Genomic DNA, 288358 nt, shown 5'->3' with positions numbered 1-288358 from the left:
ATGAGACTGAGGGGGCAGAAATATTCTAATTTCGTTTTTAATTATACAATAACAAAAGCTATTACGAACAAGAAAGAATACCTTAAAATTAATTATCAGCCAAAATAAGATCCTTAGGAAGGCCTTTCAAAGCTTAATCAAGATAAAATGAAACGAACACAAAATTAAATTTTAAAAAAAATCCACTAAAAGATGAAGGAATTCAGAGAAGAATATGAAAAAAAAAATAATTTATGGGAGAATAAGGGCTCTAAATTAGATACCTCTCTTTAATCATTGTCAAGGACATAGCTTACTTGAATTATGATCAAAAACCCATATCAATCTCCTTCCACTAGAAAAATAGGAAACAATGACTCAAATTGTCGTCTACCTTCCAGGTATGACTCAATTCCCAATTCTATGACAGTTTTTATGCTGTTTTTTATAAAACACCAGAAAAAATGAATGTCAACTTGGGAACAGAGAGCATAGGTCTCTTGCCCCCAAATGCAGTGCAAATGGAAGACTCAAACATTTGAAGATTCTCTAGCTCCTAGGAAACTCCACCAATCTCAAGGAGAAAATGCAGATGTGCTTGTTCCATACAGAAGACAGTCCCTCTGTGTCTTTATGTGAAACTAATTTGTGCCCCCAAGGTGTTATCACAACTCACTTCTTCAATGAGTGAAGAGGGAATTTCTTAAACTGAAGGCACTCCTCCCAAGCACTCATTTTAGCCTCCTGTGATATAGTCAACATCTGTCTGATTTCTTTGTTTGCTAATTCACCTTCCAGGGGGTATCTTTTATCTTCTTCTTGTAACAGCACTCTACTTTCCAGTGGATAAACTTTCCTCCCTTCCTTTAACCCACTTGGCTTGGGGGAGGGGAAAATGACCCATCCCAGTTCCTAAGATAAAATATATATATACATGATGCCAGACAAGAACATTGGATGTCCTAGCCTCAGCGATTGGTTCCAGGATGGGTATATGACATCAGCTAGGCCAATAAGACAGGTATCTCCAACTTTTGTTAAAACTGTTGGTTCTACCACCTGGGTTGTCTAACCAGTGGGTAAGTCGAGATCAGCTGGCATTATCTCTCCTCCAGGAAGAAGCATTCCTGGGAATAAAATTAAGAAAAAAAGAAGAAAAAACAGAGTCAAGAGATGGAAAGAGAAAAAGTCTTGGCACTATTATTTGAGCACCTGGATCCAGCTTTACCTGAAACCATGTACACATGTCATTTTCATTTACATCAGCAAATAAATTTACTTTTTGCATTGAGCCAGACTGAGTTGGTTTTCTGCTATGAAATCAAGAGTCATGACTAATCACTTTGTCTGGAAAGACTGTCACAGCTGCTGGGTACTCTCAGCATTGTTTTTTTCTTTTGCCTCCTCTGCTTCCTCCATACTATGCAAATTTCCTTCTCTATGGCTTTGTTGACTTACTTCCACCAATCTGAAATGCCCTCTGTGTCTCTCCTTCCCTATCTCCTTCACAGCCCATATTAAGTCCCAGCCTCCAGAAGCCATTCTGATCTGCATCTAACTCCCATTTCAAAAGTCTAGCACACTGCTGTCATTCCAACTTCTGGTGTTGATGTGCCAGTTTGTCCGTTTACAAGTTCTGTCCCCAGCTACCTTATAGGATCCTAGAATAAAACATTTCCCCATCAATCTTCAGAATTATAAGACAACGTCCACCTCAAGCCTGCAGCATCTCTCATTTGAGCTGCTGCTCAAGCTTCTAGACTGAACTCTCCATACCCACACTGCCCCTTTGCCCTGTGCTTCCCCACAGCTGATGGATACTCCTGCTGAAAACCCTTTGGAGCTATGGAATGCTCTAAGGATCATATCCAAAGTCCTGAAGGTGGCCTACAAAGCTCTATAGGGTCTGGCCTCTGCCTCGTTCTGCACCTGCCTTCTCAGGAGGACCTGAGAAGATAGGTCCTCCTGCCTTCTCTCTGCTCCTGTTCTTTATGGCCCCTCCATCATAGGGGAGGACATGCTGTCCCTTTTTCCCTTAACACACCCCTCCCTTCTTTCCTAATTAACTCTTATTTATTCTTTAGACCCCAATACATTCTCCATTCCCTTGGGAAAAATGTCTGCAACCCCACCAATTCCATTACCTTTCACCATCACCATTATAAGCTCTTATGACTCCATGGCGTTTCTTTCACTGCATTTATTAAATTCGCCATCATTACCTAAATGTGTATATTCACATAAATGACATAAATTTTGTAAGCATCTCTCTTCTGCTCACACGTGAGACCCAGGAGATGAAGATCAAGGGCTGTCTTTCCTTGCTGTTGTATCTCCAACACTTAGCAAATACAACAGCCCAGGAGGCACTTAACACACATCAGCTTAATCAATGGAAGAATCACCCAGTTGTGGGACAACAAATATCACTGGCTGGATGGAAGGACAGACAGAAGGCAGGACAGAAAGAGGAAGGGTGGATGCATGATATCAGCAGTAAAGATGCTTCTTTCCTCCAGCTGCAACTGCTGCCCGTATTTAGAAAGCTTAGTAGAAAATAAATAAGGCCTTAAGATACGATTGCTGACTTGTCTGGAAAGATGAGCTCTTGGATGAGACATGACAGTCACAGAGTCCTACACTGAGAACAGGACAACCTCCAGGACAATAGAAAGCGGGAGAACCACGGAGAAGCTTTGAACAGTTGATAATTTTGCCCAGTGAGTGGCAGGCACCAAATATGTAATTTCAATGCCTCACACCCCAATTCTGTAATTGAGCTCCGTGTCTGCTTTGGGTCAAAAGAACAGCTAGGCGGAGACTATTTATATAATCACAGAGCCTCTGTTTGATGCAGATTTCTGAGGCACTAGAGTCATATTTTATTAATACAGGTTTTCTTTGTGTGAGAACTAGCAGAGTTTCGCAGACCCAAGGTATTTACAAACTTCTTTATCATTCCTGTCTCCATCCAGGTAAGTCAAACTATTGAAAAAAAATAAATAAATAAAAATAAAACAAATTTCCTTCTTACAAGTCCTATCACCTGCTGTTGTGTTTATGTGTATTAAAAGATGCATGGATGATAAGGACTTTGATGTTTTCAAATAAGTTTTTAGTTTCCCAGACAAAATGGCATGTAAGATGGACGATATGGGAAATAATTTGGTAGTTAAGGACTGTGGCAGGCACTTCCTAAGAGCTTTATATGTATGATTATATCATGGAGTCTGCAAAACAGCCCCAGAAGCCAAGCTTTATTTTCTCCTTTTAAGAGATAAAGAAGGAAAGGATTAGAGGGCTTGAGAGTCCTGTTCAAGGGCATTCAATAAGCAAGATGTAGAACCGGGATTTGAACCCATGTCTGCCTGGTTGAGTAAACCTCTGAGCATCTTGCCCAACTTCATTGTCTTTCTGTCAAAGAGAGTCCCTGAGCGAACTCCACCTGCCCCATCTAGGAGTCTAGAGTTTTATGGTGTTTATAGAAATCATCACCAAACTAAAGGAAACTATGAATTGCTGTTTCCCTGATGATAACAACCAGCTCTACGTTAACTGCTAGGGATAAACAAACAGGACAAATCTTTGCCTTTGAGAGACTCATAATCTAGATGGCTCTGTTCCCAATGTAAGAAGACTGATTTTGAGTTCATTGCACTGAGGGAGAAATTAAAAGGGGTAATCTAGAAAGTCATATAGGACAGGCAGTATTGGGAAGTCTTGGGGACCCTTCAGGGAATGGTGATCCTAGTACAAAGCATTTTGAGAGCCACAGAGAGAAAGTGTGCCCCCCAAGTGAAAATTCAAAGTCTAAATGTGTGTCCACTTACCAGAGAAGGTTACCACACACAAAGATATAAAATCTATATCCTAGGTCACCGTAAGATTTCCCCACCCCAATCACATAACCACAGAGGTTCCCACCTACGGAGTACATCAGAATCAACCGGGCACAGTGTCAAAAATACAGATTCCTGGGCCACCTGGGTGGCTCAGGGGGTTAGGCCTCTGCCTTTGGCTCAGGTCATGATCTCAGGGTCCTGGCATCGAGCCCTGCATTGGGGTCTCTGCTCAGCAGGGAGTCTGCTCCCCCCACACACACCCTCTGCCTGTTTCTCTGCCTACATGTGATCTCGATATCTCTCTCTCTCTCTCTCTGTGAAATAAATAAATAAATAATATTTTTAAAAAAATACAGATTCCTGAGGCTCCTTCCCCATAGAATTTTGTTCATTAGGTCTGGAGTGAAACTCTTGAATCTACACTTTTAGCAAATGTTCCCAAAAGATGATCATACTAATAGACTGAATTTGGAACGAACATTGTATTGGTAGAAGCAGACTATTATAAACCATCTTAATATTCTGGTCTATTTTTTAAAATATTTTATTTATTTATTTGAGAGAGAGCATAGAGGGAGAATGAAAGAGAGAAATAGGCTCCCCAATGAGCAGGGAGCCCAATGTGGGGCTCGATCCCCAGACCCTGGGATCATGACCTGAGCCGAAGGCAGACGCTGAACCAACTGAGCCCACACAGGCGTCCCTATTCTGGTTTATTTTTAAAACCTTTTATTCTGGTTTTCCCAGCATTTCCCTTTTACATATACATTTATTCGTCCATTGATCTACTCCATCCATGTAGTATGCGGTGGGTGTTATGTGGCTTCATGGAAGATTCTGGTCTCAAACAAGCTGGGCTGCACCACTTACTATCCTGCAATTTAGGGAAGACATTCATCCTCTCGGTCTCTGTTTCATAGAAACTGAAGGTGATAATGTCAGCCACAATGTGTTGCTTTTGAGTATTTAGTAAGATGAAGTTTATAAAATGCCTATCACCCAGAAAACGTTCAATGAATTTCAGTTCCCTGAGTGCTGGCTGGGTTTCAGACACTGCGCTTGCCATTGGGAAAACAAACAAAAAAGATACGACCTTTGTCTTAAAATATGCTCACAAGCCTACGGTATGCATTCTTGGGGTGCAATCCACATACATCCACACTGGGTGACAAGCAAGAGAAAGATTCTATTGGGAAGATAAAGCCGGAGTTAAATTAAAGCAAAAGCTAAACAACCAGGCCTCACACGGGAGGAAAACGAAAGATGCTCTCAGAATCTGGGAGCAGGAGCCAAAGGCCAGTCACTGGCGGAATGCCATGGTCGAGAGCTGTGAGTATCATGATCGAGCTCAACTACTGCCCCAATCCCTGCCTTCACTTGCTTAAGATTCAAGGTCAAGAGAGAGACTAATCGGCTGAGTTTGGGTAACATGCATGTCACAACTTAATGACAGCACCACCACGGCTGCAGTGGATGCCAGAGAGGGGGTTCCATGAAAAACGATGGAGGCAGTTACCAAGAGAATGAGCTCTAGAAGGCAGACTGACAAAACCATGTGTCCACCACGGACAGAGAGGGGAAGCAAGCTCCTGCTAACTCGGGGGGATTTTTTTTTTCTTCCAAACTCAGTGAAATTTTTTTCTTTCAGACATTTGCATACAAAACATGTTACTATTCACCTCATCAGAGAAGATCTACAGATAGCAGATAAACATATGAAAAGACGCTCAACATCAGATCATTCGGGAACCACAAATGAAATCTACAAGGAGATACCAGTACACACCTATTAGAAGGGCCCAGATCCAAAGCACTGACAACAGCAAAGACTGGTAAGGTTCTGAGCAGCAGGAACACTCATTGGCGCTGCTGGGAATGCAAAATGGTGCACACAGCCACTTTGGAAGACAGTTGGCAGCTTGTTCCAGGGCTCAACGTAGTCTTCATCGCATGACCCAGCAATTGTGTTCCTTGCTGTTTACCCAGGTGAGCTGAAAACCTAGCTCCCTACAGAATTCTGCACAGGAATGTTTACTGCGGCTTTATTCATGATTGTCACAACTTGGAAGGAATCAAGATGCCCTTCAGTAGGTGAACGGACAAACACACTCACATGCAGTATTATTCAGAAGAAAGAAGAAAGGAGTAAAGCCATGAAAAGGCCTGGAGGACACTTCAATGCATATAGCTACATCAGGAAGTCAGTCTGAAAAGGCTATGTGCTATAGGATTCCAAGTATATGACATTTTGGAAAGGAAAACTGCAGGGACAGTAAGATCAGTGGTTCCCAGTGGTTAGGGAAGACGTGGGAGGAGAAAGGGATAACAGGCAGAGATCCAAGGATTGCAAGGGCAGTGTGATTATTCTGTGATACTGTAGTCATGGGTGTATGTCATGACATATTTGTCAAAATAGAAGGTACAACACTAAAAGTGAACCCTAACATAAACTATGATCTTAATGGTGTTATATCAGTATTGGTCCATCAACTTTAACAAATGCAGTCCATTAGTGCAAGAGGTTAATAACAAAAGGGAAACAGAGGCAGGACTCACTTTCTGCTCAATTTTTTGTGGAATATCTATTAATGAAAGAAAAATCTATTAATGATTTACAAAAGAGTAATACTTAAACTCTGATCCATCAGACTACATGCTACATAAAACAAAATATGCAACACTATGTAGTGTGATGGCCTAGAACACCAGCTGACTCACAGTAGGTCTTCAGTGATGAAATCAATGACATGTAAAGGAATAAGTGAGCCAAGGAACCCATATCCATTCATCTGGCATTTCTGATAAGATTGTTCTCAAAACTACAGATTCTGAATCCATTAATATCCAGGAACAGGTTATAAAGTTGCATGACAGAAATATAGAAACTCCACAAAACAGGAAAAAAATGGCTAGAAATAAGATATGTCAAGCAGATATAGTGATAAGTTTCAACTACATTTGAGAATGTGTGCACAAATAAATATCTGTGGTTTCACTCTATTAAATTATAACCATAGAGGTCATGTAGAAAATTAGAAATATGTGCAAATTATTTTCTGACATTACTTTCCTCTTTGACATGCTTTATAGCAATACATTTAATATAGGATTATTAAATAGAGACACCACAAAAAGATTTTTGCCTCTATAACAGGTTGGTATTATGTTAGAAAGCAACCAATGTAATATTAACTTGTTGTAGAGGTAAACACCTGTATTTTTGCTGAGTACATAGTATGCATCATCACGGAGATACAAAACTGGTAAAGACAAAGTCCTCTGCAGTGGGCAAGACTGGCCAATGACATACATGGACAGCTCAGGTTCCAGAAGAAGAGAGACTCTAGGATAGATTCTAGAAAATGCTGGAAGTGGTGACCATGGGTCTTGCTGATGGTCTGGCTGACAGCAGTGAGGCAAAGTTTTGTTCCTTGTAGTTCCCTACTTGGACAGAGAGAACCCTTTTTGAATAGATGCTTTTTAACCTAGGAACCTCTACACTGAGGACCACAGAATGTTATCATTATACAAATTTTACCCAGTATATTTTCAGCTCCCCAAACCTACTGCCCCTGAAATACATGGTGTGAGGCAGGGATCCACGTCTACGAGCACCTACTATATGCCAAGCACTCCGCTGCCTATGTGAAAGCAAATCAAGACCATCTGAAAAGGATCCTCACTGGACAATGTTCAACAAAAATACAACATTTTTAAAGTCAATCAATCCAGTACAAGTGTGAACTGTCTATGCAGTGGTGTACCACTGAGCCACTTTGAAAATAACGTGAAAGCTGAGTGTACATTGATGTGGACAGAAGCTGCAACAGTGGCTAAATGAAAAAAAAAAAGATTAAAATATCATGATTTCATTTTGTTAAACGTTTTACACAACATAAATATATACGTACATGCACACGGCTTGTATGTGTAGAAAAGCATTGGGACTGGGGGTTGGGGGGGTATTAACAGCGGCCATCTCCAGAGAGGCTTTTTATTTGTAGATTTTTGCTTGACAACTGGTTTCTGAGTTTTAGATAATGAGCGCAATTGCTTAAAAATAAGAGCTTAAGTAAACGTGAAAACGCCCTTAGGGGAGAAATCTGTCAATCCAATCAAACCGTAAGCCAATTCATCGTGGAGGGAAATTAGAGCAGCCAAATCAGTGGGCATCACTCAGAGATAATACCTTGCTCACTGATTCGACCAATTATTTTAAGGTATTCCTTTGACATCTCATTCCAATTGTGATGGACTGTTTGTGTTTGCATTTTAGCAAGCACAAAATTATTGAGTCATCCTGTGTGCTAAGCACCAGGGTCGGCCCATGCAGTACAGCAGAAAACAAGGGGATGCATCCCCCAAATTCACATACTTGTGGGGACACAGCTGTGCCTCTCCTATCCACAAACAGACCCATCTCCCACAGATGGCAATCAAATCACATAAAATAAATGAAGAACCTATTTAATCTGCCTACGTTTTTGTTAATGTGTCAACAGGGGTTCTTTTTAATGCAAATATTTTTTCTCAAATGTAAAATTATTTAATAAAAGTGCAAATAATATTTTTTAAAAACCATAACAAAGAGTGTTGAGCTGACTTGAAATCTACCATCCCTAAGACAACTCCTGTTAAGTTTCTGGTGACATCCTGTTAGATGGTTTTCTGTAGATTTGTCAACAACAACCATCTGTATTCCCCTGGGACTGAGAGGTTTTTCTGGACACTGGACCCTCGGTCCAAAAACGGGGACTATCCCAAGCAAAGCAGGACAGTCGTGAGTGTGTGGATTTATATCACCATCCCTGTGTTGGCAAAGTGAAAGCTTTTCATTATATGGATTGCCACAACTCATCTAAACAGTTCATTGTTAATTGAGATTTAGATTGTTCCTAATTAAAAACCATTATTTCTATTGTAAATCATCTGTGATGAACATCCTTGCACATCTATTTTTGCACACCTGACAATGATCTGTTGGGATAAATTTCTGGAAATGAAGTTGGTGAGTCAAAGACTATGTACCTTGACATGCTGATCCCTACAGCTAAACTTTCCTACTTAAATATTGTATTAATTCATACCTTTGACCAGTTGAACACAACACTATTTCCCCATTTCCTTGTCAAATCTGAGTTCTGCCAGTTTAATCTTAAATCTTTTCCAATTTGATGGGTAATTCAGTTCAAACTCTTAATGCATGCAATCATTTTGGGGACAAAGTATTATTTTTCTATCAAAAAAGTCAAATGCTTTATTATGAGATATAATTTCACAATCAATCTTAAATAGCGTTATGGAGACATAATTTACATATCATAAAAATCACCTATTTTCAGAATAGGAGTTGGTGAATTTTAGTACACTTAGTGCTGTCAGCCATCATCACCATCTACTTTCAGAGTATTTCCATCACCCTAAAAAGAAACCTTGTGCCTGTTTATAGTCACTCTCCATTCCCTATGTAACCACAAATCAGTTTCTTGCTGCCTCTCTCAGAATTAAAATTGCTCAGTACAGTGTAGACTGACAACCCCCCCGGTTTACCCAGGACTTCATAGGGTGAAAGAGTCATTTCCAGGGTCATGGGGTGAGGAGCTAACACCAGGATGGTCCCAGGGAAACCACAAGTTGGTCACTCAACTGGTAATGTTTTTCATAAACCGAACTTCCTGGTCTCCCCTCCCCTTCTCAACTTTCACCTGACCTCTGCCCATTGGAGTCACATGATTTAATGAGTCAGGGTAAAGTATCTTACAAAGGGAGAAGCCCTGGAAATCAAGGTCAGTCAAAGATTGCAATTTGAAGAGAATACAATCACGAAGCATTCTGCAAAGAGCTCCTTCTGACTCAGAAAGGCTGGCTGCCCCGGTTAGATCCCTGGGACACAATGGTGATGCTCCTTATTTGACGTCCCTGACACACAATCCATTCCATCCAACCATAATGTTGAAAAAGCGTCAGCATCTCAATGATACCTAGACCTGCAAAGAGGCGAGATGGATATCACAGTGCTCTGGGAGAAGTAACTGGTGTCCAGAGGTGCCACAGGACCACCCCTTACCCACTCCTCTCCTACTTCCCACCTGCAAGGGGTGGGGACCATTAGCCCCATTTCACAAAGGAGGAAACACAGAGCCAGGCAGATGAGGTCACCTGCCCATGACACACAGCTGGCCTCAGAGGGCAGGATTCTACCTGAGTCCCAGCCCAGCGCCAAAGCCTGACTTCCCACAGTTACCCCCATGGGCTCCTAGAAACATGGAGGACTAAAAAAACCTAGGTAGAAATACACTTTCCAAATTTACATCCTTTTCTCAACAAACACAAAAACATAAAACCACTGTGATCCACCACCCCCCAAATGTCTTCTCTCCACGAAAAAGTATTAAGTTGAAGTGGGGGGAAAGTGGGACAGGAGTGGAGGGATTTGCAAGTAATAGCGAAGCCAGCATAATTCAAAGTGAAACTGATTTAAAATTTTGCTAAAATTTTTTATGTTTGCATATTTCACACTTACAGCATACCTTTAGTCTTATTTACAGTTTTGATTAAATCTATACTTCTGTACTTTACATAGTATATAAAAATATAGTTTTATGTAAATATTTCTCGGGGAGATCTGTAAAAGTGTCTCCTATAATTGAGATGACATTTCAAAATACAGTCAGTGTTTCAGGATCAGATACATTTGGTGGGCTTAATGGTAGAAGGCACCTCCCATTTATATTTACTGGTTTTTAATTAGCTCATTATCTACAGTTGTGAGTATCTCTAATTTACCCAGACAGGAGATCTGGGGAGCCATATATTTGAAGTTACTGGATAATTTCTACTTATCTTTCCCTAAAACTTTTCTCCTTCTTGTAATAAGGGGAGTGGAGAGAGACTCTCAGGCTTGTCCCTGTACCGCCATGGGAACTGATCCCCGTGTATGCCTGTCAGCCGCAAAACTTGGCTTGGCCATAAAATTGGAAAATGTAGCTAATGTCAGAACTTGCATATTTAAACCCACCCTGCCGAAAATAAATGCCAAGTCATCTGATTAGTCATTTCATACCTACATTACTAGATCTCACTGGCACATGTCACCATTAACACGGCAGCATGGGGAGAGCCACTTGATTGTGGCTTATGCCTACTTTATCCATATCTAAGAATGAGGGGGTGAGTCTCCAGCCATAAACAACATGCATTTCCTGACACCATATGTTGTTGTCTTATGCATACTCTGTAATGTGAGTGGATAGCCAGCAAATCGTCCATTTCTGTTCTCTAAATCCACCAAGTTCTCAGTAAGTGGTTAGAGCAGCTGTCACAAATGACCAGATCTTTGAAACCAGAGAGGCTGCTGGTGGACTACAGACATGGTTTCTCTGGAGGTGAGAGGAGTTTGCACCAGGAAGTTTGTAATGGGTTTAGAGTAGGGTTTCTCAACCTTGGCACACTGACATTTCTAACCAGAACACTGTTGATGAGAACCGTCCTGCCCTCAGCAGGGTGCGCCACGAGTTTTCCCAGTCCCCACCCTCTAGATGCCAGCAGGACCTCCCTGCTGGGTTGAAGTCCTAGAATGTCTCCAGACATATTGCCAAATATTCTCCAGTAGGCAAAGCTGCCCCAGTCGAGGACTTCTGAGAGACAAACTGGACAGAAGGCAGAGTTATAGAAAGGTGGAATTAACAGGACTTGCTGCACTTAACCCTATTTTTTTCAAGAAATAAAGAGCAACCTCGTGATCGAGTTTTATATATATATATTTTTTAAATGCTAGAATCGTTATCCAAGAGGTAATCCAGAGCACTCTCCCTCTAATCTGCCCCCTGGCCTATCTTCTGGCACCAGCGAGCACTCCTGCTGTCTCCCCTTCTGCTGCAGGGCAGTCCGAGTCCCAGGGCAGGCCTGCTTCTGCACAATAGTCGTCTGGGTCTCTCTAGGACTTATGAAGAAGCACAGACTGTGGCTCCCAAGAAAAAGAATTTCACAGGCTTTGATCAAGCATGATCTTCCCTTTGGTTCTTCTTTTATTTTTTTTTTCTAAATAATAGCTTTATTGAGATGTAATTCACATATCATAAAATTCATCCTTTTAAAATATACAGCTCAGCAATTTTTAGTATATCCACGAGGCTGTGCATCCATCACCACTCTCTAATTCCAGAACATTTTTATCACCCCACGAAGAAACCTCATGCCCATTAGCAGTCACTCCCCACACTCCTCTCTCTGCAGCCTGTGGCAACCACCAATCTATTTTCTGTCTCTGTGGGTTCTCCAGTTCTGGACATTCTGTACACATGGAAACATACAATAGGCTGTCTCCTGTGTGTGGCTTCTTTCATTTAGCATCAGGGGTTTGAGATCCAGCCATGTTCTAACTAGTGTCAGACCTCCACTCCCTTTTATAGCCAAATACTACTCTGACCTATGGACAGACCACAGTTGCTTATCCACACATCAGCTCATGGCCATTTGGGTTGTATCCACTTCCCTTTAGTTCTTATTGGTGAGTTGGTCCCCTGATGTGATTGTATGGGCTGGGCCAGTTCGTGGTATAAACAAAGCAAAACTTTCCAGCCTGACCCATGTCTGAAGTAAAGAAATAATGGATTCTTTTTTCATTTTTTCATTATCTCCACTGCCTTTTCTGAAGCTCTTGGAGTCTTTTTTTTTTTTTTTTTTAATGATTTTATTTATTTATTTATTTATTTCAGAGAGAGAAAGAATGAGCAGGAGAGAGGGCAGAAGGATATGGAAAAACTGACCCCCCCCCCTACTGAGCAGGAAGCCCAACAGACCTGGGGCTCGATCCCAGGACCCCAGGATCAGGACCTGTGCTGAAGGCAGATGCTTAACCAACAGAGTCACCCAGGCGCCCCAATAATTGATTCTTTTATACAACGTGTATTATTAAGTGCGTAATGTATGTTGGTTCTAGGGCTCTGTGTTAAGTCCTGGAAATACAATAATAAAAATAACCCAAGACCCAGATTTAAGGGATATTTAATTCTAGCTGGAGGAAACAGACACTGAACAAACAGCACAGGATGGAAATTCGTTGTTTCACCCCTCTGTTGAACATGACCACACGCAGATACTTCCCTGAGCTGCTAACACATGAGGGCAGAAAACAGAGAACTTCCCTTTCTTATACTCACATCCCCCCAGGGAAAGCTCAGACACATGATCACAGTGGTGAAGGGGCTCAGGGTAGGCCACCCCAATATATGCCAAGGGACCATACTGATTCTTTTAAATAAAAGTTACTTGAGAAACAGCTGGTGCAGGAGGGACACTCTGACCCTCCTCTCTGTTCCCCTAAAATCAGGAAATGCATCTCCATGTGAGATCCTGCAGGGGGGCGGGTTGGGGGTTGTAGAGAGGCATCCGTATCACCAGAGGGAGAGAATTCAGGGCCAAGAAGTCTATCTAAACAAACTCTGATCAGTTCCTTCACTAATTAATATCTGAGTCAAAGTTTCTTCATCTTGTCAGTTCCTCATAAATGCATTGTTTCTTTGTCTTAAAGGTATATAAACAGCCTGCTTCGGTCATTTCTTAGGCTCTGTATCTATGAGAACTCCAACCATAAAAAATTAAGTCTGTGTTATTTTCTTCTCCTGTGAATCTGTCTTTGTGTGAATTCAATCATTAGACCAGCCAAAAGAACCAAGAGAGCAGGGAGGATTTTCCCCTCCCCAACAGCAGGCTGGGCTAAGGGCTATAATAAGCTTCTGAACTACAGCCTTTGGGAAACAGCTCTAGGAGAATAAAGGCAGAAAAACCTTCAGAGGGGAGGGCACTTTGAGCTGGGCCATGAAGAGCACTCACGTCTGTGGGATATCATTTCTAATTCTCAACCTCAGTGCTGCTCACAGTCCGGGCCGTAATTCTTTGCTGTGGGGATTGCCCTGCGCACCAGGGGACATTCATCCCCAGCTGGAGGCCCGTGGCGAGTGCGCACCTGTGACACCCTGAGCTGTCGGCAGACATCGCCAAATGTTTCCTGGGGAATGGCCCCTGGCTGAGACCACTAGGCTAGAAAGGAAGTGGCACTCAGTGGCAGGGAAGGAGGCAGGGAACCCTCCTGCTGTCTGGCATCTACATCACCTCCTTCCCACCAGTCTCAGTCTGAATCTGGAACTCCTTCCACCTAACTCCTAGTCTTGCTTTTGTGCCATCTCCCCTTTGGGCATCTGTCCCCTCCTTCCCATTGCCCCCAGGTCCTCCAGCCCCCATGAATTGGTTCCTTTTTGATCTGTCTGGACATAGAAGGCTGTCACTGCTCACCAGACATGAACCCTTTTCTTGGTAACTATCCTATAAATGAACAGTTTGGAGGTCCCCTTGTTTGGTCTCAGGCTCACACGGGTCTTCTGTGGACAAGAAGGGAACAGCCCTCACATCTCAGAGAGCAGGGGACTGGGGAGCACCCTAATCCAGCCCTCACACCTAAACAGGTACAACCCTCTATACTTCTCCAGTGTCCCTTACAAAGCGTGCTGTAGAGGCAGACACCCTGGCCCAAATCCCAGATCCACCAGTGAGGTGGGCAAGTTAGTTCAGGCTCAGTGTTCTCACCCAAAAAATGGAAATAAAATTCAGTCTTTGGATGTCTGTTGTAAATGAGATATTAGGTGAACCACCTTCAGGACAGTGACATATGGCAGGTACTGGATAAACGTTAGTGTGTATTTCCTATTTATGTTTCCATGGCCTTTAAGCCGAGCCCCGAGAAGCTGCAAAGACTACAGGGGCCTGAGCATAATTGAAAATGGTATCCCTTTCTTTTAGAACTCAACCACAATCACTATTTACTGGATAATGTCTAGATGTTATGGCAGCATTTAATGTTAATGATCTATAGACGTGAATAAATGAAGCTTAACAATAAAAGCGGGTTGAACTGAAATGGATGTTCTATACCTGGACATACTCTCTGTTCAGACCAGCAGTGCATACAGACACAGGCAGAGGCGACGCCACTGACCCCACGTTCCCTCCTGCAGCACTTACAGTTTGCAAAACACATCCTGCCTCCTGCTTGGTTTCCCAGGAGAGCAGGAGATCAGGACCCCAGTACCCACATACTCTCTAACAGTCTCTTCCCCTGTTTGACTACAGTCCCTTTTGGAATATAGGTACTCAGCTATTCACAGGCCAAGATGAAATACTTCCCTCTCTGAGATACTCAGTGCCTCCTGCGCCCTGCAATGGTCCCTAGCGTGACCCCCAGGTCGAGGCACTGCAGCCAGCAGGTGTGTGGTCTCTGAGGTCACACTGCTTAGATCTAGATGCTGGTATAGCTTCCCCCATCTGTGCAATCCAGTATAAGATGCTGACCTCTCTGTGCCTCAATGTTCTTACCTGCAAAATGGGGGATTATTGGAATAGACTTCATTATTACACTCCTTCATGGTTGACGGGGATTTGAATTAGATAAAATATAAGGATAGGGCTTAAATGCTAGCGATTTCTCTTTTCCCCAACCAAATTCCATCAGAGCCTCGAACAAGCCTTGCAAGGACATAGTCAACTCTCCATCAAATATTCATTGCCTCTCTTCCATGACAAGGAAGGGCCTTGGGAGGTGTCTGAAGCAGGATTTCCATGTAGTCTCTAGAAATGTCTCAAGAAGAGCAATGAGGAAAGGAATAAATTCTCAGGAAGTGAAAAAAAAAAAAAAAGGAAGGGGGAATCTTCTGGGTTTCTGGAAACGATCTTCACCAATATTAGCAAAACAAGACAGAGTTCACCCACACTCCATTCTTTAAGATGGTCGGATGCCAAGCAGCTACGCAGTACTGGGGGGAGACTAAATGCCATTCAAATGATTTGTCTTATTTTATTTCAAGTCAACCCGAAGTGAAAAATATTTTTATACAAAGCACAGTAATTTATGCAGCACCTACCACATAATGATCAGGTTCAATGACAGATAATTATATGGAAAGTACTTAAATGCTAAGTATGTACTTTTTAAATGTAGCAAAAGTAGGTTCATAATTAAATTATAATTACAAGTAAAAATCAAGACAATGATTATTCCCTGAGAAATTTGCACATTTTTATTTCCAGGATTGCATGAGGCTTCTCTCACACTCTGATTCATTTCTTTTGTTGGTAGCTCCTCTCTGATCCAACTCGTTTTGCATGATGGATTTTAAATTTAAAATTAACTAAAATTATCTTGCAGATTACTAATTACCATATACAGTGATTTCAATAGAATGGCTGGGTTGCCATTAAAAAGCAGTTTGCGAACATATAAGTTTGAAATTGTGCAGGATTCGTAGTGAGGAGAAGAACACTGGCTGATTATCTAATAGAATTTTTGCTATTGGCTAAAAGCCTAGAAAGCCCTAACACAAGTAGGAACTACTTATGGGGATGGGGACATGTAGCTGTGAAAGTGGCAAAGCTGCAAAAGTTTTCCAGAAGTTTGTATTAATAAGAACTTCTCCATCTGTGAGTGAAAGAAACATACCCAATTGGCTAAAGGAGAGACTATAAGAGACAGAGAGAGACAATGAAGGAGAAGAAGGAGAGGGAGAAAGAGAAGAAGAAAAAGGGGGAGGAGGAGAGGACAGAAGAGAAGGAGAAAGAGGAAAAACAGAAGAAGAAGAAGAAAAAGAAGAAGGAGGAGGAGGAGGAGGAAGAAGAGGAAGAAGAAAGAGGAGGAGGAGGAGATGACAATGATGAAGAAGAAGAAGGAGGAGGAGGAGGAAGGAGGAGGAGGAGGAGAAAGAAGAAGAAGAAGAAGAAGAAGAAGAAGAAGAAGAAGAAGAAGAAGAAGAAGAAGAAGAAGAAGAAGGAGAAGAAGGAGGAGGAGGAGGAGGAGGAGGAGAAAGAAGAAGAAGAAGAAGAAGAAGAAGAAGAAGAAGGAGGAGGAGGAGGAGGAGGAGGAGGAGGAGGAGGAGGAGGAGAGAGGAGGAAGAGGGAGGAGGAAGAAGTAGAAGAAGAAAGAGGAGGAGGAGGAGACGACAACGATGAAGAAGAAGAAGGAGGAGGAGGAAGAAGAAGGAGGAGGAGGAGGAGGAAGAAGAAGGGGAAGAGGAGGAGAAGAGAAGAGAGGAAGGGGAAGAAGGGAAGGGAGAGGGAGGAGATAGGATTTGTTGATTCATAAATTCAAAAAGTTCAAGTGTAACTTCACTTCAGGCTTGCCCAGATCCGGGGTCTGAAATAATATCACTAGGGTTGAACTTCTTGTTCCGTCCAGCCCCCAACCCTGCTTGCGGTCGCTTTTTTCTCAGCCAGGAACTCTCCACATGGTGGAAAATGGCTGCCAGCAGCCCCAGACCCACGTCCTCAGAGCTGCAGAGGCCCAGTGAAAGATGAGGGCTCCTTCCCCCAGAGTTTCAGCAGAAGTCCCAGGTCTTAATTTCATTGGTTCAAAGGAAGAAAGTCACCTTCCCTGAGGCAATCTCGCAGTCATCAGAGCAATGATGTACTCTGGCCACATCTAGAGCTGAGGCGGAATCGTGCACTAATATATGGGGGTAAGATTCCTGAAGGAAAACTGAGCTGTTGCTTCCAGACGCAACAGGAAGAGAAGACTGGAAGCCTAGAGCTCTCCGATGAGCTACCAACTAACCAGACTTTGTCTCCATTCTCTACTGTCTCCCCTCATCTTCATTCAATAAAGGAGTTTCCATCTCCGCCCAGCTTTTCCTTACCCTCAAAGGAGTCCTCTTGTCATTCGGTCAAATCTAGGCATTTCAACCAACATATACTTTACAAACTGGGCCAGAGAAATTGTTGACATGCAGATCTGATCATGGTAGCATTTCTCCATCACCACTTCTAACCCTAACTTTTGAGTAATATACATACTAGTATACTAGTATATCTATAGATATACTATAGATATATCTATAGTATATCTATAGATATACTAGTATACAAAGAGTAGTATATACTACTAATATATATATAGTACATATACTATAGTGTAGTATATGTACTATATGTACTATATATAGTATATATAGTATAGTATAGTATATGTAGTATATATAGTATATATACTATATATATAGTATATATAGTATATACTAGTATACAAAGAGTAGAAGAACTAATAAAGTGAATTGCCATGAATCTGTCACCCAGCTTCAGAAATGACAGCTATGTGCCAACTTTGTCTGTAACCTCCATTTTCTGCACTTTTTTTTTTTTTTTTTTTTAAACCAGAGCATTTTAAAGCCATCCCCACTCTGTTTCCATTCTAGGTTCTCTGGCTGGCCTAATAGTTAAATTGACATAAGACAGGTTACTAGGGGAAAAGAATTTTAATTTTGTAAGTAGGTCAGGCACTGAGGCTTCTCTACTCTCCTGAGTGGCAGCGAAGGAGGCAGGGGTCTGCAGTCACAAAGAGGAAGGGAGACAGTTCTCCAGAAGTTGAGAAGAGCCGATGTTTGGTAAACAGACCGTGCAGATAAGTCTTTCTGATATAAAAGGTTGTTTTTGATAATAGGTCTGTTCCTGGAACAGGTGCCCTGTGTACATTCTTTTAGGCCATAAGAGGAGGTAGGAAGTCTGGCTGGCCTTGATTGTCCTGAGTGTTAAGTAATCCATATGCTGAGGCGGGACCTTCTGGGACCCCCCCACCCAGCCTGAACCCCGCCCCCCCCCCCCCCCCCCGCACCCTCACAAAACTTGAGCTATTGACTACCACCCTGATTAGGCATTGAATCTTTTGTTCTAGAGAAGAAATACAACAGGGGAGTTTTCTCCAAGTTCTCCCTTTGGAATTTAAACGATTTTGATATTTCTTTTCAACAGAGGATTTTGTCCTTTCATGTGATTCTAAGCACCCTCCCCCTTCAGGGCCAGTGACATGACATTCTGCTGCATTCTCAGAAGACAGCGAATATCACAGATACAGACTCACCCCAAGGAATTACCAAACTCACATGCAATTCGGCATTTGCAGGCACCCAGGCGCCCTCGACTGTGTCCCCACGTCTTGATGTGGCGCGCAATGACTCTGGAGCAAGTTTTCTTGTAACAATGAACTAATCTTTTCATTTGTTTCCAATTTATCCTAATTACAAAGCAACATTACACGCCTTAGCCCAAACAGCAAACAACAGTATTAATGAGAGGATAATTCCTACAGTTTGGGGAAGATTGTACAAACAAGTCGGAATGCCTGCGAGAACTTCCACTCATGTTCAAACACACTTCATCAGACTTATCAAAACAGCAAATCAAGCTACTACTTAAAAATAGTTCAGTTCAAGCAGCCACACTCATCAGAATATTCATTCGCTTTGAAGAATAACAGTCAGTGCGATGGCTTTTAATCAGTTCTAGGATACTCTCACCTCGGGGGTTCTGGGCCAGCGATGTCTTTATTATGCTTCCGTGAGATCACTGAGCTTCCCAATTGAATTTGAAATCCGTTCCTGCACGAGAAGGTGTAATGATCAAATGGCAGGTAATGTCCTCAGCCAAGAACAATTAGCAAACTCAGGTCTTTCCTACCTCTTTCATCAAGGAGAATCATTGGTCTGCTTTAAGGGTTATGCTCGGTCTCTATTAAATTCACTCGGGCCCTTGAGGGGGAAAATTCTTAATGCGCAGAATTCCATAAGAATGAATGACCTACACAGAGTTCATGACAAGGAACCAGACCCAACCAGCATTTCCATGAACAGATAGGTGAAATAGGTTCTCACACACACACACAAATGGACTCATAAAGAATAATTTCAGTGATCATAACAAAATTGATTTACATATATTAAACATCAAAGTTAAGAAAATAGAAAAAAAACACACAACGCCATAGGCCATGGTCTCAATCCGGTCCACCACCTATTTTTTTTATATTGTAAATAAAGCTTTATTGTAATACTTTATTGTGCTCGCTCACTTATGTATGGCCCAAGACTGCATTCCCTGTCTGAGGGCAGAGCTTAAGAGTTGAGGTAGAGCCTGTCCAACTCACAAAGCCTAAAATATTCACTATCTGGCCCTTTATAGAAAAATCTGCCCAACATTCAACTAGACATATGAGGCTCAGAAGAGAAGACGTGAATCATAAATTGGCATAAGGTCTACAGAGGGGATAAAAAGAGACACGATGAGAAATTAAGAGAGCAGTAATGTTTGCTGAATGCAAAGGTCTGAGTTAAGGACAGTGAGGGCATCCCATAGCAGGTGGACTTGAGATTTTCAAAAGATATTTCAAAATCTCCCTCTCTCCTCTCCCCATGGCATCAGGGAGTTTCATCCACATGGATTTGCTCAAAACCCTCTGGCACCTTCCTAACTTCTTGGCAGGCATTCTTGCCACACTCCGGGGATGGCGACCTAGTGATCTGCTCTCTCCTTTCCTCACCTGGCTTCTTGCATTTGGCATCTTTTCTGCCACTGACTCAATTTCCCCTCTCTGCAGCACCCTGACTCCAGTTCAGTGTCTCCTCGGGTTTTGGTCACCAGCCTGAGAACGCTCTCCTTCCTGACGCTGGCCTGCCCTTGGCATCTCGGTGCTGACAGCTCAGACGGTCACCACCACACCCTGGGAATCCACACTGAACACCGGTTATACAGACATGTTTTTCACTGTATTTTTTAAAAAGAAGCTTAAATTTCCTAAGTGCCTCCCCTGGCTAACCACGTCTTGAGGGCCATCAGAGCACTTTTCTTCCCTCTAGAGCTTGCATACCATGCCCCTCTACATGTACACAAGAACCACATAATATTCAAAAGAAAATGGAGTTGGTGAACAGACAAAGTCTAAGCACATGTAGTAACCTTCAGACTCGGCACCTACAGGTGATTCCGGAACGCATCATCCTGTTTGAGACGTGCCGTTAACTTTGCCTACATGACGCTGTGGGTGTTCAAGCTTCCTCCTTCAGCCGTCCACTCACAACCCTCAAAACCTCTTGTATTTTTCAAGATTTTATTTATTTATTTGACTCAGAGAGAGAAAGAGACGGAGAGTGTTGGGATACTAGCAGGTGGAGTGGGAGAGGGAGAAACAGGCCTCCCGCCAAGCAGGGAGCCCAATGTGGGGCTCGATCCTGGGATTGACCCCGGGATCATGACCTGAGCCAAAGGGAGAGGCTTAACCGACTGAGCCCCCCCCCCCCCCGGTGCCCCGACAACTCTTGTGTGGGGATTCCACTCTCCTCCCTTGTCCTGACATTTCCCCATTTGGGTTTTCCCTTGAAGTGTAAATTACTGACGTCACAAATCACTGGCTCCTGGAAGCCCTGACTTCTCCACCATACATCTTGAGAAAACAAGTCTCTTTGGCCCCTGATGTATTGAGAACAGGGACATCATTGGCTCAAATCTTCCTGCAACATCTCCCTCCTCCTTTATCATAGCGGACTGACTGCATATTAAACCCCTGAACACTGCACTTGACAAAAACTCAAGAAATTTTCAAGGATGATGATTCTGATATTACCACTTATGATTACTGGCTTCACAGCCCACACAGTGTAAGGGGAAACACCACTATGTCTCTCCAGAGAACACGCTAGCTCCCTGAATCCGTTGCCCATGAGACACATAGAGTCGGTGAGAGCGGGCTGGTAGCACACCCCCACCAGCTGTCAGAGTGCCTGGCACGGAACAGGTGTTCAAAGAAATGTGCACCCAACCAATGAATAAATGTAGTAGGAACCAAAGTGGATGGTTCAGCTTCAGAGCTAAGACGCAGAAAGAACGTGGATCAACTTTAATGCCCACTGGTAAAGCAGTGGCTGAAGAAACTGGGCATTGCTCACGGAATAGAATGTGTAGCTATTTAAAGAAATGGGAGATACAGAATAGGTCTTCTTAATGCTAGACCACAGAGAAGAAATAACTCACATATACATATATATATCACTACTTCTTCTAGGTCTGTTACTGAGTGGAGAAAAATAAGTTCCAGGACAACACGAATGGCAGGATAAACAAATTTAGTTCTATATAATTTAGTAGTTTATAAAATTGAGTTCTATATAATTTATATGTGTATGCATATATACACAGATAATGTCTAAAAGTGTACTCTTGACACAGATATGTATATGTACATATGTGTATGCATATGTACCCAGATAATGTCTAGAAGTGTACTCTTGACACAGATATGTATATGTACATATGTATATGGATATGTACACAGATAATGTCTAGAAGTGTACTCTAAGGAGGGGGAGAGTGGGTCAAAGGAGACTTTAGCCTTATATGTAATGTTCTGTTATAAAAAGAACATAGGTCTTTGTTAGGCAATTAAAATCACTTTAAAAAAAAAAAAAAGTAGGCTCCATGGGGCCCAACATGGGGCTTAGACCCACAACTCGGAGACCAAGACCTGAGCTGAGATCAGCAGTGGGATGCTTAACTGACTGAGCCACTCAGGTGCCTTGAAAATCACTTTTTAAAAAGCAGGGAATGGGGGCACCTGGGTGGCTCAGTTGGTTGAGCGACTGCCTTGGGCTCAGGTTATGAGCCCGGACTTCCAGGATCGAGTCCCGCATCGGGCTCCCAGCACCTTGAGGAGTCTGCTTCTCCCACTGACTTCTCCTCTCTCATGCTCTCTCTCACTCATTCTCTCTCAAATAAATAAATAAAATCTTTAAAAAAAAAAAAAAAAAAGCAGGGAATGGGAGGTAGTCACACAGGCCTGTAGCTGGTTCAGCTTCCTCAGCAGCCTTGCTATCAGTAGGTAAAGACAGAGCTGTCCCACAGAAAGCCCATCTCTGTGCTCAGCTTTCCCAGAGCCCCGCAATCTTTTCCTCCTGCTCACTCATTGTTCCCAAGCCTCTTGCCCTGTCGGGTGTCTCTCATCCCCATCCCAGGAACTCATGCCAGCTCCCAACCCCCTCCTTGTCCGCCTACCCCATCTCTCTGCACCTACCCTCGGGATCCCAGCACCCAACCCTGCAAAGCTCCTGGAAGTCATTAACCCAGGGGGGGGAGGGAGAGGTCGGTGTGGTTCTAACAGCATGACACCCACGGTGAGACCGACATGTGAGCAACTATGGTTTGCTAAAATATAAAATGCCCTGAGTGATTTTCTAGGTATTTATTTCCATGCATTAACCCACTTAATCTTGATGGCAGCCTCCTGGGGTCATTTCTCTTTGGGTTCCCGCTTCTTCGATGAGGAAACTGATCGCAAGGCGACAGGATCAGTAATTGGGAAAGCAGGCCTTCCAATCCGGGCAGTCTCACCCCAGAGTCTTTGCCCTTACCCATGACCGTTTCACACCAGCCCAGGCCCAGGAAAAAGCACAGGCAAAGGCAGGAGAGAGGTCAGGTGCTCAGAGGCCTCGTGAGGAGCCAGAGTAGAAGAGGTGATTTGAAAGCTAGATTGAGGACGAATCAAAAAACTTACACTAAGGTATTTGGATGTTGTTTATGAGCAAGGTGGAGCCACGAAAGGCTTATGAATCAGGGAGTGTTATAAATCCCATGCTTCTGGAAGATTAACCCGGTACAACAGATTGGAGAGGAGAGACAGAAAGAGACCATTTGGAAGTCCTCTATTAAACTAGGCCAAGCATGACGTGATAAGGGCTGAAACTTGCTGGTGGAAAGAAAGAATGAGTTTGGGATTACTTCAAAAGAGCACCCCTCCTTCTGTTGTCAATTCCGTCTTTGTGTTGCAAGTCTGTATTTTTCCTCCGACTGCACACAAAGCGCACCCCCTCCTGCCCTCGGAATCTCCTCCACCCGCAATTCCTTCCACTGAATTCCAACTTCCCTGTGCTTCGTGTTAAGCTGTGGTGCAATCATATATTATGATGCCTGAGAAATATTCTCGAGGGCTCCAGAGCAAAAGTGAGTTGGTGATTCAGAGCAGGGAGCATTAAGGTTAATTGCCTAATAATTTACTACAGTGAGTGCATCTGCAGACATTTTGATTTTCACTAATTGTGGTGTTAAACAAAGTAAACAACACTCTGTTCATATTCCAGCTGCGGAACTGTGTCAAGGGGAACCTTTCCTGTGATTTATAACCCCTTGCTTTACCCTTGAGCACAGGCCACTTGATGGGAAGTTGGAAAGACCAATGGTTTTGCAGACTCCATGGATTGGTTTAGTAAAGATTTCCCTTAATATGACTGTGAGCTGCCCAGCCTTTCCTCTACCGCTGACTGTGACATTCAGGGAAACCAGGCACGAACAAGGCTAATGTGATTTGATGAGTCTTGGAGCAGCTGTTGTTAGCACGGATCACCCTCTGTGCTGGGGGAAAGGTTGAAGAAGGAGGGTAGGGTGGGAACACTAGAACAGGGACAGACAGAATGAAATAGTTAAGACTAGAGTCAAGTCCAGACTCAATATTCAGCTTTTCCAATTACCAACTGGGTGGCCTTGAACAAGGGAGTTAACCACTCCAAGCATTTCATCTACATTTAATCAGAGACTATCAGTACTACTCCAGAACTACTACATGACCGAAATGTGATACTTCATTTCTATGAGGCATCCAAGAGTTTTGCAAACCCACATCTTCTCCACTGATTTTGTCTTGCAAAATTGGTTTTTCTTCTCCTCTCAGTCCAAGTGATTTCAATGGGGACTGAGTCCCCATCCCTCCTTCAAAGACAGACATGTGGCCTCACCTTGGTCATAGTTAATCAGTTTAAGGGTGCACCTTAAACTGATTAAACTGGGTGCACCCAGACCAATCAGGCCAAAGAAGGCCCAACTCAATTTACTTTATTTTACTTTTCAATGAAAGAGGGATATTCAGCTTAAATTCCTAAAAGAACTGGACATCAGATCAGAACAGCAGTCACACCACCACCACAAGAGGTAAACCCAATTAAGAAGGCCAACCAGAGGAACACAGACCAAAACCCTGAAGGGAGGAAGACTGGTTCCTATGACATGGAGTTCCTGGATCCAACCATGCCTGAAGCTGGAATATACTGAGACTGTTTGTTTCATAAACCAGTAAACTACCTTTTGTGCTCATGAAAGCATAATCCTTAAGGAAAGCATTTTGGAACTTGTACCTGAAGAGTTCTGGTACTTTAAGGTTTTTGTCTTTTTTTTTTTTTTTTTTTTAAGAGAGAGAAAATGAATGATCATGTGGCAGGAAGGGGAAGAAGGAGAGGGCAAGAAAGAGCATCTCAAGCAGGCTGTATGCCCAGCATGGAGCCCAACATGGGGCTTAATCTCACAGCCCTGAGATGATGACCTGAGCTGAAATCAACAGTCAGAGACTTAACCAACTGAGCCCCACTTCTTTTTTCAGTAAAACTTTAACCCGTTGGTGCCATACTGAAGTCACATAAACCTATTTCTTATTATTGAAGGCTCCAATTTTCAGCCCAATTCGAAAGCCATATTTATTTTCCAAATTACCAGAGGCCCATGGAAAGGGGATCCATTTCCTAGTTTCTGATATGGTTCAAAATGAAGTAAATGTTCTTAATTTACATTACCCCTTTGAACTAATAGAAAGGCCCAGAGGTGTTTAAAATAGTAGTAATTTGGGGGAGGAGTTGAGGAGGGGAGTTAAAAAGAAACAAATCTCAGCCTCCAGCCTGATGCCTGGAAATCTGGAGGCCATCCTGTCCTCCTGGCAGTGTGCCTGGCCATCACTAACCCAGAATTTACTCCCCTTGAGGGAAGTACCTTATTCATTCATGCCATCACACTGTAAAGCTTTACAGGTTTCATTTCTTACCTTGCAAAGCTCATTCATGTCATCAGGTCTGTACAAGAACCCACAGGACACACACCTTCTGCCCAAGGGCATTTGGACCTTCACTTTCTGGATGGGCAAGCCAAAGCTGTAAGAGATCAGTGACACGACAATGTCTCATGCCATGCCTCAATCACCTGCCCAGCTCTTTGCTCACCATTTCCCCGGAGACAACTATGAACCCTTTGGAATCTCTTGTCCTTCATCCTGGTCAGAACCAGGACAACAGTCTCCACCTCACTAGTGACTTAAATGTGATGATGATACAAATGTGATAGAGCACATCTCACACCAAGCCTGGGACAATGAAAGAGTCTGGCAAATGCTTGTTAAGTTGATATCTCTGGGCACAAATCAAACTCCTCAGAGGAAAAAATCTATGGGGAAGTTCTTCCAAGAAGACTCATGCAGTGTACTAGAAGCATGTCAAGAATATTCCAGGCGGTCTGTTTGTATTAGCAAAAAGCAAAAGCCATCTAAAGATCGGCCCATAGACAGACGTGGCAATGTCTAGAACTCTGCCTAGCAATGAAACAAAAAGATATGCAATGCCAAAAGCTCCAACACAGCAAGATCTAGAAGATTTCTGAACAAGAAAAAAAAAGTAACAATTAGATGGTAAAAGAATAAAACAATATATATTTCCAAAGGATACATGTCTTCTTCCAAAGACTATTCGTGGAAATGCATGTAAAGAGAGGTTTGCAAGGACACACACAAAACCTATGGGACAAGTACTGAATTGAGTGCAAGAGTCAGAAAAGAAACTACTCACATATACTGTGTTTCCATTTTTAACAATGAAAATGTGATCATGAATTAATGATGCAATTAAAAATTAACAAGAAGGAAACACTGAGGTAGTTGAAAGTAACCTCGGATTGCTTCTAGCCAAAAGTAACCTGCCTGATCTACACAATGCTGAAATAAACAAGAATAAATAGGAAAAAAACACATCCACCCACTTCCTGGGATAGAAAATAAAAGGGTGAGAAACAAGCTGATGGACTGAATTTTTTTTTTGTTTTCAAATGTTTATTATTATTATTATCGTTGTTATTATTATTGCTTCTAACTGGCTGTGTTCCATATACACAGTGCAATTATCTTTCCTCAAAATATCATCACTCAGTTGAATGATCTTGCCACATGAAAAACAGGTTTGGCACAATCGTTGCATATTGTTGGGAAATTATCATCAACTTTCTTTTCTCTCTAAAAAAAAAAAATTCACAATGACACTGATGAGTTCTGTTGTTCTTCCTCTAATACCTTAACTCCGTATAAATCCATAATCTGCATGACGTCCTTGAAGTGTGACATCAATGGAGGAAATATCCTTTTTGGAGTGCTGTATCCAAAATACAACTCTGCTGGACTCAGCCCATGTGGACAAGTGCACGTTACCTCAGCTCCCCACCAAGCAACACGCTCTCAGCTGCCCAGCCGAGTATCACTGCTGTGCACTACATGAGTGTCTACTCTCAAAAACCCCACTTCTAGAACCCTGAAGCACAAGGACCAGTTTGCAGAAGTGGTGTCAAACCCACACGACGGTCTCTTCTCTCCCCTTGGCTGACTTGGCCCATTTCTACTGGCCTTTGGCTACGTACATGTCTTTCTTTGGTCCAGATCCCCTTTTCTGAGTCTTAGGTTCAGATGCCCACAGCTTCCTTGACATATTTACTTTGATGACTCATGTGCATCTCAAACTTAGCATGTCCAAAATGAAAATGGTGATTTTTCTCTCCTACATCTCTCCTGGTTTCCCCTGTCTTAATAGGTGACCCCAACATCCAAAAGTTAATGATGTGAGATTCCTCTCGGACTTCACAGGGTCCCCTAATCTCTTGGCCATATTCACAGGCCCTGCGGGCTTGACCTCCAAAGTGTCTCTCAGATCAGTGCTTCCCTTCTCCTAAATGACTATCACCAACCAGAGATGACCGCCATCGCCTCTCACCGGGTCTATGGCCACACCTCTAGAAGGGATGCTGCCCAGTTCATGAATCATTGAATAGAGCCAAGTAGATCTTCAAATTTACAACGAAACAAAATAAAACAAAATGAACAGTATCAGTCCTCTGCTCTTAATCCCTTCAGAGGCTTTCCACGACACCCAGATTAAAACCCCAGCTCCTCCCTAGAGTGAGCAGGACTAGAGCCTGTGTAAAGCCCAGACCTTAACATATGCCCCATTCCCTGACATCAGCACACTTTCATCTATCGTGTTCTAGAAAATAGTTACTTTCCTACCACATTTTCTTTCCCCTGGATTTTTACATCCCTGCTCCTTTTTGCCCTTAAATAATGACCCCCACGTGGAGCCTTCTACCACCACCCCTCTACATTTGGCCCCACCTGTTGGAACAACCATTTTGCTTCCTTCATGGGACCAGTCCTCAGCTTTATCTACAGCATCCCTGTGTTGATTTGCTCATTAGCAGGAATCTTCTCTAACTTACGTATGGCTGTAGACCCACTGCCAACCTCAAGGCCTGACATACAGTTGAGATGCAAATAATCATTTGTGGAATAAATGACTCAGAAACACATGTATGGGGCCCTGTGCTATGTGTTCAACACTCTGATGGGGAGGAGCCTATACAAGGCACAGAACAGAGTGTCCGAGCTCTGCCCTGACGCATGCCGTATTCTGTTGCAGAGACAGACTCTACATGGCGGAAAGGTGAAACTAACATCAGCCAGTAGGTGCTTGAAGAGTCCATGGAAGTATTACACGGTGCATTCAGTCACGTGCAGTTGGCTAGCTAAACTTCCGGTGGAGCAGGTGAAACTAGTGGGATATTTACGAATAAAAGGGGTAAAGTCACAAAAGTTGGAGAAGGGAGAAATAATGAGCTCTGGGAACAGTTTTATAGAGGAGGTTGAATTCACACCAACCTAAGACGGGTCAGAATTAGTGGCAACTGCTCAAAACCACCTAGAGCTGTAGCCGGATGGTCCTGGGGAATGTGAAAAACAAAGAGGCCATTGGCCTGCCAAGGAGCAAGACATTTTACTCTCTCCAGTATCTCCCGCAACTAAGTTCTGGCCATTTCCCAAGTGAGCTCAGAACTGGAACGAGACACTGCCCAAGATCCCCCTGGTTCTCAAACGCTCAACTCCATGTCTCCCTGTCCCCGCCTTTCCCAGCCCAGTCCCTGCCTCAATTGTAGGATTTTCTTGAGGCTGAAGACTGAGAAGGAAACCCTTGGCTGAGAAACAGACTACTATCATCCATGCCCTTTCTCTGAAGGGTTCTCCTCTCCCACCTTGTCCTTGTTAGCTCTAGTCGTTTTCAGATCGTTGGCATCTTTCCATGAGCAGTGACAATTCAGGATGTTGCAAGACAGCTCAGGCCCTACACTGAGACTCAGGAACCCAACCAGCTAGAGGCAGATGCATGTTCCCCACCTTCCTCACCTTAGTTACCTAGGGCTGTGACTGGTCCAGGGTCCAAGGTCTTGTTTATGTCTCCTCATGCAAATTAACTTGGAAGGAATGGGGGGGGGGGGTAAACAAAACAGCAATGTAAATGTTCAGCCACTCAAATTTTTCTATGTTAAAAATAACTCCAGGAAAGAATGGGGGGAGAGATCAATGTTCACATGTTCTCTATCTAAGTCCATGGCTAATGTGCTTTTCATATTAGACCTTCATGCAATTAATTAGAATATAGATCAAGAAACTGAGGGGCATTCCAAATGAAGGGAGGGGAGAAAATTTGGATTGAGGGAGAAAGCTCTGCATTTGGTGTGTTCGAAAGATGCTAAGGGGCAAGACTGGCTCCAAAATTTCCACACAGGGAAACTGGGAAGATGACAATTTGTTTGGAAGGGTGTACAAGAGGAACGGACATAATCCGCGTCTGCGTGGCAAGCACGCTGCTGGAACTCAGACCACTTGCTTATTTAGGCTGGTGGGACTGTGGGAAATTACAGAAGGGGCTGAGTTTCCCTCCAGCCACCTCTTGGCACTATGGATGATGAAGAGACAAGAGCCAGGTGTAACCAAACTGAAGATGCCCACTGGAGTAGTGTGAAGGGAGGGTTGGATACCCCAGCTGGAGGACCAGACAAGAACAGGTGAAAGCCCAGAATATGATGGTAACTGTGGGGAGGAGAGGGAAGATACAGGATGCCTTCTGGGGAGCGGGGGAGGGGAATGCTGTTCAAAAAGACACAGTGACCGGATGCATTTTGGAGATGATGGAGTTGAGCGAAGTAGAAATTCTCCAAGGTTGCAGGCTTGGCAGGTTGAGTGTTTATCGGGAAGTCAGGAGGAGATACGGGTTTGGGGAGCAAGAAGATGAATTTGTTTGGCCACCTGCTAAATTTGAGGTAACAGCAGGATATACAGGTGAAAATGTCCAGTATGTTATTGGAGATGTAGGAGCCAGGTCCAAATAGAGTGCCTGGTATTTGTTAAAACAGCACGGGCTGAAAAACTCGCCTAAAACACAGACACTGTAGTGCCTTGCTGAAGCCTTCTGAAGCCTGCGAATTGTCTGTTCCCAGTTCTTCGTGATCCCAGAATTACAGATATATAAAGCCCCCAAGGCTCACGACACCCAGATCTTTCTAAACAGATAGCTCTGAGAGCAAAGATTCACAGGGTCGGGAAACGTATAGGAAATCCTCAAGTTCTGGATTTGGGACATTTGCATCCTACCTGTACGATGCTTCTGCATCTGGCTTGTGTTTGTATGTATGTGTCTTACGTATTTGTTTATTCTTTAGGATTCTGACCGTATCTGGCTCGCACTACATATCATATCCATCCAACATGGCACCTGTGTATGATTGTTAATTTCTCATCTTTTTGTAAACCAGTAGTGTTTTTTTTTTCTTTTACCTAAATAAATTTAATTTACAAAGCAGTACTGCTGGAAATGAAAAAAATATTATCATTTGTTATAAATAGAATACAATTGTAAAAATAGAACTAATGAGGAGAAAGACATGAATTTAGCCACCCGCTAGCTTTTGTGATAGACATTTGTCATTTTTCTTGCATATGCGGCCTCTGAAAGTTCTTTCTTTGTGGGGAAATCCAAACTGCAGGGTCTTGACTCCCACAATGGGTGCTGAAGAAGCTTCCAGAGAGCTCTTCACATTTTCTGTCAAGTGACTTGAACTTGGCCAGTCAGATTCTGGTTCATGATTTTGAAGTTAAAAAGGAAAAAATCAAGGATAAAGGGTAATCATGATGAATTCACAGAGAGACCCAAACAAGGGCAACATGTACATTGCAAACATCCACATGCCCATGTAGACTGTTTTCATGACATTCTCTTACTTAATTTCTCAGATTTCTTCGACTCCCTTTGGTTGCAGAGTGAGTCGAAAAGTGTCCCCTTCCTCCCCCACCCCAAAAACATCATGTCCACTCAGAACCTCAGACTGTTTTGTTACGTGGGAAGATGATCTTGCAGGTGTAATTCGTTCAGGATCCCAAGATAAAATCCTAGATTTGGGATGAGCGCTAAATCCAACGATGGGTGCCCTTCTAAGAAGAGAGAAGAAACAGACTTAAAGAGGAGAAGACAATGGGAAGGTGGGGGCAGAGACTGGAGTGACGGGTTGACAAGCTAAGGAATGTCAGAAGTCATGAGAAGCTGGCCAAGGCAAGAAAGAGTTCTCCCTCGGAGGCTTTGGAGGGAACATGACCCTATTGGCACCTTGATTTCAGACGTCTAGCATCCACAACAATAACGGAATAAATTTCTGTTGTTTTAAGCTCCCAAGTTTACAGCAGGCCTCGCAAATGAATACACTGGGTTTGGGGATGTCTCTTCTGATTACACGGATTTCCTTATATCTGAGCTATGTCTTGGTTGAACACATCTATTCATCCTGTTGGTAATTAGCATTTTCTGGCCTTGGGCTCTCATCTTCTGGGAGCTACCCAATTTATTTTCTTAAGTGGCTTCTGTTGTTTGCAACCAAGGACCCGTGGGAATGCCTATCAAAGTGTATAAGCCTGAGATCCATTGAAAGAAGCGAGAGTTAAAAGAGCTGTTGTGGTATAATAGCACCAAATTGGACTTTCTCCTGGGGCAGTTGGAGAGACTGAAAGCATCTGAAAAGTAAATCTGTGATTTCATGCTATTTGATGCCACGTCCTTTTATTGCCTGAAGTCACCTAATATAACACTGGTGATATGCCTCACATCCTGGGAAATACCAATTTAGTAAAATGTCCCAACTTCACAAATAGACGGAATCTTGGTAAGGCAAAAATAAAAGCACTTGCCTACAATCCTACAGAGAAACCAATAGAAGAGCCATGTCCAGGATCCTGTGCTTCTATATTTTCTCATTCAACACCCCACCCCACGCCTGAACTATACACACATCTCTTCTTGGGGTTTGTATTCACCACTTCTCCAGCTTCAGTAAACTCTATGCTTTACCATCTGCCCTTCAGGCAAATAGAGCAAAGACATACCTTGTTCTGGACAATTCCATAATATGCCCCAGCTTTCTTGCCCTGGCCTCCTGTTTCCCTCACTACCACCACCCACTGGAGTGCTTTTCAAACGCAAACCAACCAACCGAGAGTCTCTGACCCGCTCGCTTATCAGGCTTTCAAACTCCAGGCCACTATGCACCTGCCCTCATCATCCCAGGGCCAGGTGCCAGACAGGCAGGGAAACCCCTATCCCCCAGAGCCCACTGAGACCATTCAAACCAGCCGGTCTTAACCCGTTACCCTGCCTGCCCTGTTCTCTCTCTCAGAAACCACAAGAAAGGCTCTTGCCACGCTCTCCCCCTTTTTCTCTTGCCTCTGACCAGCCTTAGTGCTTCCCCACGTGGCCCCCTCCTCCCAGAGACTGTGAGTAACAAACTGTCTTTTCAATGTAGTCATCGCCTGATTTGTTAGCTTTGACTGTATCTCACACTTTTCCCAAGTGTACTATATTTTAAGACGGGACTCTCAAGAGTATGTGCCTTCAGCCACCATAACTAGGACAATTCCAATAACCCAGAACAGCACTGGGATCTTGCATGATGACATTTACTTCTTTAACCACTGTTCCATTTTCATAGGAGATAAAGAGCAGCGGGTGCTTTCTTCACACGTCATGCTTTAGCACTAAAGTAAGAGCTCGAGAGGGAAGTGGCATAACTCTAGAGGTGGCCCATGTGGTTTAAACCCCACCATCAGCGATTGACCCCCGAGCTCTGTTCTTCCCATGCATAAAGTATCAGTACTGCCTTCATAGGGTTCTTAGGATTGCAAGGCCCGGTGTCATTAAAGCACACAGTACATGCCTGGGAAAGAGAATAGAAGGGCTCACTAGATTTAAGCTCCTAACTAGATCGATCAATAGTTCCAAATAATTCACATCAGAAAAGATGTCCCCAAACTCCATGCTTCTAGCAGCTCGTGTCTGGTGGGAACTTAATGCATGTTTGTTCATTGCCAAATGAGAACTCATCTATTGCATCAACCATTTATTGAGCACCTTCAGTATACCTTTGAATGTAGCTATGCCTGGCACAGACAATAAACATACAAAAATAATGAAGTTCATTCTGTGCCTTCAAGTATACTAACCTTAGCTTACTTCCAACACAGGAATCTGTTAACATTTCAAGAAAGAATTCCCTTGACTTGAAGAAATCTCACCTTTCCAAAAGAAAAAAAAAAAAAAAAAACTGATTTCATTGAGTTTTATCTTTTATATTCACCGAGAAATCATGATTTGTTAATGGCTCATGAGAAAACACTACAGCCCAAGTCACGGGAACTACAGAAATCATGGTGACCAAGGAACAGCACCACTACCTTATGCCCAGTCAAAGGTTCCAATAACTCATGATAGTTCGGTAATGGCTTAACACCCAGCTCTGAAAAGAAAGGCTATTTTCCCGGAACCTTTTACAGAAGCATTCTTCAAAAGTGATTCATTCTTGGTTGGAACTCTTTGGCATGTTTGGGGATCATTTATCAAGTGTGTTTACAACAAAGGTCTCTCTCCAAACTTAGGATGTGTGAAAACAGCCCTTAACACAATAAAAATAATTCTAACCACCAAAGTAAGCAGACAGAGGCTCCGGACAGTCAGCTCTAGGTCAAAGCAGACAAAGTGAACATGAAGTGGGGCTTATGCCAGGGCTCTAGGGATGATCTTGCTCTTCAAAGAAGAACTACTGCTTGCTCCCAGCTGCTGAAAATTCCACCATTACGGCACCATGACAGCTCTTCCAGCTGTCTGTTTTGATACTAATTAAAATGCAAATACTTGGGATGCTGGGTGGCTCGGTTGGGTAAGCATCTGCCTTCTGCTCAGGTCAAGGTCCCAGGGTGACTGCGATCCAGGCCCACATCAGGCTCCCTGCTCAGCGGGAAGTCTGCTTCTCCCTCTCCTGCTCCCTCTACCTCTTCCTCTGCTCTTCCCATGTCTGCTCTCCCTGTCAAAACAAGACAAAACAAACAAACAAACAAATAAAATCTTAAAAACAAATAACAATAACACGCAAAATACGAAGTCTGCTGTGGAGAGACAATGCCCCACGAGTCTCTTGCATTTCTTCAAGCTTGTGACTGCCTTTGTAATCGGCTATTCTTTCAAGAATTGTGTATCGTGTAGAGCAAATAATCTTGGAAGGGAAGGGTGGTGTCTCCTTAGAGAGCAATGGGCAAGTTTCCTGTTCGAAATAGGAAAGCGAATGTCTCTTTCCAGGGCAAAGGGCAGAAACTGCCCATTATAAAAGATTTATAAACGTAAGATTTCTCTCTTGTAACCAAACCATAATCCACTGCGTGTGCAGGCATCACCTGGCCCTCGTCATGGTACCCTGTGGGAACTTGCACTTGGAGAGCAAGCACAAATGCTCTGGCTCTGGCCTATTACCATAGCTCTGGCCTATTACCATAGCTGTGAGTAGTAACCTGTCCTTTGTCTCTGACCCAGGACTCTGGTGTCTTCAACATCTGAACACCTGCTGTCTCATTAATGCTCCTTTATCAGTTGGAAGTTGGCTTTCAGGGGCTTCTCCATCAGTTCCTCCTCACATTTATAATATAAATAAAATTATAGATTTACTATATGAATACGGTTTCAGGACAATGACCTCAAGTTCTTTTTGGGACGAGCTTCCCCCTAAGTCCCTCCCATAAACTCATGGGACCACCATTCCATGTAACTCAGCTATCCCAAACTGGGAGAATTTTGAGAATTCTTAAGACCTAGCAATCCGGAGAGGAAAAGGGAGAGAAATTATTCCAATTCTTGGCAATTTTGGTAAAAGCCAACCCTGGCAGATATTGTTCAAAGTTGTGGTCAATTCTAAAACTGAGTTCATGAATGCCTCTTTAGTAAGAGTAAAGAAGAACAGCTCCAAATCTTTTGTAAACCACTTTTGCTTCTTTCAGACCCAATCTAATTATAATTAATTGCCATGCTTAAATACTCTATTGGAATACTAGGGCTGCCAAACTGCAGTGCACTGATGAAATCCAGCCCCCTGGTGATTTTTATAAATTTTTATAAATAAAGTTTTATTAGAACACAGCACACCCATTCATTTATCAGTGATTATAGCTGTACTTGTACTACAGTGGCAGAAGCGAGCAGTCAAAGCAGAGACCAGACGGTCTCTGGTCTAAAATATTTACTGTCTGTCTGACCCTTTACGGAGAAAGTTTGCTGACAGCTGGTAGACCTTAACTTTCTTCCAGCCACCCTTGCTGCCTGAGTTACCTTCTCGAATAACAAAGGTGACCTTCCTTACTGAAGTCTTCCGGTGCCTTCCAGGATGAAAGCGGACTCCCCATTTCTATGCATGGCCTGTACTGCCGGAGCCCAGTCTCCCTCTGACGTCATCTGCCCTCACACACCCCTCACTTCTGCACCCTCACCACCCCAAACTTTCCCCCTGTGCTAGGGTCTTCTAGGTCCTCCGAGCTCTGTACATTTGCAGACCATACGTCCTCTGCCTAGAATTTTCTCTATCAGAGCAAACTTCTCACCCCACTCCCCTTTCACCTTTGACAGAAACCCATCGTCCTCAGGTCTCAAGCAGAGTGTGCCGTGTCCCACCAGCATCTCTGCTGAGCAGGAGCCCTGGTGTGGTGTGCGGGCTGGGCACCCAGCTCTCCCCTGCCACTGCGAGGTCGGGCCAGAGGTCGCCCCAATCACCTCCTCCTCGTGCCCAGCCTCCAGTCACTCCAGTTCTCCAGCGACCCCTCGTGCCCTGCCTCCTGGTCACTGTACCTGCTCCTCCTGCTTCCACACGTCACCCTTCCAGAAAGGGCTTTCCTCACCACATCTTCTGACTTCCCTCACCCCACACCTACCTTCCAGCAAAACACGCTATTTCCTTCTTGGGAATTATCCTAAGCCCTAATGAACTTGAACATCTCTTCATCTGGTTGATTTTTCTCTGCCTCTTTTTACAAAAATGTAAGACCTGCAAAAAGGCAAGAGACCTGTCCTGTGTGTGGACATTTCCCCAGGACCCACCACTGTCTGGATCCGACACATACCTGTTGGCAGAGCAGGCAGATGCCTTTCAGGGCCTGCATGCTCACCTGGCGAGAGGGTCAGGGAAGCAGGACCCATTCTATGAAGCTGACAAGGTTCACTTTCACACTTCGATGACATCAGGCTGGCAGAATGCAGTGCTTCTCAGCCTTGGCTGCACACCATAAGCAAACGAGCAACTAATAAACAAACAAATAAACAAGCCATGATGCCCTCCCCCTCTCCCTAGAGACCAGAATTAAATTGACATTGAATTTTCGAAAGCGTTCCCAGTGATTCTAATGTGCAGCAGAAGGCAAGTGCCATTTCGCCTTGCTTGATATATAGGAAAGAGGCCAGATGCCGGCAGGGCACGGGGATTAGAGAGGCTCCTGTTACACAAACAAGAGAAGGAGAACCAGGCAGGAGGGAGAGAGGGAAACCAGGCCATGCGTGGCCCTGCGATGGGAGAGTGAGAACATACGGGGAATCGAAGGCCTTGACCAGCCCATCTCTGGGCACCGGAGGTAAAGACAGGCAGAAAGACGGACAGACCCAGAGAGCTGGACTAAAGGTAATACGAACGGCCAACAGATGCACGGAAATATACGCAACATCACAGCAATCGCAAAGTCAGCCGGCAGGTGTCCTTTTTTTTTTTTCTATCAAGTTGGAAATTTAAAAAACAATTAATTTTTTTTTTTAATTTTAAAAGTTTGAAAACTGCTGTGTAATACTAGCAACACTCAGTGCTGGTGGAGATGTGCAGAAACAGATAGCCACAATCAGTGACCTTCCTGAATTAGGTTGGATGGTGACCACTGAGACCCCACTTAATGGTAACCTGGTATGACCCCAAGATCCCTCCATGCTGCAAACTCCCTGGCTCCAGGCACACTGGCCTTAGGTGCTCAGCTCTGGCCACAGCAGCTTCTGTGCAATTTCCTGAAGAATCAAGGTCCTCGTGGCTCACACCCTGGGACTTTTGTATTAGGGGTTCCCTCCCACCTGGACATCATGCAAAGAATCACACAACAGTTCTGCCTACGTGCTGTTCCCTTAGAGACGCCTCCCCTGACCAGGCCGGCTACAGGGAGCACCCCTCCCCATCACTGGCCCCTAACCAGTCCTCCTCTCACTCTGTCCCACTGATCACTACTCCTAGTAAGTGCTACTTTTTGTCCCCCACCCCAGTAACATCAGCAGCCTCACAGACTCAGGCTCTGAGCGAGGCTCGCCTGCCCTGCTGAGAGCTGGACTCCCAGCGCCCAGAACAGAGCCTGAACTTCCCAGGTAGTCGGAGAGTCAAATGAGTGAATGTTTTGCTCAGAGCTGCATCCCTAATACTGAGAAAACTGCATGGCACAAAATAGACATTCCCTAACCAGATTTGGAAGGAAGGAGTGGGAGGAAATAGAGTCTGGACGCTTCTCTGAGTGTGAGACTCCAGAGGAGTGAAGACAGAATGGCACAGGTGCAAAAAAAAAACAAAAACAAAAACAAAAACAGGGGAAGACCACACCTGGAGAGAAACACATGCCATAGGGAAGGGCCGGGGGGGTGGGCATTGACGATCAAGGCATCCCTCGTCTCTGGGCAGGAGCCTTCGACCACCAGCCACATCCAGACGACCCTCCACAGGTCAGTGAGTGAACGACATCCATGTTAGGACTCCAAAGGGCCCCAAGCCTCGAGGGCCCCCTTATGAACAAAACACACAGGATGCAGGGAGCAAGGCCTTGCTGCCCTGGGCACCACGGTTAGCTGACCGCTGACGCTGGGCCGCAGCCACCCCAATGCCACCTACCACAGCCGGCCATCTCAGCAGGTGCGACTGCTTGGGCAGGTCTCTACGCTCAGAGCCTCAGTTCCCTCATGTCTAAAATGGGCTAATAATGGTCAGGTAAGCCTCAGGATCTTGATTTTGCCTAGCATTATGATCTCAGGGTCGGGGGATCGGGCCCCGGGTAGGGCATCACACTCAGTGTGGAATCTGCTTAGGATTTTCTCTTTCTCTTACTCTCCGTCTCAAAGAAATACATTTGAAAAGATAAAAATAAAAAACTAAAATGGGCTAATCATAAGTATTATACCTCCCTTGTGGGATTCCCATGACGGTTCAATGAATGTTTATCTGCAAAACAGTACAGTGGTGCCCAAGACGCAGGAACCACCATGCATGGCTACTGGGGGACGGAACCTCCACCCGTCACCTGCCCCCCTCCCAGGACACCTCGTAGTAATAAGAGCTAATCTCTATTACGTCCTCCCTACTGGCCAGACATCACCCTAAGCCCTTTACACGCGCAATTTGAGTGAACGGTGGTAAAGCCCCAGCAGGTAGTTACTGTAAATGAGGAATACAGAAGGAAGACTTGCCTAAGATCACACAGCTAACGAGTCTCAAAGCCGGTATTTAAACTCCCTTGGTTCTGGCTTTAGATCAATGTGAAGTCAGGGAACGAAGAGACCCAAATACAGCAGGGCATGAGAAACCGCGAGAGAGACCCTGAGTGGGAGCGACACATGAAGGACCCGGCGCACCCCCCCACCCCTTAAGACAACTGGTTTTACGTAACAACCTCCAACGTGGTCATGCCCTTTTAAAAAATTAAAATGATTCCCCGGGGCACTTTAGCTTAACCTTCTCTTCAACTGCTTTATTAAGACATAATAAAACACCTAACCTAGATAGGAGAGCCTCGCAGAGAAGCCCGCCTCCGTCTGCGGCTTCTGCACATTTTGTCCCTGGCCGGCTCACACGGCTCACACGTTCTATGCCCGGCACGGAGGGGGACGTGCTAACAAAGAGAGGCCCAACCCAGCCAATGTTCATCAGGAAAAGGTGATTCATTAGGAGAAAAAAAAAAGAGAACAACCCGCTTCCAAGCGATGGCCTTTGCAGCCAGATCCGCAATTAAAGCTGAACTGTGCAATCTTTGCATTTAAAAGGAAATCAATGGCATCGACTGAGTCCAACGAGGCAGCCACCTACTAACGCGGAGCAGACTCTGCAAAACACTGTTTTGAACTGAAACATATAAAAATTGCCGGGAGCATTTTTACAGCCCAACATAACTGGGTTACCCGATGGGGAAGCTCAAGAGGGTTCATTTCATCAAGGGATTGGGGTGCAAACACTTTGAATGAGGTCTTTGCTGGTGTTCCTTGCTCTGAAGTCCCCTTCGCTGCACTGCCCGTAATTTGCTGGAGGGTTGATTTAACAGGGAGGATTTGAATGGATTCTTACTCCCTTTCCTGGGGTTGCACACAGCAGTCGATTAAGTTAGTGCGAAAACCTTAAAAGACTCTAACCAACGTAATCAGTTCAGGGGGATTTAGGCCACATGGGCTCCAGATCTGGCTTTGCAAGGCAATTGTAAGTCTCCAGTCATCTGGGTTTGAGAATGATACCTCTTTTCACCGGGAGGAAATTTACTGGGGTCGGGAAGGCTGGCGGACTGGAGAGTCACCTTCCAACCTTGGCAGCATGGTTCCAGGCCAGCCCCGAGTTTCAGTCTTAATAGTTTTCTCCGTCTTAGGGAGGTTGAATCACAGTCATTAAAGGGTCATCCATCTCCCCAACCCCAGTGTCCACCGAGATATTTAAACATATGAGTTGCTGTAATGATGCAGAAATAAAAATGTTAATGCCACGTGGAAACTGCTGCATAAAGATCTATTGGAAGAATTTGGGTTTTTTGAGGGTGATGCAGGTTTGGAAAAGTCAATCAAGCCAGGCACCAAAACCTGCTTGGAAAACACTTATTCTGAAGCCATGATATTCCTGGCATAGTTTGTTTTTTTTTTTTTTTAAGAGGGAGCCCCCGGGAAGCCTCAGAAAAGAAATGATTTTCCACACTGAGCGCCAAAATGGAATTTCAGGTTTAACTTAGTTATATGGGAGTTTGGGACTTTTATGTGGCTTCCAGCTTCATAATATAACCTGGCACTATTTTCATCCCATGACTAGTGTTTCCATTAACTTGGATGCTGGGGAAAAAAGAGAGGCCTCAGAAGAAGAACTGAAGAAAAGCACAGGCAGTTTTCGTATCTCCAAAGGAAAGTGAAGGGATGAAAACCAAAATGCGGCCAATCACTCCCCAGGATCCTGGTGAACTGACCTCGAGGGTTGAGCAGCTAAACTACAAATAAAAACGAAACTAAGTGAGGAGAAAGAAGACTGTACACCCAAGAGCTAAAGCTTCTCTTTGTTTTTGTTGCTTTTGCAAAATATGTAAATCCACACATTCATACAACAAATATTTTTATTTTTAAAGATTTTATTTACTTATTTGACAGGAGAGATCACAAATAGGCAGAGAGGCAGAGGGGGAAGCAGAGAGCAGAGAGCCCAACGTGGGGCTCGATCCCAGGACCCTGAGATCAGGACCTGAGCCAAAGGCAGAGGCTTAACCCTCTGAGCCACCCAGGTGCCCCAATACAACAAATATTTTTAGAGACCTACCATGGGTCAGACAGAACTCTAATACTGAGGATAGAGCCGTAAACAAAATAGAGCAAAGTCTCTGCCATCCTTAAGCTTACGGGCTGCACGAAAAGCTGATATGCAGGTAACAAGAGGGCATCTGGGGGGCACAGTCGGTTAAGCGTCTGACTCTTGGTTTCGGCTCAGGTCATGATCTCAGGGTCGTGAGATCGAGCCCCCACTTCGGGATCCATGCTCAGCAGGGAATCTGCCTGAGATTCTTTCCTTCTGCCCCTGGCCCTTACTCACGCACATGCTATCTCGCTCTCTCTTTCAAATAAATAAATAAATCTTTTTAAAAATATGCAGGTAACAAGGGGGGGCGTGTCAGTGTTTAGAGAGATGTAGAGAGGCAGGCTGCAGCCGGCATAAACCTTGCAATTACACAAAGGTGCTCCATTCTGGGTGCATCAATTAGAAAATGGTGTCCCTCCCTGCCCCTCCAGATACCAGGAGTGCATGAAAGGCAGAGTGTGGGCTGGATTCCAGCTCCCTCAAACTCTCGCTTTTGTGGAGAACACAACTAGAATTTGGCATCACAGAGGTTTACAGGTGGTCAGGAGAACCTTCTGGGGTAAAATCTCACATGGATGAGGAAGCAAGACATTTTGATATCTGAGGGAACACTGTTAAAGGCAGAAGGCATGGCACATGCAAATGTCCTGAGGCATCATGTCCCGTGTGTAGAAGGACAAGGCAGAGGGGCAGGGATTGGAAGAGTCATATTTCCATCATCTGGAATTCTAATTGTAAATAAGACATGGGCTCCTTCCTTTTAGTAGGTATGAGACTTAGCTGGCTGCTGCAGACCTGCTTTGAAGAAAGATCTTTAATGATCAGTTATTAAATAAAAAAATAAAAAGTTTAAACTCATGCGGTCTTATTTCTCCTTGACAGACTGGCAATCCTGATGTGATCTTGTGCATTCATTCAACAAGCACACATTGAATATCTGAATATTTACTATGAAAAAGTTCTATGCCAGGCAATGAGTAAAAACATGAACACTGAGCTCGGGATGCCTATGGGCCAGAGTTGGGGGGTGGCAGATAAATAAGCAGGAAACTGAAATAACAAACACTGTTAAGGGCTGGAAGATAGAGAGCATGTGTGGACTGCAGAAAGCAGTGGGCATGGCGGGGGTTCTGCACTTTAGACAGGAAAGGCCAGACTGATTTCTGAAGGACTTATAGGCATTCTAGAGAAGGTGGGGCGAGGGAGGCTGTCCTGGCCATACAGAGGAGCAAAGGTGCTAGGCCAGGAAAAATTCTGATCTGTTGGAGGAACCAAAAGAAGTCCAGGACAACCAGAAATGGGCATGAAGAGGAAAGACTGGAACGTCTGTCAGAGCCGATCTCGATGGGTCTTGCGGCTCTGGGGACGGCGCTCACAGGGCTTTGCTATGTGCAGCAGGACCCAGGCAGCCCCGGGAGAGCATTCAGCGAGGGAGTAACGCAATCCCATCTCTTCATGTTGCTACACTTGGTCCTCCCCAGAGAAGAGGTTCCCAATGACCTCGGTCTGTTCAGGCTGCTGTAACAAGAAAAACAACAACAACAACAACAACAAAACCAAAGATGAGGTAGCTTAAACAACAGACACAGATTTCTCATAATTCAGAGAAAAATCCAAGAGACATCCCAAGAGCAACATGCCAGGAGACTGGGCTCTTAGTGAAGACCTTCTTTCGGGTTAGCAGGGGGTCATTTTCTCATTGTGTCCTCACGTGGTGGCGGGCAGAGAGAGGAGCCTCAGTCTGACTGGCCTGGGCTTTCCAACTTTACGCCTTGTTTTCCTGCATAACTATGGGCAGGATCCTTTCTCACTGCCAAAGCTGTCTTGGTTTGCACAAAAAAATAATGTGATCCCCACCCCCAGGAAGGATCTCTCTCCCCAAGTCTGATGCAGAGTTTCTCCCGGTGTTGGAATAAGCTCCTGTTTCTTCAGCTGAGTCCAGATAAAGCCGCCGCTCCCACGTAGTGGCCATGCTGTATGAACTACATAAATCATTAAATTCTAGAATGACTGTATGAGATACTTGAAGATGATAACATGGACCAGGAGTAAAGATGAACTTCTTCCATTATGTGCTTACTCCAGGCAGAAATGCACTCGTTAGGATTTCTGGCAATATCAGCTGCATAATTTAAATTGCTTCTCTCTCTCTCTCTTGCTATCTCTCTCCATCTCTCTCTCTCCCCCCACCTCTCCCCATGCACCCCATGGAGGCGTCACAGTTGAATTCTGGTGGGAAACTGTAAATACAATGAGACAAACCGTAGCTGTCTCATGAGGCTGTGAGATTATCTGCGAGAAACCCTTGGTATAGTTCCTGGCACACAGGAAGCATTCGGGGGGCGGGCGGGGGGGACTCTTTTTTTGTCATCATTATAGATTTGAACTATTTTCTTGGCTTAAGTAGGAACCAACCGCTCATCATAATTGTTACCTCTCTATTTAGATATTGGTATATGTCATTTTCTCAAATAGGATTCTTTTGGGTAAAGGCAAAGTAAAGATGGCATGACTGAGGGACGCCTGGATAGCTCAGTCATTAAGCGTCTGCCTTCAAGTTGGGTCATGATCCCAGGGTCCTGGGGTCAAGACCCGCATCGGGCTCCCTGCTCAGTGGGGAGCCTGCTTCTCCCTCTCCCACTCCCCCTGCTTGTGTTCCCTCTCTCGCTGTGTCTCTCTCTGTCAAATAAATAAAATCTTAGGGGGAAAAATAAAAAGATGGCACAGCTGAGACTAACCTCAAAAAAATTTGTGATTTAGAAGGATGGGGGTTGGGGAGTGGTTTGTTTTGTTGGGTTTGTTGTTGTTGTTGTTGTTGTTGTTGGAAATGGCATTCCAAGTAAAAGAAACAGCAAAAGCAAAGAAATGGAAGAATGAGTTTGTACACCTTAGGAAATGGCTAGTATTTCTAGCACAGTGAGGGCAGGTGAGTCACGGGGGAGGACGGCTGCAGACGGCATTAAAAAGAGTGTCAGGGGAGCACCTGGGTGGCTCGGTGGGTTAAAGCCTCTGCCTTCAGCTCGGGTCATGATCTCAGGGTCCTGGGATCGAGCCCCGCATCGGGTTCTCTGCTCAGCAGGGAGCCTGCTTCCTCCTCTCTCTCTGCCTGCCTCTCTGCCTACTTGTGATCTCTCTCTGTCAAATAACTAAATACAATCTTAAAAAAGTCTAAAAAGAGTGTCGGGGCCATTTTGCAAAGATTGTTGACTGCCAGGCTGTGCACTTTGAAATTCAGTCAATTGGTGCAAGGGAAACTGACTGAACGTTTTTAACGCAGTGGGACAACATCATGACAATGCTTGATAAATAAACCTATAGTAGAAAGTTAAGAGATAGAAATAGAGTGGAAGACTGGAAGCAGGGATACTGGTTGGGTGACCACGTCCATAAAGGGGAAGACAGGTAACTGACCACACCATAAGGGAAGAGAACCAGAAAGGAAGAGATTAACTTGCTTGTTTCTCACGCAAATAATGTTCACTGCAGCTTCCCTCCTCTCCAAGTCTCACTTTCACCCACTTTCCCATCACATCTGGCATTTGAAGAAGAGATGATCAAATCTGATCAAAAGTTAAAGACAGAAGTCTCAACGTGCTTCCTCTTATCACGTGTACTGATGTAATAACGGCTACCACGCCTCATGTCCTGTACCTGCCAGGTGCTATTATAAGGGCTTTATTCGTAGGATCTGATTTAATCCTCGTGATGATTCTGTGACGTATGCATTATTATTATTATTCCCATTTTGCAGATAAGAAAACTGAGGCACAGGAGATTAAGTCACTGGCCAAGATCACGCATTGAGTAAGAGGGAGAGCTGAATTCCACTCTGAATCCAGAACCTGTCCTCTTAATGGACCCCTTCCCACCTCCTGATATAAAGAGGTCAGTCAGTCTGGATAGCTCACTGGTGAGGGACATTCATGATATTGTTGAGGGAGATGCACAATATGGTATTCCACATCTTTGAGCAGGAAAAAAAGCTATTTTAAGACCAAATATTACTTTTTTTTTAAAAGGTTTTGTTTATTGGACAGACAGAAATCACAAGAAGGCAGAGAGGCAGGCAGAGAGAGAGGAGGAAGCAGGCTCCCCACTGAGCAGAGAGCCCAATGCGGGGCTCGATCCCCAGATCCTGGGATCATGACCGGAGCCAAAGACAGAGGCTTTAACCTACTGAACCATCCAGGCACCCTAAGACCAAATATTACTTTTAAGAGCATAATCAATCACTATAATTTCTTTTTAAGGAATTATTTCTAGTAAATCCATTAAAAAGTGGTTTGTGTTCTGCCCCAGAAGTAGTTTAATTCTATCAAGAAAGCTGCAAAGAATAAAGATGGGGATGGTATTGAAGTTTGTTGTCATTTTTCATTTGGGGGAGACCTCGGGACCTGTCCTGGTCCTCTGATGGAGACTTCTCTCTCCCTCCGACCCCTGGGCAAGAACTCAGATTTTCATATACCAAAATCTCTCCAATGCCAAAAGCAGACTTTTCCTCCAAATCCCGGCTCTTCCCAGCACCCGTTTTTCTCCATGTTCTTAAGGCCCTCAGATGTCCCCCAGGATTCCAATGACAGCCCAGCTTTCGTGCTGTTTACAAGGACTGCCCACTCATCTTAAAACATATAGTATTGGCACATCACAGTGGACCTAATAAACAAGAACAGGCTGAGAGGAATCGATGAAAAATGAACTCGGTTATTTTCCCCTAGATGGTTCTACAAAAGTATCCATACCACTTGTGTCTTCCTGTGCATCGCTCTGTGTGTGTGTGTGTGTGTATACACAAATCCCAGGAATCTCAAAATATTCATTTTGTGTGTCTCGAAAGCTATCATACCATTATGAAGAGGGAGGTATGAGGAGTTGGGGGTGGAGAGTGCCTTTTGCCAAAGCTAAAAGATTCTTAAAGAGCCATATATAAACCTTACCCTAGTATACTGCTATAATGTTTATAATTATAAACATAATTTCCTATCTTTCTTGCCTTTCAGAACCTACATTTCATCTTCATTTTCCCCCAACAGATTATAAGTTTCCTTTATTCATTCAAGAGATATTTACTGATTCCTCTATTATCTGCTAGCCTGTATCGGACCCTAGAAGTCTAGAGATGAGCAAAACGGATGCACATTCTGCCCTTCATGTAGCCTAGAGTCTAGTGGGAGGGCCAACCGTAATGGAGGGAAATATACAAGTTGTTACGTAATTCGCCACATGTTCTACCCCAGTGGTCTTCTGTTGCCTTTGCATTTCCAGTGCCCGTTCCCTCTTGGCTAACGCAGCAGCTGCTCTTCTGCTCACGCCCTTCTAGGGGATGTGGTGTGGTAGGTGGGCCTCACCCTGCCCAGGCTCTCGGACCACATACGCTGTCTGGGCATGGCCATCAGCCCACGTGGCGTGTCTCAAAACCAGCAGGTGGTCCATGTCTACTCAGTGACAGGACTGTTGTGGGATCCCGTGGAGCAGAGACACTCCGCCGAAGCCGTCCCTGAAACCTGGGCCGGGCGGAGACTGAGGAACAGTCAGAGGAGAGCAGCCTGGCCACAGGGCCTGGATCAAGTCTTCACGACACCTGACCCCAGCTGTGCCTGCCATGTTCCCCCGACCTGCTCCGATGGTTACAGCAGAATTCCCGTGAACACGAGTCAGCGCGTCCTCTCTCTTTTTTTCTTTCTTTCTTTTTGCTTAAGTCAATTTGATTGGGTTTCTTTCACTTTCAGTAAAAAAAACACCCTGATGAAGCGTGCCTGGGTGGCTGGGTCAGTTAACCGTCTGCCTTCGGCTCAGGTCGTGATCTCAGGGTCCTGGGATCAAACCCTGCTCGTGCCCCCCGCTCGGCAGGCAGTCAGCTTCTCTCTCTGCCCCTCTCCACACTTGTGCGTGCTCTCTCTCTCTTTCTCTCTCTCTCTCAAATAAATAAATCAAATATTTAAAAAAAAAAAAAACCCACCCTTGTGAAACAGCTTCAAGGACTTCAAGGAGAAAGTGCAGGACAACATGAGAACAAATAACACAAGACTGGGCCTCGTCCGCCGCTGTCTGAACGGCTGAAGTGTGAGTGACAGCGAGCCAGCAGAGGGGACAGACTTGACGTTGGGGACCACCTCGGCTAATTCATGACTCTCTCCCCAGGGCCTTCCACAGAGCATGTATTTAATACCCAGCTGTGGACAAACAGAAGACGAAAGTATGAAACACCAGTGAGTCTCTCATGCCCATTTCGACAGCTTCCGTCAGCCACCGAAATTATGCATCACAAACCACAGATACAGGGCTCCGCGAGGTGACTCTGCTGACCGCTGACCTCAGCTGAGCTCGCTCACGCGTGTGTAGTCAGCAGAATGGAACTGGCATCGATGACAGGCCAGATTCTGTCCCAACGTCCTTCATCGTCCACCTGGACCAGCAGGCCAGCCCAGGGATGTCACCGCCACGGCGATGGCTGAGATGCAAGAGGGCCAGGCAGATCACAGAAGAATTTCTTAGGACTTCGGCCATACCATACCCCTAATATTGCATTCACCAAAGCAGATGGCACAGACGGACCCAAGGTCCGGGGACAGACAAATGTCTCCGGCCCTTGTAGAGAGAAGGACGGCGAAGTTGCTGCAGAATGCACAAGTGCAGGGTCCAAGGAAGCCTTCAAGCCATTCGTGCAATCAACCGTGCTGCTTTCACCATCTTAGTTCTCTCCAACCGACTTCAAACTCAGAGAAGTGAGACATCTCGTCCAAATATTAAAAACGTAGAGTTTACTGTCAAGAAAACAGGTGCTTCATAAAAACAATCAGAGAAGCTCATGGGTGAGAAACGGCTCAACGGGAGTCTTCCCGTAAGAAACACTAGATGTGAGGGACGCCTGGGTGGCTCAGTTGGTTGGGCGGCTACCTTCAGCTCAGGTCGTGATCCCAGCATCCTGGGATCGAGTCCCACATCGGGCTCCTTGCTCGGCGGGGAGCCTGCTTCTCCCTCTGCCTCTGCCTGTGATTCTGTCTGCCTATGCTCACTCTCTTTCTCTGACAAATAAATAAAAAGGATGAATACCCAACTTTTGTAGCAACATGGACGGGACTGGAAGAGATTATGCTGAGTCAAGCCAGAGAGAGTCAATTATCATCTGGTTTCACTTATTTGTGGAGCATAACAAATATCATGGAGGACAAGGACTATTAGAGAGGAGAAGGGAGTTGGGATAAATTGGAAGGGGAGGTGAATCACGAGAGACTATGGACTCTGAAAAACAGTCTGAGGGGTTTGAAGTGGCGGGGGGGTGGGAGGTTGGGATACCAGGTGGTGAGTATTATAGAGGGCACGGATTGCATGGAGCACTGGGTGTGGTGAAAAAATAATGAATACTGTTTTTCTGAAAAAAAAAATAAATTGAAAAAATTTAAAAAAAATAAAAGAAAAAATAAAAGAAAAAGAAAAAGAAAAAAAAGAAACACTAGATGTGAGACCAAGTAGGCAGCAGTGTCCAGCCAGTTTTCTGGAGTATCTTTAGCATCATCATCTTTTAGTAGTTCATGTGACTATAGAGCAAATCGAGTGCCTGAAATCCAACCACGGAAAACACAGCGTTTGTGTCATTCTGTCAGGGCCACGCAGCCACACGTCGGATTCATCCGGATTCGCGCAGAGGACGGCCCATTCAAAGGAGTCAAGGAAGACGGATGGATGAGGAGGCTGTGAGCAGAACCATGGGCGGAGATTTCAGAAACAACCAAGCTAGGGACGCCCTCACATACTGGCTCCGAAGGTGGGGCTGGGCCACCTGACAAAGTGCATAAAGGGACCTGTTAGCAGAAGCCACCGAAAGCTTGACTTGTTTTTATTTTTGTTTTTTAAAGATTCTTACTTACTTTCAAGATTTTTTTAAAAATTTACTCACTATTTTGTTTTTTAAAGACTTACTTATAAAGATTTAAAGATTTTGTTTTTTAAAGGTATACTTTATTTTGTTTTTTAAAGATTTATTAGAGAGCGAGAGAGCATGACAGAGAGAGAGAGAGCGCACATGAGTGGGGGGAAGGACAGAAGGAGTGGGAGAAGCTGACTCCCCGCTAAGGAGGAAGCCTGAAGCGGGTCTCGATCCCCGGACCCTGAGATCACGACCTGAGCCAAAGGCGATGCTTAACCCACTGAGCCACCCAGATGCTCCCAAAATCTTTACCTGGGGGAGAGGGCACCCAATGCGAGCTGTGGATGGACAGAGGAGAAAGGAAACAAAGAAAAGACACTGCCCCCAATTTTTCTTTTCTTTTTTACCCTCCAGTTTGCCACAAGCACATCTCTCAACTCTTAGCCACCCAGAAGGAAGAGGTGGAAGGGAGTCCAGGTGGTATATTCTGTGGTCATTATCCTGGGACCCAGGGCCAAAAGAGGAGGACAGAAGATTAAGCTGGAGTGTCAGCAAATATCCAGGCCACATACAGAGTTCCAATGCAACCACTGTGCTTTGATTTATCTGTATATGATCATCTGAAATGGTCGATAGCACTAGTTACCAAACACCCCTGGCTCTCTGACTCCTAAGTGCATGGCATGATTGTCCTGCTCTGTCTCCTGGTACGAGTGGGCCCAGGGGATTCTTTCTGGCCATTGACCAGGGATGGAAGTCATGTGAGGCCCTTAGGGACTAATCAATTATTTACTAGACTTCAAGACTCCTTTCCCTCGGCCAAAGTGATCAACAGCATTCCAGATAATGGCTACGCCACCAGAAGGGGGCCCCAAGTAAGACGGTTAGTAGATTTCCCTCCTCCCCCTACCCCAGCGACATATCAGTGAATATATAGAATAACTAATAAACCAGTATTATTCAAGCCACTGAGACTTTTAGGCTATTTTGTTACTATAGCATACCAAGCCTCTACTGACTTATATACCCCCGTCTGGATCTATACAGGCCGAGTTTGGGAGCAGGGAAAGCATCCTGGGAAATTTACATTTGATAATTATCCAGATGATAGTTAATGAGAACCCACCATAGGCAAAGCACTGTGCTTTGGGGTACAAAGATAAAATGAGTTAACTCCCGTCTTCCAGGTGCATTCTGCTTGCCAAATTAATTTCTCAAAGTAGGAATGTACTAGGTATTTACTAAGTATATGGTGGCAAGACTCGAGGGTGGCTGCCACAACTCAGACCTTCTGATGTTTACACCGTTGTGGGAGCTCTGTCCTGGAGTGCAGGTAAGATCTGTGAATTGCTATTAACCAAGAGAATATGACAGAAGTGACAGAATGACATGGTGACTTGGATTCAATGACCTTATAGAAGACTACAGTGCCCATTTGGGAAGAGACCACCTCTCTTGCCAATGTTAATGAAGCATGCAGTTGTTTCTGGGGGTGGCCATGTGTCAAGGCACTACGGTTGGCTTCCAGTCAGCAACTAGCTATGAGCTATGAGCTAAGGTTAGTGTCCAGCCCACAGTCAGCAAGAAACTGAACTCTGCCAACAATGATATATCCTTCCCCAGTCAAACCTTCAGATGAAACCCAGCCTTACCTGATGCCCTGATGGCAGCCTTGCAGAGGAGCTTGCTAGATAGTACCTACAGAAACTGCACGATGACAGTTGTGAGTTTTAAGCTGGAAAGTTTATGGTAACTTGCTACCAGTAGTAGATAGCTAACAGACTCAGCAGGGACTGTGTAGGCACTCTATAAGCATCATTCTGTTAATCCTCACAAGCAGGCTGTGAAGTGGGTGCTATTATTATTACAATCATTGTATAGATAAGGAAGGGACATGGGGCCTGGAGAATTTACTCTATGGTCCCAAGGTCAGTGAGGGAAAGTCAGGAGTCAAACAGGCTGATTCCAGACTCCACACTATCTTCCTCTGTTCTGTGAAAGTATGGGCAAGTGTGCCCATTCTGCACTTTTGACCTTGCCACTGTCCTGCTCAAAATCTGTCAGTTGAGAGCAATGGCTTCCACCACCCATGAGATGTCAGAGACTTACAAAATGTAATAGCTCATAATTTCATAGCACTAACTATATGTCAAGCATCTCATGTGCCAAATTTCATTTAATCCTCCCAAAGGCCTGGTGATGATGCAAATTTTTCCCCCATTTGACAGATAAGGACATAGAGGTACAGCAGACTTAAGTAATATACTCTACATCACCCAGGTAATAAACAGAGGAGTCAGAAATCAAACCCAGGCAATCTAACCCCTAAGATCATCTTCTCAACCACTATATAATCTACCACCTCTAAACTGTAGTTAGAATCCCAGAGTTAGGGAATGATGTTGTTCAAAATGAATCAGATGGGATCCACCCCTACAAAAAGTTGTCCTCACTCCCTTGCCTTCCAATATACTCCCTCAAATGGAAGAGGAAGGTATGGAATTACATCAGATCATGCAAAACCCTGGCTCCTCCCATAGGGAAGAGATGTGTGTATGAATATCATCCATCAAGGATATCAAGACAAAAGACATTTATGAACCACTGACCCAGAAACCCCATATCTCTTAGCCTTGCATTCAAGTCACTCTGTGGCTCAGTCCTGGTCAGTCATTCCCACTTAATTCTTACAATTCCTTTTTCATAGAATCCACCCTCCAGCTAAGCCACACTTCTTCCACACACCACGCAGAACCACTGCTCACACTGGGTTCCTCCACCCTCCCCACCTCATCACGCATCCACTTCCCATCATTCAAGGGCCATTTGCAATTCCACATCGTCTCAGTTTTAATTTCCTTGCCTCGAGACCCTTGCCATCTACATTCAAGTTGGAGGCAAACCCTTTCCTCTCTAAATTCCCATGCCACCTCATTTGTATTTTCTTAATATGCTTAATGTCATCTGACTGACTTGTGACATAGTTATCTACATACAAGCCATGACGACAATTACAACTAATTTTTTCTGCATGAGTGCTCTGTAATACATGTAGCACTAAGTGCTTCCACACAACTTTTTACTTAAAAACATGCCTCCAATGGGTAATGTGATTATCCCCCAATTGCCAAGGAACCCCCATGCTCAAACATAAAAGGGATGAGAGAAAGTTCTCCCTGAAGTTTACCATTCAACAGAATTCTAGAAGTTTCAGCCCTGATAGCATTATCACTCCATCCTCTGCACAACAAAGGCACAGAACAAGGCCCTTGCATTTACTGCCTGAGCTGATCCTTCCTCCTAAAGGAAAGGGGAGCCAGTTAGGATGCTGTGGGAGTTGGGCTGACCCTCTTCTCTTTCCTATCACTATGAGTTCAAGCATAGATTCCAGTCAAGAGTGAATGTGTGTCCCTATTTTTCAATCTGACAGTACTATTTGTGGGAACTGAACCTCAACGTCTTTGGGGAACTTTATGCTCTTCCATCCTGAACTAGGGGGCATCTACACTTTTTGGATATAAAACTGTTATATATTAAGTATATAGTAATTATTATAGTGACCATATTTGGAGCTGAACACATTATATGTGTACCTTTTAACCCCTTAAAAAAAAAAGTCACCCAACTAGTGGATAGAGATAAGGGATCTGGAGTCTGAACTTGAACCCAGGTCAACCACTTAGAAACAAAAGTAACCTTTATTGAGTGTGTATTATGTCTCACCACCAGGATAAAGACTAATATCCTTCCTTGCAAAATTCGCTTGATTCTCCTTAGGAGCTAGATACTCATTATGCTCACTTGACAGGAAGAAAGTACAAATCAAAGAAGTTAAAGATTTTGTCCAAGGTCAAATCAAGATGGGTGGGAGAGGTGTTTGAACCTAGCATTATCTGACGCTGACTCCTGTGTTCTTAACCACGGCACTGAGGACAGTAGGCTGTGTGCGGGTGAACAGCTGACTCACTGCACTCGATGGCTCAGTAAACTGTTTTTGGAAAAAAGAAACAAAAAGGGTCCCATCTCCCTTTTAAAACAATTAAATATATTTTTAAAAATTTTTAAATTCAAGTACAGTTAGCATACATTGTTATCTTAGTTTTAGGTGTCCAATATAGTGATTCAACAATTCTATACATTACTCATTGTTCATCATGATGAACAAAAAAATTTTTTTTTAGATTTTATTTATTTATTTGACAGACAGAGATCACAAGTAAGCAGAGAGGCAGGCGGGGGCGGGGGGGGGGGGGGGAGCAGGCTCCCTGCAGAGGAGAGAGCCTGATGTGGGGCTCGATCCCAGGACCCTGAGATTATGACCTGAGCCGAAGGCAGTGGCTTAACCCACTGAGCCACCCAGGTGCCCCTCAATTTTTTTAATCAAATAGTAAAATGACATAAATACACGATAGAAAGTGATAGTATTGGTGGCGCCTGGGTGGCTCAGTGGGTTAAGCTGCTGCCTTCGGCTCAGGTCATGATCTCAGGGTCCTGAGATCGAGCCCTGAGATCAAGCCCCGCATCGGGCTCTCTGCTCAGCAGGGAGCCTGCTTCCTCCTCTCTCTCTGCCTGCCTCTCTGCCTGCTTGTGATCTCTCTCTGTCAAATAAATAAATAAAATCTTTAAAAAAAAAAAAAAAAAGAAAGAAAGAAAGTGATAGTATTAACCACACTATTCCATGCTTAAAATACTACATTGTATAAAAGCAAATCCTGACCTCCTAGAAAGACATACTACAATATGTATAAACAAAATGGAATTTGCTTCCAAAGATTATGGGGGAGGGGGACTGAGTGGGAACATGGATGGAAATGAAGGAATATTGTTGAAGTCAAGCTCTGGCTACCTTGGGATTTGTTACCCAGTTCTTTCTGAGTGTGTTTTATACTTTTCCATACTACACGATTCTCTTGAAATAAAGAAACCTGTAGAAAAAGAAGGTAAATTCTCCTACTCGGTCCCCAGATGGGATCCCTAACTCTCTTTCCCAAAACAACCACTGTTGTTTCCAGGCTATTCATCCAGAAATTTCCATTTGTATACAAATGAAGATACCCACGGGACAAATAGAAACCACTAACCCTGAGTTCATGCCTTGGCTTTTCTCACTGATGATGTATCCTCGGTTCCTCCCCAGGCCACCCAGGGCAGCAAGCTCCCCCCGCCCCCATCTCTTGTATCACATTTCTTCTTCACTTCCTTCATGGCAAACATCTATATTTCTGGGTGCAAAGATTTACTTGGATTTTTTTTAAATTGGGGTAAAATTCACGGGACATAAAATTAGCCATTTTACAATGAGGCACTTAGTACAAGCTCCCAAGTCTGCGCAAACAGCACCTCTGTCTAGTTGCAAAACTTTTCATCACCCCAAAAGGAAACTGGGTACCCATTAAGTGGTAGCTCTCCCTTCTCCCCTCACCCCTGCCAGTCCCCGGCTACCCACGATCTCGGGGGATTGACCTAATCTGGATATAGATGGGTCAGACGATATGAGGCCTTTTGCGTCTGGCCTCTCTCACTCAGCACCGCATTCTCACATTTGCCCTGTGAGGTAGCACCAGATTCCCTCCTGGGGACAGACCCCATGTCATGCAGGCCTTCATCCGCCCATGGACCCCTGGGCTGCTCGTACCCCTTGGCTGCTGTGAATAGCGCTGCTGTGAACATTCCTACACATTCAGATAAATACCCAGTTTCCACTATTTGGGGCATAGACCGAGGAGTGGGATTATTCAGCTTGTCCGTTTTTATAGCCAACTTGTCTCTCCTGTGGTTCCTCTACCAGACCGAAAGCCCCATGAGCTCGGCTCCCACTGGCTTCAGTCACCCCTCCGTGCTCTGCCGGTGCCCCGCATTCATCCTAGGGGACACGTGAGTATTTGCTCGAACAACAAAGGAGTCAGCCAAGCAAGCAAACCAGAGCAGGGCACATCAATCCACCCTCCTCACTCCAAAGCCACCTGGCGAATTCCCCTGCATGGACTCGCCATCATCCCTTCAAGCAGGGACTTGATCAAACATCTCCTCGGCCCCAAATCCTCCAACGAGGCCCGCCTTACTCAGAGTAGGAGCCACGGTCCTGACAATGGCCTGCGCGGTGTCCCGCGGCCGTCCGGCTCCCAGCCCCCGCATCGCTGCACCGGCATCTCCCGCCTTCCCCTGCTTCCTCCACTCTGGCCACACTCGTCTCCTTCCTGCCCTTGGATCTTGCCCCTGGCGCCCCCACCTCAGGGCCCTCCCTCCGTCGGGGGAGCTCCTCCACCAAATAGCCACGTGGTTCCCTCTGTGGCCGCCTTCCCATCTTGCTCATGCTTGATCTTCCCAGCCAGTCCACCCATCACACTGTCCCGATGGACACACACGCAGGCGGGCGCTCCGTGAGCACAGCCTGCCCCCTCCTTCCCTGCCTCCTGGTTGCCACATCACAGAGACCCAGAAAAACCCTGCACCTGTGCCATCTCTGAATCAGCCCCCTGAAAAGGAAGCCTCGTGAGGGCACACAGCTCTGTCCACTCCATCATTTCCATCCTGCACGTAGTGGGTCCTAAGTGCATATGTGTTACACAAAGAAACAAGGAACTACCTCCCTCCTGAAAGGACCCCGAGTCCTAACCCCGCTTCATCCAGGGGGCTTCCTCTCATCTGCACTAGCTGGGCATCGAACTTCCCGACAATTTGCTTTCCGAATTCTAGGCCAGCCGATATCACCTGGCAGAAAGCCCCCTGCAAAAATGAGCTTTGGTGGCTCTGGGAGATGAGATGAACCCAGGACCACTGATGGCCCTCGGGCCTGTCTGCACCAGTTCCTGCCCCCTAAACCACCATCAGTGGGGGCGATTTCCAAAACGCTGACAAGCGTTTGACAAGAACAGAGAACTCCATTGTTTATAATTCTTTGCTCATAGCCTGTGCTCATCATTGGTCCCTGTGTGTGTTTATTTTGAATAATATAATAAATACCTGTGACCACCTAGCTCAATGGGAAAAAAAAAAAAAAAGAAAGAAAGAAAAGAAAAGAGGAAAAAAATGCTCCTCCTGGACAGTTCAGGCCCGTCACTGTCAGACCTACAAGAAAGCCAGGGAGTAATCGTGGCTGGAAGTATGTGTGCATGCACACACACAGACATACACACACACACCCACATTCCATGCATGGAGACAGCACTTTCATAAAATGCGTGGATAATGCTTTTCCCCAGTGACCTGAGCTCTCAGACAACTTATGTTAAAACATTAACCACATAGCTTTTTGCTAAGTGTCCTCTGGGCCCTGGAGTCAGAAGTGCATGGTTCAAGCCCAAGCTGGGTGGCCACAAATATATGGTTCACCTTGCTGAGTCTCCCTTTCCACATCTACAAAATGGAGACGATCGCTTAGGGACAAATGGAGTTAAAATGAGATCATTTATGTAAGACACACCGCCCTGAGCCTGGCTCCCATCTGGGGCTCATCCGCTACACATGTATTTATCGAGCACTAAGCACGTACCAAGTGCTATGCTGTCTGCTCAGTGTGGAGACACCTGTAGACGAGCCCAGCCCTCCTGGAGCTTCCGCTTACCAAGGAAGACAACCTTAATTCTACCAGTATTTGTGTGACTGTGAGATCAAAAACTCAAATAAACACTTGGAAGAAAAGCAATAGCGTTCGGGTGGACTGCGCGTTCTAAACTAGCTCAAGGGGTCAGAGAAGGCTTCCTGGAGGAGGAGTCCCCTGAGCTGGCAGCTACAGGAAAGGCTCTAGTTCACTGAGTAAAGAGGGACAGGAAAGCAGGGGGGAAGCATTCTCTGTGCAGGCAGCACCATCCACCTGTCCTGCTTTGCCCAGAACATTCTTGGTTTTAGCACTAAAGGTCCTCCCAACCTGGGAAACCCCTCAGTCCCAGAAAACTGGGACAGCTGGTCCCTCCAGGCCAGGGGACATGCAGATGGAAAGACCTGAGGTGAAGGGAGCATGGCTCATCTTGGGAACTAAACGAGAGCCAGTGGGGCTAGAACATGCGGATTTGTGAAGGTGAGACAGGAGAGTTGTCTTCAGAAGCTCTTGGGCCATATTAAGAAAATGTGTTCTTGAGAGGCCTGGGTGGCTTAGTCCATCAAGTGTCTGCCTTTGACTCTGGTCATGATCCCAGGGCCCTGGAATCCAGTCCCGCACCGGGCTCCTTGCTCAGCAGGAAGCCTGCTTCTCCCTCTGCCTGCTGCTCCCCCTGCTTGTGCTCTCTCTCTCTCTCTCTCTGACAAATAAATAAAATCTTTAAAAAGAAAGAAAGAAAAAAAAAAGAGAAAGAAAGAAAGAGACAGAAAGGAAGGAAGGAAAGAAAAGTAAAGCATTCTCAATCCAGTGAGCGATAGGGAACCTTGAACAATTTGAAGCAGGCAGTCAATGTGAGCCAAGGTGGTATTCTGTAAAGTTTACCCAGTTCCTGGGGGGAGAATGGCCTGGAAAATACCAGAAGCAAGGGAGCAAGTTAATCAACTCAATAAGTGTTAGCTCTTGTTAATACCATTAGCATTATTTCAAAGTGGGGAGAACCACCCGTTCCAGACACAGCTTTCCAGTCTGGGTTTCGAGTGTTGGGAGGCTGCTGGGCCCATCTGTGGAGTTCCCACGGCAGCCCCAAAAGCCGGCTCTGTGCCTCTGTCACATGAACTTCCAGAGAACAAAGAGCAAAGACTGAATTATGCTTTGACTTGGGTCAGCAGTAATAGAGTTCCCCGTAGCGAAGGACTGAATTCAGTCGAAAATTTAATTTTTTAAATAAATAGAACAGAAAGGTCAAAATCCTGCTAGCAGAAATGGGGACCGGAAATTGCTCAGAACTGTCTTTTCCTTCCTCTCTGTTCTATTAATGACTTTTCCAAACTCTCTCCCAAAGGAATTTCTCTTAGATATGCTAATGTCTCTCCATTTCTCTAAAACATCAGGTCAAATAGTGCTATTGAAAAGGTCCTGTTGGAAGATACACTTGGAAATCACCTGTGATTAGCAGCTTTATTTAAAGTGAAGTGAAAATGAACCATCCCTATGGGTTCAAGTAGGAAAAAAACAATAAGGTTTGTCACTAGAAACTGATCTACTGTCTCTCCCCTGCCTGGACCATCCCCGCTCCCGCCTCTCCCAGCACAGGTCCTACTCCTGGCTGGCTGACCGCTGACCTTAGAAGCCAGAGGAAACACCACCTCCTCCAGGAAATGATCCCCAACTCGCCAGGCCAGATTAGAGATCCTTCCTATACCATCCGGCTGTCCATATTCCCCCTTACGTATTCAGCTTTATTTTTGCTAGCTTAACACCCCTCTTTCCCCATCAGACTATAGGCTGCTGGAGGCAGTGACTGTACCTTTGCATCAACCGTAATCCTAGAGGATCCAACAAGCCCACCATGTAAGGACGCCCAGCGTGCGCACTGCATGTTGAATGACTGTTTGTTGGTACTTAGTGCACAAGGTACAGCATTATCTGACATGCTCTATGAACACCAAATTCCATCTGATCCCCTCAACAACTCTATAAAGTGCATGTAAAAGTTCACAGACTGAGAAACTGATAGTCAGGAGTTCAATAAATTTATTGAAGTCATGTTGCTAGTAAATGCCTCGGCTGCAATTCAAATCAAGCGTGTGACTCCAAATGCTGTGTTCTCGACCATCTCACCAGGGACTCACAACACAAGGACAGGAGGATATAAACGCACCACACGTCCTGGCTTTAAGCAAAGCTTTCTTTTGCCTGTTTTTAACCCCATTGAACACTTTTAGCCTTGGGGGCTTTCCTTCTGCAGCACTGCGAGATTTTGTTCTGAAAGGGAAGCCAGATACCAAACCACCACGGTGTTTCTTAACCCTGAACTCCACCTGCACCCGCACTCCCCCGCCCCCAGAAAAGGCGATTTGTAGTTACTGAAGTGAGACCCAGGTTAGTGGGTAATCAGAGCCTCCTTGATCAGCTATAGGGAGCGCTGATGGGGGATGGGAAGACCCTGGGTCTGGGCCAGGTGTGGCAGATGGAGCACCTCGGTGGCACTCGTCCTCAGGCTTGGCAGGGACAGGGGCAGCTCCAGCTCTGGGAGCCACAGCCTCCTCCTGTGTGCGCCCCAGGCACCTGGCCATGAGCTAAGGGCTCCAGCTAGTCCTGACAGAGAGGTGAGGCCTTTCCTGTAGATCCTAAAGGGGGCGGCTGGCGCCAGCAGAGAGACCGTGAAAGAATGCAGAGGAAAGCACCATGCCTCCTGCAAGGGTCGAGCCACCACCAGGAAATGCCAAAGAGGCTGGCGCACAGGAGTGGGCCACAGTGGCCAGCCAGCCATCCCATCAAGGGTTTACATGGTGCACTTAGTGCCTGATGCTAGGACCACAATAGGCATGGGTCCACCCAACCTTAGTCCCACAGGATGCTGCAAAGGTGCAGTGGGGCCTGTGGTTTAAATGTTTAGGAGACGCACAGGGCACCTGGTGGCTCAGTCGGTTGAGCACCATCAGCCTTTGGCTCAAGTCATGACCTTGAGGTCCTGGGATCTAGCCCCTTGTGTCCACCTCCCCGCTCGGTGGGGAGCCTGCCTCTCCCTCTCCCTCTGCCCCTCCCCTGCTCATGCTCTCTCCTGCATTCTCTCGCTCAAATAAAATCTTTTAAAAAAATAAAATGAAAAAATAAATGTTTAAGAGATGTAAAATTATATCCAACTAATAGTGTGTTTATTCCAGGTCATTTCATACGTGAGCAAATGTTGTCCGTCTGCAGGATCAGGGAGGAGTGTATTGTGTCCCTAATTTATGTGGCTACAGAACGCTAAGATGTTCCTGGTCCAGAAATCTCCTAAGGGCTGCCTCCCAGACATGTTCAATCTGTCCACAGGAGTCTTGAAAATTTTTTAATCCAATGCCGATATTTACAAATCAAGAGGTTTCATCAAAAAATAAATCCAAATATATATATATATAAATATAAATAAATAAATCCAGATGTCTAATTTTTTTTTTTTTTAAATCAGAGGATGACAGGAGAAACTCCACATTCCTATAAGACAGCTGCCCCCTGAGACAGCAGGATGGCTGAGTCTGCCCGTCCTCAGCAGCCCTAATGCTCCCCATCACTAACCAAGGTCAAAGGTCCATTTCCATTGGTCACTGTGCTTATACTGCAGTCTTCATTACAGTGAGATTTTTCTCTGTAGCTACGCTTCTAGCAGAGGGCAGAAAATGAAAGAGGTGAAGCGAGTCCGATTTTTCTCATGCCCAGCCTTTTCCTTCCATGTTCCTGTTGGCTGCCTGGCCCCAAGACCCCACGTTGGCCTTGATCCGCTCTGCTGGGATGGGTACCCCAGGGGCCACACATTGCTCACTGCTCTGCCATCAAGACCACATCATGTGACTCCCGACTTTTTAACCTATCCGCACTGAGACCAGTCAAGGGGTCCCCACCCACATGCCATCAGTTACAGGCTGAATGAGGTCCCTCTCCGAAAATTCATATCCCCAGTGCTCCTGTGTTTGGACAAATCACCTTTAAAGTAGTCACTACAATCCAATAAGACCAATGTCCTTCTAAGAACAGGAGGAAGGGCAGGGAAGCACGTGCCCAGAGAAAAGGAAGGCTAGCCTGTGCCAGATAAGGAGAGAGGCCTCAGGAGGAAACAAGCTGAAACCCCCACATCACAGACGTCCAGCCTCCAGGCTGCGAGAAGATATGAGTCTATTGCATAAGCCACCGGGTGCGTGGAGCTTGGTGTGGCAACCCCAGCCAGCTAGGCAGCAGCCCTCCTGAGGAGCACACCATGTCATGGGGAAGTCCATCAGACGACCTCGGCCTCCCTGGGGGCCTGCCCCTGTTCACACCCCAGGATGTGACCCTGGCAGCCCCTGTCGCTCCCTGAAGTCAGGCTGTTTGGGGTGCTCTGCTAGGCTGTGCCCTGCAGCCCCCAGACTTGGGCTCCAGGGAGCCAAACCCATTACAAACCATTTGAAGGATGCGCCAAGGCAGTGCTGGGAAAAACAGCTCCCGAAAGTGAAATCTCTGAAGAGCGAGCTCCTTCTCCTGACTGACCTGCAGCCCAGTGTTTCACAAAGATCTGTCAGTCACTGCCCAGGGCCGTCTCTCCCCAGGCGGGTCTTGTGTCCCCTCGCACCCTCGCTCCTGCGCTCCCCTGCCCTGCTCCGCGGACCCTGAGGGGCTGGTTTGGTACTTACACACAAGCAGGGGCCAGTCAGCAGACGAGATCATGCCTATCCTTTTCACTGTTGTGATCCCATGCCCAGCATGGATTTCTGGTATCTAATGCAACTTCATAAATGCATGTTGAATTAACGAATGCTGCTCATTCAACAAAACCATTGATGCAGAAGGAATAAAAGCTACTTGTCCAATAGTAGAGTGGCAGTTAGGAGTAGCTGGGCTCCAGGCCTGTAACTTAGTAGCTGGGTACATCTGGACAAGTCCCTGATGCTCTGTGAGCCTCAGTCTCCTCGTCTGAGAAATGGGCATAATAACAGTGGCCACTCCACCGGGAAGATGATGATTAAAGACAGTATGCCCAAGTGCCCAGCATAGATCTGATTTACAGCAAGATCCCACATGGTGTTTATGACCTAATCGTTACTTTCTTCCCCGGGGGCCAAGCTTGAGATATTCATTCCCTCTTCCTCCCTTCCCTCTGTGCCTGATCCTGGGCTCGACCCAAAAAGCAGACACCCAAAAAGTGGATATGTGGGTGTACAGTCCACATTCACTAAAAGTGTATTCGGATATCAAATAAATAATTGAGGGAGTAAAAATATCAGTAGTGAAACTGATATTTTGTATCAGTTCTGTATTGCTGATATGAAACTGACCTATAGAAAGCTTTAGATAGTTACTGAATCAACGGAGGAGGAAAGAGCAAAAAGGAAAGAGAGAAGATGATGATGTTTCATTCCCAGAGTTTATTTCAGCCAATGAAATTGACACTACTGTTTTGTCCCCCTTTTTCCCTGGGGAGCCACCCCTACTCTGCTCTTAGCCCACAGAGCCTGGCAGGGCTGCGCCAGTCAGCACAACCCCATCCCACCAGCCGTGATTCAGGCAGGCTGTATTTCTGAGCTCAGCTAACCCAACCAAAGTGAATGCTAAAGCTGAAGGATATTCTTTAAAAGAAAAACTCTCTTTCTGTGCTGGAGATGAGCCACAGATGGCCTAGAGCTACAGGATGGAGTCTGAAGATGGGGTCACCACAAGAGAGAGCCTTATAAGTTAAAATCAACTGGAACCAAGAGATGGAGGAAGAATCCTACTGCTATTATTTTAAGAGCCTGGATGTAGCCATACCTGAGGCCATCACTCCATGAGCTTTTGAGTTTTGTGGGCCAGCTTTCTTTAATTAAACCAGTTTGATTTGGGTTTCTATCACCAGCAATTGAAATGATCCTGATGGAGTTGTCTTAAATGACCTTTGGTTCAAGGCAGGACACAAAGCAAAATAAAAGCCAAAACGATGGATGTAAATCCTTAATTACACAAAACAGCAACCATTCTGAACACCTACTATGTGACAGCCTCCACGCCAGGCCCTTCACACACTGGCATTAGCTCTTGAAATAGCTCTACAATACCCATATCATAAAATCTAGCTATCTGATAAACCCTCTGATCCTTCTTTTTTAAAGTAAGATAAATAAAACACCCAAATCCCCAATAACCCAACTCCTTCTCTTGGTCTTTTAAAATGAATCTTGTGTCTTGGTTACCGTTCTTTGTGTCAGGAGGAAGAAAAACACATATACAAGAGAACCTCCACATAAATCAATCTTTATTCCATTTCAAAGCCTGCAAGATTTTCCAGATATTCCAAAGGTCTCCTTCCCTGAGTGAAATATTACATTTATTTAATAAAGCAGGTAGAATTTACTATCTGGGCACGGGTAAGCACTTTTTACTTTTCACAAGATAGATGACAGCTGCTGGCAGGCTCTTTTCTCCCTGCTTTTTTTTTTTTCTCTCCTCTTTGCTTTTGCTACGGCTACACTGCTTTACCTATCACAACTGAATTACCAAAAGGAGCCAAAGAAAGATTGTCCCAATGGGGGTGCTGTATAGGTTGTCGGCTTTATTTTCCTTTAAAGATGACTTTGAAGAATTAGAAATAAATTTTAGCAAGTGTGTTTTTCAATGACTCTGACTTATTGCTTTGTGGGAGGCTTAACACCCCCCCTCCAACACACACACACACACACACACACATACACACACACACTACCACCACCACCACCACGCCTGTTAGCTGAAATTGCCAGGGATAGGAGGTAGGAGACGGGATGGGGACAGAGGGAGGGGACAGTGAATACCACAGCATTGCCAGCCTAAATTTGCCAGAGAAAGACAAAGGCTAAGCCAGTAGATTTCTATCCCTTGGCTTAGAACTGGGAAAGAGTCAGCACTTTAAATAGAGTCTTGCCTGTGGAGGAGAGAAAGCAGCTGGGAAAGAGAGAAAAGTGGTTTGTTTTCATTTGCTGCCAGCAGGACAGAAGGTGAGGGTTTCTCTCTCGACATCTTCACCCATCAGTTGGGCAGCAAGCCAGTTTGCTCTTTGGCTGAAAAACTCCAATTAAAAATGCATGACTTTGGTCTTCTGGAGAGGAGGGGCCAAAAGTCAACGCTGGGTTGTATAAACACTCGAGGCAGCAGAAGTGAACTGAGGAATCTCATTACCTTACTAACCGTGGTTTGGGAAGGAACAGCCACTAAGTCTAGCAGAGAAAGGGGCAGATCCAGAGTCGACTTCCATGGCCTTTACAACTCATATGATTTCATCTTGGGCCCCCAAGTGACAATTTCTGAAAAAGTCACTTCGGGTGCTTGACAAGCCATTTTCTGTCCCAAATAACTCTTCCAGGTACTTATTTGCGTGCGTGCGCACGCGCGTGCACACACGTACACACGCACACACACACACACATAGCACCTTGCCCCTGGTCATGACTTAGACTATCTGAAAGCATTTGCCTCACCTCAAACCTATTCACACTTTTATCAACTCTGGACAGCAACTGTACTGGTCTTTGTTCATCTCTGCATCCCCAGCAGTCAGTGGACTGGTGAATAACGTTATATTTGTTGAATTAAAGCATAGATGAATAAAGAAGAGGAAAAACTCAATTTCCACGACTTTCCATCTTATGAATATCTGACATTCCTCAGAGGCGGTCGCATTGTCCTCTTTAAGTCCCTCGGGAGATTCCTTCCACAAAAACGTCATGATCATGGAAGACTTCCTGATGGCTTTATAAAAGGAAATGGATATTTGAAATGACTCTCCCCCCATCCCTCTTCTGCACAGCCTTCTTAGGATGGCTGTCCTACCAGCAAACAACCACGCTGACCTCCCTCTATGTTCTTATCCTCAACAATTCCACGCTGCACCCAAACTTGCATTTCTGTTTTCATCCAAACAAAGTCACCTGAACCCAGAGGCAATTTGTGAACCATGGACTACACTGAGCCTAATCTCTCATGCCCGTGGCTTTTCAAAGTATTTCTTCCCAACATCTAGAGTTCTGTCCCTGAGTGATGATCTCGTGAATGAAATGTTATTAACTGGTAACGTTAGAGTTTTAATGTTCAAATTCAACACCCCCAGAGCGTAAGATGCTTTTTATTACCTTTGTTGCCATGGAGTCTCAGATCTGGTTAACCCTGAAGATTGGCTTCATTACACCAGTTACCACTACCCTTGAATCCATCAGAATTCCCTTTTGATGGTGTACCTTGGATGTAGTGAGTTTCCTAAAATCTCTACTTATCTTTATCATTCATTTTCTTCATGAATCAATTCCTTTTCCTTATTAATATCTGCCAAGAATCCCCTCGTGTTCTCTCACATCATCCCACCTTTTGAAGGAGGGCTGGATCGATCGCTTGCTTTTATTCTATTCCCTGTAAATAGAATATGGCAAAAATGATGGGGTGTCCCTTCTGAGATCAGATTGCAAGACACATGACTCTTGCCTTCTGGCCAGTCTCTCCACAACCACCTCAGATCATACACTTTGATGAAGCTGCCACCTTGTCTACAAGGCCCACATAGCAAAGGAGGGAAGACAGCCTTCAGCCAACCAACACTAAAGAATGGAGGCTTCTGATCCAGCAGCCCTCCAGAAAAGGAATCCAACAATTGCGTGAGTGAGTTCAGACATGAGTTCTTCCACAGCAAAGCCTTCATACGTGATCCTGGGTTCCGGCGACACCTGCATGCAGCCCCTGAGATACTCCAAGTCAGAGGCATCTGGGGAAGTTGTGTTTGAACTCCTGACCGGGAGAAATGGTCAGATAAAATATGTGTGTTGTTTTAAGCCAATATTGGTGATTCTGAACCACAGATGCATGGACATGGGGCCCCACCAAGTGACTCACTGGCAACTGCTCACTAGGCCAATACTACCTTCCGGAAATTCTAAGGACCCAAAAAAACAAGAGAAAATTATCTCTGGATTAGTGTTCTGTGAATGCTTAATGCACATCCTTATTTTTCTGGATTTTATTTAAGCTGCCAGTCTTCTGTAGCTGTGGTTCTGCAGCCCTGACAATGGCCACTGCTCCTCCCGCCCCTGACCCCTGCTCACCTGACCCCCACAGGTGAGCTCTCACTTCCAAGGGGCCCACCTACCTGTATCCCTCCTCTACTGCCCACAAATAAGTAGAGGTCCTTAATCCTCCAAGAGATCTGCCAGACTAAGGTTTTGAGCAGCCATGTCTTGTGGGAAAACCCCACTCCAGAAATTCATTTATCAGTCACTGTTGTGATCAGCTCCAAAGCAGCCACACAAACTCACCCCGAAATATTCCAGTTTCTCATCATACGAGAAGAGTTCTGCCTGAGCTCTCAAGAAACCAGCACTGTGGGTACAGAAATGTGGCATTCAGACCCTTCCTTCTGGGAAGGATTTGCTTCAGGGAGCAGACTTCCACTGTCCACCCCCTCAAGCCCGGCCTCGGCTGCAGAGAACAGCCTGGCTGAGGCCACACCTTTCCTCGCATCCACGCACAGTGGTGTGGGCATGTGGAGGGCCTGGCCCTTCAGCCCTGTGTAGAGCTTCAAGGAACTCTGTTTGCTCCAACGCTCCTTCCTGACTTACCTGAAGCTTGGAGGCCAGGCCTGCACCTCAGTTGGACTTCTCCTTCTGCTCCTTCTTCCTTCCTCCCCTCCTTTCCATATTTTGATCTCTCCTAAGGATTGTCTGCACCCATCTCCGTCTCAGCCTCCACTTCCTGAGAACCCCGGCTATGACATCACCATTAGAGACCCTCCCGAAACCTGACTCCTCAGGGCACTGTGTCAACAAGCCCAGCAGAGAGTCTGCTTCCATGTGTGTTTCCATGTGTGTGGTTCTGTCCCTACTTTCTGGCTTGCCTTTGTCTTCTCCTCAAGCTGGCCAATTCCGCCAGAGCAGGGACAGTCTCCTTTCTTTCCTGGTACTCAAAGTGTGCTCTGCGGACCAGCGACACAGTGTCTGCTAGTGGATCTCACTCATAGTTTGGAGTCTGGGCCTCTCCCCTAGACTGACGGGGTAGAAAGTGAACTGTGAGGAAGACCACATGGAGGATGCTAAGCACTGTTGTAGTCATCGCGACCTACCCAGGGCTGCCAGTGGCTGCCCCAGCATACGGGGAAGCGTGAAGACCTAGTCCTGCTGTCTGAGTTTACGTTAGGTGTGGGATAAGAAAGGTTGAGGACAGGAAGAAAGCTTTTGGGTTCTCATCCTATTGGTTAGGCAGTAGGAATCTTCCATTTTGGAGAAAAGGCACAACACTCAAAGCCTGAAAATGAGAGAACCACCCAGCTTCCAGGCATCTTGGAGCAGTTTCTCACTCCACTGTGACCTTCCCACCCTCATAACAAAAGGGGGGCATTTCTACTATCAGACAGGCCATTCCACATTCCTTGGTCTCCCCTCTCCAGACCCTTTATACTTCAAGTATGTAAATATGTGAATAAATGAAAGAAACCTGAGAAGATTCAAAGCTAGAGAGTTGGTTAAACGAGCTACTTGCATGAGGTGTGACCATGTGGCTTCTGAGCCAAGTCACAGGAAGGATGATTTTGGCATTTTTCACTAAGACAGCATGGAAACAGAGATGTGCAGGGAGGCTTGGGTTAGCCTTCAAAGAGGGATTTTAATGAACTGACTGTACTTCATCATTTTGATAATCACAGAAATTAGAGAAGGAAATGAGAGGCTTGGCAGGTCACCCAGCCTATCACCTGCCGTACCAAGCACATCTCCAGTGTCTATTTTGTAGACTTTATGGCACTGCTCGCTGAAATGTTTTGCCTGTCTAGAGAAAATTCAGGGTCAGTTCACACTTGCTCCTTTGCTTCTCTCTCCTAAAAAGGTCATAGTCCAAATTCTGTTCTGCTCATTTGCAAACCATTTCTTGCAGGCAGAAAGAGTTATTATGAAATAAAATGTCATTTTTTAGTTTTTATTTAAACAGTGCTTCATTGGGATAGTCTAGGGCATGCAACAGCAACAAAATATGAGTCCCAAACAAATAAACATCAGCTGTTTCTTTGTGGCTCACACTACATGCCCAACCCAAGTCAACAGGGGGACAGGTTTATCATGACTGAGGTCCTGGACTGATACATGTCAACATGTTCTTCCACAGTCACCAGAAGGAAGAGATGGGAACAAAGTAAATTGCACATGGGATTTGCAAATAACATCATGGAAGTGACACATCACCCTTCTCTCATCTTACTGGCATATCACTTAGCCATATGCTTCTCATATGGCCTCCTCTCACTCTCGGAAGTGAGAAGAACTGGAAATATTTTGTGGTCACCAAGAATGGTTACCCCAAGGAAAAAATCTACTGTAAAGCTAGATGGCCAACCACAATCTCAAAGGCAACCTAATGATTAGAACAGGACCCTGTGAATATGGACAAATTATCATTCGCATACTGTCATCCATCAGTGGATATCTATTGATTCCCGACTATGTCAAGACTTGCATTGACAAAAGAAACAAAGTCACTTAATGATGACAGTTACATTCCAAAGAGGGAGACAAGCAAAAGAAAAAAATAAATCTGAAAATAAATAAACCATAACAAAAGTGTTGTGAAGCATATATATAAGACAGGTTGTAGGTGTGCATATGTGTGCATGTGTGTGTGTGCATGTAATGGGCCAATGCATGACTGATGCCTAAGCAGGGTGAAAAAGGCATCCACATAGACAGATGACCTGCCTTGAGATGATGAAAGCCCAAGTGGATGAGAAAAGAAATCACACAGGGGAACCACCCTGATCCTAGGTGTGGATGTGGTGGGATGAGGAAGGCTTCCACATTGGTACATGGAGGGGAGACATGAGATGTTGGATCCTAAGTGAGGTAAGGAGAGCATGCACACAGGGGAAGGAACAAAAGTAGAAAACAGAGATTGGTTCCACACTGTGAAATTTCAATTTCTAAATGAAAATAAAACCAGTGTTGTTGGACTAAATTAGAGATTATCAGGATAAACTCAGCTTTGACAGATAAACGAATGGATGGATGTTGGAATAAACAGGCAGTTCTGTGTTTGTATGTACGTTACATGTATATTCCCTAGCTTGTCCACGGAGAATGGGTAGGAGCAGCAGCACCACCAGTGAGCACACTTAGTTCCCAAATCTTGGCTTCTAAGTACCCATAGCCACTAAAAGGAACCAGAGCCTTAGAGGAAGGGCTGTTTCCTGTGCAGGGCAGAAAAAGTACAAGAGTCTGGAACATCTTTTTATGCAAGAATGTGTTCAAAGAACTATAGAAACAGATTTTAAAAAAAAAAATCTGAAACCAAACAAAAAGAGCTCCCTCTGACCAAATTGAGGACAATTTGAGCATTTAAGTAAATAAGGATGACAATGGATTGTAACCCAATGAATTAAATAGGAAACTAAGAGTCCATACAAGTGCAGATGAAAAGACAGTTCAGTGATAAATGGGATATTTATAAGGTCTCAAAGCTCCTCTCCCTCAAATCCTCTTAATTCCAAAAGGGAAAAGAGTGACTACAATGGACGAGCCTGGCAGATGCCACCATAATCCAACAATCAGAAGAACATTGTCAATAAAGAGACAAAGTTAAACTGTGTGCTGCCCGCTATAGTGGAGGGTGGCATCACTTCTGCAATAACCTTGGCGAAGATGTATGATCTGAGTCCAATCATGAGGAGGTACCTAAGAGACCCAAAATGAGGCACAGGTGACAAAATATAGCATGGGACTGTCTGCCTCAAAATTGGGCAGGATGAATGGGTGCCTGGTGGCTCAGCTGGTTAAGTGTCCAACTCATGAGCTCAACTCAGTTCTTGACCTCAGGGTCATGAGTTCAAGACCCTCATAGTGTGTGGAAATTATTTATTTATTTATTTATTTATTTTTTAAGATTTTACTTACTTGAGAGAGAGAGGGTGTAAGTGCGGGGTGGAAAGAAGCAGGCTCCCTGCTGAGTGGGGCTCAATCCCAGGACTCCGGAGTCATGACCTGAACCAAAGACGGCCACGTAACTGACTGAGCCACCCAGGCACCCCATGGAGCCTACTTTAAAAAAAAAGTGGGCAGGTCACAAGAATCAGCCACAGACTGCCTTGTCAGTCCTGGATTAAGCGCATCTAAAGGGACATGCCGACAGATTGCAACATAGGATTTCTACCTCGAAGCTTTTGCTATAAAGTACATCATTGGGAAAGTGGGTGAGACTTGGGACAGAATCCGAGGTCGGTACTAATGCCTTGGTACTAATTTCCTGATTTTTTTATGGTTACATAACAGTCATGTAAAAGAGTTTCCTTACTTGTAAGAAATACATACTAAAGTACTTAGAGGTAAGGGGACACATGCTCCAATGATCAGGAAAAAAAGAATTCAGCGCTGTACATACAACTTTCATAAGATTTTATTGCTTCAACATAAAAAAAAAAATTCAAATTTTTATTAAAAAGAAAAGACATTGGTGATAGGAGAAGAGAAAGTTACAGAGCTGAACGGGAGGACCCCTATTTTGTGTTTTAAAAGGAACACACACATGTGCCGGGTCATCCTCCCTGGATGGGGAGATGAGCTCTAGAGCTTTTGTTGTTGTTTCTCTAAAACACGTGGGATTCATTGCCACGATTCACCTGCTCCCTTTGTGACAAGCAGGTGCTATGGGGCTGCTGGGCTGGGCTGGGCTGTTCTCAGAGCTCATCCGGGTTTTCCCTGCACCTGGATGCACCAGCCACGGCCCCCCGGGATGCACAGTGGCACACTGGGACAGTAGTGTCAGAACCGACTCACCCACAGGAGACAGTGGGCCTCTGCAGGAGCAGAGGTTTTTCTGGTGCTTGCCAGGTCTCTCCAGAATACCCCCCAGGAGAAGCCCCTCAACACTGGAGCTCTCCGTGAGTACAACCCTGTCTCTACACTGCCAGCACCAGTCCCTGGCAGCCCAGAGCGACAATCCCGGCTCTCATCAGAGCAGTTTAAGGCTTCTACACAGTCCACAGACATTTTCAGCACAGAGGAAGCCAGGACACTGGGTGTACTCTCAGGGCTTCCCTCCACCCTGCCCCCTGGGGCTGAAGGCGGGGACCCCACACTTCCTCTCTCCTCCTCCCGCTCACCCCAGCAGGGAGCAAGACGGCTGGCTGGTCCCCCTCAAGCCCACCTCAGAGCTGCAGCCCCATCCCTCACTCTGCTGCCCACACAGCCCAACCCCTTCAGCACCAAGAGGCTTCTGGCGACAGCACTGTTGCAGGTTTGTACAATTTGGAGCTGAGAATTTTTCTGAATTGGAAGTAAAAAGATGGGTTAAAGCTGACCTCTTGTTCCGGATGGAAGGATGGCAGTATTTGAAAAGTCACTCCGGACCGTCTTCACATCTAGCTGATCACGGGAGAAGCTGAAAACCAGGACAGATCTGGGGGCTCCAGCCCCTGAGCCACGGACCCCAGTAAGTCGGAGATGCCGGTGGCATCAGTAGGGAGACCTAGAATGATCTTTCTGATCACTGCCCCTACACACGCAGCATCGTCTGCGAGTTTTTTCAGCAGACATGCCTTCATTTGATCATTCAGAGGACATGAGGGAAAATTAAATGGTCATGAAAATGACTGGGAGCAGACTCCTTGGGTTGGGAATTCAAAAAGCAGCTTCACACTTCAAGACTCATCAGTCTGGTGTAAACTGAGTAACTGCATCCAAAACACAACGAGCAAAGATCTGTCAGACGTCCCACATCACAGAGGCAAGAGCAGATTGCATGTAGGGTGGCGCTTTATGGTCTGTGAAACCCCAGGATGGATTTTCATGGACCTCTTCAAAAGGGTAGTATAGGGGGCGCCTGGATGGCTCAGTGGGTTGAGCCTCTGCCTTCAGCTTAGGTCATGATCTCAGGGTGCTTGGCAGGGAGCCTGCTTCCTCCTCTCTCTCTCTCTGTCTGCCTCTCTGCCTACTTGTGATCTCTGTCAAATAAATAAATAAAATCTTTAAAAAAAAAAAAAAAAAAAGGTAGTATAGAAACAACCAGAATCAGAATCCCCTACGGAGTTGGTCAAAAATGCAGATTTCCAGGGCTCCGTGCCTGGCTCACAGACTCAGAATTTTTGAGGATGGGGAAAGACATTATAGCATTTTCAACAAGCACCCCAGAGGGGTCTTACATTCAAAAACAACTGAAGAGCATTCTAACCCCCTTACGTAGGCAGATCGGACGGGTCACTTGCCCAAGGTCACTGCAACCCCCTTTCAAGAACCTGCAAAGCCACAGGGAAGAAGAATTCCTCGTGAGCGTGCTGGAGGCAGGTCCCAGAGCACTCGGCCGTTTCCTCAGTGGCAGAAGGAACAGAGGACTAAACACTTACTGAGGGAGATAAGGAAGCAGATTCCGTCTGACCCAGTGGGAGCCAGATCCTTCTAGAAGTTATGTTCCCCTGGAATCACGAGGGAGAACCTTTCAGTGGCCCCACGGGAACAGTTTGTGAGACTCTCCACGGCGACTAACATTTCATCACTTCTGTGCTGTGAGCCCAGACTCTAGCAGTTAGGAAGACATGCACAGAGCAGGAAGCACGGCGGTGGGTCCCTGAGCTCAGAAAGGGGTCAAGAAGTTGGAGAGATCGGTGGGCAGTCATGTACCACGTGTGCTCCCAGGCAAGCTCCTTGGGGCTGGTCACCCGACCGTGGCGGGGTATTATCTGGACAGTGAACATGCTCCTTTGCACTTCTCTTTCTCTCCTATATCTTTCAAGCAGATGACTCACTGTTTCCCCACTTCCTCAAGAGAACTACGTGGCAGGAGACAGACTGTAAGACTTTGGGCCATGATCTACCTGGCCCTCTGACCAAGTAGGTCACTCCCCACCCACAATCCACAAGGCCCCAAACCACGGGCTAAATCCATGGCCAATGGTGTAGAGTAAGAAAAACAAATTTTCTACCAGCCAGTCTAAATTTGGAGGGACGTCTTAAAAGCAGCAATAAAGTTGAGTTATAGAATATTTTAGAAGATTTTTGTTTTCCTTGAAAACCTAAATTTATAGATTCATATTTAACCTGCTATACTTTCAAGGAAGCTGTGTTTATTGGCTCATAAGCAGCAGCAGCCTGGCTCTCCTAGAGAGAGTCCCCTTCACCTTCTGGCTCTAGGTGTCAATAGGGACTTGCCATGGACTCCATCGGCTAGAGACCTGAGTCCAGACTGGTTTAGGTAAGTCTGGATGGGAATCTGGTCATCTAACAGAGAGGCAGTGGTACATAGGCCTGCTGTCCTGACTTCTCATGACCTGATATTCTTTAGAAATAAGGGATGATGTGCACCATTTAGGAAAGCAAGCCACTTCCTTCTCTCTAGGCCACCACCAACCTCTGAGGCACTTTCATGCAAATTCAGAAAAGGACCTTCTCACTAAAGTTACTCTCATCTGCCAGAGGATTGTTTTAATATTCCTTTTGTTAGAATACGAAAGTTTACTACCTTCTGCTAGAAAACTGTAGTAATAAAAAAAGTTCCATGATGTCTATGCTAGAAGTGGCACACCCCTGAGATAGTGCAGTATACGACACCCACAACTGTACATGGCATCCCTGTATCACTCTTTGTTTTAAGCAAGGCTGGACTCTGAAAGACAATTAGGGTGAAAGCAGTGATTAGGTCCTCCAGACCAGGTTGCTGTTTCAAAACCCTTATTGTTAGTGTTAATGGAAACCAACACGCCACTCTGCTTTCTAGACTGCAGAATTTCTACCCATGAATGGAAGGGAAGCATTTGCAGAGGTTTGAAACTTGTAAGAAAGATGAAAGAGCAGACTCTGAGTTTAGAGAATGTGGAGCCCATAGTAGGTGTACAATAAGCATGTGATCGATTAGTCAGTAAAAAAAGAAAGAAAAAAAAAAAAAGCATTCAAACTCCAAGAGAAGGTTCTTGCCTTATTACTTTCCTAACAGACTGGGCCTCTAACTCTCAGAGTCATGGAGAACTGTGTGATTCTTGCCCAACTGAACTCATGACTTTGCACCAATCTCTGACAAAAAAGGAGGACTTGATATTTTGTTTCTTAAATCTCTAACTACCAAGTCAGTCAAGGTAAAGAAAATCTTGCAAAATAGGACTTTTTTTACATGGTTTTTGGGCTCCATCGTTCCCTTTACAGATACTTATAAAATATTGTCTTATCTTCTCCTGAGAGGGAAAAGGGGCAAAGTCCCATCTCCCCAGAGACCAGCCCCAGGCGTTTCTGGTGCTGCTCTTAAATCTTCAAGTCCCCCGCACGCTGAGCAGCTCTCCTCGGGCAGAGCGCGGGACGTGGCTTCCTTCCAAGCTCAGACACAGCTTCCTTGAATTACTGAAATGTGGGGCGTTCCTCTCCCTGGAGAGAAGTTACCAGCCTCCTTCAACAGCATTTCTCCTTCCAATCAGGCTAGCCAAGAAATGGAAGGGCAGAATCCAGTACACTTTCTGAGCCCACGGTTCACAATGTCACCCTAATGAAGAGAAGCGGAGATCTTGCGGGTGAGACAGCACCTTTTTACCTGCCGAGAACTGACCTTAGCGCTCAGAGAGAAAGAAAAAGCAAAAAACAAAACTTGAACAGAAACCAGAATCAATTTGACTCCTTTTCATTCACTTGCCATTCATGTCAGATATCAATGAGATTTTATCGTTCTTTTCTCCTAGTTTTTCGTTGAATCTGTTTTTATCCCTGTGCATTACCTCTTTGCTGAAATGCTTCTCATGTCAGCGGTTGCTCCATTTTTTTCTACATGGGGGGAGGGGCATGACGCTTTTTCCACTGATGTTAAAAATGCTAACACTCCAAGTAAAAGCCAAGCTATTTTAGAAGAAACACTCATGACGGTTCATTGCTAAATAGCTAAGGAACTTGGAAGAAACACGGCCCCACACCGCTTGTAAAGGGAGCCAGATCCATGTCGTGTAAACCCAGGAAAGGATCAAAGCCTCCGAACTCCATCCGGGACACTGAATCATGCAGACTGGCTCTCGTCTCGTGTCAAACGGGATTAAGTGCCCCGTCACAACAGGTGCCCCGTCACAACAGGGGGCCACAGACTGTAGAATAAAGAAGGGTTTTGCTGTGTCACTCGGGGCCTAGAGATATTTTCTGATCTACGCGTGCAGTGTGGAAGCATTCGACCTGTTCCCTAATGTAGCAGCCCTCATTCCCATATAATGCCACCCTCACCGCAGGCTACGGGCATGTCCCCGGTCATCGCACAGCCGTCTCCACACCCACCAGAACTGGTCTCCAGCTTAATGATCTCTGGCCACACGGAATGCACAGAGCGCCGTGTCCCCACCCTGAAGTGGGCCCGGGGCCTGCCCCTGCTTCTCCACGCCCCTTCTCTCTGGAACTCTCTGAAAGAAAACCACTGGGCAGAAAGGTCCTTTTAAGCCCTGCTGTCCTATCCCAAGGGGAAAAAAAGAGGTAATGTGAAAACAGGCAGCTGCTCTGCATTAATGTCCCCACATTTTCTCCCTCTTATTGACGCGTCTCGACAGTGAAGCTGAAACCTGACCGACGACATAAATAAATAAATAATAACAACAGCAGCCTCTCTCCACGCCTAAACCGCGAGCACGGAGCAGCTCTCCGTGAGCCCCTCAGCTTCCCCGAGAACAGCCAGACCGAAGCCCTCCAGGGTTTCCAGGAAAGTCAGAGGGTCACAATTTATGCTCTCAAGGTAACCCAGGGGGACATAAAGAGTAAGACTTCCTCAGCTCAGTACAATGGGTTTCTCATTGTGACAATCACCAATGGGTCCTAAGAATTGTTAGGAAAGACTTCTGCCCTTGGATGAATTTTAAATGCACTGAATGACCTGCTGGAAACATGCTGTTCATCCTAAGCGCGCTCTCTCTCTCTCTCTCTCTCTCTCTCTCTCTCACACACACACACACACACACACACACCCTTTACTTGATGGAGCAGTGTCTTCCGAAGCCAGACACCACGTGTGCTTAAAGGCACAGCCATCCCTGGAGAAGGAGCCCTTCGATTACAAAGAAAAAAACACGAGGTAACGACATCTTTATTTCAGAACAAATGCTGACCACAGGAGGAAAGTCGATAAGGGTTTTCTCTCTTCACCAGAAAGCCACTGTCTGTCTGTGGGTGACTTACCTTCGTTTCCACACAAGCGTCTCCCACATCTTTGCTCAAGGGAAGGTCTTCCTCGAGTCCTCCCTCCGCACAGGCCGGCCGCCGTGCCCGAAGCCCCTTCCCATCACAAGGGAAGAGCCCGGCGTTGACCCGCACGAGAGCTGCGGGCACGCGGCCTTCCGCGGCTGCGTTACGAACAGGGGGCTCCCAGGAGCATTTGTAGTTCTGGGCACGCGAAGAAATGCCTGCACCTGGATGGACTGAGGTTCAGAGAATCACCTGGGGACTTGGCAAAACCACAGCTGCCCAAAGCCCAGCTCACGAGAGACTGAAGCTGGAGGGCTCGGGTTTTACTTAAAGACAAGACTTCATTAACGCTCCCGGGCCTAAAACTATGGGGTGGGGCAAGAAGACCTTTTGAAAAAGGTGGATTCTGACTCAGTAGGTCTGGGTGAGTCCAGACCCCACCTGGGGTTCCTAAGCCCCAGGTGACGCAGACACAAAGACCACAGAGTGACTAATGAGCCTTTAACAAACAACCATAGAGAGTCCCACCATTCAGCATGGGGTATCTGGGCCTGGACCAGCAGCATCACCTGGGAGCTTTGTCAAAAGGGAGTTTCAGGGCCCACCCCAGACCTACTACATTGAAACCTGCATTTTTTTTATCCCAATTCCCAGATGGTTCTTAAGCACATTCATTTGAGAAGCAGACATAAGGCAACTTCAGGATCAAATTCACAAAGGAGCTGTTTCCCATAAAAAGGTCAGCTTGGGACGGGACATGGGGGCAAAAAAAAATGCATCTTTTTTATTCTAAAGCCATTGAAACCCATATGAAAGATGGGCCTGCAGTAGAGGGGAGGAGTAACCTATAAAAACCAACCTCTTAAACCCCACCCTCTCCCTACCCAAGGGAACCACTTAGCACAAGAATTCTACTATAGCTCCAAGCTCTGAATGTGATCGGCTATCATAAGCTGTCACGTTCCTCTGCTCATCACTTCTCTGTGGGCATTAAGTCAACCAACCTGGGGACCATGCTATGACCAGTGGGTTACCACTGTCCTGGGGACAGGTGGATTCCACACTAAAGGGGGACTGGTAGAGCCTAGTACGGTCAGTCAGGAGGCGAGATGGAACCACATGTTGAAACCTCTGCTGCTCCCTGCAGAGACCCTGTGTCTGATGCTTGGGGAGGTCTGAAAAGGGCAGATGTCACCACGTGTATGAACTCAGCACCTTAACAAAGCATGTGGCACATTAGAAGGATAATTTCATCCATGCTGGCTGACGAGACTTATTTTGAGATTTAAAACAGTACTTCGCTAAAATGTAGAGGCCAAAAGAAGACACGTGGCTATAGGTCTCCAGAAACCAAAAAGAAAGGGGAAAACAGACTTAATTCAAAAAAGAAGAATTAAAACAAAATTTTAATTAGATAATCACATCTAACAGAATCTCGGGTCACGGGGAGCACCCCAAAAGCAGGTGCAATCAGTGAGATCCTATGCACAAGATCTTTCTTTCTTTCAGTTGTGTTTTTTTTTGGGATTCTGCTTGCCACAGACAATTGCTTGTATTTGTTGATCAATAGATCAAGGAACAGTCAAAGGAGATGGAGAACATCCCGGAAGAAGCGGCGTTGGCAGTGATGAATGTGGACAGGGCCGATGCAAATACTCTGTTCAGTTAGCATTTTTGTGGACCGAGCAATTTCTGGAAACTATTTTCAAGTCATAGAATACACAGGGAGCACCTGGCTCCATTTCTGGAAGGACTTCGGATACCCCTGCCTCCACCTGTTCCCCCGGTTCCCCTCCTAATCAGTTCTTGACCCTTTGTCATGCCAATCTTAACATCCTGCTCTGCCCCTCTTGCTTCTTTACTGCACTAGGGCTTCCGATGTTAGGAAGAACAGCCAACCCTTCACTGACCTTCCTTACAGAGTCCGAGGCACTTCACGTGTCTTGTTAAATTCTCACAACAATTTCTTGTTTACAAAGGAAATAACTAAAGCTCAGAGAGGTGAGGGAACCTGCCCAGGGTCACAGAGCTGGTAAGTTAAGGTTGCAGCATTCCATCCTTTATCTGTCCCAAACCCAGATCCCCCGGACTACATCATTCTATCCCTTTTGTTCCCTCCCTTCAACCTTACCTTTCCAGCCATTGGGTCTGCGTCGCTCTTACTTCCTAGACCCAGTCCGGAAGAAGAACCCATTCATCACATCTCAATGATGAGATGTCTCGTCTCTCCACTGGGGTTCCTCCCTGCTACAAGGCCCCTCCCACATCTGATAGCTACAGCTTCGGTGCCTTTTCATATCGAATTTTTCAGGGAGGTTTTGAATGGATTTTGCATTCCAAAATATATACGCAGAAGCTTAGGAATTACAGTCAAGCCCTTTGCCAACGTTCTTTTATGTTCAGAAAAATAATCAGGAAAAATAAGGGCAAGCTCCAAAGATGGCCAAAGCATGTTTATATAAGGCACTTCTACATTGGTCTATGGTGTTAAGCCTCACATCTTCTCTGTTCCATCATAGGTGTCTATTAAATTCCAAAACCCCTGAGCCATTTTGCCAAAAAATTACTAGTAGTGTCTTTATCCAAGTATAATCCAGCCTGCTGCAAGGTAGACACGCAAACCCTGAATACAGACAGAGAGCCGGGGGGAGAAGGTTATGTTAGAGCACGTCTGTTTGCAGAGGATGCCATTCTGATTTAGATGAAAGTCCCCTGTGCAATATTGTTTTCTCACATTACGCAATCACCAAGGAGGAAAGTTTCTGACTGAAAGCCAGCTGGAGAACGAATAACTTGCCAAGCAAAACACTGAAGATCTAATGCCAGCATCTCCAGATAATTTTTCTTGGGGCGGAAGGAGAGTGCTCTGTGATGAAGGACTATTTTGACTTGGTGAGTAATCGCAATTACTCTAGCCCTGCCTACAGGTCCCTCCTACGGGGTCCTCTAACTCCTTCCTTGCTGCCACCATCTATCTACAGGAGGGGCTCTCCCAAATTGCTTTAGTTGACAACAGACCAGGAAACTGAGCCAAAGCTCCAGATGAGACATCGACAGAAAGAGTTCCTCCTCAAACAAAACCTGTGACCTTCTATTTGTCTTTTAGCGTTGTGAAGGGGGTGGAACTTCCCCCCCAAAGACTTCATACTGAAAACAGTGGTCTTTATATCCATGGCCATGCACTGAGCACCCGCCGGAGATTTTAACCAATTCTCTTAACTACCTCGGAGGAAGTCCCTTCTGAAAGAAAAGTCTACGGAGTCCATCGATTCTCTTTTGGCAGGCTGACGACTCCTGGATTTGAACAGATTAAACACAGGGAAGGCTTCCTAGGCCAATTCAGAGAAGGTTCCCCGCCGCCAACCCCCCGCCCCCGCCGACCCCTGATTCAGAAAGCTTTTGGTAAACTCCAGGGAATGGAAACGAGAAAGGGGAAGGAAAGAAGGTATGGAAATAACCCACGGAGAAGACATATTTCCCCGAGCCGGAAGGACAAAACGATTCGGCTAACATATGAACTTTTATTCTATGACAGAGACATAAATAATTTTATGAGTTCATATGACCTGTACAAAAGACAAAATAAGATATTGCACTAAGTTTAGATATGGGATATTTGGATTTAATATTAGCTAAACAGATAAATATATACAATTGAAGGAATTAAGGCAAAACCAGATGATACTTTCAAACACAACAGAAGGCTTGAAAAATAGGTATAATTAAAAACAAGGGCATCCCATCTCCTTTTAATAAAGTGGTCACGTCCAAGGGAAAAAAATCCCTTAGGTTTTTAATAATGTGGTTATTATCCATCATGTTAATTCAAGCTGAGCAAGAAAGTATAAGATTTCCCAAAGAGGAGGGAGTTTTGGGGGGGGGGGGCTTGGGGGCTGAGCACTTAGAACTTGGGTAAGCAACTTTTTCCTTGTCAGACTTGTGATCTATTCTTCCTATTAGAAAATATAATTTGGAAAATATGACTCTTTCACATATATAATTAAAATACAACTATGAAGCGTTCTTTTTTGTAAAGGGAAGTCATGTCGGTGATCTCAGAGGGTAACTGCGAGCGGGCCATCCGTTACCCTATTTGTAGAGAAGACACAAAGCCAGTCACTGGGGAAAAAAAAAAAATTCTCCACTTACTGTAAGAGAACAGAACACACTAATTCCAAAGGAATAAAAAGGAGTATAATCGATATACCAACACAGCACAGAGTTCTTTGGCAGGATCGCACTAACTGTTGATTGAAGTCAGAACTTGAGTTTTCTAATTCTTAGACCCGGTTGCCAATCTTCTAAAAACAAATAAATAAAATTCCACATCTGCAACGGATTCAGTGATGCCAGGAAATTAAATTCAGAATAAACCTTGCAGACAGTTTTTAACTGTTACACGTGAGCACTGGTACATACAATGTCTGCTGTGAGTCCCCATCCAAGTATACCGAGACGCGCACACACACAAAATAATCGGTGAGACTGTGTATTGGTTCGGACAGGCCTAGAATCCTTAAAGAGAATCCATATTCACCCATGAGAAACCGATCAAAGACATCAATCGGATGATGAGAGAATGATCTTCCAACAACTCAGGGGTCGGAACGTCATGGAGAAATCAAATCCTATAAGGGAAACACCAGAAAGCCAGAGAACGTGGAATACTGCCAGCCTCCAACCAAGTTACCTTTCTCCAGTTTTAGGTAAACTTTATCCTCCTTATCCAGGTAGAGTAGCACGCCGTTAGTGGCAGCTTCGCGAGTAACATCTTTGTCCCCAGCAAAGGCAGATATTACTGGCTTTCCATTTAACATCAGGTTTACCTATGAGGAAAAAAAAATAAATCACTGAAAACATCTACCAGGGCTAATGAATAATGTCGGAGATGACAGACCTGGTAAAAGATTTGATGTTCAGCAAATTCATCCCAACGGCAGTGGGTGCACTTAGTAGGTCCACTGGGCTGATTTTTTTTTTTTTAATTTCCCCCATAGAAATTTCCTGAAATGCCTACAAAAGAATACTATCCACGAAGAGCAACCTCGCCTTGGGAAAACTGGCCTCCCTTCACTGAGCTCGCTGTTTTATTTATTTCTCACATTCAGTAGCAATCTTTTAGTAATAAAGAAAGTCTGAAGGGCACCTGGGTGGCTCAGTGGGTTAAAGCCTCTGCTTTTGGCTCAGGTCATGATCCCAGGGTCCTGGGATCGAGCCCCCATGGCACTCTCTGCTCAGCAGGGAGCCTGCTTCCTCCCTCTCTCTCTCTCTCTCTCTCTCTCTGCCTCTCTGCCTACTTGTGATCTGTCAGTCAAATAAATAAATAAAATCTTAAAAAAACAAAAAAAGCAAGTCTGAGGTTTCTCAGTATATTAGTAAAAAGAAGCCCAGGGCCCTTTGCTCTGATAAACCCAGATACAGTATGATTCTACCAACATCTTTTTCAGGTTACTGGTTGGCTACCACAGTCATAGTGGTGAAGACTATTTGAAACTATGGAATGTGTTTATGTGTGTTGTGGGAGTGTTGTGTTCTCTTTTTCTGTCCTCCTTGATAATGTGTATTAAAAATAATACATATACATTAAATGTGTATTAAAAATAATAATCACCACTGCTAGTGAAGATTTTAAAGATGGATACTTAGCAAAGAAGCCACAATTAATAAATTCAAAATTATTAACAAATCATAAACTCGAAATTTTCTCCCCACTACAATTTTGATTTTACTATGATAAATATTACATAAGTTTCTAAATATCAGAGCTTGGGAAAAGCTTTTCCAAGCTAGTAAATTTGTTTACTAGATATTCATTCTTTTTATGTCAAAAAAAAGTACCGCCTAAATTAAATCTGAGGATGATCGATTTACCCATTCTCTAGGATCTGTGAAAGTTGGTAGAAGGGTAATCCCCCTTCGCTATGGCCACAGTCTACAACACACACACGGAGCGTAAGATAAAAAAGAATGCTAGAATTCTAGCATTCTAGCATATTTGAATAGTATAGGAACTAGTCTTTGAGTGTAAGGTCAAGCCTATTACCTGAGAAATATGTTGCTAACTGTGGAACTGAAATTTTTTTGACTTCACTAGGATCAGAGTAACTGAGCATAAATTATTTAAAGCATATGCAGGGGATCACCCTTTTGTAAAAAGTACATTGAGTAGTTATTCCTTCATAAATTTGTTCTAATGGCTAGAGTAGCTCGTAATTTTTAACAATGATAGCAAATTTGTTTTATTTAATATGTACCTGTAAAGTTCTGCTAGTCTTAGAAATTTCTTCCTTACACGTTTAAATAATTTTTGCACAGGCATTAAATGAAATCAAGATCTTATCAAGAGATTGGTGCTACTGAGTTTTTACTAAGACATGTTTTTTAAATGGTGGGTTGTTATGAAGGTAATACATTCAACCATTTATTTTTCTATATGTTTCTTGTCGTAGCTTTAACGGATGCAATAAAGAAGAAAATTGGAAATTAAGTGCTTTAAAAATAAACTATAAAGATGGTTGTTTATTTTTATAATGAAAACACATCTCTGGCTAAACACTTACATACATAACCCACTGCCAATTGAACACTGCCGTTCGGGGGTTGAGAAGGAGAAGGGTCACAACACGTACCTGGATTGTTTGGCTCTGGTAGACTTTAATTACATGAAAGCTGAAACTGTAAATTCCTTTTCTTGGTGCTACAAAGACAGACTCCAGGGTGAAAAAATTGCCCACATTTACTAGGATCTACAAATAAAAATAATAAGGAACAGTAAATTATTACAATAGTCTCTTCTGTAAGTAAGTTTCCCTCCTGGCTTGCTTGCTTCTCGCCCACCACTCTTTCTCTCTCCCTCTCTTTCTCTTTCTCTTTCTCTCTCTCTCTCTCCTTCTGGCTTTCTTTATTTCTTTCATAAGTAGCTTAAGAAACCATAGAGAATAAAACATTGAGTTCTACTCTTTTCCTCTTTAGTGACTTAGAAAATAGATTTGTGTAATGGAAGGTTTTTCTGTCTTTCAAATGGTATAGGAAAAAAAAATAAAATAAAATAACTGCTTTGTATTCATGCCTCAATTTCCAGCAAGGCCTGATGGCTCTGGAAACATCTAGGTAACACGGAGGGCTTATAAATATTAGCTTTACCTTGAGAGTCAGATAAAAGGCATCTGCCCTGTATTTATATTTCCATCCTCTATAAGCCTTTGCAATGTCCAGAGATGACGTTTCCAAGACAGCCAATCGGCATCCGTGGGCTCTCTGCAGTCATTCCTGGACACATCACACAGAGGCCTAGGCACCCCCTCCACCCTGTGACATAATCCATGACACTGAACAGTGCACAGACTGATGTGAATGCCCGGCCCTCCCCTGAGCCTCCGCCAAACCTCTCCTAAGATTCATGGCCATTTTTCAGTCCTGTGCCATCTAGGCCTTAATTATAATATTTTGGCAATGACTCAGCCTTTGCAGGCTGCCAAAAAGTAGAGCATGAATAAGGACAGACTGTGAAACTGGTGGCTTTCTTGTGTTCCTGCCAGTGTTATCCATTATTCTCTTATCAATCACCTACTCTTTATTTAAACTCAAGGGTAAAAAATGAAAAGTAAAATAAGGCACTACTTCCTAAGAAAGCAGCAACGCATTTTGTATTCCAAGATGTGCAGCCTGTTTCTACTGCTTATGAAATTAACTCTGAATTTCAATATGTGACCTCTTAAACCAAATTTGCAAATGTCACGTAAGTCAGTCCCTTCTATGAGAAGGAGAATGAGAATGTTTGGGGGTGGGAAGTTTGTAAAGTAACTGGGATTTATTCCACTTCTCTCCAAGAAATAAATCTACAACTGGCATTCAAAAAAATCAGATGTCCCTGTAAGGATAGATTTCCACTGTATCAATGGCAATCTGCCACCATATCTTGTAAACTCGACATTTGCACCAATATTAGGCCTTTTGCATAATTCCCTAGAACCATACTATCGCCCCTGAGCAACGCACCAGAATATCATAGCGGGTCAAGTTGATGTACCAGGTTCAACCCTCGACTTAAGTACATATATGTGTATGATTTCATTCTGAGATTTCACCTTCTTCCAAACAATCCTCAGATTTCTTTCTCTGACCTGATGATTAATGATCTTTCAACAACCAATCACCAGCTTTGCAATAATCCCCAGCAGAGGTGTTACAAAGATTTTTGCAAGCACATTTAAAATAATTTGAGGTACTTAGCGGGGACTTTCTGACTCGGATACGAGTAGCATAATTCATTAGCAATAATGGAAACATCTGATTAGTGTTGACTACACACAAGGCTGGATGTTGCCTCTATATTGTAATTAGAGGCACATAGAGACTTATAAGTAAATGTGTCTTGTGGTCTCTGAGATGCATGTCTTCCCAAACAGAAGACATATCCTCTCCTCTTCTAATTGACAGAAAGGTCATTGTACAGTGCCATGTCCACAATGGTCCAACATTTAATTAATGCACTGAAATATAAACCAGGGGTGGTGCTCGACTTCATTTCCATCAGGATGGAAAGCACTGCACCAAAACCCCAAAGGGGCTGCTTCATTCCTTAAAAATTATGGCTATCTGATAGTAAGCCCCAGAGAAGCATTCTCTGCCTGGCCAGCTGGAGAGTGCATTACTTAGGAACAATTAAGTAAGGAATGGAAATGTCATCTCTTCCCTTCCCTGGCACACACTGCAGTACCACCTAACCTGTGTTCCTACACATGTGGCTTTGCAGACAACTGTGAACTACACAAGTGACTTTGCAATTGAAAATACTCTGGGTGCTGTTAAGGTTGAAATTACAACCCCAGAGTCAGTTTCCAGTTTTAAGACTCCCTGCTGAAGCTAAGCTGATAGTCCTGGGGTTTCCCACTAGCCAAACCCCAGAGCTCCAGGTCGCTCAAAAGAAGCCATAGACTTCATCAGTTCCTTCCCACCCCCTACCCTCAACCCCAAAGTCTGTCTTTCCCCAGTAATTTGCAATTCTCGGAAAGGACCAGAGCAGGGTCTGGGAGCACCAAGGCTCCCCCTGCGCTTCCCAAAGGGAGCTCCCTGCAGCTGCCCTTCTTTTCCCTCCACAACTTTTCGCCAAGTACCACAGAAAGGCTTTCCGCTGCAGTGGCGCCTGCAACGTGTGTGGGGATCCTAGCAGCAGAAAGGTGAGTGCGACCCAACCCACACCGTCTGTCGCTGCCCACTGTCTGCGGCCACCTGCTAGACCTCTGCAGAGAATGTGGGCCCCCGAAGCTCTCTTTGGGGAGAAGTTTCTCCACCTAGGGGAAACAAACCGTTTATTGGGAAACCCTGAGGGGACCGCGCGGAAACCGCCTGGGCGGGCCCCTGCGGAGGGGTCTGAGCCCGGGGTCCAAGCACTCGCCAAGAGATTGCGAGGTCCAGGGACCAGACTCCTGCCAGCTCCAATGGACCTGTTGCTGTGAAACTCGTCCGGACCTCTTGTAGCTGGGTTCTGCGCTCCCAGCCTCTCCCCCTCATCTCTCTCCGGAGGCCAGGAGGGAAAGAATGCGGGCAGGGGCGATGGTGGGAGAGACAGAAGTTTCAGACCCAGACATCTTTGGGAAGGCGAGTGCCAAAATGATCCCCCACGTCCCAGCCAGACCAACTTAGCCTGAGCAGGCAGCCTGGGTCGGGGCTGCAGGGAGGTCAATCCTCCACCCCACCAACACCATCCATACACACACTGGGTGCCCTGCATCCCTCAGGGTCTGACCTGATCGAAGTAAATGATGCGCGTCTTGTTGCTCATCTCCGACGGCTCGTGGTTGGTGCTCCGCACCGCTGAGAAGGCGACCTTGGAGTTGGCCGCCCGGACCGAGATCCCCAGAGGGGAGGAAGAGGAGCCCTTGGAGTCCGTAGCCGGGTTCGAGTCGCACACCACCAGACACTTGCCCTCCAGCACAATGGGCTCCGTGTCGTTCTGCGCCCAGACGGGCAGCCCCGGCAGGGTGAGGGCCAGCAGCACGGCCGGTACCACGGACAGCGCCCGGCTCCCGGAGCCCATGGTGAGCCGCGTGGGCAGCCGCAGCCGGCTGCGCTCCTGCTCGCGCGCTTCGCCTCCAAGCCCGGGACCCCGGCGCTCGGGAAGCTGCCAGTGGCTAGATCGACAGCGCTGCGGGAACGGCGGCGGCAGCGGCGGCGGCGCGCACACTTCCCCCAATTCCGTGGTTTGAAGTCAAAGTCTCCGCTCGCGCTCTCTCGCTGGTTCTGTTACCTTTGTCCTTTAAGGAGCTCATGCAGAACCCCCTACCCCACCCTCCTCCGCCCAAGAATCAGCCCTGCCCGGGGCCCCTGCACCCACCCTTGTTCCTGGACATCTAAAAGTCCGCAAACCCTCCCATTCACACCTCAAACAGGAAAACGGCAGTAAATTCTCACCCCAAACCCAAGCACCCCCAGGTGGACGACGGAGCAGGAAAAACAAAGGAGACGCAAAGAAAAGCCTCGGGGATAGGTGGGTGCCAAGCGGTGCGGATGTCCGGCTTGCGACAGGGACGGATTACAGAAGCAGAAGGTGTTTCCCGGACTGAGAAGAACGCGAGGCTCTGTTCATGGCCAGGACTCTAGCGACTCCCACTTTAGCCTCGCCAAAAATCCCCCACACCTCAGCGCCTCCCGGACGTCGGCAGGTAGGCAGCAGCCGGCCGGGTCTTGGGCACGGAGAGCACCGAGTCGCGGGATCGGTTCCAGGGCGCAAGGCGGCTCGGCGGCGGGGTCCTCTCCAGCCGCTGCCGCGCGCCCCGAGTCCCTGCGCACAACTTTGTCTGTCCTCGCGCAGCCGGGAGGGCGCCAGGCGAGCACACGCGTGCTATTTATAGGAGCGCGGCGTCCGGCCGGGTTGGCCTCCAGCTCACCCCGCTGGCTCCCGGGAGAGGAGGAGCAGCAGTCGAGTGACCCCAACGAGAGGCTCCCGCCAGGCGGTGAACGCGCCCCGGAGCCAGCGCGGCGCACACCGCTGCTATCTGCCGAGGTCCGAGGCCACCCTGCCCGGGGAGCGCGCGGCGCGGGGAGTGTGTACCCGGAGAGACGCGCGCACAGCCCCGCGCTCGCCCAGCTCCGCGCCTGCTTGCTCGCCCCTCCTCGGTCTGGGCGGGCAGAGGGGGCTGCGGCTCTCCTCGCCCCTCCCCGGCGCGGGGCTCCGCAGCCGAGCGGTGAAGCCGGGCGGGCGGCAGCGCGCGGCCCAGGACCTGGGGACTCGCGGGAGTCCCGACCGCGGCTGGCCCGGAGCCGGCCCCAAGGAGCCCTGGCGCCTGGCGAGCTCTGGGGAGCCTCGGGGCGTACCAAAGCCGGCGGGGCCGCCGGGAGGAGGTGCCTGATGCCTTCCGCTCGGGGAAGATGAGCCTTGGAAGCTGCAGGGGCGTGCGCCTTTCCACCCACAGCGCGAAGCCACCCCAAGCCAGGCCAGAGGAAGAGTGACAGACAGTGAACCCGGCAGGAATAAATCCTCTGAAACCGTACTCCCGCCCCCCCCCCAAAAAAAAAAAAAACCCAACTCCACTGCTGAGAATACAGCACCTTCTTGACGGGCCGTCCTCCCCTCTGGGCCACCCCACTGCCATCTTGGCCTCTGATTGACAAGACTTCTCTTCTCCTTCCGCAGCCATCCCTGGGCCGGAAGGGCTTGTCTCTGGCTGCGTGAACTTGGCCAAGTCACTGACCCTATCTGTGAAGGCCGGACTCCACTATGGGAAGTCCTGTCAGCCCTCCAGTACTATCATGCGTCCGGGGCCTGTCACCCTCTTCCCAAACGCCTTTCAGACTCCAGCTGACAAAGGACAGGCACCGCATCTTCAATCAAAGATCACCCCCACCTGCTATTCCTGACTAATTATTAATCGAAGGGATGTTGGTTGAACAATGTCCCCCAGATAGAGGACTCCCCTGTTCCTTCCTGAGTGATGGGCATCCGCATTGACATGGATTCGAGCCCCTCCCCAGCAGGAGCCAGGCCTGTATCTCCAGTCTCCTCCCTCAGAAGGTCCCTCAGAAGGTGTTGAGCCATAAACACCACATTGCACCTCCAATTGTTAAAACCAGAAGTCTTTCTACCGGTTGGTATTTCCCTGGGCCATGCTCCCCTTTTGCAGCCCATGCCTGCAGCCCAAGGGACCCCCCAGTGCTCCTCCATTGGGACCAGTATCCGTTCTGATTGGCAAGTGCCCTTTGTCATAATGTTGACTCTCACCAATCCAAGCTACAACCAAAAAGGTCTTTCGAAGATAGCCACCAATTCCCCAAGCACAGAGGTCCGCCCCTAAGCCCAGCGCGGCTTTTCACATCAACTCTTCCTACCCTGAGTTAACTCTCGTCAGGCTCTTACACAGTCAGCCTGGAGAGCAGCTGCAATTTCCTCTCATTTGAGGCTGTCTTTTGAGAGCAGAGGCTGGATCTAATTTGGTGTCTCTTTCTCTCCTGTAGGGGTAAGCACCCTGCCTTCCTTTTCCAGGACAGTTGCTTGGTGACTGAGACCTGGTTTGTTCAACTTCCGGCTGGAAAGGGTTTGAAAAAAAAAAAAAAAAAAAGCTCTGTCGGTAACAGAATTGTTAAATACCCGACACGCTCTCTTCCCCACCGACCCCGATATATTCTCTGCATCTTTTTCTCCTCTGGGCACCTTCCTTCCTGCAAGAACTCAGATTTAAAGAAATCCTTAGCCGTTACTCCTCTCTTCCTCACCAAAAGAAATTTATTTCACAGCCCCCAAATCTAGCAGACTGATCATCTTGTGGACTCACTAATCATTACAGAATGACCAGAAGCTTCCAGAGAGAATGTAATTATCCTCCATTTACCTAAGTGGATATAAAGAAATCTCTCTGAGTAAAATTCAAATTTTAGGCCGCCTAGATAACCAGAGATGAAAATCTTGGTTTTCTATGAAAGATGTTCCCCTATTCAGGATGTTGTGACGAGGGGGAACACTGCATTTCTTGTCGACTCTTACTGCGAGAGGTGATCTGACGTTGTGAATCATAGGGTCCTGTGTCCCTTCTCACCACAGCTGACTGAACAGGGGTAGGTAGCCTGTGGGCTCTGGGGCTGTCAAGCCATTTGATATCAGAAGCCCATAAGCTTGACTGAGCTGCTGAGCTGGGGATGCCAGATTCTCTCTCTTTGGGATCTGAATGAGACACTGAGAGGCCTTCTAGTCAGCACTGGGTCCTGCAGAGGAGAGGTCTGTAGTCTCCTGAACTAGCCACGGGAGGGCCACATGCAGGCTAACACAGTGGAACATGCTGGAAGAAACAGAAGAGCCGACCACACTTAGAGGCCAGTTGGGAAGATTGCGCCCTTGTGAGACACGGGGTGGGGGAGAGCGAACAGTGCATCTCCAGTCCTGATTCCTACCCACGAGGAGCCCAGCAACATGTTCATCTAACTTTGGGTTCCTTGAGAACAGCCTGTGTCCTTGCAATAAAACCCATTTCACTTGAGCTCCAAATCGCCATTGGAACAACATCCCAGCAATCATACCACGTCCGGCCTGCCTCTCCTGCCAAAAGACATTAAAAAATCCAGTCTCCTGCCTATGGGAAATGTTGTCCTAACATTTGGAGAAAGGAAGCATCACCTGCTCCTCACCCTCGCCTCCAGGCCCGGCATCCCCAGGAGAAAAGAAGCAGAATCAAGTCCAAGTCCACAGCACAGATCTGTTTCTTTCTTTTCCTTTTTTTTTTTTTTTTTTTCCCAGTGTCCCTGTTCTGAGATCTCCTGATTGTACTTGATGCCCAGAAATTTTGTTCCTAGACCTTTAATGATTTCATTTCTCTGCAGCTGGGCTCAACTTATAAATTGGTAAAGTATGTTAGAATCTGACCTGGTCTTCCATAGGAAAGACTGCCCCTGAGGTCAATAAATTCCACGACTGATTGTCTAACCATCCCTCAGAGAAACCAAGTTCCAAGTAAGCCCAAGACAGTAAGGATCAAAAGTGATTTTTGGTTCCTGAAGAAAATGTCTCAAAGAAGGCAAAGGTAGACACAGGGTATTCACCTCGAAGGACATCGCCTGGAAAAGAACCTCATGGTTGAACACGCAACGCCTCTGAGCAGCATGGCGCACAGGGCACCCCAAGTTCAGTCAGGTGGAAGGTAGAAAATCGAGAGAGAGAGAGAAAGATTTTCACATCATCACCAGACTAAGGTCCACCGGGACACTTAATTACCCTTTACTCTCCACGGTGATAGTTATCAGCCCAAGCGAACATGATTCTTCAAGGGAGAATAAGTATCTTGAGGACAAAAAGGCTCTGGGAATAATGCGTATGATGTTAATCTGGAACGTTTCGGAGAACTGTTGAGGACGTCCCCAGAACCCCCTCTGGAGACAGCCAGACCACTGACTTTGCATGAAGAGGGTATTCTAGGGGCAAGTAGATGGGTGATTTAAAAATTGTTTCTGCTTAATTTTACGATTGAAGCATTGTCTGAGACACTCCATCTCTGCAGTCCCCTCCAGTCACCCACATAACAGGGTCCAGGCAGGCTTCTGGTTACAGTCGCAGACAGACACCACTGCCTCTCTTCAGCCTTGGCGTCATACCCTGTGCTCGTGCCATTCGTTATACGTTTCACAATTTTCTGAACTTGTTGATTTATTTGTTGAGTTTTCCATGCCCCCATACACGATCAACTCCTCAGGAGCCCAGGATTTAGCAGAGAGTCAGTAAGTTGGCGGCGGGGTGGGGGGGGGGGGAGGTATTGAAAAAGTAACGACTTACCACTGCCCATATCTCTCATGGAGGAAATGATGCATCATTCGCTCTCTACGATACAAGTATGATAGGCAAAGTGAAATTCTTTCTAAAATTTTGAGGGGCTTAGAATGTTTAATCCACCTGTAGGTAGTAAGAATGGAAAGCCAACGGAGCACAAAAGGGGATTACTGGAAGGACCCTCACAGAGTCCAAGGGCAGAACTGAGCTTTGGGAATGGAATGAAGCCTTACAGACAACCAAAACACCGCCCGCCCCACCTCCCTCCCTCTCCCCCTGCCCCTCCGTCTCATCGGATCCCCTTCCTTCCATCCCTCTCTCCCTGTCTTTCTCTCCCTCTCTCCTCAGCACATCTGTGTTATTCTTTTGCTCACTGCAAGCGAGTTTCCTCTGAAGCCTGGATGATGGACAGTGACAGCAAACACTCCCGACTTTACACACGCAGATCCATCCACCCAGAGGATGCCCCAGAATCCCAGGGAAGAGACTCCCTGCTCCATCTGATATCAAATGCTCGCCACCCCCCCCACCTTGGCCAGAGAAGCAGAGTTTGAGTGCACACCCCTGATTCCTGCCAGTGGGTGGGCTACTGGGGTGGCGTCATAGGGAGAGGACAAACCCTCCCTCATAGGAGGGGGGCAAGCAGTATGTAGCGACATGGAAAAAAAAAAAGATACGAACTCATCTGTATGGTGTGATCCCACGTTAGTGGTCTCTAAGCCTGTGTAGATACAGATATGCTTGAATAAGCAGAGGGAAAAACATGAAAAACTAGACAGCAAACTGTTGGCTTTCGAGGAGTGGAAAGAAGGAAGGGAAACCCCCTCTCAATGTGGTTCAGACGTTTATTACCAGAATGGCCACAGAAAACATACAAGATGTGGTCTGCATTTAAAATACATATTTTTTAATCCTTTAAATTGAATTCAAGTTTGGGAAGAAAAGGAACTAACATGCTCTCTCATAGGCAGGATTGGTTGAACAGCAATTTTCTTTATTTAGTTACATTGATCCAACTCTAAGAATCATTCACTCAACGTCTAGGAAGACGCCCAGACATAGAATGCCTCACAGTATACATTTAAGAAAAATAATTACATTGCAGCTGATGAAGAAAGCTCTGATCACATTTCAGATTCAACTCGGCTCTTTTTAGAACACGCAAGGGAAGGCCCAGCCCGGCGCACAGTGTGTGCCTGCCCACCGTCACTTTCTGCCGCATACCTAAGGAAGGTCTATGTGTAGAGTCCCAACCAACGGGCCCTACTTGTCAGCATCTCCCGGGAGGCTTATCATCAAGGCAGACTCTCTGTCCCTGCGCTGAAATGGTGGCTTTTGCCCATGAACTGGGAATATGTTTATTAACTAGCAGCTGGTGACCGTGAAGCAGATGGTGCTTTGACTTTGTAGACGCTGCTGGTGGGGTGCACCCACCAAGGGGCCATCTGCGGTCAGGCTGATTAGCCTTTTGGCTGAAAACAGAGTATTTAGAATTATCTTCATCTCCTACTAGTTCAGCGTCCACGGGGAAAGTTAGAAAGCTTCCTTTAGCCGGGAAAAATTCAATCATAAAAATAATATCCGGTTCCTAGCTCCCTGTGGGGACTGGACAGGGAAATGGTTGCAGGGCACCTGCAGCGCATTGGGAATGCAGGAGGTGCTTAATGAGATGTAGCAACGATTACCATTAATTTATGGAATCTATTAGTGACTGGAGGCGAGCGATGCACCACGCACCCTGGGCCAAGGCGCACCAGCTGCCCTGGCCCCCAGTCACCCCCACAGACATTGTAATGGGGAAGGCCACCGCATGCCCACCTGTGAGAGAGACCCTAGGTTCCGACACCCGGACAGAGACGGGAAGCAAAGCCGAGTTGTCAGCGCACCCACGTACGGCCACGGGACGGGACCCTGGGGGTGATGAGGCCAAACGGTAGGGCTCAACGCGCCAGGCAGATTTGTGAGTTCCTGGCGAGGGACAAGGAGCCCGATTTTCTTTTTCTGTCTTTCTTCCTCATCCTCTTCAGCAATGGGTCTCATCCCTCAGAGTATCTGGAAGAAGCATTTAGCAGAAATAGATTCCCCTAAGTGAAAATTATGCAGGAAGTCCAGAAGAGCTGGCCAGAAACCGTCATCACAGCAACAGCGGAATCAGAGAAATGTTGCAGGTGTCAAAATGCCCGGGGTCCTCAGAGCCGGACGGAGGTATCTTAAGGAGCTGGGAGTCCAATTAGTTATTTAGCAACTGGAGGGTCCTAGACACTTTGAACTGCTCTGGGTTTAATGGTGTGCACTTCAGGGAGGAAGGAGGGGAAGAGTATCAGTCCCAAAGTGACTCTCCTCGCCACCGACTGTGCTCCTCGGGCGCCTGCTGGAGTGAGTGTGAGGTGCGACACGCATCTCTGCAGAGATGTCTTCCTCTCTGATAGGAGCATCCTGCATCACCGAGAATGATTCTAGTGTTTATGGAGAAGTCCTTCCCCCACCATGGCTACTAAAAGCCAGCCAACCGCTTTATCTGATGCCCAGCGGAAGGAAGAGCAACCCGTTTGTACTCGGAAGGAAAAGCTGGCAGGGGTAGCTCCCAGAGAGGGGGTGCTCAGACACCACGGTGAACATTCCACAGAGTCTCCAGGGTAAGTCTGACTCCAAGCAGTCGCTCTCCCTTGTGCACTAACTTGAGAATCTAATCCTCAAATATAATATAATCCTCGAACATAATAACTCCCTTGGTTATTTTCTTTTGTTTGGGGAAACCTCAAAAAAAAATTGCTGATCATGTGTCCCAATTAATTGCCATGACTCATTGGGGAAACAGACCTTACGACCCCCATTTCACAGACAGGGAGACAGAGGGTCTGAGTGGCTGCTGCCAGAGGACACTCTGCCAGTGAGTGGTGGGGCTGGACTGGACTGCAGGACACCTGTCTTCACACCCAGAGCTCGTTCCCCCACAGCATATGAGAAAGGTTGAAACAAAAATGCAAGGGGTGGGCACCTGGGTGGCTCAGTGGGTTAAAGCCTCTGCCTTTGGCTCAGGTCATGATCCCAGAGTTCTGGGATCGAGCCCCACATCGGGCTCTCTGCTCGGCATGGAGCCTGCTTCCTCCTCTCTCTCTGCCTGCCTCTCTGCCTACTTGTGATTTCTGTCTGTCAAATAAATAAATAAATAATCTTTTTTAAAAAATGCAAGGGGCTTCTAGTAGGTTCAGAACTATTTTTTTTGCCAGTTGAATGACACCAAATTCAGGAGAGAAATTGCTTGTGTTCCTAGAATTATTAATATCAGTAGAGGGCATGTGGGAATGAACCTTACGGCAGAGGAAGAAGATAGGCTTGAAATCACAGAATGTTTAATAAAAGTTACCAACCATAAACGCAAGGTAGAGAAGCATATGTGTATGTGTTAACTATATTAAATATATATGTATATTTTATATTTATATTTATATGTATTAAATATAAATATATTTTAAATTTCTATATAAATATAAATTAAATATAAATATATTTTATATTTATATGTATTAAATATATTAAATGAACATATATGAAATATTATGTTTATAATTAAATAACTGGTTAGATCATCTTATGACCTTCTCGAAGCTTTCTGTGGTTTTCATTTAGAATGAAAATGGGAGTTTGACATTCCTCGTCTTATTATGTGAGTCAGAGAATCTACTACGCCAGACGTTCCATGAGGGCACAGGTGGGCTGCCTTCTCCTTGTCATGATCGATGCCCCCGGAACAGTTCACAGCACAGAGCACAAGTACTTTAGATATTCGTGGAAGCTCATGAATCAAGTCTTGGGATACAGAACCCAACTCTGGCTACCTTCTCTGAGTATATTTCCAATGATAACACTAGATAGTTGCAAAAATCAACGTAGGGTTTTCCTCGAATTCTCACTAATTATTGATGATGTGTAAGAACCCGTCCTTCCATACTTGGAATTTAATATGTTTCTGGAAAAAGTACTGCTCAGTTGCCCTTCCTTTCCCAGACACCCATTTCCACAGCTGTTCCTTGTTTTGCTGTCCTCCAGCTGGGGCGTGAGCATCTCCTGGCCACGCCACCAGCTCAGCCTCTTTCTTAACTATCTCGGGGGTTGGGAAAATGCCTCCTTTGCTAGGTTGTGGCCTCAGTGAAGCAAAATCTCCCCTGCTCTGTCCTCTGCCTGCTAATTGGGTACCTGCAGGATTCTAGGAACAAGTCCAAGGTGACGGGCTATGGCTTCTGAGTCCGCTGGCTTCTGGCTATTTCAGCTGGCTGCGAGCATCCTGAATGACAAACGGCACACCAACTAACTTGACTTTCTTGGCCATCTGTCTGTTGGCTAAATAACTACCTCTTGGATAGACCAACTCATCACTTAGGCAGCTGGTGTTTTGGCGATTGATTGAGCTGGGTCCAATATTTCCTGACCACAAAAAAAAAAAAAAAAAAAAAAAAATGAATTTCACAGAGATTTCCATGGGCTTTGTGGAGTCTTTATAAAGCAAAAATAGATAAGAAAAGCCAAATGAGCAAGGAAATAGATGGGCTGTGCTCTAGAGCAAAGCTTTTGAAGGCATGAGTCACTTTAAATTTTGCCCCTTTGTGGCTGTATTTTATTCTCTCTTCCTTTGACTTTCCCTGTTTCCTTTGCCTGTCTTTTTTTCTAACCGTCTTCCTATCATTTTTTTCTCCTGAAGTTCCTAGTCTTATACTCCCTTCCACCAAAATCTAATTAGGGCTTGGTGCGTACTAGGTGAGTGGCGAACCTGAGTGTCTCCAGGGGCTGTGGCAGGCACACGCTGTTCTTCCTGGTTACGGGGTTTCAGAAAGCCCTCCCCACGTCCACAGACTCTTCCTCCTTGATGAACCTGAGCCCGTCTCCCACCGCAGAACTCGAACGTGCCAGGTACTCCTAGTCTAGCTTCTCTTGCAGCTCGGGTGCGAGCATGGGACCCGCACGCGGCAAATCAGACACACCTGCCCCAGACACTGAATTTGAAGTGTGTGAGGGAGCAGGGACCTCCCAGAACCGCTTCTACAGAAGCAGCAGCGGGGGCCGGGGCTCTGGGGTAGTAACCAGCATCCCGGACCCACATGACAACGTGAGCAGCAGGCTAGGGGGTCTACGGTCGGGAGCCCCCACCCCACTTGGGTGGTCGCAGTCCTACAGCGGGAGCCAGGCCAAGGTGTCACCCCCACCCGCATCACCTCCAACCCGTGACTCCCATTCTCTACTTCAGGAGCCACTGAATAAATTCTACTAAATTCCTTTTCTACCGAAATGAATCAGAGTCGGCTTTGGGGGCCTGAATACAAGACTCCAGCTGGATACAGGATCCTGAAGCTGATCAGGGACCACGAACGGGTGACCCCAGCAGGAGAGAACTGTAAAAAGCCCAAGGCCCTGTGCCTCCTCTCCAGCAGGCAGCCGCCAGTAAACTTCGAACCAGATGAACCTGGCAATGATCTTTCAATAGAAAGATAAATTTGGATATTTTGGTGAAAGCTTCACTTTTAGATGTTATCAACTAGTTCAGAATGTTTGTGAGCTGTGCCCAGAATGTGGCTGTGAGCTACAGGGAGCTCAAGGATGGCCAGTGTGTAACCTCTTTACTTTCAACTTTTTACTTCTAAGAAGTATTCAGAATTACCTGCCATAGAAAGGCTTCCTGTTTCCCCTCTGTGCTCCACATTTTACAGGAACTCAAGTAAGTCACAGCTTTAAATAGATCATTGTCTGAGGACGAAGATGGAGTGAATGGGAAGAGCAAAGACTAATGTCCAATGACCACATATGCTCATGGCGCCCCGGCCCAAGCCACCAGCCAATCAAAATGTTCGAACCGTGTAAAATCTGCAGCCTCAGATACTGCCCTCTGTCTCAAAGAAGCATCCGAATTATCTCTTGATGTCCCTGGTGCCGTAACTGGGTGCCTTGGTCCGAGGTTAACCACAGGCTCCGTTTAGTGCCCTAATCCCCAAGCCAAGGTCTTAGGGTAGTGCCTCTCCTTGGCAGGACCTATATCTAAGCACAGCTGCAAGGGAGGCTGGACACACATGAGCCTGGCAATTTCAGCTTCTGAAGTGGGAGTGAGCCTTGCTCTCGGCAAGACTCTTAAGATGTGCAATTCCCCAATAGAGGGGTTCCGATGACGGTGGCCAAAACTGTCCCACAAGCCTGACTCCCCACCTGCCCCTTCCATCAGAAGAGGAAGAATCAGACAATAGCCACCAGAAATGGACTATGGTTTCTTAAGAATTAAAGTGAAATTATATATTATATTCTGAAAGTACATTTGGCTCGATGTCCTCTTTCTTTTAAGATTCTACACTTTGCAGTTGTACTGCAGCTGTACTCACTCGTGTCCTCCAAGTATGATCTTTACCAGAATAACCAAGAAAACTTAAAAATGCTATAAATTCAGGGATGCCTGGCTGGCTCAGTTGTAGAGCGCATGACTCCTGATCACAGGGCTATAAGTTCAAACCCCACCCCATGTTGGCTGGGGAGATCACTTAAAAATGAAATTTTTTAAAAAAAAATTTATAGGTTCAGGGGGTAAGTCCAGACCCACTGAATCAAATACTCCAAGGATGGGGTCCTGGGAATCCACATTTTACATTTTAATGCTTCCTTGGTGATTTTAATGTGATAATTAGTGATCAATGTTTAATGGTTTAATTTTAATATATCTAGCTAGTGCAGGCGTCTTCCACATTTGAAGATGGAGGAAGTATCCTTGGATTAAGTGGAGGTCACTTAGCGTGGTGGGTGGCCATCTTGTTTTTACATGCAAGCATATGTCTTTCCACTGGAAATCCGTTCCCCTCCATGCCAATGCTGCGGCTGACAGAGGCAATGCTGGTCATTGCCAGGAATGTTCCCAGGAGTGGACTGTTGACCCTGGCCTAGACAACCATCCTTCCCCAAGCTCTCTGTCAGAGTGGTTGATCCAGAGATAAACATGTCACCCAAGCAAAACCAAGAAGAGTTGTCCCATGATGATCTTATATATATGGAAGCAGAGGAGAAGGGACCCTGCCATTGGCTTCAGAGTTGGGCACCTGGGTGGCCAGGAATCACAGCCAGCTAGTGGCAGCTGTCTTTAACAGCAATGGTAAAGAATGATGCCAAGAGAAAGAAGCTTAGACAACAGAGAGATGGAGATGAAAATGTTCTCATGATGTCTTTGCCCCCTCACAAGAGCCTCTCCCTATCAGGATGTGTCCCAGTGGAGCCCACTGGGAAAGGCGGACTCATGAGTGAGTCTTTCAACCTCTCAGCCTTACAAGAACTGGTCATGGATCTGGAACACTTTCTTCCCACGAGATAGAGTCCTCACAGCCTGTGCTGGGCTTATCAACTTGAGCAGGAATATCTTCCTGTTTCAGATGCAATGTGTACTCCTTTGTTCTGCTTGTGTACATCATACGGCCCCTGGCCCACCCTCCACTTCTCTATCTGTCCCCTATGGTTAGAAGACAGGGTCCTTCTGCTGAACACGAGAGGGTGCGTGCAGGCCAACAGCCCTGTGTTGGCCCCCGGGAGGGACCCGACCGAAGCTGACCCTGCTGTCTCTTCTCTATGTAAGGAAAGTGTGCTCCATCCAGTCCTCGACGGCACTGTGTTTTTCTTAGCAGCTCTGATTACCAAGTTGCAGTGGGACAGAAAACAATGCCATTTGCCCGACATCCTGTACAACCTAATTAACTTTCAAGTGGCTCAAGTTGGACGTCTGTCCTTGGCAACCGAAATCTCGGGGGTTGTATTTTGCTTTCAGTAGTAAAGAGTAAGAGGATACAGGGGCAAACAAATCACCATGAGATGAACATCTGGCTCCCTATCAGGATGTGGGAGTATTCTTAGCTCTAACCAAGAAGCTACCTTGATTGAGTTTAGAAGAAAGTGTTAATAAAGAAGCCAGTCTGACTGGATACTGTGACAAGGAAGGGCTGAGTGGCTCAAAGTGACCTTTTGAGGGCAATTAAGTGAGGACTTCGGCCCCAGTGAGCTGGGGGGAAATGCCTGTAACTAAGACAATTAAGTAATCAATAACATGCCCCGGTCTTGGACTAAAGAAGTCACTGCTTGCTGCCTGTGCCCTGGTCGTTCTGCGGGCTGGCACAGGACCAGCCCCGTGAGGGAGGCGAGCCGCAGAGAGGGAAGGGAAAGACGAGTGTTGTTTCCCTCTCAGATGGATGTGGGACCTAACGATGTCATTACAGAGCCCACCGATTCAGTCTCCCCAGAGTTTCCTTTATAACAAGCTGGTGCCAAAGAAGCGCAATTAATGATTTTCCGTGGTTTGCCAAAGCTCCATCAAAACAGCCTCTTGAAAACTCTAAGTTCACATTGCTATGGAAACACCGTCAGGTCAAACACAAAACGCGCGCGCGCACACACACACATGCAGGAGTCATTCTCAAGTTCTAGACCAACTCTCCGATCTGTGGGTGTGTGCGCCCGCCACCACCTTCCCCCAGGCTGCCTGCAGACACTCCGCCTCTGACCGGGGTGTGCATGGGGTCGCTTTTCAAAAGGAAATGATTGAAAATCTGTCTTCACCTAGAGGATCTACAGACATCGTCTGGCTTTGGTCTGTGGTGAGGGGGTCCTGTCTGATCAATGAAATGTGGAAGATGGAAGTGTCATAAAGCTTCCATTCCTCTTCCAAAAAACACCCTTCCCGGTCCCTTCCTGGGTTTTCAGTACCTGCTTCACTGCTTTGCACTCCCCTTTGCTCTCAAGCGCTTGAAGCCCCCCTTCAGTCAGAAAGTTCTGAAATTGTAACTTTCTTGGGAATAAATAAGGCATCGGTATCACAGTTCTACCATACAGCATCTAATTCTTAAGTGAAAAGTCAGCAGAAACAGAGAACATTTGTCTGGAAGTGGGAGTGGGCACTTGTCTAACGATCCCCTAAAATTCCTTCTGGAAGATGGGTCTCCACTTCCACTGCACGGTCACAACCACCACTGGGGATAAGCAGCACCATCTCCTGAGTCCTGAAGGGCTTTCCAGGGGTCACCCCTGATTCCAGAGGGATTCCCCTCTTTTTCCTTCCCTGATGCCAGAGGGATTTTAAAAACACAACTTCGACCATATCATTCCCCAGTGAAAATGTTTCATTAGCTCCCCATTACCTACAGAGAAAATCCAAAGTCCTCTCCTGTCCTATGATGTCCGCTCGCCTCCACCAGCCTTGGCACAGTCTCTCCTCTGCTCTCCACCCTTCAGGTACAGCAGCAGCTTGCAAGTGGCCCCTCACATCCAACTCTGACCCCCTCCATCTCAGGCCCATGTGCACACAGGTCCCTCTGCAGAGACAATCCCTCCCCCTGCCTCTGCCCCGCCACAGAGTCACTCCTGCATTTTCTCCAGACTGCTTAAATCTCACTTCCTCCTGGGACCCCACCCCCATCCCAGATTCACTCACCTCCTGCAACCACTAGGTTTTGTTTTCTGGGTAACTGTCACAATTACCATAAATCACTATATTTTCTTTTCTGGTAGCTGATGAACTCCACGAGACCGGTGATCACCTCTGTCTTGTTCAGACTCATAATCCTTATACAGCACACAGCGCCTAGCACAGAGTAGGACTTCAATAATTTTTATTGAAAAATGAGTGAATTAATGGATTCTGGAAATTGGTACCTGTGCCATAAATCCCTTAAGGGATAACACCTTGGTTTCAGCCTGCTGCGGTATATAGCATACTGTGCAGGCATGAATCTGCATGACAGCAAGTGTCTTCCGCCAGATCTCTACCTGTCCACAACACATCTGTTAAGTCCCAACTTAGATATTGTCCAGATTTCTGCTGTCAAGATGAAGGCAGGGGACAGCAGGCACAGGGAACAAGCAAGGAGGAAAAACTGTCTTTGCAGATGGATTTAGGAGCTGAGAGGGAAAGATTCCAGAAGCCACACCAAGGCATGTCAAGAGAAGATGGTGGCCAAGCAAGCTTGAAGAATCCCCCTGGAGGTAGAAAGCAGATTTGACCTTGGGAAAGGCAGTCAAGGTCATAGCAGAAGGACCACAGGGCGCAAGTCCAGCATGAGATCAGGGATGATAAGGGAGAATGGGGGACACATGTATCAATAGCGAGTGGAGAAGAGCTTGTGACAAGTGATTCAGAACTGAATCCAGGAATGGAGAGCTTCCAAACTGGGGCAATGTTCACTTAATTCCCAAAACATCCTTTGGGGGCGCGCGTGCTCTGAGGAGCCCTGTTGGGATGGACTTCGTTCCCGGTGGTTTGCTTGATTCCTTTATCCCTCCTCCTCCAAACACAGAGAGCAGCCTACACACACCTCCTTCATTGCACTCAGCACACTCTGGCTCAGGTCAGTCCCCTCGTGGGTGTTCTGGCCAGCCGGGGAACAATCTGAGGTCATCTTGTTCAAATCTGCATCTCCTCCCGATCACATGGAGGAGCACAGAGCCTGACACATGCGAAATGGAATCCTGATCTCCCACTTTAGAGCACTGTGGGGTTAATTTCATGTGTCAACTTGACTGGGCTGTGGGAAGACCAGATAGCTAGCAAAACATTATTTCTTTTGGCTCTGTTTCTTAGAAGAACCCAGACTAGTAGAGATTTTGGCACCAGGAGTTGTTCTAGAGGAATGGAATTCTGAAGATGAGTTTTCTGGATTAGTGTCAGAATTTCTGGAATTGGCTCTCTATTATGACTAGGTCTAAAGACTCTATCTCCAGCAGTAAAGAGAGAATGATACTCCTTGGCATGAACTGTTTATAGACACATGCTAAATATCTTCACTCGATATGCTCAATCAACCCCTCATAAGAAGCAAGGAGCCAAGTGATTCTGTATCTGATGCTTTCTAACATTTCTGGGAAACCAAGAAATATAATGACATTGGTTGGTTGCTCCTAATGTTTCTGGACAAAGTAATGAAAGAATAGGGTGAGTTCTGGGATTCAATCACTGAATCCAACTGATAATGCTGATTATTCTGATAATAATGACCTAATTGGTATAATTAATATTGACCATTAATTAAATCTGATTGATAGTGCTGATTAAAACATTGATGTGAGTAGTCTGGGTCCCACATGATTCATTTTAATTTATCTTTTTAAAAGATTTTATTTATTTATTTGAGAAAGATAGTGAGAGAGAGCTTGAGAGGGGCAAGGGTTAGAGGGAGAAGCAGACTCCCTGTGGGGCTGGGAGCCTGATGTGGGACTCAATCCCGGGACTCCAGGATCATGACCTGAGCCAAAGGCAGTTGCTTAACCAACTGAGCCACCCAGGCACCCCCACACATGATTCATTTTAGAAGAGCCATTCATTCAATGACATCTAGTCAACATCTGCCCTGTGATTTACTTTCAACAATCAGACATCACATGTACTCCACACTCTCGCTACCTCTAATCCATTCTCTTTGCTGCAAAACAAAAACAAAAACAAAAACGAAGTGTTTAGGGGCACCTGGGTGGCTCAGTGGGTTAAGCTGCTGCCTTCGGCTCAGGTCATGATCTTGGGGTCCTGGGATCGAGTCCGTCAGGCTCTCTGCTCAGCAGGGAGCCTGCTTCTCTCTCTCTCTCTCTCTCTCTCTCTCTCTGCCTGCCTGTCTACTTGTGATCTCTCTGTCAAACAAATAAATAAATAAATAAATCTTTAATAAAAAAAAAAAGAAGTATTTAAAAAGCCAGATACTCCCATGCTTAGAATAATAAAGATTAAGCCTCGAACCCACTACTGCAAGGCTTCGCAGCTTCTGTCGCCCACCTTCCATCCTTATGCTGCAATACCACCGCTTTCCATCGGGTCCCCATGTGGACCACACTCCTCACCTCTGGAACCTTGCATGAAAGTTCACTTCCTAGATCACATTCACTTTTCCAAGCACCACTGTCCAACAGAACTCTCTGTGATCATGTGAATGTTCTAGATCTACACTGTCCAGTATGTCCAGCCAGTAGCAACAGGTAGCCATTGAGCTCTTGAAATACGGATAATGCAACCAAGGAACTCAATTTCACCTTAATTAATTTAAATGTAAATAGCCACATGTGGCCAGTGGCTGCCATATTGGACAGTGCAGCTCTAGAATTCAGTTCAGATGCCTTTCCTCACCCTCCAATTTTAGGAAGATATATAGATTAATTATGCTTTTTAATCAAAGGATTTATCACAGAAGTTCCATATGTTATTAGTATGATTATGTTTATCTTCAATTTCCCCTGCTATTCAGCAATTTCCATGAAGACAAGGAGCAGGTCTGTCTTGTGTCATAATGGCCCATAAGGCCTAGTCCAAGTGCCTGGTACAGAGTAGACAACAATATTTGTGAATGAATGAATGAGATTTTCTGAGTATATGACTTCAGAAAATCATTGCACATTTCTAAGACTCGATTACTTCAGCTATAAAGTCTATGGATCCCTTCAAGCTTATGCACTATGTAGAAAATACAGAAATGGGGCACTAGATAGAAAGTTCTAGATGTTAGTTAATATCATTTTGCCACCACAATGACTTTCTGTAAAGTCTTTCAGAAAATGACCAGAATTTGTACTTTAAACCAAATATGCTGGGGTGCCTGGGTGGCTCGGTCAGTTAAAAGCATCTGATTTCGGCTCAGGTTGTGATCTCAGGGTCCTGGGAGGGCACCCACATCAGGTTCCACACTCAGTGGGGGTGTCTTCTTGTCCCTATCTCCCCGCTTGTGCTCTCTCTGTCAAATAAATAAATAAAATCTTTAAGAAACGAAAACCAAACAGGTTCTGAAATTTTATCAAAGCACACTTCTGCCACTTCATTAAGGCACACAATATCTGTACAATCCATATTTGACCACTGAAACAATTCCGTGAAGTGACTGTTTCTATTTTGCCAAAATTGGTGAGATTTTCAGACTGTAAGTTAAAATTTGGGGCCTCAAAATGAGAAAGAGAGAGAGAGAGAGACTCCTGATAATCACTTCACCTCTGCTTTCTGCAACCAAGCATCTAATAAAACATGGATCAGGGAGATTTAATATCAATTTATAATTATCTTTTACTTCTTATTACTTTGGTAATAACTTTCATGGTTTTAGTATCACACACTCTTCTTCCAGAACAAAACAAACCACCCCAAAAGTGCAGAAGGGCTCATTTGGGCCAAGTTGTTAAATAAATTGTATAAAAAGTGGAAAGATGGAGGGTCGACATAGAACCTGACAAGGTTATAATGAATTTAAGGTTGGCAAGGGTCTCTACACAATACTAAGTTAATGGCCTATTGTTAAGATTCAGGACTTAGATACATCATAGTCCTCCTCTAGAACTAGTTTAAAAATCCATCCTTCTTTCCAGTATTGCCCCAGCCATGCTAGGGCCCTCTCTCCTCTTTGCCTGAGGCAAATCCTAATGGACGATAATGGGGACATCAAAGACAGCATAGCAGCAGTCAAATGCAGAGGCTTGACTGAAGACCGCTTATGTGTTAATCTCCACCTCAGTTTCCTCATATGTAAAATGGGGGTAATCAGAATACCTACCTCTAGAGCTGGCCTGGGGATCTGATGAGCTAACACATGTGAAACTTGACACACCTTATATATTTCAAAGAATATCAACTCTCATGACAAAAGTGACAGAGGAACAAGAGCAGATCTGTCTGCAAAGGTCAGGAACTCAGAACTTTGTAAAATAGTATTAAAAATTAAATTAAATTAAATCATGTTGTCAGTAAGCCTAATGTGTCATGCTTTCTAGTGGCATTTATGTTTAATTTAGTAGCTACCATTTATTACGCATGCACTAAGTATACGTAATCTTATTAAATCATCCCAATAACCCTGAGAAATAATAGTGGTTGTACTAGTAATAATAGTACTAATTGTAGTGGTAATCTGAATGGAATAACACTTCCCTGTGTACTTAGTGTGCCTGGCACTGTGCTGAGCCCATTACATACATGACCTCATTTAGCCCCTGCCCTTAGCCAACCTAGAAGATTAGAATGATTTTCTGTGAGTTACTGTCATTTTAGAGAACGTGGGCTACACTCCGGAGGGCTAGTTAACAAGTACAGGACTAGGTGGTCTGCATTCAGGAGAGCTGAGACAGGAACCAGGGTTGGCTACTTCCTGATAACTCAATTCTACAGTTTGGGGAATTTGGAATTTGAAAAGAGAGTATATTTTCATAGTCACACAGTGCTATTTTTCATTAAGTAAAAATATGAACCAGATTAGGTGAATGAGGGCTGGGGCTGGGATGAGGAAAACAAGTTGTCAGCAGTGCAAAATCCAACGAGCCACTCAGTTTCGGGAAGAACCAGAGCAGCTGGGGTGGAGCTAGCAAGTGTGTCACTTTGAATCATGCCAAGGGGAGTCACTCATCCTTCTACTCTTTGTTTTAAAACCTGTTTTCTGCCTGCCGGGGACACAGCATCATACGATGGACCTGAGTTAGGGTGTCTGTGGAACCCCAGACGATGCCTCCCCATCCTCTCAGGATGTCATCTCAAGCATCTTGAGTTGCATCTTTGAAAGTATGTTCTCTACTCTATCAGACTGGTGGTGTGAGGGGCTGCAGAAAGCAGTATGTCCAGAGCCATACCTCTGCTACTGTAAAGTGGTCCACCACCATATTATACAAGCTCCCGTGTTCATGGATCAATTATTGTAAAGCCCTGGGACATGGTGCTGGTAGAGACCCTGTGAGCAAGGACAGGAAAAGCCATCCTGGAATAGACATTGAAGTCAATCAAGAGGAAGTGTTGTGCCTTCCGTGTAGGAAGGGGACTGATGTAGTCATTTTACTCCAACTGGCTGGTTGGTTGGGCTTCTCATGGCATGGGACCCATCCGGGGCTCAGCAGGTCTGATGCTGGCAGAGTGGACACCCAGGAGCAGCAACAGCTGGGTCAGCCTTGTTGATCAAAGGGTCCTGCTTGTTGAGCCCATGCACTCCCCATCCCTGCCATTGTAGCTACTTCATCACGCACTCGTGCCAGCACAGGGCGGCCAACAACAGATACTGGCTGACGTCTACTAGCTGAGTTATTCTGTCCCCTCGATTATTTAGTGCTTCTTCCCTGGTGGTTACTCCCTGGTGTTATTCACATACAATTCAAGGATTTTCACACTTTGTACCCACTCCCATAATCCACCCACATGCCATATCCCCAAATCATTTTGATCCCATTCTTTCAGTCTGACTCCTTCCAGGCCCCCAACTAACCATTCAAACCAATCTTCACCACCCCAGAGTCCCTATTCTGTCCTTTGAACACAAAGTGGATAATGGAATGGACTGTCCAAAGCTCTACCATTAGGATGATTTCTCTTCACTAGTGTTTTCTGGAACACCCGAGAGCATACAACAGCTTGCTTCCATAAAAATGGGCCAACTAATCCATGAAACAAATTTGGTCCCTTTTGTTCCTTATCAGCTGGTCATAAGAGAACCTCCAAGTAGCCACAGGTGTGAACTGATGGATGATCAATGGTATAGCCCTGGGGAATGACATGGGGGACTGGGCCACCTGTTCATGGAGTTCACTTGCGCCCTCTGGCATTGCTCCTCCCCAACCCTAGACGTTCCACGCACATCTTACAGTGCATTGCTGCTGAGCCTGACAGATCTTGGGTCATAATGGGTAGCCTTGACCACATAGTCACTTGCTATCCCAGGATCAGGAAACTCATCTGTACCAGGATTAGGGGCTGTTTTTTAAATGGTGTACAATTCTCTGCTGAGGACAGCCTGGCTGTCCTCCAGAAACCTAGGGATCTGCATTATTATTTTTCTACTGGCATTTGCCATAAACTCCATTTTGCATCCTTCCCCAGAGCAAGTACTTCCAATGCCATATGGGCTGTCAGGTCATATGACCCAAGCAGCAGGACAACTGCACTGAATCCTGGATCTCTTACAGGGCCTTTTTCTGCTCTGGGCCCTACTCACTGCTGGAAGCTCTGAAATTATGATGCCCATTTAGTTTTCCCACCTTGAGAAAAGGGAGCCAAGCCTTTATACCACCTTGACAACAAGTCATTGGAATCAGGCCCCGTCCCAGGCAACGAATCTCTCTTAAGCTAAAAGAAATCCAGAGAGCAACTCAACTGAGAGCCACTGACCACCAGCACTTCTAGTTGCTGAAGAAAAAAAAATGCCTCAATGCCTAAAGGAAGGTGGCACAGACAGAATTAAGCAGAGCATGGCAAAGATAGAAGCCCATGTACTCAAGTGAGAGAGAGAATCAGAGACAGAACTGTTTCTCAGTTCTTCCCTAACAGGGGTTTCTGTAAGTATCCCATGTCTTTAAAATAACTTATTTTGGGGTGCCTGGGTGGCTCAGTGGGTGAAAGCCTCTGTCTTTTGCTCAGGTCATGATCCCAGAGTCCTGGGATCAAGCCCCGCATCAGGCTCTCTGCTCAGCAGGGAGCCTGCTTCCTTCTCTCTCTCTCTCTGACTGCCTCTCTGCCTTCTTGTGATCTCTCTCTGTCAAATAAATAAAATATTTTTAAAAAATAAAATAAAATAACTTGTTTTTCCAACTAACCTCATTGGGTTTCTGTTCTTTTAAGTGTCTGGAATTTTTAAACTATTGGCTTTAAGTAATTTGGGTGAAATAGTAAGAATTGAAACTTCCAAGGTTTGGGAATGGAGTTCAAAAATGAGCACAATATATTCATTGTTCTTTTAACGGGTTATTTTAGTTTTAATTCAGAGTTACATAAAATAGAAAATGAAACAGGCACATAAAACCAAGGATTGAACTAAAAATTAATACAGGTGATTTAAGGGCTTTATTTCATTAGGAGCTTGGCTCTAATAGCATACATCCAATTTATTTCCTAAAGACTATATAACACAAGACTTGTACATTGTAAAACAATTTTAAACACAAATCAGGGATAATGTCACTTATAGGATCATCTACCTGTGACTATTTATGAAATTATCTTGAAAATAAGCTCTGTTTCACCTTTATTCCCCATTAATAACATTATTATTTACTGATATTTGTAGCAGTTAGCTATTGCTGTGTAACAAACCATGCCAAATCTTAGTGACTTAACAGAACAAGCATTTAGTACTGCTCATGCATCTAAGGGTCAGCTCAGAAGTTTATCTGGTCTTTGCTGCACTTACTTCTACTTCTAAGATCAACTGACCCTCAGGTCAGTGGCGCTCCTTGACTGGGCTCTCACACACATTTCTAGACTAGGATGACCTTAACCGAAATGACTGGACTCTTTTCTATATGAATATTTATCTTCGAGGAGGTAGCCTGGGCTCATTTTCATGTAAGAGGCATGGATCCAAGAGACTGAGTTGGAAGTATTTAATGCCTCCCGCAACCTAAGCTTGAACTGGCGTATAGTCATGTCCATCACATGCTATTAGCCAAAGCAAATTACCAAGCAAACCCTGATTCAGAGTGGAAAAACAGACTCCTCTCCATGATGAGGAGGAGCATGATGAGGAGGAGCTTCAAAGTCACAATTGAAGGACATGGATACAGCATGGAGAATGTTTATGGACTCATTCTTATAGTCTATCACAGCTATAAAGATTAATATCCTATTTAACCACTTGCTAACTATGTGACTGTAAATAATTTAATCACCCTGCCTGGTCCTTGTTTTCTCAATGTATAAAATAGATAATAATATAAGCTTTATCTCAATATTGTTGTAAGTATTAAGTAAGGCAACACATAGAGTGCATATCATGCATATCACAATGTCTGGAACATATTCAACAAATACTAGTTACTATTTCTTATTGGTATTATTTATAAGCCTCCTCATGCATATATTACAACTTTCTTATAGATCCATAAGTGGGAAATGGGCACGAATGAAGGGGAGATGACAGTGTGCTCGGAAGTGAGGATAAGTGCCTTGACATTATTCCACCAAGCCAAATTCTCTCTGGCCTAAGCTATTTCTTGATGAGTAGATAATTTTATAAGTTATTTTATGCCAAAATAAAAACTTCACAAATGGTTATCCAAGATGGGGAAGACAGAGTTCAAAGTGCAGCTATGAAGATGTCAAAAATAAAAGCTGGATGAATTTGAAAATAAATGCACTACTTTTGCATTTGGCTTTATTTGCATTTTTCATTGGCATTCTGTATTAGTACAGAACAGTAGCTAACCTAATCTAAATTTACAGCTTGTAGAACAACTGGGTTACTAACAGGGCACAGGCACTTCCAAAAATATTCTAAATGAAGGGAAATTCTTCTATCCTAATTGAGAACAGAGACAGAGAAGATTATGGGCAAAAACAGACTAATTTCCAAATACAGCTTTTTCCCCATAGGTCCCCTTTAGCAAGCTGACATTACTTTGGACTTTAAATTCTTTGCTGAGTAGTTTCTTTGGCCTCTACTATTGTATCAGTGTTTATTCAAGTTCTCTTCTTTTTCATGATGACTAGTTGAAGTAAAAATTTAAAGTCAAAAGCTATATATGTATATTGGAAAGCATTTGAATATCAAACTAAAATTAAATATAAAAATATGATTTCCTATTATGAACAGCTAGTTGCCCATGAGTTTGATAACTTACATGAAATGGGCCATATCCTTGAAAAGTTGAAACTGCAAAAACTCACACTGGGTTTGAGTTGATAAACTGGGTAGGCCCTCTATTAATTGAACCAAAAACTAATAGCCTTCTAAGAAAGAAAGCACCAAGCCCAGAGGGTTTCACGGGTGAATTCTATCAAAGATGGAAGAAAGAAATGACACCAAGTGGCTCAGTTGGTTGGATGTCTGACTCTTGATCTCAGCTCAGGTCTTGATATTACGGGGTTAAGCCTACTTTAAAAAAAGGGGGGGGGGGGTGAATCCCACTACTGAGATTTATTCCAGATACAAAAGATTGATTTCACATTTAAAAATCAATCAGTGTAATTCACCATATCAACAAGCTAAAGAATATAGCTCATACAATCATATCAACTGATAAATATAAAAGCATTTGGTGGCACCAGGTTGGCTCAGTGGCTTAAGCATCTTCCTTCAGCTCAGGTCATGATCTCAGGGTCCTGCTACGGAGCCCAACATGCCTCTCCCTTTCCCACTACCCATCCCCCACTTGGGCTCTGTCAAATAAATAAAATCTTTTAAAAAAAAGATAAAGTACTAGACAAAATCCAACACCCATTCATGATTAAAAAAAAAAAAACTCTCAGAAAACTAGGGATAGAGAAGAAATTTCTCAATTTCTCAATCAAATTAAAGAACATACACTAAAAAAAAAAAAAATCTACTGCTAATATCATACTTACAGGTGCAAGGTAGATATTCCCCCTATGATTGGGAACAAAGCAATATTGTCCTCTCTTGTCACTCCTATTCAACATCATACTACAATCCTAGGTAGTACAAGAAGACAAGAAAAAGAAATAGAAGGGAAATAAATGGTATATAGGTTGGAAAGAAAGAAAACTGTCTTTATTTGTAAATAAGAGGACTATCAATGTAGAAAATCTGAAAGGATTGACAAAACAACAACAATAACAACAACAACAACAACCCATCCTGGAACTAACAAGCAAGTATCAAAAAAGAAAGACTTTAAGATACAAAGATAATATACAAAGGTCAATTTCATTCTTACATATCAGCAATTGGCATTTAAAATGGCAAAAATAATACCATTTACAAAAGTACCCAAATAAGTGAAATACTTTAGGATAAATATTAAACAAATATAAACAGGATCCATATACAAAGAACAAAATCTCTAATGAAAGAATTCAAGGGAAAACTAAATAAATGACAACACATTCCATATTCACGGATTGGAAGATTAAATATTAAGATGTTAATTCTCCACAATCTGATCTCCAGACTCAACATAATTCAATCAATATCCCAGTAAGCTATTCTATAAATAATGACAAACTGATTTTAAAGCTTATATGGAAAGACTAAAGTTTACCCAACAATACTGAAGATGAAGAACAAATCTTGAAGAATCACTCTACCCAATTTCGAGACGTACTCTAAGGCTACAGTAATCAAGACAGTGTGGTACTGGTGAATGAACAGACACATAAATCAAAGAAACAGAATTGAGTACCCAGAAACAGACCCACATATACTGAGTCAACCAATGTCAACCAGGGCAACAGCAATTCTTAACATGACCAAGAAGGTACCAAGCAAAGGTAGGTTGGATGGTCAGTCGTACTACAGAAGTCATGGTATGTACTTAGACACAACCCACAGACTGAAACACAATCTTTAGCCACAGCCCTCAGTAAATGAAACACAGAAACAAGACATGAGGACCTCCTGAGCTGCTATTTGGCCTAACAAGCCTTTTCTATAATCAGACTATGTTGAGGTTTCCTGGACTATGACACCTGTTCCACTTAAACAAAAATAATATATTCAACTCTCTCTTTTGATAAGGGAACTCTAGCAACAGAAAGTTTCAGAATCAAAAGAGATCTTTCCTTTTTTTTTTTTTTTTCCTTGTGGCCATTTGAGTTTTTAAATTCAAATAGCTAAATGAGAAATCAAGCTATATCCAGATCATGATGCTATCACGTATATAAAAGAATATTAAAAGAAATGCTTCAGAACCCAGGGATCCTTTGGACAAAAGGAATGAACACAGATGTGGTCACTTGGAGAATCTTAAGATGACCCCTACTCTCAGACAAAGTTAATGGGACCAATGTATAACTGGATAGATCTGATTTAGTTTTAACCTTCCTTTGTCCTTTTTTGGAAGCAATGACACAATCTGCTTATGCCGTCATTCCATGGGCATCAATGATGTGTCATTCCAAAAGCAGAAGAAAGGAAGTTTCAAAGAGAGAGGAAAATCAAAGGATGTTTATAATGAGAAAATTACATGTTAAAGAGGAAGGCAGCAATTCTTGACAATATTATAAGAAAATTCTTAAAATAGCAGCAATTTTTTCTTGTTAACAGCATTGGAAATAAGAGAGCAACAGTATTTTGGTGAGCATGATATTTTTATGTTAGTAATAAGTTGCCAAGAAGATAACTGGGAAATTGCAGACTTTAGGAATTAGGTTCATTGGTCACATGTACCATCCTTCCCAGGAAGAAAGATTTGTCTGAACTTTTCAAAAGAGTGAAAGGAGCCGAGATAATCCATGCTTATTATTTGTTCAGATTCTGAAACTTAATTGATGTAAATGTCTTTATAGGAAGTGAAGTCTCCATGGGGACTTCCTATCTCATTCTGACTCTATCCCTTATATGCTCTGGAACTTTCGAAGCCTGATGACCCATGTCAGGCTCTGAGCTCAGCAGGGAGGCTGCTTAGGAGTCTCCCTTTTCCTCTGCCTCTGTGTCTCCTCCCAAGCTCACTCACATTCCTTCTCTCTCTCTCTCTCTCTCTCTCTCTCTCTCTGTGTGTGTGTGTGTGTCTGGAATAAATAAATAAATCTTTTAAAAAGCAAGTTCTGGGACTTCAGACTGCGTCTTTAAGATCTCTGAACCTTAGCATCCTCACCTATAAAAGGGAGAAAATACTACTACTTACTTCCTAGGGGTGGTGGAAACCTTAGATAAAGCACCTGATACGGTGCCCACCACACTGAGAGCCAGCATTCAAAACCTTGTGTGTTCTGACTGCAGCAAGAGCAGCTTGCCATGCCTCATAGACCCTCTCTTGTTCCACCACATGTGTCCCATTTCTGGTTTCCTGTTTTACATCCCTTTCCAAATGATGAATGTTGGAACTGCAAAGATGTGGAAATGAACTGTGAACACGCACCAAAGCCTAAATACCCACCTGGCTTGTCTGTTGGATTATTTTTGTCTTCCCTGCACTCACTTGTAAAGGCTGTGCACTTCCTTCCAACAGCGGGGCCATTTGTCAAATCCTTGGAGAGGTAGTCCAGGGATTGCCTTCCGTTCAGCTCAAATCTTCACCAAGACAAACCTCTTACTGTGTTATAGGAACCCCTTGTTTTTGATCAATATGGCCACATGGAGTTTGTTAAATCCCTTCTTTACCCAACTAATATTTAATTGAACACTTAGCTACCTGTGAAGAGCTAAGCTTAACTGAGTATGTATTCAAATAAAACAGACACAGTCCCTGACGTTTTGCCACTTACAACTTAGCAGAGGGAGAAACAGTAAGTGTCAAGTGAATAAAATTACAGTCCTCCCTTGTCCATGGGGGATATGTTCCAAGACCCCCCAGCGGATGCCTAAAACTGCAGATACTACCAAACCCTATGCATACTATGTGTTTTTTATCTGTACATATCTGTGACAAAGTTTAATTTATAAATTAGGCACAGGAAGAAATTAATAATCGACTAGAACAACAATTATAACAACATACTGTGGTACAAGTTATGTGAATGTGATCTCTTTCAAAACATCGTATCGTTCTGTACTTATCCTTCTTGTGATGATGTGAGATGATTAAATGCCTTCGTGATGAGATGAAGCGAGGTGCATGACACACACACTGTGACAGAGCTTTAGGCAACTACGGGTATATCTGACATTTCATTAGAAGGAGGACCGTCTGCTTCCAGGTGGCAGATGACCACAGATAACTGAAACCACAGAAAGCAAAACCACAGCTAAGGAGAGGAGGGAGATACTGTAATTCTACATTGGGGTAAAACGCTACAAAGGAAGTGCACATGACACAGTAGTAGAGAGTAATTGTAGAGGATGCACCTATTTAGATCGCAGTGAATGGTAATCTCGTAAGGACACAGGGAAATGACTACACTGATTTAAGATGGGGAGTGACAAACTTGGATTTACATTTTCCAGCAGGCACCCTGGCTGCTCCATAGAAAAATGAACAAAGTGCCAAAATGTGGGTGAGGAAACCAGAAAGGAGCCTATTACAGATATCCGGGAAAGAAACGATCATAGCTTGAACAAGAATTCCACTAGGAGGTATAGAGAGAGAACATATGCATTTGAAAGATATTTTTGAAATAGAAAAGGCAGAATTGGTTGTTGAATGTGAGGAGTGGAAAAGAAAGAACCCAGGATAGCTGCGAGGCGGAGGTGGGCTTGTCATACGAGACCATAAGCTTCAGGTCCCTTTAAATAGAAAGACCCCTATCCAAGGCTTTGGTGAGGGTCCTAGCAGTAAGTTCATGTGATCATATTGTTGTTAATATTTACCAAACTAAGATACTGTGCATACTTTTTTAAATGAAGTGTCTTCAGATTACATAAGCCTTAAGACCTCTATCTACCTGTTGCCAACTTTGAGCTTTTAACAGCAGGTGGACTGGGGCACACTTTTACGGAGATAAGGCACAAATTGGTTGGGAAGGCTAGAGCTCCATGTGCGAGAGTGGAGATATCCACCAGGCATTCTGGTCATCAGACACTGGGATGGAAGCCATCCTCAATGGCTTCCAGATCTTTCCAAACATCAGATCCACTTTCAAAAAAAAATCCTACCATTGACAATATTTAGCTTCTAAATTAGTGCTTCTTGATCATTTAAAAGTATTCTTGGGGCGCCTGGGTGACTCTGTTGGTTAAGCACCCAACTCTTGATTTCAGCTCAGGTCATGAACTCAGAGTCATGAGATCGAGCCCCGTATAGGGGTTCACGCTGGGCAAGGAGCCTGCTCCGGGTTCTCTTCCTCTCCCTTTGTCCCGCCCCCGCTGCTCACTTGCTCGCTCTCTCTCTCTCTCTCTCTCTCTCTCTAAAAAAATAAATAAATAAATAAAGTATCTTTAATAATTTAGAAAATCTACAGATTTATCCTCTCAGAAAATGCACATACACCTAACACTTTAATTCAACCTGAGCCAAGAGCCCATCTTATCTCTACATGTAGTCAGGACTCCATGGGAGATGCAAAGTGTAGATATTCCATTTTCTTGAGATTCTTCTGATGGGCACACATTTTTTAAAAGCAGGAATTTTAGAACATTTGTTACCAATCAGCCCCACTACCTCATAGTCATGTCTTATTCCCACGATGGCAGTACATTTGAGGATGCTGGAGATGGCAGGGTTTCAGTGCTCCAACCTTCTGAGAATGTTTATTTTCAAAGCACATTTCTCATCTTTTGCGTGTTCCCAGGCAATGCTATTTTAAAGAATTGGATGTATTTCCTACGCTCAATAGCATGTGCCATTTTTTAAGAGCATCAGCCGGTCACTGGAGAAATCCATGAATACTAACTATTGCTCTGCAGAACGCCTTTTGCTGGCTCCCTCCTCTGGTGTCACTCATGGGTCCTTTTGTTTATTCACTGGGTAGTACTACAATGCCTCTGCCTTTTCTACATAATTCTGGGATAAATCTGAGAATGGAAAGTACTGGTAGATGCTCCTGCCCCACGTTGATGTTGGGAAAATGAAAATGTTATTTACCAAATCATCAAACCATTGACACAAATTCTGTGAGGACTTAAATTCAGTATCCTTTGATGACAGCAGCTTCTGCAAGATCTGCCCATGGAACTCCATCCTATTTTCCTAGGCAAGCTTCCCATCCATCCATCACCTCCACTAGACAGAGCGCTTCTTGAGGACAAGGGCATCCATGAGCCTACCTTCATAACCCCCACTTTGCACGTGGTAAATATGGAAACAGATACAAAGGAACTGAAAATGGTGAAACTGGTGTAGCTCTTTGACCTCACAAACTGCAAACTGGTTTGGCTCTTCAGCTTCATGAATTGTTAAATCTATGGTTTTTCAATTTTGTTTTGTTTCTCAGCTACAATTTTTTTAGGCACCTGCTACCCTGAAGGAACTTTACCAGGCATGTCTCATTGATTGGTTGTTGATGAGAATCATACTGGTGATATTGTCCCTACTTTGCTGATGAAAAAACAGAGGTTTTGAGGAATTCTGTAACTTGCCCAGATTACTCAGTATCCAAGAAGGCTTGCTCAACTGTCAAGCTCATGCTGTTTCCACTCTCCATCCACACTCACTCCACTGCTCTCTCAGTTGCTGCTAACCTGGCCTCTTGAATGCCTGCCAGATACTGCAAGCTTCATCCTACCTAGCTTCATCCTACCTTCATCCTACCTACCTCAGGACCTTTGCACTTGCTCTTGTTCCTAGAAAGCTGTTCTATATACCAGCAATCTATATATTTACATCTTCACATCTCAATATCATTTCACAGAGGCCATTCCTGACCACTCTATCCCAAACTGCTTTTTCTCTTCTGGCCAGTTCCTATTCCTCTGCCCTATTTTATGGTTGGTTATAGCACTTAACTATGCCTATCAGTATGTTACATTATGCAATATGTCTGGAGTTCGACTATTTCCTAAAATTTTAGAATTCAAGGCATTTGCTAACTGGCTTCAGATGACTTAATTTTGTAGCAATTGAGTTTTTTTCTGCCATTTGTTTTGTGTTCATAAGTGACATTTTCCCATTTACCAGTTGATGTGGTTTAAGTAGATAATAGAAGATGCCAGCATGAAGGCGTGCAAGCAGCATTGCCACCCTTGTGGAACATTCTATTGCATTCTTTTTGATTGGTCGGCATTTATTATTTTCTGTTTTTTTCTTTATTGCTATTGGCACCATTTTCCACCCCAATGTTAACTAAAAATTAATCCACAAAAATATTAAAATGTGATATGTTCCCTAAGCCTTGTTTTCATTTATCATCTTTATGTCCTTGCCAGTAAATTTTTTTGGCACTTGTTTTAACTTTGCATTCAATGAGAATTGATGGAGTGTAGGAGCATGAATCTGGCTGCAATCAAAATTTCACAAAGGGATGTAATTAATACCAAAAACAGCAATAAGGACGCTAGCTGGCATTTAATGGGTCTGTGCTACACGCAAGGCAGGGTTTTGCGTGCTTTATGGGTGTTTGCAAACAATCCTTAGAGCAGGCTTGTCCGCTACGTGCTGTTACTCCCCCCAGTACATGAAGATCCAAAAGCCTAAGAGTCAGAGAAACTTGGTTAAGCGGCAGCGGCAGAATTTGAATCCAGGCAGTCAGGCCTCATTTGTGCTTACCTGTTCTGTAAGTGCACGGGTGACCTGGGGAGCTGCTGCTAGTCTGCCTCTGGGATGCTTCCTACAGAATTCATAAATGCAGGCAGAGAGCTCTGCACACAGACCCAGGGACCTGATGCACAGCGAGTCAAAGTTAGATGCGCCCTGGAGTTTCATATTTATCTGGCGCTTCTCTAAATGCTTACATGTTCCAATTAAGTCTTTCGATGTCCCCATCAACCCAAGTAGGCAGGTGCCATTAGTTCACTCATTTTAATTTGAAAGGGACCGAGGCAAGAGAAGGATCGATCACATGTCTACATGTGCCCAGCTGGTGAGAAGGGGAGTGAGGAGTCAGACCCTGGAAGCTGGCTCCTACCCCATGCCTCGTCTCAGTCCTTCCCAGACGGCAGTGCCTTGTTAAGATGCAACACTCCGTGGCGACTTTTTATTTATCTTTTTCCTTTTTTTCATCTAGGAAGCTCGAGGGACAGACTGTGCAAGGAGCCTTTAAGCCACGAATGCTCTTTAAAACTTACAACAGTAAAAAATAATAGGAGAGTAGGAAAGAAACAGTTCTCATAAATCAAGGTGGTTTTTTCTTTCTTTCTTTTTTTTTTTTTTTTCCTTTGTCTGAGCGTTTCCAATTGGCAGGGAGTTTCAAGAACAAGTTTTTGTATTTGTGGGGGATTTAGATTCAATCAATAGCCTCAATTTTCACATTATTAAAGTAATTCTGAAACTGTCAAGAATTCTGACCCATAAACCACGTCTTATGTGTTCAAACTGGATCAGCCACAGAACAGTCCAAAATCTCATTTTTCAATCCACTTCATCAACCAGACAGTAATTGACAAGAGTCTGCCAGAATAAGCCAGCTCATTTGTAAAAACAATTAGAGGAGAAGCCGTTTGGGGATCAAGAAATGTTGGCCAGAGGGGATGAACCATCAAAGCCACGTCTTTAAGTATTTCTACAGGGAGTCCTGTTGCCATTTGAAAGCAGCTGGGACTTGTCAACAAACGCCCATGTCACGGTGAGAGAAAACTAAAACACTCTGGCCTGTAGGTATTTTGACACGGAACTGAAAGGTCAGGTAGCAAAGTGCTTCACAAAATTAATGTGCACAGGAATGGGATATCCAAATTCTAGTTAAAATGCAAATTCTAATTCAGTAGGTCTGGGTCAGAGCCCAAGATTTTATATTCCTAACAATCGCCAGGTGATGGGTCACCTTTTGGGCACAAAGCTCACATGGTGGGAAGTCACAGACTCTGAAATCAGACAGACATGGTTTAAACCCATCTCCGCTGTTGCCTGCTTGTGGGACCTTGAGGAAAACCTCCTCTCCGAGCCTCCATCTCCTCATTGGTCGAATTTCTACCAGACAAGATAGAAGCTACAACTGTTGTGCCTCGTATGGAAAAGAGCAGAAATTCAATAAATAGAAGCTATCCCCATAATAATGCACCTTATTATGCACATATTAATAGCTCCTGTTACCCAAAAAGATTAGGGCAAAACGGGAAAAGATGTTAGAAATGAGGATGTGAATGGGATCCCCAAACCCGTCAAATAAACTTCTTCTCTTCATTTATTAAGCATCCTTCTGTGCTAGTCATGGCTTGAGTACTTTCCATGGATAATTCTTATGACTGAAAGAGCAAATCACTTCATTTCATTATCACCAGGCCCCACAAAGTAGGTGCTAATACCATCCGCGTTTCACAGAGAAGGAAACTGAGGCTTAGGAGTTACTCAATAACATACGCAAGGTTGCCCAAAAGTGACAAAGGAGGGACTTGAATTTGGTTCTCACAGCTCGCAAGCTCTTGCTCTTAAACACTAGTAAATGGTTTTGAGTATTCAGCTGGTAGTAAGTGGAATGAGCTCGGCCCCCTACCTGAGAGGAGCTCCTGTTCCCCTGTGTGAGGCTAGTTGAGGACAATTGGAGATGCACCTCCAATCGACAAAACCATTTCAATTACTCTGAAAGGATTGGAAAGTCCCTCAGGGAAACATCCGCTTACACAGATTGGCAATGAAAGTCGGAGCATTAGGGTGTCCTTCGGAAGAATCTGGGTATATGCTGAGCTCCCCAGTTATTTTCTAGAATCCTGGTTGTTCTGGAAGTAAGCATTCATAGCACTCTGCCAGCACTCCCTTACCTATTAACTGGACCACCTTCATGGAATCATTCCACTCCTTTCGTGGTAAATTGCTTTTCACATTTCCTCTAGTTCCTGCCTACGTAATCCTGCAGATTTCATTTGCTGACTTATTGATGCTGGACACAGGTGAGAGACCCTAGCAAATAAAGCTTGGTTCTCTGATTGTTTGTATAACTCAGGGCTCTTTTTGCCACAAGTGACAGAAATTCAATTCAGACTAGTTTAAGGGGGGAAAAAACTATTTATTAACTCACCTACCTGACTCAAAACCTGATGGGTTGGCTTCAGGAACAGCTAGACCCAGGGGCACAAACAATGTCATGAAGCCCTAGTTCCTCCATCTGTCAGTTCAGCTTTCCTTTGCATTGGCTTAGTTGTCAGATGTCTTCTGATGGTGACAAAATGGGGCACAGGAACTCTGTGCTTATGTTCGTATCACAGTTTGTGTTTCCCTCCCTGTGGTTTGGGGAGATATCTAGATTTACTCCAATGGATGAATCTGAGACACTACTTTGTGTCTCTCCTTGAATGGGTCACCATGGCTAAGGGAATGAGATATGCTGACTGACCAGGACTTGAGCATGTGACCACCATCCTTAAGGCATGGGGCAGGGTCATCCAATGACCATGCGGACGAGGTGTGGGAAGAGGTGGTTTACCAAAATGCTGCCGTCCAAAGAAGAGAAAACAAATGTTCGGCAGGTGAAACATCAGAAAGCCACCATGGTGCTTATGGACAGGCTCTCACTAGATGCCAGGACATCCGAAGGGGACTGGAAGGAGCTGCAGAGTAACATGGTTAGAGACCCACAGGTAAAAAGATGTGTCCCATCTGGCCTGGTGACTGTTTCTAACCACATAATACAGGTACTGCTGTGGTGTGCATGAAGGAGATTCACACCGGTCAGGGACAGGCTGATGCTAGGGGATGGGGGTTGTTATGACTGCTAGAACTCCTGCTCTAAAATGGTACAGCTTGCAAAGCCGACTCTGGGTGTGGTTCTACCCACCTCCCCTGTGACCCATGGGGTGCTGGAAGATGACAGAAATTTCCTAACTTCATACCAAAGTGATTCATCTTTATCATTGACCCTTTCAGGTTTCTCCAAGACCCCAAACAGCAATGAGTTCCGTACAAGAGGTACTTCCTGAGCGAGCCAGTGGGATATTGAGGCGGACCCTGGGGCTGACCATTCTGGGTGGTGGAACACTTCCTGACTGCCACCAAGTCAGTCTGAGATTGGGGGGGGGGGGACCACAAAGCATCTGGGCCGTTACATGCACATGCCCACAGAGTTTTTCAGAAATCACTCGGTTAAATGCAGTAGACCGCCAAATACAGAATAGTTAAGCCAAAGTAGAAACAGAAAAATTATTATGACCAGCACAAATTCTGCTCAGGGCCTCAGGGATCTGGGTACCATGGAAATAGCAATTGTGTTCAAGGCTATTTTACATGATCCACATATCAATGAAGAAGCTTCATATTTGGGGAATTTAATGATCCACAGAAAATTGCCAGCAAGTTAAAAAACTATATAGTGTTGATTACTGTATTGGATTTCCACATCTTTTTCAGTTTGATCTCTTCACCGGGGAGACCGAAGGACAGGTGAACCCAACAAAAATACTCCGGAAATTTCAGCAGAGAGTGCAAATCGAAGGTAAATGATACCAGAATTATTTTCCAGGATCCCGACTTCTACAAAGTTGGCCTCTTTGCTTAGAGAACTCAATACTGTTATGAATGGCCAGGAGCAGAAACCCCAGTCAGATCGGCTTCAGGAGGAAAAGACCGTGGATGGCGTCACTCAAGAATCCTGGGAAGGCTCTGGCTATGTCAGGGACTCACGCAATGTCGTCAGGAAAATCAGAGGAAATCATTATCTTTTAAAAAGGGCTCAGGCACAATGAAATCATCCATGAAGACCAAAGGCAAATGGCTACCCCTAGATGGACAAGGACAGCAACTTTCTTACTTTCCCAGACTCCCGTCCTTTTGTGTTGTTTTTCCCCTGGTGACCCAGTCCACTTCTCCCCTGTCTGAAAATCAAACTAGACTCCCCAGTCCAGAGCCCACCATTAGATGGACTTCCATTCTAAAGAGAAAAATGAGCGATTCTGAATTTTGTAAATGATTTCTCCTGTCTTGGGCAACTCAACCAACCACCCTGAGGTCATTTCAATTAACTAGAAGTCACGCAGGTACTCAGCCTTAGATCAAATAATAAGACCACTGAAGGCCCCGTGAAGAAAGCACCGAGAGCGAGTCTCCAGCACACAGAGCTGTAGGTTTTATAAGGAGCATAGGAAAGGACTGTGAGAAGAATGGGGTAAAATCCAAATTTTGTGTCCTTTTGACACAAAATGGAGAAATTAATTCTTCTTCAGCAGGGCACAGCCCACACACATTCCCTTTCCTTAATCAAAACTGAGCATGAGTAAGTTGGCCATTAGTACACCTCACAGTAAAACTTCGAAGACCTTTCATATCTCTTAGAAATCATACCTCTTTAAATACTGGCCTGAAGGTTCCCAACCTCTCACTCTATTCTTGCTGTGAAAAATAAAAATAACAAAAAAACAAATAAATAAAATTTTTAAAAGACCAAGAACACACAGTTAATTATTTCTAAATGGGCAGAAAACATACTAAGGGAATTCCTTTCTGTGGGGTAAGACACTTCTCTAAAAAGGAAGAATCAGTTTGTAATGTGAGTGACCCCTCCCAAAACTCCAGGAATAACAAATAGATATGCGCCCGCTCTTCCTGATTCAGGGATCACTGAGACCGGGGGTCAGCAAACTTGTTTTGTGAACACCTGGAGAGCATCTATTTTGGTTTTGTGGTCAACCCTGCCTTTGCAGTACAAAAGCGGCCATAGACAATATATAAAGCCAAAGAATGGGGCTGTGTTCCAATAAAACTTTATCTATAAAAATAGGCCCTGGGCTGGACTTAGCTTCGCAGGTCAATTTGCTGACCCCCGATCTAGAACACTGTGTTGAGAAGGATGTTGGAGTCCTGTCTGAACTCAGGAGGAGAGACTGTCAAGTCAGTCAGTGATGTCTGCCACAGGCTCAGGGAAGAAAGCCTACGGCACCATCCTGCAGGTCTGCTGTCCCGGCAAGCCCATTGGTTTGCTATTCATCCACGTGCCCAACATGTCCCCCGGGTCAGGAACTGTGAACTGGCAGCCCAGGGTGATAGACGTGATCTGGGTTTTCTCTGCAGGTTAACTAACTGTCCCCAGATAGGGATCCAGCTCATGACCTTGGCTTTGTAGCACCAGCCTTAACCTGCAGAAATAATCTTGCTCCAGATCGGGCTCCTAGAACAAGCAGGAAAAAATAATGTCCTTGTTCTTTTGAAATGGTAGCAACTCACACTGGGAAAATGGTCATTAGGGGAATGAAGAGTTAGCATCTGTCCCAATTTAACCTCTTGTTATTGGATCACCTTAGCTCTCCTATTTCAGGGGCTGTGGATTCACGAAACTTATAATCAGCGCGCTATACCTCCAATAAACACGGGCTGCTGTTCCTTCCTCTGCAAGGCACATAATGCACTGTCTAGGAAGAAAACCGGAAATCATTTCCAAACTATGTAATATGGGGAAAATGAAAAGAAAACACAGGAATTCATAACATTGTGAATTTTTTTTTCTCTTCCAACTATGTCATCGATGGAGGTTAAAAAAATAAATAAATAAACTTATTTTTTGGAAGAGATCTAACATGAAAACAGAAAACCAGGCATTTCAAAGATTTTAATTATACCTGTTGCTTTGGGGGGGTGGGATCTTTACACAGACTATAAAGGACGTTAGGAACCATTGGTAGAATGCAGGAACCAATGAATCCTACTTCTGGAACAGGAAGCAGAGCTGGCTTCACTGGCATGTGGCCCACGCGTCACCCAGGACCCAGCATCCGTTAGGGCGCCCGCGTTCAGAAGGGCCCTAAGTTTGGCTCAATGCTCACCTGTCACCATTCAGAAATTCTTAATAATTTTTGAACACAGGGCTCCATGTTTTCAGGTTGTGGCCAATACTGATACACAAGTTACGAAATATAATTCAGTTCTAGTCTGCTCTGTATGATTTGGTGAAAAGCATCCAGAGATTACTCTTAATCCCTCATTCATTCCTTCTTTCATTTTTTATCATTTAGTCACTGAATGGTAAATCTTTGAGGCTTCCTCTATGTCCCCCGCTGTTTCAAGCTCTTTCTATCTAATCTGATCATTACCACAACTCTGTACAAAGGAGAAGCAAAGACTCGGGCCACATGGCTGCATGTGTCAGATCCGGCACATAGCCCTTAGCCTGTGGGATTCTCGAGTCGGATCTTTTCATGACGTTTCAAATCTTATCCTAGAAAAATCTTGGGATGCCTGGGTAGCTCAGTCAGTTAACCATCTGACTCTTGGTTTAGGCTCAGGTCATGATATCATGGGTCATGAGATCGAGCCCCGTACTGGGGGGGAGACATGTCCATGCTCAGCAGGGAGTCTGCTTAAGATTCTCTCCCTCTGCTCCTTCCCCTTCTCTCTCTCTCTAAAATACATCTTTAAAAAAAAAAAAAGTCTCAAATGAGGTGATTTTTTTTTCTTCACATCAGTGTTAGTCCTTAAAGTACTACCCAAAGAGTGACGTTGACCTCTGTGGGGCCACTTCTATAATTCAAGGTAGGGGAGCACACCATCAGCACCGCTTCGAAAGCCCACTTAGATGAAACTCGATTCCACAGACATACAAGCTAATGTAAGCTGCGGTTACACGACCAGGCACCAGGAACCAGAGGTGACTGGAACCCAGCATTGCTCACCCGGCCTTCCCTACTCACAGATAAAAATTGAAATCTAGCCAAACAGCTCGTGGGACTCCCTGTCCCTATTCCCCAAATTGTTGCTGAGAATAGAAAACAAAAACAAAACAAAACAAAACAAAAAGCCCTAAATTTTATTGTTTTGCTGTGGTAGATACTTTCAAGCTTGTAGATTTTTGAAGTGCAAAACATATTCTGTTCGGAGTTTGAGACCCTTATGCCCGTAACATAAACAAGAGAATAAAATTGGGCTCTTCAGAAATCCCCCTTGAGAGATTGGAGGTGCTGGGACAAGTCTGCCCCACACCAGTGCAGCCATTAGACTCCACGCCTGCTGGCGGGGGCCACACATTTTAACAGGGCTGCGTTTCCAGGAGCATTTCTTCTAACAGGCAAGAGAAACAGGAGTTTAGCTCTCCCCCACTAGTATACTGGCAGCTTTTACCATCAGAGTTAATACTCAACACATTTTCTGCTGTCGCCATGTCACACTCATGCTTGCTCATTCATCTGGTCAAAAGAAAACTTACATGTTGGTCAGAGATATTCTGAATAACTCAAAGTGTCCCCTTGGCCCCAGATGGTCCCTAAAGTTAACCACCCAGGGCTGTCTGGAGTCACCACACCCAACCCCCAGCAACACATCAATACAATTCAGAGTGTGTCACCCTTCTCCAAATCAGAGGATCCTGATGTCTGTGCAAGGACCCTGTGCTTACAACTTTAGCCCTAGACACAGCAGCGTGTCCGGCATATAGGATGCTCAGCAAATATGTAATGAGTCAATGGTTAAATATACTAAAAGTACCTTTTTTTTTTTCTTAGCTCAAAGTGATAATGTCCAGAACCCCGAGAAGATCTTCCTTGCAACTCGGCCAAGCTTGACCAGATGTGAACACTTAAAAAACTACGAACAAATGGTGACAAAGACCATTCTTCGATGCCTACTATCTCCTAAACGCTTTCCAGGTACCATCATATCTCATGTTTATAGTAGCCCAGGATGAGGTCCTGTGTTTAGCCCATTTTAAAGATGAGGTGAATGAGGCTGGTTATGCCAGTTAGACATAACCAGACTCTGGGAGAGGATACAGATCTTATGGAAAATGTATTCAACTGGGGTCCCTTTTCATGGAAAAAAAAATGGCAAATACAAAACTGGAGATGAAAGGGAATACTCAATCTTGATTGAGAAGAACAACCACAACAGTTTTCTGGAGACTTAGAGATTCACTTCCCTTTCTTCTAAGAGCTCTTGGACAACATCAGAACTACTACACAGAAATGCCTCCCAGTTGTACCACCGCTTCTCCTTCTCCCTAGAATGTCCCACGAACTCAGACTCCCAGTGGCCCAGGCAAGAGAAGGGCCTGGATGTTTGAGCTTTGGTAGCTTTGGGGTAAATGTGCCTCTGCCCAGATCTGATTGCTCTGAACCCTTGTTTTCTTGTCCACAAAATGGAGGTTACAACAGTACCTACCTTCCAAGGTTGTCGGGAGAAATAAAAGATTTTAGTACATGTAAAAGTGCTTAGAATCATGTGTGACCCTAGAGAGCATTCAGAAAGAAAGGCCGGGAAGGAGAGAGGGGCAGAGGAGGGAAAAAAATCCATCTTGACAAACGTGTGACCCTTGGCTAACTCCTTCAACCTGTTCCCAAAGCACCTGGTTCCCACTGTTCAATGAAAAGACCCAAGTAAGACATGGGAATCTGTTTAGAAGAGCCTGAACTAACTGTCGCAGCCCATCATGACGATGAGGGTGATGACCAGGAGGGGTGATTACCATTTGTTGGCTGTTTACAACCTCCATCCACAGATGAACTCCTATGAGCCTTACACAGGTTCAACCACAGGCATAGGACCGGCTTAACGCAGTCAGAAAAAACTACAAGGTGGACGTTCTGCCTCACTCCTCACTTTGGAGTTTTGGGAAGATTCCTCCTTGGCTCACAAGGAAAGATGAGGGAGCAGCTCTTACAAGTGGAAACTGACTGGATATTGTGTCTAGCACGTGGACTCCAGCCCTTGTGACTCTTCACTTAGATCCCTCCACCACTCACAGGTCACGACCACAGAACACAGACTCTACCCTCTGTGATTCAGTTGCATCATCTGGAAAGGAAAGATCCTCACCTGATCTGACCTGTCTTTCTAGTTTGTTGCGAAGATCATGTGAGATAGTATGTGTAAAGTGCCTCCTGGGGTCTGCACACAGTGATGCTTAATTATGAACACTTCTGCAGAATCATAGAAACGTACTTTCCCTCTTGCCCAGTAATTGAACTCCAGTGAATTTTCCTTAAGAAAAATTAACAAAAGAACAGAACTATAGGCACAAAGACATTCCTTGTGGGATCATCTGCGTTCATGTTACTTTTTAGAAAAGTATCAAAGACGCTCGTTATCCATAACAGCCAATAACTGGAGATGACCTCACTGCACAACAGCAGTGTCATGTTGGATGTGTTATGGCACATCAATACAATAGAATATTATGAGGACATTAAAAATGACAATTATGAAAACAGCATAGTGACATGGAATGGTTCTTGGTACAAGGCTATACACAGAAATGGAAGGCACGGTGACACGTCTGCTCTGTGATAACTGGGACTGTATTGGTCCCGCTCACCGAAGCACCACCGGCACCCAGTACAGAGCATGCACTAAGTGAACAAGGACTGAATGGACTAGGAAACCAAGGACCTGGACTCGGAAAGTCAGGTGCCTGTTTTCATTGTTTCTACAGTTAAAGATGGGGGGGGGGGGAGGCAGCAGAGAAAGGGAGGGAGGGAAGAACTTCAGAGAGCCACTGCAACACGATGTTAAGAGCTGAGACCCTGGGGTCACACAGACTTATATTTGACTCTCAGCCCCATCCCCCAACGTTTGCCTGCCTGAACAAGTTGTACAAGTTATAATTTCTCTTAAATCAAATGCACACAGATATGAAACGGACCAACAGACGCATTAATCTCTTGGGATTACCACGAGGAATAAATTAATTTATGCTAAGTACCGAGGATACCCAGTCTTGGTCCTGCTTTTGATACTCGCATTAGCATCATTTTCTCATCTTACAAAAATATCTTCTGAGCCTCTAACATACAGCAGAGAAAACAAATAATGATCAAACTCCCAGGCAGACTCTGGGAAAGAGCCACACAATACCACCAGGGGACACGGGTGTCCCACCACCACCACCTCTCTGAAGCCCCTTAGTGATGTCAGAGAGAGAAGTACAAGCAACCCTTCCCGCTTAAGGAAGTGTGTTCTCACAGACTCACTAAACCAGTGCGTTTTCTCATCAAACAGTTACTTTCACAGACCAACTGCCATGGTTCCATCCACAGAAATAATTAACATGCCCCTGGCAGCCTTTATTGATATTCAGTTTGTAAAGCAGTGACCTAGAGACTGGGCAGCTCTTGCAGATTAATGGCCCACAAGGGTCATTACTGGTGCAAAGGCCCTTCCAGGGGCTACCGATTCCTTTCTGCCGGTTGTTAGCCCACAGTTCCAACCACCAAATGCTCCGTGCACACAAGGGTCTCCATTAGCGGTTGGAGTGGGCATGCGGTAACAGGATTTGCCTTCCCACGCTCCACTTTGCATTTTTCAAAGCCAGGAGAGAGGGGCTTAGTATTGCAATCAAATATTTATTTATGCTGGAAATCTTCACGCGAAACAACCCCGCTCGGCAGATACCCACTACAGCGTCTGTGTCGCCACAGCTGGGATGGCGTAGTGCTTGGCCCAAACCCGTTCTCCTTTCTTCTTTGTAACAGAACACCGATGACACTCTGAGCCAAGTTATGCTCAGCCAAATGACCACATTCCCCAGCCCTCCCGGCGCCCGGAGGAGCTACGGAGACACAAGCAGAAATCACCTTGTGGGACATCTGGAGCAACTCTGGTGCTGCCTTTCTCCAGACTCCTACCTGGAGCCCCAGCAGGCAGCCCTTGGCCTTAGGAAACATTAAAGCCAGCAGAGCCGGAGCTGGAGGAGCCGGGCGGCCGCTGACTGTCTCAGCGGCTACACCAACCTACCTGCCGCCCTCTTTTACGTGTGGGAGGAAAAAAAAAACCTGTCAAGAACGGTGAAGGGTCCAATATTTCACCCTCCTCACAAGATAACCAGGGAGCCTGCCAGTTTCAAGGATTCTGGCAGAAGAAATGAGACTCCTAGGTCAGAGACAAAGGAATTTACTGCTCACAGTACGGCTCATGGTCACTCTTGTTTCCCTGCGCCCCCCTCCCCGGGGTCCAGCAGCCCCGGGGTGGGGGTGGGGGCGGATTCCAGGCATGCAGCAGCTTTGCATCAAAGCCAAGGAACCCCAGACTCAGGAAATCTGATTTGGGCGGGGCAGGGGGGGGCACTGGCTGTGAACACACCTGCCCAACCTTTACCTCGTAAAGAGACGTTATCTTTATTATACTGCACGACAAACACATCTTCCCTGTGCCCCAGAGGGAAGCACTTCATCTTCCAAAGCTGCAACCAGTATCCTGGCGAAGACATTCCAGAACAAAAGCCCTCAGTGCCTCTGTGCACAAAACACGAGAAAGACCCGTGGAGGACCCCTCCCCACAAGGAGCGTCTATTTTGTTTAAGCTCCCCTTAGTTCCAATCTGTTATCAGCCACTGAATGGAAACTCTCACCGATTCTTTCAGTAGCCACACTGTCCTGTCATTTTCTTTCACGCATAATACAATGCTGGTCACCTGAATCTCTCCTAGATCCAGAGGCCACGGAGGGGAGAAGAGAGCAAAGAGCTAACTCTGGAACCAGACCGCCTGGCTTCTGATCTCAGGGTTACTGCTCGGTAGCTGTGTGACTCAGGCAAGTTACTTAACTTCCCTGTGCTGGGTTTACACGTCTGAAAAGCAGGAATTCTAAGAGCAGCTGCCTCCGAGTCATGCTGAGAATTAAGTATTTACACACAGAAAGTACTAGACAGGGCCTGGCATTGTGAAGTGTGAGCTGTGGAGAAGGACACAGCGGGCACAACCACAGTAGGAGAATCGCAAATCTGAGAGTGGTGCTGGGTAAACATCTCAACCACTTGAAAATGTCTTTATCCTGCAAAGTCACATGCTTCCCTCTGAGAGCTCAGGGGACAGAAGAGGAGAAAGCTTACAAGACACAGAGCACCATGCCCGGCACTGGTGAGCACCCTTAACAGAACAGCCGCTGTGGTTACTATTGTTCATTTCATGTTAGTCTTCAGATCTGTCCTTGGAACGTTTAGAGACATCAGAAGACCTTTGTACTTCTTACTTTATCACGTGAACATTTTTAGTCAAACATTATTAAATTTCTCTGATTGCAGACCCCTTTAATCTTCGAGTTTCATTCTGACCAAGGTCACCTGGGGTTGCCCCAAACTCATCAAATTCTCCATCAATTCAATTGCATCATAGAAAGATACAGGTGCTCCGAGCCAACCATATTCATGCTTCCAAATCAGTGAAAAAGATTTGGTCTTTCTTCTTTTAAAAGGTCTCTGAACTCCATTTGTTCTACATAATACTTTATGAGAGGGATCCAAGTACTAATTGAAAGCATTTCATTCCCCATATATTAAATAAAAATGAGATCTGAACTGCTCATCTACACTAAAATCCTCCAATGCTATTCACATTTTAATATGAATCTAACATATTGAAACAATTTCAGAAATTTGAAAGTTGAAAGATTTTTATAGATTTTCTTAAAGTAAGATTGATTTGAATTATTTTTTAAATACAACATTTACTAGAATGTCACTATAGAATTTCTTCATTTCATCACATCTTTTTGACAGCTAAGAAAGGTCTCCTTCATACTTCTAAATTAGATCCTGTAATAAATGCACAATCTTGACTTGAGACAGGTTTATTACATGACCAAAACTCCCAGCAATAAGCTCATAATTATGCAGTAATATTAGTAGACAGTGAGCTTGGGCATGTGTCCCAATATTGTGCAAAAATCTGAAAAGAACTGAATGTTGGGTGATCAAAGGATTTTCCATTTATTAAAGTGTTCGGAATGATATTTCATCCCAGCAAGCTCCTACAGGTGCATGTCTCTTCTTCCTCATTTTTTCTGACATCACCCTTCCGAATTCTCAAATTCACCAAAATAAATCTTGGGTTCCTTCTGCTAATATACTTTTCAGCAATAGGGCTGTAAAAAACACTTGGAAAAACAGTCTCAAGATTTTTGAGGCTTGCCATTAGTGGGCCAGGAGTAACAAAAACTACACCAGAGTGTGATACAATGCAACAAGTATTTATTGAGGACCTACATATGAGGAGTGCTCCCTTAATCATCCAGCAAACTCCTATTCATCCTGCAAGGAAGACGTTCTCTCTCTAGGAAGGCCTGGATTTCCCTTAGCTCAGCATAGAATAGGCATAGGTATTCCTCCTGGGTCATCTCATAATGCCCTAAGCACATCTCAGCCATTGCATTTATCCCATTTGGTGTGATTTTTTTTTTCAACGTTTTTGTATCATTCGTTGGTATACTAGGTATTAATGTCTGGCTTAGAGCACAGCAGGGGCTCTTGTCAGGGCTATGACAGTACATACATGAAATATCTTCAAGGAGTTTGATGCAACTAGAAGAGAAAACAAGTTTGAGGTAAGGCATGGGGGACCCGCAGCTCTAGAGGGGAGACAGGAGCAGGCAATAAAGGAATGGCATGACCTGTGATGGGCCAGGATGTACACAGCAGTCAACCGTCTATAGCACACTCTGTAGTAACAGAAACAAGGAGAGTAGGCTGGGTAGCACTACAGGGACTTGTGGGGTCTTTGGCAAAATGAACAGAGAAAAAACCCAGAAAGCAAAATTTCCTAATCTCTAAACAAGACCCATCTTCAAACATGGCAGATCTGGCCACCAGCTGGAAACCTCTGAGAAGTTTTAGTTCCCAGTCCTAGGTTCCAAGTGCAGCCTCTTCACGAATGTGCTAGCAACAAAAGAAGACAATCACTCATAGACCTGCAGGCCAAAACAGCACACATTTCTTCTTTTTAATAAAGATAAAAACAAAAATAAGGACTTCTGTCTCGGATAAGGTGGAATAAAAAAGACCATGTTTTCCCCCAACATTAAAAATCGAGAAAGCCAGCCAAAATATATGGAAAACTCATTTCCAGACATTGGACAACAGGCAGCATAGGACCAAGAAGAGAAACAGACAAGGTGAGCCCTACAATTGAACCAGCTCACTACCTGAAAGCTGCTTCTAGGCTGCAGTATGAAGAGATCCTGGTGATCCCACAGAAATGAGGAAGGAAAAACCAAAGTTGTAGAGGTCAGGGTGACTGGAATTTAGTATCAGACCATCAGAATATACACAGAAACACAGCTCCCGAGATTTGCAGACGTGTCCTCAACATACTGAGAAACACGTGCATGAGAAGAAACTAGATAAGCCCAAAAGAAGAACCACTGAAAAGATGAAGAAAGAAGTATTTCCTTTTCTGACACAGGGCTGGGTTTACACAGGGCTGGGAAGAGTTTGTCTTCCTAAAAACCAGAGAGGAAAGATTTCATAGAATAGAGGGTGTTGGGTGCAATCCTCAGAAAAGTATCACATTAGTAATTAAACTAAATTAGCCGGAGACTAATGGATACTCTTGTCCTGACTTAAACGAACCTGAAAGCAAATCTCATAAGAATTCAATGATTCCAAGGAACTTAATAGCCTTCTGGAACAAAAAATCCAACACTATCTAAAGGAATATTTAAAAAAAATCAACTCCAGCTACCAGCAATATAAACTTTGCAATGGGCAGCATCCAATAAATAATTACAAGACAGGAAAGGAAGCAGGAAAATAAGATCTAAAATTATAAAAAATATAAATCAATAGAAATAGAAGAAATGGTGGAATCAGAAGAAAATGAAGCGAAAGTAGCTGTTACAAATATGTTCCACATGTTCCAGAGAGGACAGGAAAGATGATCATAAAATAAAGGAAAACATGATCATAAAATTAAAAAAAGTAAATGAAAGCATGATAGTAGAAATGAAAGCATAAAGGAAAGCATGATCACAATATAAATAAAGGAAAGGAAAAATATACAGAAGATGCAAGTGGAATATAAAAACTGAAATATACACCAACTGGAATTAACAGTTTGCAGACTTGAAAACACAATAGAAATAATCCAAAATGAAGGATAGAAAGAAAAGAATATATAGAAAATACAAAGGATTTTCCTCTTTCAGGGGAAAATGGACAGGATAACATTAAGATATATACATTGATAGATATAAGATACATATATATATGAAAGTATATATGTATGTGTGTGTATATATATGAAAAATATTCCCCAAAGTTTCAAAATATACAAAGCAAAAAAAAAAAAAATTCTAAATATTAAAGAATAAATAGACATAAACACAATTACATGTAGACATCTCAATAGTCATGTTTCAGTAGCTGGTAAAACAGACAGAAAACCAATAAACATCAAGAAGAGTTGAACAAGTTGTCATAATTAGCATTTATTAAACACTCTGCCTAACAAAGAAAGTCTGCATACAATAGAAATAAATTGAAAAGCAAAATTTACCCACCCCCAGATATTTGGCAATTAAACCACACACTTCTTTTCTACTTTAAGATTTTATTCACTTATTTATTTATTTATTTGAGAGGGCAGGTGTTCAACCGACTGAGCCACCCAGGTGCCCCTAAACTACATGCTTCTAAATATCCCATGTTTAAGGGGGAAAAAATAACACCAAAAAATTGGAAAAGCTTTTTTTTTTTTTTTAAGATTTTATTTATTTATTTATTTGACAGACTGAGATCACAAGTAGGCAGAGAGGCAGGAAGAGAGAGAGGAGGAAGCAGGCTCCCTGCTGAGCTGAGAGCCCGATGCGGGGCTCGATCCCAGGACCCTGGGATCATGACCCGAACCGAAGGCAGAGGCTTTAACCCATTGAGCCACCCAGGTGCCCCGGAAAAGCTTTTAAACTGAATATAAATGAAGACAGAATACATGAAAAAGTGTGAGATGCAGCTACAGCAGTGAATAGAGGGAAATTTATAGCATTAAATTGCCAATATTAGAAAAGAATAAAGGTCTCAACTCTATCATCTAAACTTCTTCCTTTAAAATACGTGAAGAACAATATTAACCTGCCCAAAAAAGCAAAAGGAGAAAAATAATAAAGAGCAGGTAGCAATGAAATTGAAAACAGGAAAAGAGAAAATCAATGAAACAAAATCTGGTTCTTTGAAAGATTTTTAAAAACTGACACTCCTCTGACTCCACTTATCAGGAAAAAGAGAGAAGACACTGATCACTGAAATCAGGAATGCGACAGATGGCATCTCAACAGTTCTTAAAGAGAAAGATAACAAGGGAATAATATGAGCAACATTATGCCATCAAATTTGCCCACTAAGATGAAATGGTCAAATCCTGAAAGATACAAACACAAAATACTACTCAAGAAGACACCGACAGCTCCAATAGCCCTACGTCTACTAAAGAAGTTGAATATAGCTTGACACCACCCCACAAGGAAACCTCCAGACCAAACAGCTTCGCTGGTGAATCTACAGACTTTCCAAAGACCGTACGAAGAGGTGACACATCCAAGTCATTCCAGCAAACCAGCATTATATAGCTAACAATGCTAGAGAGACAGAATTTTAAGCAGAAAACTACCATGCTCATGCAGACCACAGGTATAGGTGCCAAAAATCCTTAACAAAATCTTAGAAAATTGAATCCAACATGTAAGTCAAGTGAGCTACATCCCAGTAACGTAAGATTGTTTTAACTTTCGAAAAGCAGTGTCACTCAATATATTAGCAAACTAAAGATGAAAAACCCAATGATGTCAAAAGATGTAAAAAAAAATTTAACACAATTCCATACCTGATTCCTGATTAAAAACCCGTAGCAAATTGGGATAGATAGGCATCTCTTCAATGTGATAGAAGGCACCTGTGGAAAATCTAGAGCCGAAACACACTGAAATGTTGAAAGACTATACCTTTGTCCTTAGTATAAGGAACAAAGCCAGGGTGCCTGTCCCCATACATTGTTGTACTGAAGGGTCTCACTATTCTAATGTAATATAAACAATGTATATGGACTTTAAAGGAAGTAAAACTCTTAATCGATAGACAACATGGTTCAAATTCCTAAGGAATCTAAGAGAAATAACAAGTAGAACTAATAATTGACTTTAGAAAGGTTTCAAAATGCAAGGTTAAGGTACAAAAATCATTTATATATCTAAATACTAGCATCAAGTTTATAAAACACTTTGAAATAAATTTTAAAATAAAATATTGCTAAAATAGTTTTCAAAATACTTAAATAAACAGAGGATACACCATGGTCAAAGATTGGATCTGTATATATCACCAGATTGATCTATATATTCAGCAAATTCCCAATCACACTCCTTGCAGGAATTTTTAGATAAATGAACAAAATGATTCTAAAACTTACAGAAATGCAACGGACCTAGAATAGCCAAAATAATTTTTTTAAAAGAACAATATTAGAGGATTTATAGAATGTACTATAAATCTCCACTAACCAAAACAATGCAATGTTGGCTTCATAGCAGACGTACAGATCACTGAAGCAGAAGAGATAGTCCAGGAGGACACCAGCACGTGCATAATCAATTGATTGTCAGCAAATATTCCATTCAGTGGGGAAAAGATAGTCTTTTCAACAAATGGTGCAGGAACAATCAGATAACCCATATTCAAAAAAAAAACTTCATCCAGTAACCCACAACACATGGAAATCTTAACTCAATATGGATCACACACCTAAAGATAAGAGAAAATTGTAAAACCTATGAGTAGGAAATATAGAAACCATCTTTCTGATAATGATTTAGATGTGTTAGATGGGACACAAAATAGGAACTAAAAAAGAGGAAAATTAATAAATTGGGCTTCATCAAAATTTAAAATTTTGTTTTTCATAAGATATCAGTAATATCAAAAGGCAAACCACAAATTAAGAGCAAATTAATAAGCACATATCTCATGAAGGAATTATATCCAGACTATATAAAGAATACACATTCATGATTATATCCAGAATATGTAAACAACTTGACCTAAGACCAAACATAATAATAATAAAAGGGCACAAGATTTGAATAGTTACCCACACCATAAAAAATATATGAATGAAAAATATATACATAAAAAGATGTTAAATTTCATTACTCATTAAGGAAATGTATTAAAACTCATCAAAATGTACACTGGAAAAAGTTAATACTATTAAAAAAAATTTAATGCTCCTATGTGTAAATTAAAAGTAAAGAATTACAATGAGGAATCACTACACACCAAATAAGATTTGGGGGCTACAATTAAAAAGACTTACAATACCAAGGGCTAATAAGAATATGGAGCGACTAAAATTCTCATACAGCATTAATAGGAATGTAAACTATTAGAGTCGCCTTGATAAACAGCTTGGTCGGTGTCTCATAACAAACTTGACTCCACAATCTGTAGGCATTTACCCGAGATAAATGACGTACACTCACATACAGAAATGTACTCAAATGTTCACAGCAGGGGCGCCTGCCTGGCTCAGCTAAATAAGCCGCTGCCTTCGCTCAGATCACGGGCCTGAGGTCTTAGGATCAAGGTCCTTGCTAAGCAGGGGGTCTGCTGCTTCTCCCTCTCCCTATATGCACCGCCCCCAACTTGTATTATCTCTCTCTCTCTCTCTTTAATGCATAAAACCCTTAAAAAAAAAAATGTTCATGGGGACGCCTGGATGGCTCAGTCGGTTAAGCATTTGCCTCCGGCTCTGGTCATGATCTCAGGGTCCTGGGATTGAGCCCTGCATCGGGCGGTCTGCTGAGTCTGCTTCTCCCTCCCCCGCTTGTGCTTGTTCTCTCTCTCTACAAATGAATATATTTTTTTTAAATGTTCACAGCAACTTTATTCATAACTACAAAGTGAAAACAACCCAGATGTCCATCAGCAGGCAAACGAGTAAACAAATTAGGAGACAACCTTTCCAAAGAACACTCCCTGAGCAATCCAAAGGACTAACCACTGACACACGCCCACGCGGGTGAGGGTCAGAGCCAGGATGCTAAGTCCTAATAGCCAGCTGCGAAAGACTGCAGTCCGCATGGTTTTATTGATAAAAAATTCTAGAAAAGGCAAAACTAGGGTGACAGAAAGCAGATCAGTGATCGGCTGGGCTGGGGGTGTGGGAGGGAACTTTGGGGGTTGTAAGGGCCCATTTAGCCAGAGGGATTCCATCTTGGGTTAAACAGTGATTTTGTTGTTTATGCAGTAAAACTTAAACTCACCCTGCCCCCCTCAGGGAACTTACTTAAAAGCAAGTCCAGGAAACCAGTCCCAGGTAACAAAAGATGGGTCAGGCCAGGTGGAGGTATCCAATCAGTGGGTGCACACTGTCTCCCTAGCTACCAAGGAGTATGGGCCCTGCCTTTTGGGCACCAATTCTGACCAAGGTGATAGGCTAGTTCAAATATCTACTAGGGTAAATTGTAATTCAATTGGGCACCCGTGTGTGACCTAGCATGACTGTGCAGCTTTCTCTGTGTTACAGTTTCATTGGCCACCTGTGCGTGGCCAGGCCCAACCACATGGCCTTTGCCCTTAAAAGCTAGTCTGTAAGGCGGAGAGAGGTCGCCCTCTCTGTAAGAGGCGTGGCCCCGAACGGTAGGTTTGATTCTCCGTGCTTGGCGCGAAATAAAGCTTTGCTTGACCTTCACTTTGTCTCGGTCTCGCTCCCTTAATCACGGACCCATTATTGGGGGACCTTTCGGGGTGAAGGGTGTATTCTGTCATAACTGGGGAAGGCTTGTAACTCCACATATTTGCAATTTTGTTAACCTGTTTTTAGTACATGTCCTTTTCACCTTTCTTCTTTTGTCTAAATTTCCTGGAATCTGTACTTAAAGAAATATTTTTTTTTTAAAGTACCAAAATACTAGTGTGTAAGGAATTTACAAAAAATTAGGAACAACCAAAATATCTAACAATGCAGAAATAAACAAAGGATGGTTTGTCTCTTTAAGGGACTATGATGAATGTAGCCAATAAAAATCACATTTTCTGGGGCGCCCGGGTGGCTCAGTTGGTTAAGCAGCTACCTTCAGCTCAGGTCATGATCCCAGGGTCGTAGGACGAAGTCCCACACTGGAATCCCTGCTCAACAGACAGCCTGCTTCTCCCTCTCTCTCTGCCTGCTGCTCTGCCTACTTGTGCTCCCTCTCTGTCAAATAAATAAATAAAACCTTAAAAAAAAAATTCCATACAGTATTTAATGACATATGGAAATATTCATGATACAACATAAAATACAGAAGTAGCAAATACTTTATATTCAAATATCTTAACGTTGCTTACATACACAATATATGTATGAATACATGCATACAATTGTGTGATTTCTTTGTTCTAAAATAGGGCAACGCTACCTGAACAATGTAAAAAATGCCAAGGAAGTTCCCAGAACCAGCACTTGAAAGGAAATCGTCATCTGAACCAAGGTCAGTCGAAGGAAACAATCACCCAGGAGCCAGGAGGGCACTTGCTCAATCTGGTTACTTCTGTTGCAGGACAAGAAACACCTGTTTACTGTTTATTATTTACTATTTACACGGGGCTCACATGCAGTACGATGAAACATGAGAAACAACAATTAGACAATAAACTGAAATTAGTCAAAATGCAAATATGCCTGAATGAACTTGAAGCTGTATTTTAAGGACTGGGGCCTCACGAACCCCTAAATCCTTGTCCTAAGAGGCAGTGTGGTTCCCTTGGAAGGAGTGTGTGACTTACAGCTCCTCGAGCAACTCACAGAACCTGAGCTCATCCTCCTCTTCTAGAGAACAGGGGAAAATACTCCCTCTTATCCCCACCCCTCTGAGTTATGGCAAAAATCAAATTTACTGATATATGCAAAATGAAGTTTTAATTTACAAATTACAAGTCCAACGTGAGGTAGTTTCATCACTGTGATTTTTGGGCCATGAATGTTTAGCAGCCACCAACAATAAGCAGCCGCTGGAATGTACTCTGACTCAAACTTAAATGCATTTAAATGCTTCGAGGGGAACAAACAGGGAATCTTTGGCGCTCAAAGGGCAAACCAGCTAGTCATTGTGGCCGTCCCCAGATGACGGTCAAGAGACGTACAGCCGCAACCACAGAGGAAGAAGGGCTGATTTCAGGACCCCATCCCCAAACCTTGGCCCTATCAGGGCTGCCATATTGGAAAGACCATGGCGAATGGAGCTGGACGGACCTAAGTTGGCTTTCCAGCTATGTGGCAAATGATGCACTGTTCAATTTCACTGAACCCCAGTTTCATCCAGTGCGGAATGGGGATGAGAACTGTCCCCAAGGCAGCGATGAGTAGTAGTAAGATAAAACATGTTGTATCCTTGACATGTTAGGTACCAATGCATGCCCACTCTCCCTCTTGACGGGGGCTTAGAGTCCCCTAAACTTCTCTAATTAATAACTGCCAGTGACTACCCTTTACACGTACAGGCATCAGCAAAGGATTGGAGACAGAGACGGAAACAGAGACACATGCCTCCAAATGTTCAGACAAAAAACCAAAATCAGTCTGTTAGAATTTCCAAAAAGTTCGTAGGTATGTTGAGGGAAGAGAAGACCGGCTGAGGAGAAAGCAGAAGGCTGACACCCTCCACCCTTCCCCCACCCCCACTTCTAGGTGGGACATCTGTGACATTCTTTAGGAATCTCCCACCCATGTTGATGTTAATACCTTGCAAGAGAGCAAAACCACCTTGGCAATGGCAAGGCCCTGCTATCTGTAGGTCTTCTTTAGCATATGAAGTTCTACTGAAACCTCCCTTTTCCTTACAAAACCTGCCACCCCTGACAACCCCAGGGCAGCAGCTCTTTCTGCCCACAGGTCCTGTCCCCGCACTTTAATAAACCACCATTTTGCACCAAAGATGTCTCAAGAATACTTTCTTGGTCACCGGCTCCGGACCTCACCCCACTGAACCCCACGTATGTTCTAGAACCCCATCAGGCATGACGCATTCAGTTGTGAGATGCTATGATCCTACTTGTTCCAAAGCTTTATTTAATAAATGAGGATAAAGTCCTCAAAAAGAAAAGAGAACAAAACAAAACCCTTCAGTGACTTTCTCCAGGGATCAACTGTTGGTTGCTTATTGGGGTCTAACACAAGAGCGGTTTCCAGCTCTCCTCGTTCTGGAAAAACGTGGCTAATTCTGGCTGGTGCAAAAGATTTTGTGGGACAAGGGCACAAATCAAGGTGGCGCTCCTTTCCTTTCCTCAAAGCAGAGATAACTACAAATAGAATACAGCGATAATAGGCAGGCGGAACTATTAGATTCTTTTAAAAATTGGGAACAGCAGGAAGTTGATAGCTCCTAGGTAAATGTGACAAGAACTAAAAGCACAATGGAATCCAAATCCATCCAACTGCCAAATTCGGTAATATCCTGATGAAATTCGTTTTTTACAAAAGAATATATTTTCTCACCGTCTCGTCTAACCTCCTCGTTCTCCTCTGTGGAGAGTCTCTCCCCAACGGCACCTTAATTGATGGCCACTGACTGGGATCTGAGTCACTCCAATGGCCACACTTGGGCCCCGCCCCTGAGGGCCTTTTTAAAAGCAATGGATTTCAGCAATGTGCGGTGTTCATGTAGATAGCAAGTTCTTAATAGAATCTGGGAAGATGTTCTTTGGCAGAAAATGATTTCGTAGACATTTTTCATTATGATAGATGTGGTATTACAGCCGTTATAAAAAATTTCAAGCTGTGTGCGGCTTTGTCACTAGTGTTATAAATCACTCACTCGTATATTAAAGTCTGTGGAAAGCAACTGAAGGGAAGGGAAAAAACCCTCGTCTCCTATTTACAGACTAGGTATAATTTGGTATTATTCTTAAAGGTTCAAGGCAGCTCAGAGAATCTGTATTCAGTACTTATGTTAGGATCAGGAGATCACATTCCATTACTGCTGAGATGGGGAAGGAATGGACACGCAGTGAGTTAACATTTTCCGCCGTAAATCTTGATGTGAAAGGTAAAGGCTGTGCTTCCAAGAGATGGAGAGAGAAGCCCACTGCCATTTGCAAGATAAGCCAGTAATGGAATTAATTAAGAATTAATAAATTACATACATTAGAAGCCACTCTGTGCCATTATGCAATTTATTTCAGCCACATGGAAGTTTGTGTGTGCATTTTTCTATCTAGGTCTGCCTTTCTAGGCAACTGGAATATCTAAGTAAATGCTTTGATTTCAGTTGGCTGGGGAAGGTCCTAATTACACAATTGGAAAATTTAAGGATGACCTCCTTCTCTAGACCTTATTGGGTTGGGGATATTTTAAACACAAAACCACAGAAATGGCGTGGAGAGGCAAAGACCCATGATAGTGTTCCATCCTTTCTTTTGTATCAAAAGCAAATATCCAAATTCAATGCACACTGCTCTCGTCTCTCCTCACCGACGTGGCTTTAGGACGCCCAGTTTGCCTCCTTGTTGGTGAGGAGTGGGGGGGGGGGGGGGGGGTAATATCTGAGGCAATGTCCCCCCCACAATCCGAGCCAAGCTTCCAAACCAGTGTTTGCAGCCAGGAGTGACCCTGTCCCCCAGAAGGCATGGGGCAGTGTCTGGAGACCTTTCTGGCTATCACACCCAGGGGTGACTGGTGTCTAGCGGACAGAGACCAGCGATGTCCCTGTACATATTACAACACACACGAGAGTCCCTGACCACAGACAATGCACAAGCCCACAGCGTCCAGGGGGTCAAAGTGAAGAAACCCTAGTCGGGGGCTAACCAGACCAGTCTTCCAAACAAAAAAGTAATGATCTGATCTTTTTTTATTACTATATGCAGAGATGAATTATGAGGCCGGGGTGAATTCTGACACTAGCCTCATTTTCATTACTTGGGACACAGCTTTATTATTCCTGGAGATAGAAGAGCTTCGTATTTCTGAAAAAGAGGGGCGCTCATCAGGGGAATGTGGGCATACCTCATTTTCCTCAATGCGGACCTCCAGATACCTTCTCAGAAACAGTTCAGTGACAAGAGCTTGAGAACAGTGGTCACAGTCCCTCCCAAGAATGTCCCTCCCATTCTTCTAGTAAGCAAGCCATCATACGTGGTGCCAGGGCTCCAGCATTCCAGAGCATTCTCTAGAACTGTAGGACCAACACAGTTACTAAAGGGAAAAGAACGGACAGGGAATACAGAGAAGGGGAAGCAGGAAGACCAGCATGTACTAAGGCCCACATCCCAGCTGATTTTCACAACTCCTGAATTGGGTTGTGTTTTGTGTAATTTGTACCAAGACAGACATGAGGCTAAGTGCTGTCAGGTGACTTGACCCAAGCTCCACTCCCAGTAAACAGAAGAGCTGGGATTTAAACCTGCTATGTGAGAATGCAAACTTCCTTATTTTTTCGATACTTTGTCATACCATGGAAGAGCACACTGGAGAGTCATTCCTATGCTTAAGCCATTCTTGAGTCCAGGAGCTAGCACAGGAAGTGGTGACAGACGGATTCACTGGTTTGAAATACAAATTTGATAAGATGTAAACATGGCTGTGAAGCCCAAAGGGACTTGTTGATTAATTAGAAAATCTTCATTAATTCTAGATTGCCCCTGAATTAAACACCCCATGGGGAGAACACACAGAGCCAGTGAGGAAGTGCTGCTCCCCTGACCCTCTCAAAAAGCTTCTCCTGCCAGAGTTTCCACAGAACACAGAGGCTCCATCTGTACCTAGTGGGACATTTCCTTTGTGATTTTGCCCCTAAAAATGGACTTGATGGTTGTTTACAACTTAGTACTCTGCTTCCCAGCTAGAGTAAGAAGACATACAATTTGAACCTCCCCTATGTGGTTTAAATCACAGTCCCACCGACAATTTCCAATAAGTATTCTGATGCATTAGATCAGCGGTTCTAACTCCTGAATATTCATCACATCTGAGAAAAAGTTATGAGGCGCCTTCTAAAAATATTGCTATTGGGGGCTCTGCACAGCATTTAAAAGAATAAAGCCTTTATTCCAAGTGCACTATCTGATCTCAGACCACACTCCCCAGCCTCTCCTTCCACTCTCTAGCTGCACTACTAACTCCTCCTCAAATCCAGCCCCACAGGCTCACCTCTGTACCTGGCTCTCTCGAACCACCCTGTGTAGGAGGCCTCCCCCTACCCCCTTAACTTAAAACTGACATGGGAGCCCACCCCAGTGGATCTAATATGGGCTGAATCTAAGCTAACATTTACATGGCTCATTGGTCGAGCAATCGTGAACGCAACACACACTGACGAATTTCCTCCACGAGGGTGATCTGCTTGCACGTACAGAATTCGTCTGCCCCACTAGACGGTGAATGCCCTGAGGACAAATACAATGCCTAAATTCACCTCACGAACTCAAGGATCATGCCAGGCCTGGCTCCTGGCAGATCTACAATAATATTTCAGATATCACTACTGCTTTCTCTATACTCATGAGATTCTGGAATCAACAAATGTCAACCATTGAAGAGTAGGTAAATAAATCAGGACGCCTCAGAAAGTATGCTATGAAACAGTTAAATGATCATTACAAACACTAGATGCCTTCTCCTTCTGAAAATCAGTCACACCAATCCTACCCTCTCCAGCCTGGAAGAACCGCCTTCTCTCTACTTTGGCCCCTGTTATATGCCCACAACAGACTTTGAACAGAGCCCTGAGAACATTTGAATTCTCCTCTTATGGGGGGAATTAGAGTTGGGAAGAAATACTTTCATAGGCCACTTGTATAAACAATGAACCCCCAAAAGTCTTCCAGATTAATCAGAAAAAAATTCTAAACTACTTCCTAAAGAAAACGGACCCTGTTAACTTGTGTAGCATATAGACCTTCAAGGTCGGGGGTAGAACTGAATTGCTCAGATAATAGGAAAAGACTGAATGCTCTAGAGAGGAAGGAAGGAAGAAAAATGCCAGTGGAGATGGATGCAGGAGCAGAAATAAAGGAACCCAGTAAAATGGGGTAAACATTTGAAGACTTCATTATCAGGTGTGTACTAGAAGACTAACTCTCCATTCCTCTCTTGTGCTTGTGCTTCTGCTCTGACCTTTGCAATAGACTATCTTTTCAAGGATAACTGTCTGCCAGAGAGCTTTGGAAAATCGGGATAGTGCCTCCCTTCCACGCAAATGGCATGTCTGTTCATTTTCAGTGCAATAAAGACAGTATCTCCCTCCAGGGCAAATGTCCAGCAGGTTTATTGCCATTAGGAAATATCCGAGTTCCCTAAGTTGGGAGTTCCTATCCTGTAGTGGCTCAGGGAACCAATGCTCTGGTTACTACTACTGCGCTGAGAAATCATACGTTCTTCTGTCTATGACCAAGAGTCTCCTGTATTCTGCCGACATCCATGAAACCATGGCAGGCCACTTGTTAGCTCAGACATAGGCTGAAATGTTAGCTCCTTTGCAGATCCTGAAGGTGTGTGATAAAAGCCCTCCCTTAAATCCATCTGAGGAGATCTTCAGTAAATTCTGTGCTATTTACCAAGGTTTCTTTAGACAGCGTCTAAATCGGTACTGGATGAAAACAAGAAAACTGCCATGAGGACAGCAGACGTCAGCAAGAGACTTCCATCCTGCAGGTCTTCCTACCTTATTACTTATTATTCTTGAAGGAAGACATCATGTTCCAGCCAATACAGAGCCCTGACGCTGGCCAGCTGTCTGGCCTGGAACATCATGACACTCAGTAAGTGCCAGACGGCTGAGTGACCCAGTGGCATTTGAGACCGTGCTTACAGAGTGTCGTTGGTAATCAGCTCCCAGAATAAATTATGAGCCCGATCATTCTAAAATATGAACCAGATCATGTCCCTCCTCGCGATTCATCCACGACGTTCCATCATTCTCAGAATGAAATCCAAAGTTCTTACTAAGGCCTATAAGGACCCAGGTGATCCGAGTGCTGGCTACGTCCTGGACCTGAGACCAACCACTGAGGTTCACTGCCTGTGCCGCCCCACACACCGCCTTGCTCTTCCCAAACACCGAAAAAGCTCCCATGTCAGGCCTTTTGCATTCCTGTCCCATTCGCCTACATGTTCTTCCTCAAGACGTCAAATGCACCGTGGCCTTCATTTGATCCAAATTTCGCCTCATCAGAGATGCCTTCTCCAAGAGCCGGTAGAAAACAGCAAGCCTGTCACTCCATCTCTTTATCATGCTTCTTTTTTAAATAACTTCTTCACTCTTTTTTTAAAAAAGATGTTATATATTTATTTGACAGAGATCACAAGCAGACAGAGAGCCGGGGTGGGGAGGGGCGGGGGGCAGGCTTCCTGCTGTGCAGGGAGCCCGATGCGGGACTCCATCCCAGGGTCTGGGATCATGACCTGAGCCGAAGGCAGAGGCTTAACCCACCGAGCCATCCAGGTGCCCCAACTTCTTCACTCTTGACAGTCCCTAACATCCTATCACATACTGGTTTGTTTGCTTATGATCTGTCTCCTGGACTAGACTGTCACCTTCACAAGGGCAGAGAACGGCTGACTCACCAAGTGCCTCCTCACTGCCTGAAGAGTTCCCGGCATACAGCAGGTGCTTAATAAGCATCTATGGTATTAGTGGGGTCTGGAGGAGGAGGAGGGAGAAAGGAGGTGGAAAGGGTGAGAAAGAGGAGCAAGTAGGGGTCAGAGAGAGAGAGAGAAGAGAGGAGGGGGAGGAGGAGCTGGAGGAGAAGAGCTGGAGGGGGAGGAGGGAGAGTTGGGGGAAAGAGGAGCCAGAGGAGAGGGAGGGGGAGGTGGGAGAGGTGGGGGAGGAGGAGTTGGAGGGCAGTAAGGGGAAGAAGCAGTGCTGAGCCAGGCATCCCGAAGAAGTCGGAGTCGACCTCCCAGGTCTGGAGTGTCTGGATCCTGGATGTGGAAGGCGGACCCTTCGCCCTCGGCATTGCTGGTCAGAGTCTGGGGCGCAGCCCCAGGGCCCAGTGGGTGTGCTCCAGGAGTGCCCAGAGCCCAGGCCCCTGGCAGGGCAGCCCAGCTCACTCTGCAGAGGGGAGATAATGGGAACCCTTTGGCGTCCCCTTTCTCAGCTTCATATGTAAATAGTTACTGATGGCTACAAGATATTCTAATAGCGCCACAAAGGCCTGGCTGGGCTTGGGCTGTTTGCACGCTTGAATTTTCTGCTTTAATAGCTGGAACACAGAAATCTTAGTTAAGTTTCAGTCATAAGCCTCGAATAAAATGAATCCTTTAATCATGGAGAAAATTCCCCAGCTGAAGTAAACATGCAAGTTTTAAACAGTTCTATATATCTAGGGTTTCACAATATTCTCAAAGGAGATGTTTATAGAAATTATAAATATCAAAACTAATCCTGGGTCTTTGGGGCTTAAATAGAGCCCCGACACTAGTGAATGAAAGTCAAGTGTAAAAATAATTGAGCCTTAATTGCATTAGAACAGCTGCATAAAGTAAGGGCCACGGTCGCCAAACTGTAGAAAGAACGAAGATGCCCTTCAACAGATGAATGGATCAGGAAGATGTGGTCCATATACACGATGGAGTATGATGTCTCCATCAGAAAGGACGAATACCCAACTTTTATAGCAACATGGACGGGACTGGAAGAGATTATGCGGAGTGAAATAAGTCAAGCAGAGAGAGTCAATTATCATATGGTTTCACTTATTTGTGGAGCATAACAAATAGCATGGAGGACATGGGGAGATGGAGAGGAGAAGGGAGTTGAGGGAAATTGGAAGGGGAGGTGAATCATGAGAGACTATGGACTCTGAAAAACAATCTGAGGGTTTTGAAGAGGCGGGGGGGTGGGAGGTTGGGGGAACCAGGTGGTGGGCATTAAGGAGGGCACGGATTGCATGGAGCACTGGGTGTGCTGCAAAAACAATGAATACTGTTACGCTGAAAAGAAATTTAAAAAAAAAAATCATTTAGAGTTGCACCCAAAATAATAAGATACCTAGGAATAAACCTAATCAAAGTGGTGAAAGACCTGTAAACTATAAAACACTGATGAAAGGAATTGAAGATGACAAAAAGAAATGGAGACATTCCATGCTCATGGATTGGAAGAACAAATACTGCTAAAATGTTTAACCATCCAAAGCAATCTATACACTTAATGCAATCCTTACTAAAATATCAAGAGCATTCTTCACAAAACTAGGACAAATAATCATAAATTTGTATGGAAACACAAAAGATCCCAAACAGCCAAAGCAATCTTGAAAAAGAAATGCAAAGCTGGAGGCATCACAATTCCAGACTTCAAGTTACATTACAAAGTTCAAGTGATCAAAACAGTATAGTCCTGGGGCACCTGGGTGGCTCAGTGGGTTGGGGCCTCTGCCTTCGGCTTGGGTCATGGTCCCAGAGTTCTGGGATCAAGCCCCACATTGGGCTCTCTGCTCAGCAGGGAGCCTGCTTCCGCCTCTCTCTCTGCCTCTCTGCCTACTTGTGATCTCTGTCTGTCAGATGAATGAATGGAAGCTTAAAAAAACAAAACAAAACAAAAAACCAGTATGGTCTGGCACAAAACAGACACATAAATCAATGGAACAGAACATAAAATCCAGAAATAAATTCATAATTATATAGTCAATTAGTCTTCGACAAAGCAGGAAAGAATATCCAATGGGAAAAAGACAGTCTCTTCAACAAATGGTGTTGGGAAGACTAGATAGCAACAGAGAAAAGAATGAAACTTGACCACTTTCTCACAACCTACACAAAAATAAATTCAAAATGGATTAAAGATAAAAATGTAAGACCTGAAACCATACAAATCCTAGAATTTGGATAGGCAACAATTTCTTTGACCTTGGCCATAGCAACTTCTTTCTAGATGTGTCTCCTGAGTCAAGGGAAACAAAATAAAAAATAAACTATTGGGACTACATCAAAATAAAATATTTCTGCATGATGAAGGAATCAATCAACAAAACTAAAAGGAACGGGAAAAGATATTTACAAATGATACATCTGATAAAAGATTAGTATCCAAAATACATAAAGAACTTATAAAACTCAACATCCAAAAAAACAAATGATCCAATTAAAAATGTGCAGAAGACATGAACAGACATTTCTCCAACAAACACGTTCAGATCGCCAATAGACACATGACTAGATCCTCATCATCACTGATCATCAGGGAAATGCCAGTCAAAATTACAATGAGATATCACCTCACACCTGTCAGAATGACTAAAATCAGTAACACAAGGAACAACAGGTGTTGGAAAGGATGTGGCAAAAAAGGAATACAAACTGGTACAGTCACTGTAGAAAACTGGATGAAGGTTCCTAGAAAAGTTAAAAATAACCTTATGATCTGGCAATTGTACTGCTGTGTATTTACCCAAATAATAATTTAAAAAATTCAAAGGAATATATGAAAAAAAAAAAGAACAGCTGCATAATTTCAACGTGATGTTGGCTCAAATCAGGAAGGCGGAGGCTGTCCAACTGTGTCGTGGGAAACACAGTGAGCGCATTTGGGTCTCATCCAGTCAGACAGACATTTCCGCCCATTTTCCTGCTTGCTTGACTTTTGGTTGGGCGGCTGCTCTGTCTGTTGGTTTTCTGCCTCCTTGCGGCCAAGACCATCTCCAATGAATCTCATTGAGCAGGGCTGCAGGGCAGGTTGGGGTACCCAGCACGCCTGCTTGGTGCTGACAGAAAGGGAAGGAAAGTGGTGACAGTCCCAGAGGCCCCTAACCGAGGTCCTGTGTGATAAGAATACAGAGCTCCACCTCAGGGCAAGTTCTGAATCCAGGAGCTGAGAGACAGACATTTTCAAATCAGTCCATCTCTAAGTTAGTTTCAAGCTACTCAGGATTCCCTTGGCTTTAAGAACTATAAGCCAGAGATCAAAACCCTTTAGTAAACGGCCTCTGAATAATGCAGCGAATGGCATCTTGAAGCTAAGGCAGGATCATTACAGAACGAAGAAGCAATATTAAAGTTGGAGCCTTTTTTTTTTCCAGGGAAAGTCTCATTTCCTATAGAGAATTTTTACAATATGCATTGGGCCCCTTAAATGGTATCTAATTGATGGATTTCAATTATAAAGGAACCAAAAAAAAAAAAAAAGGAAGCATAGCTGCTACTTACAGGACGGAGATCATTCGAATATCCTGGAAATCTTATCATTAGAGGAGGTCCAACCTTTGGCCCAAGTGAGGAATTTTACTCATCTACCCGGAACATGATTAAAAAGAAACCCAGAATATAATGAGCGAATTACTGCTGGGGCCAGCATGCCCAGAGTGGGTTTTAAATAAACCATGAGTTATTCTCAGCTATCCAGCCCCTATTCAGGGGAAGCAGCCAGCCAGGGCGACAGTACAAGAGTAAAAACCTCTACCCGGAGACCCCCACGTCTGCTCCGAACCCCAGCCCTTCTATTGTGAGTGTTCATCAATATTTCATTTCCTTTTTCTGTTCTCTTCCCATTCCTGCGGCCCTGTGTTCCGTTCAGCTGAATGACGTTGCTATCATATTTTAGACACCAATAAATACTGAGAGTGAGGCTCCCGCTAATGGTGCCTCATTACTCGGGGCATTCTCTTCGGTTCCAGAAGCATTCACTGAGTGCCTACTATGTGCTCAGTTCAGAGAATACAAAGAGGAGGAAGATACAACTCCCAGCAATTATTAGGAATCCAGCTCTGGAGCCAAACGTCAAGGTCTTGCCTCCTTTCCTACCTTGGGACGTCAGGGAACATTTCTCGTTTGCAAAATGCAGGTGAGCCAGTCTATTCTTCTGGAGTCAGGCAAACATAAGCATTAATATACATAAAGTACTCAGAGTAGTGGCTGGCGTACACAGTCAGCGCTCTATAATGGCAGCTTTACTGCTGGTTTTCTAGACGACCTCAGACTATAAGAGAAGCAAGAACAATAATTTCAACCTTATGGGATAAATGTGATATTGATCAGCACGGGAGCTTTGGTGGCGCAGTGGACGGCCTGAGTGGAAGAGAAACCAGGCTGGAATAAGGAAAGATTTTCAATAAGACATGAAACTTCACTGAAAAATTTTTTTAAAAGAAAGAAAAACCCAGCTGGTAGCTGGGACCTCTCTACAGAGTTCTGCTTCTTCCTGGAAAATGAGGGTTTTCTCTACTGCTCCATCCTTTTCTCACGACAGAATGCCCAATATTCGCTCAGGGAGAAGGTCTCACGTGTTCTCACCTCCCCGCCCCAACACACACACCCAGACAAAAGTGGGAGGTGACGGATGTGCTAATTAACCTGACAATCATCTCACAATGTATATGTATATTAAATCATCACATCGCCTTTAAAAAATCACACTGTGCAACCTAATATACACGACTTTTATTTGTCAGTCATCCCTGAGTAAAGCTGAAAAGCAAGAACAAGGCTTTCTGAGAGAAATAATGCATCGGTAGGTCTCCGCCCTAGCTCTGGGCCCAGGTAAACCACCAGTGGTTATGGATGCAAGGGTCCTGGGCGTTAAAGCCCTAATTGTGTCACCTGCTGACTCCAAAACCTAGGATAAGTCCCTTAACCCTGTAGTGACTCGATTTCCTCACGGGTAAAATGGGGACCATACCAGTGCCCACCTTCAGGGTGCTTATGGGGATTAACTACATGTAAAGCATTTAGAACAGTGTCTGGCATAGTATAAGCCCCAAAAAATAGTGACAGAAAAAACTATCTGTGTCCCCAGGATCAGAAGTGACAGTTAGGGTCAGTTCAGTCTCTAGAAACCTGTTGACCATCCTAACTCGTTTTTTAACAGTTTTAGAGGTTTTATGTATTAACCTAAGAGGGGAGGGGCAGAGGGAGAGAGATTCGTCCTAAGAGGACTCCACACTCAGTGCGGAGCCCAACATGAGGCTTGATCTCATCACCATGAGATCTCCCTTGAGACAAAATCAAGGGTTGGATGCTTAACTGACTGAGCCACCCAGGTGCCCCAAAGTATCAATTTTCATCTTATTTTTTTAAGTGTAAAATTTTAAGACTTTGGTATGTGTGTACCCTAAAATCCACCACCACAGTAAAAATAAAACTTTCTTTTGAAAACCCTCTCCAAGTTTCTCGCTTCCCTCCCCCATCCCTAATCCTGTGTTATCACTACATATTCGTTTGTATTTTATAGAATTATAGAAGAGTGGAACTGTCAATATGTACTCTTTTTTGCCTTCTTTCTCTCAGCGTTCAGTGTTTTCCAGTTCACCCATGTGTGTTATCAGCGGTTCACTCCTTTTTCTTAATGATGCTATTTCATGGTTGTCTGTCCATTTAGCTATTGATAGTGTGTTGTTTCCCGTTTGGCACTATTATAAATAAAGCTGCTATAAATATTCTGTTACATGTTTTGTTATGAACTATACGTTCCTTTCTCTTGAGTAAAGGGCTTTATCACATAGCATGCATATTTTTAAATTTTAAGGAACTCCCAAATTGTTTTCCAAAGTAACTGTACCATTTTGTACTCCCGCCAGTAGTGCAGAATAGTTCCTGTTCCTCCACAACCGCACCAACCCTTTGCTTTATCAGACTGTTTTTTTTTTTTTTTTTTTTTTTTTTGGCCATGTTTTAAATTGGGTTGTTTGATTTGATAACTCATTAGTAGGTTTGGAGAGTTCTTCATATAATCTGGACATAAATTATTTCCCAGATACATGGCTTACAAATACGTGCTTCCAGTGTGTTGCCTGTCCCCTTGTTCTCTTAACGGTGTCTTTTTAAAAGAATGTTTTCTCATTTTGATGAAGTTCAATGGAGCAATTTGATTTTTTATGGATAACGTTTTTGGTCTAGTATCAAAGAAATCTCTGCCCAACCAAGATCTCAGAGAATTTCTCCAGTTTTTTTTTTTTCCTAGAATGTTCATGGTTTTAAGGTTTTTCATTTACATCCATGAGCCAGTTTAAGTCAAATTTTATATTCAGTCAGAAGTGTGGACCGAAGTTCATTATTTACATGTGGATATCCAATTACTCAACATCATTTGTTGAAAGATCCTTTCCCTACCAAACTGGTGTTGTACCTTTGTCAGAAATCAATTGTCCGTCTATCTGGTCTATTTCTGGACTCTCTATGCTCTGACCCTGATATGCTTATCTACCTTTTTGCCAGTCTTGATCTTTTTTACACTTTCTTGCTTACAACAGGTCTGGAACAAGCCTTGAAATCAAGTAAGATTAGTCTGCCAAGTGCAGTCTTTTTCAAAATTGTTTTATCTATTCTAGGTCCTTTGCATTTCTGTAGGGATTTTAGAATCAGCTAACGGATTTCTACAAAAATTCCTGAGATTTTGATCAGCGTTATTAAATAGTTAGATAAGTTTGGGGAGAATTCATACCTTAACAAAACTGAGTTTTCCAACCCATGAACATGGCCTATTTCTCCATTTATTTAGATCTATAATTTCTCTCAGCAGTGTTTTACATCATTCTCATGCGTAGGTCTTTCATGCATGTAGCTTCAATTCATAAGACTTGTCCCAACTACTTCATATGCATGATACTATTATAAATTGTACTCTTTTTTAATTGCCATTTCCAATTGCATATAGCAAGGATATAAGAATCAATTGATTTTTGTATATTGATCTCAAGCCTACAAACTTGTCAAATTCACTTATTAGTTCTAATTATTCTTTCGTAGATTCTGTAGGAGCCTTCAAACAAAGGCAGTTTTACTCCTTCTTTTCCAATTTGAATGTTTTTTGTTACTTTTTCTTGCCTTATTCTACTGGCTACAAGCTCTATACAGTGTTGTATGGAAGTGGTGGGAGCACACACCTTTGTCCTGTTTCCAATCTTAAGAAAAATCATTCAGTCTTTCACCATCAAGTATAATATGAGCTGTAGGTTTTTAGTAGTTGTCTTGTATCAGGCTGAGCAAGTTTCCTTCCATTTTGAATCCACATGTTCTAGTTGGTATTTGGCTGGACACTCGGATGGGCCCTTCTGCAGGCAGTTCTTGCCATGTAAGCTCTTTGCCCTCTGACACATCACCTCACAAATTCTGCCCACATGGTTTCCTTGTACTCTTACTCCCCTCTCCCCAGCTCCAGGATCTACTAGGTTCCACCTGGTTTCTCTCTCTCTCTCTCTCTTTCTCTCTCTCTCTCTCTCTCTGCCACAGTCTGGAAACTCCCTCAAGATAGGAAACTAAGGCAAATTTGGGTTCACCTTCCTTGTTTTCCAACTCTCAGAGATCACTGTCTCTCACCATCTCACCTCAAAAACCCGTTTAATATATTTTGTCTCTTTCCTAATGTTTCAAGAAGGAGGATACATTTTTTTCATCTTAGTTGGAAGTGGAGGGCTCTGTCTCAACTTTCACCTCTTTATATTCTTGTTTCTAAAAAGGACTCGTTATTTTCCCCCACCAACTGAGCTCCATGCCTAGCACTTTCTAGTATCGTTTGTCTCTCTAGTTTGGCTCAAAGAAAAACTAGCCTTGGGTTCGGGAATACCTAGGTTCAAGTGCTAGCTGTTGGGCTTACCATATTGATTTATTTGCCCATCTATAAACTGAAGTAACAAAACCTACTTTGCAGAATCATTGTAAAGATTAAATGCTATCACCAATAAAGTAAGTTCTCCGGTGACTGGTGAATAACAGGGACTCGATAAATGAAGGGTGTCATTACTATCACTAGACTTCTTGCTCTTGCTTATTCTCTCTCCTCCTCTTCTTCCCTTGCCTCCACCTTCCTTCCTCCGGATCTGCTCAACCCTAATATGTGATGACTGTGGGCTGCAGTGACAAATTACGCTTTAAGTTAAGTATGGGCCCCATGACAGCTGAGTCATGCCATCAAGAGTCTGAAGAGTGGGAATGAGTCCCAGCCCTGAAATATCAGGGTGTGTGGGTGGTTTCTGCAGGAATCACTGACGAGCACCTGTTAAATATTTTACTTTTCTTAGACAATCTGCAGTCATTCACTTTTAAGTCTTAAAACCAAGCCTCTCAACACTTGACAAAAGACCAGATACACTTGGGTCACCCCTCAGATCGTTCTAGTTGTTTCCTGTACGACTCTATAAGGCACGAATCATGCTATAGGCACTGTGCCGTGGTAGAGTTGTGACAAGTGCCCAGCAAATAGCAGCAAAGTGTATTGAGAAAGGACACCTTTTGCTTATTTTCGTAAGTAGACTTCTGGCTACAGAGAAGTTGAAAGTGGTTGAAATAGGAACAACTGAGTATCCCAACACTCTTATAACAGAATAAAGACGTTCATCTCCCCACTGGAAGTCTTCTTCACTGCCCCTTTTGGGGATTTTTTTCAGCTATGGGAAATACTCCACAGACCTAGAGGCAGTACCGTGTAGCAGCAAAGAACCCGGGTATTCAGATCAGCCAATACTGCATTGCAATCCAGTTGCATCATTTACTAGTACTACTACCTTGGGTCACTCGTTTGATCCCTCCGTGGATTTTCATGTGTAAAATGAGAGTGACGACACCTGTTTATTTGAAGTTTATGTAAGGTTGGCCCGAGATAGTATCTGCAAAGCGCCCTGTAGGTTATGTGCGCCCTGCAAACGGTAACTGTTGTCATTACCACTAACGCTGACATGATTATTGTTACCGTTGTTGTCATCAGCAGTTTATCAAACCACTGAAAATCCTCCAGTACAACACTGTGCGACAGAATTTTCCATGATGAGGAGGTTCTGCATCCTCGTTCTGCAATATGGCAGCCACTTGAGCACATGCAGATGTCGAACTCCAGTGCTGGATAACGAACCCCTGTGGAATCCAACTGCCCCAAGTCTCTTCGAGCTGCCGTAACAGCATATAACCTGGCTCCTCAGAAACAGAAATTCATTTCTCACAGCTCTGAAGACTAGTCTGACTTCAAGGCACCATCAGATGTGGTGTCTGCAGAGGACTTCTTGGTTCACAGAAGGCTGTCCTCTCAGAGTCCTCAGTGGCAGGAGGGCTGAGGGAGCTGGCCGGGAGCCTAGGGATCACTTTGGGAGGCCCCACCTCCAACCTTCTTATTGGGGATTAACTTCTGATATATGCACTGGGGACTGGGGGGCACAAATATTCAGTCCATAGTATCACCAAAGGTAATCACTGGAAAAACTCACAAACATTTTGCATCCCCACAAATGGAAGAAATTCCCAGGGGTCAAGTCTGAGGAAAGAGCACCCTTCCCAGGAAAGCTAGCAGATTGCACTTGGGGCTTAAACTGGTATTCAGGGGGCACGTGCGGGGCTCAGTCAGTTAAGCCTTCACCTTTGGCTCAGGTCATAATCTCGGAGTCCTGGGATCCAGCCCACATCGGGCTCCCTGCTCAGCGGAGAGCTTCCTTCTCCCTCTCCCTCTGCCCTCCACCCTGCTCGTGCACACGCTCTCTCTCAAATAAATATATATATATTTTTTGAAGACTTTCTTTATTTGACAGAGAGAGAGAGACCAGAGAGGGAACACAAGCAGGGGCAGAGGGAGAGGGAGAAGCAGGCTTCCCGCCAAGCAGGGATCCCGACGAGGGGCTCGATCCCAGGACCCTGGGATCATGACCCAAGCAGAAGGCAGGCACTCAACGACTAAGCCACCCAGGCCTCCCTAAATAAATATTTTTAAAAATAATAATAAAAATAAATTAATCAATAACCTGATGCTTAGCTGGAAGATACTTGCCTAGGGCACTCCCGCACCTTGTTTAAGTCCCTACTCAACAGCCCATCTGGAAAAGGCCTTTCCCTGACCACGCACCCCTCTACCACTCACTGCTACTCACGCACTTTATTTCTTAGCACAGAACTCATCACTGACACTGAACCTTTTTTCCTTTTTCTGGTCACTCTGTTGACAGTTTTGTCTCCTTCCACTAGAACATAAGCTTCGTGAAGGTAAATTCATTTTCTGCTTTGATCACTGCCTGGTGTCCGTATCCAGAAGCTGCCTGGCACATTATACGTTTCAGCAACCACGTGGTGAACTTACTACAGACAGGTTATTTGAAAGAAGGCCAGAGCCTGGCATCTTGTAAGAAGCAGAATAGTTTTGTGAAATTAAAAACACGCCCCTCCCCCCCACTTCAAGCTTCCTACCTCCACCTCCTGCACGGTCAGACAAGGGCTTGGGGATTCCCCGGAGACCACCGACAGCGGCTCTATAATCCTTCACCCACAGGCAAGGAGCTCCCTTCCCAGTGCGGGGAAAGCGTTTTGAATTCCAAACAAGACCCGACATGGACCACCCCTCGTTTTTCTCTCTCAACCGTTTGCTCCCCTTGCACCTAATGCAATTAAGCATTCACAGCAATGGGTGTGCATTTTTATTAGGGCTCTGACAAGTGATTCGGAGGTAATTAAGCAATGGAACGTTTCACAGAATGCCCACTCCACTTAACGAATAAACTCTACATTTTGCTGGATTAACCGGCAAACAGGTGGAGGGGGGAAAGGCATTTGGAACATGTCAACTACTATAACAAACAACCATCAGACCTACTGTTGGGTCTTGGATGATCCTAAGGAGGTAAAATTTTTCATTTATACAGAAGGATGAGAAAGATAAGAAAAATCAATAAAAAGATATATATCACATGGTCAGTTATTAAAGCCCTATTTTTCTTTTTTATAAGAGGCAACATCTTAAATGTACACCAATAATGGATGAGTGAATAAATTGGAGAATTCACAGAATTTTATGTAGCACTTAAAAGAACGAGGTACAGTGATAGATACCTACGTGGAAAGATGGCTGTGCTACGTTGATAAGGAAAAAAAGCTATGTGATAGTTCTCATTTTAAAAAGGCATTTATTCAGTACGTGTGGGTTTCTATGTGTATGAAGAAAGTTATTCAAGGACACGTGTCAAACTGTTGCAAGCGGTGACTTCTAGGAAGTGGGCTTGGGCCTGAAATGAGAACAGGTAGGTCTTAAGTCTGTAGTTAAAATGTTTTAAAAATTAAGCAAAAGCAGAAAAGAAAAACACAAACACAAACAAAACCAGGAACCGGAGAATCGCAGGAAAAACCTGACTGCTGCGAGGAAGCCGGGCCACTTCCACAAGCTGCTTCCCCCTCCTCCCTTCTCTCCCAACCCCCAGACCCCTTCTTGCCCCTAAAACACAGCTGAACACAGGGGAACTGACTTGTCTGGTGCTCAAAGAAACAGCGGTCCGTGCAGGTGCACGAGGAGGAACCGGCCGCGACAAACAAGCTGGGCCACACTTGTCTCCGGCAAACCCCGAGACGCTGTTGTCAGGGGTCGGTTTTGCTCTGTGTTAATTTTACCTTCTGCTCTGACACCAGACTCTAACTCCACGTAAGATCCAACTCCACTAAGGCCTGAACTAATCCGTTGCCACATTTTTCAAGGGCCCTTGACAAATAATTGATATTAATAATAACGACTACAATGTTTCGTGTGTCCACAATGTGCGGAGCCACGTGCTAAGGCACCATGGGGTTCATGCAACCTAATCCTTCTAGGGAATCCTGTGCATTGGTATTACTATCCGTGTTATGAGAAAGGAAATGGAGACTCTCAGAACTTAGTGACCCGTCCGAAGTCACACAATAAACAGATGGTAAAGAGAACACCGCGGCCCCAACCCAGGTGAGACACGGATCTGCCTCACTGAGACCTGCCCCATGGCACGCAGGGTCCAGGGTAGAATGAAAACGCTGGGAACTCTTGTTTGAACAGTCATCAAGAATGTCAACACGGCGACTGCAGAGCCTTGAAACAAGCATGAGATCCTCGTGGGCTCGGACTCCCGGGAGACTGTCTGCCCGTGAAGCCGGCCCCGGATCTCGCCCTCTGTGTGTGCAGACGTGGCACAGACGTTCTATTCTGGGGCCCTGAGGACCTGCTGCAAGGCTCTGCTCTGGCAGAATGAACAGGTAACAGCTTCTGCCCCAGAGAGCAGTCTGCCTCGGGCCTCGAGGAAAGGTAGGCAGGCATCGGGATGCGTCCCGAACTCCTGCTCCACGACAAACCTTTGGGCAGGCTTCATCTGCGCCCCCCCCCCACCTCTTCACATCAAAAGCAGATCCCCAGGCTCTCCCCCTCACCCCACACACACCTCCATCGCTGGCGGCCTCCCGTCCCCAGCACGCCAGGCAAATACTTTCCCCATAGATGGGTGTAAGTCAGCCACCCCCCTGCTCCGGACTTGTCACGATGTCTCCGGGGAATACACATGGATCTGGCCACTCCACTCGCGGCAGAAATTATTGCTCTTTTTTTAGGCAGAAACCAACCTCACCCCCATACACTGAAATAAGTTTCCAAACTTCCAGGGAATAAAGTGTAAACCAAGAGAAGAGAAATGATAAAGTCAGCTACGTTTGAATTCAGCGTTTGCTGGGAGCTAGATAGCAAGGCAAATGTTCTACGTGCATGTTCCCCTTTCCTCTACACGGGAGCTCTGTGAGTCAGTTCAGTTTCTTTCCCATTTTACCCACAAGGAAGTGGAGGCTCGGGAGGGTTTAGGTAACCTACCCAAGGTCATGCCGCTAGCGGCTCGGGATGGCCGTAACTGGAAAGCGAACCCAAGCACCTGCCCACGCACTCCATGGTGGTCACCATTAACTCTCACCTGACTGGGGAAGGGTTGTCTCAGTACGATACCAAGCATGACCGCATGCGGGCATCTGGTAGACTTGACAAGACACACACACACACACACACACTGTAGACACTCACATGTCAAAAAATGAAAAACAGTGAGCAAGGTTGAAAGACAAACCGTATCCACGGAAGGGTATGTGCTGAAGCACGAATCCCTTACTACAAATAAACCACTCACAAATGAGTATGGGATAGGAAAATACCCCTTCTGAAAAAAGAACCAACAAAAGAAATCAAAAGGCGTTTCACAATAGTAAGTAAAGAAATGCAAACACCTGGCCCGCTCTCTCTGCAAGGGAAGTTTAACTGGGGCACAAACATGCTCCTTCAAGTATGTGTCGCCTACAGCTGCTTTTGCAACAATGAGTTGCATCAGATCACATGATCCACAAATGCCAAAATATTTTCTTTCTTATCCTTTACAGAAAAAAAAAAAAAAAAATCTGTCACCATCTGGCTTACAGCAAACGTTTTTAAGTGACACAGACCTGAGTTTGAATCCTTGGCAAGTTATTTGCGTCTCTGAATTCCAGTTTCTTCCCCTGGTGATTGGAAGGACGAAGTGGGGTGACATATGCAATGACTTGAACCCTGTGCCAGCTCCTAATGAACACGCCATATGCAGCCACGAAGACGACGGCTGCTGTGGTAACTGTCCTTGGCACTGAACATTTCGGTCACTTCCAGTTTTTCATGGGATTCGATGAACATGATTCAATCACCTGGTTCCTTAGAATAGGAGAATTCGTGGAAGGAAGAATTCCTAGGTGGAAAAGCATACACACTTTAAGGATTTTGTGGCAGTTTGATAAATTGACCTCTGAAAGGTCTGCACCAGGAGGGCTCCCGTCCCACAGGCCCACACTATGTATTATCACGATAGCAGACAATAGACTTGCCTACAGGGCAGGCAGGCTGGCAAGTTTAATCTCTCAGGTATGCCTGCAAGGAATAGGAAAGCCAGATTTGATTAAGCCCAGAAACCTTTACAACAGCAAATATGAGAGTGAATCAGAGAAATTTCATATTATTTCCTAGATAATTAAGCTCTATTTATAATGAGCAAAAACTGAAGATAAAACCATTATGCATATCGGAATTCTTCATTTGAAAGGTATTTATTTATATAGGGTATACTTAATTAATAAAATATGCCGCATTCGCCAAAATACATACTGTATTTACCTGGACTCGGGCTACACCCAGCTAAATACACCTCCCCACCACCACCACCGCACACAAGCTTTCAGGTGGTTTATCTGGCTTTTAATCATCATGAACCAAATGTAAGAAGAGCCAGTTTCGGCAGGAAATAAGGCGTGGGAGTAGAGGGTTGCATGGTTTCAGATTTCTTTGATGGAGCAGTATATAGATCACTTAATGGGAAGACAGGAGGCAGCAGAGAACAAGTCCCCTCTTGTTTAATCCCTAACCTTGAAAAAAAAAAAAAAAAACCACTCAAATAGTGCGTGTTTGAGAGTTCCCATGACAACAAACTCACCCCATCCTTCCCTCCACAGACGGTGAAGTCATCGATTAGTTTCACAACTAGATTATACGCTGCATGAAGGCAGAGCCCACGTCCTGGGGAAGAGCCTGGCTCAGGAAAGACATCAGCCCATACACACTAAGTAGACTCCAACTGCTTGAACGGAATGGAAGAGCCGATAGGCTTCAAGGCGGGTCTCGGAAGTGCAGGATTCTTCTAGAGCATGAGACTGGACCCTTCTTTGGATGAGTGAGAAGGTCTGGGAAATCCATCCACTGTGGTGTTTCTTGCACCCCACCCTAACTGGCACCCTCCCCTTCTGATAACAGTGGGCCCCAGGTCCCTGTCCTCAGGCTCAGTGAGGAGACTCAGGGTAGAGCACATGACCTTGCCCTACCCAATCAGTGCATCAGGTGCCCTTGGCCAGTGGTTCGGAGGACACACAGCCCAAGTCAGTCCCAAGAGCGTGAATCTCAGGAGTTTTTCAAGAACCACAGGGAAGATCCTTATTCTTCCCCCCGGACTTAAATGTGAGCAGACACAAAGCCGCAGTCACTGGAGCTATCCTGACACTGTGGGGGGCAGAACAGGCCGAGGAACGCCAAGAGCAGGAGAAGTCCAGTTTCTGCTAAAACAGCTTCAGTCCGGGAGCCCATCCTACCCCTGGATGTTTCTTTTTCGCTAAGTAATAACTCTGGTGTTTAGGTCTAACTGATAGAGCATGCTTCACTAGGAAGACCAGCAAGTCCTGGACATTTCCTCATTGTAATTTTTCAGAATTAAATAAAGCCTGGAGATGGGAAATTGCAAGCTCCAGGGTCCATGTCTGCCTCTTAACCAGCACGATCGCTGTGAATCTCTGAAGAGACCTCCCCACCCGGGCCCCACACCAAAGACTTAAGAATGAACATGAACTTCTCCAGATACCACAACTCCTCGTCAGGATTTGGGTCCAAAGGCAAGTCTCTCCCTTACGTTTTGATTTTCCTCCTATTTACTCCTTCACATCTCCCAGCTCGCTGGCAAATGGCCATATAACCACGTAGGGGTAGCAAAATGTGAGCAGAAGGGATGGGTGTCATTTCTGGCTGAGGCATTAAAAAGTTCAGACTCGGTTCTCCAGTATTTTTCCCCCTCTCTGGCCAACAGGGGAAGCCACGTATTCCACATGGCACGGCTGTGGAATGATGGCAAAGTCATCAGCCTGGGGCCCCAGCAACCCAAGAGAGATGTGAGGCCTGACTGGGAGAAAAGGAACCACTTCCATTAGGTTGAGCCACCGAAATGTGGGGGCTGTAGGTAATAACCAGCCCATCTCTGCTGATAGAAGGAGGTGTGGGTCCATAGTTTTCTTCAAGCGCATGTCCCCACTACCTTAGAAAATATTTCCCTTCGATATCAAAGTTAATACTAAAACCATCAAAGAGTGAAGAGCATTTCCAAAGAGCATTTCCAGAGGCCACATCGATTGAGAGATGACATTGATCCAAATAACTACCCACAGCGGGTAATTCCAAAGTACTTGTTCGGGAGACACATACAGAAAATACAAAAATGAGACCAAAACCCTTGACACCAATAGGTAAGGATTTTCCTTTCTCATAGGGGAAAAAAAGAACAACAGGCAATTCAAGAGACATCCGTCTTCTCCAGCAAGGGAAACGGAGGTCATCCTGCCTACAGTCATCAGCTGGTGAGTTCCCTCTTCCCACACGTTTTCATGTGTAGACCTCCACATACTGACCAAGGACAAGCCTATCTGTTTCTGTAAAATGGAAGTCTCACCGGATTTTTAGGATGTTGATGAAAATAAGCTGTATGACGTCATATAAGAAATACATACGAAGTACTAACAGTTTTCAATATTTCCCTAAGTCAGAACTGAAATTGATGGTATTCATGTGAAAAAGGTCAGGGGTCCTGGTTAGGTTAATAGATTGCACTTTCTTGTGTATGTATAAGTTGTATAATTTTAATGGACTTCAAAGCACTCATTTTTAAAAAAGGTTATTTTAAGTGAGGCCCGTGTTGTACGGCACGTTGAGACAGGCAGCGAGACAAAACGTGCTGTGAGTGTGTGCTCATTAGAAACCAAATCCTGATGGTAGCTGTATTTATGAAAAAGGAGCCCAGAACAATAATTTAGGTAATAAAAATGTACTCAAGAGGAAAACAGTAAAGTGGCAGCAAAGCCAAGTACAATGTCCTGTGATGTTGATACTTTTTCTGTCCATTATTTTCATCAATACTTTTAAAAGTTTTGCGGGGTAGCTCCTAACTAAGGCGAACCCATGGCAAATTTCTTGTCTCTTCTTTCTTAGAACTAGGTTCAGAGCTTAGTGGAAGGTGAAGGAGAGAAAGAAGCAAATCGTTTAAACTTTGAAAACAAGGTTTTTGTCTGAGTCTGAGACATTTACTTTAAGTTCTCATTTTTGTTAAAAGAAGGAAAATCTTCAAAGTTCACAGGATGACTAGGAGCTAGCCTTTTTGCCAACATTCCCAAAGGAGCCCTTTAGCAAGAATGGTGCCTTTTCAAGTCTCTCCAGGAGCTGGTGCTCCCACACAAGCAGCCTGATCTGGTTCCATCGTCACCAGCAAATTGGGTCTCATTTGCTACGGGACCAGGTCCCCGGCAGAACCGTGTGGACACTGGCACACTGTCGGTGAGGAGACGCTCCCAGTCTCATCAAGGGAGGCCGTGGGTCCGCGTACATTCAAGTTTAGCTTGGGAGGCCTCCCTCCCCCTCTGCAGGCCGACCGCACCGGGGTGCAGCTGGGGGCAGTCTGGAGGGTGGTGTCAAGGCCAGAAAGGAAGCCGCAGGGCCAGCAGTGGCTTTGACCAAAGATGTCCTGCAACACAGACCCCACATGTACCAAGCTCCCATATATTCTACTGCTGGGAGCTCCTGAGTCACCAGCAGATAAGCCATTCTTTCCATGGATTCTTCCCTTGGTCCCATCTGCCCCGGGGGAAGTAATATGTCACCCTTTCCCACTTGCTGGAAGGGTAACCTGCTAGAAGCTACCATCAGGCCAGAAGATCACAAGCAACACTTCTTTGTAGATCCCTAGGGAGCACAGCACCACTGAGACCCTCCCAGACAGATGGCCGAAGGCAGAGAGGGCTCAGGCATTGAAACCCGTCCTGTCTCACACCGTCCTAAAACAACCATCTCTTTGGTAATTCCCTTCAAATTTAAAAAAAAAAAAAAAAAAAATCGAAAATACGGCCTAGCCTCAAACACAGAAACAGCCTCAGGTTTGGAAAATCTAACACTACTTCAGTGGAAAAAGCTAGCAGATTGACTAACAAGGGAGAGAAAACTAGAAAATGATAAGAAAAGTCAGATCAGAGGTACAGAGGAATAATAAGGAAATATTACTAGATTAAATAAATATAAATTAAAGAGAAATAATAAGGAAATACATAAGGAAAGATCTTTTTCCTCCTTCCCCTAGATTTCCAGAGTGAATCTGAGGGAGCCCTGTACATGCACACACGCACACACGCATGTGCCCACGCACACACGCCCACTCGCACATGTTGTCTGCACAGCCATCAGCGGGAGAAGCCAGGCGTCCGGTGGCTCTCGCACTCCCCCGCAGCGCTGTGCACAAGCCTGGCCCCACTGACCCTGCCACAGCTCCTGGGATTCCCTCCTCCTCGCTACAGCCCAGTGCCACGGCTGACTCAAGTTTGGGTTTGCCTTTCGGGAGTTTAGTCCTTATCAAATTCCTTACCTCAACCTTTTGGCCAACAGCAAGGCTCTGATTTTTGTGAAGTTCTTTTATCCTCTTCCTGTTCATTTCTTGAATTTTTTTTTTTTTTAATGCAAAAATACCAGAGCACTTTGTGATTACATGACCGTCCTGGATATTTGGGGAATCATTCTATTTCCTACTAAAATGTTACTCTCATCGACTTCCACCTTATTTTGAGGAAGTGTGTCTCCTTTTGACAAATTACAAAGTAAAAAAAAAAATTGCGAAACAATGCGCCCCAGTTAGAAGATAAACCCCTTCCTTAAAAATAGCTGCAACCTACATAGTACCAATTTTCACCCAAAATAAAACTATCTCCTCACAATGCTCTTCATTCAAGAAGAAAGAGGAGGTGTGGATCTACGGCCTTGGCAAAGTTTCCTCTTCTCTGCCAAGGGGATGAAACTAGAAATGAGGTGCTCCCATGGTAGGGGGTCTTGCAAGATGACACCCCTTTTCTCCGAAGAGCCCCCCCACCCACCCACAGGTCCTCTTCTTCTCCGTCTTCCTGTCGGGGTCGCTCCCGCAGGAGTCTGGGACTGGCATTCGGACACAGCCAGGAATGCCGCTGCAGGAGGCTCGGCGTGAGGCCCTGTAAACTTGCGAACCGTAGAAGAGCCTTCTCGTGTCGTGTCCCCGAGTGACCGAGCGAGCTGGTCGGACGCATAAATGACTCGGGCGGACATGCGGAGAGGTCAGAGAGAGTGCGAGGCCCAGCGTGGCTGCCAGGGCGCCCGACGGTCCTCTGCCTCCCAGCTCCGCTTCCTGCAAGGTCTGACGGGCTTCGGCATTCAGTTTCCTGTACTGCAATACAGATATCGTGCGCTCGTATAAAAGAAAAAATTAGTCTCGCTTAAAAAAAGAACAGAATTATCTCTCCCCACTTGTTTTTTTCCAACATAAAACCACCCTGATTCGTGCTTTCTCAAGATCCAAGCCGCTGGGGCAGTTCCTCCAGTTGGGGCGAAGGGGGCTGGGACTGTCCTGGGGACTCCGCATCTACATGGCTTCGGTTTTATTTTTATTCAGGTATAATTAACTCAGTGTTACGTGCGTTTCCAGCGTACGAGACCCAACAATTCTAGGCATTTCTCCATGCTCGTCCCCCAAATGTACTCCGGATCCCCTTTGCCCCTCCCCCACCCCTCCACCCACCTCCCCTCTGGCAACCACCGGTTTTGTTGCTCCGCGTTGAAGAGTCTGTTTTTTTATTTGTCTCTTTTTTTCTTCATTTGTTTTGTTTCTTCATCGGCGCATCGGAGGGAGATCATATGGTATTTGTCTTTCTCTGACTGACTTACTCCACTCGCATGATACCCTCCAGGTCCATCCGTGTTGTGGCCAGAAGAATTATAATGAAAACACAGAAGGGCAAAAATGCCAACGCACGTCTTTCTTCACCCACGCGGGCTCTTCTGAGAGAAATCTGCCAGCCAGGGCCGTGCGTCCAGTCCATGCACGGATTCCAATTAAAGTGAAACACGATCTTTACCGGCACGTGATCATCGATATGCATAAAGGTGACACCGAGCCAACATCGAGGACCCAATGACCCACGTGTCTTGCTCACGTCACAGCCTTTAAATAATCCAAGACTCTCTGGCAAATCATTTTCTTCAGGGAAACGAAAGGCAACTCTGCACTCGGATGATTCCGTATCCACTTCACAGCCCCTCCGAATCGGTGGAAGAGCTTCCCATCACCGGACGCACCAGGTCAACGGGGTCCTGTAAAGCCGTTTTATGTAGCTGGGCGAGTTCGTCCCAGCTCGGGCCCTCTTTGGGTTCCCAGTGACGGACAAGCAACCTGTCACTTATGAGAGGCCTCAAGGCAAGACCTCTTCCAGTTCGCTCTCTGAAAGGAGTCAAGCCTGGGGACCGCTCTGGTCACAGCCTGAGGCCCAGATACATTGTAACAACGGGACGTGCATAAGGGCAGGCCCCTCTGGAGGCTAGTTGAGGGGACTGGGGAATATCTGCGTGTCCCTGACCCAGCAGTGGGCCAGTATGGGGCCTCTAAGAGATGGAGAACGTCATGAATGATTTCCGGGAGCACAGAGGAGGCCAGCGTGTAGCTGACTGATGAACTATTTGCTACTGCACCGGTGCTAGCACAAAGAATTCTCTTCATTTGCCTGCATCCACAGTACTCGGCCGTATGTGTCCCAAGTGAACCCATTTACCGGTAAACTTGCTCTTCGTTTAGAGACTGGATATTCATCCTCACTCTGCAACCAAAGGGCAAGCAAATTTAAGACAGTCTGATTTCAATGCAAATCAACTTACTATGCTGTATTTCTCACGCATAACTTCTCTGGGCCCCTTTTATCAGGGGAAACACAGTTCAGTGCAGAACCCCCTACCTCCCAGACACCGGCTCAAAATCTAGACTCTGGCATAGCCTGGCTGTGTATAGACTCGCAGCACGAGCTTATGTTTAAGAGGACAAGCTTCCTGCAATCTAGTTAACACTCCGCACATTTTTAGGAACATGGAAGAATTCCCAAGAAGGGTGAGGTCTCTTCAGTGGTAGAGGAGAAGAAATCACACTGTCTTTAGCTGCTAGAATGTGTATTACCGGTGCGCTGATTTCTGGTTTCACCTCCCTCAAGTAAAGAGTTTGGAAGCTGTCACTCCCGTCCTTATAGCAAGAAACAGCTCAACAAAGTGAAAAGCGATGTCTGGTCTGGGACCCAGGAGAGAAGTGAGGCCACAGGACAAAGCCACCCTGAAATCTGAAGAGGGGAGAATTCAAAGGAACATGGCCAAGACCTCACCTAGAACAGAAGCCAGGGACCTGCAACAGACAGAAGAGTCAGGCGGTCGTCGGATGAATTGCTGGAGGTTAAGAATGGTTTAGCAGGTGGGGAGGGGAACCATAGGGGAACCCCACGATTTCATGGGCTTTACCTCTAGAAACCCCACCATGTTCTCTTGATGAAGACAGGTAGGATCCGCCGATGGCTCTGACTGGAGAAATGTAATCCCTGTGAATTACCCGCAGAGCTTTCCTCAAAACACAGATGGTTTTTGCCCTGAGCCCCAACTGCCACACCCGCCAGAGGCGTCACGATACTCTTGTCGGCGGTAATGCTGGATGGCTGGATGGACGGATGAATGAATGGACGGTAAGTCATCCAAGGCCCCATGGAAATTATAATACAGAAGCTCCTAAATGTGTCCCTCGTAGAACACCCTTGCTAACACCTTTCAACATTTAATAGCTGTGCCACGGTGTTAAAAAGTTCTAGTATGTTCAAAAAATTGGAGGGAGACGCTCAATTTAGGAAGTTAAACAGATTTCTTTACTCCAGGAGACCGGATCCCAGGCACCTTTCTCTTCCTAGAATTTTGGCACAGCTGTTATTAGACACTCGGTGAAATAATCAACAGGGAAAACATCACAGAACAATTCACGCATAGTCACTCCGCAGATGCTCACGGAGCACCCACTGTGTTGCAGGAATCGTCGGCATCTTGGAGGCAAAATGGGAGCAAATGTGAGCAGAAGTTTGCAGCCGAGGAAACAGACATTAATCAAGTCATCTCACAGCTAAGTGCAAACGCACAGTGGTGACCCTCGTGACCGTGACCACGGAGGAGGAGATGGAAAAAATACAACAAAGCGAACAGCTTGGTCAGGGAGGTTAGGGAAGGTTAACAACGGAGGTGAGCATTTCGGCATTAGGAAAAGTTAATGTGACCAAATGGATGGGGAGGGGTGGGGATCCCTGGGGATCTGGCAGAGAAAAGTGGTACCTAATGCCCCTGAGTCCTGTCGAGAGAGGGAGCCTGGCACCTGCGGCAATGGAAAGGGAAGCCAAAATGGCTGGGAGTAGGGACTCTACCCTGCTCTTCAAGGACTGTAGTGACTTGTCACACAGCAGTGGATGCCTGACACAGGTCACTGGCTCAGAGAAGTCAAGGTTTCTGTGCTGAATATGCTTCCTGGACCCTTCCAGAGAGAGTCCCCACCGCTCTCCACCTGCTTTCTGTCCTGAACATCTTGTATGAGCTGCATCAACCAGGCCCCCTTGCCCTCTGGCTGTTACGTGGGTTTGGCCAAGGGGCAGCACTGGGTTAAAGGTCAGAGGGGGGGGGGGCAAGTGAGGTCAGCCTATCTGTCCTCTGCTCTCCCAGCTGAGATGCAATCTGACACTGCCTCCTCTCCCCAAGGCCACAGCTCCTAGTGTGTGGTCCCCTGCTATAGCCTCGGGTCTCCCTGGGTTCCAGGACACTCTCTCCCCCTAGCCCCTGGGGCTTGCAGGCATGACTGGCCTCTTGCTCTCACTGTCCATGGTCACTTCCCCCACACCCACTGTTCCCGTGATTAATCCCAGCCGCGCCTTTGCAAACGATCCTTTCCACTGACCCCTCATTCGTCCCCTTCGGAGGTTCCATCTGATTCGGGCGGACAGACCCGACTGCACTACAAAGTAGCAGAGCTGGGACACTACATTTCAGAAACTTAAAATTATTTTTTTAAAAAAACTAAAGTATGGGGGCGCCTGGGTGGCTCAGTCAGCTAAGCGTCTGCCTTCAGCTCAGATCCTGATCTTGGAGTCCTGAAACAGAGCCCCGCATCGGGCTCCCTGCTCAGTGGGGAGTCTGCTTCTCCCTCTCACTCTACCTCTGTGACATGTTATCTCTCTCTCTCTCAAATAAATAGTTTTTTTTAAGAAGTTAAAGAAACTAAAATATCTGTACCTTCCCTCAAGGGATGTAAGCCCAGAGACTGGAAATAAGTCCCTCGGGCACAGGCCACCACGGGTCCAGAGCTTCTGTGGGGAAACTGACTTAGCCTCTCTGGGCCTCAGTTTCACATCAGCAAGAAAAACAAACAAACAAAAAATAAAAACCAACAACAACAACAAAAAAAAACAGGAATAATACCTACCGGTCACTGCACAGAAATGCCATGAGAAATGAACACAGAAATTGTGAGGCACACAGTCCACAGCAGCAGCCGGGAAATGACCACTACTAAAATGCCATCAACAAAATCCCTCATTTCGCTAAACCAACCTGACCCCACACACGCTCTGGTACTGCCAACAGCCCCGGGCTCACAGGACTCATCGGTTCGGTCTGCAGGCCCGCCGGAGAACACTAGAGGCATCCCCAGAGATGTCACCTGACCCATGCTGCTGGCACCCAGCCCCTGCAGAGCTGCGGGGCCCGCATCCCTGGCCCACGTCCTGCACAACTCCTTGGCTCAAACGAACCTACTCAGCTCCTCCGACCACCGTCATTGTTCAGCGTCTCAGTGGGATTCAGAGACCGGAACAGGTCCTCGAGTCCTGTCACATCCAATTTCCTCCTCCGGGGGGGTGGGGGGACCATACATTACCCAGACAGTTCTTGAATGTGCAAAAGCGTGAGGGAGGGATAGAAGGAAACAGGAACCCGCACTTGGTGACATTACCAGAAACACGTTCTGACTTCAGATGATGGTTCTGAGAAAGGGCGGCGTAGGTGGGAAGGAACGGGCACATTTTGGAGGTGTCGGTGACAGGACTCACGGAGGGACTGAAGGGAAATAGGGAAAGAGAGGAGTCAAGGGTGACCCCACGATTTCCCACCTGAGCAGTGGGAACAGGCAGTTGCCATTTACGGAGACGGGGCGACCTGAGCAGGGGCCGAGAAGCCCGTGTTGGGCGTGTTCTGCTTGAGACACTTAAAAGCTACCCAAGCAGAGATGTGCACTAAAGCAGCAGGAGCTTAATGATGCTGATAATAATATTTGCCGTTTTTTAAAAGATTTATTTATCTGAGAGAAAGAGAGCAGGGGGAGAGACTCTCAAGCAGACTCCCAGCCCAGCATGGAGCCCGACGCGGGGCTCGATCCGACGACTCTGAGGTCTCAACCTGCGCATAAACCAAGAGTTAGATCCTCAGCTGACTGAATCACACAGGTGCCCCATTATTTATCATTTCTTGACCACCCAGCCTCTGGATCTCCCCATCGCCCGAGTCACCCTGGGTCCCTCTGATTCTGCCCTGGTGTCTCACACCCTAAGCTGGGGTTAGGGACCCCTTCTCTGTGTTCACACGGTCTGAAGTATCTCTCCCATAACAGCACTTAGCACACCTTATTATAATTGTCTCTTTCTGGTTTGTCTCCCCCCAGACTAGAAGTCCTATGACAGCAGGCGCCAGCTGCATTATTAACTTTTGTCTATCAGTCACCCGGTATGAGCTAAATCAAATATTTTAGGGGCTTTCAAAATGCCTCTATCTTCACATCAACCTTGCAAGGAAAATAAAGATCTTCTTTCTCTGGACGAAGAAACTTAGACTCAGAGACGTTATGTAACTTGTCCAAAGTCACTCAGCTTGGTCCATGGAAAGGCTGACCTCTGAACTTGGGTCCCAGTTGGTTTCAAAATCCATGTTCTTTCCCCCATGATCTGTTGACTTTCCTGTCACCCACACAAGACAGAGTTTTATTTTTTTTTTAAGATTTTTTTAATTTATTTGACAGACAGAGATCACAAGTAGACAGAGAGGTAGGCAGAGAGAGAGGAGGAAGCAGGCTCCCTGCTGAGCAGAGAGCCCGATGTGGGGCTCGATCCCAGGACCCTGGGATCATGGCCGGAGCCGAAGGCAGAGGCTTTAACCCACTGAGCCACCCAGGCGCCCCAAGACAGAGTTTTAATACTGATACAGAACTACAGCGACGCCCACAGAAGTGCTTTCCGTTCCCACCCCCTCGACTCTCTCAAGCCCCTGTGAAGGTGTCGCTGGCCCAGACTGGCTACACTGGGGACTGCTGAAAATGAAGGGGCGAGTGTCAAAGGAAGAAGAAGGGTGTCGGAGGAGGTGAGGAAAGTCGGGCCATTCAGACAGGTTTCTTTTTCCATGCACACCTCGCTCTTCTTTCCCAGCCCCCCACGCCCCAGTCCCGCCGCCCAGCCCACGGCTTCCGTGCAGACCAACTGGGAACCTCTGAAATTGAAAACCCCACTGCCTGTCCAGCAGGCAGGTGAGTGTGTGACACGGGGAGGTGAGGAAAAATGTGATCGTTTCCTGACAAACGGCTCATTTCCCTCATCCCGGAACTTGAGGCATTATGGGTAGGGGAGGGAGACATTCCGGGTTTTATCAGGAAAAGATGCCGTCTAGTCTTACTGTGCCACTTTGGGCAAGTGGCTTCACTTCTCGGAGCCTGTTTCCTCTGCTGGAATGAGTCTCCGTGATATTAATCTCACAGGTGATGGAGAGTTTGGGGGAAATTCCTATCAAGGGATCTTCAGAGTCTGGTCCAGAGAAGACACTCAGAAGAAGACAGAAGCTCATTGTGTGGTGGGTTCATGGACAGGAGGTGGCAGGACCCCCCCGCCCAACAACATTCAATGGCAAAAGAAAACTAGCTGTCCCTCCGAGCAGCATGGCATCCCGGAGCTCACCTGCCCCCCACAGGAGGACAGCATTGACAAGGCTCTGATTAACTCCGCCAGAGATGTTTCTAATTTAAACTGAGTTCTGTTGGACAGTTCAACTTGTCAGAGGAGAAGAGCACAACCATGGCTGACCTTTTCAAACAAAGCTAATTGCTTGGGTTTTAAGGTTATAGAGCTGAAATTTTGCCATATATTGATTCGGGGGTGCAAATTTCCCTCCGAATTCCTAATTTCATCTTGAGGAGAAGGTAGGGATTTGTCGTGATACCTAGCCCATCTCCTCCAGGAGGAACATAAATATTCAAAAACTTTCTGCTTCCAAGTCAAGTTGGTCCATGACGCAGTGTAATTTCTTAAGTGAACAATCAGACCCAACTACTTAACTTTTCATCTAGTCCGTCAGTACTTCCCAAGCACGTCTGGTGGGCCAAGCAGCGTGCTGGGCTCGGCAGACACGAGCTCATGAGCACAGGGGACGGGATGGAGGCGGTCGGTGGGAGTCAGGTAATTACACAAATCAAGATGATTTTTGCGTTGGCTCTGGGGGTACTCCCAGAGGGTGGGCCGAGCGGGGCCATGGCAGTGGTGTCCCTGAGGCACGGGCCGAAGTGGGGGCTCTGTCGGGGATATAAAGGCAAGTCAATCTGCTTCTTAGTGTCACCATCCGCCCGAAATTCGAAACACTTTTGGTCATAAAATGCCCCTCCCCCATGACAGACCTCACTTACCAACCTTACCTTGGGTGCTCGGTGATGACAAAGCACAGGAAGAAACCACTCAAGTCAGTGAAGCAGGGGTTCCGAGAAGGCACGCGGCCCATGCAGGCATGGGAAGGAGGGCAGCGGCTGTCTGGCCACCGAGGCACATGGAGCAGTGACCCTGGGCTACAGAGAGCAAGGGCTCCCGGAGCCGGGAATAGACGGGTAGAATGCCCGACAGCGGTGGGCAGGAGGGGCCCCGGGGAACAAGACAGAGTGTGTCCCGGAGAAAGGACAACAGCCACTCGGCTGCAACTGACCCACTTCCAAGAGAAGCAAAGTTTCAGATTTTTAAATAAAAGAGACCCTATTTTTTTTTAAAGATTTTATTTATTTATTTGACAGAGAGAGAGAGAGATCACAAGTAGGCAGAGAGGCAGGCAGAGAGAGGGGGAAGCAGGCTCACCGCCAAGCAGAGAGTCCGATGCGGGGCTCGATCCCAGGACCCTGAGACCATGACCCGAGCCAAAGGCAGAGGCTTAACCCACTGAGCCACCCAGGTGCCCCAAGAGACCCTATTTTTGAAAGTCGTGACAACCAATTTAAAAATCAGAACACCATATGAAAAACAAAGCGCATCCATTGGCCAAAATTAACCTTCTGACCTCTCCACTAGGGGAACCGGAAGAAACGGGGGCCAAGGAAGAAGGAACGAGATGAGAAGGAGTCACCTCCCCGGTGAGAATTAGCCATGGCTGCCTCGCCTGAACCCCTGGTCACACTCCTGGTCCCTCCGTGGCCTTGTTCTATCACATGGATGATCGCGTTAGGCTCGGCCACTCACCTCTCTTCCCCAGGACTCTGTCAGGGCCTCGGGAGCAGAAATGACCCTCAACGACTCGCCATCCACTCTGGTGCTGGACAGTGTTGGGCACCTGGCGAGTGTTCAGCAAATGTTCCTTCGGTGGAATTAATCGGCTGGGCTCCCCAAGGCATTACAAATCACCTGCCAACCTCTTCAGTTTACTCAGACAGTGTAATGCTTACCTACCCCTTCCTGAGCACCTGCCTTACCCCTTGGAATGACCCTGACCTCTTCACACTCCTCATCTCCATTTACCCTCCAACCCTCTCACAGTCCATTTCACAGAAGAAGAGATACAAGCTTGGAGAGATGCAGAAGTTTCTGAAAGCCACAAAAGTATTAAGTAGCAAAACTAAGATCTGACTCCAGGTCCTACCTACCCCGTAGTGCAAAACTGTAACCACCATGTTCCACGCAGGTACAAGCAACAGAAGAGCACCGAGTAATAAAGCTATTATTCCCTGAGAGCATGAAAGCTCTGCATAGACGCGGCCGCTGTTCCTCGTTCAGACAAATGGCTGTGGGTACAATTTATCTAGCAGCACATTCTCTTGCCGGCGTGCCACATGCTTCACATGGGACAGAAGCTCGGTTGTACTATCTGCCACCTCACCAACACCTCGCACAAATGCAGACCCACCAGCCACAGAACTGGACAGGAAAGAGCATCATGCAGCCTCTTATTCCGGTTTCTTCTATTAAAGCACGGGCAGGTGTCCAGAATATGGGATTGACTGATGAAAGCAGGTTGCAACGACATACGTATGATCCCCCCAAATAGTTATTTTTATTATATTAAAGAATGAAATCTTGTCATTTGCAATGACATGGATGGAGGTAGAGAGCTGAGTAAAATAAGTCCATCAGAGAAAGAGAGATACCATGTGATCTCACTCACAGGTGGAATTTGAGAAACAAAACAGATGAACATATGGGAAGGAAAAAAAAAAAAAGAGAGAGAAAGAGAGACGGAGGGAAGTGAACCATAAGAGACTCTTAGCGATGGAGAACAAACTAAGGGTTGATGGAGAGAAGTGGTGGGGATGGGCTGAATGGATGATGGTTAAATGGATAAATAGGCACTAAGGAGGGAACTTTAAAAAAAAAAAAAAAGTTATTTATTTGAGGGGCACCTGGATGGCTCAGTCAGTTAAGCGGCTGCCTTCAGCCCGGGTCCTGGGACTGAGCCCCACCATCGGGCTCCCGATGGAGGCTCATGGGGGAACGGCTTCTCCCCCTCCCTCTGCCTGCCTCTCTGCCTGCTTATACTCTCTCCCTCTCTGGCAAATAAATACATAAAATCTTAAAAAAAAGATTATTTATTTGAGAGAGCGAGCTGAGGGAGGGGCAGAGGGAGAGAAGCCGACTCCCCACGGAGTGAGCGCCCCCAAACAAGGGGCTCAGTCTCGTGCCCCTGAGATCATGACCTGAGCCAAAATCCAGAGTCAGACGCTTAACCTACTGAGCCACCGAGGAGCCCCAAGCAGGGCTCTTTTTACAACGAGCACCGGGTCTTGGGTGTAAGTGACGAATCACTAAATTCTACACCTGAAACCAATATTACACTATATGTTAGTTAACTAGAATTTAAACAAAAACTTGAAAAGAATACATAATAAAAATAATGATTTTTTTTAAATTTTACTTAAATACACGAAATTAAATGGGTCTGTGCGCACGTGGGGAAAGGTGTGCCAGGAGACTCTGTAACTGACGGTGGTGTCTGGGGTGGTGGCTGGACAGAATAGCAAGGGTCAGGCATTTGCTTTTCCATTCCATATTGTTGAATACTTTACCAGAAGCATATATTACTTTGCATTTAGAGAGAAGATACCCAAAAGGGAGGCCATCTGTGCCTCTGGAATTTGTCCTCCACAAGGACAGCCTGGCCATCCTAGGTTGAACCTGTCCGGTGCAGCTAAGCCTTCCCTGGATCCACCATGAGTCCCTCCCTCACTGGAGACACCGAACCACCCACAAAGCCTCCAATGTTCCAACAGGGATGGCAAGACAGGGCACACTCACTCATTATCTTCGGATGATGACGATGATGATGATACCGGCAATTGTTGCCACCATTTACTGAGTACTTTTTCTGTGCCCAACACTCAGCTACGACTTTTTACGTTAACCCACTTAATCCTCATACAAACCCCGTGATGAGGCTTCTGCTGTTATCCTCTGGTGCTCAGACGAGAGGAGAAGCACACACCCTCCCATGGCTATGTGGCATGTCCAGGATTCAAACCCAAGTCTGTGCCAAACCCTCCAGCCACTGGCCCCAGATATTTTCAAGGACACGCTGGAAGAACAGGTGCTAGTGCACGCTGCTGCCAGCATCAGCGCCGTCAGCGCCTTCACCACCATCTCACAGGTGACCAGGCGCCAAGTACCGAGATATGGTGACAAATGTTCTACATAAGGTCATTTACTCAACAATTTGGCCAACATAATCCTCCTATTAAATAGGCAGCACTGGGGCACCCAGGTGAGTCAGTGGGTTAAGCCTCTGCTTTCAGCTCAGGTCATGATCTCAGGGTCCTGGGATCAAGTCCCGCATCGGCTCTCTGCCTAGCAGGGAGCCTGCTTCCCCCTCTCTCTCTCTGCCTGCCTCTGCCTGCTTTCTCTCTCTGTCAAATGAATAAATAAAATCTTTAAAAATAAATAAATAAATAAATAAATATGCAGCATTACCTTGTCTTTACAAATGAAGGAAATGGAAGTTTAGAACAGTCAATGAGCAAAGTGGCAAATCAGAGATGACCCACAAACTATAAAATGGTAACAATCAAGCTTGATATGTAACTTCACTCCATCAGAACAAAGATAATTTACTATTTGATTTCGCTTTAAGTTGGTCTCAAGGTTCCCCCCGTCGGCCTTTTCAGTAAACCATTTTTTTGTTCTGTAGTTCAAACCGCCAGAGTGGTCCAGTTTCCTCTTCTATGATGACGATGACGATGATGGTGATGACGATGACGGAGCATTCAGTTGAGTCAAGAGAATGCCTGAGTATTTGTCCAATGGAGAAATGTCCTTATGTATCACAACAATAGAGAAGGAAATCCAAACTTTCCCCAGACATCTGCCATCCTGACTATATAAATAAAATGTCAGTGGAAACACAAATCATTATAAGATCTATAAATACAAGAACACACTCTGCAATGATATCAGACATGCCACCTATGTCCTGTGTCAAAACCTGAGCCGGAAGACACAGCTGATAGGAACTAAATAAGTTACCATCTCCCCATTCCTGCCACTAACCTCAGGAAGTCATTATATCTGCAAGTGAAAGAAAACTTTTATATTACAGAGTCATGACATTTTTAGGCTAAACAAGATCTTGGAGGTCATCCAGTCCAACCTTGGCCCAGACGTGTCAAGGGCCTCCCCATCATCAAGCGGCCACCGTAGACTCCAACAGAAACTGGATTCTAACAGGGGAGCCTTGCAGGGGAACGAACTCCATCCTCCGTGACCCTCTGGACAGCATCCCGCTCCAGTTCCAACAAATCTCCACATGCCATTCCCAGAGCAAGAGTTTGAATCAAAAAGATTTTCCCAGTTTACTCCCTAGTTCCGCTGATTCAGAAGGTAAATGAGCTGTAGGATAGGAGAGACTTCAGAGAGGGGCAGAAGGCCTGGGTATCACCTAAAGTTATAGGATCCTCCCAAAACAAACAAACACACAAAAAACTACATGTCTAAGAACCCAAGACCTTTGAATGCTCCACACAAAAGAGACAGAAAACAGCTAAATGAACCAAAATGATGAGTGAGTGAATATCTGAGTGTAGCCAGAGGCCCGTGTGATCTTGGCTGACACTCTGTATCTCTATGGATTCCAAAACATAATAACGACAGTACAATAAAACAGATAATCAAAAGGAATCCAAATCTTTACTCATTGTCATGAGTCTTGATAAAACAGAATATTACTCACATACCTTAAACATTTTGGAAAAGGCTTTGCTTCTGCTCCCCACCACCCTCCACAGGGAAAATGACTGATCCCAGACTCACTTCTGAAACATTTCCTGGAAACCCAGCCTACATGGTGCTTCGGACCCTTTCTCCTCCTCCTCTTTCCCCCAACTTTTGCTGGTTTATCATGTAGCTCCCGTGGGCCTCTCTGACATCATTCCTTGCTGCTCTCCCCTCTCATTCCTCAGATCCTGCTCAAGAAAAGAAAGCAAGGGCCCAACGCCCAGAGCAAAACTCACTTCCTTTCATAAGGCAGGGGCGAGACTGAAAACATTGCAAATTAATCTCTTTCATCCCCTTTATACACTAATGTACATGTATTTTTTTAAAGATTTCATTTATTTATTTATTTAACATAGAGAGAGACAGCGAGAGAGGGAACACAAGCAGGGGGAATGGGACAGGGGGAAGGAGGTTTACCGCTGAGCAGAGAGACCAATGCGGGGCTCAATCCCAGGACCCTGGGATCATGACCTGAGCCAACGGCAGATGCTTAATGACTGAGCCACCCAGGCGCCCCATGTATATGTATTTTCAAGATGTATTTTTTGCAAGTCGACTTAAAAACGTACAATTGCCTTTTGATCACAGCAGCTTGTGGCAAAACTGTTTACACTCAACAGCCAAGAGCTCGTACAGAAATTCGCAGCAGCGACGTACTCTATCATCGAAAATTTTGAAGAAGGTACCGCAATCAAGTGCAGCAATCTCAGTCAGCCTCTTTGCGTCCAGGGAGGAAGGAATAAAAATTACAGAGGGCTCACTTATTAGCAGACAGTCCCTAAGCCCTGGCTGAAGTCAGTGCACTACAGAAAGAGGAAAGTCCCTAAAAGAGTATTGTTTAAAAAATCAAAACAAAACAAAACGAAAAAAAAAAAAAAAACACTGCTGGGTTGGTTGGTATTTAATTTAATTACTAGGGGATAAAAGTTCAAATTCATTTTTCATGACTGAAGCCAATTTTTACTTCCTTTAATTACAGTGTGCATTAAAGACCCTCTTCCCCAGCTCTGTTAATGAGACTAAGGAGAGGCGAACGGCTTCACCTCAACACGGAACAATCTATGATTCTGTGTTAGTTTCCACTGATGGAGTTTCACAGATTGTGATCTGCTGACCTCACACTCAGGCCAAACACACAGGGTGGGAAGGCCTGTTTGGAGAAGGTAGGGAAAGAAAAGGAGTATAAACTATTCCGTTTGTTCATTTGACACCAGGCAGATCAAACAGGAGAACAACAGTCACCACGAACGTCTCAAACTTACTTTTCTTTTGTTACTCAGGGACATGACTTTTATCTCACAATCCTAGTAACCACAAACCCCAGGACTGCCTCGTGCCCTGTCTCCAGGAGCACAAGATTTAATTTGGGAAAAATGCAAACTGCTCTTTGATGATCCCTCTCTCGGTGTTAAAAAAGGCTTTACGTTCACAGATCGATCTGAAAGAAACCATTTTAAAAGCTTGTCATCGCGCATTGCTGATGCTGGCTAGGGTGCCCTGGTGGGTTTCACCATTATTAAAACAGCAGACGAAAATAAATAAATAACATACAACAAAGAGGGAGCCCATGTGAGGCCTGAGTAACACAGTGATTGGAAAATCATCTCTGCTTTGGTAGAAGATTGGAATCTAGAAATGCAACCATTTTCATCATCGATATGACCCTTTGTAACTGATTTCAGCGATGGCCCGAAATGGAGGGTGCCTGCTCCTTCGTTACCCACAGTTGATAAATGTGCATCAATTTTTCATTTTGAAGCGTTATTTCCTTTTGCAATTTGCCAAGTGCCTTTTCATGCCCCATTTGAAGACTGTCCCATGAACAAACCTCCTTTGGGGAAGACAAGTTAATTATCTGGCTGCCATTCCGATTGTTGGCTGCTGGAAATAAAATTCTTCGCCGGCCCTGATGGTGAAGCCACCACCACCATTTGACAACGGTCTCAAATTCTCACAGGACCGGTCACACATGAGCAGGAGAGCAATGACCAAGAACACACACGTGGAATCAGGCAGACCTGGGCTCCAACACTGCCCTTACTTTGGGCAAGTTATCTAACCTCTATGAGCCTCTGTTTTCCCCATCTGTAACATGGCAAGAGTCCCTATGTTATAAGTTGATTATAAGCATGAGACAGCACAACGTGTCCCTAGCTGTTGGCTCACAGCAAGCGCTGAACCAGTATTTCTGTTCTGATAAACCGTAACAACCGAACAGTTCCCTTCACTCACCAGAAGATACTGAGGGAGGTGATTTCATGATGCGTCCCAAGGCATTACTGCAGAAACGCTTCCACACGAGACACAGTTTCTCACCCTGCAAATGCTGAGTGGTGCATGTTGGTGACTTCAGGAAGGATGCTGCCAAATGTGTCTTCTGCGTGTAGAGCTATCGCCCATGCTGTTCGTCGGGGAGACTTTTCCAAAGGCAGACAGATATTCCTACTTTTCCAAAGGCAGACAGATACCTCCTTTTTCCATTACACACACACACACACACACACACACCTGCAGCTTGCTCACTAACTACTCTCTTCTATGAGTATATTCTTCTTAGTCATCTAGTTATTAAGAGTGGAAATGGAAGGCCTCTGGGACGGAGCCATCCCCCTCGTTAAAATAATTAGTTGACCGTAAGACAAGAGAAAGAAGGGAGTAGAAAAGTCCCTTTGGTTTGGTATTTAAACATTCAAGCCGTGGGATGCATATTCTAATCTGAGTTTCAGAAGAGGAAAATAAACACTACAAGAGCCAAATATGTATTAATTATGGCTTATTTATTTAGTGCTACTGATGCGTATCAAGCTGTGCAAAAGGTAAATTGAAGGGGGAAATAATGTCCCAGTTCAAGAGAGCGAACCCTCCCCAAGTACCTCCACCTCTGAATATTTTACATCGAGCTCAGTGGCTGATGATGATAGGAAAATAGGAATTAAATCCACGGTCAGGGGCAGGAGGGTAAAAAGAGAAAGCTAAAAGAAGCAATTCCAACCCTGTTTAAGATGTCGGCCATGCCCGGGGACGTCAAGGGGAAGTTCCCCAGCTCCCCAGAACCCTTTGTGAATGGGGAGACGCAAGAGTCCAAGCCCACACAGCAGTTCAGACCACCTTCCCCCAGAGCGCTCCACTGGTTTCTAATCATGCAGAGAGAAGGCTTGGGATGCTCCTAACAAGGCATCCCCACCCCCCATTGAGTTAACATGAAGGAAATCCACCAGTCCTGACAGTGGCATGAGAGAGCTTATAGGAATGTGGTTTTTCAAGTGTTGCTGCTTGAGAAATGCCTGCTGGAAGATTCTAGAATCCTGAACCTCCAGGCTGGTGTGACTCATTGCAGAAGTGCAAGAATCATGGGACATTCCTCTATTGGGTTTTCCCAAAAGACCTTATTTTTTTTTAATCTCCTTGATGGGGGTATAATGTACATATAATACAATTTACTGGTTTTAAAGACACAATCTGATTATTTTTTTAATTTAAATTTAATTTTTAATTTAATTTAATTTAATTTAAATTCAATTAATTAACATATAATGTATTATTGGTTTCAGAGGTACAGGTCAGTGACTCATCAGTTGCATATGACACCCAGTTCTCATTAGATCATGTGCCCTCCTGATGTCCATCACCCAGTTACCCCGTCCCTCCCCAACTCCCCTCCAGCAACCCTCAGCCTGTCTCCTATGATTAACAGTCTCTTATGGTTTATCTCCCTCTCTGGTTTCATCTTGTTTTATTTTTTCCTCTCTCCCCCTTTGATCCTCTGTTTTGTTTCTTAAATTCCATAAGTTAGTGAGATCATACAATAACTATCTTTTCTGACAATCTGATATTTGACAAATGTGTACAGTCATATCACTACCAGCAGAAATCATGACGAGAAGATGTTCATAACCCCAAAAAGATCGCTCATGCCCATCTGCAGTCAACCCCCACCCCAACCCCAGACCCTCGCAACCACACTCATCTGCTTTCTGTCAACATAATTCTTGCCTTTTCGAGAATTTCCTGTGAGGACTCTTGTCCCTGGCTTACTTCATTTTCAATACTGCCTCTGAAGTCCATTCATGTTTGTAGTGTGTATCTGTTGTTCAGCCTTTTGCCCATGGTCTAGTACTCCACTGTGCGAATACACAATGTCTTTATGCATGGTCATTTGCATTATTTCCAACTTGCCGCTGATACAAACAAAGCTGCTACAAACGTTCAAGCACAAGTCTTTGTGTGAACATATTTTACCTCTGGGGGGAAAACAGCTAGGAATGAAATAGCTTGGCCCTCTGGTGAGGGTTGCTGACATTTGTAAGAACTGCCAACATGTTTTCTAAAGCATTTTGCTTTCCCATCCTTGTCAACATTTGTTACTGTCAGACTTTAATTTTAGCCATTCTAGTGGATGTGAAGTGGTATCTATTGTGACTTTAATTTGCATTTCCCTATAATGTCAAGCAACTTTTCATGTGCCTGTTTGCCATTCATTCCTATTCTTTGATGAAATGCCTGTTCAAATATTTTGCCAATATTTTAATAGACTGTCTCTTTTTCTCCAATTTATCAATCATGTTTTCCCATGATTCATTGTTTTTATGTCTTCTCTAACAAAACTTTGCCTAACCTAAGGTTAAAAAATATTTTCTTCTATAAACTTTCCATTGACAGATCTTACATGTAGGCATATGATCTATTTCACTTTAATTTTGTATATGAAATAGGGTAGGGATTGAAGTTCATTTTTGCATGTAAATATCCAGTTGTCCCAACACCATTTGTTGGAAGACAATTCACTTCCCATTGAACTGCCTCCACACAAAGCTAGTGAAAACCTTCAGGTCGATGGGCTCATCAGCAGTAGCTGGAAGTGGGAGGCAGTGATGAGATGATCCTAAAATAATGATAGACGTGTTTAATACACATATTACAGACTCTTATGCCACAGTCATTTAAAGTGATGATAAAGATCTATATTCATTGATGATAAAAAGATATTTAATAAAGTATCACTTAAAGCAATGAAAATTTTATCACTTAGTAAAGTAATGAAAAATTTATCACTTAATAAAAGTGATGAAAAACCATATTACAAAACAGAACAGATTTAGGAAGACTTCACGTTTCTAAGTAGAGGAGTAGACAATAAGAAACACAAAGCCAGGCACAGTTGATCTCAGCGTCATGACTGTGAGTCCCATGTAGGATGTAGAGATTATTTAAATTAAAAAAAAGACGGAGGAGGAGGAGGAGGGAAAAAAAACAGAAACACAAAGACAGACCGACAAAAGATCTATTCCAAAAGTTCATCGTGGTCATCTCCAGGAGCTGAATTAAAGATGATTTATATTTTTTATACTTTTCTAGTTTCTCAATGTGTGTAAGGGATATTTTCATATTAAAAAGACTTTTCAGTTTTGAAAGAGTGTCATGAGCAGAAAGAGACAGAAATGAGGGTGAGCAATAATTTCTAGCTCCAGCTCTGAAGGGCTAACTTGGCCCATTTATTACTAGAAAATCTTAATGAGTCTCAGCTTCATATGAGCAGCGTGGAGAGAATCTCACTACGGTTCCAGACAAGGCCCCTATTATCTGTAAAATACATGCTGACGTGTGTAATTCTTAGATCTGAGGATGCAAAAGTCGAATGCGTGGCAATGAGAAACATACAAATAATGGTAGAAACTAATAGTCAAGCTATTTCAAATTAGTTTTTATTCAGAGTTCGTTGTTTATGGCCATAAGGCAGTATCAAGCTACTGTCTACAGAATCTTGGAGTGACTCCTAATTACCTATACTTGGCTTTTCAGCCTTGCAGACTATCTGCAGTGGCTCTGGAATTGGCCCATTCATCCCAGAAGGTCTCCAGCTGAGTGGGATCACGTAGCCCAGCATCGATCCAGAAGAGTTTAAAACTGATTCAAAAAAAGAACAAGGTAAAGGAATGGGGGATGGTCAGCCTGGAAACAAGATGCCTAGATCACTGCCTGCAGATTTTTGGTAGTGATGTTATTAACCAGCCAGGCAACAAAGGGGGATAAACAAATTTAAGATTAGAAAGATTTCACTTTGGCCGCAGGATATCCTTTCTTCAGAACATGATTACATTCATTCACCAAAGACTATGGCTCAGGCCACGTCCACGGTTCTTCAGAGATGACCAGCTGGGTCTCAGATTCTTAGGAGGACCCATGGGGAGCGTCCTTTGGATTATTGAAAAAATAACCAGACTTTAGAAATCAGGTTCCAAAACGTTAACCAAATATCAAAATCATCACTGAGTCCATCAAGCAACACCTGCTGAAAATCAAATCTAGCCGGGCCACTGCCCATTTTCGCTCAATGTCTTCTATTCTATAGAGCGCTTTCGGAAGTGCATCTGAATGAGCACGTTCCGTTAACGTGTGTGACATTCAGATTTCTTTCAGCGTGAGAAATAGTACTCCCGGCCTTCACAGCTCTGGCAGTCATAGACTCTCTTCCCCCACACCCTCTTCACCATCACCTTTTCCTACAGGTGCCCATGCTGCTGACTGAGCAAAGAGAGCAACAGAAAAGAGGAGGAAAGAAACGAGGTGGTGGGGAGCAAGATGGAACAAATTCTGCAGGTTTGGCTTTGTGGGGGTAACCACTGCTGAAAACCGTTTGCAAGTTTGACTTAAGAAAGTATGTTCAGGGGCATCTGGGTGGCTCAGCCAGTTAAGCACCTACTTTCGGCTCAGGGGAGGATCTCAAGGTCCTGGGATTGAGCCCTGTGTGGCCTCCCTGCTCAGCGGGGATCCTGCTTCCTCTCCCTCTGCCCCCTCCCCTTTCTCCCTCTCTCTCTCTCTCTCTCTCAAATAAATAAATAAAATCTTAAAAAAGAGAAAAAGAGAGAGAGAGAGGAAGGAAGGAAGGAAGGAAAAGAGAGGAAAAAAAGGGAAGAAAAGAAAAGAAGAAGAAAAAGAAATTTCAAGGGCACCTGGGTGGCTCAGTCAGTTAAGCATCTGATTCCTGATGTTGGCTCAGGTCATGGTTTCAGGACTGTGAGACCCAGCCCTGGGTCAGGCCCCACAATTAGCACGGAGCCTCCTTAATATTCTCTCTCTCCCCCTCTCCATCTGCCCCTCCCTACTGCCCACACAGACTCTCTCACTTCATAAAAGGAAAAAAAAAAAAAAAAGGTAGTTTCACACAGAGGAGTCAGAGTTCTCAGGAGAATCCCGTTTTTACCCACTCAGATATTGACTGTTTCAAGGTTTCTTAAGTGAGGACTTCTTTTGGGTCACAGATTTCTGCCTTCAAAGATTGTTAAGGAATAAAAACCAAGTGATCCATTAAACTGCATCACTCCACTTTCCTTAGCCCTCCCAACAAGCCCTCCTATATAAATTTCTTGAGTTGGTATACAGAGAGGAAATGGAGGTACCGTCAGCCCATCAAAATAATAACAGCTAATAATTACAGAACATTCCCCATGGACTGATACAAAACCAGGTGATTTTGTACACACGTCTACAGAAATCATCTCATTTTATCCTCACCCTAACCTAGGAGGTAGGTTACGATTATCACTTCTTTTATGGTCAGGGAACTGGAGCTCAGAGAGGTTAAGCAAACAGTTCAAGGTACCACAGCAGTAGAGTCCGGGTTTGGACTCTTCATCAGCCTACCCCTAACCTGAGCCATAAGCCACCCACTGTCTTACATGCTCTACAGCCATGAAAAGCAGAGTGCACCCCAGTAGCAGCTAGTGGCCTCGTTGAAACAGGCTTTCCGAGGTCTTATGACTTCCTTTTGCTTCAGAGTAAGATTAACCTACACAGAGCTCTTCATAAAATTACGTTTGATCAGGACAGAGGAGCAGTGAAGCCATTGAGACTAAGTGTTGTGCAAGCTCATGGCAGGGCAGAGCCCCCTCCAGCCCATCCCCAGCCACCAGCATCGCCTTCCCAGTGGAAGCTTTTCAGATTTTTGTGTGAACACACTGTGGGGGTTTGACATGGCCCACCTGACAGCGGACAGGAGACTTCTGTCTTGTGCTTCAGGAAAAAAGAAAAACGAAGAAACAAGAAGGAAAACCAAAACAACAAAACCAGGGGGAAGGTTAGTCATCTTTTTAGTGCCCGTTCAATCCATTCAGAGTCACAGATGGCATAAAGGATCAACCAATTATTTTAGACACAAGAAAAAATTACTGGTTAGACAAGAAACCAATTCTACAAGCCTTCCAGCATCTAGCAGGTCAGCACTACAAACTCCACCAGGAGAGTAATGCGAGTATTCAGGATTATAATACTAGCTTTTTTTTTTTTTTTTTTTTTTTTTTTTTGCTCAGTGGGGGTTAAGTGATTTACCCAGTTTATCAATAACAACAAGGATTTAAACCCACGCCTGTCTGAGTGCACAGCCCGAGCCACCAACCACTCTCCTGGACCAAGAATCAGCATGCATTTCTGTAAAATGACGTAAATATTCTCAGCTTTATGAGTCCCGATGTCTCAATTGTGATGTCTCGGCTCTGCTTTTGTAGCACAAAACCAGCCACACACAGCAAGTGAACAAATGGGCATGGCCGGGTGCCAATAAAACTTTATTAACAAAAACAGGTCACCAGCCCGATTTGACCCAAGGGCCACAGCTTGTCAACCCCCTTCTATTCTTTCATGGAGGAGAGAAGATTTGAGCTGAATCTGTTACGGATCATCTGTCAGTCTACTGAGGCTGCCGTGACGAAGTACCATAGACTGGGCAGGCTTCAACAACAGAGACTGATTTTTCTCAGTTTTGGAGGCTCATAACCTGAGACCGAGGTATGGGCAAAATTGAGATGGCTTGAGAGGGTCTGAGGCCTCTCCCCTTTGCTCCAAACGGCCACCTTTCCCCCATATTCTCCCACGGCCCTCTCTCTGTGTCTGTGTCCTTAACCACCCCTTCCTACAGGTACAGCAGTCATATCAGTCATTCAACGACCTCCTTTTACCTTAATTACCTTGTTAAAGAGCCTGTCTCAAATATGGTCACATTCTGAGGCACTACAGGGGTTAGGGCTTCAATATATGGATTGGGGGGACACAATTCAGCCCATCACAAATGGAACAGATTTCAACATGTGAAGAGAGGAAGAAAAGAAAACTAATGAAAAGCCCAGGGGTTTATAAATGTCTGTGTAAGTCAACCAGACTTCATATTGGGTGTTTAGGGAACTTTCTCTGAAGAAGTGATATTTCAGTTGAAGTTGCTTAAGAGTACTATCAAGCAATCAAACCAACAAAATAAAGAGTTTTTACTGGCTCATGGAATTGCAAAGTCCATGCATAGTCCTAGCTTCAGGTATGGCTTGATACAGGTGCTCAATGTCACCCACAAAAGGTCATATAAGCAGAAAAGTACCTTTATTTGTTCAACAAACATTTGCTGAATTTCCTTTTCACATCAGCTCTCTTCACACTAAGGGTTCCCCAACGAAAAAGGCCCTCAAGAAGACTCTAGGCCAGCAGGTGCCACCATAGAACAGACCCTGAATGAAGGTAAAACCCATACGGAAGAAAACAGTGCTAGAAATGGAGAAGAGGAGAGATCTAATGACACTGATGAAGCACCTGCATCAAGCCAAACCTGAAGCTACCACACTCTAAATTTTTCAATCCCATCAGCAATTGAATTATTTCAATCGAATTATTGAATTATTTTAATCACCAATAATTTCCGTTGGTCTTATTTGCTGCATTTTGCTGGTGTATGGGGATGATTTCAACTCAAATATCCCTTCTTCAGAGAAAGTGATGCTGACCATCTGCAAGACTAGGTCTTCTTTATAACCACCCATAACCCCCAGTGCTTTACCTCCATGGCACTTATTACACCTGCAAATAGATTATGTAATCAATTTCCTTAACAGCTACCTTCCCTGGGAGCTCTATGTTGGCACACAGTGGGGGCTCTAGTCAGTTAATTTTTTAATACAGTTTTTTTAAAGCAGTTTTAGGTTCACAGCAGAATTGAGCAGAAAGTACAGAAAGTTCCCATCTACTCCCTGCCCCCACACAAAACACACAGCATTGTCAACTATCAACATCCCACACCAGCATGGTCCAATTTTTATAATCGATGACCCTACATGGGTATATCATCATTGCCAAAAGTCCCTAAGTTACATTAAGGTGAGCTCCTGGTGCTGCGCTTTGACAAATGTACCATGACATGCATCTGCCACGAGGGTCACAAAGAGTAGTTCCACTGCCCTGACCACCTCGGCGCTCCGTCTACTCAGTCTCCTCCCTCTCCCTCTCCCCAAGCCCTGGTAAAATTGACTTTTTAAACAAGCCAGAAACCTTTATGTTTTATGCTCCTGCACATCTGAGATTCTGGGTACTGTTCCGGTCCTTGCCGCCAGCCTCCAGGGTCGTGCCTCCCAGGTTACCAGTCTGGGGCTGGGACAGGACCGACTCCCAGCTAAGCAGGCAGGAGCCCAAGGCACTCAACAGCAGCTCAGGAAGACGGCCTCGAAACTTCCAGGCTTATGCCCTGCGGCCTCCATTCCACTTTTAAACCAGCAAACCAGCTGCTTGCTGTCCGGAGTGCCAAACGGCATCTGCAATGAGGCATGATTCTCCCACTTCCAGCAGATTCACTTAGTGTAATGTCACAGGTAAATGCAGTGAAACCTGGTAGATGTTCTATTTATGGTAATTGCTCTGAAATGTTACCAGCACGTCTCAAAATATAGGTGTTGTCTTGAGCATGTGACGAGAGGGTGAGGTATGCTTCAAATTTTCCCCTCTTCATCCCGGAACCCCTCCCAGGGCAACAGGCTCCCGACAATTAACGATTCCCTGTTTTCTTGGTTTATTCCAAGGGCAAGACAGGCAAGCCTCAAGGGTCGGGTCTCCCGATCTGATCTTTCCGATGCCTCTTCTGTAGTACCATCAGGGCCGATGTCCAAGAAAAGAATACAGCCTGCTCCCGGGCCTCGGAAGAACACCTGCCTGCTAGGGTTCCTGACAAAGACAGACGGGACGTGGGCGCTGCTACGCCAGGTGCTCTTCCACTTGAACGTGACGATGAGCGTGCTTCAACGGCCACTGACTTGGGCATAAGGACCAGCAGCGCTGAAGTTCCAATATCCACCTCCTGGAGAAGTCATGAAGCCCCATCCCTGGCTCTGCTTGGCCCTGCCCGCGTGCCTGGTCCTCCATATCTCCCGTCTCAAGGCGTCTCCCTCCCCATCCCATGACCCAAAACCCAGAAGGACAGGATGCTCAGAGACAGGCTGGTACCTGAGCTCTGCAACCTTACACAAGAGGCCTTTATTGTGCCAAGGATCCAGTGAGAGAGGGAATTCCAAGGATCTGGTGGGAGAAGGAATTGCCAGGGTTGGGGGATCCCCTCACAGGAAGCTCCGCTCACTCACGTGGCATTACTCAGCCTGCTCTGCATGCTGTATGGATGCTGGGGATAAGAAGGTGTGAAGAGAAAAGGGAAAGATGGCAGTCCGTGCCCTCATGGAACGAAAATTTGATTCAGGAGATAAATGTTGATCACACAGATGGCACAAAAAATGTACAGGATGTCCAATTATGACTAAGAATGCAAAGAAGTACACGGTCCTGTGTGCGGATGACAGCAGGGGATGGGTCCAGTCGGGGAAGCCTTCCCTGGGGACTTCGAGGACCCCGGGGGTCCCTTCCTCAACTTACTCAGGTCTTGCTCAAAAGTCACATCCTCGGGGCGCCTGGGTGGCTCAGTGGGTTAAGCCGCTGCCTTCGGCTCAGATCATGATCTCAGGGTCCTGGGATCCGAGCCCCGCATCAGGCTCTCTGCTCAGCAGGGAGCCTGCTTCCTCCTCTCTCTCTGCCTGCCTCTCTGACTACTTGTGATCTGTCTCTGCCGAAGAAATAAATAAAATCTTTTAAAAAAAAAAAAGTCACATCCTCATAGGAAATGTCGTGGGCCCCAGAAGCAGCCGTCCCTTGATCCCTGGATCCCCCTCCTCTGACTCCTGGTCCTCACTCTCCCTTCATTTTCTACGTCACTGACCACCCCTAACATTACACCGCGCAGCCACTGACCCCTTCGCTGAGAGACTGGAAGCCCGTTGTCTTCCTGCTGTTCCACCACAGCACCGAGAACAGCCCCCAGCACGGAGCAGGTGCTCTGGAAACACCTGCTGGATGAATGGGTCAGTTGTGATTTCTGAAGGCCCACTGGGTGGTCCTGGGGGAATGTGACAGGGGAACAAGACTTGTGTCAGGGTGACCAGTGTCACTGCTACCGCTCGAGGGAACAGCCCTTTGAGGGAGGGGGAGCAAGGGGTGGGGATGAGAAGGGACCACTGAGGATGAGGAAGCAGGAGGTCAGGCTGCAGACGCAGGCGTCAGGGGGTCTGTCACTGCTCACGACGAGACCGGGACCAGCCAGACTGCTCACCTTTACCCCAGAAGGAAGACGGAGCTAATGAATTGTCCAAGCTGGGAGGGAGGCTGGAAGGATGGTTAAAATGTGACCAGATTCGCCCCGTGAGATGGGCACCTTGGCCGTGGATCGGGGTGCGCCAGAGTGGGCAGGGAGTCCAGCGGGGGCGCTGCTGCTGGGTGCAGGGAGAGAAGCAGCTCAGTCTGCAGTCGTGGCCGTGGACAGGAGTCAAGGGAGACCAGACGTATTTGGGATGTCGAATCCACAGGACACGATAAAGGGCTGTTAACAAAATCAGTCAGGAGGGGACCGGGGTGGGGGGGGGGATGTTCGCTGGGCTTCGTGCATGAGCACAGACCCGACATGGCAGCCAAGGCCTTCGTCTCCCAACAGCCGCGGGCAAGCATGGCTTCTCAGGAACCCTGGCTTACATTTTTGCACCCTGACCCCAAACCCACCGCCTTATGAAGAGGGGCTCCAGGGCAGCCGCATCCACCTGCGTGGGTGTTCTTTTCCCACCAAATGTAATAAGGCCGTGGGTTCTGAGAATCTGCTTTCTCACTGTATTCATAATTCTCTTGCTTCTCCCCGAGCTGCCCTGAAACAGTAAAACACGAGGAAAGGGCCACTCCTCAACCCACCCGCGGAGAGGAAGGCTGCCTTCAACGCACTGACGTCTCCAGGACCCACCACAAAATTACAATCTCATTCATAGTTTATGTTCTATCGACCACCTCGTTGGTGAAGTTAATCCACCTTTGAAACCCACAGAGAGCCCGCGTGAGATGGAATATACACGGCTTTTGTACAATTTCGAAATACAGGGTGCCTCTGGTGAGAAGTCAAATTGCCAGGAGAAACTCTCTGTTAGTTATCAAGCTCAGCACGCGGGGAGAAATACTGACCGACAGCAAAGAGGTGCTGGGGTGCACGTGTGTGTGTGTGCTCACATGCAAGCGTGCACATGTGTGTGGCTCAACAGGAGGAGAGAGAAAACACTGATGAGGGGGAAGGGCACCTGCTCTCAGACACACACGGACGCACGCCCGAATCTGAATGGAGGCAGCCTGAACCCTCCGCGAGTGACCATCACCACCTGTCAGGACACGTTAGCGACAGAGGGCTGCACTTCTCTCTGATGTACACAAACAAAGCCCAGAGCTGTTAATAGGTTTGAAAGGACATTATGGATCGCTCCGAACAAAACTGTGACTGTTTCAGAGACAGAACGCAAGGGAAAGGAAGCGCAGAGCAGATGCGACTGCCCAGACTCTCTCTGATGTGGGGACACAACGGCGGCGGGAAATCTTTTATCACAGACTGAGGCCAGGAGGAGCAGGAGCCCCCCGAGGGGAAACCTGCTCCGTGTAAGGAGGTCGCTGCCCCATTGCTGCGTCTGGAAACCAGCTCCCTTTCTGCTGCTCCCCCATCGGCAGCTGCAGGAGCCAATGAGCGAGAATTCCAGTTCCAGTTCTGGCCACCAGCTTCCAGCATTTACCAGCGCCGCTCAGCAGACAGGTAGCTTCATTTCCAGCAACGGGGGCCGCTAGCCACTTCCCGGTCCCACGACAGGCCTGGGGAAAACTGTCAGCCCTCAAGCACCCGCTGCTTCAGGAAAGTCGCCTCGGGTCTGATTACAGGTTGGGTTCCGTTTCCAGCTGGGCCCGTGACTGTGTGATGTCAGGAAAGTCACCTAACCTCTCTGAGCTTGAGTGTTTTCCTCTGCAAAGCAGGAATAAAAGATCATGACCCCCCACCCAGGGCACACAACCTAATTCCAGAACTATCTGTGCGAATGAAAGGGAATGAGGCGTGTGGAGCTAATGGTCAGCAGAGGAAGAAGGTCCCGCTTTGTTAATCCCACACCTAATAGTGCAGCTTCCTGTTCGATATTTTCCCAGGGTCTTGACAAATATTAACTGATTTCATCTTTAAACAAGCCTGTGAGGCTGAGACTGTTATTTTCTCTGCTTAATGGATCAGGAAACGGAGACATCGGGATGATACAGGCCGTGCCCACGACACCAGCTCGCCAAAGGTGCCACATCACTCAAACCCACGCCTGAACCGGTGTGCTTCTCTGCTGCACTTGACAATCTAGAAATGTTCATTATTCCTGTTCTTTTAACCCCTCATTCTCAGCATCTTCAAATTCAGCTGGTTTTCCTTCTTTTTACCCATTTCACTCAGCTCTACTTTTCCCGTCCACAGCCGTCACCTGAGAGATTCCCGTTCCCCCTGCTCCCATCTACCTTGCGCATCACTACACAAATCAACCCCCCTAAGATGCTGCTTTCCGCCTCTCCTACCTGCTCAGACCCTCCACAGCCCCGTTTCACTGGCACAGCGAAGCCACGCTCCCCTGGGACCTTCCTCAGCCGGACCAGTCCGGACTGTCTCGTGCCATGTGTGAACCCCTGCCTCCTGCCAACCCGGGGCCATACAGGCCTCTGGCTCTTCCTGCCTCCCCTCTGCTCACACGGCCATTTCCCAGAAATGCCTCCTCCATGCCCTTCCAGACTCTGCACGTCCCTCACCCATCCTCTGCTGTCCACAGCTCCAATCCCAGGGTGAGTCCCAGGAGGCCAGAGGCAGTGTGAACTACAGCAAAGAAGGTGATAGAAGACGTATCCTCAGGAAGACAAACCTGGAAGCAGATTTCTGAATAGAGAGAGAGAGAAAACAAGGAAGCCAGGGATCCCAATGCTGAACTTTCTTAACATCTCCTTCTTTGATTAAAAATAACAACAACACAGAATTCTCAAGCTGATGTCGAACAAATCAAATACAACCCACAGATGTGTTTTTCTTTCCTTCATAATTTTTTTAAACACAGAGAATTCACCTGAAAATTCAGATTTCCAGCTTCTCTTTAAACATGAGCTGCTTTAGCTGCCCTGGACTCCCATTCTCCCCGGAGCAACAACACGTGCCATCACTCGCTCCCTTCACGTGGGGCACTCGCCCGCCCGTTAGCCGCAGTCCCCACTGCTCCGGATTACTCAACGCTGAGGTCAGGCTGCCATTTATCATTAAGCTTACACTCTTTCTTTCCTCGCAGTGGAAAGCTGCTTCTTATAACTAAGGTCTTTCGTGAGAAGAAGGAGCAAACACAGACTAAGACGGAACACACATTTCCAGGCGAAAGAGAGGCAAATACTTCTGACACGGAAGCAGAACATTCCTACATCTCCAACATGCAGACCCGCTATCCAACTGACTCTTTACGTACCTACCTGGCACTGTGGGCATTGGAAGCTGTGACCCCAGGTTTAGATCCTTTCTGGGACTCAGACCTTCCTGCTGAGTCTTACTCTGCTTGTGTTGGGAAGAGAGGGAAAGGCCATCTTGGAAACCATCGCAAACTAGGACTGGCCCTCCAAAGACCAGGTCCAATGTCCTGAACCTTTTCCTCATTTGCTTTGTGCTTCCAAAAGTGAGTCTCACCTTCAGGTATCTGACTGGTCACTAGGCAAGAAGTCATATAAAATCGTTCCAAATAAGGTATGAAGGCTGATGCTGGTTTCATGACGTCTGTCTTCAGGTTCCAATGTAACAGGTGCCCACTGTGCTATAACCAGTGGTTATAAATGGGCTTCCAGAGACCTTACGCTCCTCTCAGGCACTGGTGTGGGAAGTCGGTTATGCAGAATGAAGTGGAAGGGAGCCCAGAGACCTCGACAGACCAGCTCCATGTTCCCCCACATTAGAAAATGAAGGTCTGTGTAAGACGCCACCGGAGGGGAAAAAAAGGTGGTGCGGTTCTACCATTTTTAAGGGAAAAAAATGTCTAATTTTAAAAGCAACGAGATAACCATTTACAGTTTTGGTTGCAAGCAAAGAAAACGGACTCAGACTGAGTTTACTGTAAGTATAACAGCCCAGGGAGTGAGGAGGCGCTCCAAGAATTTACGGGGGCTCAGATGGGGCAGGCCTGAGGGCAGGCGGCAGGAAGTAAAGCCACTGTACTGTTGCCGAAAGGCTCGGACAGGAACCTGTAGGCTCTGCTGTTGGAATGAGTGGCTTCCCATCGGGCCCTCTCCTTATTTGACCGACCTGGAATTCTAAGTCCCAGAAAAGTGAGCCCAGGACTTCTCGACCACAGTTGACACGCAGGGCTGGATAACTGCTTGGAGGGCCGTCCAGGGCTGTGTGGGGTGTTTGGCACACCCTGGCCTTTCCCTGCTCCAGAGGCTGTCTCCAGACACCGTCCAATGTCCCCTAGGACAGAACTGCCCCCAGTTAAGAATGATCGAGTTAACCCAACTTCAGAGATATCCCGGCTGTCTTGGGGTCAGGGGGTGTGAAGGTCTGGACCCTCAGCTTCCACAGCACAAGGCACGTGCCTAAAATTATCCTCAATCCTCAATACTCAATACTATAATTGTCCCACAAGGAAACCAAAGGCTATGTGGTAACAAGAGATTAAAAGCTAAAATTCTATGACTGACAAGTTCCATCACCTCAAGTTTCAAGAATCGAGGGCTCTCTCTTGGCCACTGGAGACAGCCAGCAGAAGTAACGGGATGGGGAACGGTGACTTCCATCTGCTGCCACCTTCCTCCCCACCTGTCTGTCTCATCAACGACTCAGCAACTCAAAGTCTCCTAATCCGGCGCAAGGAGAAATGGTGGTTCCATGGGAGACTTTCCAGTCTGAAGTCTCCAATCTGGACTTCTCTGACGTACCGGGCAGGAAGTAGAAATCCTCTGAATGGGGGTGAGGTGGGATAGCAGGGTCATTCTTTATCAAGTCAGAAAGCAATTTGTTCCCCCCCCGACTCCTCACTCAAGTCATGCTGAATGGGTACCGCGCGGGTTCACTCTCGCGGGTTCGGGATTGCGTGAATTCTTGGCAGCAAGCCTCTCTCTGTCGCCGTGCGCCTGGAATTTTGCTCACCCACCTGGACACAGCTAAAGTGCCTAACGACAAGCCTCCTACCTGGGAAGCCCTTTGAAACTTTCCAAGCTAGTTCCACCAAAACAAACGGCTTTAAGATCACCCGAACGATGCGAGGAGGAGGAAAGGGGAAAGGCGAATGGAAATCTACAAATAAGGAAAGGAACGAGTCTCTGAAGAACCCGAATGACCCCAGCACTTCTGCCTGAATTTAAGTCTGCTCCATATTTGCGATTCATTCTTAGTGCCCAATTACATCTTAAGTAGATAATCCCCAGTAGAACCGTTCTTCTGTAAACAGCCAGTAATTTTGATATATTAGAATTAAAAGAAATTTCCTAAGGCCAAATTCTGCCATGTTTTAAAAATATATACCTTGGTTATTCCAAGAATAATTTTGCTTCAGGGACCCAATTAAAGTTATCAAAACTGTAGTTTCTTCTGGATGCAAAAGATACAATATATTTTGCACATACTTCTACTGGTTATTATTTTTTAGGGATTTCATTTTACAGATTCAAAAAAAAAAAAAAAAAACTTCAACCAAGGGGAAGTGTTTTAGAAGATCACATAAGTCTAAATTGCAAACAAAAGGAACAAAGCTCTGTAATCACCAAGGCTTGTAATGAAAGGAGGAGCAGGTTTGTTCATGGACAGGTTAAAAAAAAAAAAAAAAAAAAACCTGCCAAATAGGTTTGTTTATGAGATGGTGCAATTTTCAATGCTTTGAAGTTTAAGATGCGGTAAGCACAGTTCATCCGAGGCATAATCAAGAAGTGGCTGTTTGTTTCTGTTGCTGCAAAATTATGGGGTGTCCCATATGGGACATGTGGATATGGTAATTACCCTGCAAGAATCCTGACATTCCCTGCCTTCCTGGGGAAGGACGGGGAGCAATGATAGGGACAGTCGATGACAGCCTTTCAAGTGTCTCAATCCTCCTGGCTTGTTTAAGGTATGAGCAGCGGAGCCAGAGACACAAACGGAGAAGGTGTTACGTGTGAAGCAGAACAGGTAAATCAAAACAGTTCTATTTGCGAGATCTGCCAAATTATTTGTCAGCATGATAACGGGGGCCAGTTCCCGACATAATTCAGTTAACCGGGTGTTTAACTTGCAAAGAAGATTTGAGCAGCTTGACCTTCATCATTTCATAATGAGCAAAGAGTTTGCCTGTCACATCATGATTTCTGTTATATGGCTTCAAAAAGTGGGAGAAAGAGAGAAAGGAAAGGAAAAAAAAGGGGGGGAAAGTGCTGCTGTCCATTTCCCTGCTGAAACATCACCACGTCAACCTGCATTACGAGGTCCAATAGGCTGGACCCCAATCTGGCCACCAGAAGTACCAGGTGAGTGGGAGGCTTGGTGGGCAGAGGAGGAACCCCCTAAATCTACTTCCTGATGTTATTTTCAAAAATAAGTGAGATTTTAGGGCCTCTTGGGTGGCTCAGTCAGTTGAGCATCTGCCTTCAGCTCAGCTCGTGATCTCAGGGTCCCAGGATCGAGCCCCTCGTCGGGCTCCCTGCTCAGCGGGGCATCTGCTTCTCCCTGTCTCTCTGCTCATGCTCTCCCTCTCTGTCTCTCTCAAATAAATAAATAAGTAATCTTTAAAAAAACAGTTGGATTTTTTATTTTCCATAGTTTGGTGCAGGGGCCCACAAACATTTTCTGTAACGGGCCAGGCGGTAAGTACCTTAGACTTGGCGACCTGTACAGTCTCTGTACAGCAACTCAGCTCTGCCGCTGTAGCTTCAAAGCATCCCACAGCACACTGTATGTGGCCTGGCTGTGTCCCAAGAACTCTGTCTTACACAAAACAGGTCGCAGGCCAGGCTTGGACTGTGGGCAGTCGTTCCCCGGTCCCGCTCGAGGAGCAGGGCTGGCTCCATGTTTCAGAGCTTCAGGGATGCTACACGCTCTCCGGCGTGTCTTGATGTGGCAACTGTGAAATTTTGCTTTAAACCTTCAAAAAAAAAAATGATAATAACAACAGAGCTTTATTCATTTACTACTTGTACCTTGTGGATTCCATTCTTCCTCTCTCATGTGCAGCCACAACAGGGGCTTCCAGTACATTTCACAAAGACTTGCCCGAAATGGCCCAAGTGAGAAGACGGTAGTCTTCAATCACTGTCACAGCGTTGGCAGGTGTAGCGGGAGGCCGAGGGAAGGCGCAGCTGCTTCTCAGCCACTAGATCCTTCCCAATCCCGGGAAATACCCCCCAGCTTCTCACTCAGGCCAGAGTGACCCCAAACAGCCTCTCTGCATGGCCCAGAGATCACCCTGGCGGAATCACCCAAGTACAATCTGGACTCAGTGTCACACATACAGGCTGATAATGCTTCCTTTTCAATTCAAGGCATTGGGATATTTTTCAAAGCATCATTCTCGAAAACTAAAGCCCTGAAAAGATTCGATGCTTTCGAGAAAGGCTGGCTGTTTTTGTCTGTTACAAAAAGCCACCTTCCCTCCATGCATATTGATTAAAACAAAATTGTTGGTTTTGCATTTAATTCATTTGTATCTCAAAGTTCTTGAGTAATGCAGATGAATTCTCAGCGTGATTCTTCCCAACACTGTGCTTCAAAACAATGTGTTGATGCAACCCCTGATTAATACTAATCTGTAGGATGTGAACGGTAAAAAAGATTTTCAATTATGAAATTACCATCCCAGTCACCCGGACCTCAGAACTCTTTCCCTGAATCTACCCTGCCTGTTAACAGGGCAACCACAGACTTGGATGGTTGATTTCCTCTCTTTGGGGCTCCTTCATCCCCCTCCGCAGCCCTTACTGGAAAAGCCAGGAGCCTCCCACTTTCAAGGTGACTGAGCTATGGCCCCGTCTTGTTTAAGACCCAAGACTTATTCAGCCCCTGAAAGCTCCGGGCCCATCTGCACACTAGCCAGCCACTTCCAGGAGGAGCAATGAATAGAAGAGCTTTGCTCCTGGAAGCGGGTGAGCGAGGCTTTTTAAGCGGCTGAGGGCAGCTTTTCTACCCCTGGTGGAGCAATTTAAATGACAAGGGTCAGGATTAGCCCTTTATAGAACTGAGATGGAAAAAAAAAATCTGCAGAGGCAGTGAAATGAGAAAGGTGGAGAGGATGCATTCTCGGACAATAGTGCCGCTTCCCAGCTTGCTAAGCACACAGTCACAACTACCCTGCCTTCAGTTCACTTGTCTACACTCTCCGTCCCTGCCGTAAACACACACGCGCCTCTATAGATGAGAACCGATTTTAATATAGAAACCTCCGTATCTATAATTCATGCTCTTTAGCCTTTACATATTTATTCTGCATTTTAATTAAGGCCAAAATCTGAATACTTTAGATGGATGGTTTCTTTCTTCTGTGCATAGCTTATAGGCAAATTACCTGGCAGAGGCCCAAATGTTAAGCAAACACAACAGAGCCGGGACTAGAATAAGCTCCTATCTGGACACAGCCAGGCCTAGAGAGCTCAGGAAGCGCTCTCCTCTGAAAGGTAACCATCTCCGGACTGGCAGGGCTCATCGTCCTGCAGTCGTGACAAAGGATAAAAGATCTAAGCTTGGGGATTACTGGGCTATCACACCTCTCCATAGGAAAGCAGCTGAGGGTCCCATCTGGTGACCTGCACCAGGGAGGGTCCGAGGCATGGGGCGATGGACGGGGCATGGAAAATCCTGATGTGTGCTGGGAATTCATCGTCAGGACCTAGAACTGAAGATCCCCACACAGACAGTGGAATGACCCACTAACGCGCGCGCGCACACACACACACACACACACACACACACAAATGGGCCCAAAATCAGAAAACCCATTAGCTCCCACTTGAATTTGGTGAGAAGGACCAGACTGTGATGAAAATGTCTGATGCTCTGAACACCTTCGGAGGTTTTCTCTTCAATAGTTTATCAAGGAAGGTGATCTTTAAAATATGAGACTCCACCTACGCCTCGCCCAAGGAGGCATCAAGCCTTCTTGTTCCGTTTCCAAAGTGGGTCGAATCTGAACCGTGCCTGTTTCGTCACTGAAGTGTCGCCAGAACACAGCTGTGTTCATGGGCTTCTGTAGTAGCCGTGGCTGCCTTCGCTCGGGGAAGGTAGTGCTGTACGTGGGACCCAGACCATCCGGCACGCAAGGACTGGAGTATTGGCTCTCTGTCCCCCGACAGAAAAAGTCTGCCAGCCCTACTCCCAGGAGTGGTCCCTCCACGTTCCTCTGCCTTTTGTTTTCTTCCTTCAGGAAAAGAAGGGGCAAACGAATCAGAGACATTTGGAATTCCGAAACTGTCTCCATCGCACTGTTTCTTTTAGTCTTTACAGAGCAAGAAGAAACCACAGAAAATTCTCCCTGAGCGTACTTTCTCTGGAGGTAAAAGAGCCTGTACTAATTTTTCAGTTCTCATAACACTGTACCACTGAACACCTCCAGAGTAGCTAACAGCAATGAAAGCAAGACTAAACCACCATGGACAGTGCCTGAGGGCCAAGGGCTGGGCTAGTGCTTTACCCCCAGAGCTGCATGTTAGCACCACCACCACCACACAGCACCTCCTGCCAGAATACCAACTCCACCCCCTTGGTAAGGGAAGGGGCAGAGGCAGTTTTGCAAACCAGATCTGTCTGATTTCAAAATCCTTTCTTTGTAACTATTCTACGGCATCCGCTGCCTGGGCTCTGGCCCCACCTACCAGCTGACATTGTATGCACTTATTCTGCCAAGGACTGTTCCATTATCCCTCAAAACAGACCCAGAATGAGAATGGTGAGACTATCACACGCATTTTGCCAATCAGGTGGGTGAAATGACTCACCTAAGGTTACGCAGGTCATGTGAGCCGCTGCTGGGATTTGGGCTGAAGAGCAGACCAGAGGGTTCTTCATCTCTCTGGGGCTCGGCCTTCCATCTATACAATAAGGGGTGTAACTTCTCAGGACTTCGAACATGTAGCAAAAATCCATGATTTGCTTTTAAAAAGTGTTTGTAGGCCACAGAACAGACTTTCAGTCCTCCCTCAAAGCAGCTGCCCAGGGGTCACTGTGGACATCAAAACCCTGCCTCCAGGCCCCGTCCTGATGGGCCTGCACCTTCATACAGCTGGAGGTCTCCGGAGAGAACTCTACAAGGATATGTACATGAATTTCCACAGTGTTCAGGGTTCCCAGATTGCTAGTTAAAATGCACACTAAGTAAATAAATTCTGAGAAAGCAGAAAGAGAATGTAGATGATGCCACCACATCAAACTTGTTTGTGGATGCTTATAATTTTTTTTTTCCTCTTCTCAGGATTTATTTTGCTGTCTTTGGCAGAGTACTGCCCAACTTCCTCTGCAGGAATCACCTTGCCCCTGCGGGGTCCGCTGGGTTAAACCAATCCTCAGAGGCGCTCTACCCTCGCCAGGCCAAGAGCAGGCCACACCCCAAGACAGGCCTCTCAGAACTGGTTTCGGAAACACCAAAAAGACGATGTTCCTATGTAGGACTCTTCGTGGACCCTGGTAGCTAGAGCTGCCTGTGCCACAGCTGAGTTTCGTATCCTGCCAAGCCCAGCTCCAACCTTCCCTCCATCGGGGGAACCACCACACAGCCTGACTGTCTTGCATCCATTAGCCAAACTGGTTTCTCTTGCTTGTCACCATCCAACACTATCTTTTACAATTCCAGAAGTACCGTCCTTAAAAAACAAATTGCCTTCATTCAGTGTCATTTTGGCCTCACTTGGGGTCTCCTTCTTTTTTTCTTTTTAAAGAAAGAAATCTTGAGCACTCACGCATGCATGAGTAGAGAGGGAGAGAGGGGCACAGGGAGAGAAAGAATCCCAAGCAGGCTCTGCCCAGCACAGAGCCCCCCTCAGGGCTCAATCCCACAGCCCTAAGATCACAACCTGAACCTAAATCAAGAGTCGGATGCTCAACTGACTGAGCTACCCAGGTGCCCCTCTAAGAATATTTTTACATCAAGTTTGTTTCTACTTTCTCTCTTAAAAAAAAATAAAAAATAAAAATCTAGATAGCTATTTTAAGATGCCAGGTAAGGTAGAAATTTACTAGGTATGGACAGACATACAAAGTGAAATTTTAAAAGCTATACTTTATTACTTGTCTTAAAGGGAAATACACATATTTTTATTTTATTATTCAGATCCGATCATCAAAGGTGTTAGCTTTCCTCTCCAGCTCTAGCCCTCTAGAACCTTGATAAGCTGAGATTCTCTGAACTCAGCTGGGTCTTGACCTCAATCTGTTCCCAAACAGGTGCAAATTTGCTGCAAAGCAATAAAGTCTACTCCAGGTTTTACTACCTATCATTTATTTCATCACATTATTTCACTAAACGCTTTCATGAACATGATCCACGATAACCATAGAATTTCTTTAATCTCTTACTTTCCTAAGTATCACAAGAAAGGAAATAGAGTTACTTGGCACCCCTTGTTCACAGGGAACCCTACAAACAACTCTTTTCTCCTCAAGGGCTTATAAACACCGTGCGAACGTCTGTCCTACCCTTGCGATCCTGCAAGGGTGTCCTGTGACATTTGGGATGAAATCTAAGCTTCCGACCATGGCAAACAGAGCCCATTACGTGGTTACCACCTAGGGCTCCAGCTTCATCACGGACCTTTCCACTCTTCCGCCCCTTCCCCTTCCCCTCCTTGTCCCCCCCTCCCTCCCCTCCTGCTCCTCCTCTCCCCTCTGCTCTACCTCCTCTACCTGCTTCCCTGCTGCCCCAGCCACCATCTGTCCCTCATACTTGCCAAGCCCCCTCTCATCTCAAAACCTTGCTTGCTGCTCCCTCTGCCTGGAACACTCCTCCAATCTCCAGGACTGGCTCCTGTGTACCACTCAGGTCTCAGCTGAAATGTCACTTCTTTAAAAAGCCTTCCTGGGATCACTTAACCTAGAGTAACCCCCACCCCCAACTTGCTCTCTTGTATCTATCTCCCAGTCCTGCTCTGCTACGCAAAATGTATTATTTATGCTTTGCTTCCTTGTCTGTTGCCTCAACTATGATACAATATCCATGAGAGCAGGGACCTGATAGTTGTGGCCCATAGGACAGCGTCTGGAACAGCGAGCTTGTGAAAGACACAGGGAGGGAAAAAGGGAGGGAGGCACTGGCGTCCCTTTGGCTGCCTATTAACTTCTGTAGCCCATGTTTTCAGATATTAGGACACCGTGTGCCTCTCCCTAAACCTTCTGATCACCGCAGTAGTGACTCCTGGGGCCAGAGCTAAGTCTTATGGGGCTGTATAAGCTGTAGATACCCTCTTTAAGAAAAAGAATAGAGAATTGTGTATGTAAGGGCAGGTATAGGAGAGCATATTTATTTAAAAGGAGAAAAGAAATCAGCACTGATAAGAATTTTGGAAACTCAATCCCTTTCCTCTTGGATCTCTCTAGGTAATTCACCAGACATGCATGCTCGCATTAGAAATGCTTCCTGAGAAGCGCGTGTGTGGCACAGTCATTAAGCGTCTGCCTTTGGCTCAGGTCATGGTTCCAGGATCCTGGGATCAAGTCCCACGTTGGGCTCCCTGCTCAGCGGGAAGCCTGCTGCTCCCTCTCCCACTCTCCTGGCTTGTGTTCCGGCTCTCGCTGTCTCCTCCCCCAACCCCCGTCAAATAAATAAATAAATAAAGCCTTAAAAAATAAAAGAAAAATGCTTCCTGAGGGGTCTGGCCTCTGCCACACACCTGGAACACTGGACAACCCCCAGCCACCCCAAAAGTCGGGGGGTCCAGGCTCATGAGAGTCCCAGAGGCTGTATTTCTTTTGTTCCTACACCTGTGTGCTCCAGCCCGTGCGGATAAACCACGATGCTCCTCCGTATTCCATCACTGCTACCACCTCATTCAACCCGTGACGCCGACCCCCCAGAATAAACCCCCATCGCACAGAGTGGGCCCTGCTGTGGAGGTGGCACTGGTCTCAGCAGGTGCACAATCGCGTCCCAGAAACTGTGCCGCATCCGGCCTTCCGAGGAAGACCTGAGTTCTTCTCACAAACATCACCCTCTCCTCGTCCGTCTTACATTCATATTCCAAACAATTTTCTTTATCCATCTTTTCTCTTCCAAGCCATGGTTCACTTTAAGTTTCCTGACCACACTACTAACATCTTTATGTTTGCTTTCGCTATTTCTGTGTTTGCGTGAGTTCTAAATTCAGTGTCCCCCATGAGCTTCATTAGCAGGCTCTTGCAAGTCACCAACACACGTGCATGTAATGGTGACAAAGGGTGTCCTCACAAAGAACTGGGACGGGAGGGAAGACGACAGGTGACAGGAGACGTCCCGGCCAAGGGCTGTTTCACTTTAGCACAGAGAAGTATAAATAGAAGCCACGCTACTGTGTGGTCTCTCCCTGAACCACGTGGAGAATGCACTGGGGAGGCTGGGGGATTCAAACTTGCGCAAACTCTGTCTGGATGTATTTGGCAATTTCTATCAAAATTACAGGTGCACTTACCCTTTGACTCAACAATTCCACTTCCAAAAATTTATTTACATGCATATATATTTACTTACACTCACATGCAGGCAAAGAAACTAACACCTAAGGTTATTTACGGCAATGTTATTCCCCACACCGGCAAGTTATAAACAATCTGTGTGCCCATTTTCAGGGACCTGGTTAAAGGAATCATGATACGGCCACAGACCGAAGTACCATAAAGCTGGTAAAAAGGAATAGATGAGCTCCTTATCTTCAACTGTAAAAGGAACCGTAAGATATTTATTGAAAGAGGAAGCAGGCACAGTACAGTATGTATAGCTGAGTGACACTTTTTATTAAAAAAAGAGAAAATAAATATTTTTTATTTAGATGAATAAAAACATCACATGAAGGAAAAACAAGAAACTCATAACCGCCGTTACAAGTTTTGTTTTCAGAGGGCTTGGGAATCAGGAACAGAGAAATATTTTCCACTACTGATCTTTTCATCATTTTTTGTCTGCATCTCCATGACAGGATAACCTTGTCAAAAATTAAAATTAAAAATTAAATGGGTCACCTCACGTTCATCAGGAGAGCTACTATAAGGAAAAAAAGAAAGAAAATAACAAGTGTTAGCCAGGATGTGAAGAAATTGGACCGTTTGAGCACTGTTGGTAAAATGGTATAGCTGCTATGAAAAACAGTAGGCACTGCCTCCAGAAATCAAAAATAGAATTAGCAGAGCATCTGGGTGGTGCAATCAGTTAAGCGACCGACTCTTGGTTTCAGCTCAGGTCATGATCTCAGGGTCATGAGGGGCCTTCTTAGAGGTAGAGCCCCTCGTCAGGCTCTGTGCTCCGTGGGAGTCTGCTTGAGACTGTCTCTCCCTCTTCCCTCACTGTCTCTGTCTCAAATAAGTAAATCTTTTTAAAAATAGTATTACGCAACTCCACTTTTGATTATATATATACCCAAGAGAACTGAAAACGGGCTCTCCAACTGCTATGTGCACATTCCTGTTTACAGCAGCTTATTCACAAGAGCGAGGATGTCAGAAACAATCCTGGAATCCGTGGACAGATCAACAGAGAAGCAAAATGTGGTCCTTCCACACAAGGGAGTATTATTCAGCCCTAAAAAGGAAGCAAGTTTTCACACATGCTGCAAAGACCACATGGATGAACCTTGAGAACATTATGCCAGGGAAGCAAACCAGTCACAAGGGGACAAATACCACTTAGGTGGGGCATTTAGGGTAGAAAGCAGAATGGTGGTCCCCGAGCGGGGAGGGGGATTTTAGTTTCATGGGCACAGAGTTTCAGCTCTGCAAGAGGAAAGAGCCCCGGAGGTGGCAATGGCTGCATGACAAGATAAATGTATTTACCACCACTGAACAGTGCGCTTGAAAATGGTCACGACTTGGGCGCCTGGGTGGCTCAGTGGGTTAAAGCCTCTGCCTTCGGCTCAGGTCATGATCCCAGGGTCCTGGGATGGAGCCCCGCATCGGGCTCTCTGCTCCGCGGGGAGCCTGATTCCCTTCCTCCCTCTCTGTCTGCCTCTCTGCCTACTTGCGGTCTCTGTCAAATAAATAAAATCTTTTTTAAAAAAATGGTCACAGTGGCAAGGTTATGTACATTTTATCACAATAAAACACACACACACCTGGAGAAAATCATTACCAGGGGGAGACCGGAGACCCAGTCACGGAAAGTCACCTGCTCTCCCAAGAACCGTATTACTGGCCACTGGTCATCTTTGAGGATTGATGCAGCATCGGAAAATCCTCAAGTTCCGATCATGCCGCTATTTATCAAACCTAAGAAGGTGGCCTCAGTTAGACATTGGAGACTTTAATGTTCTAACCACGGATATACTGAGGGAGACGGTGGTGCCGTTTTCATCAAAGAACCAGCCCTGTCTGCCCCGAATCCTTTCGGGCCTCCTCCCGTGCCAAAGCCCTTCGACCTTCAACACCTGTCGGTCCACGCGGCCTGGACCCAGTCCAATCACAAGCTTGCCTCCCTCTGGTTGGCATGTGACTCAGGCTGGCCAATAAGCGCCCTCTGACTTGGAGCGCAGTGATTGGCCCGTGGTAGGGCACATGACTCAGGCAAGCCAATCATGGTTGGTATCCCGGGTCAGGCCAGGGAAGGTGTTCCCTCCGAAATGGGGGCATTAAAGACACTGCAGGCTGCAGCTGCGGCTGACCTTCTCCGTGGCCAGGCGGAATCGGGGGGAAGACAGCTGACGGAGGAACCCTACGAAGAAATGCAGAAGGAGAAAATGGAGAGAGATGGGGACTTCGCGGCACGGGCGCTGCTACCGCTGACGTTAGGGCCAGTCGCTGGCCTTTTCCACCGACTTGAACCAGTTAGTCCCCATCGTGCGCCAGTTTCCAGCAGGTATCTGGCTTCCGGCTGGTGTCCGGCCTCCGGCTGGCTTCCGGCTTCCGGCTGACTTCCGGCTTCCGGCTGGAGTCCGGCTTCCGGCTGGAGTCCGGCTTCCGGCTGGCGTCCGGCTTCCGGCTGGCGTCTGGCTTCCGGCTGGTGTCCGGCTTCCGGCTGGTGTCTGGCTGCTGGTGCAAGAGTCCGGCGGGGACGCACGGAATCGACGATCAGCAGCGCGGACCTGTCCCTCCGGGAACCAGGGCGCTTCACGCTGCTGCCCTTCCAGCTTCTCCTCGGACGCCGCACACCTGAGGACCACACCGGCCGCGTGCCACGGTCTCGCCCTCAGTAGCGTCGGCCTCTCGCCCACTGAGCAGGGCCACGGATCAATACGGACAGTCAGTGCTTCAGAAAGAACCAGTCTCTGACAGGGACTGTCCCCCGGCGAAGGAAAAGCCCAGAGACAGCAGCGATGTGGCCAGGACCGCAGGCGGGGAGGCGGCGCCCTCCCCTCGGCTCCCTCTACTAGCTGCCTCACAGCCAGCGGCTTAACTGCGCGGCGAGGGACGGCGACCTGCCGTCCAGGATTCCTTCTGAGGACGTTAGCAAGACGCTGCTGTGCTGCGGACTGGCCTCGTGTCTCCGGGGAAGCCACCTACGTCCTCCGAACCTCGTCTGTAAAACGAGGACGGTCCTTGCTCCTATATCACAGGGTGGCTGTAAGGACCAGGGACATGCCACAGGGGAGGGGCTTAGCACCCAGAAAGGGCTCCATAAAAGTGAGCAGTCGGGGTCGTTTATTCATTCAGTGATACGGCTTGGCCTCTTATCAGGAAAGCCCAGTGAAAGATGAAGCCGAGGATATGAAGTTGATCACACCTGGGTCCTCACTTCAGATAACGTGCGGTTTGTTCGTAAGAGAGCAATGACAAACGCTCACGTAACTGTTAATAAAATGATAATGGGCCACACTTCCTGGGCCAGGCCCTGGAGATTCGGTGACCAGTAGGACAGTGGTCTCTGAATTCACGGAGGGCATGGAGGTGACTGGCGATGAATGACTATCTGATGTAAAGATCTGGTAAGGACTACAAAGGAGGAGTCCACAGCATTAAGACAAGACCGATGTCTTGACGTGAAAGTGATGTATTAAGAAAGCAGCCCTCGGAGAGCCTGGGGAGATGGTGGAACACAGGAGGAGGCCAAGCAAAGGGGCAACTTCCTACAAAGACACCCGACCCCGCAGAGGAGCACGAGTGTCCCAACCTGACCCCAGCAAGCCAGCCCTTCCTATCCCTATGCCCATCAGCCATTGGCAAAGGGGCACCCTGGGAGACACAAACCCAGACCCTCCTGGCTAGGGGCACGTGACTCCAGAAGCCCACAGGGAGTCCTTCAATGAATGTGCAGATGGAGGCAGTGGGAGCAGAAGCCCAGGAAGTCCATGAGAGGCCCTTAGAGCAGTGGAAGCAGCCTAGGGGATCAGGTGGAGCTCCACAGTGTCCATCACACTGAGGACCTTGACCTCCTGGTAGAATGAGGTTATCAAGAAAGGCTTCCAGGAGGAAGGACATTTTCACTGAGTAGGAGTAGGCAAGGAGCAGGGGCAGTTCAGTGTGAGATGACTTAAGGGTTATTTAGACACAATATTTTTGTAGAAGGCTGTGAATCTGGGGATATTGTAGGATGCCATTCCCATCTGGGCTCCGTCTGCAGCCGTGACATGCTCTGCCAAAGCCATTAGTGGCCGGTGCCAGGTGGCCGGTTTGATGGCTGCCACTGGTGACACGCACCATAACTAGAGATCCAGGGCTCTCGGCAAGAAGCACTTGACAACCTCAGAGCTAAATGACTCAACCTTTCAGGGGCCAATTCGTTGCTCATCCAAATCCTCCCAGAGCACCTGGGACACTCAGGGCACTAAGACCAAAGGCTCCCTTATTCCTGAGCCCGCAGCCGCTGATCACATTTGCCTGGTGCAAAAGTTCTGAAGGATCTTCCCTTTCACTGCCAACCATATCCCTAACTCCTACTAAAAAAGGGAAGTCCGAGAAATGTGTTTTAAGAGAAATCAGATCTGGGTCTACCAAGACCAGCACTTCTCACCTGGGGGTGGGGGTGCTATCCCCCAGGAGATGTTAGCAATGTCTGCAAACATTTTTACTTCTCATAACTTGAAGCGGGGGTGGGGAGGGGCATCCATGGGCAGAAGTCAGGGAACCATTAAACACCCTATGATGTGTAAAATGACCACACGAAAAAGAATTGCCTGGCCCAAAATGTCGACAGTACCAAGGTTGAGAAGCCATGAAATAAGACAGTGGTTAAATGTGTGGCAAAGGTGGGATCTCCAATCTACCACCTCTTTCTTTTTTGCCAAGTTCAGTGATGTGTGTGTAAGACAACTTTTTTTCGGTGTCAAATAGCAGAAACTATGCTCGACTATCTTAAGCATAAAGGATTTATTGTTCAAATCACTGATTAGTCCCGACACAGCTGATCCAGGGGTCCAAGTGATGTCATCAGGAATCATTCGCTCTCTCCCCCTGTATTCCCTCTCTCTCTCTCTCCGACCACTGCTGTTCTTTTTCCTCCCTTTCTGCTTTATCCTCAAGCAGGCTCTCACCACGTGAAGCCCTACGGAGCACAGGCTTACACCTTGTAGAGATGACGCCGGGGAGCAGGAGAGCTTCTTTTTTCCAACACTGCAGTTACATCATCATCTAAGAAGTGGCTTGACTTTTTTTTTTTTTTAAGAGAGGGAGCATGGCGGGGGGGCTTACTTTTTTTAAGAGAGGGAGCATGGGGGCAGAGGAAAAGGGAGAGAGAATTAGGCAGACTCCATGCTCAGCACATAGCTCCATTTAATGACCCTGAGATCATGACCTGAGCCAGAATCAAGAGTCAGATGCTCAACCAACTCAGCTACCCAGGGGCCCCAGAATTGGCTTGGCTCTCTGACCATTACTGAAGCAATCACTGGAGTCAGAGGATGCAGAACTCTCACAGGTCAGGCCTGAGTCCCATGTCCATATCTGGAGGCAGAAGTCGTCAACCCAGCCAGAACCATATACTAAGCATGGGTCCCCAGGAAAACGGGGTGCTTCGTTGCATAACTGCAATCAGTCCTCACATCAGTCCTGGAATGATGACAGTGTTTTCTACCATCGCTCGAACGTGGAGTTCCGCTGAGAAGACGACACAGCCGAGGAGCTGGAACTGCAGCGTCTGGGGCCAAGACGGTCTGGGTTCAGCTCCCAGCTCAACAGCTGACACTGGGTAAGTCTTATCTTTTGTGTTTGGGTTTCCTTATCTACAAAAGGAAATGGTTTATCTGAGAATTCAGGAGTTCATCCCTAGGAAGGGTGTAAATCATGCCTGGGACAGACAAACTAAGCACTTGACAAATGTCATCCCTTCTGGGAACCAATCCAAGCTACTCATTTTACAGAAAGAGAAACTGAGGTGGGAAGAAAAAAAAATCTGACTCCTTCCAAGTCCCACAGAGGGTCTGTGGCAAAGGCACGACAAAAGGGCCCACTTGTCCTGACCTGAGGGCTCTTTCCATGACACCCAGGACCCTTCTGAAGACTTCAGCCCAAGATAAATTTCCCCAGCCCTTGAAGGCAGAAATTCTCCCCCAGAACCAGTATCTGTTGATTTATAAACTCCATCTGACCTGCCAGCCTTGACCCAGTGGAAAGCCCTCCCAGCCACGACGGGGCTGTAGACCCTGACCGTCCTCCGCCGGGTGCCTGCCCCACTCCCCAGCTGCAGAAGGGCGCGGGGTCCCAGCGTTGAGGCTCGCTCTGCTCTGGCTTCCCCCCACCGCAGCCTCCCTCTCGCCTTCTCGGGCTCCCTGGAAATCCATGAGCTTCCTGGTATTTATTACTCGCTCCTTCCGTTTATGAGTTAGCTGCAGGAAAGGAGAAGCCATGTGCTCCTTCAGACAGCACGAGAAGCAGCGAGAAGAAAAGGTTATGGCTGTGTTTACTTTACTTAGTGCTGTTCTCCCGCTGCGTCCCGGTCGACACGCCCCGGCAGTCCAGGAGGGTGTTATTAGCCGAAGAGCTTTCTCCGACTGACACGGAGCAGGCGCCGTGATGACACAGGGCCTAGGCGGGGAGGAGGAACGCTGAGGTTACCATTAAAGTGCGAGCTCCTTGCACATCTGAGAGGGCGGGACAGGATAAGGGGAGAGAGGGATGGGGACCGCGACCCGGGGGGAAGCGCAACCCCCACAGCGGTGACCAAGGTGAGGACTGACGCTCACTGAGCCTCTGTCATCTGCCAGACATGACGCATCGTTCCCTTCACGCCCTCAACGACCAGCTGCAGACACACGTGTCTTCCGGATCCTGCGTCACACATGAGGAAACAGAGCCGCAGAGAGACAGAGGACCTGGGCCCGAGTCAGCCGGGTCTGCCTGCTGAGGCCCAGCTCCGAACCCGGGAACTGAGGCTTCCTGCTCCATCACCTCTCGAACCTGCGCCTTGGGAGACAGCGTTTCTCAGATTTAAAGGCGCCTTTCAAGTTCATCGGTTACTCATCTAACAAATGTCTCCCAGCTGCCAGTTGCTAGCCCCTGGGAGGTGGGCACAACAAAACCCCCTAGAACCTTCCACGGCTTCCTTGCAAGAACAGGCTGATGCATGTCCTGGCAGAGGGCAAGGAGGCCTCTTCTGAAGGAGAGAGGGCTCGGGGACATCCGCTGAGGGGCCAGCATTGCCTTCCTGGTTACTAAGACCAAATCCAGCAGGGAGCCCGCGTGGCCCAGCGCCCCAGCTCTCAGGAGACCTTGGTTTAAAACCCAGGCTCGTCCCCCCTCTACTAGGTACCACCCCTGGAAGACGACACGCTCTCTCTTGGCACTTTTCCTCTTGGTGCAAAATGAAGAAAAGAAGGCTCCGTACCCCTTGCAGCTCTTGTAAGGGTTAAGCAAAGATCTTTATCAATTCAGCCGGAAGTCCAAGTCTGGCTGCAGGAATCAAGCTGCGGCCCGCTCCCCGCTGCTCTTCCTGCCAGACGCAGTTTCTCCCATTGCCCTGGTGCTCCTGGCCTCCACAGTCCCTGGGGCCACCCACTGAAATCGTCTCATTCCATTCCATGTCCTCTCACGGAACAGAAAACCATCTGCTCCGATGGCTCCAAGGTGGCGGCCGTGGGAAAGGGACCTAAGACTGTGCAAGCAGGTAACAGGGGCACAGTGATAGATTTTTCTCTGTAACAAACACTCCTCACACTGAGGGCTGAGGTCACCGTGGTCCAGTCACTTCTTCTGTCCCCATTTTCCATTAAATATGGGAGTCAGGGCAAAGCCCACCTTTGTGAGAGTAATAAGTCATAAGCTTAGCGCCTCGCCAATGCCGACATCGCCTTACGCATCTCCAAACGCAAGTCCCTGACCCCTCACCACCTCCTCACAAAATACAAATGGTAACTATTCCTGCTTTACACGTGGGGCACTGTAGCTAGAAAAGGCCACTGAGGTTACCCAAAGCCCACACCTTATCATACAGCAGCTGTGTGAGGTGGTCTCTCTGAGTTGGAAAGGATAGAGCCCAACACAATCTGGGTTCAGAGGGAAAAAAAAAAATCCCATAAATATATTGGCACATACAACTGGAAAATTCAGGGGTAAAGGCTAACTCAGGCACAGAAGGATCCAGGCTCTCAAATGGCTCCTGGGAGCCCTCCTCCCCAACCCTGCTTCCTGGGTGTCAGCTTTCTCCTCAGGGATGTGTCTCCTTCCGGATGACGAAATGGCCACCAAGAAGTCTGGGCATGTCCATCAGAAAGGATGAATACCCAACTTTTGTAGCAACATGGATGGGACTGGAAGAGATTATGCTGAGTGAAGTAAGTCAAGCAGAGAGAGTCAATTATCATATGGTTTCACTTATTTGTGGAGCATAACAAATAGCACGGAGGACAAGGGGAGTTGGAGAGGAGAAGGGAGTTGAGGGAAATTGGAAGGGGAGGTGAACCATGAAAGACTGTGGACTCTGAAAAACAATCTGAGGGTTTTGAAGGGGCGGGGGGGGAAAGGTTGGGGGAACCAGGTGGTCGGTATTAGAGAGGGCACAGATTGCATGGAGCACTAGGTGTGGTGCAAAAACAATGAATACTGTTACACTGAAAAGAAATAATTAAAAGAAAAAAAAAGTCTGGACATGCGCAGCAGCAGAGAGCCAGAGAAACTGAGGCTGTGGCGCTCTACAGAGCGGCTCCAGAGATCTCAGACAGCAATGCCCACTCCATCTGGGGGGTCCCAGGCCAACTCCCGCCCCAGTCACGACCTGCGAGGAGGAAGAGCAGTCATGCGCCTGGACAGACCGCAGTCATCTGAGCATCCCTGGAGTCCGAGATGGGGGAAGCCACGCCCCAAGTGCCTCGACAGAGGGTGGGAGGTGCAGCCCACCCCACAGGGAAATCAAGGAATCGCTGGGGCCAGAAGCATGAGATGCATGAGATGCCAAAGAGCCACGGGTGCCCCTGCTCAGACTCCTTCCCTCACTCTCCTGATCAAAAAGGCACACGGTGTCGGAAGCTCCTTCCTCTGGCCCATTTTCCCAAGCTCGTTCTGTGACCGAGCAGCAGCAAACAAGAGAGTGCGGGAAGTTGGGTAACTCTGAGCATAGACTGAGCCCGGGAAGGAGGACGCAAGAGAGAGAGAGAGAGAGATGACTTCATTCTTTCCCCAAAGTTTTGCAGCAGCCTAGAGGTCTCTGGTTTATGGATACACATTAAAGAATCTTTTCATGAGAGCTGTTTTATGTGAGAAAGCCGTTTAAGCAAGGAGGCACTTGGCTGCTCCTTCTAAATGAAAATTTTCAATTAGTCTGAAGAAGTTAATTACACCGTCCTTTAATAACTGCCCTGTGATTCTGCAAATCCTCTATTAATTGATTCAACCGTCTGCCCCCAAACCAAGAATCAGCAAACAGGTAGAAAAAGCCCAAGAAAGCAGCGGTAGTGGGGCCAGGGTGGGGGAGGCGAAGATGAAGACGGCCTATGCTCTCCGCTGGGTGGGGGAGGTGCAGAAGACAGGTCTGGGAGTTACAGAAAACTGCCATGGGTTAGGGATTTGGGAAATTCATTCTATAGATCAAAGGTGCTCCGGTGAACCTTGTGCAACACACACAATGCTGGTGGGCTGCATCCCCCCGCTGCTCATCTCCAAGAGAAAGCAGTCCCATGGGGCTTGATCCAGACCATTAAAAATAGAGTGACTAGAGCCACATTCTGTGGCCTGTGGCAGCCTGGGAAACTACTACAAACCACAGCTTTCTGTGGGCTAGAGAAGATCATTAAGGAGGAAGTCAGAAAGCAGGAAAACCAGTGTCGCCTTTGCAAAAAGTCACACTGAGGGGCATAGCACAGGGTCTGGTGATGCAGGCATCAGAGCGGCCTGGGTTCAGATCCTGGCTCTGCTGCTGGTTGGCTGCATGGCCCTGGGTAAAGTCCCTTGGGCTCTCAGTCTCCCTGCTAAATGGAGGAAATACACACATCTGTATCATAGCATTCTTAGAACAGTTAAATGAGAGAGTTCATATAAAGTGCTCGGGTCCTGGGACATGGTAAGAAATCAATACATCCTTACTGCTATGTTAGCCAGCCATGACCCTCACAATGTGACATGACAGCCCCCTCCCCAGACTCAGGGGCATCCAACAACCAGCATTTATTTCTTGCACACATATCTGCAGGTTAGCTGGAATCCAGCAGGGCTTGGTTTCCACATACAAACAGGGCCCAGGCCTGCTCCATGTGCCTCTCATCCTCCCGGCGTGAGTAGCTGCGGAGGTATGTTCTGCTCCTGGAGAAGAAATGGAACAGCTGGAGAGGGCAACTCTGACCCCAGAAGCACATTTCAAGATTCTGTTCACAGATGCTCCACTAGCAAAAGCAAGTCTCATTGCCAAAACCAAAGGCAAGGGGAGAGAAATGAACTCCACCCATGGAGGTGGGAGAGAAGGAATTTTACTTGGCAAATAACTGTGTGATTTAGCACAACCATCTTAGTTATACGTGACAGGACACAAAGCAAGCACTGAGGAACATCAAGTGAGTGTTTATTATGGACTAAATTCTGTTCCCCCAAATTTTTATTTCAAAGTCCTAATCCCCAATGTGACTGCATTTGGAGACAGGCCTGTAAAGAGACAGTTCGGGTTAAATGAATAAGGATATGGCCCTAATCCGGTAGAACTGTTGTCCCCATAGAAGAGGAAGAGCCCTCAGAGAGGCAAGCACACCGTTAAAAGGGAGCCGTCTACAAGCCAGGGAGAGAGGCCTTAGGAGAAACTAAACCTGCTGACACCTTGATCTTGGACTTCCAGCTGCCAGAACTGCAGAAAACATATTTTAATTCTATTACACAAGGAAAACAAAACACAAATCCAAAAAGATACACGTGGCATTATCTACAACAGCCAAGATACAGAAGCAACCGACATGCCCACTGATGGATGGATGAAGACGATATGGGGTGTGTGCGTGTGTGCGCGTGTACACGCAACGGACTCTACTCGGCAATCACAGGGAATGAGATCTCGCCGTTTGTGACAACATGGGTGGATCTAGAGAGTATCCTGGCAAGTGGAATAAGTCAGAGAAGGGAAATACCACACGACATCACTTCTGTATGAACAAACAAAGAATAAGAATGCACCCATGAACAGAACAAACCGCCAGCTGCCACAGTGGGGAAATGGAGGATAAAGGGTAAAGGAGAGTGGGAGGTCTGGGCTTCCAGTAGGGGATGAAGAAGTCACGGGGACGAAAGGTACAGCATAGGGAATAGAGTCAATGGTACTGTAGTGGCGTCATACGGTGACAGACGGTAGCTACACCGGTGGTGGGCACAGCACAGCACAGCACAGCTGTCGAATCATTACGTCATCCAGTCTAAGCTAATGCAACATCGTGGGTCAACTACCCATCAGTTACATAAATAAGTAGACTTTCAGTCATTTAATCCACACCGCCTCTGTCGCAAGAGCTGTATCAGACTAATACGGTGACAGAGTAAGTGCTAAAGTGGGGAGAGATTGCTTAGAGAGAGGAGCGAGCAGATTCCGTGGAGAAGACTTGGCCGGTAAAAAGTCAGGCAGGTGGTGGTCCAGCGGGCGCTGGGGAAGACTGTGCCGGGAGGACGGCATCCTAGGTGCAAGGGATGGTGCTAGCATGTTCTGAAGAGGGACAGGAAGACGAGAGCTAATGCCACTGAACACTTGGTTGCAGACATCACATTACGCTCACCATATACTTGCTCCTATTGAATCCTCAAAACAACCCTAAGACATGAGGGCTGCCAGCATCCTCCACTCAAAGGAAGAAGAAACAGGTTTGGTAACATGAAGATGAACATCCAAGGAGATCATGCAACACTACTGGTCTATGTTGGGAACTTCTACTCATAGGTCACCATTAGCGGAGTTCTAGAAAACAAACCCTATGGCCTAAGGATGAGAAAACAAAGTGCTCTTCAGATATAGCAGACAGTGGGAGAAGAAAGCAAATCCCTGCCCCCAGGAGAACTCAGAATAGGAAACGGGGAGAGGCTCGACTTCCTCTGTCCATGCACGTACCAACGGCAGCGAGGAGTTCTCGGGAACACAGCACTGTGCTCAGCACTGTGAACTGCGCTCTGGGCAGCCCTCAGGTAACCCAGCACAGAGAGAAGTAAGCTGTTCATTGCGGTGTGACTGAGCAGACGGTAAGAGACTCAGACAAACCGAGAAAATCATGGGTCTGGTTCTGCGTGGCCACTTCCGATCCAATGGTGTGCGCACCCAGCTGGACCCAAGACTTGGGATTTCTAAGTCGTAAGGGCTGTCGGCTCCAAGAAGCCTGCCTAAACCAGCTCAGCCCTTAGAACCAAGCCTTCCCCATGTTCTGACTGGAATGGTAAGCCTCAGCCTCGGTCCATTTCTTACGTATGTCCTATACGCCGGCGACACCACAAGCTCCCCAGGAAGGAAGGGGATCTGCTTCACATCACACAGCCAGGGCTCTTCCCTGAAGCCACTTCTCCCTACCCTAATAAATGCTCATCAACACATCTTGCTGGCAACTCTGCACTGCTCTCCGCTCCTCGATTCTCTCCATCCTAGAGCCAACAAGCCCAGCTGAGGGGGGGTCTGGACAAACCCGTTCCTTCTAGGCTCAGAGATGCTTCTGGAAAACGAATCATGATGTAGTGTGGCTGAAGTGCGGCTGTGGTTTCAGGTGGCACTCTCTGATTATGTTAAGAGCTCGCCATAATGCGATGAGTGGGATCCCAAAAATCTAACCACATCAAATGTGGGCTGGAGTTAACACGTGAACAGGGACCAGGAGGGCCTCCAGGCAGCCTGTGGCCCACCAGCTGCCTCGCAACGCCACCTGGTGGCAGGAGCCGGCTCCGGCGGCCCTCACTCCAGGGATGCTTCTAGGCATTAGAGCCCGCTTGTCCTGCCAGGAACTAGGAATCTTGCTGTTAGCTGGCATGCACTTCACCAGCCTGGTCCAGGAAAACAGAGCCGGGAAAATTCCAGGGACACTGGGCCCCTCCCTCTGCTGCCCTGCCTCTTGGCATGGAGTAGCTCGAGAGGGAGTCCCACGCCTTTCCCAGACCTGCCCACTCCACCCACACGTCCTTCCTACTTTAAAAAAATTAAACTGTTTAGCTCTACCCCACTTGACAATCAAGTAGAAGAGAGTCAGTCAGCAAGCAGATTTTATCAGCATTCATACATCTTCACAAGGCCCTATTGTACTAGGTTATTTGGAGTTTTGTTAATAGTCCTGGGGCTTTCTTTGTAATCAGGATAAAACAGCAATTATCATTTTGAAAACTAAAACGGAAAGAAGTCCACTGTGTTTCTTTCCTATTTTTATACTAATGTGCACTTGGGGAGGGGTAGCTCTTTAAAATTTGTGTCTTCCTGGGGCGACTGGGTGGCTCAGATGGTGATCTCCAGGTCCTGGGATGGAGCCCCCATGTGGGGGGGGGGGGGGGGAGTCCCAGCTCAGCAGGGAGTCAGCTTCTCCCTCTGCCTCTCCCCCCTGCTCCTGCTCTTTCCCTCTCAAATGAATAAATAAAATCTTTTTTAAAATAGCAAAATATTTGTCTTCCTTCAGAGTAAAATTCACCTTCAGATTATCGTGAATGGCCGTGTGTGAGCCAAGTAAGTGTTCAAATGAATGTTCGTTCCCTGTTTCCACCTGTTTCCTTTCACAAATGCTGTGTTCTTTTGATTTCTCAGGTGGAGATAATTTAATCTCCAAATCCCCCAAATTAAATAATGGACCTTAACAAGCAGACCCCATAATTTCCTCCCACCAGAATGGCTAAGATGAGAAAGACAGAAAATACCAAGTTCTCATGAGGATCTGAAGCGCCAGGAGCTCCCAAACGTGGACGGGGTGGCAGTAGAGACAGACTACTTTGGAGGGCGGTCTTTGGCAGTACCTATCACAGCTGAGCAAATGCTGCCTTCCATCCCAGGAATTCCACATACATTCCCAAAAGACAGCCCTACCACATTCACTACTATTCTACAATATTATTCATGATTCAGTACTGTTCCTAACAGCCAAAGCCTAAAAACTTCCCAAACACTCATCATGATGAATAAATCATTACACACTCACACAACAGAATATTGCACCGCAGTGGAAAGACAGAACAACCACACTCAACGATATGGATCCATCTCACAAACATAAAATCGAGAGAAAGAAGCCAGACTCAAAAGAGTGCCTAGTGTTCGAGTCCATTAATACCAAGTACAAAAATAGGCTAAACTAATTTTGAAGAGAGAAGTCAGGGTAGTGGTTCCTCTTAGTGGGACCAAGCGAGGGGTGACCAGAAAAAGGCATGCGGGGAGTTTAGGGGTAGGTCATGTTGCGTTTCCTGAGATAGGTGCTCCTTAGGTGGGTACGTTCAGCAGGTGAACATCTAAGCTATACACACATGACTTGGACACTTACATGCATCATGTAGTCAAAAAAGTTTTTAAAAATAGCTCTCAATTTCTACGAAAGATTAGGTAAGGTCTTGATCAATATAATTCACTTAGTGACCTTTTCTCCAATTAATATCAAAAGAGCAAACAGTGAAGCCCCTGCAGGTTGAGAAAGAACCAGCTTTCGGATGAAATGAGAAAATTCAGATGACATGCCATGCCCATAGTCTTAGCAAAACCCAAATGTGTATTTTATCATCGGGTTTCTTATCAAGAGGAAATAGTTCATCTTCCGAAAGAATCTTAATCTCTGTGCAGATCTATTTGAAGGTCTTTAAACATGGCTGGTTTTCATTCCTCTGTCTGCACTCAGTTTAAATGAAAAACAGTTTCTGGAGACTTCAAAGGGCCAAGAGAAGGCATACTGACATTTGACCTGACTTTGATCTAAGTTTAATCTAGAAATAATATTTATGCACAGGAGATTGAACGCCTACAGAATGCTCTTGAGCATCTAATACCCAAGCAAGTAGAAAGCAAGCCAGGTGGCCACTGACACATTTTAACCACAGACTTCCTTCCCCGTCAACCCAGGATTCCTGCGTTTCTAAACAGGCAAAGAGTGACACCTAGTGGAAGCAATGGAGAACAAGCTGTCTTTGGTAACTGCTACTCCTAAAAATTCTGTATGTGGATTTACTTTAAATGACCTAGGGGAAGTTTTTTAAAAAACAGATGAGAGCCACCCATTTAAGTGAGTAAAGAATATAAGGAAGAAAACAAAAGAATAAAAGTTCAAAACAGTAAATGTATATCAAAATACGTTCAATAATGCTAGTAACTTGGAGAAAAGAAATTAAAAATAGCAAATACCATTTTCATCTACCTGATTAGAAAAATTACTGAAATTTGATTGTCTCAAGAACTGACAAAAGTAAGGGGAGATATGGTATTACCAGTACCCTTCTGGTGTGGGAGGGACAAATACATAGGTTCTGTATTTGGAACAGCAATTTGACATTATTTTTCAAAATACCGAATGCAGATAATACAATAATTCCAATTTCCAGAATTAATCTTAGACAATAATCCTCACTTTTGTGCAATAAAATAAGTAAATATAGGATATGCTATTGTCCCAGAAAGCAAGGAACATTCAATGAGTAATGAGTGCATGTCCAGAGGATAGAAGCTGACTAAAAGGGGTGCCCGATGGCCAACACTGAGATGAGACCATCAGAAACAGCAGTGGCTGTAACTGACTGAAGCAGAGAAAATATACAAAGACCCATAAATCCATGCTGATACACAAGAAGGTACCAACAAACAAAACTTAAACTTCTCTGTCATCACTGGAGAGAACTATTATACCATCTCCTTATTCTAACAATTGATCATTAACGAGAGAGAATGGCTTAAGGCTGCTGCTAGCAGGGACTATAATTTAGGATCACACTATAATTTCGGCAATGAAAGAAATCTCCTCTTAAAAAAAAAAAAAGATTTATTTATTTATTTGACAGAGAGAGAGATCACAAGTTGGCAGAGAGGCAGGCAGAGAGAGAGGGAAGCAGGCTCCCCGCTGAGCAGAGAGCCTGATGCAGCACTCGATCCCAGCACCCTGAGATCATGACCTGAGCCAAAGGCAGAGACTCAACCCACTAAGCCAGCCAGGCACCCTGAAAGAAATCTCTTCTTGATAGAAAAATGTCAGCACATCAATGTAGAAGATGTGGTAGAGTTTGGAAATCAACATCCTACAACCCCAAATGAAACATTGATTGAGACAAGGCCCAGCACAGACAGCAAATGATGGGGAACTGGGATTTGCCTGATGCCAACTTACTCTTCCACAGATTCGTTTCTATTTACAAGGGGAAATGTGTAGCTCTACAGGCACCCCAATCTTAAGCCAATCATCAGCATTACCATCTCCAATGGGGGGGCGGGGGGCAGCCACATGTTGTATGTTTTCTGTCGCGACTGCAATGTAGAAGATACACTGGTGACAGCTACTGTATTTTCTTGCCAAAAAGTTTACCCTGAATCTGTTCAAGCCCTTAGATAGAACTTCCATTTTACAAAAAATTTAGGTGACAGAGGAAAAAGTTAACCACCATGATGAAGAAGCAATCCCCATCCCAAAAGATAAGACATTCTATAGGACACTGGTCTTAGGTCTTCTAGACGATACCAGTGGGAAAAAGACAGTGGGTGGGAGATGTTACCACCCTAGATTTAAAGGGACTCTAAGGACAAAATACAATAGTCAAATGTAATGTATAATGAGGAATCCTTGATTGGGTTCTGATTTTGAAAACATTATTTAAGACTATTAGGAAAAATTCATTTTTAAGATATTATTATTAATTAAGATATTTATATAAGATTTATATTTTATATTAAATTATATTTATTTAATTTATCAGGGATTAATTAACCTTTCTATATAAACTATGCATATAATTTATATAATATATATTTATATAATAATATAATTTTATATTAACTTATATTATTAAGATATTTAAGATACTATTAGATGACTATTAGGAAAACTATTTGGGAGCTGCTGTTAGGTTATCAGGAATGATGTGGAATGCTGGCCATGTACCTAGACATCTTCAGTTCTTAGGGATGCCTACTGAGACATTTAGGAGAAAAATGCTATGATGCTAATCCACTTTAATTTTGGCAAATAAGAGATTAAACTAACATGTCAGAATATTAACAACTATTAAACACAGGAGACGTGAATATAGATACTCATTGTGCTGTTCTCTCTACCTTTCTGGGCTTGAAATTAATTCAAATGAAAACACATACAAACAAGATGACGTACAAGAATATTCAGTGTAACGCTGCTGATCAGGGCAAACATCTGGACTCGACCTAAATGTCTATTCAACACCTTCACAGACTTCGCTCCCAGCAGAAGAGCTAAAATGAAAAAGACAGATTATGTGGTCCTATGAAGTACCAGTAAAAAGTAAAATACCAAATATTTCTTCACTCTTACATATACTTATTTCTAAAGTCTGTTCTCATTTTATCTTACTCCCCATCGTATCCTTTGATTTGGGCACCTAATAGATGCACATATTTCCTCTGCCTTTAGCAGATAAGGTATCCAGGATAGTGGGTCAAAACCCGTATTTGATGGACTGATAACATTTCAAAATTTCACACACACACGCCCAAAAAATAACACAAGCACAGTTGGAAATGGCATAAATTTCTTACTTTACTACATAAAAGATAGAACATTATTTACTGGCACCATCTTTTCACCCAAGAAAGGACATTTTATCACCAAAAGGCACAGATGGACGGCTATAATCCCAGATAAAGAGCAGTCGCTTACACGGAATGAATTTAGATTTACGAAGAGTCTATCATCTGAACAACCGGTAAAAACTTGGCATTGGGGGGAACAACAAAACGCTGGTGATGGGGTCTTTGATCAAGCCACCTTGCTTCGGATGTGGGGTAGAGCTTAGGCTCCCACGTCCTCTTATGTGATCGGGTAGGAAATAAACACCTTTGCTCAAAAACGGGGTTGCAGAAAATCATTACATTTGACATTCAAAACTCCAGGTGAACTAGAAGGCACTGGACAGGCTGTGTCTCAAATTCCATCACCCCGGGCCCAGGGAGCACCCCAGGTCTCTACAGAGCCCCCGGGCTTCTCAGCGGTGTGGGGCGGGAGGAGTGCTGTGTGACGGACAGAACTCCAGGCTGCAGACGCATCAGACTGGATTTGCACTGAACCCGACCAGCCACTGCCTTGCACCCTGTAGTTCCAGTATCACAATCTACCGTAAGTAAAACAAGAGCATCTGCTCAGAGCCACGGGGACCCAATGGAGTAATGCAGGTCCATGACTCAGCACGGTACCTAGCTCTTGGGGTTGGGAATAAAAAATAACTGTTGTTACTCCACTTTTATTCCTGAAACCTGATTTCCACAGCTTATAGTTCTGCAACTGGGCAATGGAGACCTAACCAAGGTGGAGGGAGCACTCGGGTGCAGGGGCTGACATCAGCAAGCCCAGGAGAGCTCCTCCCTGCCCGGGACTGTGGGACAAGGGAGGCCAGGTCAGGTCATACAGCAGCTTGTGGGGGAGAACAGCACCGTGTCTGCCGACCCCAGGTTAGAAAGACCTAGAAAGACCAAGGACAGACAGACTCAGCACTCACCTAAGCTCGCTTCCTCTGTGTGCCCTCTGCGAACCTGCTCTTGGTGAGACCCGGGCTGCCACCAGCACCCGGGGTCTGGCGAAGACAGTCCATCAAGTGGCCCTGCCCACCAGTGAGCGACAAAACTAAAAACGATCACACTCTCTTTCTTCCTGCTTCTGAGTCAAACGACCCATGGACAGAAGCCACTGGATCCTGACACAGTGGTGGCCTGAAGATTGGTACCCACTGCCCGGATGCCCAGGGCTGCCTGGGGCCCCATCCTGTCCAAAGAAAACGTCCTATGAACTTTCCTTTTGTTCTAGGAATACCCCCAAAACCTCCAATATGTCCCTTGTATGCCTAAATTACCCCAGATTGATTCCCATTTCTTGCAACTGAGAATATCAAATGGTGTATGTCTCTTTTCCCCCCTATGTGCTGCAACCCACTTCCTGCTTCTACCTCCAGGATAGATGTCACATCCAATGATATTTAATGAGCACCAACTAGGGGGCAAGCCCTGTACCAGGCTACTGGAACAGCAGTGGACCCCTCCATGACCGACAAGAGGCACTGTGCACCCGTAGCAGAGACAGAGAGCAAAATGCCTGCTTCACTCCTGGCACCTGCGAGGGAAGGCGTCCCATCGTCCAGACTCCCCCTGCGGCAGGCTGTAAATCAGGATGTGGACTGTGACTGCAGAAATGCTGCTGGGATACTTTTTCCCATCAAGGTGCCCCATTCCTTTTCCTCAGGTTTTTTTCAATCAAGAGCCCCTTAAACTATGTTTTTATAATGCCTTTTCACTGCAGAGGTTACAAACTCAAATGCCCCTGGGGCCAGCTATTTTTATTCATTTGGCACAAATTCTGTACATTAAACACATATGAGTGTTCTCCCCTTCAATAAAAAATATGCTCTCTACTATTTATTTTTCTTAAAAAACTGTGCCCCCTCCTATTTTTGATTTTTGAGCATTTTAGAGAGACATGGATATGAGTGATATCGCTTTCCTCTTAATTCTCTGAGAAAAATATAGGGCAAGTGTATTCCTAAACAGCAGCTGACACTGGCCGTCACCGTCAAGGACACTGTCAAGTGTGGTGGGATTATGGCAAGATGGGAAAACTTTAACACCACCTAGGGCCATTTATTGTGATGCAGGACATCAGGCTCCCCAAAGTCTCTTTCTGAGAGAAACCAGAAATCCAGATTTTTATGTGAGCCTATCTGATTTTTAACTGCTGGCTAATAATTCAAAGATTCATTTTTGTTAATGCCATGCAGACCCGTACCCTGCAGTTTAAGCAGACAAGCAAACACAAGCAAACATGAGCCATCACATTCTGCCCTTGGAATGTGAGTTTCACAGCCTCTGTGGTTACAGTTGTCAAAGGAATGGCACCTAGGCTTCCCTGCACTTTAAAGCAAACTAGATAAAGGGGCCCCTTCTGCAGAGTTATTTTACTGCCTCTTGCCAGAAAAACTGTCCTAACAAATAAACAAATCTGAGATGCTCATGATGTGCATGGCACCTCCTAGAGTTGGGCAGTCCACAACCTGCACACCTGTACACAGCAACCCTCGTTTCATCCTCTTTGAGCTTTTCAGAATAAGCCCTTAAAATGCCACTTACCAGTTAAAGTGCTTTTCTTGTTCTCTAATTATGTTTCTATTTATATTGGACCTTATATTTAGACCCACAAGATGAACCAGTTAGGGTAAGTCAAGTTACTCAGATTGAAGGAGATTAAAGGAGATTCAAAAGTTTTTTGTCTCAAATCCCGGTCCCTTTCTTCACCTTGCAGAGCTGTAACTCCTTGAGGCACATCTCCCCACGACAAGATAATCTATGCCAGGTCTTCTGAATCCTCTCAGTTTGGAAATAGATGGATGTTATTGTTTACAGCTAGAACCTCCATTGTACAAAATCACCTTCTTCTAGCTATCAATTATTGTCATTATCTGTCGCTAGGCAAGTTCTTTACAATGTTTTCTGAAACTATCTCAGATCAGTAATTAAGTCCCCAGCCACGGCTCCTGGCTTTCACACAGTAATGAGCAGCGTGACCATGAAGCCATTAGAATGTGAAAAATTAAAGTTCCCTCCCGGCATCCTTCCGTGATACCGCAGATTCACTTCCTCTCTTCTACTGATAAAGGATCAACAACAACTTTCTCCATTTTTTTTTAAGATTTATTTATTTATTTATTTGACAGAGAGATCACAAGTAGACAGAGAGGCAGGCAGAGAGAGAGAGAAGCAGGCTCCCCGCTGAGCAGAGAGCCCGACATGGGACTCGATCCCAGGACCCCGAGATCATGACCTGAGCCAAAGGCAGCGGCTTAACCCACTGAGCCACCCAGGCGCCCCATTCATTTTTATTTTTTTTTTAAATTTTTGTAGGAAACATTTAGAGGCCAACCTACTGAGTCTAGAAGACTACAGGCCAGGAAAAGCATCAGGGGAATTCGGGCAGTATTTTCCCTCTGGCAAAATCCCTTCTTAATTAAGAAGCACAACTGGGTGATTTAAATACATTTGAGCCAGGCCCTGGCCACGGGGCGGGGGGGGGGGAGGGGGGGGCAGCAGACTGTGTCCACTAACTGCCTAAATGCCTTATTAGCAAAGAAAAAGTGGGCCCCTCCCTGGATTCCTCACGAATGACTCCCAGAGATTCAAAAAAGTGAGTGGGCCAGAAGTGGCCCCAAATTCTACCTCATCTTGATGCCGGGCCCGAGAGAAGGTGACCCCTGCCCCCCCGAGGACAGAGGAGTTCACAGACTGGAAGAAAATCTGAAGGTGAAGGCTTCGTCATTTTTGGCTGAACATTAAATGACTCTCTGAACAAATATATTTTCCCTTCATACAGAAAAGACCCCATGATGAATATTTCTACATTTAAGTGGAATCCCAAAGCTCAGAAGAAAACCCAGCCAGAGGTTTGGAGATGATCCTGGTAAAAACACACTGATGCCTCCCCAGTGAGCTCTCTGGAAGCTGGAGGGCAGCCTCCCAGTCCAGTCTGAACAGCACAAAAGAGATGAGAACACAGCGACTGGCAGAGCATGGACCACTGGTGACTTAGGCCACCAAGGGACCCTTTAGATACCAAGCCCTGGACACGGAGTCAAAGGACGCGGCTGCAAGCACCAGCTCATTCACTTGATAGCTAGAAGAAGGGAGGTGTCAGAGCTCTGGTCACTGGCTCCCCAGCAGCGTGCCCGGGAGCAGGGGCAACACCTGCATGGGAAAGAGGCAAGCCATGGCCATGGCGCCAATGAGGACAGGCTCCAGGGCTCAGAGCCCGCCTGGGACACACCTGCAGCCATGGATGGGTTGCTTCAGCCCCCCGGGAGTGGGTCGATGGAAATGGACCTCCTGGAGGCAAAGACTGGTCCTCTCACTAACCTCCAGCCTGGGAAAGAGGCTTGAAGGGCACTATCCTGACAGCTCACTCCGAATCTTCTGGGGTGCACGAGATACAGAGCTATAGCAGTGGGCATGCGACAGCAAGAAGAGAAGGCAGCAGAGGTAGCCACCCCCCTGCTGCCTGGGGGGACAAGGATGTATCCCTCCCCAGGGCCAGGAGGTCTGCACGGAGAACCTGGAACCATCTGGAAGGGTCTCTGTCAACAGTGTGAATGCAAGGCAAGGAAGCAGAGCAAGAAGAGGCTGCAGGACGTCCCTTCCTCTGCCCTGGAGCCAGAACAGAGGGAAGGGGCTTTGCCAGCAGCGAGTGTGAGTGCATCACCCATGTCGGGGGACAGTGCAGGGACCCAGAGCACCCCAAGGAGCCCTCTCCAGTGACCCTCTGAAGAAGCAAATGACTCTGGATACAGGCAAATCCCAGAGCACAAGAACTGCGTTAGTATCTGTTTCCTGCTGCTGCTGTAACAAATGACCGCACACTCAGAAGCTTCAAACAACAAAAGTCATGATCTTCTCTAGTTCTGCAGGTCAGAAATTGAAAATGTCTCCCCATGGGCTCAGATCCAGATGTGGCCAGGCTGTGCTCCTCTCCCGAGGCTCCTGTGGGGGTCCCTCTGCTGGCCTGGTCCAGCTTCCAAAGATTCCACCTGCACAGTCAAGCTGCCAGGCTTCTGCTGTGATGTTTCTTCTCTGACCTTCCCCCCTACCCACTCCTCCACTTCTGAGAACCTTTGGGATTATCCTGGCCCAACTGGATAACCCAGGATCGTCTCCCTGCTTTGATTCCTTCTGCTACTGTGGTTCCCCTTTGCCATTTAACCTAACACAGTCACATGTCCCAAGGATGATGACGAGGACACCGACACCTCTGGCCATTATTCTCCCTAGAGCACCCCTGACATACTTTCTCGATCTACGGACAACACCTGCTCTCCATCCTTCTGCGAGGTTCTTCCTGAGACTGCAATACGGTTCCTTCTTATGCTGTCTAAATCAGCATCTGCTCAGGTGCGGCTGCTCTGTATAATCTGAAGGCCCCAGGCCCACCAGCTCAGGGAGATGGTCAGGCGGAAGTCAGTAACATAAATGTTGCCGGTAAGCTGCCCCTCCTGCCCACAGAAGACCTCCCGGTTCCCATACATAGCCTGCCAACACTGACCCTGTCTGGGGGTCCTTGGGGGCTCTGTCATCAGGTTTCCATGTTCTTCCATGGCCTTCAACTTAGAAAAACTCACTGACCTTTGGGAAGTGCCTCTTTGCTGCCACTGTGGCTGGCATCTTCCCCATAAGGACCAATGTCTGGTAAGAGGGACTGTCCACAATACCAGTTCCCGATGGCTCAGGACAACCCCACCAGTAGGAGAGGAAAGAACATCAGTGCTTCTTCTGGCCTTCCAAAGCCCAAAGCAGCATTGTGGAGCCCCACGTCTCAAGAAATTATGAGAAAACAGCACACTCAGCTTCTGGCTGTGCCCTCTGCTCTGGGTTATAAATCACTCCAAGAACAACACCGGGCAGGAGACTGTCTCAAAGCCACCCATCCTAGAATCCACCTCCCTCTTTTAAGGGAGGCTCTAGGTCACTCTTCTCTTGCACCAAAGCCAAAAAGAATAGCAAGCTTCAAAAGAAACCTGTCATACACAGCATCTATTTCATGCTCCAACCCAAGTGAGAGGGTCCCTGCTCTCAGCTCTGCAGGCCCTGCATGTCCTATAAACCGACAGTCCCCATCACACAGGTGCCGGAAGGAATCGTGTCACTCGGACTCACAGCACCACCATTGGCCCTCAGGACTGACATTGTTCAGGCCCCTGGGAAATGCTCCTGGGCATCCCTTGTCCTGGTCCTTAAGCCAGAATGCACCTGCATTCAAACACACAAAGATTTGGGGGTTGTGCAGCCTCAGAGACCGAGTGCAGGGAGTTGGAGTAAAAGAACGTTTAGGGAAAAGAAAAGGGAAATCCGCTAAGCGGACCAGTGCTTCTCCTGGATGCATTTCATGGAACACCAAACGCAGGTGTCCAACACCCCTCTTCCAACATCTGCGGCCATCCACCTTGTGATTCCAGATAACTTATCAGCTAGGGGGTAACCACAGCAGTTCTCGCAGTGGCTGAAGAATATTTGACAGTGTGAGCTGTCTCACAGCCATCTTACACATGTGTGCACGCCCACACATGTGCCTAATTAAGAGGCAGTGAAGGGATTCCTCCCCTTAGTACTAGTGACCAACAGGACGCCGGACACAAGAACACATCGTACGACTTACTTAAATGCTTAATTAAAACACTATTCAATTTTCAAATTTCAAATGTCAGTTTTATCTAAATTTGCTTCTAATTCATCCATTATAATTTTTAGCTTCTTTTACTTTGAGCAGATATCTTTAATGTTTCGGGAGGAAGCTAGCTTTAGAGTATGAGATTCTTAAATTTTGCTTGTTAATTGATTTATAGTTTCATGAAATGTTTTCAACTGTGCCATGCTTTGCATTAAAAGTACCTTGTAGGGGAGGCTGCTTGGTTGGTTAAGCTTCTGACTCTTGATTTCAGCTCAGGTCGTGATCTCAGAGTCGTGAGATCGAGCCCCGCATCAGGCTCTGTGGTTAGCACAGAGTCTGCTTGACATTCTCCCTCCCTCTCCCTTTGCCCCCACCCTGCTCACACTTGATCTGTTGCTCTTAAATTAATTAAAATAAAATAAAATAATAAAAGCACTTTATAGAGCTTTGCGTGATTGTCAAAACGTGCGTGCGGCCACTGTGTTGCCTTTGCTTCTACAGAGTGTGGAGACCGGCACAGAGCGGACGGTAGGCTCGCCTCCATTTATCTTACATCACCGGCCCCTGGAGACCATTTAACCAGCCAAGTCTCTTCTGCTGGGGGCCCAGAAGCACACCTGGCTAAACAGCACAGCATGTCTTCACTGTCAAGGACAGTATAAGTTACCTGAAAATCTTAAGTCCAACAACATAGTCGCAGGGCTGAAAGGAAGGCAAAAATAAATTCGGTGGAGTGTCACTGATGTGTCCCATATCCCTTGATCTGACTCCTCAGTCCCCAAACACCACCGGCCGGAGGAGGGAACTTCCAGACAAGCACAACAGTAACAAAACTTATTTGCCAACTTGGTCATGTAAAACCTGAATTTGGGGTTTTATTATGAATATTACTTTATATGTGCTTACGGGTCTTCCTATGAAGGCATATATGTCATGGTAGCAGGACAGAGCCTATTTGAATTAGCAGTTATTAGCTTAAATTCTGAACTTTAGGGGGACACACAGTACCCCAATCCCACCTGTGTGGGTGGGTCTGCACACAGACACACCTCGGGGGGTGGTGGGGGTGGCGGGCAGAGCCTGTGCTCCCAGGGCTCCAGCTTACTTGTAAGCCAGAAAAAACTCCAAAGACTGTGTAGTGATTTTTTTTTGGTTTGTTTTTGGGGTTTTGTTTTTTGTTTTTTGTTTTTTTTTTAGCTCTGATCCCCAAACCGGCTGGGTGCCCCCTCTCTGCTCATAACCAAACAGGGACACCCAAGTAGGAGACAGGGGGAATGGGCGAGCAGCCAGCCAGAGCATGAAGCTTGAAGAGGGAAAAACTGACAGCCCGGGTGCAATCAAGAGCCCCCATGCAGAGCTGAGAAGTCACAACAAAGACTGTGTGTCCCCCACATCCAAACTACTTACCAACTGACCCTTTACAGAGAGTGTGCCCACCCTGACCTAGATCATAGAAGGCTTCGTGAACCCAGTTAAGGGATTAAGCTTAATCGTAAGAACAACCACTAGCTACTGCATGGATTTAAACAGAAAACTGGCTATTTTAAAACAGTCACCCTACAAGGAAAAGATGGATAAGGAGGGAGAGAACCAAGAGGGGAAATCCAGTTGGCGGCTATACCAATAATGAGGCAGAAACTGCGGGCAGCCTGAACTGGAGACTACAAGGCTAAAGGAGCTGTTTTAATCCCAAACGTAAAGGCTTTTGTTCCTGCACTGTCTTCAAGAACCACTAGATGGCATGACGTTACAGAGAGAAATCATTTCTCTGGCCCAATCTGTAAATTCTTATTTTACAGCGTGCTCAGCCTTCCGGGAACCTAAGAGCCCCGTACTTCAGTGGCTTAACCCTTTGTGGGATCTCAACAAGCACCTGTTTCATATTAAGTTAAATTTCTATCTGTATTCTGTGTTTTTGAGCAGAGTTATGAACAAAGGTATCATCAGAGAAAACAGAAGATGAACCACATTCACCCCTCCAATCAGATGTGCTGGTGTAGCCAACAGAAGAATGGGCAAAAGACTCAAATGTTCCCCTTGTGTGGAGTCTGAAAAACAATCTGAGGGGTTTGAAGTGGCAGGGGGGTGGGAGGTTGGGGTACCAGGTGGTAGGTATTATAGAGGGCACGGATTGCATGGAGCACTGGGTGTGGTGAAAAAATAATGAATACTGTTTTTCTGAAAATAAATAAATTGAAAAAAAGAAAAAAAGAAGAAGAGATACAAAGATCAGTAAAGCACACTCAAAACAACTGCTCGGCTTCACTAGTAATCAAAGAAATGTTCATTCAAACAAAAATGAGATCGCCTGTAGGCCTAGCAAGGCTCTGCTTTTCCTGCATGACGATCCCAGCATTGGCAGGAACACGACGAAATGAGCATGGCTGATGGCAACATAAGCTGGTACATTTCCAAAGGGCAAGTTCTCGGTAAATACCCGGATATTTGAATTGTGCGGGCCCACTGACCAGTAAATGCACTTGTACAGATACCTAAAGAAAGAGTCAAGACTGTGCACAAAGGTTTGCATCAGGGATGTCCACCGTGGTATTTTTTATAAAACTAAAAGCAATCTAAGTGGCAAACAGCAAAGAACTCATTCACCGAGGTACATCCACGCTTGCGTGAATCCCAGACAGTCCTTGAGCTCCTATCCTGAGCTGGACACTGTGTGACTGAAGACACAGGGCTGAACACAATGGACTACATCCTCGCTGTCCCAGAAACAGAATTATTAAAGGTGTTATTTTCAGAGACTATTTCATGAGCTGGGGAGGTGTTCATGATATCATAACTCAAAGGAAAACAGGATTGAAAAATGCATATGCAACCCACTGTGAATTTATTTAAATGTACATTATAAAAACAGCAGGAACAATTTCAGCCCACAAATTCATGTACAAAAGAAGTGCACACTTCTTTATTTTCCATAAATCAACTTAATTTTACCTCAAAGCCCCACTCCTGCAGAGTTGTTAAAAGATGTGACATTAGGTCAGGCTCAGATCTTCCTTCTCTAACCCCTCCTAGGGTTTTGTTAAGGTTCTGGGTTTTACCCAGGATCCAGGGGGTTTTGTTCATGGGTGCACAACGATTATCCCCAAATCCCCACCACCAAGGCCCTGTCGCTCTATCAGATCTGCTGCTTTGGGCTTTCTGTGAGGATCAGGAAAGCTCAAAAGTCTGGAAGAACCTCATGCCACAGTCCCCAGGAGCAGACCTGGACCACCCCCAAAGGCCTGCTACTCCAAGCTGTCTGGACCAGCAGCACACCCATCGCTTGGGGACTGCTAGATCAGAATCTGCATCTCTGTCAGATCCCCAGTGATTATTGTGACTAGTACAGCTCTGGAAGCACCACTTAGGGAGGTCTGATCATACCTGCCTGTCACTGCCAGGAGGAGCCCAGGTTGGAGCCGTTCCAGGACCCCTGGGGCTAGACAATTACTCACTGGTGCAGAGAAACTCCTCTTTATTTCCACCAATGAGCGTGGATGTGTAAATAACGACGGCAGAGGGAGGAGTGCAGGCAATGTCGGCCCGCGGTCCCGCCCCTTCCCTGAGCTCCTCCCTGCTGGAGAAGACCAGGCACCGGTACCGGATTTAATAAAGCAAAGGTGGGAGAAATCCCATGGAAGGAGCACAAACTCTAGTTACAAATACATCTTGGTTTTCATAAAACCAAGACTAAAAAGAAAATATCATAATTAAGCCCTGGGTAGTAGATCTTATTTTTAGTCTCTGCCTTCAACTTTTCTGTATTCTTTTTCCATGATGAATATAATTCGATTTATAAGTGGGAAAAACTTGCTAATAGAGTATACTCCTACAGACGAAACACATATGCAAAATGAACCTAAAAATGATATGAAAAATTGCACTACCCAGAGCAGGGCTGAGAAACAACTTTTTAGAGAGTGGGCACAGATCACCTATATTTACTGAGAGGCTTGCCAGATTCCTCAGATGGGTGGTCTCCCGTCTTCTCAGTGCACCAGAACTTACTCACTCAATCCTATTTCCTATTAGGATGTTTGGGCTTTTAAAGAAAAAAAGAGAGAGGTTACATGGTAATTGAAAGAGGGAGAAATGTGCCAGCTCATTCACATCTCTCCTTTCAAAAATAATGCACAAATTACAGGCGATTCTAAATAAAATTAGATTGCCGTTTCAATGGGCTGTTAGCATGATTTACTGAGATAACTGGCTGTTGAGAACAAAAATCCCCACTGCCAATTGCAAAGCCATGTTGCTGAGTTCTTGGGCTTTGACAAAACACATTAGGGCTTTGATAAAACACATTTAGGGTTTGTAGGTCAACCTACAAATACGATGTTAGATGGATTTTTTCCTATTTCCTGCTGCTTGGTCCACAGGCTCTGTCTCAGTTTTCTGAGACCAACGCTCATCTGCAGGTCAGAACTCTACCCTGGGAAGAGCTGAAGGAGGAGATCCACTTAAAAGGATAAGTAGGCAAGCAGACGCACACCGCTGTTTATTTTAAGGAGAAACTTGCTCAGACGAAAGTCATGGTGCCCTTCAGCCAACTTCTCCTTCCTGCGCAAGTCACTGGTGAGGAAATCAAGTGGGGCTCTTTGGAAGACCCTCACTAAGTCACCTTCTTCTCAAGAACACTGGAATTTATGAAGTATGCATTTCAATCTTACTGATTTTTTTTTTTCAAAGAATCAGCTCATAGTTTTGTTGATCTGTTCTGTTCTTTTGGCTTCTATTTCATTTATTTCTGCTCTAAACTGTTTTACTTCTCTTCTCCTGCTGGGTTTAGGTTTTATTTGCTGTTCTTTCTCCAGCTCCTTTAGGTGTAAGGTCAGGTTGTATATTTAAGACTTTTCTAATTTTAAATCAAAGAAAAAAAAAGACTTTTCTCATTTTTTTCAGTAAAAACAATAATGATCTTTATTTAAAACTTAATCAATTCAACAGTCCATGACAGCCCTCAGTATTCTATAGTCAACAATAAATTTCTTTTTAAAAGGATAAGCTTAAGTATGACAACTTTTTCAAGCAATAGAAGCTAGCAGTTAGTTTTGTCTACTCATCTTAGGAAACACAGCACTAGAAGTGGTACACACACATTTTTGCATGGAGAACAGTAATTTTATCCTTTTAGTTATTAATATGTCATGGATGTGGGCCTGTTACAACCAGAGAGACAACAGTATGTAATCAGGACAAGAGACGGTTATTTTTAGAATTAGGCTAGGGTAAATGACTAAATGATTGATCAGCAGAATTTTTAAGCAAAGAATGCATAAGTATAAAATAACTAACACAGATCAGGGGGGAAAAGAAGCATTGTAAGCTTCAGTGTGGGTACTCTGAAAGTCTTTGGAGTGGATGAGCCTTCGTGAACAATAAAAATAAAAGTGCCGGGGCTCCTGGGTAGCTCAGTGGGTTAAAGCCTCTGCCTTCGGCTCAGGTCATGATCCCAGCATCCTGGGATCGAGCCCCGCATTGGGCTCTCTGCTCAGCAGGGAGCCTGCTTCCTCCCCTCTCTCTCCACCTGCCTCTCTGCCTACTTGTGATCTCTGTCAAATAAATAAATAAAATCTTTTAAAAAAAATAAATAAATAAAAGTGCAATCTCTATTTTGCAAATGAAACGCATTGTTGCATAGTGTAAAAATGGCCAGGAAGAAGTCTTTCTAATTTTCTTTCTAAAGATACTAATTTTATGGGATTTAGTTATACAGTTACATAGATTAGGAAATCAGAAGATTACACAAGTCTTAGTAGGAACAAGCGTTTGCTGCCTTGTACTTCCCATGAGACTTTTCTAATTTTTTGAGAAAGGCTTGTACTGATACATCCTTCCCTCTTAGGACCACCTTTGCTACATCCCAAAGGTTTTGAACAGTTATATCTTCATTTTCACTTGCTTCCATGAATTTTTTTTAATGTTTCTCTAATTTCCTGGTGGACCCATTCATTCTTTTATAGGATGCTTTTCAATGGACATCAAAAGAAAGCTGGGGTGCAACGCTTCAGAAAAATTAGATTTGAAACCAAAGACTAATAAGAGATGAAGAGGGACACTATATGATAATTAAAGGGTCTATCCAACAAGAAGATCTAACAGTTGTAAATATGTATACCCTAACTTGGGAGTGGCCCTTTATATAAACCAAGTAATAACAAAATTAAAGTAACACATTGATAATAATACAGCAATAGTGAGGGACTTTAACACCACACTCACAGCAAAAGACAGAGCATCTAAGCAGAAGACCAACAAAGAAACAAGGGCTTTGAATGACAGGCTGGACCAGATAGACTTCAGATACATTCAAAGCATTTCATCCCAAAGCAACAGAATACACATTCTTCTCTAGTGCACATGAAACATTCTCCAGAACAGATCCCATGCTAGGTCACAAATCAGGTCTCAACCAGTACCAAAAGACTGGGATGATTCCCTGTATATTTTCAGACCACAATGCTTTAAAACTTGAACTCAATCACAGGAGAAAATTTGAAAGGAACACAAAACATGGAGGTTGAGTATGCACTGCAAGGAGAGCTTTATACTCGTAGGCACTGAGAGAGCTCAGGTTCCACACAGGGCGATGAATGTGGAGACAGGAATCCCAGAGCCCACGTTCATCTACAGCATCACCGGGTTTTAATGAATCATTTGTTTAAAAAGTAAAACCATGATTTTCACACAAATATAAAGTGAATGTGTGTCAAAACCTCATGAATGAATGGAGGAACCAGAAAGATGCTAGCACTATTTCAAAGGAAAACATGAAACTGGACCCAGGTAGAGGCAGCCAGGAATGCTGAGCTGAATTTGCGGTGCAGTGTAGAAAGTCGGTATCCCAGCGGCAGCAATTACTTGTATTCCACGGACAGAACTCATTTGCATCATCTCCACTCTCTACAACTTGCAGAGTTATAAAATAGACAATGAAAAGCACACGGAGCCAGGGAGATGCAACAGATAGAAATTCCAGTCTTTCTCCTTTTTTTTTTTGTCGATTCCAGAACCTTTCTGCCCTTCACATGTTTTCCTTTCCCAGTTTACTGAATAACTATGCTCAGCAGGGTGGAGGCAAGAAAGCAAGTGTATCTCTCTGTGGCCTTACATCCCTTCTGTTGACAGGTTCTCTCTGCCCCTGGCAAAGCTGCAAGCAGACACCAAAGCTCTTACTGTCCCTCTTAAGTAATTAAAAAACCCAGTCCTGTCCAAATTCCAAATAATACTTTAAGCTGCTGGAAATGTCTCCTGTCTCAGCAGGGCCTTGCCTGCCGCTGGGAAGCCTGTGGTCAAGGGAAATGAAATTGCTTGACTCAGCTCCTGGCTATTGGCTTGGCTAGCTCTCCCCACACTCGCCGAAAGGCAGCGATCTCTCATGGGATCAGGAGTGTTCTCCCACCTGGGTGTCCGCTGCAGGAGGCAGACTCCAGGTGCTGATTCTGTCACTCACAGGGCTCTTCGGAGATGCCCCTACCTCTTCCCACCTGCTGATGGGGGGCCCTCCCCTCCATCACCCTCCGCAGGGGTGGTGCCACCTGTACCCTTTGGCGGACCACACAGCTCTCCTCCTGGGCTTCAAGGGACTCTGTGGTCCTCCCCTTCATAGGCTCACCTTACTGCCCACCCTCCAAGTGATCCTCTTGGCCAAAGTCCATCCAGATTCACCCAGTGTAGCTCACTCCCATGGGATACACCAAAGGTTCTCAACCAATTCTGCCCCTATGGAACAGCTGGCAATGCCTGGAGACATTTTTGGTCGTCACAAAGAGGAGTGATGCTGGCATTAAGTAGGTGTAGATCAAGGATGCTGCCAAACATCCTACAATGTCTGTACAAGACAGACACCCTTCATGCATGCAGGGGCACATGCATGTGCACGCGTGCGCCACACACACACACACACATACAATTATCAACCACGAAAGTCCACAGTGCTGAGAATGAGAAATTCTGGGACAAGCCAGTGGGGGGCAGGAAACACAACCCTCCCATCTCCCAACACAGGTCCTGGCCACCCTCCCCCCAACCAGCAACAGCCAGACAGGATTCACACGCCAATCCATGCAACCCTCAGACTCCTAGAGACTTGTGTCCATCTCCTAAAATGCTTCCTTTGACCAAAGGAAAAACTGAAGCACAGTGACTCTCTCCAAACACAACTTCCCCGGGGACTGTCTTGTTTGGGGAGGGGAAGAAGGTGGGTGCACAGCAGCTGCTGCAGGAGGAACACTATGCCATTTCTGAGGCGACCCGAGCATCTGGCCCAGTCCTCAGAGTCTCTGGTGGAACATGACACAATAGAAAATCACATTTAATGCTGTTGCTAACGTGCTGTTATCAGCAGAACTGTATCTCCCACCCAAATCCGTATGCTCAAGCCCTAAACTCCAGTATGTGGCTGCATTTGGAGGCAAGACCTTGAAAGAAGTCATGGAGTTAAACAGAGGCCATGAGGGCAGGATCTAACAGTGTGACTGGTGTCCTTACAGGAGGAGGAGATCTGGACGCGCACCAAGGGAAGACCGCGTGTGGACAAGGTGAGAAGGTGGCCGTCTGCAAGCCGGGAAGAGAGGCCCCAGAAGAAACCAAACCTGCCCAAGACTTGATCTCAGACTTCCAGCCTCCAGACTGTAAGGAAAGAAGCGTGTGCGGCACTTTCTCACGGAAGCCCGGGCAAACCAATGTGAGTGCCTCTTGGCTCCACCGCCAACCTTTACTGGGAAAGGTATTACTGAGTGTAATACATGCCCACTGAGTAAAACATGAATGAGCAGCCCTCGGGGCTGGCACGAGAACTCCTCACCACCCAAGCAATGCATGGCTTGTGTCTACTTTGTTGTCCTGCCAGCCTCCACGCACAGCTTCCGACCTGTGATCCAATGGGGTTCCGGGAGCTCCCACCAGGTCGTCCTCATTCCTGTCCCCAAGGAGGAAAAAGGGAAGAGGAGACCCATTTCTCTCAAGGGTCAGTGTGGAAGTGGGACAGCGCCTCCACTTTCGTGCTGTTGGCGAGAATGTAGTCCTGTGATAAAAAGGAAGGAAATTGGGACACATGGGTGTCTCAACTCGGTTAAGGGTCTGCTTTCAGTTCAGGTCCCAGGGTCCCAGGGTGGAGCCCTGCATCAAGCTCCCTGCTCATCGGAGAGTCTACTTCTCTCTTTCCCTCTGCGGCTCCCCCTGCTCATGCGCATATGCACACTCTCCGTCAAATAAATAAAATCTTTTAAGAAAAAAGGGAGGGGAGGAAATCTTACCTTTTGCAACAATGTGAACGGAATTTGGGGGCATTATACTAAGTGAAGTGACTTAGACGGAGAAAGACAGATACTGTATGATCTCATTTATATGTGGAATCTTAAAAAATAAAAATAAAAAAACCTCGTAGAAACAGAAGAGACTGGTAGTTGCTGGAAGCCAGGGAGTGGGAAGTGGGGGACAGTGGGCAGAAGTAGTTGAAAGGTACAAACGTCCAGGTATAAGATAAGTAAGTTCTGGGGATGTGATGGACAGCTTGGTGATTACAGCTGCCAATACTATGTTGTATCTTTGAAAGTTGCTAAGAAATGAGATCTTCAAAGTTCTCACAAGGAAAGAAATGTAAGGTGATGAGTGCTCGCTAGACTTACTGTGGCGATCCTCGCACTATATGTGCACACATCAAACCATTATATTGCACACCTTAAACCCCCATGATGTTACACACCTATTATGGCTCTGCTGCGGTTCTGTATTTGCACGTTCTTCTCTCCCACTTAACCGTGTATTCCTAAAACTTTGAATTTCTATTTTCATTCACTGACACTCCTGCCAGAGTCCAACAGTGCTCCAGGTTCATGAAGATGGAACGCCCTCCATCATTCATGGAATTCACACTTCAGTACCTGCTACACGTAGAGCTTCCAATCTCCCTGTCCTCTGTCATTTCAAAGGCATTTTCCTTGGACAACATTCTCAAGCGTCCGAAGACCACTTCTTAGAGTCAGAAGAGTTTTCATGGAAGAAAACACATTCTCAAGTACCGACATCAAGAGGAGAGCAGCAGCTATGATGGCTTGGGACCAGGGAGGAGGACATTTTACTGAGGGTGATGGATGGCGGCTTTTTAAAAAATGGAAATGTTCTCACTCTGAGGGAAAAGTCCAGATGCAGCCAATCCATGGCTGGTAAGGTGGCTCTGTGCCAGGAAGTCCCCAGGGACCCATATTCTTTCCAGATTATTACTCCTGGACTGTAACCCTAGTCCTCATGGTCCAAGATGTTAGCTGGAGCTCCAGCCATCACAGTTATCTCCAAACAGCAAAAACAAAGAAAGAACAAAGGGCAGAGGTGGGGGCATCCATCAGCTCTTCTTTCGGGAATATTGCTAGAAGCTGCTTCACATAACTTCCATTCCCATCCTATAGGTCAGAATTAGGCCCATGGACACATCTAGCTGGGAGGAAGGCTGAGAAACAGTATTTGCTCTGGGCGGCCATGGGTAATTCCTGCTATTCATATGGCACAGTGGAGAATACACAGTGGGGAAGGCGGACTAGCAACCTCTGCCCTAGCGTGTCGTTTGATCTCAGACTATTGCTGAGAAAGCATTTGATGAATCAAAACATGCTCATTACTTTATTCCCTGCATTCTGAGTATCATTTAAAATGTAAAGGCGATTTCTCACCTTCTGTTCCCTCCCCAGTCCCCAGGAGTAAGGAGGCATTAGTGATGGTGCCATTCACAGGCTCCTTCAACCACCGCATCCTCTTGAAATCCCTGTAGCCAGAAGCATTCTCTAGGCCTGGAGGAGCCTTGTCTATTGCTGTTCAACAATTTAGCAGGCCGTGGAGACTGGGAATAAAGGAACCAGGACATGACGAATAAGGAATCGTGAAGCCAACAAAAGCAAAAAAAGAAAGAAAAAAAAAAGTCCCAGGGTGTCCATGGTTTATTGGAGCATGTGAATCATTCATCTCATGAGCTTTTTCTCAAAGGGGAAAGTTTCAATCTCCTGGAATTTTAATTTTAGCGAATCCCATGCCAAAGGAGTATTTGATCCAAGGAGAGGCTGAGCCAGTAAATTACCACCAGGACATCTGGAAAATCATCAAATCAAAGAGAAACCACAACATCTTTGGGGAACTGTAGGGACCAGCTCTTTGCTTTATGGTTTGGGAAACTGCTTATAGTCACCAGGAAATTCTGGGTCAGATGACCTCACCCAACACCAGACCAGCTGTCTGACAAACTCGAAGGGAGCAGCAATAATTCTGTGCCTGTACCAGGGCTTCTCAGCCAGGGTCCCACTGACTCTTGCAGATGGACAATCCTCTGTTGTGGAGGCCGAGCCTGTGCGCTGTGGGGTAGTGAGCAGCACCTCTGGGCCCTACCCACTCGATGCCGGTAGCACTCCCAGTTGTGACAACCAAAAATGTCTCCAAACATTGACAAATGTCCCCTGAGGCAAAAGAGTCTCCAGGTGTGAACTGCCAGTCTTGATCCCCTTTTATGAATTGTGAAACACGGACTCAAAGCTGAGGACTATGGATGTGAGTTGTCTTCAAAGACCACCGCGTGTTTTAGGTTTAACGTTTTCACCCCTTCGTTCATTCCTTCATTCAGTGATGTTGGGATTCGGGGGTGGCCGAGGAAGGGAAGTCTCTGGCCTCATAGAACTTCCACACCCAGCACTCCATAAGCCCTGTATAAGGATTGTCACATCTCATTGCCACAGCTGCCCCCGAAAGCTCACACTATTGTTATCCTCACTTGACAGAGAAAATAACAGAGGCTCAGCAAGGTCAAGTCACTTGCCCAAGGACACACAGCTAGGAAATGTCCGGTTGCAGGAATTTGAACCCATGTGATCTGAGCCCAGAACCCACACTTTTAGCCATGAACTTAGTGTCAACATGCCAAGCATCATGCTCAGTGTTGAACATTATTATCTCAAACCCAAAAGGCAGCGGTGATTGGCCCCATTTTATGGATAAAGAACCTGGGGCTCTAAAGTGAAGCCTGGCTCCAAGCCCAGCTCAGATCCTTCCATTCCTCTGCCTGGCCTCTGGTGGAAGTCAGCGGCTGTCAGAGTCGGAGTTCTTATTCGCACTTTGCTTTATAAAAAGGAGGCTGGGTATAGCAAAGTACATCTGCCTGTTCATACTAGCTCGAGTCTATGGCTTAGGTCATTTCAAGATTCTGGTGTTTATCGATTTGGCTGTACTGTCAAAGCTCTCGGGCGGCCGAGCAGAACTCCACTCCACTGGAGTGCAGGCTAAGTGGAAGAAAATCCCCCACTTACCACAGCAGCAGCAGCACAAAAGATGTAACACACAGAGACAAATGTAAGAAACATGTGGGGGAAAGTTTAACTTTATTAAGACATAAAGGAAAAAACAGTAAGGAATATTCTTTTTAGATAGGAAGTCTCAACATTAGAGAGATGTCTACCCTCCTAAAATTCATCTATAGAATCATCTAAGACTAAAGATTCTTTATACCAAAGGCTACCCTGCAAGTGATGGGCATTCACAGAAAGCAGCTACACTTCAGACACTTCAGCAGGGTCCCACGGTTATCCCTACTTGTCACCCCTATGATGAAACTGGGGTTGAAGTGTCTTGGTCAAGGTCCCCCAGGCGATACAAGGTGGAGCCAGAACGGGAACCAGGTGGTGTTCATCACAGTCCCCATCCTTTTTGATTACACAATCCTGACATCTTCTTCTGCCCCCAAAGTAGGACACAGCTTTTAAAAAGAGAATCTTGGTCATCTTGAAGAAGAGACATCAAAGAGAAAACACATTTTTGAATATCACTCCTCAAAAGAGACTACTATGGGTAGAAAGAACCCCTTGGTTATAAGGCACAGTGTGCTTACATACCATTTTATTGTATCCCTCCGTTAAAATACTTGTTGTGATGCTACATTGTCAGTATCTGAGAGTCTACGCATCTCATAAGACTCTAAGCCCCTTGAAGGCAGGGACCGTACCAGTAAGGACCAGTTTGTTGCTGTGGGCAACAAATAACAAAATAGCATACTCATAGTAGCTTAGACAACAAAGAGAGAGAGAGAGAGAAAAGCAGTTAATTATTCTACCTGGCAAACATCTCTGTAGGTTCAGTGGTCCAGTGTCAGTGAATCAACCTTGTCTCTCTCTCTCTCTCTCTCTCTCTCGCTGCTCAAGACGGCAACATGGCTGCCCTAGCTCCAACTACTGGCTCTTCAGCAAAATGTATCTCAGGCAGAAACCAAGTTAGGAGAGGCAAAAAGTATATCTTCTTATGTGCTTTTCTCTTTTCAATCAGGAAAACTAATCACTAGGAGCCCCTAGACAACCTCCCCTTACTACTCCTGGACTAGAACCAGATCACGTGCCTGTACCCCATACATTTGTGAAGAAAGGGGAGCCCAACTGGCCATGAGAGACTGAGACCAGTCATGATTGAGATCCTGGGATGGGGCACACCACCACCAACACCATGTGTTGCTGCCAGGACCAAGAAGGGCAGCCATGAGTAGGCAACCAACAAGGAATGTCTCAATGACATGGCTGTCGTTTCATGACCAGTATCTCTCTTGGTGCCTGACACACACTGAGCAAATGTTTGTTGAATGAATGAGGAACAGCATTAGTTGGCTCACACAGCCATGACAAAATACCATAGCCTGGGTGACTTAAACAATAGAAGTTTCTCTTCTCACAGGTCTGGAGGCCGGAAGTCTCAGATCGGGGTACTAGCATGCTGGGATTCTGGCAACGGCCCTCTTTCTTGGTTGCTGACAACCACCTTCTTGCTGTGTCCTCATAGAGCGGGGACAGAAAGAGAGAGAGGGAGAGATCTTCCTCTCCTGAGGCTGCAATCCTATGGGATTAGGGCCCCACCCTTATGAAGGCCTTTAACCAAATTACCTCGTAGAGGGCATCAACACACGAATTTTGGAAGGACCCAATTCAGTGCATAGCAGAGACCGAAGAATTAAATAGGGGACCAAATGAAGGAGTCAGTGAATGAATGAATGACCAAATAAATGAACAGAGGTGAGTTTCATTAGATACTATTTCAGGACACATGAAGTCACTAATTTGCAATTTCATGGAGGGCCAAAATCTGTGCTTTGTCACTGAGGTTTGACTTCTGGAAATGTACCTTCTCTCTTCCGGAATGTGAATGAATGAACGGCACTGGGTGTTAGATCACACTAAACTTGTGACCCGTTACCAAGCAAAACATACCAGTGATCCCCAAAAGGAGAAAAGCTAATGAGCGTGGATGAGCAGAGAAGCACCAGAGAGAAGCAAAGGTTCGGAGCCAGCGTTCTGCAGATGCTAGACAATGGCGACACCAGGACAGGACAGACAGCAGAAAACGCATTCAACCACCACACACCATCTCAGCCACATCAGCACACGTGGAAGGCAACCCCTTGGACTGACATTATGCCAAGCCCATTCCCCTACAGCTGCCATGCAAGGAACCCACCATCAGGCAAATCCCAATTTTCAGAAAAGTAAGAGCACATCTGAGGCAAGACCATGAAGCCCGCTTTTTTTTTTTTTCTGAAAGGAATGTTTCCTATAAAAACCTTCACTTTAAAGGAGGAGGAAAAAAAAATCATTCCTGGCTAAGAAAACACTCATGTTACCATGGCTCAGATCATATACACAGAGCTCTTTTCTCCTTATGCTTCACGGAAGAAGGTTCCAGTGCAAATAAGTCAACCCAACCGTCCTTGGAGCACTTAATGTCCTTCTGTCCCCTTCCACTTCAGATGAGGTCGGTAGCTATTTTCGTCAACCAATGTTCCTTTAAATTATGAACTCAGTGAAATGAGAACACATTCATGGTCAGCCTCATGGGACTCTGAAGGATACGAACCCTTGTGATGTTTTATGTCTCACTCAATGAGAGAGAACTTCCCTGGGTCCACCATTTATTTACCAAATCCTTCCACGGAGTAAAGCAAGCCAAGGGAACAGAGGAACGCTGAGGAGTCATGGCAAATGGTCAGTGCTGATTCCTCCAACCTGCTCTCAACTGTTCTGTCTTTGCAGTGTCTGTCATGCCCTATTACATTTGTTCTGTGTCCATCTGTCCATCTGTCTCAGCCCCAGACACCACTTCTTGGCTCCTCAGGAGCAGAGCACATGAGTGATATTCTACAACTACAACAGGACGCCCTGGGCAGATGGATGGCCAAGACACATGTCAGAGTCACATAATTCGCACATGGACCACATGCAAGCTGCACTCCCTGTGTTCTGTGTTGTTCTGCACTGGGAGGGCGATCACCTAGATAGGGAGAGCCTAGCCTGTGCAACTTTCAGCAGGTGTAAACCCAGGTGCTCAGGAGACAAGAGACATGAATTTTTTGTTCCTCTCCAGGCATGAGCAGCTCCCTGGGGTCTGAGAGGGTAGCTCTGATGTCTCCTAAGTTCCTCTTCCTATCTGGCTTTAGAACTTGACGCTGGGAGAGCAGCTCAGCCTGCGCAGACCTGACTGACAGGAACAGATGGAAGTGTGTGTGACCCTGTGGCTTGTGTCCTCTACCTGCCACACACATGAGCTGTGGCGGGGGCTCATGTGCTGCCTGGTCCCCTCCAGGACTGAGACCATTTCCCCAGCTGCAGGGAGTGCCGTAGCCAACAGCCACCAGTTGAGGCCTTCTCTGAGGCTTGCTTGCCTTCAGCTGAGAGGGACATCTCGCCTCGGACTAGGGGGGCGGAGGACTTCCACACTGGATGACAGTTGAGGCCAAAGTGTGGCCCAGGCCCTCGCCCCAAGCCAATGCGGCTCTGCGGGGGCTGCCAGCTCCAGGGCTGCTGTCGGTCCGGCTGGGAACATTCGGGCCTCTGGCCCAGCCCCCTCCCTGGCTCACGGCCGCACACAGGTGCATTTCCTGCATGCCCAGGCCCATCCTGGGGAACACGCTGACAAGGGGACTCCATGGGAAAGCCCAGTTCTAGAGGACAGGAGAGAATGGCCACACCCTGGAGACGTGGGCCCTCCCTAGTCCTGCACGACAAGGAAGAAGCTGAGGAAGGGAGCTCAGAGCACACCCTCGAATGTGAGCATCTTCAGTGAGGACCTGCCTTAAAATGAAGGAGAAGCACTTTCCAACGAGCATTTCCCAGTCTGGGAGTGTCTTCCCAGAAGCTGAAGCGTCTTGTGCCTCCAGAGCCTTTCCTTCCTCCGGGGACCGTGGGATTGGGGCCTGGCACAGGGAGAGAAGTGCAGCCCCCACAGGGCGGCCTTGCAGATGTTCCGGGATGCAGGCCAGACACCGAGCACGGCATAAAGCCTCCCCGCTGTGTGGACCAGTCTCAGCCCCTGCTGACAGCAGGTGACTGCCTGGAGCACCAGCCTCCTACAGCATCAGAGGGGGATGCAAGTGACAGACGCTGCTCTCCAACCCAGCACACGTGTGCCAGCAGAGGCCACGCGCGCCACGCTCTGCATGTGCCACCACCAACAGCCACTCCCTCTCTCTCAGCGTCTGCCAACAGTGGTTTGACTTGTTTCCCTAAACAGGGAGAGTGAGGCTGTCCAAGGACGGCCCTAATTCAGCCCCAGACCCACAGCACATAGGAGGCCCAGCTGCTTCTGTGGAAGGGGGAGGAGGCACCTGGAAAATCAGGACAGGGAGCAGAAGGGTGTCCACACTGAGAAGCGTGCTCATGGGCCAAGTCCAAAGCTCCTAGAGCAGCATGCCTGGGATTCCAAGTCTGGTTCTTCCTACGGGGATTCTGTAGCCTTTCCCCGCTTCTTCTATAAAATGCAGTGAATGTAACACTGCTCCAAGGGGTCACCGTGAGGCAGGGCCCAAGCTAAGAGGAGAAGGACCTGAGAGGGAGCACCTCTTTAAACCTGGCTACCCAGAGACCAGCCAGCCTCACCCTAGCTCCAGCTGGGCTGGCAAGTCTGAAGGAGGGAATACATGCACAACCTGCGCTCAGGAGCCCAGGCTCTGGGGCCCGACCTCACGCAGGTCCCAGGCCCCACCAACACTGCCGCCTCGGGGAAGTACTGAGCCTCTGCTGCTCACCGTCTGCATTTCAGCTTCTGGAGGCCCCCACAATTCTCCTCAACAGGCCCCTTTGTCCTCGGCGGCCGCAGATCCAGCCCCTCTCGCGTCTCCACACCTGCATCCTTTTCAGGACAGCAGGGCAAGGCTGCCCACCTGTGAGGATTGGATGAGGCTCACCCGGATAACCTGGGATCATCTCCCCATCTCAAGGTCCACGGTACTAAACAACTTTGCAAAGTCTCTTTTGTGTGTAAAGTCACACATTCACAGGCTCAGAGACTGGGACACAAACATCTTTGGGGAGGGGACATTTTGTTCACTGCACACATAGAAAGGTGTTTTTAGTGTATCAGCACTGATATGGCTCTAAAAAACAAAAAACAGGTCTGGCTACTTATTTAGCTGATCCTACATGAAGGACCCACAATGTCCTAACTGCATACATCAGAGAACCCATCAGACATAGTTCTTGCCTTCACAAAGTGGACAACCTAGTCGGGTGGCTACCAAAGTGTGATCCCTGGACAGCACTGTCCGGATCTTGGGAACTTGATAGGAAGGCAAATTCTTGGACCCCATTCCAAGCCTGCTGAGTCAGAAACCGAGAGGAGTGGGGACAGGGAGGATTTGTGTCCTAACAAGACTTCCAAGTGATTTTAACACAAGCTGAAGTTTGAGAATGTTTTCTTTCTGAAAGATTCTAACTGCTGGCTTTGAGACGAAAGGAAGGTTCCGTGAGCCAAGAGAAGCAGTTGGCCTCTGAAAGCTGAAATATACGGGGAAACAGATGCTCTCCTACAGACTCCAGGAAGAATGCAGCCCTGCCAACCCATTTTGGGTTTCTGACCTCCAGAACTGTGAAAGAGTAAGTTTCTGTTGTCTTAAGCCACTAAATTTGCAGTAATCTGTTACACCACCTGAGAAACTACTACAGACCACAACACGGGGATGACAAATGCATACCATGCACGGTTTTAGTCCCTAGTTCCGCATCAGTGCAGACATTGCTAATCAATCCCAGCAGTCTTTTCCCGTGCTGATGAAGCCTTGGGACCTCTTACCCAGATCTCCAAATGGCCAACACCTATTGACCCAAACTGGCATGCAAGAAGGGGTCAGACTCTTGAATATAAATAACAAAACCCACTCTATCCAACTTAAACAGGGAATGTATTAAAGACATTAGGAGGCTCACAGACTCTCTGGGAAGGTCAGAACATTAGGCCCAAATCACCCTTTTGGACAGCCCCAGTGTGGAGCCTTTGGACACCATCACTGGTCACACACTGAAAGCACTGAAATGAACACAAGAGCTGGGACATCTGCTGTTGGAGAGCTGCGGGCTCGTCCCCAGCTGGCATCAGAGTGAATTCCACACTGGGCTTGTTCCTCATAGCACCGCTTCCCAGTCCAAGTCTAAAAATGGCTAGATCTCTTGTTCAAAGTCAAGTCTCTGCACCAACTGCATTGTTATCACCCAGACCTACTGAACTAGGAGCTGCATTTTGACAAGATCCCCAGGTAACCCAGATGCCCAGGCATGGGTGGAAAGCCCTGCTCTGCACTACCTCACCATGATCTGAGACAACTCAAGCGTGCAGACCCTACAGTCATGATTTCACCGACATAATGGCACCAAGAAACACAACACTCAGAACAGAGGACCCAAGTGTTAACCAAGCCAAGGGAACAAGGGGAGCCTCCATTTTGTGATTAAGGAAGAAAATACAATTATAAAGTCTAAGATGCCTTCTAACCAGGACATATACAGAGATTATGCTTGGACACCACGGAAGGTTTTCTATTCAATACACCTGACCCTTCAGCCAGACTGAGTAGCATCAAGAACTCAGAACGGAACTCGGAACAAGATAGATCATTTGTCTTCTACACACAAGAAACCCCTGCTTTTTGTCACTAATTTGACTCAGTTGCTACAATTTGTGAATCAGCCATAAGAAAATGGACTCAGAGAAGTAAATTAGTTTTTGCCTAAGTTTCCAAAAGAAGATCTGGCAGAGTACCAAGAAAAAAATGTTCTTTTTAAAAAGGCATAAAAAATAGCTTGACCTGTTCCCTACATTCAAGTGTTCAGAAAACAACTCTCTCTCTATTCACAGAATCTTCCTGAAAGTCAAGAGATTAAGAGGAAGAAGTTTCTGGTTTTGAAATGTTCTTATAATTTCCACACTGAGTTCTAAAAGAGGAAACTTACAGCTGTTGGTTGTTTCTTTGTTTTTGAATCTGAAAAATGACAAAGTCAGAAAATGGAGGGTTTTGTGATCCAAGAGTTGAACACAGCCTAGTGGGGCATATACTTTACTGTCCATAGGGACAGAGAGTAGACCAGTAGCCAGGGCCTGAGGAAAAGAGAGAATGGGGGGTGGCTGCTAAAGGGTATGGGGGCTTCAGTCTGGGGTGATGAAAATGTTCTAGAATTAGGTGGTGGTGATGGCCCAAACATATGCTATACTTAAAAATCACTGAATTGTATACTTTAAAATTATGAATTGTAAGCTATGTGTAGCTCAATTTTAAAAAGGGAAAGAGATATTTACAGACATAAAATATTAGGAACCTAGTGTACGAGTAAAAATAAATCTTAAAATTAGTTGGGAAATAGGGGCACCTGGGGGGCTCAGTCGGTTAAACTTCTGACTCAATTTCAGCTCAGGTCAGGATCTCAGGGTCCTGGGATGCAGCCCCACGTGGGGCTCAGCGCTCAGTGGACAGTCTTCCTGAGATTCTCTCCCTCTCCCTCTGTCCCTCCTCCCTGTATGCTCTGTCTCTCAACCTCTCTCGCTCTGTCTCTCTAAAAATATAAATCTTTTTTTTATTAGTTAGAAAATAAAAGCTTATTCAATGCATAGTATTACAATATTTGGACACTGAATTTTAAAAATAGAGTTAATTTTCCTCTGCATGTCATTTAGACAAAGTAATATATTTATGTATTTGTATGTAAACACAAAAATGAAAATCTGCAGGTAAATGAAAAGGAGGGAGTAAGAACAAATGAACGAACAAACAAGGCACAAAGGAAGGGAAGAAGCAAAGTGTGACGAGAAGACACGTCACCTCTGTGGTATTCTTTCCAGAAACCCATAACCACTAATAAACAAACAAACAAACAGATTAAGGTATATGCCACAAAATACGTGACCAGTGCCTCTCAAAACGGTCAGTCATGAAAAACAAAGAAAGAAACTTTATAGACTAGAGGAGACTAAGACATGATGACTTCATGCAAGTGGCTCCTTACATGGGATCCTGGACCAGAAAGAGGACATTAATGGAAAACTGGTGGAATCAAAACAAAATGTGCACTTTCGTGAGTAGCAATGCACTAGAGCTGGTTGTCCAGTTTCCACGGAAGGACCGTGATTATGTAAGATGTTAGCAATAGGAGCAGGACGAGGGACATGGGTGAGCTCTCTGCACGGTCTCTGCAATGCTGCTATTCCAATAAAATACATAGACACAATTTTTAAAACTCAATTACACAGCAAAATGGCTGGCCATGATGGGAGAGTTAGGAATACTTCTCAGAAACTCTTTGACTCGACTTAGATCATCATAAAATGCCCAGCCCTCCCACAATACTCACAGATGAGCTGTCTTCTTGTTCCTCCCCCAGAGCTGCCCCTGCTGTCCAGTCATAGCTGGGCAGGGAGAAACTGTGCGTCTGCTTGTTCAAACCGTCCCCCGTGATAACAAGAGCGCTCAGCCAAGCACAGACCGAAGCTGACCCTCGGTTGGGGGAGATGCCACGTACATTCAGTACCCTCCTGGAGATGGCTGTCATGTGTCCCTCTGTGAGGGACGTCGGGAACAAAAATGCCCCCTCCAGCTCTCCCACACTACTGGCAATGCTGTAAAACCCAATTCCTGGTACTGGGTGAGACAGTCCCTGCAGATACCGGCCAGCTCCATTTCTGTGTCGGCTCACACTCACCTCTTCTTCTGAGGGGAACGAGCTGCTGCACCGGCCAGGTCCCCCTTCAAGTCCCAGCTGTCAGCTGGAAGCCTCTAGCTTTAGCCTCACGATGTGTCTCAGCTGCAGAATGCCATCTTGCCCAAGAGCACCCTCTTCGCACCCAGCCCACAGCCGGGAACAGACAATGCGGTGGGTATAAAGGTCCAACCCTTTCAGTCCGACAGGGATGACCCTGATGAACCACATATGCTCCAGAGCTCCCTGGGCTGGGGGGGCGCGGGGGGAAACCTGCCTGCATCACCAATCAGCTTCTTCCTCTGCCCGATCCTGCCCCCTTCCCTTCCCTCTCCCCACTTCCCCTGCGCCGCCCTCCTTCCGTCACCCTCCCCTCCCCTCTCCTCCTACCCTTCCTAACAAACATCCTGCATGGCAAACTCCATCTCAGTGTCTGCCTCTGGAGAACTCAGTCTGGGACCACCTTCTTGAGTGGTGGGAGAGGAACAACGGAACAGTGTGTTCAAGGAAACCAGTCCTACGATCCTTCATCCTGAGTTCCGGCCTCCCCTGCAGCCAGGGGAGAGCAAGTTAACTCAAAGATCTCAAAACACAGCAATTCCTTAGGAAAGCCGGACACCCCAATCACCCGAGCATTCTGAAACACGAAATATTTTCGATTAGGAAAATGGCCACCTGGAGGTTTCTATTTTGGCCACCATTTTAGGAAAAGAATCAGGTCTCAACACCGACGCATTACGGCTTGTATTTTTTCCCCCTAGCCAAGTGAACTTAGTCCTTTCCGGTCACAACTGGGACCTCCCAAAATGAAAAGGGAGAAAGTAGCTTTGAACCACGGGGAAAGAGTCTGAAATGCACTGCGGCCAGGAGCACGCCATTAAAAAGCTTTTTGCAAAACTTCATGGAGAGAAAGTGGGATCCCTTCTGAATTCTACAGATAGTAACCCAACTGTGCAAGATGAGAAGATGCAGCCATACTTCGAGTCTACACTTCCCTTACACACTTACGTACTTACTCCATTCAACAGTATTTACTAAATCTCAGACTCTCTTCCAAGAATTAGGGACACAGCTGTTCTTAGGGCTCCTTAAATTACTTCCCTCCAGTGCTCCCTTTCACAGCACATGTACTAAACTGGAACAAAGGGGAAACTGGGCCCTACGCAAGGATAGCACGTGCAGTGTCTTGTATTTTGATCTGTATCTGACCCCAAGATCTGGTCCCTCGCTTCCCTGTCAGCTCACATCAATTCATGATCCTTACTTGCCCAATCTGTTAGACCTCTTACCTCTTCCTCCTGAGCCTTGCATGCTATCTGCTGGGGTTTCCGACCAGTGTAGTGAGTAGGGACTAAAAGTCTTCCAGATCCCACAATAGTAAGTTCTATAAACAGACACTTCTGCTTGAGAATAAGTCAATGAAATCATTTAATCTTCCTAACAGCCCCCACGAATGGGCACTACAAATATGCCCATTTTACAGATAGGAAAACAGGCTTTGATTGCTATAGGAACCACTAATTTGTGACAAAGCTGGTTTCCAAAACCAGAAAAAGCAAGAACTTACCCAACCTGCCCTCAACCTCCCAGAAAATCATTTAATTCTTTGTAGCCCAAACAGGACTTCGACGGTGAGCTGTTCTGTCAGTCTTTCAGTCATTGCCCTGTGATTCCTCTGAAACCCTTGTCACAACAAGAAAAGCGTGAAGAGACTTAATGACTGGTTTCCATTAGCACAGTGAACCGGGACTGCGTCTGTGTCTGGCACCTGCAGGGAATGGCACCACATTTCCCCCCCCTGGCGGGGGGCGGGGGGGGGGGGGGATCAGCTTTCCCTCCGGGTACAGGGGATTCAGGTCTGGCTAAATTCCCCGCTGCTCTGGAACTGAGCACAGGACTCAGCCCTGGCCCACTCAGGCTGCATTGCCCTGTCCCTAGCAAATGGCTGAGGGATGTGCTCCTGGTCCAAACAGATTCGGGAAAATGAAGTCTGCATGTCTGAGAGTGAACGCGAGACCCTGACCCCTTTTTGCTGGACTTGAACTCACGGGGCGTGGGTCTAGAGCTGTTGGCAGCCACCTCGACCCCAACACGGAACCTAAGATTGAGGCCAGTGTGAAGGAAGCGAGGGCCAAGCTACGGAGCAACTCTGTGCTATGGATGAAATTATGTTCCCCCAAACTCATAGACGGTACCTACACTGTACAGCTCCAACCCCAGCGTGGCCGTGTTTGGAGGTGGGGCCCTCGGGAGGTAACTAGGTTTAATGAGGTCATGAGTGTGGGGCCCTTCCGGTGGGACCAATGTCCTTATAAGAAGAAATACCAGGGAGCTTTCTCGCCCTCCCTCTGCCGTCCTGTGAGGACACAGTGAGAGAAGTCACGCCTGCGAGCCAGAAGAGACGCTGCCAGACCCTGATCTTGAACTTTCCAGCCCCCACAACTGTGGCAAAATAAACTTCCCCGCGAACGCACATCCACAGTTCCCGCCCCCGAGCGACGGTATTCCGGTAGGGCAGCCCGCACTCGCGCACCCCGGGGCCTTGTTAAACTCACTGAGCCTCGAATCCAGCCACGCCGGAGTCCATGAACCCCCTGAAACTTTCATCGTAAGAGACAAAGTCCATCTTTTTTGCTTTGTCCTTAAACCATCTGGGTTCGCTGCCGGAAGTTCCTCCCCACCCGCGCCCACAAGCTCCCCGGGAGGACGGCTCCGCACAGGCTGGGAGGGGAGAACGAGGCGTCCCTGTGGCTACCGCCTAGTCCGCCGTGCAAACCCTCCTCCAGAAGAGCGGCGACCACAGCTCTGCGGTCCGACCGTCTCACGCCGGCCACACGCAGGCCGCCGCGCCGCTGCCCAAACACGGCGCCCGCCAGCCCAGGCTGCCCCGGAGTCCAGGCCTGGCCTCCCTGCGGCCGTGCCGGGCCGAGGCCGCCCACGCGGTGCTCTCTCTGCCGCGGCGCTCCCGTATCCCCCCGACCTTCCCCGCGGACGCCCGGTTCCGTGAAGGCAAGAACTACGTCTTCTTCCTCTTGGTCTTCCCGGCACCCACCACGGCCCCGGGCGCGGAGACGCCGCTCGCAGCTGTCGAGCGAGCACGCGGACGAGCCCCTCCACCTTCAACCTGCCTCCCGGCGGCGAGAAGAAACCCGCCGCGCCGTCGGCCAGTCGGCCGTGCCCGTTAGCGCGCCGGCCTCGGCGCTGCAACACAAGAGCCAAACGTTTGGCGACTTAGACGCCACCCAAGTTCCCGTCTCTCTCCTGGGCCGGTCCCGGCGGAAGCGGCTCAGGCAGACGCGGAAGGCCGGCCACCGGGGATACGCGGCTTCCGCCCCGGGTCAGGGGAAGCCTCTCTCTCCTCACCGCACGCTTACCCCGGAACGTCCCATCCCTTCCCACCGCACCGCCCGGAAGCGGAAGCGCAGAGCCCCGGTCACGTGGCCGGCCGGCCGCAAGGGACGCTGGGAAGCGCAGCCCTGACCCGGCAGCCATGCCCCTTGATTCTTGGGGTCTCTGTCGTTAAATAGCAGCAATGAATTCTGTCGGGCAATGGTTGGTCATAGCAGTTAAGGATTTAGACCAAGCATACCCTTGTTAGAGTATGTTTAAATCGTTCAGGGGCAGTCTTGCTAACTTCCTCTATCACCAAGCCCCTTCACTGTAGAAGAGCTCTGACCCGAGCCTGTATGCCCTCATTGCTACGGCCACCCCAAGCCCTGCTCTGCACAGGCCTGGGCTCCTGCCTGGCCCTCGTGATATGTCCCAGGAAATGGAGCTCTCCCCCAAATCCCAGTCTCAGAGCTGGGTTCTGAACCGCTGTATTCAAAACCTGCAGCAGCAGGACAGCACTGGGGTTGAGCTCTTCAGCTCTGCAGTCAGACAGGAGTTTCCCATTTCCTATCTTGTGTGCCTTTCCCAAATTACAGAATGTCTCTGCACCCCCAGAGTCCTCATCCACAAAGCAATATGTTTATTTCTCACCCTATAAAGGGCGTGACACAGGGACTCACACACGATAAGCCCTCTGTAAATGTTAATTTGCTTTTACTTGCAGTCCATTCGGACTCAGACGGTACATGATGGCCCGGCCGTCTCTACTTCCAGCTGCTTCCAGACAGGACTGGGGGACCCTTGGCTGACCCCAAAGGCACTGCACACCTATGGCGACCACTCTCCTTATCTTCTTCAACAGTGCTCTGGGGTCTCAAACATCAAGCTGTCGGCAAGTAACAGGTCCATGTGCCACCTGCTTCCTCCATGCCTGGCGCCCAGCACCCTGACACTGACCTCACCTTGGATCTGACAGGTGCTTGTAAAATGCAGAGGACTGGTGGCCTTAGCAAAAGTCTAACATTGTTTTTCTGTCCTTTTGTGTGCAGTGTGCCTAGCTGGGAAGTGAGGCCTATTAATTCAGTCTCTTCCGGAGAATGTCAATCACCAAACTAGCAGGCGTTAACAAGAGAGAGATCTCTTCAGAACAAATAATAATGAGAGCTCTAAGAATTAAAATGCAATTAGAAGCTGCCAGCACTACCAATACTTTGCACTCGTGGATCAAGAGGCTAGTTGCTATTTCATCATCTACAAAAGGAAACAGTGAAAAAAGCGCTTCAACCACTCTCCTAATGCAATGTTCATGACAAATTTGAATTACAGTGATTTTACTCCCTGTTTCTTTCCTTCTCTTAGTGTCTTTCCCTCCCACCCTCCATCTTAATTACGAATTCTAACAAACCAAGATCTGGTATAAAAGAAATTATCTTGATTCCATATGCATAAGAAAGGCTCTCTTCTCTTGACACATTGATCACATACTCAAGATGGTGATTAAAGACCCCACTTCCACATTCAGTGGGTCTTTGTTACTATCAGGATATTAATTTATTAATCAATTGCAAATGTCAAATGGACATCTCAAACCCTCTTAATCAAGATGCAAAAATGGGGGCGGTGGGATTGACTCATGCGACTGTAAAGGACTATAAGCTCCAGACATGGCCACATCAAGCACCTGAGGGACGAACAGATCTCCCTCTTTTCAGTCCTCTGGGTCAGCTTCCTCCTCAGGCAGGCCCTCCTCCTCCCGACTCTTACACCACAGTAACCACCTGCACGGGGCCTGCATCACCCCAGCTGTGGCTCCTGAATGCACACCTGACCCTTCACTGTGGCTAGAAGTGGGGGAAGACTTTAGACCAGAGCTCTCTGATAGAACTTTTGGTGAGGACGGATGTGTTCTCTATCTGTGCTGTCCCATAGAGGGGCCACTAGTCACATGCGGCTACTGAGCACTCAAAACATGGCAAAGACAGCTGAAGATGTGAATTGTAAACTTGGCTTTACATTAATTCATTAAATTTAATAGCCACACGTGGCTAGTAGTCATCATACTGTTCAGAGCCTCTTGATGACGTCAGGCAGGGAGTTCATGTCCGAATTCTTGCCAGGCCCACCCTTAACCACAGGGAATGAGAAAAGAAAGGAAGTCAGGGGCACAACGCCAGAGAGAGGGGAAGTGGCTGCTGGGGATACAAAGACGATGGAAGGCTTTCTGGCTTGCACAGCTGGCTGGAAAGTGAGGCCATCCACCAGAAAAGAAAACACCGAAGCGTGACCAGATCCAAGGGAGCAGAGCACAAATTCAGCCCTGGGCATGCAAGTATGAGCTGCCATGAGAAGTCAGAGGAATGGTGTGGAGCTCCAAGAAGGCTGAGCCAGAGGTATAAATTTGGTGGGCACTGGCAGAGAGCAGGACATTGACGTGGAGGCACAGTGACACTCCATAAGGAAGCAAACAGAGTGGGATCAGCAGAGGGGAGCCTCAATGCCCAGTGGTGTAGGGGAGGGGGATGAGAAAGAGCAGTCACAGGGTCAGGAGGGAAACCGGGAGAACGCTGGAAAAAAGAAGGGATCTAGAGCGAAGCAGTGGTCGCCAGAGCCAAATGCTGCTAAGTCAACCAAGCATGGGTTAAAGATGAAGATGTGCCATGGGCTTAATCAAAAGGGGGTCACTAGCGCCCTTTGAGAAACCTGTCTCCATGGAGTGATCGAGGCAGGAGCCAGGAGGGCATGGCTTGAAAGGAGAAAAGTGGAGAAAGCGGGTGTGGACCATTCTTTCAAGAGCTTCAGATGCCAGGAGGGGGAGGGTTGAGGAGGAGCTGCCGAAACCTATGAAACCAGAGAGGGGCTGAGGTCTTGCATGAGGATACAAGTCCTTGCAGATCAAGGTCTCATCCCATGTTTTCCCAATATAACAGTATTTTAAGGGTATGACTAAGCCATTCAGTGACACAGGAAGGAAAAAAAAATCCATTAAGAGGCTAGAACTTCAAAATGGTTTGCTCAGTCAATGTTCACTTAGGAATTAAGTCAGAATTAATGAAGTCATAATTAATCAGTAAGTACCCCCAAGACTGTGGCACACTACCCCCGTCCCGCATCTTCCAATAATTTAAAGATAGCATCTTCCTCAAAAAGATAAAGGGATACAATTTTCTTTTAAGATTTTATTTATTTGACAAATGGAGATCACAAGTAAGTAGAGAAACAGGCAGAGAGAGAGGAAGAAGCAGGCTCCCCGCTGAGCAGAGAGCCCGATACGGGGCTCAATCCGAGGACGCCGGGATCATGACCTGAGCTGAAGGCAGAGGCTTTAACCCACTAAGCCACCCAGGTGCCCCAAGGGATACAATTTTAAAATACATTTAAAATCTCTGTCTCTGAGGCACCTGTGTGGTTCAGTCAGTTAGGTGTCTAGGTCATCAGACCTTCAGCTCAGGTCATGATCTCAGGGTCCTGGGATCGAGCCCCACATTCCTGCTGAGCAGGGAGCCTGTTCTCCCTCTCCATCTGCCAACTGCTCCCCCTTGCTTGTGCTCTCTCTGTGTCAAATAATTCTTTTTTAAAAAATCTGTCTCTGTCTCCCAGAACAAAGAAAATAAAGGAAAATGGGTGGGTGCTTAAGAATGATCAACAGAGGGGCGCCTGGGTGGCTTAGTGGTTTAAGCCCCTGCCTTCGGCTCAGGTCATGATCTCGGGATCCTGGGATCGAGTCCTACATCGGGCTCTCTGCTCAGAGGGGAACCTGCTTCCTTCTCTCTCTCTCTGCCTGCCTCTCTGCCTACTTGTGATCTCTCTCTCTGTCAAATAAATACATTAAAAAAAAAAAAAAGAATGATCAACAGAATACATTCTCTATGTATATAGAGAATACAGCCTCTCTATGAGAGAGGCTTCAAAGGAAGGAAATAAAGTCAAAGCTGATGATTATAAGAATAAAATGTCAGTCCAGCTTAAGGAAGCAATGAAAGGTGCCTACAATAAAGCTGAGAAGCAGCCCAGAAACGATCCTTGGGTTACCAATCTGGAGTACTTAAGAGCCATTAGCTTGGGGGTTGCTTCTCAGAACCTCCAGGGGGTGAGGGAAAAGCCTGTAGGCTGGAAACAGGTGCATATACCATATCCACCACAAGCGTTAGCGTGTGCTTTCAGAAAGGATGTCCCTCTGGTCTCTACCATGAAGGGACACACCACTAGCGAGTCTTCACGTAACCACAGACCATCTAAGACACCGGGAGCACCAGCGCAATCGTATTTGTTACACCCCATCCAAGTACAGTGGTGCACCATAAACGTCGTGTTAAGTGCACTAACAAATCGTTCTTACTAAGTTTCTTCAGTTGTGCGGCCATCACCCTAACCCAGTTACAAACATTTTCATCACCCAGATTGTGCCCTCTGATGGTTCATCCCCACCCCCATCCCCAGATCTAGGCAACTACTAGTTTACTCTCTGTCTGTACAACAGATCTGCCTTTTCCTGGGAGTGTAAACACACAAAGTGTAGTCTCTCATGTCCGACTTCTTTCCCTGAGCGTACTGGCTTTGAGACTCACTCATGCTGTGTGGGAATCAGTATTCTGTTCCCTTTTTAATGCCGATTCCTGTTCCACGGTGTGGACCCACCACATCTGTCTGTCTGGTCACCGGATGACGGACATCAGGCCGTCTCCACTGTTTGGCAACCAGGAATCATGTTGCTGTGAACGTTCACATCCAAGCATCTGTGTGGACATTTATTTTGATTTCTCTTGGGTGGACATGCAAGAGGGGAATTACTGGAGTCAGATGATAAGATTGTGTTTTGCTTTCTTTAAAAACTCTGGTGGTATTTTCCAAAGTGCCTCTGCTGCAGTGCTTGAGGCTATCAGTTAGACCAGGGGCGGGCATACAAAGACAAAAAGACTGCTCCCACTCACAATCAGCATATTGTCGAACGGGAGAGAAATTATCAGTAAAATTACTGTCCAATGGAGTTACTTCCTCATAGCACCGAAAAAGTGGGGTCTATCCAGAAATTACACAATCAAGATTGTTGAGAGAGGAAAAAGAGAAAGACAAGGGGCTTGTTCCTTCCAACATTTTTTGAGCACCCAAGATGCTTCGGACAGCGGGGATGATTAAATATGAACACGGTCATGCTTGAGAGTTTTTTTCAGCTGGGCAGAACAGAACACCTCCATTACGAGAGCTTACATAAATAAAATCTTGCTTGTCTAGCACATAACTAGAAACCTGGAGGCAAGGAGTTCAGGGCTTTGCCTGCCTCTCTGTAAAGTCAGCAAGGATTCAGGGACCCCTCCGGGTCTGGGTGCCCCAAAGATCAGGCGCTTGTCCTCAGGCTTACAAAACAGGAGAGAGCTCTCCCAGCCTCCGTGCCGTGATTCCACTCAAGAGCGAAAGAGAGTGTGCGGGCGCAGTCTGCTAGTTGGCTTAGCTGAGTCACCTCCCCCGACCACCCCTACATCCACTGGCCAGAACAGGTTATGCTGCCCCCGAGGGAGGCCAGGAAATGAGTGTGTTGTCTGGGCATGCTGTTGTCCTCGGTAAATTAGAAGTCCATTAGGAAGGAAGAAGGGGGGAATAGGTGTTAGGTGAGCAACGCACAGCCCTGCCTCCTTTCCTTCCTGAAGTAAATCATCAAGCAGAGAAAAGAGCTTAGCAGAGACAGGAGGCACACAGTAGGTGTTCTGTATACCTTAGTTTGAGCTCTCTCCCCTCCTCCTATGAGCTGAACCCATGACAGAGACTGGGGAACAGGTGAGTTATTTGGGAGATGATCTCAGGAAACAGGCATGAGGGAGATGGGAGAAGAGATGAAGGAGACCACTGGGGCTCAATGTCACGAGGACATCTGGACAGCAATGCAAGGTGGCCCCGGATGCCCACACGAAAGACAGGAGGCTGGAGAGTCCACTCGGCGGCTCCAGCCCTTAAGTAACTGAGTGTTAACCCAGATGGTGTTCAATCCCCTTCACTCCCAAGCTGAGCTTGATCCAGCTAGGAGGGCCACCAGCCCCCCCCAAATCAGGGGAGATCCTGAGATACCGTGTGGGGGGACCCCTGGACATGGGATCTGGCAGAGCAACTGGAAACTGAGCTCCCGAGGACCTGCCCAGCAAGAGGCAGGTGAAATCCGAGACAGGCTCAGGATGGGAACACAGGCATGAAGGCCATCTCCTCCTCGGAAATAATTAGGGTTAATGATACATCTAATCATTGTCTCCAATATGATCTCTGGCCAACGCTGTCCCCATTTTGTGGCACGGGGTGTGACTACCAAAGGGGGAATAAAGTGAATAAAGTTCCTAAGATTTGAGGAAATTTGTAATAAATAAATAAATAAAACAAAGCAAAACAGTTCCCATCTGAGCTGGGTCTTGAAGGCTACGATGTATACATGAGGCACAAAATCAAGGAGGAGCTCTTCGGGCAGAGAGGACACCTAGGTGCGTTATCTCTTAGGATAAGAATCTCCTTGTTATGGTTTATCTGAACATTCAAAACAGGAACTCCCACATGGGCCAGCGATATATGCTGTGTCTCGCAACTGTTATTAACAGAGCCAATGCTGGTGTAGAAGATTCAATGAATCTGTGCTGTGTCTGTGTGGCTCCCCCAGGAGAGTGGGGGGTAGCATTTAGGGAACCCCAAATCAACACTCATTAGCAGAGCCGGTGCTCAAGGCTGCAGGTGTGCAGGGGCTGTCCTCACCGGTTCCCTCGAGCCCAGCCCACACCGTCACGGAGCGCTGACAGCACTGACGGACCCGCAGGTGATGGATAACCTCGATTATCTAGCTTTGCAGGAAACGCTGGTGCCCCTGAAGCCACAAGACAAGACAGGATGAATACACCTCTGCGTGTGTCCTGAGGGCCAGGAGAAGTCCCTGAAACGATGAAGACTGTGTTCTTCCCCATCCTGGAAGATGGGTGGTTTCGCTGCAGAAATCAAGTTGCTCTGCTGAGGATAGATAGAAACACTGTGTCTTGTGCCCCCAGGCACACTGAGAAAAAGCCTTTTTTATTTTAGTAGAAACTGTCAAACGATGAGACTATTCACAAACACCAGGACTGCCTGCAAGAGTGCTCTCCATACTCTCTCCTGAATCTGGTATCTAATTCCTGCTAACCTAATCGGAAAAACTGGCTTCGGCGTCTAGTATGGATTTGGATTCCCCTGATGCCTCCGAAGCCTGGACATCTTTCACATGTTTGCTATCCGCTTTTATTTGCTCTCCAGTGGATTTCTATTCATATCTTTAGCCCAGTATTCTAAGAGGTAATTTCATCTTTTTCTTATTAATCAGAAAGCCCTCCTTATCTATTAGAGACGGTAACCATTCATTGACTATGGCAAATGTTTTCTTCCTGTCTTCTGATGTTGCCTACAGTGGTTTTTTTTTCCATACTCTAAATTTTGGATTGCCCGTCTTAGTAAGAAAATCTCTCCCTTCCACAACTTTATAAATATTTTAAACGTTCTTCTATTTCCTTATGCATATTTCTTCTATCTCATACACACACACACACACACACACGCACACGCACAAAGTTAGATAACAGATGAATCATTAATCCATCTGGAATGTGTGTGTGCATGTGTGTGCACACATATCTGCGTGGTGTGTATGTGCAGTTGTGTATCTGCATGGTGTGTGCGCGCATGTGTGTGTGCACGCGCATCTGCATGGTGTGTCTGCATGGTGTGTGTGTGCGCATGTATCTGCGTGGTGTGTGTGAGCACCGTTGTGTGTCTGCATGGTGTGTGTGTCTGCATGGTGTATGTGCATGCATGGATATGCGTGGTGTGTGCACACATGTATCTGTGTGGTGTGTGTGTGTGCACATGTTATCTGTGTGGTATGTGTGTGCATGGTGTGTGTGCATGCATGCATGTGTGCATATGTATCTGCGTGGTGTGCGTGTGTGCCGTTGTGTCAGCATGGTGTGTGTGTGTGTGTGTGTGTGGTGTGTGTGCACAGTATGTGTGTTTTTCTGTGCAGTGTCTGTGTGTCTGTTTGTGCAGTGTGTGTGCACATGTGTAAGGGCAAATGGACCCTATGTTTCCAGAGATCACAGGATCCTCACGTGCAGCACCAAATGTGACATGAACCAGGTACTGAAGTCCATTGCTAAATTCTGCCTTCTACATTTTCCTGCTCAAAAGGCATCTCGGCCCTCCCTGCTACTTAAAAAGGAAAGAGAGGCTCCCTGCCCATTGCGTCTCCCACAGTTCCATGGCCAGACACTCTCAAATCTCTACAACACATCTGCCTGAACATCTCTGCTTCTGTCCTCCCCTGGTCCCGGGCCACACGTCCCCCTCCCCCTCCTCCTCTCTCCAGCTACTATCATCTATCCCAGACCGCTAAAGCCCCGCCTCACTTGTTCCTTGCCCCTCCCCTTCCAATCCTTTCTCTACCCTGCATCTGGGAGTCTTTCTAAAGCTCAGCTCCCTCTCAACACCCCACTGCCTAAAGGCCTTTCTTCCACAGGCCCCCACTGCCTTCAGGAGACATTCCAAACTCCCACGTAGGGGGGAGGCAGGCACTTCCCAACTTTGGTTTAAAAAAAAAAAAGAAAGAAAGAAAACCTTTGCAGCCTTATTTCTCAAAATGTGTCTCCCAGCTCTATACTCTGGCCAAACTCCATTCAGGTCCTCAAAAACACCAAGCTTCCTTATAACACATAAATCACAGGGATAAAAAATCCAGCACAGGGAAGGAATGTGGTCACTAATACTGTAATAACATCACCTGGTGACAGAGGGGGACTATAGATATCGGGCCACAGAGAATTCTTGGGTCACGATGTCATACACCTGAAACTAACATAACTTTGTGTGTCAACTGTACTTCAGTTGAAAAAACAAAACAAAACAAAACAAAAAAAAAACCCTCCAACCTTCCTTTTCGGTAGCTCTCAATCCTGGCTACACCCCAGCTCACCAGTCGGAAACCGAACACATGTTAGTCCAGTTCCTGCCCCTGGTGATTCTGACTCAGGAGGTCAGGTGGGTCCCTGCACCCACATTCTGTGATGCTCCCCACAGCCACTGCTCTTTGTCTCCAGGTCTGGGGTACGTGACTCCCTCTGCCTGGGACCCTCCTCTACTCCTCCAATCCCCGCCCCACGTCACCGCTGTCTATAACCTCTTCTTCCACCAAGTCAAGGCTTAGGTGCTCTTCCCTTGACCCTCCAGGTTAGGCCCCACACACGCTCCCAGCCCCGTGGCCTGCATCATCGCGCATTCGTCACAGTGAAATATAACATCCTGACTTCTCGTCTCCCACCTCGGAGGCCAAGTCTAGGGGAAACCAGGACGGCGTGCAGGTCTGGTTCACCATCACTTTCCCTGCACCCAGCAGAGACCTGACCCACAGCAGGTGCTCCATAAACGATGGCTATTTTCTAAGACAACAGATGAGCAGACCGGAGAACTGAGCACCTGTGGCAGTTTCCCGAGAAGAACGAACCACTCGGCCAAGGCAGCACGCAGTTAGCAGTCTGGCCAGCAGAGGGCACCAGCCCGCTGCTCAAGCTCCCAGCCCACGCGGGCGCTGTGGTCAGTCAGAGGCACCAGAGTGATGCTCAGCGGTCCTCTCGCCGCGCTGCAGCTGAAGTAGGAGGAGTGTGTCCGCAGCCCGGCCGTGAAGCCTGAGTGCTCCCCGCTCACTTCTAGCAACAGGTACCACGGGCCCGGTCCTGCTATGAACACAGCTGAAACTCTGGCCACCGGGGGCAGGTCTTCCATTCCCCGCTGGGGGTGTGGGAAGGGGTGAGAAGGAAGGCAGACAGCCGACGACACAGAAGAGTGTCCGTAAAACTGCTTGTCTTGGAGGAGCGAGGGGAAGTTCTCTGGGCTGTGTCGCAGCTGACTTTCCCTCCCTCTCCCTCAGTCCGGACTGCACGGGCACCTGCCCCCAGCACCGGGAGGGAGACCCCGGCCGTCAGCAGCAGCAGGTTCTGGACGCTGCCGGAGCCCCTGCTCCCACCGTCTGTGAGCGATGAACGCTTCGTGCTGCCTGCTGTCTGCTCAGCCAACCCTGCCCAATAGCTCAGAGCAGCTCGCCGCCCCCTCCCTCAGCAACCAGAGCAGCAGCGGGTTCTGCGAGCAGGTCTTCATCAAGCCCGAAGTCTTCCTGGTGCTGGGCATCGTCAGCCTGCTGGAGAACATCCTGGTCATCCTGGCCGTGGTCAGGAACAGCAACCTGCACTCGCCCATGTACTTCTTCCTCTGCAGCCTGGCGGTGGCCGACATGCTGGTGAGCGTGTCCAACGCCCTGGAGACCGTCATGATCGCCATCATCAACAGCAACTACCTGACCTTCGAGGACCGGTTCATCCAGCACATGGACAACGTCTTCGACTCCCTGATCTGCATCTCCCTGGTGGCCTCCATCTGCAACCTTCTGGCCATCGCCGTGGACCGGTACGTCACCATCTTCTACGCGCTGCGCTACCACAGCATCATGACCGTGCGGAAGGCACTCGCCTGGATCGCAGCCATCTGGGCATGCTGCGGTGTGTGCGGCGTGGCGTTCATCGTCTACTCCGAGAGCAAGATGGTCATCGTGTGCCTCATCACCATGTTCTTCGCCATGCTGCTCCTCATGGGCTCGCTCTACGTGCACATGTTCCTCTTCGCCCGGCTGCACGCCCGGCGCATCGCAGCGCTGCCCCCGGCCAATGGGGCAGCCCCGCAGCAGCACTCGTGCATGAAGGGGGCTGTCACCATCACCATCCTGCTGGGAGTGTTCGTCTTCTGCTGGGCCCCCTTCTTCCTCCACCTCATCCTCATCATCACCTGCCCCACCAACCCGTACTGCGTCTGCTACGCCGCCCACTTCAACACCTACCTGGTCCTCATCATGTGTAACTCCATCATCGACCCGCTCATCTATGCCTTCCGGAGCCTGGAGCTTCGGAACACGTTCAGGGAGATCCTCTGCAGCTGCGACGCCATGAACCTGGGCTAGGGCACCAGGGCCAGGGAGTAGGCGCGGGCGGCTCCGTCACCGGCGAGCCCCCAACCAGCCAAGCGAGGTGTTTAGAAAAAAGAAGAGGGGGTAGAGAAGTCCTGGATAGGCTTAAAATAGGTCAACAGCCATGATCGGTGTGTCTTTTGTCCTTGCACCTGCAAAGCCTTCGAAGGGGAAAATGGTACGTACCGGGCTTTCTCGCAGGACTCTGCGGGGGGTGAGTCACTGATTTCCCAAAGAGGCCCTGGTAGGACTCAGTGAGGGCGGCTCGGGGCGCAGCCTGCCTTTACACCCATGCGCGCGGGGTCTGTAACGCCCACCTGCTTCCTCCTGCGTCCTCCCCGTGCCTCCCTGCCACAAGTCAGACCAGATGGAAGGGTTTTCGTTGGCTCTGAGAGGGATTCAAATGTCTCCCCGGCAAACCTGTCACGGTTCTGGCTGTCAGCTGCTCAGATGGTCTGGTCCTTACTTCAGAAGAGACTGGGTTTCTAGCCTATAACCCTATTTACTGTAAAACAATGGTCTAAAAAATACTGAGCTCCATGTGGAGGAAGCGATGCTACATTTGCCCCTCTCCTCAACCCCCCAGACCAGCCTCCCCCCGAAAACTAGCATAGGGATGTGACCTGCTTCTTATTTGGTTGCTGCTGCTACTGCTGTCAGGTTCTTACGCATTAAATCTAAGGCAGCTTTCAAAATTCTAATGAAAGACAGAGATAGTGCTTGGGAAAATCAGCACTGAATACCTGTGTACAAAGCATTTTGATACCTTGCTGTTTATAGGTATAAATTTCCCTATTTAAAAAAAAAAGCCATTTTCCTATTATTCCTTTTCTGTCAAGCAAGAGAGGGAATCATGGAAGGGAGGACATGTGCCTCAAGAAATGGCTTTCCTGTAGTTTCAGAGAGTTTCAGAAACTGTGGAAATGCCCGTGGCTTTCTCAGAAGCTCTGTTTCTGCTCCCCCTAGCTGTGTCTCTATCACCTGATCTCCGGAACTGTCTGTGAGACAGAAATTTCTTGGTTCACTGCTCCTTTTTTTCAGCATAGTGAAAGGTGGGGTGACCCGGCTCTCAATGGCCGTACCTTATCAAGCAAAGCATCTCATCCCCGTGAGCACAGGGCGAGCTCTGCTGACCAGCACTGTCGGTGTTTGCTGGACGTCCATCACTGCGCCCCACCGGGCCCCCTCAAACCCCTTCCTGTCCTAGAGAACTTCACACTCTGCTGTCTGGCTGCCCTCATGCTGCCCCCACCTCCACCCAACAACTCCCCTGTGAATTCTTATAATATGCTGTGTCTTTAGTGTACAATTGTGTATTTTTCTTGTGCTGGAATATATTGTGGGTTTTTTGGTACTTGAAGACATTGTGCCAGTATAAGCAATATCACTTGTCTCTTGCTTTGGTTGTGGCATTTGGAAATAATAAAAGCCCTTTGCAGCTGCTAATGTGTGACACGTTAAACTATGCCACCCGGAAGCACCCTGGTGACTTCTGCACATGGCCCTCACCCCTTACACTGTAATTCTGAGTCTTTTGTAAATGGCATAAACACTGCCATTGACCACCGTGCTCAGCTTTTCTAGGGCAATGCCTGTTAGCCAAACTACAAAATTCTCCCATTTAGTTTCCAAAAATACCAGGCTGTAGTTCCCGGGCCACTGCCACTCTCCATTATTCTAATCGAGACACCAAATAATAGGTCTTGCCCATGGCCACTCAGCCAGCACACACGGGAAATGGGGAATCAGATTCTTTAAAAAACTGTACTATCAGCTGTAAAAATTATGATGTCCTTTCTCTATGTAAACAATGTAACTTTTCAGTCTCTGATATCAGCTCTCACATTACTTCACTTTACCCTCTCCACAAACTTCCCAAATAGGTGAGTCCTTTTACAGATGAGGAACCTGAGCAGGAGGATAACGTGGCTTCCCAGCCACGCCCAGCTGGTTAGAGTCACAGTGTTGTGAGTCCTGGGGATGATGTCTTTTTGCACCACTACCATGCGGGCAACAGGTTTTCCACCTTCAGACCTGACTCAGCTCTCCTTCCTGTACGTATTGTAGCTTACAGTAGCGCTTCCAGATGTAAATGCCCACAGGAATCACCTGGGATCCTGTTCGAGTGCAAAATTTCAACCACCAGGTCTGAGGTAGAGCCTAGGATTGTGCATTTCTGACCTGGACAAGCCCCCGGGAGATGCAGCTGTAGGCCTGGAGACCACCTTTCACAAAGCCAGGGCACAGAAGACTTTCAAATGAGCATAACAGAAACCCCAAAGGACTCATCTGCCTGGAGTGCTGACCCCGTGCCAAGAACCATGTTAAGGACTGGACAGGCATCTCTTCTCTGACCCTTGCAATAACACCAGGAGACAGATGCCATGATCACTGTTATTCTGAAGACAAGGCATCTCAAACTCAGAGATTAAGGAGGTTGTCTATGAAAATTCAGCTAGCAAGGAGCGAAGCAGAGGTTCAAACAGGCTGCCTGACCTCCATCCCCAAGTCCAACACCAATGCCCTAGCATTGGAGCCATGACCCAATGATATGAGAGGCAATGTGCTGCCATGGAGGGAGACGCGTGCATATTCCTATAACCCACAAGTCCAGAATTTCATAATAGAGTTTCCATAGCAATGTCATAAAAACAAAGAACCAATTAATTTTATTTGCTCTCTTTTTCCAAAGCCTGTGGGTAGCCCCAGGGAATCCACCTCTTAAGCGGGGGGGGGGGGGGGGGGGGGTGTGTGAACAACATTAGGTTGACGGCCAGGGCCTGTTCATGCGGGAACCCACCAGACATTTTAAGCAGCAGGAGTCAGGTTTGAAAATGCTTAATTTGGAGAAATAAAAGCTCATCATGATTTTGACTCGTGTTAAGTCGATCTCACCTTTCACTCCCATTCCCAAGGTAAGATCACTGCAGTGGCTGACTCCCTGGGTCTCTGGAAATGGTCACCTGTTGTCGTTACTTAAGTTGGACTTTTTTGCTTAATTCCTATGGGGCTGGGGGCTGCCACATACTTAAGCCTCCTTGGCTGGAAACCTTCACCCACCCTCACCTCCACCAAAATCCATTCTCTACACAGCAGCCAGCACAATTCTTTAAAAATATAAATCAGATCATATCACACTCCTACTCAAAACTCTTCAGCGGCTTCAAATAAAATTCCACTTCCTTACATGGCCCTACAAAGCCTTAAAGATCTGACATCCTCTGGTAAATACTGCACACCCTCCTGCCCACACTTAACCACCCCACTGGACTCAAAGATACCATACTCATTCTTGCCCCAGGGCCTTTGCACCTGCTATATCCACTGCCTCAAGCCCATATCTTCCCATGCTTGGCACCTTATCATTCAGGCTTCAGCTTAGTCCTCTGAGATGCGTTCCCTGACTACTCTTTCTCAAGAAGACCCCACACACTCATGCGAATGAATGAACTATTATTTTATCACAGATCTTGTTGTCATTTTATATTTTCTTATTAGTTTATTCATTTAATGATCATCAATCTCTCCCACTAGAAAGCATTGCCCAGCATCTAAAACTGGTCAATAGGGCACGTGGGTGGCTCAGTGGGTTAAAGCCTCTGCCTTCAGCTCAGGTCATGATCCCGGGGTCCTGGGATCGATCCCCACATCCGGCTCTCTGCTCAGTGGGGAGCCTGCTTTCCTTCCTCTCTCTCTCTGCCTACTTGTGATCTCTGTCAAATAAATAAATAAAATCTTTTAAAAATATAAAAAACTGGTCAATAAAGAAGCTTACCTTTGAAATATGCCACATGAACTTAATTTTTTTTTTATTTTTTTTTTTTTATTTTTTATTTTTTATAAACATATATTTTTTATATACATATATTTTTATCCCCAGGTCTGTGAATCACCAGGTTTACACACTTCACAGCACTCACCAAATCACATACCCTCCCCAATGTCCATAATCCCACCCCCTTCTCCCCAACCCCCTCCCCCCGGCAGCCCTCAGTTTGTTTTGTGAGATTAAGAGTCACTTATGGTTTGTCTCCCTCCCAATCCCATCTTGTTTCATTTATTCTTCTACCCACTTAAGCCTCCATGTTGCATCACCACTTCCTCATATCAGGGAGATCATATGATAGTTGTCTTTCTCTGCTTGACTTATTTCGCTAAGCATGATACGCTCTAGTTCCATCCATGTTGTTGCAAATGGCAAGATTTCATTTCTTTTGATGGCTGCATAGTATTCCATTGTGTATATATACCACATCTTCTTGATCCATTCATCTGTTGATGGACATCTAGGTTCTTTCCATAGTTTGGCTATTGTGGACATTGCTGCTATAAACATTCGGGTGCATGTGTCCCTTTGGATCACTACATTTGTATCTTTAGGGTAAATACCCAATAGTGCAATTGCTGGGTCATAGGGCAGTTCTATTTTCAACATTTTGAGGAACCTCCATGCTGTTTTCCAGAGTGGCTGCACCAGCTTGCATTCCCACCAACAGTGTAGGAGGGTTCCCCTTTCTCCGCATCCTCGCCAGCATCTGTCATTTCCTGACTTGTTGATTTTAGCCATTCTGACTGGTGTGAGGTGATATCTCATTGTGGTTTTGATTTGTATTTCCCTGATGCCAAGTGATATGGAGCACTTTTTCATGTGTCTGTTGGCCATCTGGATGTCTTCTTTGTAGAAATGTCTGTTCATGTCTTCTGCCCATTTCTTGATTGGATTATTTGTTCTTTGGGTGTTGAGTTTGCTAAGTTCTTTATAGATTCTGGACACTAGTCCTTTATCTGATATGTCGTTTGCAAATATCTTCTCCCATTCTGTCAGTTGTCTTTTGATTTTGTTAACTGTTTCCTTTGCTGTGCAAAAGCTTTTGATCTTGATGAAATCCCAGTAGTTCATTTTTTCCCTTGCTTCCCTTGCCTTTTGCGTTGTTCCTAGGAAGATGTTGCTGCGGCAGAGGTCGAAGAGGTTGCTGCCCGTGTTCTCCTCAAGGATTTTGATGGATTCCTTTCGTACATTGAGGTCCTTCATCCATTTTGAGTCTATTTTTGTGTGTGGTGTAAGGAAATGGTCCAATTTCATTTTTCTGCATGTGGCTGTCCAATTTTCCCAGCACCATTTATTGAAAAGGCTGTCTTTTTTCCATTGGACATTCTTTCCTGCTTTGTCGAAGATTAGTTGACCATAGAGTTGAGGGTCTATTTCTGGGCTCTCTATTCTGTTCCATTGATCTATGTGTCTGTTTTTGTGCCAGTACCATGCTGTCTTGATGATGACAGCTTTGTAATAGAGCTTGAAGTCCGGAATTGTGATGCCACCAACGTTGGCTTTCTTTTTCAATATCCCTTTGGCTATTCGAGGTCTTTTCTGGTTCCATATAAATTTTAGAATTATTTGTTCCATTTCTTTGAAAAAGATGGATGGTACTTTGATAGGAATTGCATTAAATGTGTAGATTGCTTTAGGTAGCATAGACATTTTCACAATATTTATTCTTCCAATCCAGGAGCATGGAACATTTTTCCATTTCTTTGTGTCTTCCTCAATTTCTTTCATGAGTACTTTATAGTTTTCTGAGTATAGATTCTGTGTCTCTTTGGTTAGGTTTATTCCTAGGTATCTTATGGTTTTGGATGCAATTGTAAATGGGATTGACTCCTTAATATCTCTTTCTTCTGTCTTGCTGTTGGTGTAGAGAAATGCAACTGATTTCTGTGCATTGATTTTATATCCTGACACTTTACTGAATTCCTGTATAAGTTCTAGCAGTTTTGGAGTGGAGTCTTTTGGGTTTTCCACATATAGTATCATATCATCTGCGAAGAGTGATAATTTGACTTCTTCTTTGCCGATTTGGATGCCTTTAATTTCCTTTTGTTGTCTGATTGCTGAGGCTAGGACCTCTAGTACGATGTTGAATAGCAGTGGTGATAATGGACATCCCTGCCGTGTTCCTGACCTTAGCGGAAAAGCTTTCAGTTTTTCTCCATTGAGAATGATATTTGCGGTGGGTTTTTCATAGATGGCTTTGATGATATTGAGGTATGTGCCCTCTATCCCTACACTTTGAAGAGTTTTGATCAGGAAGGGATGTTGTACTTTGTCAAATGCTTTTTCAGCATCTATTGAGAGTATCATATGGTTCTTGTTCTTACTTTTATTGATGTGTTGTATCACATTGACTGATTTGCGGATGTTGAACCAACCTTGCAGCCCTGGAATAAATCCCACTTGGTCGTGGTGAATAATCTTTTTAATGTACTGTTGAATCCGATTGGCTAGTATTTTGTTGAGTATTTTCGCATCTGTGTTCATCAAGGATATCGGTCTATAGCTCTCTTTTTTGGTGGGATCCTTGTCTGGTTTTGGGATCAAGGTGATGCTGGCCTCATAAAATGAGTTTGGAAGTTTTCCTTCCATTTCTATTTTTTGGAACAGTTTCAGGAGAATAGGAATTAGTTCTTCTTTAAATGTTTGGTAGAATTCCCCCGGGAAGCCGTCTGGCCCTGGGCTTTTGTTTGTTTGGAGATTTTTAATGACTGTTTCAATCTCCTTACTGGTTATGGGTCTGTTCAGGCTTTCTATTTCTTCCTGGTTCAGTTGTGGTAGTTTATATGTTTCTAGGAATGCATCCATTTCTTCCAGATTGTCAAATTTATTGCCGTAGAGTTGCTCATAGTATGTTCTTATAATAGTTTGTATTTCCTTGGTGTTAGTTGTGATCTCTCCTCTTTCATTCATGATTTTATTTATTTGGGTCCTTTCTCTTTTCTTTTTGATAAGTCGGGCCAGGGGTTTATCAATTTTATTAATTCTTTCAAAGAACCAGCTCCTAGTTTCGTTGATTTGTTCTATTGTTTTTTTGGTTTCTATTTCATTGATTTCTGCTCTGATCTTTATGATTTCTCTTCTCCTGCTGGGCTTAGGGTTTCTTTCTTGTTCCTTCTCCAGCTCCTTTAGGTGTAGGGTTAGGTTGTGTACCTGAGACCTTTCTTGTTTCTTGAGAAAGGCTTGTACCGCTATATATTTTCCTCTCAGGACTGCCTTTGTTGTGTCCCACAGATTTTGAACCGTTGTATTTTCATTATCATTTGTTTCCATGATTTTTTTCAATTCTTCTTTAATTTCCCGGTTGACCCATTCATTCTTTAGAAGGATACTCTTTAGTCTCCATGTATTTGGGTTATTTCCAAACTTCCTTTTGTGGTTGAGTTCTAGCTTTAGAGCATTGTGGTCTGAAAATATGCAGGGAATGATCCCAATCTTTTGATACCGGTTGAGTCCTGATTTAGGACCGAGGATGTGATCTATTCTGGAGAATGTACCATGTGCACTAGAGAAGAATGTGTATTCTGTTGCTTTGGGATGAAATATTCTGAATATATCTGTGATGTCCATCTGGTCCAGTGTGTCATTTAAGGCCTTTATTTCCTTGCTGATCTTTTGCTTGGATGACCTGTCCATTTCAGTGAGGGGAATATTAAAGTCCCCTACTATTATTGTATTGTTGTTTATGTGTTTCTTTGATTTTGTTATTAATTGGTTTATATAGTTGGCTGCTCCCACGTTGGGGGCATAGATATTTAAAATTGTTAAATCTTCTTGTTGGACAGACCCTTTGAGTATGATATAGTGTCCTTCCTCATCTCTTATTACAGTCTTTGGCTTAAAATCTAATTGATCTGATATAAGGATTGCCACTCCTGCTTTCTTCTGATGTCCATTAGCATGGTAAATTCTTTTCCACCCCCTCACTTTAAATCTGGAGGTGTCTTCGGGCTTAAAATGTGTTTCTTGGAGGCAACATATAGATGGGTTTTGTTTTTTTATCCATTCTGATACCCTGTGTCTTTTGACAGGGGCATTTAGCCCATTCACATTCAGGGTAACTATTGAGAGATATGAATTTAGTGCCATTGTATTGCCTGTAAGGTGACTGTTACTGTATATGGTCTCTGTTCCTTTCTGATCTACCACTTGTAGGCTCTCTCTTTGCTTAGAGGACCCCTTTCAATATTTCCTGTAGAGCTGGTTTGGTATTTGCAAATTCTTTCAGTTGTTGTTTGTCCTGGAAGCTTTTAATCTCTCCTTCTATTTTCAATGATAGCCTAGCTGGATATAGTATTCTTGGCTGCATGTTTTTCTCGTTTAGTGCTCTGAAAATATCATGCCAGCTCTTTCTGGCCTGCCAGGTCTCTGTGGATAAGTCAGCTGCCAATCTAATATTTTTACCATTGTATGTTACAGACTTCTTTTCCCGGGCTGCTTTCAGGATTTTCTCTTTGTCATTGAGACTTGTAAATTTTACTATTATGTGACGGGGTGTGGGCCTATTCTTATTTATTTTGAGGGGCATTCTCTGAACCTCCTGAATTTTGATGCTTGTTCCCTTTGCCATATTGGGGAAATTCTCCCCAATAATTCTCTCCAGTATACCTTCTGCTCCCCTCTCACTTTCTTCTTCTTCTGGAATCCCAATTATTCTAATGTTGTTTCGTCTTATGGTGTCACTTATTTCTCGAATTCTCCCCTCGTGGTCCAGTAGCTGTTTGTCCCTCTTTTGATCAGCTTCTTTATTCTCTGTCATTTGGTCTTCTATATCACTAATTCTTTCTTCTGCCTCATTTATCCTAGCAGTGAGAGCCTCCATTTTTGATTGCACCTCATTAATAGCTTTTTTGATTTCAACTTGGTTAGATTTTAGTTCTTTTATTTCTCCAGAAAGGGCTTTTATATCTCTCGAGAGGGTTTCTCTAATATCTTCCATGCCTTTTTCGAGCCCGGCTAGAACCTTGAGAATTGTCATTCTGAACTCTAGATCTGACATATTACCGATGTCTGTATTGATTAGGTCCCTAGCCTTCGGTACTGCCTCTTGTTCTTTTTTTTGTGGTGAATTTTTACGTCTTGTCATTTTGTCCAGATAAGAGTAAATGAAGGGGCAAGTAAAATACTAAAAGGGTGGCAACAACCCCAGGAAAATATGCTTTAGCCAAATTAGAAGAGATCCAAAATCGTGAGTGGGGAGAAAGGGGATAAAAAGAGGTTCAAAAAGGAAGAAAGAAAAAAGAAAAAAAAAAAAGAAAGAAAAAAAAAAAGAAAAGAATTTTTTTTTAAAAAAGAAAACACCTAAGAAAAATGTAAAAAATATATATATATATATTAGATAAACTAGTAAAAAATCGTTAAAAAAGAAAAAGGTAACAGTTAAAAAAAAAAAAAAAATTTTACCCGAAGGCGAGAAAAAAAAAAAAAAAAAAATGAAAAAGAAAAAATTAAATTAACTGCAAGACTAAAAAAAATCACAGGAAAAAAGCCATGAGTTCCGTGCTTGGCTTTCTCCTCCTCTGGAATTCTGCTGCTCTCCTTGGTATTGAAACCGCACTCCTTGGTAGGTGAGCTTGGTCTAGGCTGGATTTCTTGTTGATCTTCTGGGGGAGGGGCCTGTTGTAGTGATTTTCAAGTGTCTTTGCCCCAGGCGGAATTACACCGCCCTTACCCGGGGCCGGGGTGAGTAATCCGCTCGGGTTTGCTTTCAGGAGCTTTTGTTCCCTGAGCGCTTTCCGTAGAGTTCCAGAGGACGGGAATACAAATGGCGGCCTCCTGGTCTCCGGCCCGGAGGAGCCGAGAGCCCAGGGCCCCACTCCTCAGTGCGCCCTCAGAGAACAGCGCCCAGTTACTCCCGTCTGCCTGACCTCCGGCCGCGCTCCGAGCTCACCGAGCCTGCGACCGGTTCAAGGTAACACGGAGCTGCGAGCTTACTGTCGGCTCTGTCTCTGTAGCCGGCTTTCCCGTTCCAATACCCGCAAGCTCTGCGACACTCAGACACCCCCGATCCTTCTGTGACCCTGCGGGACCTGAGGCCACGCTGACCCCGCGTGGGCTTCGCTCCGGTTTAGCCTCTGGAGCGATGTCCCTCCGCGGAACAGACTTTTAAAAGTCCTGATTTTGTGCGCGGTTGCTCCGCCGCTTGCCGGGAGCCGGCCCCTCCCCCCGGGGTCTATCTTCCCGTCGCTTTGGATTCACTTCTCCGCGGTCCTACCTTTCAGAAAGTGGTTGTTTTTCTGTTTCCAGAATTGCTGTTCTTCTTCTCTTCGATCTGCCGATGGATTTTCAGGTGTTTGCAATCTTTAGATAAGCTATCTAGCTGATCTCCGGCTAGCTGAAGCAGTCTCAGCTTGCTACTTCTCCGCCATCTTGACTCCTCCCTCGCCACATGAACTTAAATATGAGTTCAAGTCTAACCAAATAGAATATGCCAGTGGTACTCAGATTTGGCTATCAGTACCAAACATGGAGACTGAGAAAAACAGCCCCATCCCTGAACTTATGATCCAGCAGATCAGAGGTAATGCCAGGCATCAGAAATCTATAAAATCCCCAGGTGATTAAAATGCACAGCAAGCTATGAGAACCACCTAGACCCATAAACACTGCTCATTTCTGAAGAATAACAAAACCCAGCACCAGGGGCTTAAGTTTCTTTCCCATCACCATTCCCCGTCAGGGTGTCAGGCACCTGCAGTTAACGTCGGACCCTCCAAGAACCAATGACAAAAATCTAGAAGCTGGGAGCACCAGATAACAAAATGCAGAATAAAAGGAAAAATTTCAGTTGAAGAACTCAACCTTTCCCACCTAAGAACATCTATGTGGGAGCCAAATCAACAGAAAGCATAATAATTAGATACTATGTGGTGCTAATATGTGCCTGACACTCTGCTAAGCATTCTGATACATTAATTCACTGAACTGTCACCAAAAGCCTAGGCGCTAGGCACTACTCCCGTCATGGCCGACAGAAAAGGAAGCCGGATCAGGGAGGAACTTAGTCATCCTGACCCACGCGCCCGAGATGGTGCGAGACAGCACCGGACCCCACAGCCACTGTCAGGCTCCACAGCCCGTGCGTGAGCCCAAGTGTCAGGCCACCCCAGCTGTGTGCTCCACACTGACCGTGAACCGCGTGTCATCCGGAAGTCCTGGGCGCAAATGCTCTCTCCCCTCAATGCCAGGAGGAGAACAATTTGTGGAAGGCTATCTTCACAGCTCCAAGCTGCATCAGTGACACTCAGTGAGTCCCAAGGGTGTCCGTGACTCAACCCCATTTACTCAGAAAAATCCGGGTGCCAGGTGCTTGACGGCTCTGGTTAAAAGTCACTAACATCACCGACAGCTAAAGTTTAGAGAGTATTTCATTATGTGCCAGACATCGTCCTGGGCACTTTACACGGGATCTCGCTGAACCTTCACAACTATCTTCTAAGACCGTGCTTCTCAACCAGGGACCATGCTGAGGCCAGGGTCCATCTGGCGACGTCTGCAGACACTCTGCGGGTCACATCTAGGGTGGGGTGGTCCCGGCATCTCACTAGTAGTGACCAGAGCTGCTGCTAAACTCCTGACACGTACGGGACAGCGCCCCCCCCCCCCCAAAGCTGATCTGCCCCATATGGCGGTGGCGCGGAGCTTCAGCAGCCTTGTTGTAAGGGAAACGACAGCCGTCCTCACCGTGCCACAGAGGACAAGGAGCTTCCCCAAGACCACACTGCTTCCGGAAAGCACTAGCACAGAGCCCAGGCCCGGGGCTCAGCCCACCATTAATTCAGCACATGCAAGGGGGCCTCCTCTGTGCCAGCCCCTCCCAGGTGGGCAGGGGGATGGGGCCCTGCCCCCCCAGAATGCCAGTGCACCAGGGAGATGACAGGTGCATTGACGCCGAACACGGAGAAGGGACGTCACAGGGGGTGCCCCAGGGTTAAAGCACGAGCTCCCTGAGTCCTCTGGCATAAAGGGGGTCAGGGAGGTGCAGAAAAATACCAGCACTCAAGGACAGTCACGGACACCCAAGGCTAAGCTGTCATGGCAGCGAGGACAAAGAGGCTTCAGGGCAATCGCACCAGCCTAGGTGTGAATCCTCAGGCCCACTTTTTACCTTTGGAGGCTCTGGGGCTCACCTGTAAAAGGAAGGTACCACCCACTCACCTGAGAGCACGTAGGTGTGACGAATGAATGCCATTCACAAGATCCAAAAAATAATCAACATAGGAACTTCAGAGTCCCTCTCCCTCCACTGGCTTGCCTCTAGAAATTTCTACAAGCTGCCTAGTAGCTTGTAGAAATACCTGCAAATGGCTGTCACTGGGTGGGTGGGGAAGGGGTGAAGTGAAAGTCAGCCCAACGCTTCCCATTTCCCAAAGCACAGATACGTTCCACCAGGGTATCCACGGTGGTCAGCACCAGCGCACTCACCAGCGCCTGCCGGCTGTTCTGCTATAACAGAAAACTCTCCCAAGAGAACCACAGTTGGAGTGTCTGGACTTATATTTGAACCGTTAAGTATGTCTAAATGTTTATTACATCGCTTCCTTGCGATCTTTACATAGTGTTGCTCAGGATGGGGCTCGAGCAGGGTTTACTAATAACCACGTGAGTTGTCTACGAGGAAACTAGTCAGTAACGGGGTCACAGACACAGCAGCGTCAGCAGGGGCGCACATGAACAAGTGATGTTTGAGCAAATCTAGCCCAAAGGTTTGCATCGTGAAAAGAAAGGGGTTAGGGGAGAGGAAAACCTGGTCAGTGAACGGGGCAAGAGGGCAGAGGGGGCCGCCCGGCCTCATGAGTTTAGAAAAGGGCACAGGTGGAGTCGGGACTCGCCCAGAGGCGGGCCGTGCTCTTGGCGAGGTCTTCTCCAGTCCCGGGACATTCTCTCAGGATGCCATGGGGACCGGCACTGAATTCCACCCGGGTGTTTCAACCTTGGCACCACACACCTTGGAGCCAGATAATTCTGTCCTGGAGCTGCCCCATCACACTGTAGGATGTTTCCCGGCATCTCTGGTATCTACCCGCTAAAAGCCAGGGACAGGGACCCTCGCAACACGACACATGGCCATGGCAACGTGTCTCCAGACACTGATGTCCCAGGGTGGGGGAGGGCAAACCCACCCCTGTGCAGAACCGTGGCAATACGCTGGTTCCTTCCCTGCATCTGCTTTCTTTGTGCTGCCACACTGAGACTGACCCAAGTGGTTTATGCCGGCTGCCAGGGACGTGTGCAAACATCCTACTGAGGAGTCTTGAAAATACAAAATGCTCAGAAAATGATCTTCTTGTACTAGGTCAAATGATCACTCATTCAAGAGAACACACACACCATGGTGGGGCTTGCTCAGGTCCTCGAGGATGTGGAAACTCCTCCCCCACCCCCGTACACCTCCCCCAGAACTCACCACGTTGTGTAACTGTGCTGTGGATTTCTCTCTCTTTTTTGCCCGTGAGCCGAACTGAAGTGAGCAACGTGGAGAGGGCGCCGGGAGACCCGACAACCGTTTGAGTACGGGCCTCTGACCTAGGAATTTGCAATTAGCAGCACAGACAAATAAGAAAACCCTCCTTCCCCAGGATTCCCGTGTGATCTCTTTTAATCCAATCTCTGAGGTCAGAAAGACCTGTGTTCCAAGCCTGCAACTTCAACTTGCTGCATAAAGAATATAAATTCTCATAAACCAAGTAGAAGTCTGGCAGCCACTAAACCAGGACTTTATTTTATAATTGAATGATTTTCTTTGGCAGGAGGGGAGCTCCCTGAAGGGTTGGAAGCCCTTCTACTTCTCAAGCCACTTATGAAAATTCATTATGCGTTTTTATTTATGTGCTGTTTAATGGGAGTGTAATAAACACAAAGGGAAGCTCTTACCAACTCTCTGCTTTGCCGGGCCACGCAAGCAGCACATCTACCCCAGAGCCAGCAGTTGGCGGAAGCGGAAAAACGGAGTGGGGTGAGTTGCTCCAGCCAAAGAAACACATTTCCCCTACGACACCTGCAGAATCAACTCAGTTCTCCAAACACTTTATGGGCTACATGTCAGACCTGAGCAAGACAGATACATGCTGGCAGCGTTTTCTTCCTTTGTCTGTAATTGTGGGGAAAGGGCCCCTCCTTGCACTTACTGTGTTTATGCTCTAACATGTGCTGATTTTAAAGAGGTTGGCACAGCCCACTTGGCCCTGGAGGGAACACGAGAGCAATGTCACAGATGGTCCTTTGGGGTGGCTGCCGCCAGAGTGGCTCTGAAGGACTCTGTTTACCAGCAAAGGAAGGTCTGCATGCCCCACTGGCACAGACCCGGCGGCCAAATGGAGGAAGCTTGGAGCTGAAATTCAGGAGAGCCCAGGACCAGGCACAGCTCTAGGCTCCTGTGACCCTGCCCAAGCCTGTCACCGTCTCTGGGCTTGAGGCACACACTGACACGAACTGCAGAGCCGGAACTCGGTGGGTGCTTTTGCACCCTTGGCCCTGCCTATGGCCGTCACAGGTGGCCACTGCTTCAGCACTGTGGCTCATATGCCATAGACTCCACCTCGATACCTGCCACAAGGCAGATGCCTGGCCCACACCTGTGCACCCTCCACCTCCAACACATCTGTACAGTCCAGGAGACTCCACAGCTGTTCCTGAGCCACTGAGAAGCACAGGCCCTTGTTCCCCGAGGCAGTCTGGGTACTGAGCGGCCGGGGCTGCAGGACGGAGGGGCCAGTCTGTGGGGGATGAAGCCAACAGCAAAGGAAGGAGGCAGAAGACAGGGAGGAGGCTCCCACACCCCGCTATGCCCAAAGCTAGTCCTAGATCTGGCCTTTCAGTTACTGAGCTACTGCCATTTATACGCAATAGCACTCTGACAAATACGGAGGCCAGAGTGTCGATTCCTCAGGGACCATGGGAAGAGAGGCTGGTGAGGGCTGGGGGAGAATGGTAGAAAAGTAAGAACGGAGGAGGGCTCCGAGCTCAGTGAGACCAGCCCCAGTGCGACGCAGTGTGCATGCTGGTTTATGTGTAAGATCCGATTTGCAGAAAGAGCTGAAAACAAAGACAAAACACCAGAGCCAATGATCCAAGGAAACCTCTGTTCTGCCCTCGTATATACTATGGGTAAGGGTAAAGCAAGCAGAACTATACGGAAATATTTCTAACTAAGGGATGAAAAGGAGGGCAGAAAACCGGACAACCAAGCTGAAGTTTCCAACCTGCTGGGCCACCCACTTCCTCCTCGCTAATCCCTCCAGCCTCAGACGCACCTGTCTCAAGCTCTGCTCTTGTGCTGTCATCCCTGGACAATAAGATGATGTTAACATGGTCTGGGTTTTCTTGGCATCCAGATTCAGAGGGAAAGACATGCCTGTGTCAGGCAGATGCTGTGAGAAGCAGCAGCAAATGTATGGCTCTCAGGGGTCTGGGAACAGCTAGCAGAGAGCAGAGTCTCTGTGGAAGGAACAAGAAAGCTCCAGAAGTCTAGTGGGACAAAATCTGAAATGCCTACGGTCACTGGTGCTTGGAGCAATGGATTTACCCTTTGTGGGAAGGGGCAGCATTTCAAGGTGGTCCCGGGGCATGGACTCGGGGTGTCCATGGGGGCAGAGGGGAGCAGGAAAAGTCAGACTTTATTCATGTCGACCATCTCCTCCCATCGCTCGTCCCCTCTTCCCCTCCCCTAACTGGGACCACTGGGAGGAGGCGGGCTCCAGCTGACTTCCCCAAGTCCACTCCAGTCCTGGTCCAAAGCAGGCACTTTGGAAAACATCTGCAGAGTGCACGAACAGACGTGAGCAAAAGAGCCTCATTGTTAACTTCTTCAAACAGGGCAAAGGAGTAGCAGCATGGGCCCAAGGTCATGAACTTCAGAAGCATTCGGCCCAGGGCCCTGCTTCTCACAGCCTCTCACCTGAGACACTAGTTTATTTCTATTTTCTCACCAAGAAAAATGGGAATACTCACACCTAGGTCAAGCGTGGTTGAGGCATTTCAATGAAATAAAACTAAAAAGGCTCTCGCAGTGCCTGGGGCTCCCCAACATCACTCACACTGCTGATACTACCATTACAGAACATTAGCAGCTCATTTCCATTCCGGGCACACCCCAAGGGGCTTCTCAGAGAGGAATGCGCACCCACAAGTCCCTGGGGATCTTGCTGAGCTGAAGATTCTGATTCAGGGTGCTGGAGTTGGGGGCCGAGCCAAAGCCCTTGCTGTCAGTCTCAGACCCACACCTGGGGTGGCGAGGCCTCCCAGGACCAAGACCTCAGAACTGAGGATGAGACCATTTTTCTACAGCTGAAAGTCACAGTATAAGGCAGCTTCTTGGCAAAACAATCGTATTGAGTCCTTCCCAAGAGGCCAAAGGAAAATCAAGAGGGATGGAGAGCAAGTGAATTCATCTTGATTTCTTCTTCTTAAGGAATCATTTCCCAGGCCCCCTTCCGGCACAAGGGACCTCCCTCCATCCCCTCCCCCACCAGAGCAGGCACTTGTTTGGGATGAAATGAAGCAAGCAGGTGAGTTACCAACATTGCAGACATGCGCAGGCGGCCCCTGGAAGACGGTCCACTCTGAACACCCACGACGAAGAAGATTCCATCCATCAGGAAACTCCAAAGGCAGTAAAAACAGGCTGAGTAGCAAGCAAGGCCGTGGAGCCTCCAGGCGAGAGAAGGGTAAGGGTGACACAAGACTTCGAGAGTCATGTCACTGGTTCTACGTGACCCAGAGGCACTCAGAGCCATGGTTCTCAAATTCGGAGGCACCCGGCCAAACTTCAAAAATTCTGATTCTGGGTCGGAGCTGCCGGAGAATTTGTCAGAGAGTGCAGCCCTGTGGCATGAAGTTTATTTTGTTTAAGCTCCAACATGATGTTTTGGATTTTTGGAATTAGGTCCGGATCAGAATGCTGTCAGTGCTGGGCGATGCTGCCCTCTCTGTGCCTAGAGTCTCCCCCTGTGAAACGGGAACAGAAACCAGCTTCCGGCTAACGGTGAGCAGCACAGACAGAAAAGGCAAAGACTCCACTCGGTATACAGCAGTCATCGCAGGGCATCTTCTAGCCCCAATACCACCTCAGCTTCTTTAACTTAGATCTCGCCTCAAGTCCAGAGCCAATGGATCAGTCATCCACGTTGCAACTGCTTATTCTCCGAAGATGTCAGGCTTCAAATATTTCAGCTGGCACACACACTGCGTACTCCCCTCTGAGCCAGCCTGCTCTCCACATCCGCATCTTCTCCTCCACCATCACGAATACTGGCCGAGTGTTTAATACAGACCGTACCTGGGCCTAGGGAAGGAGCACTGAACATGACGGCCCTGTCTTCAGGAAGCCGGGCGGCAGGTGGAGAGACTACCCTGGAACAAGCAACGTCTGGATTCCCTTTTAAAGTGAAAGCTGGCAGGAAAGGAACACAGCCCCAGACAGACTGATCTCTTCACTGTGTCTCGACGCAATCGCTTAGCCATTCTGTGCCTCGGTTTTCTCTGCAACATGAACAGCTCTTGTTCTCACAGCCATCCTTGAGTGGGTAAGCGGGCCAAAAAGGCACTAAGGAAGACCCCCGCCCACAGTCAGATCACTTCCCCAACAAGAGGAGGAGAAGAGGAAGCAATAGCAAACAGGGCAAACAAGCCAGGCCAAAGGCAAACAGATTGTTTCACGTGCTCTAGAACTCAGCCAGAAACACTTAACTAAGGTCGGAATTTGCTCCATGTCACTTAACAACAAGAGATAGAATGTTATTCTCATTTGTAAAAATAAAATTCTGATGACTTCTACTTATTCCAAACATGAGCAGACTGAAGACTCCTACAACTGCAAGCAATAAAAATTCATCTCACACTGGCTGAAAAAAGAGAGAGAGAGAGAGAGAGAGAGAGAGAGGGAGGGGAACGAATTCAGGCCCGGCTGCGTCTAGACACTGAAATGATGTTGTCAGAAATCTCTCTCGAGACTAACTTCCTCTCCTTCAGCTTCTTTCTTAAGCAGGTTCTTCCCCACCTGGTGGGCCCGAAGGCTGGAGACTGCTCTGTCAGCTCACTCTGCCGGCGGAAAACTGGCTCCTCATCCCCCACAGTCCACCTGCTCATGCCCCACACCCAAAAGAGAAGAGAACGAACTTCAGGCCAACTAACTCGAATCATCCAATCTGTTGCTGGCCAGTGCCTTCACTCAGGCCTGGACAGAGCCCCCAGCCAGCCACGGGGACCCTCCGTGCACGAGCTGGGAGCTGCCTCCAAGGTAAGCCAGAAGACCAGGCGCTGTCCATGGTCTCTGGTCTCTCGCCTGCAGCCCTGCTTCTCCACGTTCTCTCAACAGACTCATCTGGCATCTCCCTCTGCACGATCTGCTTCACAGCTCTTTTGTTTCCCATAAAATATACCCGCTAATTCCTAACTGATTCTTCAGTGCACTCATTTCAAGCTAACAAAAAACTGTTTAGTCTATGTGGAAATACAGATACACATGACAGGAAAGATACTGAGTAGGGACGCCTGGGTGGCTTAGTCGGTTGAGCGTCCAACTCTTGATGTCTGTTCAGTTATGATCTCAGGCTCATGAATGGAGCCCTACATTAGGCTCCATGCAGAGTGGGGAGTTGGCTGGAGATCCCCACTCCCCCACCACACACACACACTCTCTAAATAAATTAATTAAATCTCTATAAAGAAAAAAGAGAGGCTGAGATTTTAGCTGGGTGGTCCTAGGAGTTTGGTTTTCTAGTTCTTTGTTTCAAACATTCAAGGGCTAAATGGTTTCCTTCTCACCTCCAGTCTTGACCTTGGTTTCAAAAAACCATCAGTGGGGGAAGCTTTGACCTTTCTGGGCCTTGGTACTCTTCAACACTAATCAACTTGGATGTGTCTCATAAATCAGACAGAAATACAAGCAGACGGGGACAGCTGGGTGCCTCAGTCGGTGGGGCATCTGACTCTTAGTTTTGGCTTGGGTCATGATCTCAGAGTCACAGGACTGAGCCCAGCATCAGACTCTGCCCTCAGTAAGCAGTCTGTGGGGGATTCTTTCTCTCTCTTGCTCTACCCCTCCCCTGATTCCTGCTCATGCTCGCTCTCCAAAATAATAAATATATAAATCTTCTTTAAAGAGAAATGTACGTTGATAGTATCTTACCTTTTAAAAGAGCAGTATAAAAAGAAAACAAGTGGACCATTTCCGCAAGTTTTGCTTCCATCTGGAAACTCCCCTTTCCCATCACAACCCACCTACATAGTTTGACTCTTATTAAAATAAGTACGTTATTCATGCAAATTTTCTAGAAGAATTATTTATAGTAGCCAAAAAGTGGGAAAATCCAAATGTCCACTAGCTGGTTAAAGGGATAAACAAAATGTGAAACGCAGCTCAGCATAAAAAGAAATGAACACATTTACAGCACAGACGAACCTCAAAAACGGATGCCGAGTGAAAGAAGCCAGACACACAAAACTAGATTTTGTGCAATTCTATCCATATGAAACACCTAGAAAGGCAAATTCATAGAGACAGAAAGCAGATTAGTGGCTGTGTGGACGTGGGGGTAGGGACAGAATGAACTGTAAACAGGCATGACAGATCTTACTGAGGGGACAGAAACACCCTCGAAGTAGATTCTGGTGCAAGTATGTGACATAATAAAAAGATTGATATTTGGTCTTTGTCCCTGGTTCCTGGCACAGGCTCCTAAAGTCCCTAGAATCTCTTGTGTGATGAGAGTGAATTTCATATGCTAATGGGGTGAGAGCTGGTGGGGTGGGGGCCTGAGATGGTCTCGGGATGAGACCAAGGGAATGATCAGAGGGTCGGAAGTTTCAGCCCCAACCCCAGGAAGGAAAGAAGAGCTGGAGACTGAGTTAGTGGCTCACCAGTAACCAATGATTCTCTCAGTCTGGCCTATGTAATGGAACCTCCATAAAATCCCCTAAACGGTGGGGGTTCAGGGAGGTTGGTAACCGTATCGAGGTCCTGGGAGAGTGGCACACACTCCTTCCCACATACCCTGCCCTGGGCATCTCTTCCATTTGGCTGTTCCTGAACTGGGTCCTTTCTGATAAACCTATAACAGTTCAGTGTCTTCCTGAGTTCTGCGAGCCTTTCTAGTGAATCATCTAAACTGCGGAGGGCGCTGTGGGAACCCCAGTTTACAGCTGGTCCGACAGATGCAGTGCCCAAGACAATGAGATTTATCACCAGCCTGTGCCCTGAGGGCAGTCTGAGGGGGTTCCTCAACTGGGGGTCAGCACTAACTGGCGCCCAGAAGGCGTCTAGACAGTTGGCGAATCGGTTGGTATGGGAGAGAAATGCACACATTTCATGGCAGAAATGCTGTGAGTAAAAACAGCTTATTGCACACCTGAGTAATATTACTAAAAATCACTGACTGTACCCTGGGTGAATTTTGTGGTATGTATATTATATGTACATTACCTTTCAAGAAAGTTGTTTAAAAAAGTAAACCTGCCAGGAAACAGACAAATGACATGAGATGTTGTACACCTTGTCCCAGAACACAATGTTTGGGGACCCACCTACCTATATTGGCAGGAAGTCCAGACTCCCCCAGCAAGGACACACCAACACCCTCTATTTTCATTAGTGTCAGGGAAGGAAGGGTCAGTCCTGCTCACACCTATCTCCAAGAACAAATCAGACGCATGCCCTTAAGACCAAGGATGAGCACAGTGTGGAACCCCACCCTACCCAACACTATTTCCCACCCCACAGTGGCCCAGATCCCCACTACATCAGGGAAGAGACCCCCCCTAACCTTACTCGAGCTGCAAATTCTTGGGGCACAGAGCCTCCCACAGCAAACTAAACCTGGTACTCTCAGTTCCATGTCAGACCCAACCCCCGGGGGTCCATCCACTCAAATGCAGGCTGCCAGATTTTAAAAGTAGGGCATGCTCAGCTCGATTTTAAGTTACAGATAAATCATACTTTTTCAATATAAGTATATCCCAAATATTGAATGGGACATATTTATAATAAAAATTATCTATCGTTTATCTTGCAACCCTCCACAGGGAATGAATGAAATGGTTCTGATGAGATCTACTTTTATTCACTAAATCTGGCAACACTACCCCAAGCTATTTTATCTCCTGGGGTTCTTTCTCTACCCTGCCTCTGGATCTTTGTCAGAGCCCAACCTACACACGCAGTAGGTCTTCTTAACTTCAATCTTAGGGAGAGGCAGTTGTGTTATCAACATTTTCCTTTCCAGAAAGTTCCAGGGTTTCTTAATGCTAGTCCGTCTGCCATCCACTAAGTTCTGCACTGTAAAGGTCAGGGCAGCCTTGCTAACTCCACTTTCAGGGGCTCCTGGGTGGCTCAGTGGGGTAAGCCTCTGCCTTCAGCTCAGGGCATGATCTCAAAATCTTGGGATTGAGCCCCGAATCGGGCTCTCTGCTCAGCAGGGAGTCTGCTTCCTCTCTCTCTCTCTCTCTCTGCCTACTTGTGATCTCTCTGTCAAATAAATAAATAAATAATCTTTTTAAAAAAATAAATAAATAAACAGGGGTGCCTGGGTGGCTCAGTGGGTTAAGCTTCTGCCTTCAGCTGAGGTCATGATCTCAGGGTCCTGGGATAGAGCCCCACATCAGGCTCTCTGCTCAGCGGGGAGCCTACTCCCCCCTCTCTCTCTGTCTGCCTCTCTGCCAACTTGTGATCTCTCTCTGTGTCAAATAAATAAATAAAATCTTAAACAACAACAACAACAACAAAAACTCCACCTTCCTGTCCTCCTGTGAGCCAGCAACACCTCCTCAGCTACCACTGGTATGACTCAGAGGATCTTCAGGGAACAAAAACATCTGTAACTTTGTATCTATGTAGAGATCAAATGACAGCTTCTCTTGCTGAAAAGAAAAGCTAGCACATGCTCTATCCTTGTGCAGGTCCAGCACTTGGCTTGGGAGATTCTTGTTAGCACTAATATTTGCAATTTCTACATCACCTACTCTGTGTGCCAAGCTGTGAAGTCAGGAACCACAGCGACACGTGAAAAGGAACGAATATTTGCTGAGAGGGTGCTGAGCCCTGGGTGCCATTGCAAGGGCTTTGGATGAACCAGTTCATTCAATTTCATGCTTATTTCATTCCCTTCACACCCTTGGAAGAAGAAACTGCTTATTATCCACCTTTTACAGACAGGGAAACTAAGGCACAGAGCAGGTAAGGAACCATGCCCAAGACAGGCACCCCATGAAAAGCCACATGTTAATCACACAAGTTCTAGGAATCAACCACTGACTGACCAAATACTGGTCCAGGAAGCAGATGCCATCCTTAGTGAAGGGCTTGTGAGACAGGATCAGATCATGAGACATTCAGACCTGGAGTCCATCACCCACGAACTGGGCAGCATCCAAAACACCATCCAAAACGGCCACTGCTTACTGCGAACGGACTCCATGCCAGTCCCTGTGCTAAACCTACCACACAGATCTGAGATCACGATGTCACTTGTTCCTTTCATTTTATTTCATCTTCAAAACCACAGAGCAATCACCCTCATTTGACTGAAGCTGATACTGAGCCTCAGAGAGGCAAATAATCTAGCCAGGGTCACACAGCTAGAAAGCTGCAAAGCCAATTAGGCACCTGGGTGGCTCAGTGGATTAATTTTCTGCCTTCGGCTCAGGTCATGATCCCAGGATCCTGGGATGGAGCCCCACATCGGGCTCTCTGCTCAGCAGGGAGCCTGCTTCCCCCTCTCTCTCTCTCTGCCTGCTGCTCTGCCTACTTGTGATCTCTCTCTCTCTCTCTCTCTCTCTCTCTCTGTCAAATAAATAAATAAATAAAATCTTTAAAAAAGAAAAAAAGAAAGTGGCAAAGCCAAGATGGGAGCCAAAAGCCTGAGCTGTCTCCACTATGGCACAGTGATACAATCGGTAAGACAGGGCTGGGGTAAGAGGCTCCATCATTTCATAATAAAAAAGAAATTGTTAAAGGATTTGAAAGTTTGAACCATTTTAAAAAGGAAAAATCAGCATTTGTTTAAAAGGGAAGAAAAAGGAAAAGAATCAAAGGTGGAAACCTGAAAAAGGCCCGAGTCTGTGTGGCTTTACACACCCACAGCTGGGCAATGACTGGGTGCTCAGTACACACGGTAGAATCACTGTCATTAAGCGGGATGAGGAGTGATTGTTGCCGCCCATAGAAAGAAATCTTCATGATTATACATTCCCCTCCAAAATGAAAGGTCAGGTTGTCCTACCCAGTGAAACGATTGCACAAGCCATTAGCCACTTAAGCCAACGAAGTTCTGTCTTCGGTGTTTTGACAGACTTCAAAAGCTGCTCTTAATGCCTGGTGCCTTCCTCTTCCATGTCCGGTGCATGTCGTGCCAGGAACAGACCCAGCCGAGACAGGCACACACCACTGTCCCAGGCAAGTCCTTTAAGAGTATAGACACTGTATCTGAGACACTGTCCCTTTGTCATTTGGAACCTGCAGCATCCCCCTTCATCAAATGCCCAAAGACAGCCACCAAGCAAAACTCGTGGGCTGAACAAGTTTTGTTACAAGACTGTGGTCTTGTACAACGGGCATTCTTGGGGATCCTGAGCTTTTCTTGAACAAATCTCCATTTTTGTGCTTTTCTCTGAAAGCCCTTACTGGAATTCATTTCTCAGAGGTGAAGATCCCTCTCCTGGGATTAATCTGCAAACAAAATGCTGCTGTGTTGAGGGGCAGAGGAACAAGGGGAGAGGAGGTGCCCTCCAGTGCGAACAGTATTAATGTAATTGTAACAACATACATCGACTGGAGTTTTGGTTACAATCTGTGCAGTGATTGTCACAGGGTGACAGCAGGATAGGAAGGGTAAACCCTCACCTACTATGGTGGGAAACCCACAGATGACACCTACTGTGTGGAACCACGTAGACCTGGAGGCGGACTGCCATCCAGCAGGACAAAACTCAGACCTCCCGCGCTGGACGGTCTTCCTAGAGGCACTGGTGATCATGGGGATGAGAGGCTTTTGTATGTCACACTGCATGGTCCCCAAACAATGAAAACAAAGGCCAACGATGGGGCAGGAGCTGATAACCTTGAAGAGAAGAGGGAAGAGCAGAAGAGAACTGCTGGAAACCACACTGGAAACTTTAAGTGTGTTTGTCACCAAGTCCCAGAGCCGTGCGTGGTAGCTGCCATTTCCCACAGGCGTTGGTAGTGGGAAACAAGCTCTGAGAACGTAGGTCCATTTCCCAGGCTGCACAGTAAGCTGGAGTCGGGATCGGACTCTAGGGCCTGTGCTCCCTGACCTGCAGTTTGACCGCCCTGCAGGGCGCAGTGCACGCTCCTCTGTGGGTGAAGGCATGGGGTGAATACAACGGAGAGTACTTCTGGTTTTAAGGTAAAAATGCCTTCATTCTGCGAATGTATCACAACAGCTATTAACATGTTTTCTTTCATAAGCACAGATTTTAAAAAAGAAAAAAATCTAGCAGGTGCTACATTCATGGCTCCAGACCCTGTAAGGGGCAAGCTAATGACTCATTTAGTAACCCCCATGATGTTCCTTAACATTTAAAATGAAATGCACAAAGTCTTTTATGTGCTATAAAAGAAAAATGCAGCTCAACAGGTGTATCGAAAGGCTATATTTTAAAAAGCATTTCTGTTTATAATTATTGGCATTTGTGTTTTAATGCAAGATGAAAATCCTTCTGCTTAACACACTGAACGTCTCTCGAGGGAGGGAGTAAAAAAATCAAGTCTGCCTTGAAACCAAACTGCAACTTCACACAGTCTGATTTTCCCAATAGAATTCAAGTTGCCCTGGGGCGCCTGGGTGGCTCAGTGGGTTAAGCCACTGCCTTCGGCTCAGGTCACGATCTCAGGATCCTGGGATCGAGTCCCACATCGGGCTCTCTGCTCGGCAGGGAACCTGCTTTTCTCTCTCTCTCTCTCTCTGCTAGCCTCTCTACCTACCTGTGATCTCTGTCAAATAAGTAAATAAAATCTTTAAAAAAAAAAAAAAAAAAAGAATTCAAGTTGCCCTGATATTCTAGAGGTGATTTTGGACTATGAACAACTCCCCTCTCTTTCTTTTTTATTTATGTTTTTAGTAAAATCTACACCCAACGTGGGGCCCGAACTTACAACCCCAAGATCAAAAGGAGCATGCTCTTACAACCAAGCCAGTCAGACACCCCAACTCCCTTCTCTCTTTTTTAAAGATTTTATTTATTTATTTGAAAGAGAGAGAAAGCATGTAAGAGGCACAAGCAGAGGGAGGGGCAGAGGCAGAGGGAGAAGCAGGCTGCCTGCCGAGCAGGGAGCCCAAGGCAGGACCCTTGGGTCATGACCCAAGCCAAAGGCAGATGCTTAACTACTAAGCCACCCAGGCTCCCCACGCCCTTCTCTTTCTTAATCAAGAGCTGACTTTGCAGGTAAGAGGTCCCTTCCTGCAGGAAGCCCGCGTGGATTACAACCAGGAATGGGTGACAAATGCCCCCGAATGTCTGGAACATTCATTACACACAACCCCCAGTTCTTGCATCAGACAACTGTGCGAGCACCTACCCATTCCAATAACTGTGCTCATGCAGGGAACAGAGCGTGGAGAAGACAGAGAAGGGCCCTGCTCTCACAGATCTTACCCAACTAAATAAAGCAGACACTCTCAGTGGTGGTAAGAACTATGGTAAAAAATAAACCAGTTGATACCACCCCAAGTGACTGGGATGAGGGTGGTGTTATGTGGATGAATGTGGAACCACCAGCTCTCTGGGGGTGAGGAGAAGCCCGAATTCAGAGGGTTTCTCATTTCTTTTGTGTAAATTCCCCTGATGGTTGAGTTCTGGCTAGCGCCACAGTGTGGTAGGGCGGGGAATTGGGGGGAGGGGCACAGCAGGGCAGCAGCCCACGAGAGCTCAGCCAGACGGAGAGGAGCACTGTGTAACCTCAAAAGCACAGAAAATATTAAAATGTAGTAAAACAATTAGAAAGTAATGCACCTGGAGTATACATCATATTTGTTTTTAATACAATTTACTTCATCATAAGTTCATATAACTTTATTTTTTAAAAAGAGAGAGCGAGCGAGCACATGCAAACAGGGGGTCAGGGGTGGGAGGGACCGATGGGGAGGAAGCAAGAGAGAATCCTAAGCAGGCTCCATACCCAGCACAGAGCCTGATGCGGGGCTCAATCTCACAACCCTGAAATCATGACCAGTGCCAAAATCAAGAGTTGGATGCTTAACTGACTGAGCCACCCAGGCGCTCCCATGTAACCTCATTCTTAATAGTGATTATGCTTGACACGCAGCTTACAGCACTCTTGAAAATAGAATAATCGGCTCTCTCGAGGCGGATAGGCAAGCTCCAACACACCACTTGAATGAGGGGGACAGAGAAGGGCTGCTCTGAGCAAGTGATTTCTACGATGAGACCAGAGAGAAGGGGAGGACCAGCCCTACAAGGATGCTGACGTTGAGGGGGGTGGGGTCTTGGGCACAGAAGGGAGAGGAGGTCAGTGGGGCTGGAGCTCAGGGGGGAGGGGCTGTGGACAGAGGTGGGCCGGGAGGACAGGCAGGGGCCAGACTGTCAAAGCCGGTGGCTTGCAGAAGTGACTGAGCGGACAGTCTGATGACAAGAGGATGCCACTGAAGCTTGTATTCGGAAGCGCTGGGAGAATGGAACAGGAGGAGCCAGAGCAGAAGGGAGAGCATCTGGGCAGCTGTAACAGTGGTCCAGGAGGCAAAGGATGAGAACTCCCAAGGCTCCCGGGTACTTCTGCAAATGGTGCGGTTTAAAGGGGTCACTGACGTTCTTCTTGCCTGAGCCCCCCAACAAGAATCATAGAGGACAGGATAGTCCTATTTTAAAGACAAGGAAACTGGGCCTGAGGAATATCTTGACTTTAACAAGGTCACAGAGCATGTTAATGGTTGTGATAGGGCTCAAATCAGTGAACTAAGGGACCATCCGCTTCCTCTGGGGTCATCTGTTTTGCCTCCTGTACCAGTGTAATTATTAATATCACCACCTTTCACTCTGAAAAGTGTCCCAATTTGAGATGTAAATACAGGATGAGGGAAGGCAAGGAAGAATTATGTGAGGGTGCCCTGGAACTGGAGGTAGGGATAGAAACTCGTGATTTCTAAAGTGTGTGTGTGTGCGTGCGTGCGCACATGTGGGCATGAGACTGTGCACATGTGTGTGCATGGGAGCGTGAGTGTGTGTGTGTGTGTGTGTATATGCTGAGAGGGCCTAGAAGCAAAACCAGCCCAGAAGCAAGGCACACATCTCCAACCCAAATCTTGGTCTCTAAAACCATTCCCCACTAAAAGGAACCAGAGGTCCTCAGAGCAGTGGTTTATTTCAGGACTGCAGCAGGGACAGTACAAGTAAACCTGGAACATCTTTTTTTTTTTTTTTTTTTTACTTTTATTTATTTATTTGACAGAGAGAGATCACAAGTAGGCAGAGAGGCAGGCAGAGAGAGAGAGAGGAGGAAGCAGGCTCCCCGCTGAGCAGAGAGCCCGATTCGGGACTTGATCCCAGGACTTTGAGATCATGACCTGAGCCGAAGGCAGCGGCTTAACCCACTGAGCCACCCAGGCGCCCCTGGAACATCTTGATATGCCAGAAAATAAGAATGTGCTTGAAGCAATGATGGGGAATGTCAAAACAAAGAGTTTCCATTGGCCAAATCTGGGAGAATTTGAACATCTAAATGATAACAGACAGTAATGAATTATAAACCTTTGGGAAAGATGCAATCTGAGTCCATACTGATAGGAAACAGAATTATAAGTAAATAAAAAAATAAAGGGGAGGGGTCTTCTTTACAGTAGAGCGTTAACTGCCAACTGGTAAATGTGGGGCAAGTGGCAGATCTGTAAAACCATCATTTTGCAGCCTTCAAAGAAAAGAGCGGTTCTAGCAAAAATCATTAAAGAAAGCTACTTTCAGGGGGAAATGTGGAGGAGGAAAAGGATACGCTTGTGATCTTACAGTGTCTCTTCCACCAACATGGCTTCTTAGGTACTGGGGGAAATAGTTCCTACACTTTTGGAGGAATCGAACAGCTAGAGGCCGGGTGACAGAATGAGCATCTCTAATGAGGGCAGATGGACACCGCAGGCCTGCAGACAGACACTCTGAGAAGGACGTGGCATCCCTAGTGGAGTGACCTGACAGGGAATGCAAACCCTAAAGAATTACTTTCGGGAAAACATAGTTATAATCAGCTAAATAAATAAAAATCATGTGTTCAAATAAAAAGGCCTAAAAGGACACCCACTAAAGAGTTGAGAGTCATCACATCTGCAGAGTAAAAAAGAGGAGATAAGAAAATCTGCACTTTCTGCTTTACATATTTGGGTTTTTTTTTTTTAAGATTTTATTTATTTGAGATAGAGAAGAAGCAGGGAAGATGATCAGAGGGAGAGGGAGAAGTAGACTCCCCATGGAGCAGGGAGCCCAACACAGGACTCAAACCCGGGACCCTGAGATCATGATCTGAGCTGAAGGCAGACACCCAACTGAGCCACCCAGGTGCCCCTGCTTTATTTATGTGGAGAGTATTTGAATATTTTGACAGGCATGTACATGGTATTGCTTCTTAATACAAAAAAAAAAAAAAAAAGAAAGAAAGAAATATAAAGGAAATAGAATCAGCATCTCTGTCACTGGGGCTTCAGTGACTAAGGGCATTTGCAGCAAGTAATGTCCTGGACTGTCCTGCCTCCCTTAA

At 46.1% G+C, this 288358-nt stretch overlaps 2 protein-coding genes across 4 annotated transcripts; one reads left to right on the top strand and one right to left on the bottom strand.

Moving 5' to 3' along the window:
- Positions 1 to 78588: 78588 nt before the first annotated feature.
- On the bottom strand, positions 78589 to 245801 carry CBLN4 (cerebellin 4 precursor). Of its 3 annotated transcripts, none has more exons than XR_009357410.1 (4): positions 245498 to 245801; positions 196668 to 196760; positions 193556 to 193825; positions 81615 to 81734 (listed from the first exon to the last, which is right to left on the bottom strand). XR_009357410.1 is itself a non-coding variant. In XM_059188720.1 (3 exons), exons 1-3 carry the CDS (start codon positions 85025 to 85027, stop codon positions 79617 to 79619), a joined length of 606 nt encoding a protein of 201 aa, XP_059044703.1. In that variant the 5' UTR covers positions 85028 to 86466; the 3' UTR covers positions 78589 to 79616. The 3 variants fall into 3 exon arrangements, 1 of the variants encoding a protein (XP_059044703.1); XR_009357409.1 differs by lacking the exon at positions 81615 to 81734 and adding an exon at positions 179257 to 179463; XM_059188720.1 differs by lacking the exons at positions 193556 to 193825; positions 196668 to 196760; positions 245498 to 245801 and adding exons at positions 78589 to 79814; positions 84737 to 86466 and having other exon boundaries at positions 81618 to 81734.
- A 12632-nt stretch (positions 245802 to 258433) lies between these two features.
- On the top strand, positions 258434 to 260481 carry MC3R (melanocortin 3 receptor). The gene has a single exon (XM_059133121.1). The coding sequence runs from the start codon at positions 258843 to 258845 to the stop codon at positions 259812 to 259814; it is 972 nt and encodes a 323-aa protein (XP_058989104.1). The 5' UTR covers positions 258434 to 258842; the 3' UTR covers positions 259815 to 260481.
- Positions 260482 to 288358: the final 27877 nt, after the last annotated feature.

The sequence above is a fragment of the Mustela lutreola genome, chromosome 9 (genome assembly GCF_030435805.1).
Source record: "Mustela lutreola isolate mMusLut2 chromosome 9, mMusLut2.pri, whole genome shotgun sequence".
Taxonomy (NCBI): domain Eukaryota; kingdom Metazoa; phylum Chordata; class Mammalia; order Carnivora; family Mustelidae; genus Mustela; species Mustela lutreola.
This window is presented reverse-complemented; position numbering and strand designations above follow the sequence as displayed.

Excerpts from the sequence above, each read along its gene's own strand:
- CBLN4 (XM_059188720.1), bottom strand. The coding sequence starts at position 85,027 with ATGGGCTCCGGGAGCCGGGCGCTGTCCGTGGTACCGGCCGTGCTGCTG. Across the intron at positions 81,735-84,736 it reads GCATCATTTACTTCGATCAG|ATCCTAGTAAATGTGGGCAA; the intron begins GTCAGACCCTGA and ends TTTTATTTGTAG. Across the intron at positions 79,815-81,617 it reads ACCAGAGCCAAACAATCCAG|GTAAACCTGATGTTAAATGG; the intron begins GTACGTGTTGTG and ends TTTTCCTCATAG.
- MC3R (XM_059133121.1), top strand. The coding sequence starts at position 258,843 with ATGAACGCTTCGTGCTGCCTGCTGTCTGCTCAGCCAACCCTGCCCAAT.